Here is a 267,791-nt window from a genome sequence, read left to right as displayed (position 1 = left end):
GCTAAGCTACCGATTTCAAATTTAGTACACACATTGTTGGTCAATGATAATACAATGCAATGAAGTGATCGTTTTTTTAAAATTAGATACTTTTTTTCACTTAATATTTAATCAGTTTTTCGCGCATAGCTTCGTTTGACAAAGAAACAAAACATATAAGAATTTTACTGTTTTCACTATCAAATACAACAGGTAAAAATCTTTTCAATGAATGTTGTATGAAAATTTTAACTTAATTTCTAAGCTTTTGATTAATTTTAGAAAATCTCCTGAGATTTTAGACTATTTGACATTTATGATTTTAAAATTTCACCGTCTAAAAATGTATCGGATTTAAAGTTTTGAAAATGTCACAGATTATAAAGCAAACTTTTAGCCCTCTTTCTAAAATCAGAATATTAAATAAAGCATATTAATCAATCGATTTCCGAGTTTAAAAAAAATGAGTTTCAGTCTGGAGCAGACGACAGAAAAGGGTTTCGAGCGGAAAAATAACTTTTGAGTTCGCCGACTTGGTACACTTAATTACGAATTGTCGATTTTCGTTTCTTCTTTGTTCGTTAAGTAATATTATTATTACGCCCAGTTTCGGAAACTGAATATTCAAAGCGCTTTCTTCATTCTCCGAATGATTTTCAGTTGTGCATGTTTATTTCATAATTTTCTCATAATTTATTGCTCGTGTTCTACACTGCTGGACATTAAAATTGCAACACCATGAAGAAAAGCAAATACAAAAAAGATATATATTGCACGAAAACAATATAGCATAAAGACAAAGCATTAAATTTGTAAGCATTTTGAAGGTTTACAGGGGTGCGAAATTAGTAGAAACAGCTGTCACCCCTGGCAGCTAAAACCGCCCATCAGGCACGAAGTCAAACTGGGCTTGTAATGACAGAAATTGGCAACACATTTCATGCTGCTTCAAGTCTATGCCACACTTCATCAGCCGTATTAGCTATAGAGGAGTGGCGGTCCAGTCTCTCAGCAACACATGACCAGATGTTTTCAAGGGGGCACAGATCTGGAGACCGTGCAGGCCACGACAGCAACTGAATGTCATTCGGAGAATGAAGTGTATCGAGGAAGGTCAGAAACCTGTGTATTGAGGAAGGTCAGAACACGACGTGCAACATGTTGTCTTGCATTATCTTATTGGAACATGGCGTTTTCAGGCCTCGAAGATAGGGCACAACCACTGGACGTAAGATGTCAGAAATGTATCGATCTGCGTTCAAATTACCGTCGATCCGAACTAGAGATGTGCGTGTCGTGTACCCAATCGCTGCCCAAACCATCACACCAGGAGCAGGGCCCCTATGCCGATATCGAATGCAAGCAGGCGACGTGCGGTCTCCTCGGACACTCCAGACACACATATGGCTGAATTGTCAAGGGAAGACGAAGTAATGGTCACCCTGCTGATTTTCCACGCTGCTGCAAACGTCGACGCACCCTACGAGATGATAATGGGCGTGCTGCAAACATGCCCATTTTCTGACTAATGGTCCGTGATATTGTCGTACGATTTTGCAGGGCCAACCTCACAATACGCCTGTCCTCTTTGGCGTTATTCGTGGGAGGGCGTTGAGATCCCGCATACCGTTCAGTATGACCCTCAGCAAGCCATTGGTTCCATATTCGGAAGACAGTGATTTGGATGTCGACCAGTGCTACCGGCTCTATCACGGAACGATAATCTACATTTCGAATAGGCAACGATCCTGCCTCTATCGAATTTTGAAACTTGCTGGTAAGCATTTCCTCTTCTTATTCGAGGCATAACACGGTATGAGCAAATTCCAACCTTACAAAGCACTTTCCGAATAAGAAGTCTACTACACAACTTTTCTTTTATGCAGTTCTTCAGACGTCGTTTCTCCCTCCAGCGTCGTCTAAATGCGCTGAAATACTAATCACTTGCATATCCAAACTTCTTCCTTTCATGTGATTTTGACGTTCGTCAGATCATTCTGTCCTGACTTTAAAGGTCAGCAGTGCAATAACGACTAAAAATTTCGTTATCATTAATATGCAATTGAGACTAAAAAATCTGATGTGTGCACCATATGACTTCCTTGTACGGAATATTAAATTATACGCATTTTTTCTTGCATTTCATTTAAACTTATTGGATTGAATTAAATCTACTTCGTCGATAGCGCATAAACCACAATAGAATAAATGCATTCTTTACCATAGCGTCATTCCGGCGTTAGGTTCACTTAACAGCGTTACATCTCATTCATTTTATAACTATGTCTATGTCATAACTCAATTAAGAGGCAATCGGCCTAGTGCGACCAATATATTATAAATAGGGTATCTTTAATGATGAGTTGAATCCAGTAAGATGGAACGTAATTTTTGCACCTAGTGCAGAGTCTCTAGAAGAGAAGTAAATGTAGCGCCATCTTTTGGCAAAAATTGTAGTGAGCGTGAGCGAAGCTGAGGAATTTTATAATTCAAAATGCACAAATTTTATATCATCTGGAATTATCTAATCGTTGCCACATGTTCTATTCAAGTACTATGATAAATCTAAAATTATGTATAAAAGAAATTAAACAAATAAAAAATGAAACAGTTTTCACAGATGATTCAGTATTTTTCATTCAATTAATTCAGTTTTCACTTCGCGACAAGGCAAAAATACATTAAAACTCAAAATGTCTGTATTGAAAATTATGAAGTAAATCTTTAACACTTATTTTCTCGAATAAATTCCAGAAGGGATTAAGCATGATTTAATTCGCAGTAATAAAAGAAGGCGTTATCTTTGTTATTGCGAAGCTTACTTTCTCTAGATCGGCAACAAATCCACTATTCTGCTAAGTTTCAAATGTAAACAAAAATGGCTGCTATGGTAAAAATAATTAGTCTTAGTCCATTTAAACAACTTTTAAATTACTGATAATTCTACAAATATTGCATGCAGATTTACTAAAGGCATAAAACTCTTAACCGGAAGATAAGAACAACATATTTCAATCATTTTTTAAATAAAAAATGTACAGTTTAAAAACATATAAAAATAAAGAAACAGAGATCACTGAGCCGTGTAACAGAGTGGATATATATATTTATGTACTTTTGGTAAGGCCGATTGCAACCAAAATAGGAGCTGCTCATCTACATGTTATAGCAGTCCTAAATACAAAGTTTAAACGTTCTGAGGCTACTCTTTTTTGAGTTATGCGAGATACGTACGTACGTACGCACAGACGCCACTAAAAATTCCTTTCAGAATTCATTTTAAATCAGTTGTATCAGTTGTAATCAGTCTTCACGCTGGGCGCGTATTTCCAGAGGTTCGCGGTTCGTTTCCTGCGAAGCCGCTGCATATTTTTCCTCTTACCTGCTTCCAGCAAATCTTTATGTCTCTACAAGTAGCGTCCTGACTAAAAGGGTGGAGGATGATGAATCTCATCACCCAGTATTTGGCGATTGGGTCTCAAAAAACCCCAGTCGCCCTTTTGTATTTCTTCCGCCTTCTTGGCATGCCTTCGCGGTGTGGTGTTCTGCACGCTGGGCGCGTATTACCAGAGGACGCGGTTCGATTCCTGGAGAAGGCTTTGCATATTTTTCCTCTTTCCTGCTTCCAAAAAATCCTAATGTCTCTACAGTTCTATACATTATATTACTGTAAGTATTATTGAGGGGCGCCAATTATGCTCGCTACGCAAATGGATCTCGTTTTAATCAAGAGAGCAAAATTTTAATTTCCATACAGTTCTTGCCCTTTCAAATTTAAAATATGTGGAAAACTTGTTTAAACTCTCAAAAGGCAAGAAATTTGTTTTTGTCACATCTATCGTTCTCAAGTTATGTCAAACAACTAACACGTAAATTTCAGTAAAAATAAGTCAAAATTTATTAACAAAGAAATCGCATACAAGGAAGATAAGCAGAAACTGTTAACAACCCTCGCTCCCGCTACTGCCTGTCTTATGGCAAATCGGCGTAAAATGTTTGTACCTGGGCTGATTGTGCGCATGCGCTAGCCTAGATGGTGCGAATGCGTATTTCCAAACCCTACCCCACTTTTCGAATTTTTGACGTCACCAAAATATCGACTAGTTTCACCTGGCAAGACGGCGTACCCCACTTTTGACTACTACGGCGCGTTTTCGAAAGAATTGTGGTGTTGATTAGTATGTTTAGGTGCTACTTGTGAGATTTTCGCAATTTAAATTATTATGAGTGGAAATTTAAGCAAAATCTTTAGTGAATGGTTATTGTTTATTGCCGTAGTGTACTTGAGGAAAGAGGAGAATAATTCACTGCTGATGCATTAACAGTATGAAAAATTTGGAAGACTCGGCAATAAATGTGATGCATTCATCGCAAAATTCAGCGAAGCTAGTAAAACAAACGAGTGTTCGCAAAACTTATCCACATCTAAAGTCACTATACAAAAATTGTATGTGTGCCAACACAGATATTTTAATAAATAAATAAAAAAAAAAAACTTTAGATCAAGGAATAAGAAAGAATTTCAGTGCCTCTGTGTGCTTAAAAACTACGAAGCATTCTGCAGACTTTTATGCCAAAATCAAGGTTGACAAATAGATTAATAAATTTTAATGTTTCTTTCAGTGTATATATTTCGAAAGTATTAAAATAACTTGGACAGTTGTTTAATTGCTTGAAACAGCAATAAAGTTCATTTATAAAGATATACAAGGAACTTCATAATTATTAAAATATTTCATTGCTTTGGTGAAAAACTAAAATTACCTAACTTTTATAACATTAAGTATCTTCGTAACTGTAGTATTATGCTCTGTTTTATCACTTTATTCATTTGTTATACATTAAAATATTTTCTGTTTTATTTACTAAATGTGTAATCAATTATCAGGATTACTAAACGTGTTAAGAATTTCCATACATGCTTGTGCAGTGTGATTGCATGTTTGTGTAATGAACTTTGATTTTCATGAACGAAAGAAATACAGTCTCCAAATAAGTACTTTTTCGTTTTCCAGTTTATGTGTTTAGCTGTAAAAGTAAATTCGCTTCAAGTATGTGTCTGTGCAATTTTGACGATGTAAATACTGAAATGATTGTACAGTAAAAACTCAACTAAAAAAATATCCGGAAAGCTCTTGAAATTTTAGATAGTCAAGCATATAAAAAATAAAATAGTGTAATAAGTGAATGGAAGAATAAACTACTAGTCTAAAATCATAAAAACAGTTCATCTTATTTGTATCAACTTGACTATCAAAAGCCAATATTTAATATTATGCACGATTTTGAAAAAAATGTATGCTGCTGATCTTTGGAATATGATAACGAGTGATTTTTATAATGGTTGTTATGTGGATTAAGACTGCAAGTTGAGACTTTAAATATGAACAATAGTAATCTAAAGATTTGAAGTAGTAATTTTATATCCAACAATCTCTGCCAAATAACTTCCATATTTTAAGTAATTAAAATATATATTTTTAACCACTTGTTATTAATTTTATAAAGTACGTTCTATAATTTAAATTTTATTTACTTTCATCTATTTTTAATGTTTGCCATTATAAATTTCATACTATGTACTTTTTTAAGATTTCATAGTTGCTAATTAAACTTCTTTTACAATTTATCTAGTTATTTTATACATACATTTATATTTTATGTAAGAAAGGGATTTATGTGCAATAGATATACAGTGAAAATCATTTAACACAAAACTGAGGGGACTGAAATATTTTTTCGTGTTAAAGAATATTGAAAGAAAAAACATATATTCAACAAAATTGAGCTTATTAGAGTACATTTTATTTACATATATATGTATATATGCATGTATTTAATAAATCAATGAAACAAAAACATCCACAAGAACTTCATGGAATTTAATACAAAATTTTCATGTTTTTTAAAAACAAAACATTTATTGAGTTTTGGGAAAATAATCTGATATTTTTCTTTCCATTGTCTTTTTTAGCATCAAATTGTTCAATGTCGAACATTTTGTTATTCATTTCACCATTGGAATGTGCGCCTAAATAACTATCCATACTTTTTATGATATTCCTCATTTCGGATGACGTGGGAACAGGAACTGCATTCATTTTATTTTCGTCATCAGAATCTGCATCAATGATATCTTTTTAGCTTTGAACAAACTCCAAAATAACTTTGTCTGCCATAATTGGGGCTGTACACACATTATCATAAACTACTGCAACGAATTCTTCCGATAGTACAGTAGGACAGTCCATTAATACAGAAACTTTCTCAAACATTTCATTAAGTGTCAGCTTAGTTTCAATATCCTACTTCTTCATTTCTTTCGGTGCCAAAGAATCTGATACTTTTTAGAATCGTGTGTAATGAAAATAATTTTCATTTATCCTTGGAGTCACTGAATTCTATGCAGTGCAACATATGAGCCAAACTCACTAATTTTTACTCACACTGCCATGTACTCATCACTGAATTCCAAAGCTAACTGATGAGATATGAGATGTTTGTGTGGCGTTTGTAGACGTGGAAGGTGAAAGTAGCGTAGATAAACAAAACTGGCTCCTGTCGCAGGCTATTCCGAGGGTATTTCAAAGCCAAATTAGCCTCTTTTCTACGAAATATGTGAAACCACCTCTCTTTCATTTCACACCCCGCTTAAATCTCGCCTGCGATGCCAATGTTTTCTGTATTTTGTTCATTTCCAGAAAGGATATCTTTTCGTGTTAAGCAATTTTTGTTTCATGTTAAGAGAAACAAAATGCATGAAAATACATAGTAGTTTGTTGGGACTGTTGTATTATTTCGCTTCAACGTATTCCACTGTATACAGATGTGTTTGGACTATGTATATACAAATAATTTTTTAAAAGGACAATTTATAATCCTTCCAAAAATTTTTGTGCATTATGCTGCTAACAATTGATCAGTAAATATATAAAGAAAGAAATTTAGAACCAATTTTTCAGAAAGAATAAAAATTGAAATTCAAATTGATAAAATCCTGTTTAGACTAGTAAATTCTTTTTAAACTAGAAGATATTTTTAATGATTTTACTTTCCCCTCCTCGTTTTCCTTTGCTACTGCTGTTTGATAAGAGGTTCTAGTAAAGTTTTGTGTTAAAATTATTTTGAACTTTCAAAGATTTTCCACTGCAGGATTTTAATTTTTTCTACATTTTTAGAGGCATATTTTTTTTTTTTTTTTTTTTTTTTTTTTTTTTAAGATTCTTTTTAATTTTTAAATTGGAAGATATTTTTAATGATTTTCCTTCACTTTGAGGATTACTAGAATTTTCGGGTGAACTATTAGGATAAAAAATATATTGAAATGGTTCATCAGCTGATTCTGGATACAGAAAAGCAAGGATTTTGTTTTAGATGGGGAAATGTAATTAAATTCGACATACCTCCTCTTGATGATATTATGTTAAAGTTGGTTGGATTCCTCACCTTTCTTGTTCTTTTATACTACTTTTTTGTTTTTTCTTGTGATGGTTTATTTTAACATGTTGACTGCCGTGGGGGTCATCGGTGACCGGCACTCGACTTGGCTACAGCGCCGTGGGTACCACCGGCAACGCGACAAACAGTAAATTACATAATTAGAATAAATATCAATACTGATAAATTTTTAAATAGTACCATTGTTACTGTATGGTTTGAAGAATAATAAATCGTAAAAATTTAAATTATAAATCACAAAAATGGTCTACAGATGTTTGGGGGTAGCGGGTGACCCCCAGCATGAAGCACAATTACGTAACATTATTTTCTGTAGATAATATTTCGACATAATATATATCGCATAATAAAAATTTCAAGTTGCTGTCATGGGCAAATCACGTAAAATGCGCGCGGCAGTCAACGTGTTAATTTTTACATTTTAAAGTATTCTTGTTCTACATTTATAAGATTTTATGAAGATCATTTGAACTTCAATTTTTAAGTCTTTGTGAAAAGTTGGTTCCAAATTTCTTTATATACTATATATAAGAACTCCTACACTCCTAGAAAAAACTAATTTATATATTTATTTATCCCACATTTTCATTTTGAAACATTTTAGTACAAGCTTTTCCTCAATATTTTAAAAGTTTATTTTTTGTTGAACTGAAATATGTAATATGGAAAAATTCTATCAAAAAACATAACTCAGAATCGAAACAGGAGATAAATAGAGATAATAATAATGTGGGGTATTTGATTCTCTTTCCCTAATAGTCATTTGAAACATTTTAGCGTGTTTTTCCATTCAGCTGAAACAGTAAAATTATAGAAATTCCACAGAAACATAATTTGGCTGAGAAACAAAACAGGCCAAAAATTTGGTTGGCGTCAGGAAACTGATTGGTCTAAAACAGAGCTTCTTAAACGTTTTTTCAGTCGTGAACCTTTTTTATCATAGATTTTTTTTACGACCCCAAAATATTTACGAAAATTTTGTGGAACCCCATATTCCGAAAATCTGACATGTGCGCGAGTGAAACTGTCAATTTTTTCACATGTATTGTAAGATAATATTGCAGTTTTAGGTAATTATCTTTAATTTCTCATTTTTAAGACATAGAACAATGTGAAAATTTTAATTCAGTAACAGACGAAATGACAGCGTCACGAGCAAAGCAAGTAAAATGAACATTTATATTATAAACAGAATGCGTTGAAACATTTTTGTTTTTCTCTTTGTCTGTATTGTCTTATCTTTATCTATTTTCAGACACATTGTGTAAAAATATTGGGTAATTGTAAAATTATTATATTAAGTTTAAGAAATGCCAAAACTACTAAAGTTTTTTGCGACCCCTTGCTGTAGATGGGGGTTGTGATCTACAGTTTAAGAAAGTCTGGTCTAAAATAACGTTACAATATTTGATTTTGTTGGAACATTGAATAACTGAGGCCACAGCCAGTGCAGTTATGGCAGGTGTGCAAAATTTTGGAATTTACAGAAATATCGAGTAGCAAAATTTTTGGAATTAAGGAGTGGAAAAGTTTTTAGAATTTAGGACCCAAAGAGATTGCATAGCACAACAAAATGTACCTGCCGAAGCTAGGACTCCAGTGCATGGTTATTTTTCGTAAGGAGTGTATGCCTGAATGCAGAGATGCATTTTGAGTCATCATCGCTAGGTCACCAGCCTACACAGCACTGTGTGATACATCATTCATGTAAATAAGAAATAAAATTGACTGCACTTTAGTTAAATAACCTAACTCATTCCTTGTAAGTATTATGCAAGAGTATTGTAATTGTTGAATAAGAATACAACACTTGCTTTCTGTTCATCTGAAATGGGATAGATATTCTAGCAGTTATTCCAGCAGAAGTTTGAAGGAACGGATCATTCTGTATTTAGTTAGATAATAAAAATACACAAGCTATGAAGATAACATATTAAACCATAATTCACTTTTCACATTGGACAGCCAATGTTTATCAATTTTCACATAAGTCGTACTTTCCCGTAAATTTGAAAATACTTCATTGCATGCTGTTCTGTTGAAGACAAGCCTGAAATCATTTTTTTCCTCCCTTCAAAATGCAATTGATAACTTGTATTGTTTTTTTACAAAATTTTAACCTGGGAGTCATGAACAAATTTGTGGGGGGTCACCAAATTCAAAGAAATTTATTTGACAATAAAAGATATACGGAATTTGAAGAGAATTTTGGATGTTTTTTAACATTTGCCAAGAATTTTAAATTAAACATTTCCATATTTTAATTTTGATTTTATTGCTTTCCACTTGATTTATGTGTTAAGTTTCATGATTTCCAAACAGCTCGAATCAAATTTCAAAGCAATTGCATATGCGCAGCTAAGATGTAGTTTTTTCGGCTATCTTAGTAGTGTCTTGCATGCAATTTGTAACTGTAATATGCATCATTTATAAACTATGTTTCTTATTTCTAATCAAATTTGTTGTCAAGTAAGCACATAACATTTCCTAAGCATTGGAAAATTCAGTAGTGTCTCGAAGGATAATAAAAACAGTTTTATTTCAGTTGCAATTTTGTTCATGATGGTTAAATGGCCCAAAATCTCTTGTGAACATTGGGTATTTCACAAGAGAAACGGGATGGTTGGTCCAACATCAAATAAACTTAAGAGAAAAACTGTTAATGAAAATGCAAACAAAAATAAAACCATTGGCTTTCTTTCTACTTCTAAAAGAAAAAAAATGAGTAAATATCAAGAAGAGTTTATTTTATACTGTTTTACATGTTGCATTATCAATGGAAAATGAATACCCATTGTGTGTTAAATGCAGTGGAAACTTGGCACGTGGAAAGCATGAAACCTGCAAAATTAAAAACACATTTAGAAACGGTACTTTTACCGTTTTGCCGCCGCAAAAAATAAAGACGCCAACAATGGTACAACTGATGCCAAACGGAATATCTTCTCTGCCAACCTTCAACGCCTCATTTTCAAAACAAGTCGCAGCGATTTCTTATCAGATTGATTGTTTCTTTCAATACTGGCATATAACTACATAGAATTTTTACAAGATAATTAAATTTTATGCCCCAAGACCATTCACGTTAATTAAAGTCAATTAGACTGCAATCACATCACTTACCCGAAGGCAAAAAAATAGAAAAGGCAAAATCAAGGGTTAAATTCATCATTTCTAATGAGAATGCAGTAGCGAAGTAAAGCACTGCGGTTTTACATAATTTCTGAGTAAGCTATTTGTACGAATTGAAATAATTCTTGCATTTAAACTTGAATTCGAAATTAAGATTTAACTTGAAATTAATGTAAATAATTACTGAGAGAATTAGAATTTTGTAGCGTAGTTTACGTGAGATGAGATCACGTGGTGTCACGTGATACGAACCGGCGAATCAGGATGTTGAACCATGAAAATATAGTAAATTCTTAATGTCTTTTTACAAATTTATTATCTTTATTTATTGGCTTTTTAGAAAATTTTAACAGATATTAAAATGTTTATGCCATCAAAATAAAAAATTCTTAGAACTAACGTTTGTTAAAATTTTTTATGTGAATATTGTATGTTGTCACCAACAAAGTCTGCTTGGCCAACACCTCCTTAAGGCCTCCTCCTCTATAAGGAGGTGTTGGCTTGGCGCGATATGCGCCAGTGAAACGGAAAAGTACCTCAAAAACTAAACATAAAGATTAAGTAAATAAATCTGAAGAATTTTTTTAAGGAATGAGCTGAGAGCATGAAAAATTAAAATGTAATTTTGAGAAAATATACAACAGTTCCTGAGAATGATTTACAAGCATCCTTAAAAGTTTCATATTTAATTGCAAAAAATTTAAAACCTCATACAATTGGAGAATCGCTCATTCTTCCTTCAGCAATTAAAATAACATCATTTATGCATGCAGAAAAATATAGTAACGATTTAAAAACAATAGCATTAAAAAAAGATACCGTTTCTCACCAAATTTTTGTCATATCAGACACTATAGAATGCAAAATCCAGTCTTTACTATAAAACTTGATGAAACTACTGACATTACTAAAATGTTTCAATTCATCGTTTATCTCAGATATGTTTTTGAAGACGATGCAGTAGAATATTTTTTATGTTATAATATTTATGAAGGAAAAGCAACTGGAGAGAAAATATTTGAAATTATTAGCAGACACTTTGAAACGAATAATCTTACCTAGACACACTGTGTCGCAGTTTGTACTAATGGAAGCTTTTAAAACTAAGCCAATACTTTGGCAAGGAGAATTGAACAGAAACCTGCTTTTCAGAATTTACTAAAGAAAATAATACAGATTTCTTGTTTAAAACAACATACGATGAAATTGACAGAAAATTTTTTGAAAAATTTCCAAATAAGGAATTAGATTGGATCTGTGACCCATTTTGCCTTTGGTATTTTCAATTCCAATGTATCTCTAAATGAAAAAGAACAATTAATTGATATTTTAAGTGACAGAACACTGTGTGTTAAGTCTCTACCTTGCAAAAAATTGGTAAAATCCTAGTATACAGTGCAGCCTTGGCGTGACTTTGAAAATTATCGCCAACACCAAAAATGATCCAAAGAACGTCTATATATATACTATACACACATAGTATATATACTATATACATAGTATACCTAGACACACTGTGTCGCAGCCAATAAATAAACATAGTATATACTATGTTTGACTGTATATTTTCTTTGAATGACCGGTTAACTACTCATATGTCCTGCTTTTACTGCTCATCATAAAGTCGCCAAAAGTAGCCAAATCCTGTGTGCACCGGATACTAGGATTAAACCCCAAAAATTTTAGTTAATTGGAAACTAATATGCCAATTTAAAAGGAATGAAAGTAAATTATTACGTTTCTTACATAAAATTGTACAATAAACTTTGAGCTTATATTTAAAACTTCTAAAATGCTTATGATATATAAGCACATTGTTTATGTATTGCTAAAATGCTTATGTTATATACCATTTTTCTGTTATATAAGCATTGAAAGTGGATTTCTCACTGAAACAGAAATAATTTTGCTATTGAATTAACATGGAGAACTTTTTTATTGAAATATTTTTTTCTCTGTGACATTAGTTGCATATAATGCAAAATAAAGATTTAAGAACTGTTTTTAAAACATTTTGAATTCGTTGTCATATTGATCTATGAAGCACTAGATTGAGTTTTTATTATATTATTGACAAATATAGTTTTCAAACAATCAAAAAATTTTCACCGGAGATAATTATTTGTCAATATGAATGTGTTTTCAAAGAGGAAATAAATAATACGTGATAAAAAGAAAATTCAGTTAGAACATTGACATCTCTAACAAAGTAATTTGCTTTGATTTAATCTTTATAATACAATATATTTTACAATGATAAGGCAAAATCCAATGTGAAAGGTTATGCGAAGATTACGATAGTACCTAGAGTACTCAGCATTTCGTATAATCCTATAAGCAGATAATAATAATATTAAAATAAATTTTGGTTAAAATGCGGTTTAGCCCACTGCTTGGCGATTGTTTTTCAATGGGCAATAAACGCGCCAACATGGCTAACCCGATGTTTTGAAGCTGTGTTGTTATTCTGTTGCCACTAAATGTTATCGCCCTGTGTTATATTTAAAGAAATTAAATATTGAAAAATCTGCATAAACGTTTCTCGCATTGTGATAAAAACAACGGTATTTAGAGCCATCAAATTTTGAATAACATACGTTTCCAACCTAATATGGGTATCTGGAAGCCCAAACTTGGAATTTTTTTATTATCTTATTGATATTTTGTAAAACTTGAACGAAATTTTTATTAGCAAACTCAAAGATTTCAAAGGGAGCAACTGCAACACAGTACCGGGGAAAAAAAAAAAAAAAAATATTTACGTGCAGAAATGTGTATCAGAAATTCTAAAGATATGCTCATTTTAAAATTATTTTGCGATATTGCTGTTGAACTGAATTTTATGATTTAAGTGTAAAAAACATTATATGATAAAGAAATGTAACACACAAAACGTTAAAAAAAAAAAAAAAAAAAAAAAAACAAGGGCGTAATGTAAAATCTAAAGCTTTCATTATTTTTATTTTATTTATTATTTTTTTTTTTACTTGTTAATTCTGTTGCGGTTTGAATGTTCTTATGTGGTTTCTTTTTTTAATCCAGTGTTTTCTCCCCTGTGGGTTTTAGCCTTTTTTCTGCATATATTACGGAAACGGCATATAAACGTTTGTAAATTTATTTAAAGATGAGGGGGGATCCAAAAGGGTTTCCCCCTGAAATAAATTCATATATAAAACCCCTCAAAAAGACTTTACATTTTTCTTTGAAAGGGTAAGTGAAAAAATTTTTCTTGTATGGTTCGTTTTAAAGTTGCTTATTTTAATATTTTGTATTTCTTTTTGGCTCAATCCTAGAAGATTGGAAAAGCTAACGTTGTGCAATTCTCTGGTGTTTTTTTAATGAAAATAGATCGATATGTACATGGGCAAAGCCAATGTAGTGCGCAATGCCGACGTTGTGCGCGATGCCGAGTTTGTGCAATTCTGAGAGATTTTTTTTTAAGTGAAAATAGATCGATGTGCGCATGGGCAAAGCCAATGTGGTGCGCAATGCCGAGTTTGTGAAATTCTGGGATGTTTTTTAAGTGAAAATAGATCGATGTGCACATGGGCAAAGCGAATGTGGTGCGCAATGCCGAGGTTGTGCGCGATGCCGCGTTTGGGCAAATCTGGGATGTTTTTTTAAGTGAAACTAGATCGGTGTGCACATGGGCAAAGCCAATGTCGTGCGCAATGCCGAGTTTGTGCAATTCTGGGATTTTTTTTAAGTGAAAATAGATCGATGTGCACATGGGCGAAGCCAATGTGGTGCGCGATGCCGAGTTTGTGCAATTCTGGGATGTTTTTTTAAGTGAAAATAGATCGATGTGCATATGGGCAAAGCCAATGTGGTGCGCAATGCCGAGGTTGTGCGCGATGCCGCGTTTGGGCAAATCTGGGATGTATCTTTAAGGGAAAATAGATCGGTGTGCACGTGGGCAAAGCCAATGTGGTGCACAATGCCGAGTTTGTGCAATTCTGGGATGTTTTTTTAAGTGAAAATAGATCGATGTGCACATGGGCAAAGCCAATGTGGTGCGCGATGCCGAGTTTGAGCAATTCGGGGATTTTTTTAAGTGAAAATAGATCGATGTGCACATGGGCAAAGCCAATGTGGTGCGCGATGGCGAGTTTGTGCAATTCTGGGATGTTTTTTAAGTGAAAATAGATCGATGTGTACATGGGAAAAGCCAATGTAGCCAATGTTTGAAATTGTGGCCAACAAATATTATCTCACTGTATTATATTTAAAGGAATTAAACGATTAAAAATCTTCATAAATGTATGTATGTTTCCCTCATTTTGATAAAACAACGTTACCTAGAAACATCAAATTTAGAATAACGTCATCCTCCTGCGAATATGGGCATCTGGAAGCCCAAATTTGAAATTTGGAATTTGTTTTATTATCGTTTTCATATTTTGTAAAACTTTAACGAATTTTTGATTAACATACTGAGGAATTTCAAAGCAAGCAATGACAATGCTCTACAGATAAAAACATTTTTATCTCCAGCGCGCGAGACTGTGTATCGGAAAATCTAAAGATATGCTTATTTTAAAATTATTTTGTGATATAGCTGTTGAACTGAATTTTACGGTTTAAGTGCGAAGAACATGATATTTAATTAATAAAGGTAACACGCAAAGTGTTAAAAAATGCACCTTTGGGGCGTAATGTAAAATCTTAAATTTCAGATTTTATTTTGTTTTTTAATTTCATTATATTTGTTGTCTTTTTTTTTTAATTTCCTATCGTTGACAATATTACCTATCGTAGCTTTAGATATCGAAAAGTCATGGCTTTCACAGCGCTTTTTAATAACTAGATACGAATAAATTTCTTCGGAGAGAGCACAAATGTCCCAAAACAAATTGTCAATTAGCAGATGATAATTTATGCTTTCAAAACTATACTTGCAGTTAAAAAGAATTTCCAAGCAGACGATTTCTTTTGGAATTTTTACTTCGTAATTCGAGCAGTTAATTCATTTGCCGTTTGAATGTTCTTATGTGGTAGTTATCAATCGAGTGGTTTTATCTGTGTGTTTTTGCCATATTTCTGCATATATTTCGTTAAATAAACAATCGCTATGGATTTATCTGTGATGCTGAGAGAGGTGAGTGAATGTACATGTAAATTTATTACTTTATTGGAAATGCAAGGGAAACGTGCCGTCATTGTCAAAAAGACTTTTTATTTTCCTGAAAAGGGTAAATGAAAATATTTTTTCTTTTTAAAATTGCTTATTTTTAATATTTTCTTATTTTCTTTCATTGTGAGAAATTAGATTTTTTAAATTTATTAATGAGTAGAATTCTAATATGAAAGTATAGAACGTGGTTTAGGAATTTAAGAAACATGGAAATGAAAGCTGTGTATGATGTTGATATTCAATAATAAATATTTTCCCTTTTTTATTAATATAAAGCTTAAAAATTTTTAGAAAATAATGAAGATTATTTACTTACTAGTATGTAATAGTGTCGTTACGTAGCAATAAGGTAATTTTGTAAAGATGATAAAGTTAAAATGTTCCGCAATATGAAATTAAAATTTAAAAAAATCTGTTTTTATTGTATAAATACTAAAGCTTAAAAATATTCACCCTGTATGAGAGACTGCGACGTTGTTTACGGTTTTAATAACTGTTACAATTCATTTACCGTATTTAATAGTTTGAAACAGAAAAAATGCTTATTTCTACATCTGTAGAGAATACATTGTGACGTCACAATCTTAGTCCCACCCATTTATAAACGTCACATAGCTCCGCCTTCGCAACTTTGTTAATACAACGTTTACTGGCGATTTTCAAAAAAATCTCCGCTACTGAAAATCGCCAAGCAGTGGGCTAAAGCACATTTTCACCTAAATTTTATCTGAATGAAGTTTTCTTATTACAGAAATAGTAAAATTATGCAATTACATAAACGAATGCACTATCAGACAATATACTTAATACTGTTTACAAATGAAAGCCAAAGCTCTGTTTATGTTACTTCACGCCCTTCCGCGCATGCTCAAGAATTACCGTCCAGGTGAAACTAGTCGATTTGTCCATGACGTCAAAAATTCGAAAAGTGGGGTAGAGTTTGGAAATACGCGGTGCGAATCAAGGTCTGTTGAAAGAAGATCGGAGATCATCATTCGTTAAGTGGTGTTCGATCCGAAGGCCTTTACCACTACATGTTTATCAATCCCCTAAGGTCCTGTAAAAGCTCGTAAAATTCCGTAAAAATGGAAAAGTCCTGTGCACTTGTAATAAAAGTGCAAAGTCTTCAGTAGTGAAGCAGTTGATCAGGGGTGACGCTATATATCGGCCACAGATGAAGTCTTCGTTGGATAAGCAATAATAGCAACTAATAATTTTGGCATATCTTTTACACATTATCGTAGATTTGACACAGTAAAAAGGGAAAATAATATATACAAGTCCCAGTAATTTTTCTGCTTTCGTGTGAAGCGAACGGACTACGGACCTTGGGTGCGAATAGCCTATTCGGACCATTGGTGCGATTAGCCACTGCGTGTGTTTATGGCAGAAGCTGGTCAACGGCGTACTGTTCTCACTTATTTAGCAAAGTTAGGCTGATTACATTTCTATGAGACAAAAACATTTAACCATGCCAGTACAGGCAGAATAATGATAAAGAAAGATAACAAAAGATATTTTATAATAACTGTGGCGACATTATTTACAATAAGGCTCCTCTAGAGAGATATAGGAGCCTTAATTTACAATACTGAGACGACTTGACTTCTGTCAAACTCGATTGCGATTTTCTGTTTTCTGAAATGGCAACAGAAAAAAAGAGTTCGTAAAAAAAAAAAAAGAAAAAAAAAGGGGGAAAAAATATTACCTGAGATATTTGTTATCATTTGTGTTACGCATGTTCCATCGTTTATTGCCTTATTGGCAGTTTTCAGATAACCGGCCCTTGGCGATTTGTTGACATCTCGGAAGAGTGCGTGTGCGCCAGATTATGGTAACCTTGACAAGCGTTATAAACCTGCAACCCACTCAGGGTTTTTTTCTGTTTACATAGATTTAGGAAACGTTACGGCAAGACAAAATAGAAGTTGGAAAATCGCAAATCATAATTAGTTTATATTTTCGCAAATCGTTATCGGGTGTTATGAAATCCAAGATGGCGGCCGAAAAATCGCCAAGGGCCGGTTATCTGAAACGTGCCAAATTAACTTTAATTCCGTATATTGTTGGAGGATGATACCAGAATAAAGTAAATACTTAACATCCTTACTTAATCTTTTATTAACGATACTAAAAGAATTTTTTTAAAAACTTTTACTGTATGTTTTAAAGCTCACAGCTTTCCTAGATTTATCAAAATAGTTTATAAATTTATTATTTATATAAGGGTACAGTTCTTGGTTGTTTTTATGACATATTTCTCTTAGTTTTAATGTATGAAACTGTGTTTTTTAATGCTTTTTTCAAATATGCGATTTTCAGAAAATTCTAATTTTTTGCACTTTCTGTATTTCGATCTTAACATTTAAACATAAGAACTATACTTAATGAAACTTAAGTCTAAAGTGATTTCAGGCTGAAAATATTTTTAAAGCAAATATTACATATATTACAGTCATGTAGATCAATTAAGAATTAATAAATAATTGAAAAAACAAGAATATTAAAATTTTAATGTTTAGTTTATTTTGATCATCTGTATTAAATTAATCGCATTGAATACAATTTAAGTAATTTAATTTATATCTCATAAACTTGTGCTCAGCAAAAAATATAATCGTCAGTATGTCAGCATAAATTGGGGTAAGTTAAATTTTGTCTTGTTCTTTGCATGTTGCATGTTTGGTAGTTCAGAATTGTTTTCCCTCTCCGAATTCCCTCGGACAGGGATAACAATTTTGGCCGCCATCTTGGATTTCAAAAATGCGATTCGGCCGAAAAATTGCCAAGGGCCGGTTATCTGAAACGTGCCAACTTATTTGTGCTCTACAGTATACTGCAGCCTTGGCTATTAATGTTTAAAATTAATTTATGACTAGTAACAGCATGAATTATAAACAAATAGCTAAGTTATTGCATTTTATTTTCCAGCTATCGAAATGCGACGCTACGAGCAACGTTTTGAAACCAAAACCTAGCAAACATGAATCAGAACTAGAACTAGTTGCCATTCAGCATAAAGAAATTTAAATATGAATATTAACAAAATATTAAAGTTAATTTTATAAAATAATTAAGCACATGAACAAATATATGAAATAAAAAATAATTATTTCTCATGCAATAACTGGGCCACTACACTACTCCCCCACCAGTAACTAAGTTACGTTACGAAGATGGAGAAATAGGTAGTAACTAGTATTGCAGTGTTAACCACTATCAAAATAATTTAGTCAGTCCTTGAATCTAACAGGTAAACGTATAGTTCTGCCTGTGATAGAATGTTTTTGATTCACATCCGAATTTGAGTCCGGTCTCTGCAAATTAGTGTAGTCAGGTTGTATCAACTGAGAATTTTCCTCAGCTAAAATATATGCTGGTTTCAAGCGATCCAGGGATACATTAACATGTTTTCCTTTTATGCTAATAGTAAAATATTTGTCCTTGCGATCAATAACAGAAAATGGTCCTTCATAAGGAGGTTCCAAAGGTTTTTTTTACCCGATCTATTCGCTGAAACACATGAAAACAAGTTTTTAAGTCTTTATGGACAAATATCTGTTCAGATGAATTTTTACGAATTAGTCTCGGTCCAACAACTTCCATCTGTTTCTGGAGTTTATTAGCAAAAGTCTCCGATGCTGTCTGGATACTTGGTTCGCTGAAAAACTCTCCAGGAAGTCTGAGACTCTGGCCATAAACTACTTGCGCGATAGAATGATTGGTATTATCGTCTTGAATAGCAGTACGCAAACCCAAAAGTACTGTTGGTAACGTGTCCGTCCAAGATATGTTGTTGTGGGCTTTTAATGCTGTTTTTAATGTTCGATGAAGGCGCTCAACTTTGCCATTACACGAGGGGTGGTAGGCAGTAGTGTGTTGTAAATTGATGCCACAGATTTTGAACAAAGCTCGTAATGTATCACTTTTAAATTGGGATCCACGATCACTAATGAGTTTATTTGGCGTTCCGAAACGCGCAATCCAGTTGCTATAAAAGGCTCTTGCGACGTTCTCTGCGGAAATATTTTCTAAAGGAATTGCTTCCATCCAATTCGAAAATCTATCTATGCAATAAGACAATAAATATTCCCTTTAGATGGTGGAAGTGATCCTATGAGATCGATATGGATGACAGAAAATCTTCCTGTTGGTACTTCAAACTCACCTAATTTTGTTTTGCTGTGCCGACTGATTTTAGCTTTTTGGCAAGGAATGCAGGTTCTTGTCCACAACTGTACACCTTTTTTTATGTTAGGCCAAATGAATTTTGATGTCATTAATTTCATAGTCGATTTTATTCCTGGATGTGATAAACCATGAATTCGTTGAAAGACGTGTTTTCTGAAAGCCTGAGGAATATACAGCCGAACATGTTTAGTTGATGTATCACACCACAAATATTTCCCCGAAAGTAGAGAACATTGCTTGAAATTCAAGGAAGTAGTGGTTTGCAAACTCTTCAATTCTTCATCTTGAGTTTGTTCATCAGCTATTTTATCATAATCTATCGATGAAATTTCATTAACTCTAGATAATGTATCCGCCACAATATTATTCTCACCTTTTACATATTTGATATCAGTCGAAAACTGGGAGATGTATTGAAGTTGGCGAGCCTATCTAGGTGTTGCTTTGTCAAGTTTTTGACGAAAGGCGAATATTAAGGGCTTGTGATCTGTATAAATTGTAAATACTCTTCCTTCTAGATAATGCTTAAAGTGTCTAACTGAAAGATATCTGCTTAATAGTTCTCTACCATAGGTGCTATATTTTTGCTGAGTATCACTTAATTTTTTAGAAAAAAATGCTATTGGCTTCCACGAGGAGTTTTCATATTGTTGCAACACTGAGCCAATCGCCGTATCTGAAGCATCTGTAAATAACGCCAGAGGTAATTCAGAATTGGGAAAAGACAACAGTGCCGTGTTCACCAGGTCATTCTTGCACGTTTCAAACTGTTTTTCAGCTTCTTCAGTCCATTCGATTTTACGTTTGTCCCTCTTTTTAGCTCCCTTGAGATACGCATGTAACAATGCTTGATTCTTCGCTGCATCCTTTATATAACGACGATAAAAGTTAATTATTCCAAGAAAGGTGTAGTGGCCCAGTTATTGCATGATAATTATTTTTTATTATAAAAATTAATAACATTAATTTTTATTATAAAATTAATAACATAATATAAAAATAATTAAAAACAAATAATTATTTTTTATTTTATATATTTGTTCATATACTTAATTATTTTATAAAATTAACTTTAATATTTTGTTAATATTCATATTTATATTTCTTTTATGCTGAATGGCAATAAGTAGTTCATATTTATATTTAAATTTCTTTATGCTGAATGGCAACTAGTTCTAGTTCTGATTCATGATTGCGAGGTTTTGGTTTCAAAACGTTGCTCGTAGCGTCGCATTTCGATAGCTGGAAAATAAAATGCAATAACTTAGCTATTTGTTTATAATTCATGCTGTTACTAGTCATAAATTAATTTTAAACATTAGTAGCCAAGGCTACATCGTGGTGACCCTGATTAATTTTCGAAATGTCAACAAATGACTCTTCTGAAACTGCTATGAAAGATACGATACAGTCACCGGAGCTTCATAAGGTGAGTGTAAAAATACCTCCTTTTTGGATTGATAAACCGGAAATATGGTTTTTTCAAGTTGAAGCTCAGTTCAAAATTAGTAATATCGTTTCAGAAGAAACGAAATTTAAATATTTAGTTTCACAGATTGAACCTAAGTTCGTCGAAAATATTTGGGACATTGTAACGAACGATAGTGCCACAAAATATTCGGATGCTAAAATTAGGTTATTACATTTATTCAAAGAAAGTGAAAGTGTACGGATTAAACGTTTGATTACTGGTATCGAACTTGGAGACATGAAACCAAGCCAACTTTTGCAGAAGTTGAGATCAGTTGCTACTACAGATGTGTCTGAAAATCTAATCAAAACTTTATGGCTGGAGAAGCTACCTGACTCCATAAAAAATATATTATTAGTTAGTGATGAACATGTAACCAAGTTAGCGTCTATGGCAGATAAAATTAGTGATATGAATCGGAAACCAGAAGTATTTAGTACTAATGCTCCTTCCGTTCCCGCAAATGATTTGTTGCAAAGAATTACCTTTCTTGAACAAAAAAATGATCAAATAACCATTCGCTCAAGACGCAGGGACTCGGATTTACGTAATTCACGTTCACGATCTCGAACCCGATCTCGTAAACGATATGACCCTACTGGCAAATTTTGTTTTTATCACTTTTGTTTTGGAGCAAAATGCATTCCAGAGAAATGCAAGCCTCCGTGTGCTTCGGTAAAAAACGATTTCAAAAACCAGGAAAACTCGAATCTGCAGTAGGTTCAGCGGCAAACGCTGCTGCAGAAAATATGAAGGATTGTTGCAAATTTCGTTTATTCGTTCGTGACCGAAGATCAAATTTGCACTTTCTTATTGATAGCGGAGCTGATGTAAGCATAATTCCTGCTACTTCACAGAATAAATGTAAAACTGAATATAACCTGTATGCAGCTAATGGCACACATATTTCCACTTATGGCATAAAAACGCTAACTCTTGATTTGGGATTACGTCGTGATTTTCAGTTTCCATTCATAATTGCTGATGTCACAAAAGGTATTTTAGGAGCTGACTTTCTTCACAAATATAAATTGCTTATCGATATAAATAAGAAAAAATTAATTGATCGCGTAACACAGCTTTGTGTCCAGTGTGATGTCGCTGCTATTTCCAGTGATTACTCAGTAACCACATTAAATAAATCCATAAAAATTTTCGATTTACTGTCGAAATATCCCGAAATTTCTAAACCTAACCTTTTTCCTACACAAATTAATCATGGTGTTACACATTTTATTACGACTGATGGTCAACCCGTTTATTCAAAGGCACGACAGCTCGATCCAAAACGCTTAGCTATAGCTAAAGAGGAATTTACATTTATGCTTGACAATGGAATAATTCGTCCATCAAACTCCCAGTGGTCAAGCCCCTTGCACCTTGTTACGAAAAAGGATGGTTCGTATCGTCCTTGCGGAGACTACCGACGATTGAATGCGCAGACGATACCTGATCGATACCCAATTCCTCGCATTGAAGATTTTCATCATATTTTAAGAGGTACAAATATTTTTTCTAAAATTGATTTATTTAAAGCTTATTTTCACATTCCCATTGCAGATGAAGACAAATGTAAAACGGCTATCATCACTCCTTTCGGTTTATACGAATTTAATGTAATGAGTTTCGGTTTAAAAAATGCTTTTGCAACGTTCCAAAGATTTATTCACGAAGTCTTTAGAGGATTAGAATTCGTTTTTCCCTATTTAGACGATATACTCATTGCATCCAGTACCCATGAAGAACACGAAAATCACCTTAAATTAGTTTTCGAAAGATTACATACATTTGGGTTAAGAATTAATGTTTCAAAATCTGTCTTTGCTGTTCCCCAAATCGAGTTTCTAGGCTACCTAATTACACCTAAGGGTTCCCGTCCTTTGCCAGAAAGAGTTCAAGCTATTACTAACTACAAACGACCAGAAACAATTCATGAACTTAGAACCTTTCTTGGAATACTTAACTTTTATCGTCGTTATATAAAGGATGCAGCGAAGAATCAAGCATTGTTACATGCGTATCTCAAGGGAGCTGAAAAGAGGGACAAACGTAAAATCGAATGGACTGAAGAAGCTGAAAAACAATTTGAAACGTGCAAGAATGACCTGGTGAACACGGCACTGTTGTCTTTTCCCAATTCTGAATTACCTCTGGCGTTATTTACAGATGCTTCAGATACGGCGATTGGCTCAGTGTTGCAACAATATGAAAACTCCTCGTGGAAGCCAATAGCATTTTTTTCTAAAAAATTAAGTGATACTCAGCAAAAATATAGCACCTATGATAGAGAACTATTAAGCATATATCTTTCAGTTAGACACTTTAAGCATTATCTAGAAGGAAGAGTATTTACAATTTATACAGATCACAAGCCCTTAATACTCGCCTTTCGTCAAAAACTTGACAAAGCAACACCTAGACAGGCTCGCCAACTTCAATACATCTCCCAATTTTCGACTGATATCAAATATGTAAAAGGTGAGAATAATATTGTGGCGGATACATTATCTAGAGTTAGTGAAATTTCATCGATAGATTATGATAAAATAGCTGATGAACAAACTCAAGATGAAGAACTGAAGAGTTTGCAAACCACTACTTCCTTGAATTTCAAGCAATGTTCTCTACCTTCGGGGAAATATTTGTGGTGTGATACATCAACTAAACATGTTCGGCCGTATATTCCTCAGGCTTTCAGACAACACGTCTTTCAACGAATTCATGGTTTATCACATCCAGGAATATAATCGACTATGAAATTAATGACATCAAAATTCATTTGGCCTAACATAAAAAAAGATGTACAGTTGTGGACAAGAACCTGCATTCTTTGCCAAAAAGCTAAAATCAGTCGGCACACCAAAACAAAATTAGGTGAGTTTGAAGTACCACCAGGAAGATTTTCTGTCATCCATATCGATCTCATAGGATCACTTCCACCATCTAAAGGGAATATTTATTGTCTTATTTGCATAGATAGATTTTCGAATTGGATGGAAGCAATTCCTTTAGAAAATATTTCCGCTGAGAACGTCGCAAGAGCCTTTTATAGCAACTGGATTGCGCGTTTCGGAACGCCAAGTAAACTCATTAGTGATCGTGGATCCCAATTTAAAAGTGATACATTACGAGCTTTGTCCAAAATCTGTGGCATCAATTTACAACACACTACTGCCTACCACCCCTCGTGTAATGGCAAAGTTGAGCGCCTTCATCGAACATTAAAAACAGCATTAAAAGCCCACAACAACATATCTTGGACGGACACGTTACCAACAGTACTTTTGGGTTTGCGTACTGCTATTCAAGACGATACCAATCATTCTATCGCGCAAGTAGTTTATGGCCAGAGTCTCAGACTTCCTGGAAAGTTTTTCAGCGAACCAAGTATCCAGACAGCATCGGAGACTTTTGCTAATAAACTCCAGAAACAGATGGAAGTTGTTGGACCGAGACTAATTCGTAAAAATTCATCTGAACAGATATTTGTCCATAAAGACTTAAAAACTTGTTCTCATGTGTTTCAGCGAATAGATCGGGTAAAAAAAACCTTTGGAACCTCCTTATGAAGGACCATTTTCTGTTATTGATCGCAAGGACAAATATTTTACTATTAACATAAAAGGAAAACATGTTAATGTATCCCTGGATCGCTTGAAACCAGCATATATTTTAGCTGAGGAAAATTCTCAGTTGATACAACCTGACTACACTAATTTGCAGAGACCGGACTCAAATTCGGATGTGAATCAAAAACATTCTATCACAGGCAGAACTATACGTTTACCTGTTAGATTCAAGGACTGACTAAATTATTTTGATAGTGGTTAACACTGCAATACTAGTTACTACCTATTTCTCCATCTTCGTAACGTAACTTAGTTACTGGTGGGGGAGTAGTGTAGTGGCCCAGTTATTGCATGAGAAATAATTATTTTTTATTTCATATATTTGTTCATGTGTTTAATTATTTTATAAAATTAACTTTAATATTTTGTTAATATTCATATTTAAATTTCTTTATGCTGAATGGCAACTAGTTCTAGTTCTGATTCATGTTTGCTAGGTTTTGGTTTCAAAACGTTGCTCGTAGCGTCGCATTTCGATAGCTGGAAAATAAAATGCAATAACTTAGCTATTTGTTTATAATTCATGCTGTTACTAGTCATAAATTAATTTTAAACATTAGTAGCCAAGGCTACAGTATACTGTAGAGCACAAATAAGTTGGCACGTTTCAGATAACCGGCCCTTGGCGATTTTTCGGCCGAATCGCATTTTTGAAATCCAAGATGGCGGCCAAAATTGTTATCCCTGTCCGAGGGAATTCGGAGAGGGAAAACAATTCTGAACTACCAAACATGCAACATGCAAAGAACAAGACAAAATTTAACTTACCCCAATTTATGCTGACATACTGACGATTATATTTTTTGCTGAGCACAAGTTTATGAGATATAAATTAAATTACTTAAATTGTATTCAATGCGATTAATTTAATACAGATGATCAAAATAAACTAAACATTAAAATTTTAATATTCTTGTTTTTTCAATTATTTATTAATTCTTAATTGATCTACATGACTGTAATATATGTAATATTTGCTTTAAAAAATATTTTGAGCCTGAAATCACTTTAGACTTAAGTTTCATTAAGTATAGTTCTTATGTTTAAATGTTAAGATCGAAATACAGAAAGTGCAAAAAATTAGAATTTTCTGAAAATCGCATATTTGAAGAAAGCATTAAAAAACACAGTTTCATACATTAAAACTAAGAGAAATATGTCATAAAAACAACCAAGAACTGTACCCTTATATAAATAATAAATTTATAAACTATTTTGATAAATCTAGGAAAGCTGTGAGCTTTAAAACATACAGTAAAAGTTTTTAAAAAAATTCTTTTAGTATCGTTAATAAAAGATTAAGTAAGGATGTTAAGTATTTACTTTATTCTGGTATCATCCTCCAACAATATACGGAATTAAAGTTAATTTGGCACGTTTCAGATAACCGGCCCTTGGCGATTTTTCGGCCGCCATCTTGGATTTCATAACACCCGATAACGATTTGCGAAAATATAAACTAATTATGATTTGCGATTTTCCAACTTCTATTTTGTCTTGCCGTAACGTTTCCTAAATCTATGTAAACAGAAAAAAACCCTGAGTGGGTTGCAGGTTTGTAACGCTTGTCAAGGTTACCATAATCTGGCGCACACGCACTCTTCCGAGATGTCAACAAATCGCCAAGGGCCGGTTATCTGAAAACTGCCAATAAGGCAATAAACGATGGAACATGCGTAACACAAATGATAACAAATATCTCAGGTAATATTTTTTCCCCCTTTTTTTTTCTTTTTTTTTTTTTTTACGAACTCTTTTTTTCTGTTGCATAATATTAATAACATAATATAAAAATTAATAAAAACAAATAATTATTTTTTATTTTATATATTTCTTCATATACTTAATTATTTTATAAAATTAACTTTAATATTTTGTTAATATTTATATTTATATTTCTTTTATGCTGAATGGCAATAAATAGTTCATATTTATATTTAAATTTCTTTATGCTGAATGGCAACTAGTTCTAGTTCTGATTCATGATTGCGAGGTTTTGGTTTCAAAACGTTGCTCGTAGCGTCGCATTTCGATAGCTGGAAAATAAAATGCAATAACTTAGCTATTTGTTTATAATTCATGCTGTTACTAGTCATAAATTAATTTTAAACATTAGTAGGCAAGGCTACAAAGGTTCTAAGTTCATGAATTGTTTCTGGTCGTTTGTAGTTAGTAATAGCTTGAACTCTTTCTGGCAAAGGACGGGAACCCTTAGGTGTCATTAGGTAGCCTAGAAACTCGATTTGGGGAACAGCAAAGACAGATTTTGAAACATTAATTCTTAACCCAAATGTATGTAATCTTTCGAAAGCTAATTTAAGGTGATTTTCGTGTTCTTCGTGGGTACTGGATGCAATGAGTATATCGTCTAAATAGGGAAAAACGAATTCTAATCCTCTAAAGACTTCGTGAATAAATCTTTGGAACGTTGCAGGAGCATTTTTTAAACCGAAACTCATTACATTAAACTCGTATAAAGCGAAAGGAGTGATGATAGCCGTTTTACATTTGTCTTCTTCTGCAACGGGAATTTGAAAATAAGCTTTGAATAAATCAATTTTAGAAAAAATATTTGTACCTCTTAAAATATGATGAAAATCTTCAATGCGAGGAATTGGGTATCGATCAGGTATCGTCTGCGCATTCAATCGCCGGTAGTCTCCGCAAGGACGATATGAACCATCCTTTTTCGTAACAAGGTGCAAGGGGCTTGACCACTGGGAGTTTGATGGACGAATTATTCCATTGTCAAGCATAAATGTAAATTCCTCTTTAGCTATAGCTAAGCGTTTTGGATCGAGCTGTCGTGCCTTTGAATAAACGGGTTGACCATCAGTCGTAATAAAATGTGTAACACCATGATTAATTTGTGTAGGAAAAAGGTTAGGTTTAGAAATTTCGGGATATTTCGACAGTAAATCGAAAATTTTTATGGATTTATTTAATGTGGTTACTGAGTAATCACTGGAAATAGCAGCGACATCACACTGGACACAAAGCTGTGTTACGCCATCAATTAATTTTTTCTTATTTATATCGATAAGCAATTTATATTTGTGAAGAAAGTCAGCTCCTAAAATACCTTTTGTGACATCAGCAATTATGAATGGAAACTGAAAATCACGACGTAATCCCAAATCAAGAGTTAGCGTTTTTATGCCATAAGTGGAAATATGTGTGCCATTAGCTGCATACAGGTTATATTCAGTTTTACATTTATTCTGTGAAGTAGCAGGAATTATGCTTACATCAGCTCCGCTATCAATAAGAAAGTGCAAATTTGATCTTCGGTCACGAACGAATAAACGAAATTTGTGACAATCCTTCATATTTTCGAAAATCTGCCTACTGCAGATTCGAGTTTTCCTGGTTTTTGAAATCGTTTTTTACCCAAACACACGGAGGCTTGCATTTCTCTGGAATGCATTTTGCTCCAAAACGAAAGTGATAAAAACAAAATTTGCCAGTAGGGTCATGTCGTTTACGAGATCGGCTTCGAGATCGTGAACGTGAATTACGTAAATTCGAGTCCCTGCGTCCTGAGCGAATGGTTATTTGATCAATTTTTTGTTCAAGAAAGGTAATTTTTTGCAACAAATCATTTGCGGGAACGGAAGGAGCATTAGTACTAAATACTTCTAGTTTCCGATTCATATCACTAATTTTATCTGCCACAGACGCTAACTTGGTTACATCTTCATCACTAACTAATAATATATTTTTTATGGAGTCAGGTAGCTTCTCCAGCCATAAAGCTTTGATTAGATTTTCAGACACATCTGTAGTAGCAACTGATCTCAACTTCTGCAAAAGTTGGCTTGGTTTCATGTCTCGAAGTTCGATACCAGTAATCAAATGTTTAATTCGTACATTTTCACTTTCTTTGAATAAATGTAATAACCTAATTTTAGCATCCGAATATTTTGTGGCACTATCGTTCGTTACAATGTCCCAAATATTTTCGACGAACTTAGGTTCAATCAGTGAAACTAAATAATTAAATTTCGTTTCTTCTGAAACGATATTACTAATTTTGAACTGAGCTTCAACTTGAAAAAACCATATTTCCGGTTTATCAATCCAAAAAGGAGGTATTTTTACACTCACCTTATGAAGCTCCGGTGACTGCATCGTATCTTTCATAGCAGTTTCAGAAGAGTCATTTGTTGACATTTCGAAAATTAATCAGGGTCACCACGATGTAGCCTTGGCTACTAATGTTTAAAATTAATTTATGACTAGTAACAGCATGAATTATAAACAAATAGCTAAGTTATTGCATTTTATTTTCCAGCTATCGAAATGCGACGCTACGAGCAACGTTTTGAAACCAAAACCTAGCAATCATGAATCAGAATTAGAACTAGTTGCCATTCAGCATAAAGAAATTTAAATATGAATATTAACAAAATATTAAAGTTAATTTTATAAAATAATTAAACACATGAACAAATATATGAAATAAAAAATAATTATTTCTCATGCACTAACTGGGCCACTACAATACTATTTGAACATTTGTCTATAACACGGAGTATAAAGTTTGTCTGTAACAGGGCATTATACTCCGTGGTCTATGATCAACAAACTTATAATAAGGAGGGCGCTGCGATCACCAAGGCAAGCGGCTGGACGTTCGCTGCGCTCCGTAAAAAAGTGAAAAAAATTCCTTTACCCTTGGGGAATATCTATTAAATTACTTTGAAATACTGATTTTTCTACAATACCTACACGTTTTCAAAAGTTTTTCAGTTGCGATGTTGATGAGAATGAAACAGCGGACAATGTGAGGAAGTACAACGAAAGGCTGGAATTTTAAGATAAGTACCCTTCTTTCATCTAAACTCAATCAAATTTCTATAAATATGTGCGTTTAAATCAATAAATTTTAACTTTTAATCAGTTTTTAGCATTAAAAAATACTTGAAATTGCTTATTGCCTGTGGCTTCCTTTGTTAAACAATTCCGAACAGACTCCAACGTTATCAGTTCATGTCTGTCGTCACTTACAAAGCCCCCTTATCTTGCTTTGAGGAATCTCGTGAGAGGAAAAATAGGGGACTCACGGCATCGCGCTATTTCCTCTCAGATCCTCTGGATTCTTTTTTTTTTAGATCGCTTAAATATTTTTTGCCTTTAAATAATATTATACCTCACCGATTTTTTCTCATACTGTTCCTTGCTATCTGTTAAATGTCCATATGTAACGGATGGATTATTCGTCACTCCCTTAAATAAATTCTTAGAACTATGAGCTTATATAAACAACGGTGTCCCTCATTGTGTAATTAATTAAGTAATTAATTGTGTAATTAATTAATTAAGTAGTAATAAATTATGATAGCAAAATAATAAATCTTGTAATAAATTATGATATATAAATTAATAAATACTATGTTTAATTTGTGTTTTTAATACATATACTCAGTAATTTACATACACACACATATATATATATATATCTTTTTTTTTTTTTTTTTGTGTGTGTGTGTGTGTGTGTGTACGGTTGTGGTCTTGTATTGTATATGGTTCTATCTTGTTTGTCTGCTGCTGTTTTTTGCAAAAATGTATGAAAATGTTGGTAACGAAAATAGCACAATTTACTTTAGTTAAATTAATATATACTTTGTATGATGACTTTTGTTGATATCTCAGGATGCAATACATATTACTTTGCATATATTCAGCATACATATTACTTTGTATTTCATGCTAAATACCTTGATACGAAGCAATTTAACACCGTCAATATTTTTTTCTCCCCCAGTAACACATCTATTCATCATTACCAAACACACTCACCACACACACACACACACACTTGTGAGACACTATTTATTGTAAATGAAGACAAATTTTCCTCCTTTTAACTACACTCATGGACACAATCGTATTTTAGGATATTTTCTACTTCTTTTCCTTTTCTTTCTATAGGCCCCTTTTTTTTTTTTTTCCTCTCTATTATTTTTGGCCATTTATTTTAAATTTTATTTTGTCCCATCTTTTCTTCCTGACCTTTTGAACTTGTGCAAGATGTACGAAGTTCCCTTTTTACTCTCCTCAAATACGAAATTGCCCCCTTTCTATATACCTTTCCTTCGCACCTATGCTTGATTTTTCACCCATCAGTGCAGAAAGACTTAGCGGGTGCAAAACAAGACATCTGTCTACTTTGTCTGTCTGTCAAACTTATAATAATTAATAAATATTAAGTGCAATAAAAATGATGATGTTCTTTTTATCCTCCTAGTAGATTATACTAGTTCTATATATCTATATATGAAGATTACTGATGCTAAATTGGGGGGAGGGGAAGGCGACTTTCTGAATATTAGAATATTTTTGGATACGTTGTAAGTTATTTTGAAGAAATATATGAAGTAGTGTTTCATTCCTGCAGTAACTGGGTTATGCGCAGATTGAGGTAATCCAAACTTTCTACATTGCATACTGTGCACAGAAATCAAGATCCGATGCGTCAGCAGCGATGTTATATTAGATTTACACTAGTCGAGAGCACCAACTGGTCATTCCTTTTAAAATTTCAATAACTTAGACGGGTAAGATAGTTTCTTTAGTAAATTAGAAATCTTTGTTAAAACGTCTTAGTTACGGAAGAAGAATGCTCTTAAGGAATATTAAAGAATAGCTCTAAAAGATTATGCTGTATGCAAGATTTATAGCTGTATAACTGTTTAATTCTGAATTCTTTTTGATTTGAATTTATAGCTGTATATAATATCTAATTTAATGATCCTTTTATGTTGACATTTTCAAGATATATGAAAAGTATGTGTATATGTTAAAGTGAAAGACCGAAATCTGGAGAATGTTGACTTTCACCGGTGAATGTCAACATTCACATAGTCTCTTGGTGTATGTCCGAAATATTTTCCAAATACTCTTATTTCTGACTTACACCGGCTCAATGTCGACATTCGCCATGTACTAATGGTGAATGTTGAACATATAACAATATTATATTTTCTTCTCCGTAATTCAGTCGCTAATAAACGCACTTGAGACTTGAAGTAAGAACATGAGAACCTAAAACACACAATACATTCAAAATGAGAAAGGTAAATAATAGAAGTTCGACTTTCACCAGAGCATATCTGTGATTGCCGACATACACTGGTGAGGGTCCGAATATACAAGAATGTAGTGAAATATTCGGTCTTTCAACCAACGTATTTGGTGAATGTTGATATTCTCCGGTTTCGGTCTTTCACGGTAACATATATATGTGTGTATGTATATGTGTATGTGTGTATGTATATATATATATATACACATACGTATGTATGTGTAAAATATAAAATACCTACCTGTCTTTCTAGTAATAAATTAAGAATTGGTCTTTACTCCCATCTTCATTCTAAAATAGCAAAGCAATAACTTTTCTAATGTAAGCTTTATTTCCTGTAATTCTGAAAAGTAATCCGTCATCTGAGGTCTGTTGCACAATTATGAAAATGTGTGTGTATATATGTATATATTTCCGGTGAATTAGTATAATTAAAATACATTGAAATGGTTCATCGGCTGATTCTGGATGCAGAAAAGGAAAGATTTTTGTAGAAGAGAAATTTCGATTGATTGACTGTATTCCTTACAGTTCCCTTAAAGTTTGATATTGTTTCTTTAAAAGTTTGGGTTTTAACATTTATTAAATTCTTTGTTGCATTTATAGGATTATTTGAAATTTATTAATTCTGAATTTAAAAAAATTTTGGTCTTTGTGAAACATTTCCAAATTTCTTACTTTATGCCATATATATATATATATATATATATATATTCACACACACACACACACACATATATATATATATGTATATATGTGTGTGTGTGAAATACAGGGGCGTAGCTAGAGGGGGCAAGGGGGGCATCTGTCCCTGGGCGCAGAATCGAAGGGGCGCCAAACTGATGTTACAACATTTTAGAATTAAATGTTTTCCATCCTTGGCAAGCAGTAGGGGGCACGAAATCTTCAGTTGTGCCTGGGCACTGAAAACCCTAGCTACGACTCTGGTAAAATATAAAATACCTGCCTTTCTATGAATAAATTAGGAATAGCTCTTTAACTCTATGCCATATTCTTTCTAAAAATAGTGGAGCAGTAACTTTTCTAATATAAGCTTCTGAAAAGTAAACCACCGTCTTATCTCTGTTGCATAATTATTCCCTGAAGTCGATGAAATCTTATCAGCATTGTGTGTATAACATATGACTAATGCTATGTATCTGAAATTCAATTTGTTTAATGTCAACATTCGTGTAGTGTGATTTGCAATGTAATTTGTATGAAAAGTCTTCTGTGCAGTTTCGTTCTCTTTCAGCCACCTCCTTTCCTTTCTCGCTTTTCTTGTTCGCGTCTTTTTGCACTCTTCTGCTTTGTTACAGCAACGTGCTGCTACCTGCAAAAAGTATATTGTTCAAGTTCATTGGCTGTAAAACCTTCCTTAAGACAAGGCGCTGTAGTTCCAATTTGATTTGTGTTGGATTAAATAAAACTGTATGTTAACTATGGATAAAAAGTAAACCAAATTCAGCCACGTCTGCAAGTTTCTAATTCATGCATCTATCTACCATATCTAGTTATTATGACAAGATCTTGACTTGTTTTGAATAAGAAAAGTCTCAGCTCACAAAAGCATGCTTTTACTTTGCATCAAGTATAATAATATTCAGGAACAACAAAAAGGATGAGAAGTTGCAGAATCAAAGAGGTGGAAAAAAAATTTCACTTATCCGCCATCACTTGGTGAAGAGAAAATTAAAGTTACGTAGAAATGAAAAAGTTTATTATGCAAAAAACTAATGATCAGTAAAGTAGTGCATCAAATAACAATCAAAGTGTTAAAAATTGAGAATATCCGAAGAAATATTTGTGTTTTTCTCTAGGAAAAGGACAAGTTTCTTCATCCAAGTTTTGTTACATATGTATATGCATACATGCTCACTCACATCTTGAGCACTTCCATTTTATTGGTTAATAATGTCCTTCAGCGTAAGCCAGTCTTCAGCGTAAGCACAAAACTGGTAATCTTCAGCATAAGCATAAAACTGGTAATGGTTTGTAGAGGCTAGAGTCCCCCATTTATCAAGTTAATAAGTACATTTACAGCCAACTCTTTTTGTGTTATTTATTTACTTACTGCTGATAAGCATTCTGTATTTTTCTGAATAATGAGATACAGTACAAAGTCTGTAATCCGGACATCCATAATCTGGAATGATCTATAATCTGGACCTCAAAGCCACAAACTTTTTTTTTTGGTAGGCTTTACGCATGCACGTTTAATGTTACGCATGCACATTTAATGTTTACGCATGTGTGTTTAGCACAAAAAATGAAGCAACTTAAACAACTTGCATTCAAAGAAATGTTTAATAAAGTAAATAAAAAATATTAAAGCTTTCTTTCTTTTTCTTTTTCTTTTTTTTTTTTTTTTTTTTTTTTTTGTGTATTCTGATACCCTTTAGACCATAATTGCTCTTTATTTCATAAATTACGGTTTCATATTTTGAATCGTATAATTTCTGTATGCTATCTTACCAGATTTAAATTGATGATCTATAATCCGGAAAAACCCTTAATCCGGAATCGCTGAAGTCCCGATGAGTCCGGATTTCGGACTTTGTACTGTATTAAATAATGTGTATAAAAATAAAAATCTTTGTTCTCTTGACAATTTTTTTGTGAGATTTCAGTTTTTCTCAGTCTTACACTTTTTTTTATTTAGGTCAACTATGAAACTCTGTTTATGCTTGATATTCAGTAAGTTAAATACTTTTGTTATAATACATTACTGAAAAATAATAGTTAGCATTTATAATTTCCATATTGTTTCGTAGTCTTCTGTTTTTTCATAGGTAACCTAGCTTTGACTGCATGCATGGCACGTGTGGGTGAGTAATAATGAATTTTGTTAAGCCCATCTAATTTTGAATAATAATAATGAATAATGAATAATTTAATGAATAATAATGAATAATGAATTTTGTTAAGCCCATCTACATAATGACACTATGCAATCTAAATATTTTTGTGTATTATAGGATTTTTAATACTTAGCCAAGAAAACAGTTATCATAAGAAATTGGCTTTACTGAAAGAGAAAGATATATATTCTCAAGTGAAGAATTTAAATTTGGCAAGTATTGTGCTCATTTCAGATATTTTATTATTTATTGTTTGAGACAACACTTCTTAAACTTTTTCAGTCATGATCCCTTTTTAGCAACGAGAATTTTCATGACCCCAGATACTGAATATAGAAAAAAAGATGTAAAAATAAATATTTTCTCATAAATGAGTTATTTCTTTGGTAAATAATATGCATATGAAAAGAAGTATTTTTAGGATTTATTTCAGATGTACAAAAGTTAATGACAGAAAATCATGTTTTAATGAGAAGAATATACTTGTTTTAGCTGCATAACAAATGAAATCTTGGTGCAGTATTTGATGTAACTGGATGTTAAAGTCAAAACTGTCACTTTATATTAACATGTGGTACTAAGTAGCTGCAGAATATTTAATACTATTTCAGAAATATAAAAAATTCATTCTAGTTCCAATACAGAATTTAATTGAGTATTTTTGTGAAAACTCAAGTTTCAAGTTTGAGTCACACAGTAGCTCAACAAATTTCTTTTCTGCTCTTTATGATAGGTGATTAATCTCATTAATGCCAGTTATTGTAATTTTTTAAAAAAACATCATTAATACAGTTTTTTTTTTAACTCGTGTATCTGAATTAAATTTTCATAACCACAGCATTTTGCTTTGCCATTTGAATTTGTGACTCACAGTTTAAGAAGCGCTACTTTAAGGCATGAACCAATTCATTTTCATTTGTTGCATAATTAATGTGATTGCAGTAAAGAATAAATGTATTATTATGAGAAATACATTTCTGGAATAAAATTTATATATTTCATTTATTTTTCAGTTTTTATAAAACTTTGATTCTTAATCGAATATTGTAAAAACAAAAATTATGAATGTACTCTTACCAGAACAATTCGTGAGATATCAATAAATAAGTTGCAACACTAATTCTGTGCTGTTATTAAAAACTGTTGAAAGTGCTATGCTTTTGTTTTAGTTATGTGAAATATCTTCAAACAACATATTATGAATATTTAGATACAGTAATAAAACTAATTATATTTATTGAGAAATAATAATGCTTAATCATTTTAACTTAAAGAAATACTGTATTTTTATAATCTTGCTTTGCTTGCTTCATTTGTTGTGCAGATGTTTATTAATAATTTTATATTCTGTGTTTTCATTTTTACCCATTTTGCTATATATTTCAAAATTTTGAGCACCTGGAGATAAAATATTCCACTGTCAGGAACTTCAGATTAAAATATTTAAATGGCATTGAAATATTAATGCACTGTGAGAGAAATGTAAAAATATAACAGAAAACTCTGCTATTAAAAGTTACTATTATTGTCATTATTATTGATGCTCTTTGCTAATTAAATTTATAAAAGAAAGGGTTTAGATTTCTTATTTGTCACCAAAATTGGCAGATTTAGGTTTTATCACCCATTGTGTAAAATGCAAATTTCAAACATTGCCAAAGGCTTGTACGATGATAACTAACAAAAAAGTGTCATACATTGTGATCAGATTCCAAATACAGTACTTATTTTCGTATTTGAGCTCTTTTTTACTAGTTTTATTGTACAAAAAATTGAGAGGGGAAAATTATGCAAATCATTTTGAAGGATAAGGTTACAGTAAGATGATAAAACTGAAAATTCATTATGGATAAACTGGTAACCATCACAGTATTACTTATTTAAAAGAAACCTATATTCCAGTAAGAATGTATAGTAATGCCAGTGTTACAGTTTGTAATAAGGTATCTTCATTTCTACTTCCCTGCATCATGAATCTTGTCAGTCTTATTGTCGTCCGCTGCCATTCCCTAGACCTCAAATCGTTTACTGCTACTAAAACTGCTATCTATGTCATCTGCTACAGTTTGCAAGTAGCCACCATTGTCATCATCTTTGTTATTGTTCAGTCTCTCTTCCCACATCCAATAATTTGAGAATCATCAAGAGTATTAAATATCTCATGTTTTCCGTAAGGTGTTCACTATTATTGCTTCATCATTCAGAACTCATGTACCCCAAATCCTTGTGGAAATCAATTAGTAAGGGAAAATAAATTACAGTCAAAAGTCATTAATCTGGACTCGTCGGGACTTCAGCGATTCCGGATTATCGATTTTTCCGGATTATAGATCATCAGTTTAAATCTGATAAGATAGCATGCAGAAATTATAAAATTAAAAATATGAAACCGTAATTTATGAAATAAAGAACAATTATGATCTAAAGGGTATCAAAATTTACCAAAAAAAAAAGCTTAATATTTATTTGTTTACTTTATTAAACATTCATTTCAACGCACGCATGCGTAAAGCATACATTATGCATAGTCGAAATTAGAAAATTGCAACCAGAAAACTTTTTGATGTGTATTCGGGATATTTATAATGAATTTGATTTAAATCATATAAAAGACAGAGTATATCGAGATGAAATACAGTCAAAAGTCGTTAATCCGGACTCGTCGGGACTTTGGCGATTCCGGATTATCGATTTTTCCGGATTATAGATCATCTCGTAAGATGGCATGCAGAAATTCTAAAATTAAAAATATGAAACCATAATTTATGAAATAAAGAACAATTATGATCTAAAGGGTATCAAAATTTGCAAAAAAAAAAAAAAAAAAAAAAAAAAAGCTTAATATTTATTTGTTTACTTTATTAAACATTTCTCTCAATGTAAGTTGTTTAAGTTGCTTCATTTTATGTGATAATACTTTCTCTTTAATTCTATAAAAAGACATAATTTCTTGTTCAGTTACAAAGTTCCGCTGTTCAAGTCCCGTTAATTGCTGTGCCGAGAATACCGACTAACTTGTCAATCGAAATTTTTTCATTTTCACTAACCTTTCTGTCACATTCTTCATGTCTTTATCCATTTTTTGCAGCAATTCCACTTTTTGTTTGTTGGACATCGAAACATACTTTCGTTTTGTAGATCCTTTGGAAGTTCCAGCATCGGAAATTCTATTTGACATAATCGAAAGTTCAAGTTTACTTTTATAAAATTGTTCTTACAGTCTGCAAAAAATAATAAGCAGGATCCAATTCGAAGATTAAGGAACAACGCAATCATTAACATTAACTGAAATAGATAATTAGATAATTTTAGTGTACACCGTCCGTTGTACATTAAACGCACAGGCGAAAACGTATTCTGCACTTGCGCACACGCATATGCGCAGTAGTCGAGCTCTTACGTGCACGTGTAAAACGCCTGTGCACATGTGCCGATGCGGCACATGCGCAGAAAGTTTTTAGCTTTGAGGTCCGGATTATAGATCATTCCGGATTATGGGTGTCCGAATTAACGACTTTTGACTGTACTACATTTAGCAATGAACTATATATCCGAATAAAATAAAAACATTTGCCCTGAAGATATGGATAGTGCTGACAGATCAACTTCAGGTTCATTGCGTGCCGCGATGTTTCCCTCCCCCGCAGAGCAGCTTGAAATTGATAAACAGATTTCGGAATGGTTAGAAAAACAAAGGATATGCCTTTATCCATTTTTTGAAGCAATTCCACTTTTTGTTTAATGGACTTCGAAACATACTTTCGCTTTGTAGATCCTTTACATGTTAGTGAATATATATCTGAAATTCTATTTGACATAATCGAAAGTTCAAGCTTACTTTTATAAAATTGCTCTAACAGTCTGCAAAAAATAATAAGCCGGATCCAATTCGAAGATTAAGGAACAATGCAATCTGCAACATTAACTGAAATAGATAATTAGATAATTTTAGCTTAGCTTATACGGTCCGTTATACATTAAATACACATGCGTAAACGTATAATGCACATGCGCACACGCATATTCGCAGCCATGAAGCATGCGTCATGCGTCGACCTGCATGCATCAGCCTGCATGCGTCATGCGTCGACGCTACGCATGCGCAGAAAGTTTGTAGCTTTGAGGTCCGTATTATAGATCATTCCGGATTATGGGTGTCCGAATTAACGACTTTTGACTGTACTACTTGGACAAATTCATTTTAAAATTTAGGGCAGCTCATTATCTGAATGCCTTGGAAAAGAGGGAAATTACTTGAATACTTAAAAACTTTTCAGAACCTTATGCTGAAATGGTAAGGGGAAAAATGTGAGGGACAGTGTATGAATAAATATGGTATATTATTTTTTAAGAGTAAGAATAAGTACACATTGTTTTTTAAGAGTAAGAATAATTTTATTTATTGATGTTTTATTTTTAATTTTTTAGGTTAATGCTACTGTGTATAAAACTCACAAGGACCTTGACATAACTGTAGGACATTGGGTTATTTATTCTCTGTTTGAAAAGTGAGGTTGATTTATTTTGTTAATATATATATTCTTCATTTATTTTTTCATTTTATGTACATTGGCGGACAATTGCTAAGGATGGGTGAAAGTAGCAGCCACAAAATGGAAGGCAGGAAAATGTGGAAATTAGCATAAGTACAGGTTGTAGTAAGATGTGTTGTGCGTATGCAAATTTTGGATTGCCGAATTTGTTCATCATGCGATGTGCTGATAAGAGATATAAAGGATTGACCATTGTTGTTCAAAAGCAAAATTTATGAGGAAAGAATCAATTGACGAACTGGTCATTTTCGGTATGTCTTCCTGACATCACTTAGATGATTTTACATGTGGCTGTATTATTGGCAAGATTGAAGAAGGGCAAAAAATAACAGATGTCAGCTACAGTGTTGTTTCAGTGCTTTAGAAATTATTTCAAACAAATATTTCAACTACTACCCCTGCAAAAAACAAATAAATCATTCATTTTTATGTATTTTTTGTCATTAATTTTTCCTCTAAAATTTCCACCATATTTAACTTGCTAACAACTAAAAAAGCGGTGGTAGTTTTCTTACAAGAGCATGGAATTTTGTATTTTGAGCAAAAGTGTAAAAATGGCCATTAAATGAAATTACATAGAAGACAGAATGTTGACTCTTTTATTGCAGCAACTGTTAAATTAGCATTTGTGAAAGAAACTGCTGCTTTTTGTAGATGTAAATAAATTTTATTTCTGAAAAAAAAGTAAATATTTCAGATTGAACATAAATAAATGTTATTTATTATGTTCCCACATTATGGTATCCCATATAATTTTTGAAGTGTGCCATATTTTTTTTTAAAATTCCGTAAATTAATTTTAAATGTGAATAAATTTCTCTTAATCCCAATCGTATGCAGTGGCCACATTAATCCTGAAGTACCAAATTGCTTTAATCTAGTGTGCACATTTGTAGAACTTTGTATGAAGATTCAATCAATCTTAAGTCAGTTAATATTTGTATTTAATTTTGTTTTATATTAATATATGGTACATTACTACAAAATTTCTGTACCGTAATACAACCATTAATTTTTGTAATTATCGTAATGCTTTATATTCTTTATGTTAATGTGATATATTATCACAGAATCATACTATCTCTTTTCTTTATACTTTTTCACATTTCTGATAAACAAATTTCAGCACAGTGTGAGTGACCTCTTTTTTTTTTAGATCTTTAAGCACAATATTGATACCCAAGTAAAAAAAAGTGCTAAAAATACTATACTACATCTGCTACAGTACCTTTTAGAGCTAAATATTGCATTTTCTGCCAACTTTATGATTTGTATCCTAATGTAATTATTTGTTTTATTCAGCTATTTAGTAAAATTGATATATTAGCAGAATTTACACTGAAGTGACAAAAGTCATGGGATAGCAATATGCAAATATACAGATGGCAGTAGTATCGCGTAGAAAATGTATAAATGCGAAGTGCTTTGGCAGGGCTTTCATTTGTGTTCAAGTTATTCATGTGAAGGGGCTTTGACATGATTATGGCCGCACGACGAGAATTAACAGATTTTGAACACGGAATGGTAGTTGGAGCTAGACGAATGGGTCATTCCATTTCGGATATCGTTAGGGAATTCAACATTTCGGGATCCACAGTGTCAGGAGTGTGCCGAGAGTATCTAATTTCCGGCATAACATCCCACCATGGACAATGCAGGGGCCGACCACCTGCACTTAACGACCGAGACCAGTGACGTCTGCGTAGAGTTGTCAGTGCTCACAGACAAGCAACACTGCGACAAATAACCGCTGAAATCAATGTGGGACGTACGAGGGACGTGTCTGATAGGACAGGGCGGCGAAATTTGTCTTCCTTGGGCTATGCCAGCTGAATTCCAGCAGGGTTTAAGATTCTGACCGACTCGAGTGCCTTTACTGACAGCACGACATCGCCTGCAGCGACTCTCGTGGGCTCGTGAGCATATCAGTTGGTCCCTAAACGAATGGAAAACCGTGGCTTGGTCAGATGAGTCACGATTTCAGTTGGTAAGAGCTGATGGTAGGGTTCGAGTGTGGCGCAGGCCCCACAAAGCCATGGACCTAAGTTGTCAACAAGGCACTGTTCAAGCTGGTGGTGGTTCCATAATGGTCTGGGCTGTTTTTACATGGCATGGACTCGGTCCTCTGGTGCAACTGAACTGATCATTGACTGGAAATGGATACCTTCAGCTACTTGGAGATCACTTACAGCCATTCATGGACTTCACATACTCAAACAACGATGGGATTTTTATGGAGGACAATGTCACTGCGCCACAATTGTTTGCGATTGGTTAGAACATTCTGGACAATTCCAGCGAATGATCTGGCCACCTAGATCGCCCGACATGAATCCCATCGAACATTTATGGGACATCATCGAAAGGTCAGTTCGTGCCCAAAACCCTGCACCGTCAACACTTTTACAATTATGGGCGTCTATAGAGGCAGCATGGCTCAATATTCCTGCAGGGGACTTCCAACGACTTGTTGAGTCCATGCCACGCCGAGTTGCTGCACTTCGCCGGGCAAAAGGAGGACCGACAAAATATTAGTAGGTATCCCATGACTTTTGTCACTTCAGTGTATATCAATCGACACTTCACTAAAGAAGCTATTTTGCTGGAATTTGGTCATCAAGTTATTTACATCTTGACTCATCAAGCTAACAATTCACTATGCAAAGTTTTTAAGAATAATAAAATAATTGGGAGTACTTATGTATTTTGCCATGGATCATTATTTGACAATGACACGAAACAGTACAATTTGGTAATCGTGATGGATACACGTGATATTGCAGCTCGTTCATAGGATTTACACTTAAGTTTTATGTGGATCTGATTTACATACAGTAAGTCCCTTAGTTTTTGTAAAGAAGGATATGAGTTAATTGGAATATCTCTGTTTTTCCCTCACACTTTGGGAAAAAAAATTAAATTTGGAATCTGCTTTTTACAGATCAATCAGTAAGTAGTGGAATCTTTTCATAGTTAGGGATCTGTTATAAAGTGCACATACTCAGAACATTAAAAGTTTGAAGTTTGAAAAATGGCACAAAAAAAAATCACTTCATATCTAAGTGAATTCATATAGCACCATGTTCATGAAAGGAATAGTCTTTTTTTTTTCTTTAAATTTATTTACTTTGACCTATCTTAAACCCTGCTAGAATTTTGGGCACCTTGGATTGATTGTCCGTAATTTTATGAAATTGTTTATGAGATAATATCGAAGCTTGAGTTCAAATTTATTCTCGTTTTTATATGATGTTTTTGTATCTGATATCTCTTGATTATCCAATTAAAGAGCAATTTATCATTATCTAAATAAATACAAAATGATCTGCATCCACTGGAATAACTGGCAGAATATTGGCAGGGTCTTTGCCAACTTTCACAATCAATGGAAAAGTATGTAAGTACCCAGTTAGTTGTATGCTTATGCTGTAGCTTGTTATTTGAAGAAAATTCTCTTGAGTGAAACTTTTTGTTTACTCTTTCTAGGATTTCAAAATTACCTGAATTTTCTTGGATATTTTTCTTAGAAGATACTACAGCTATAGATATTGAAAAGCTAATCAAGGTTTTTGCAAAATATAATTCATCAGAGGTTAGTAAATTATTTATAAAGTTATGTAGTTTGCAGCATTTTACTTTTGTATACTTTTTGGTTCCACACACGCACAGACACACAAACATACACTAATGAGCCAAACATTAAAACTATCCCTGCATGTTTCCATGAATTTGTCTGAATGACGTGGAGGGCACGTGATTTAGTGGAAATGGTATTTAACTACTGCTAGAGAAAGTAAGGAATCATTCTTGCTCTTACTTTTGTGAGTGACGGAAAAGGTTGCTGCTAAGAAAATTTGACGGATTGTAGTAGCCCGAAGACTTGGAATGAGTATCTCTAAAACTGCACGATTGGTAGGTTGTTCACGATCTGCCATTGTTAGTATTTATGCGAAGTGGATAAATGACAGTTAAACCAGCAGTAGAGGCAAGCTGTTGGATGTCCATGTGTCATCGAAGGAAATGGATGTCAGAGACTTGGTACAGCAAACTTGGCATCAGACAGTGGCTCAGCTGATAGCCCAGTACTGTGCAGGTCCAAGTGCAAGTGTTTGAGAGCACACAGTTCAGTAGATACTGTTAGATATGGGACTGCACAGCAGACATCCCACTTGTATGCCTCTATTGTCAAAGCATCATTCTCAGTTTGGGCCCAGGAACATCGAGGTTAGACCATGGATAAGTGGAAGACAGTTGCCTGGTCGGTTAGCTGATGGGACACTTAACGGACACCAGTTAGCCGACAAGGACACTTAGCTGGCATGGACACTTAGCCGACAGGATATTTAGCCGACACGGATACTTAGCCGACAAGACACTTCGCCGGCACAGACAGTTAGCCGACATCACATTAAGCCAACAATGAGTCTAACTCTTCCCAATGCTTTTAGATTTCTAATGCATTCACATTTCATTACTAGTTTGCTCAACACATTGCACTACATTCATTCCTGTATAAAGTCGTTTCGCTCCTCCCACTAATGCAATTTCCTTTTCCTTTCAGGAAGTAGAGCGATTCGTCCTACTCCTCGCCATACTGGAACTACTTTTTTTTAAATCTAAAATGCTATTTACACCCTCAGAATGCTATTTACGGGCTAGGCATTGCATATTTATTAATCTGGGATGGGGCTCCGGCACGGGAATTCATACCCTTGTTGCCTGCGGCCACCTAACAGAAGTAGGTTTGGTTTATGTAATTATGGTAAAGCCAGAGGGGTATCTGCCTAAGGGGAGGGATACCTTTATGGAGGACTTTCTAAGGAAAACTGGCTTGTATACATGTTACACATGGGAAAAACCACAAAAACAACCATGCAGCCTCTTCGTAGTGTTCGGTGACTTAACTGCTTTGCCGTTGTTGGGCCTAACAGAAATAGTGTCTATTTTACTTAATATATAACCAGTCTCTTCCAATGAAAATTGCCTTTTTAGGTTAGAACTTTGTAAATGCATTCAGGAAAATGGGCCAAAAATTTTCCCATTACCATGTAGCTAAAACAAAAACCAGAAAGAGAAGGAATGAAAGGGGAAAAAAAAAATTTTAATTAATGAAAAGTGAAATGAAAATTTATACATTTTAAACAGATATTAAGAAAATTACATTTTATAAGAAAAACATGAAACAATATAACATATTATATTGAAAATTACACTTTGCGTCTTTCAAAAGAGTACATAATATTATCTAGTTACATGACTAAACTGGTTAAATCTAGCATTAATAGATGGCACCACATTACGGTGACTTTTCAGGATGTCTCACGTAGCTCCGCCCTGCTTGGTGCCCCTCCTTCTGCAGATTCCTGTGGTTTCTCTTCGGAGATTTTCCCATGTCCGGAATATCATATCAGCAACGTTTTCGATATATGAAGAGTGAAAAATGTAGGTTTTGCAGAACTGTATTAATTTATGAATGAAATAAAACCTTAAAGACTATTTTACTTCTAAATTAAACATAATGCACCAGTTTAGTGCTATAAATATTAACCTAAGTAAAGATTTTCAGCAAGAAGCGTGGTCAATAAAATGTTACAGAATTTTTATCTCAAGTATGGTGGCATGAACAGCCCATTATAGAGGTCAATAATTTATGCCTTTGCTTGTCTTAAAAATTCAGCCGTACTTAGCTAAAAAAATTCTTTTTTTCCTTTCAAAATTTAATTCATGTTCCCTGATGAGAAATTTCAGCACTTTCTCTATTTGGCCAATATACACCAAACAGTGCTAAATATCAAACAATGCTAAATTATCCCAATGATTAAAAGCACATATGAGATCTTTAAGAATGAAAAAAATAACTTAAATATTGAACTTGTGGATAAGTCGAGAAATTTTGTAATTCGTAGTAAGTTTAAATAATTATTGGGTACATGTCAGCTAAATGTCACTGTTACCTTAGTGTCATGTTGACTAAAGGTCTTGACAGTTAAGTGTCCCGTAGCTAAATGTCCTAACGGCTAACTCTCTGTGTCGGCGAAGTGTCCTCGTCGGCTAAATGTCCCGTCGGCTAACTGTCCATGTCAGCTAACTGTCCTGTCGGTTAAGTGTCCTTTTTGGCTAAATGTCTTATCGGCTAACTGTCCATGTCGGTTAAATGTCCTGTCGGTTAAGTGATTTTCGGCTAATTGTCACGGGCCCTTGCCTGGTTCATGAATTATGATTTCTTATTCATCATATCGATGGTCATGTCAGGGTACACCATCTTGCAGGTGAACAGGTGCTGCCCCCTTGTAGAGCAGGCTGTTGGTGGCAGTATTATGCTTTGGGGAACGTTCTCATGGGTGCCTCTGGGACCTTTATAGTTGTGGTAGAACAGACTGTGAAAACTGCGGGCTATCTGAACATAACTGCGGATCACTTGCACCCTTACTGCTTAACTTGCTAGATTTAACCCGATAGAGCACAATTTGAATGTCATGGAGTGGCAACTCAGAGCTCAAACACCACTATGTCAGAATAGCTCGACTTTGCGTGACCGCTGCTTAGACATTTGGTACAACCTGTTTGGTCATCTACTAACAATTTGTTGCATCCATGCCAAAGCAAGTTGCAGCTATTTTGCAGACCGAGGTTGTGCAATGTGTTGAGTAGGTGGTCATAATGTTTTGGATCTTCTGTGTGGTGTGTAGATACACATGCTCATATATTTATATATGTAATGGGATGATTTAGAGAATAGCTGTAATGGATTGGCAATGATTCTTTACATTGATTGTAATAACTTGAAGGCTTTACTTTGTAGTTAAAAGGATGACACCTGAAGACAGACATAGCCATAATTTCCTCACATAATTTTATTCCTTGATAGCTAATTCTTAGGATATATATTCTTTTCCATTACACATCATCATTATGGGTATGCTGTGCACCCCATAATTTTATACAGAATGCATTTTCAGAATAATTGACATAAGTGGCAGCGGGTGAAGTAGGAAAAAAGGTTATACATCAGCAACGGCCAATCAGATTAAAATATTTCTGTAATCTGATTAGCTGAGAGCCATCACACTACAGCTTGATTACATAAGAGACATGAAATGCATTAATTTTCAGTTGATGCCTTTATAATTCCCTTTAGATTCAAGACAGGAAGGGAATGTAGCCATATTACAGTTGGTAATTTTGAGTTTCATACTTTTCTATCTTTTAATTAAATTTGGTGATTTGGGAATGATGCATGTAGTTGGCGAAGCATGCACAATAGATCTGGAAATGAAGAAGAAACTTGTAAAAGCAAAGTGCCTTGTGTTCTGGATTAAATCTGAAGTCAAAATGAGTTAGTTTTGGTTTCAATGCATTTGGTTGGATAATTAATAATGCTGTAAAATTTTTATTGGCAATTTGAGTTTTATTTATGTCACTACTCTTCTGTAAAACTCATATGACATGGATTAATCTGGAAATGACACAGTGCAAGAAGAGATATTACTACTTTAAAAATATATAGGGGAACTGCCCAAATTGAAAAATGAATCAAGGGGCTATGCTAATTTAAATTGTAATTTTTATTTATATGCCCCTCTTTAAAAAAAAAAAGGCTTAGCAACAGAGAAGGCTTTTCAGAGAAAAAGCATTAAAGCAGTAAAAAACGAAAAGATATAAATTTTGGAAAATCCAAATCATAAAGTTTTGACTAAAAATTTTATGCATTTTGTTCTGAAAAGCTGTGCTGTACCATTGTTCTTTTTATTATTAGTCTGCAATTTTATTTCTTTTCTAAAATTCTTTAGTGAAATGCTTATGTGTTTCTTTCTGCTTATATTGAAACAAAAGTGCAGGGTGTGTCTCAAAAGAAATGAGAATTCTCTAAATCGCGGAAAGAAAAGTATTTGCAAAATACATCCTGATTTATTCAGTATTCTTCAAAGCAGAATCTTTGAACATCAGTGCAATGATTTCATAGTTACTTGGATCTTTTCAGTTGTCCCAAAATGGTGCTCTTTAACCCTTTCAGCAGTGCCTTATCATGGAAATCTTCTGGGATAGGACATCTTGGGCAGTAGAGCAAAACCCAGAATTTTTCTGAGCATACCATTAAAGAGGTTATCCTCTCAGTGTTATGGGTTTGGCATTGAAGTTTCAGTGTTCAAAATATTATGAATAAATGGTATTTTCATGATTATAATTCTAAAACAACACCTCTCACTTTAATAATTTCTTTTCTTCCTATATACATCCAGCTCAAAATCAGATACAGTAGAAGTTAGCAGAAATTTTTTTGTGTAATGAATTGAAAACTATCCTTTAGTATGGAATTTTACATCCATAACCCTTAGGAGGGTTAAAGTTCTCCTTGAACTTGAGGAATGCAAAGAAGTTAGAAAGTCAAGCTCATTTGTTTTACAATCCAAAAATTCGTGAAAAATGCAAGGCTACATGACAGGTATGCAACTTTCTTCATTTTATCTGTCAAAATCTTGAAAATGTGCTCTTGCTGAAACCTTTTGCATGTTCATATTGCCTGTTATAATATTAGGAGTACAAATAATTCTTCACTATTTTTATCAAAAATTGGGTGTTTATTGTGAAAGAACGGAATGTTATATTTTATTCAAAGTATTATCCATCATTAGCCACTATTTTTTCACATCTTTCTGGCAGCATGCGAATATCATGTTGGAAGAAAGCTTTCATCTTTCGAGGCTGTTCACAAATCAAAGCAATTTTTCGTATCTTCATATGATATATAGCATTGCTCAGACAACCCATGCATCCTCAATCGAAACAAGTAATATTAAGTCAAGTAATACAAGTCTGGGGAATGCAGCCGGAAGAGAAAAACTTCTCATTTGAGTGTTTCTGAGCAGGTTTTGACTGGCGCTGCCACATGTGGATGAGTGTTACGATGCAGGAGAATAATTTTGTAATGTCTGGAATAGTAGTGGATGCATTTTTCTATGAGTGCTGGGCTCAGTCTCATCAATTCTGTTAAGTTGATCCCACCATTTGGACAACATGATATTTTTCCATGACTATTCGGCTTGGCTTTCGATGTTGAAGCATGGCGAAGTGGTCCCCATGAATTCTTGTCTTTGGATTATTATAGTGGATACATTTTTCATCAAAAGTGACTATATGATGAAAAAAAAAAAAGAACTCTTTCATTTATACCTGGCAAGCAGTATTTCACGTATAAATAATCGGTGTTCAAGGGTTTTCAGCTTCAATTCGCATGGAACCCACATTCTTGCTTTTTGAATCATTCCTGATGATTTTATACAATGTGAAATACTTTTTGATTCACTCCTAATGTAAGTGCAAGTTCTACTTGCATTTGGCATTAAATCTTCATCCAGTGATGCTTCCACTTCCCCATCTTCATATAATTTCATCCTTGCACTTTGATCTGTGTCTCCGATATCAGATTCACCATTCTTAAACTTTTGAAACCGCTCACAATTTCTTTAACTAAGGCAACTCGTATGCTTGTACAAGCTATGCACCTCAGCTGCAAATTTTTTCAAATTAAAAAAGTGAATTAAAAGTTCCTGGAAATGACACTCATTTGGTTCAAAACTGGATATTTTTGCATGAAAAAACATATGACGATGATACAAAATCACTAATATTTCAAGGTTCTGTTGTTATTAGGTGTCCAGCCTCATGATATGATGTTTTACATCAAACAGTTTTAACCATAACTTACTTGGTGGCACAATATTTTGTCAGACGGTGGAGACTTATTTGTACTTCCAATATGTTGCATACGTGATTTCGACAGGTCCAACATTGTACTTTAATTAACCTCACACTCAAATGCCAAGTCGACTGTAACCCAGACTTCATATAAAACCACATTTTGGGGAGTTCCGAGCTTGTACACAATCTACATTTTCGTTCTCTTATTTAAATATGTTATGTCTCCTTTGCACATTCTTTCAACAAAATATTACCTCTGTTCTTTTGTCTTAATTTGATATCAGTATGGATTTACCTAGCTTGACGTGCATAAAAGTGTGTCGTGTGCTGCTGCTCCAGACCACATTCTGTTTTCTATTAATAATGGGACATCCGAACGCTTTTTACTTCCTTGTACGAAGTAAAAAGGAAGTATTGTAATCGCGAAAAGTTTCAGGCAGCATATTTCAACGAAAATATCCAATTTGACTGCTATCGAATGCAATTTAACATTGTTTTTGCGGGATATCTGTATGTAAGGACAGAGTAAAAGACTCTTTTCCTCCAAAAAAATTATAAAACTGCTTTAAAATGAATTCTGAAGAGAATTTTTCGTGGCGTCTGTACAAATGTATGAACGTACGTATCTCGCATAACTCAAAAACGAGTAGCCTCAGAACTTTGAAATTTTGTATATAGGACTGCTATAACATGTAGATGTGCACCTCCTATTTTGGTTGCGATTGGCCGCACCAAACGTATATAAATATATTTATATATATATCCACTCTGTTACCCGGCTCAGTGATCTGTTTCTTTACTCTTATATGTTTGTAAATTGTACATTTTTTGCTTTAAAAATGATTGAATTATGTTGTTTTTATCTTCTGGTTATGTTTTTATGCCTTTAGTAAATCTCTATGCAATATTTTTAGAATTATCAACAATTTTAAAGTTGTTTAAGTGGCGCTAAGCTTAATCCTTTTCTTGATGGCGACCGTTGTTTGTTTACATTTGAAACAACAGACTAGTGGATTTGGTGCCAATCTAGAGAAACGTAGCTTCGCAACAACAAAGATAACGCCTTCATTTATTATTGCCAATTAAATCATACTTAATCTTTTCTGGAATTTTGTCGAGGAAATAAGTGTTTAAGATTTACTTTGTAATTTTTAATATAGATATTTTGAGTTTTTATGTATTTTTGCCTTCTTGCAAAGTGAGAACTGAATTAATTGAATGAGGAATACTCAACCGTCTGTGAAAAACTGTTTCGGCTAATCTTTGGAATATGGTAACAGGTAGTTTGGCGACATTTTGGTAAGGCGATAAAGGTTATTAGCTAGGACTTTAGCAGTGTACATGGATATAGCCAAGAGTGTGCACAATGCCAGTTTTGTGCAATTCTGGGATGTTTTTTTAAGTGAAAATAGGTCGACGTGTACATGGATGATACCGTGTATGTGTAATTCGTAAAAACGCGGCAAGCAGTGGGCGATTCTGCACTTTGTCCCAATTTCGCACCTAATCTTTGTCATAATTAAGCACTTTTGCTCCATAAAAGTTCTAGCATAAGTGTAATTTGGCTAGCAGATTGTTGGAAAAAAATGTTTAAAAAAAAAAAATGCCTTTACTTTGTGAAAACAAAATGCCGTCCAAACAAAAACTAGCAGGTTGCTGTAGCAGGGTTGGTCGTCACATTTTCGCCAACAAATCGCCAAGTTACCATAATCCAAAGATTAACCACTGTTTCTTTTTTGTTTTGTTTGCTTAATTTCTTTTATACATCGTTCTAGCTTTATTATAGTATTTGAATAGAACTTGTGGCAAGGATTAGATAATTCTATTCTTTAAATGATATAAATTTTGTGCATTATGAGTTATAATATGAACGAAATATAATACTGTTAAGTAAATCTAGCGCCAGAGTGTCGCTATTGTAAACAAATACTAGAGTGAATTTTAAAGAATTCATTTATTCCATTGTGGTTTATGCGCTGTCGGCGAAGTAGATTTAATTCAATCCAATAAGTTTAAATGAAATGCAAGAAAAAATGCGTATAATTTAATATTTCGTACAAGGAAGTCATGTGGTGTACACATCAGATTTTTTATTTTGCGATAGTGATAGGAATGCTGTAATGTTGTTTAGGCAACTGAGTTGGGTATCATTAAATGCTTAGCATTCCTCATCTATTACCTTGCATCCTAGACCCGACCCCAATCTTTCTGATTGGCTGATCATAATTGTCTCATTTCTTTTGGTACAGACCTCATATATCATGACTATCTTATAATAAAAATTCCATAGTATGAAATAATGTCTATCATTGTTTCCTCCATATTACTTGTATGATTATATATTCATAATATAGAAATGTTTTTATTTATTATGTTTTCCATTTAGGATGTCTTTGTTGGCTATGCACTGAGAGATGCAGAGCCTACTATAATACACCACTTTGCATCTGCTGACAAAGAAACTTCCATTTTGTATCCACACACTGCTGCTGGGTTCTTCTTGAGTTTTAGTTTAATTAAAAGGTAAATTTAAATGTCTGTGTTTTTCAAAGCGTAGGATTTTACATCAGTTGTCCAAATTATTGTTACAATTTGCTTTGATAGACATTTATGTGTTACAGATTTATTGACACTTTGTAAATAGGTGAAGACTAGGCTATTCGGAGCTTAAAGTAATAAAGTGATAATTGGCTATGTTTAATTGCAATTCATCTTTATTCTTAGCTTTAACAATTTACCAGCCAGATTTAGCTATAGGTAGAATTTTACTTACATTTTAATAATATTTCTGTTCCACTTGCATCTAAAACCCTTATCACATACGATATTTGTTCCCGGAACAAAACGTTTGCAGCAACAGTTCTGAGAAATGGCCTTTGGCGAAATAGGGTTACCATCTTCACTTGGTAAACAGGCTGAAAGCCAAACAAGAATCAGTTATCGCCCAGATTGGCGAAAGTGACGTTTCCTTTGAAGTGACGTTTGCTTCTTCCGTGTTGTTTTGTATTCCTCACACTCTTTTCGTTTTAAACTTTATTGTTAGCAATGGAAGATAATAGAAAGGTGATTGCTATCAAGATAATCACTTTGATCTCCACTTTGGCACTTCAAGTAACAGATAAACACGTGCATATACAAATGGATTTAAAAAAAAATATTCAACTTAAATTTAAGAAATAAAATTCTATTATATAACAGTGATAATACATGATCAGCACGAAATACAACACATTTGGTGAACTTTTGGCGACGAACAATTTGTAAACAAATCCGAACTGCAAGAACGTCGTAAAATACTGTCAACTCTGAAATTTCCACGATTATATATTTAATGAATATATACACATTTAAAAAATGACTCAGGCAGTAGTATTACAACAAAACAGCAATAATTAAATCGGCCTCTATTTCCACCGTCCATCACTTCACAGTGAGAGCCAACTTACAGGTTATTCCTCTGGCAAACATCATTATTGAAAGTATTGAAAGTTACCCGGGATCCTTCAGAAGCAGAACTTTCGTCTGATTGGTTGAACGCTCGAGGAACACGTCTCCAGCCGCAACATTTTCGGACACATTTTAAAATGTTGCTCGTAGCCGGGACATGTTCCTCCTAGCTAGACGAAACATTTCTCGGAAGCCTGCCGCTTAAAGCCGTGCTACTAGAATCTCGTTTCTCGGGATTGTCCCGGGTAAGCGTGCGCGTCCATAGAAGTGATAGGGCCCTAAGGAAGAATACTCTAATCTGAATTCGGAAGTCTAAACCTAACTACCTATTGGCTACTCCAAGTTTAACCTTCTTTTGCTTGGTATTACTTTTTGTTTTCTCCCATAATTTACCCGTAAGTTCTTTTAAGAACATGGATTTGAGGTGAAAGTTAATGAACACTACATCTTGTTGGTATGCTAAGACTGAACAAAAATTAGTCATTGCTACCTGCAGATAACAGAAATTCTAATATTTAAATGTCCAAACACAGTTGAGTTCAGTGCCTAAATTACCATACTACAAGGGCCATCCAGGAAGTAGATTACGTTTCCGTCTGTGTCCGCTAGGGGCGGGGCTAGCGCGGCCATCTTGGGGTCAGAGCGTTGCGCAGCTCAGTCTGCATCTAGCCGTGCTAGTGAGAGGTTCGTGCTGTGCTCCGTTCAGATACTGTGACGGTTTGAAATGTCTGCGTTAATTGAAAATCCCGCGAGCTGCGAGGTGCGCTCAGTAATAAGGTTTCTGACTGCAAAAAACTGTAAACCGATAGAAATCTATCGGCAGCTTCGTGAAGTGTATGGGGACAACATTATCACTGAAGGTGGAGTGCGTCAGTGGGTCATAAGATTTCAAAATGGCCGAACCAATGTTCACGACGAAGATCGAAGTGGGAGACCCAGCATAGTGACCGCCGAACTTCTCGAAAAAGTCGATGCTAAAGTCCGTGAAAATCGAAATTTCACAATAACGGAACTTTCTTTGAGTTTTCCACAAATTTCGCGAAGTTTGTTGCACGAAATCATCAGCGAAAAGCTTGGTTACCACAAGTTTTGTGCAAGATGGATTCCAAAAATCTTGACAGAGGACCACAAAAATCAGCGAATGGCTGCAGCGTTGAACTTTTTGGACGCTTACCATAAGGATGGTGACTCTTTACTCGATCGCATCGTTACTGGTGACGAAACATGGGTGAAACATGTGAACTGTGAAACGAAATTGCAATCAATGCAGTGGGGGCACACAAGTTCTCCCCAAAAACCCAAGAAATGCATGCAAACAATGTCGGCAAGGAAGATGATGGCGACTGTTTTTTGGGACAGAAAAGGTGTAATTTTGGTGGACTTCCTGGAAAGAGGCACTACAATAAACTCTCAAAGGTATTGCCAAACTCTCCAAAAACTCAGAAGAGCAATTCAAAACAAGCGCAGAGGAATGTTGAGCTCTAAGATCTTGTTGATTCACGACAACGCCCGGCCCCACACGGCAAATGTCACTCGTAAAGTTCTTGAATCTTTTAAGTGGGAGTTGTTTCCTCATCCGCCGTACAGTCCCGACCTGGCACCGAGCGACTTCCACCTATTCCCAGCAATGAAGAAGTGGCTGGCTATGCAGCGTTTTGATGACGACGCACAGCTGCAAGAAGAGGTAACGAAGTGGTTGAAGGCGCAGGCGGCCGAATTTTTCGACGAAGGAATTTCCAAGCTCGTACATCGCTACGATAAATGCCTTAATTTGTATGGTGACTATGTAGAAAAGTAGTATTTGAGTGTGGCTTTCATCTGTATATAATAAAATTTGTTTCCTATACTTTGTTTATTTTTTTATTCCAAAACGTAATCTACTTTCTGGATAGCCCTCGTATAACTATATGTAGCCTCTATGTGTCAGCTAATATGAAAGAATGCTTGCTTATGCCCGACTCAGAAGTTGGGTGGATGGCTCGTGATCTAAATTTCTTTCTTGATGTATTATTACCAAAATTTTCTGTGATGCGTTTGCTTGCTAGTAAACTTTACCTGCTTTGTGTTCTGGAGGAGAGGCTGATGGAAGGAATAGAATTACAAGAAAAACATAACATGAAAAAATTTTATAAAATAGAACCTTTAAAAAGACATACTCAGTTGCTATATTAAACCCCAGATTAGAGAAAAACTATCTTGTGGTTTAAGCATAATTGCTATATATATCTTATTTGAAACTAATTTTTAAATATTGCCTTTTTCAGTTTGGAGTTCTTTTGAAATGATGCAGCCACAGAACTTAGAAACCTCCCAAGTCTGGGTTTTTCATATTTCAAGATTGGCAGCTGTACCATTATTATTTATTAAAATATTTCGAAAATATTATACTGCTGCTTTGAAAAATATATGTGCATGTGGGAATTTCACTTCTTTAAACCCCATTTGTGTTAATTTGCTAATTTACAAAATTTTTAAAATTATTTTATTAATTTCTCATTTTCTATATGTTGGAAATTTTTTCCTTAAAAGAGTTGAATACAAAATAATACAAAATAATAATTATAGGTTAGCTTCGAGATTGCCTATCAAGAAAGAAAACATGTTTTCTATTGATCCAAAGTATGAGGTACTCGTTTCTTTAATTTTCTCTTTTCCTTTTAGATATCATGAAGAGGGTATTAACTAATTGCTTTTAAAAGGGCTGTTCAGTTGAGGAAAATATTTCTTCATGTGTTTCCTGGATAAATGTCTTCTTATTTTTTTATCCAAGATTCCAGAGCTTCAGAAAATTTTAAATGCACTCTAGTAATAATTTTGTCTTTGTTAAAATTGATGAAAAGGATATTCAATCTGCTTTTTCAAATTTAGATTTAAACCATGAACTTGTTCTTGAGAAAACATGCAGGAAACACATTCATGTAATTGTGAATATAACACTATTGTTGCCATTTTGACTGTGTTAACATTTAATGGATTCTTTCCAAAAGCACCATTTCAGAAATTATAATCTTATGCACATAAGTATGACTTTAGATTTCTATGCAAATAAACATGAGTTTAGATTCCTATGCAAATACTTTTTCAAAGCAAATTATTGATTCATTTGGTCTCATATTAAGTATATGTTTCTTCCTATCAATTTAGTTAAGTTCAATATGCAAAAATATATTACGATTTTCATAAAGTTATGCAATCCAAACCACATTTAATAATTTCTTTTATATTTTTAAATTGGCATTTATTAATTACTATAATTGTGTATTTATTTACCTTTTGAGCATTTATATGCTCTGGTCATCATGTTATAGGAAAAGTAAAAAAAAATACGATTATTCAAAAAGTTACCTGTAGAATTTAATGAAACCTACCCACAGCATACAATGCATAATAGAGTATAAAATGACACAAGAAGAAATTACTAGATAGTTATGGTGTTATAGAAGTTAGCATATATATATAAAATGAACAAATCTGAGGTGTCAGTTTGGTATAGGAAAATTATTTTCAGTATGGAATTTGATCTCCACTAGGAGCAATACAACATGTGCAGTGATGTGTAATGCTGTCAATTATGCAGTCAATCAGTTCCGTAGGAAGTGAGAGCCATTGTTCTTGCAAAGCAATTTCAAGCATGGCAAAAGTCTGAAGAGCAGTTATACATCTATCTAAAGCATCCCAAGCATACTTGATATGAATCAGGTCTGGTGATCAAGCTGGCCACTCTCTATTATGCACTGAATTGTTTGCTGCTGAAGATAATCATCCACGATGAGAGTCCTGTGCGGTCTAGCATTTTCCTGTAGCAGGAAATTATCACCTATTGTCCCGCATAAGGGCACACATAAGCGTAAAGGATGTCATCTCTGTATGTCTAAGCATTCATGGTTCCATGTGGAAAGATATAGAGGTCTGTGCATTCATCCAGAGAGATGCCACCCCAAACAAAGACACTGCCTTCTCCATATGCATCTCTTTCACAGACATTTGGTAAATGATAATGGGTTCCAGGTTCTATCCAAATCAAATAACGATTGCTTTCGCTTTGGAGGCTAAACCTGGACTCACCCTTAAAGAGAACAGCTCTCCAATGATCAGCTGGCCAGTGGAGATGTTGACATGCCCACCTCAAACGTTCCCTTTTTTGATGTGACATAAGCGGCATGCAAATGGCTGATCACCTCGTTTGCAGACCTCTTTTGTAAAGCCTTTCTATGCATGGTTGACATTGACACCAACCTTCCTGTGGCTGCAGCAAATGATTAGAGTTCAGTCGGAGATGAATTTTTATTCCTTCGTGCACGTAACAGCAAATATCGATCATTAGTGCTCATCGTAGTGGTTGGTCATCCTTGGCTAAACCACTTTGATGATGAATCTGTGGTTAGAAATTGTTGCAATTGTTAGAAATTGTCCTATGAATGACAGAAGGACTCGCATTTAGCCATCTGGCCACTTCTATCTGACTTTTTCCTGCCTCTAGTCTCCCAATAGCTCTCTATTGCAGTTCTTCAGGCAAATGATGCCTGGAGTTTATTGTTACAAATTGGCTATCTCAGTATTACAACAAAATTTGCAGGCTTACTCTGAAACATGCAATTTTTTGCTCCTCGCAAATGACATATTTTGATTGCAATGCATACTACAATTATACTCAGCAATTCTAATTTAACAACATATTCAAATTTTATACAGATTAGCTTATTTTTTAATGTGTTATCACTATTTTTGTGATTTCTCTTTTATTTTTTGAAATCATCATATATCAAACTAAACAGTAATACAACTAATGCTTTGCATTGATACACCTGTTGAATAAAAAAATGAATTTCACCTTCTGTTTTAAAGTCATGCACTCTTTTCTAACTTTTGGTTTTTTAATGTCAACTAAATTTGATCAGATTGAAGTCCCCCCTTTTTTTTTGATTATTTTAAATTTTGTCTAACTAGTTTTTAAAATTTTTTGTAAAAACAAATCTTACTAATTCAATTATTTTTAAATAAATCAATTATTTGGTTCAATAATTTTAATTATGAATCTGTGAAATTTATATAATGCCACTATTCTAATTACAATTATAGAGGAACTAAAACAATACAGGAATATATAAAACATAAATATAAATGCATATTATGTACTGCCAATAAGGAATATTCACTGGAACTAGACATTTTATCACTTAAGTAGAGGTGTCCATTCTTCAGTGAATACATATTAAAAAAGTATAGTGCGTCCGTAAAGTCATGATGCACTTTTGATTGGTCACAGGAAAGCAACAAAACAAGATAAAAATGGGAAATCTTCACCAAACAAAAGAAAAACCTCTTAAAGTTTTATATCTATTCAGTGCAGTTCGATGTGGGCTCCATCCATGCCGTCACAGTCTACTCCGCAAAGAAAAATGGTCCTATCACTTTATCATGCATCAGGCCACACCACACGTGCACTTTAGGGCTGTTACATTTGTACTCTAAGTAGGCATGAGGATTTTCTGATGAAAATGTCCACTAACATGGAATGTTGCCTCATCGCTAAACACAATCGTTTGCAGAAATCGGTTATCATTGTCAATCTTATGATGAATATCTGTAGCAAACGCGAATCTCTTGTGTCTATCCATCAGTTTGATAGCATCCAACAGCTGCAGTTTGTAAGGGCTTCTTCCATAACCATTGCTTCTTCCAGGTAACTCTTCCATATAGCCTCTCATCGCTGACTGATGGCCTGTCAAAACGGGATTTGTCCAACAAACTGCCAGTGTCCTTCAACTTCTTATCCCACTAATTAATGTTATTCCTATGAGCTGGCGGGTCATTGTTCACGTGATGATATTCACGTTGCACTTTGGTCACAGATTCGAATTTGGCAAGCCACAGAACACACTGAACTTTTCTCTGTACGGTCCACATCTCAACTGGCATAGGCCTGGACTGCTGCTTCACAGTTCGCGGTGTTGCGTCATCACCTGTGTGCTCACATACTTATAAATCGTACTATGGAAAGTTGGAGAGTTTTCCTTTTGTTTGGTGAAGATTTCACATTTCTATCTTGTTTTGTGCTCTCCTGTGATAGATCAAAAGTGCACCATGACTTTACGGATGCACTGTATAATTTAATTAGAAATGCAGGTTGTATCAAACTTTAAATAAATTATATATAAATAAGTAACACAGTCACAGCATTTATCTGAATCCACAGTTAATGAAAAATGAAAACTCTTAATTAAAAATAATAAATTATTGCAAAAATGTATGAATTTACAGAAATTTATTGAAAATATGTTACATGGGTTTGTTTGAAACTCTACGTATTACAAGCATTTTTTTCCACATGGGTATTACAATTACAAGTTACTGATTATGTTAAGTTTTTCACTATCATCCCTAGTTATCACGGATTTTTTTTTTAATTGAAAGGCTTATTTTTAAGACATCTCTGGTTAAAGATTCTGTGGGCATCTTTTAAGGTTTTTATGTAACACTTTTTTTTTTTTTTTTGTCTACTTCACTGCTTTCTGAACTCTTTTTTGTTTTTCCTTTAAATTCACATTATCAACTACATAAATTGAAATAAAAGATTTTATGTCATTATTGGTGTCTTTCATATACAAGTTTTCATTGATTTCTAAATATTCTTGTATTTGAGCAGTGCCACTGATTGTGACAAGTTCAGACAATCCATTTTCGTTAGTAGTATTTTCACTTTAGCACTCAAAACACACTCAAAGTAGTAGTTTGAGTACTACTAATAGTAGCACTCAAAACTTTAATTTTAAAACCTGCTTTCTTAAAACAGTGTTGAAAAAAGGTATGGATTAAACAGCCTTTACTATCCACTGAATGGCATTCAGTACATTGACACATTTTGCAATCTCATCACTGTTTCTGCAAAGAACATGTTTATAAACAGTTGTCTGTAATGAGCCATGAAGTTTCTAATAATACCTTGGTCCAAAAGCTATAATACAGATGTTGCATTACGTGGGAAAAACACTAATTTCAGCTTATGTTTGATGCGTACGCTGGCGAATTGTCAAGAACTAGCAGAATTTTTCTATTTTTTCTAGACATTGTTTCAAGAAATATCAACCATCCTGACATTATGCTTTGCATCAGCCATAACTTTTTATTATGATGCCAATGGACTGATAAATCTTTTGGATTGATGTGTTTAAAGTGTCTTGGTTCTTTGGTTTTTTTTTTTGGTTATAAGTGGTTTCTCAATCTCCCCTTCCATGTTACAGCAAAGTAGCACAGTGAGACCTTTTTTTGGAGCTTTTGTCACTGTAGCACTTTTTCCCTTTGAAACATAGAGTTTTATTATGCAAAATTCAATAAAATAATATTCATCTGCATTGTAGATGTTTGTGATCTCATATCCTTCACAAACTTCATTTAGCTTTTTTATCCAGTGTGTTGCATGTGTACTGATTTTTCTTTACCACAAATTGTCTTGATACTTAAATTTATAAATACTTAAATTTATCGTACCAATCATTTGATGTTTTGAAGCTCTTTAGTGCCAGACTTTCTGAAACTTCTTTTATCTTTTCTGGTAGTAATATTCCACTTACAGGAATATTGCTTACATTTACAGAATAAACTCAATTGAACACATTACTGTATGAATTTCACATGCTTCAGTTTTCTAAATTTTATGATCTTAAAATGTTCATTTGAATTAGTAATCCATAATATTTTTATTTCTTCTCTATCCTGTAACACGTGACTTACTTGGTTTCTAGTTATTCCAAATTTCTGCCCTAAATCTCTCAAACTAATTTCTGTTCTATGGGTTACATCAGCTTTTTGTTTTAATATTAATCTTTTCCTCTTTGATGCCATGCTAGATAATATATGTAAAAATAACAAACAAGTACAAAACTACACTTCTTTTGCTCCCCAGTCATAGCAAGAACTAAGAATGACTGAAGTTTTCACTCTATTCACACTGTGAGATCCCTGTGCCTTGGCAGATGGTCCAGTCATCTCACCACCTTTTCTTTCCCATTTATCGCAGTCTCGGATTCCCTTAGGACTTGCTATCACTGTTTTCTTCTTCCTACTGAAAACTGTAGCAAGACTAGCTGGATTTTGAATTCTATGAATGTGAAATATCCTTTTAATTGAACCACAGTTTGCTTTCTCTCAGTGTATTGTTCACCTTTTCCTGTGGAAAAGTAGTTTTCAAGAAAGAGGGATTAATTTTTCATCTGATCGTTTCCTCATCATGAAACTATCTTTTGCTGATCTTGTGTGAACAAGTTAACAAAGTGTATTTCTATTTTTATTTATTTCTATACCTCTATTTTTTTTTTTGAAGCTTTTTTCAATGTTCCTTAAATAGAGTCTCTCATAATAAAAGCTAAATACATTAAGATACCTATTCAAAGAGACCATGGTCAACAGAATTGTCCCTTAAATAGAAGCGCCCCTTACAGATAATACTACTGTAATTTCATTTTTATCTGTTAAGCAAACTGAATGTACAATGTTCTATGAAGCTGGAATTACTATAAAAAAGTAAACGGGCCCATAATATTATATTTCATATTTTAATTAAAATTTTTGCTGTTTTTCTGAACCTTTTGCCCCTTGACGATATCCGAATTCCCTAATGCGTTACAGTGACCCTGCAGTGTGTAAGATCTTTGAACAAAATTCAAATTTAACAAATAATTTTTTATTTTCATATCCTACTAAGCAGTTATATCATTAAATTATTCCTAATCATTTGTAAATCATTTAAATTATAAAACTGATAATCTTCAATGCTATTCATTGCCAATTTGTATGCATTTCATAGCGCTCTTGCATTCAAAAACATTGGGTAGAAAGTTGAAAATCCTTAAAAGTTGCCTCAAATTAAATTTGAAAAACATTAAAATCGCTTATTTCATTAAAAAATATTATGAGAATAATAGTAATGGCACATATTATATAAAGCAACATTATTTCTAGATTTGTGTAACATCATAAAATGTAATAAAATCTGTATTATGCAATTTTATGTAACTGATATTGAGAAACTTCTTGTAACAGAGTGAAAAGCTGTGAAAGAATGCAGAAAATAATTTTAAAAGTATGCAGCAGAGACAGTTTGGAAAACCCCTAAACTATTATTGCTTTATTTCAATATATATTTTTCTTTTATATATTTAGAATTGATTTAGATAAATATATTTAAGATTGATATATATGAAAAATAAGTATTTAAAACTTAAGAAACATCAAACCCTTTTGAATTATTTGTATTTATGTAATCAAATTGTACAATTTGCATTTTCTTGTATTTTTTAATATTATTTTTTTAAGATACATTATATCTTTTAAATTAAAATGGTAATGTTTCTTTTGCTATTTTTGATGTTTGGTGTGACTTAAGTAAAAACTAATATTTTATAGCTAGCAGTCGTAATTTCGAATGAAGTTGCTGTGAAATTGATTCACGAACCCCAGCTTTGTACCATCAGAAAGGAGTCTTGTGCAACATGGATTCAGTGGGAATTCCCAAACTGTGTAATGTATCTTTTAGATGGTTTATGTGTCTTGTAAATATGTATTCTCCTCGTGTAGCTAAATTTTGTAACAGATATAATTAATTATTTTTATCATAGGTTATTTTATAAATTATAAATAACATATGTGACAATATGGGAATGATACAGATAGATATTGAAACATGCATAGTAGATCTGGAATGAAGAGAAAACTTAGAACTCATATACATGCAATAAAATGCAGTCATGTTAGATTTAAATTGCATTTCTTTTATTGTAGGTAAACATTTTGCAGTTATAAATACTTCATCAATTAATCATGCATATCCAAAACCATTACAGTTTAGATAGTGTTGCAATAGGGCGAAAAGCCTGTAGCAGCCTCTTAGAGAGAACAGAGGTAGAAGCAGATTGCACAGTTATCCGGTATAGTAGCTTATTAAGAGAAAGTTTCGGTTCTCGAAATTTTGGTGGTGTACACTAGGGCTATCTGCCTAAGGGGAGGGATGCCTTCGTGGAGGACTTTCTAAGGGAAACTGGCTTGTATACACATTGAACATGGAGAAAACCACGAAAACATCCATGCAGCCAGCCCGTTCGCGGGATTGAAACCTCGGACCGAACTACCAGTGTTCACTGACTTTACCGCTCCGCCGCTGGTGGGCCTCTCGAAATTTTGAGTTAAGTTCCAAATTAGCTACATCATCTACATTATGTATCTCATATATATGGATTGATCTAAAAATTCAGAAATAATTATTATTATTCTTAGAATAGAAAAGGGAAATACTCAAAATTAAGCATTAAGGTTCTATTGAACTTTCTTTGATCTTTTTCAAGGAGCAGCTGAAGAATTTTCAACAGAGTCATACATTTGAATTTTATCTGACTGATTATAAATTCATAACATTTTTTTTAAAAAGTGCCGAATAAAATGAAATTAATTAAATGTATTGCAAATTTAATTAAATGTAATGTAAACGCAGTTGAAAATGCAATAAAGTGTAAAATAAGAATAATTATTTTAAAAATTTTAATTAACCATCAAGAATTAAACTGCTGCCCTGAAACCATAAAATAAAAATAAATACTCTAAAGTAAGAATTATCATAATAAGAAGCCAGAAAAACCATTGGATAAATTAAAAACCAGGGGTTAAGTGAATACTTTTTTAAGAAAAAAATCTTAAAGCCTTCAGCTTTTGCATTACGCCCAAAGGGACTTTTAAATATCATGTTCTTTACACTTAAACCATAAAATTCAATTCAATAGCAATATCCAAAACTAATTTTAAAATGAGCATATCTTTAGAATTTCTGATACGCAGTCCTGCGTGGTAGAGGTAATCCCCCCGGTACAGTTTTGCCATTGCTCACTTTGAAATTGTTGAGTTTGTTAATAAAAAATTCGCTGAAGTGTTACAAAGTAGGAAATCGGTAATGAAACAAATTCCAAATCAGGACTTCCAGATGCCCATATTCGGTGGAAAATTACATTATTCAAAATTTGATGGCTGTAGGTACTGTTGTTTTATCAAAATGTGAGAAACATACATACATTTATGGAAATGCTTCTTTATTTAATTTTTTTTTAATATAACACAGGGCGATAATATTTGGTGGTAACAGTTTGAAAAGTGATATGGCATTTAAAGTTTTCATCGCAAAATGCCAAAATGAAATTTATAGCATTTCTTAGCTAATGCCCTTTTTACCAAAACGAACCAAAGAAAATGCAAAACTGATAATAAACATTGTAAATAGATTTCTAAAGTTAAAATTTAGCAGAAATTTATATATATAAAGTAAACATGAATATGAGTATTTTAATCATGCATGCAAGGTTTTTTTTTTTTCCCTTAAAAAAAAAAAAAAAAAAAAAAAAAAAAAAAAAAAAAAAAAAAACTCTGTTTTTATTCAGAACATTTTATTTAGGTTTAGACGCTTTTATTCAGGTTGTAGATGTACAATGCTTAAAGTAGATTAAGCTCATTTATGCTTGCTTATAAGGTTTTGTAACCATGCAATAGAATGAAATTTCTCTTTTATATTTCTTTTCAGATGTTTAGAAATGTTAAAATGAATAAGTAGCATATGAAAGTAATAAGCCATAAACACATTTTTGTTTAGTGATGTGTTAACACAGGTATATGTGGAGAGACCAAAAAGCCACATGCATCAAGTAAACATCATATTAAATTTCAGTTGTAATAATTGTGTCATTTATTGCTAGATGGCATTCTAGAAGTGCTAGCAACAAGTATGTGTGCCATCTGTGTCTAACATTTTTCATCTGTGTTTCTGTTACTAGTCAGACATATCCTTTTCCCCCAAATAATGAATTTTTGGTATCTTGCAGCATGTGACCTACCTTGTATTTGCCTTTGGTTATGAGTGTGAGTCACATAATCTATCCTAGTAACAGTAAATCATCAGATGAATTTTATTGATCCTGCTCTGGTGTCAGAACTTAGACAATGGAATGTCTATGCCACCTTGCTGTATTGTGATGATTTGTCAACAATGGGAACAAATCTCTAGTCTTGTTAAGAGACATCAAAGACAGTGTTTGTGTGAATGAAAAATAGGGTGGCTAATGTGTCTTTTATATCTTATTCTAGCAGTAAAATGACTGATGACAAATGTGGAATAAGACTGCTTCAAGTAACAAATGCCAAATAAGATTGCTTAAACTGTTTTTAATGTGTTTAAAGTATAGCGATGACCATTGAGGAAAGCAGTAGGTCCTGTTTGCTTTGGTTACAGTGTATAGTTTAATACATTAATCTGGTAATATAATAAATGTAACTATGTGTAGTTTTTATTTATTTGTTTATCTATTTATGTGCTTGTGAGGCACTAGCGCCCTCTATAAATAGTGAAGCTGCCAGAGCCAGCGAGATGCAGAGAACAGAAAAATGGGTTATGCAGAACGCACTGAATTTTTTTTAAGAAAAGAAAATCTTAATTAGAGATGTGAGTATTGTATGTGAAATACAATTATTATATTGTGTTATAATGAATAAAAGCATTTTAAAGAATACAAGTTTATTTTATTAATGATGCCAAATAAGAGACAAAAAGAACCCACAATCATTGGTCACAACAAATTGGTTTCAGAAAAGTGAAATAGAATAATGGCATAATAAAGGTAAAAGAAGCAAGAAATATCAAGTTTTATTTATCATGTGAAAAAAGGGTTAATCTTATCTTTGAGTTGGATTATAAAGTGTACAAGGACTTCTAAAGTTATGTATTTTACATTGTGTATGTTAAAATAGATAAAATGAAAACACTCAAGAAGCATGAAGCTTTCAGAGCGTGAATAGCTAACATTATAAACAAGGTAAATGACGTTATAAAAAATAATAGTGATACTGAATGAAAATTTATTAGAATATTCTTAATTGGAAAAGAATAAGAAATGTATAATTTGGATGAAATTGTATCTTTGATAGCTGATGAAAAGAAATTTAAAATGGAGATTAAAAGTTCTATGAATTATAATGAAAAAATAATTTTAGGATAAAATGATTTTATGTAAATCTAGAATAAACAAATATTTAAAATCTAGTCTAGAACACAAAACAAACTTGAATGTTAGGTAAAATGAATACAAGAGTGAAAATTGTCAAGTTCACCTTCTTGCATTAGAGATCTCTAAATTTTATGGTGATGCCAATCAATGAATAAGTTTTTGAAATTCATTTAAAATCATGATACATAACAATATTACCCTTTTGAAAGTAGAAAAATTTAATTACTTAAAATCCTACTTAAGTGGACTGTTGCCAATATTATAGGTTTTCCAACATCTAAAGGAAATTATGATGCAACAATACAAATTTGAAGTTTGTGAAATTTTGGAAGATGCAATGTTATCGCAAATGCACATATGCAAAAACTCGTAAATATAAATGTTATCCCAAACGGATAACAATACATTGATTCCAGTTTCATTCAGAATGATTTCAGCAGATCTGGGATTAGAAAATAGTCATATGAATGATGATGAGGTATGTTTCAATGTAAATTAATTTCTATAATTCTTCAAAAATGAATTGTGAGCTCAGAAGAGAGCAAACGTGTTCAATGTAGATGTAGGACGATTACACAAAATCAAAAGTTTTGGTGTAGCCCTAACAAGTCGTCACGAACTGATGTAGATTGTTAACAGCAGCAGTGTGAATATACACAACTGACTAATAAAAAGCCTTTCAGCATCTTGTTGATGTCTAAAACATGTTTATTTTGTGAATTATTAAGCCACAGAACAAGAAATTGCTCGGATATCGACGTACACTTCAAAAGAGAAAAATTAAAAGGACAGATCCAGTGTTACAAATTATTTGGCAAGAGGCATATAGTGAAAGATTGCAGAGTAAAATTCTATTGTAAATTAGACAGTAAACTTCATCATACATCTTTATGTAATTCTGGAAAGCAAAATGTGGAAATTGATAAGTGTAGTAAAACAAAACAAAAACAAATAAAAAAAATCATTTATTGACAGCAAATATATCAACTGCTGCTTTCATAAGTTTAAAGGATAGGTCTAACAAAATTAACAGTCATTTTGATTCTTTTATTACAGTACAAGTAGAATATAATAAATAAATATAATGGGATAAATAAGTGTTAAAAGCTGTCCTTAAGTCTGTCACACAGATCAACATTATAAAGTGTATTGTCGTACCAGATTATTATAAGAAAGCATGTGGAAGTGTAATTTTAAAATCTGCTTTTGGAAAGAAGCTTAATGCACCTTTAATAAATGTAAGTTTAGGCATGAGTTCACAACCAACTACTGTGTAAACACCTCTTACAGTTATGTGTGCTACAGTTGATAATCTAGCACATGATTTACTATTAAGTTTTATTGCCTATAATAAACTGATTTCATTTAAAGGTCTGAATGTTGATGAAATACAATGGATTCATGAAGATATTTTTGTTAGTTCTTGTTAGACTAACATGATGTCTAATACTATAAAAGATATTAAAATACTCATGCATGGTATCAATGGTTGCTCTGTAAATAATTCAACAAATATTAATGACAGTAATGTGAAGGATAATGTTATTTTGGATTCATGTAAATTTCATTTTCAGGAAAAGAACAATAAGACACTATTTAAATGTTGGCAAGATGTCAAAAGTGGCTCTAATGGATAATTTGTTTATCGAAAATGACTTTGTTTATCATAAAGATAAAATTTTATGTGAACCTGTTTGTCAATGATTTGTTTCGCATGATCGCAGAACTCAGTTATTAGAAATCTCCCCCCCCCAATGGCGGGCACTTTCTCTGTCGGCATCGGCCACTCCTAAGGCCAGGTGTCTTTATTATGGAGACACCTAATAGGTGGGCCACCTTTGTCTCCTATGAAGGCACAGACAATTAAATCCACACCTTCTCCATGACCTGAACTGAGGCCCTTCGGCATCACAGTCAGGCTTCCCTAACCACTATACTGTCTGGGCGGCTGTTATTAGAGATCATACTTTCTAGCGTGTGGAGTAAACATTTGCATGAAAAGGAAGCTTTAGAGCAATTAAGCTATTCTTTCTGTTGGCCAAGTATGAAAAAAAGGTGTTCAAAATTTTTGTGGTGCTTGTGTTTCATGTCAGCTACAAGCTAAAAAAAAAAACCATCCAATGAAATTGCCATAACTCCAGTAATTTAACCTGATGAGCCTTTTCAAATCATCAGTGTTGAGTACATTGATCCAATAGACTCAAGTAGTAGAGGATTTAAACATGTATTGTGTGTGATAGACCAATGTGCAAGATGGCCTGAAGCTGTATATCTTAAGAATATATCAGCTACAGCAACTTGTGATGCTTTATTGCAAATATGTAGAACTGACATACCTAAAATAAGAGATTTTATCTTGGTCTGAGGACTGTGATATATGCAATTTTTTCAGCTCTTAAATGGTTAAGTTTTAAGTGCATTAAAAAGGGTTTTTGTGAGATAATTTTGCATCAAAAGTAAGCTTATTGCTAGAGAATTACAGCAGAATAATTTTCAGAGTGGTTAGAAGCTTCTTGAAGGAATTATTAAAGAGACAGAATTTTAAATTTGACAGCTTGGTTTGCAGGAGTGCTACAATTGTGAAAAGATAATCAATGTAATGGTAATTGGTGCACTGAAATATAATAATTTTATAACATACTTATAGAAAAAAAAAATTCTCTATTTAGTCATGTAAGTTATTTATAATAACTAAAGTTATAATAATTTTTGTTAATTTTTATAGATAAATTTTCATTTAAAATACAGTACACAGTCTTTAATATGGACTCGTCGGGACTTCGGAGATTCCGGATTAGGGTTTTTTTTCTGGATTATAGATCATCAATTTAAATCTGGTAAGATGGCATGCAGAAATTATAAAATTATAAATATGAAACTGTAATTTATGAAATAAAGAGCAATTATGATCTAAAGGGTATCAAAATTTACAAAAAAAAAAAAAAAAAAAAAGCTTCATATTTATTTGTTTACTTTACTAAATATTTCTTTCAATGCGCGCATGTGTAAAGCATACATTACACATAGTCGAAATTAGAAAATTACAACCAGAAAACTATTTAATGTGTATTCGTGATATTTATAATGACGAGGAACTTGATTTAAATCATATCAAAGATTGAGTACATCGAGATGAAATACTACGTTTAGTAAGGAATTATAAGCAGAATAAAATAAAAACATTTGCCCTGAAGATGAGGATAGTGCTGACAGATCAACTTCCAGTTCATTGCGCGCTGCGATGTCCCCCCCCCCACAGAGTGGCGTGAAATTGATAAACAGATTTCGAAATGCTTAGAGAAACAAAGGATGTGCCTTTATATATTTTTTGCAGCAATTCCACTTTTTATTTGATGGACATCGAAACATGCTTTCTCTTTGTAGATCCTTTGGGTGCTCCAGGATCGGAAACTCTTTTTGACATAATCGAAAGTTCAAGCTTACTTTTTATAAAATTGCTCTAACAGTCTGCAAAAAATAATAAGCCGGATCCAATTAGAAGATTAAGGAACAACACAATCTGCAAGCAGTTAATGTTGCAGATTGCGTTGTTCCTTAATCTTCTAATTGAATCCGGCTTATTAACTGAAACATTAATCTTCTAAATGGATCTTCTAATTGATCTTCTAATTAATCTTCTAATTGGATCCGACTCATTAACTGAAAGTTAATGTTGCAGATTAATAGATAATTAGATAATTTTCGCCTAGCTTATACCATCTGTTATACATTAAATGCGCATGCGTAAATGTATTATGCGCATGTGCAGAAAGTTTGTAGTTTTGAGGTCCGGATTAAAGACTTTGTACTGTATAATAGAAGTCATTGTTTATAAAGCGCATGACATGGTTTCAGCTTAAAAGCACATGCAATAAATATTTAACTGGTTTAAGAATAAAATATAAATGTTATCTTAACAATAATTATATTTAATAATTATAAATTAAACTAGATAATAGATGCAATTGGCAACTAAACTTATATTTAGTTAAATCCTTGATATTTCTATTAATATAATATACTCATTATCTTGAGAAGTACAGACACAAAGCAACATGGTACGTCGTAATAATATGGAACCAAAGAGAATGCACAGCAAAAAGCAGACAGCCACCGCTTCACCAACAGAGCAGGACATTTCACAGATGCCAAATGAGAACATTTCTTCAGCAAAGCAGGTCATTTCACAAGTGCCAAATAAGGACATTCCGACAACAGGTGACACTGATAGTGTACAAGAAGTGCTAGAGACATGACAGTTTATTAGCCACATATGAAATATCCAAAAAACATCAATGATTACTTTCTGAAAGTTCTTAACCGTATTATGGATAAAAACTGTAGGATAGCCAAACTAGAAGGTCAGCTTGAGCAGACCAAAAATATTGAGGACTATGTAAAAGGATAGTAGCAACGGAAAAACCAGCATAGCAAAAAGAGGACATTCTACTTCTAGAGCAAGAACTCAAAACAATAACAAACACGTTACCATTGTCTATCCCAATAAGGAACTAACACCTGACAAAGTGCAAGACAAAATAGTGAAATACATAGACCCTGCAAAAATCAAAGTAGGCATCAGAGTGGTTAAGAATGTTAAGAAGGGAGGGGTTTTAATAGAAGTCAGCGAAAAAGAGGAGTTATTAGAAGAGGCCATTCGGGAAAATAAACAGTTAAAAACCATAGTTGAGATCAAATGACCACAGAAAATAAACCCTAAGATAGTTATATATAATGTTTATAAAGATCTAGACAAGCAGGAACTACAAGAAAAACTAGTTACCCAGAATAAAGATCTGGAAAACACAAATATTGAAATTCTCTTTTCAATGAAAGGAAGGTTTGGGAAACACTGGTTAGCCTCTATTAACGCCACTTCTTTCAAAACAGTAATGGGAAATAAGAAACTAAACATCCAGTGGACCAGAAATAATGTTAGAGAATTCCTCCAAATTATGCAATGTTACAAATGCCTATGATAATACCACTCCGCCAAAAAGTGTACAGAAAATGTGAGGGGTACATGTTGTAGATCTGAGGACAATCAGAAAAAAGATTGCAAAAAGGAATCTCCAATCTTTGTAAACTGTCACAAAATCAATGTGAAATTTAATGTAGGGTTAAATACCCATCACGACAATCGTGACAGAAAATGTGCATGCTACTTAAGAAAGTTACAAAAATACAAAGAAAGAATAAATTATGAGTAAAATCCAAGTTCTCGAAATAAACCTATAGGACTCTCGGAGTGCAACTACATACTTCAGAGAACATTTAGAACAAAATAAAGATATAAAAATAGTATACCCACAGGAACCCTATGTAAGAAACAATCATCTACAAGAACTCCCCACAAGATTCAGAAAATTCTACGCAACACAAAACGCCAAAACAGCAATCATACTTACGAACCAGGCACTCCCTGCCTAGAGGTCCGTAGCACAGATAACATCACAGCAGTGCGAATGAAAAGAAACAACCCTTTCCTGATTGTTTACTGCTCTTCATTGTAGGAAATTGAGCCTACATTGTCCTTGCTAGAGAAGTTAATAATAACAAATGATTCTATCGCAGTTATAATTAGCAGAGACTTTAATGGAAAACATACAATTCCAAGTCCCAACCAGCCAGACCCAAGGGGTCTGAAGATCTGTGAACTACTATCAGCCACAAGTAGAGGTCCTCGTGGGTCGATCTCACTTTATTTTGGAAAGAAAATCCAATCAAGATTTCAAAATGGAAGGTCCAGGTGGAAGCAAACCTAGATGACCATAACTACATCCAATATGACATCAATAATGTAGACTTACCGAGCAAAACCAACAACAAAACGAAACTAATTCATATAGATTGGATAACATTCAGGCAAAAACTCGCAGGACAATATTCTGCAGTTTCACTACTACATACCGTCACAGAAATAAATAAGTACATAGAGATCACCATGAAACTCATCCATGAAAATTATAAGCACACTAAAAAAGTCTTTAATTCAAATAAGAACAACGAACATTATAGAAGCAACCCATGGTGGAATCAGGAACTCACAATTACGAGATAAACGGTATCAGCCCTATGTGGCACCTCAGGAGACATATACAACAAAAACAGAGTCATCTACAAAAAGGAACAAGCTATTTATAGACATAAGATCTTAGAAGCCAAAAGAGTCTTTTGGGATACATTCTGGGAAGATCTTCAGATCTGTTCCCCGTTTGGGTCCTACTATGATATCATTAAGGGCAAAAGCCTAAGACCCCTACAACTAAGCTCAAACCAGATGGGGACAACCACAACTTCAGATGAAGACACTATTAGAGAAATTCTTAAATATCATTTTCCCAATGTTACTCAAGACAAAGACACCCAATGTCACAGGGAGATAAGGAAATCAGCAAGCAGCCCTCCAAACACTCCAAACGATCCTCCCTTCACTACCACAGAAATTCGAAAGATGATGGAAACTACCCGAAGGGCAAATCCCCAGTCTTAGATAAACTCAATATAGACTTCACCAAAGAGTTGAGAATCGCAAACTAATACCAACTAACATATCTCTAATGCATGCCTTCAAAAAGGCTACTTTCCCGATGCCTGGAAGAATGCCGGGCTTGTTCTTTTCAAGAAAGAGGGCAAAGATATCCAAACGCATGTAGATATCCAAATGCATAAGTATCCAAACACATGTAGATCTATCTGTCTCCTCTCACCCTGGGGAAAAGCCCTAGACAAACTAATAACCAACCATCTCAGTTTTCACCCGGAGAAAAACCACCTCATGAACAAAGTGCAATACAGCTTCATAAAGGGAAAGAGCACCATCGTCGCTCTTTACAATGTACAAGAGCAATACACCATAACAAGCAGCGAGGTCTCCACACGTGTTTTATCTTCTGAGATGAGGTCTTGGCCTTCAGCAAACTCTGGTAGCCAGCCCTCAAGGACCAACTCAAACATCTTCAGTGCCCTAAGAATCTCTTTCGGATCATAGTCAATCTTCACAATTGTAGTCATATATCAGCAAAAAGAGGTTAGTGTCACCCATGACTACGACAGAGGCGACCCCCCCTCCAAGGGTCCAGCATTGGCCCAAAGTTGTGAAATCTCATTTCGAATCCTGCACTAGATCTAGATTTCATAGGAAACCCACAAATCTGTACCGATTACTTTATCCTAATCATTCAAGAAGTTAATTGTACCAAAATAGAAGACAAAGCAAAAAAAGGCATTAGATCATATCACTGAATGGAGCCTCAAACTCGAGCTGAAATTCAGCATTGATAAGACAAAAATGATCACCTTTCCAAAGGGTAATAAACTTATAAATAGCCCACCCCGTATAAAATGGCAGGGCTGAGCACTGAAAAAGGAAGATACTTTAAAATACCTAGGATTCTTACTTGATAAAAAGCTCACCTGGGTGCCGCACTTAACGGTGATATGAGATAAAACCTGCAATCTTATTAATAGCTTAAACTGCATCGTCACAAATAAATAGAACTTAAAAGGGAAACTTTTGAAAGAACTCTATGTGTGAGGCATTAAAAGGATGATCCTTTATGGCTCCCCTCATCTGGATGACTGGCACGGTAAGGGTTTGTTAGAAGCTACTCCAAATTCAACGCATCACCCTTCTCAAAATCGCTAAATGTTTCACTACCACATCCACAGCAGTTCTTCAAATCCTAGCAGGGATTCTCCCCCCAGATCTCAAAGCAAAAATTGAATGTGGCACTTACAGGTTAGTTCATTTTAAAGTCTCCTTCTAGCTCGATCACTCCTCATTCATAGATAGCGCTCCTTAGCACCACAATGCCACTATACTTCCGTCCAACCAGCTCTCACGAAACATCTAAAATGGCTTAAACGTCTACCAAAAGGAGAGGACGTAGAAATCTTTTCTGATGGCTCTAAAGTTTCAGAGCAATTAGGTGCTGCCTATGCCGCTTTCCACAACAATACAGAAATTCACTCAGCACGGTTCAGACTTAGCGACCACACCTCGGTTTTCCAAGCTGAGTCCTTCGCTTTAAAGAAGGTAGCTCTCTGGGCAGGCAACATCAATTTTCCATCCATCAGTTTCTATGAATGTCATACAGGCCCTGAGCAAGAATGGCATTCAAGCCTTCCATATCTCCTCATTAACCCATTAGCCGCTGGTGTTGCGTTCACGCAACAGTCAAAATAAATGTCTATTTAAATATAACTAATATTTTATACCAGCAGATGATTTTGTGTAGGGAATATTATGAAGATTATTTCTGTAAAAAAAATTTGCCTTCAACAATCATTTTGTTTATAATAATCAATCTCATACTTTAAGCAAAATTTTCGACCGAGTATTTTCGCTCAAAATAGTTAACGAAAGAATCGCGGTCTTTATGAGTGATCTATTTTTAGTCAAGGTCACCATTTGTCAGAACATTACATCCGTCAGATGTTTATATTTGTGTTGGGAAGGAAGGGAAAATAGGTGTTGCTCTGATGCAATGTTTCTTGTAATGACAAAGTTTCTTGTAATGTCAAGTGGACAAAAAGGACATCAATGTTTTAAAGAAACTCAAACAAGATATTTGTGAAGCTGCTGATGGTGTTGCTCCAAATTTTCAAACTTCTTTTACTATCTTCATAGATGTTTCTAATTTAGCTATTTGGATCTATTCTCAAACTGATGAAGATAAAATTGAGTGACCAGTTGTTTTTGAGAACAAGAAGTTGACATAATTCCAAGAAAAATTTGCTAGTATAGAAAAAGAAGTGTATATTCTCTCTAAAAAGTTTGAAACTGACAGATTGCAAGTCCAAATAGTGAGTGACCACAACCCACCAGCTTATCTGAAAAATTGCTTACCTCAAAATGCTCAACTTCAGAGATGGTCCCTAGCTTGAAAATTATAACATAAGCATCACTTACCACGGTAAAAGCAATTTAAGTGCAAATCCTCTTAAGTCAACTACCAGCTACTCATTTGGAAGATAAGCATTTATGAAAAATTTGCTAGAAACATTTTCCTTTTAGGTTATATATTATCCAAAACTGAAATCTTATGTTTTAAATATCTACATTTGTATTCAAATATGATTCATGTTTTTAAAAATATCTTTTTAGATGTTGTTCATTTAGTTGATTTCAGGTAAAGTATGTTTTTAAATACACTGATTGAATACCCATTTGAATGAGAAGGTGTTACCTACTAGTGCCCTCTGTGGACAGTAAAGGATGCCATTGCCAGTGAGATGCGGAGAAAAACAGAAAAATGAGTTATGAGGAACATGCTGAATGATATAAAAAGAAAGAAAATCTTAATAAGAGATGTGTGAGTTGTGTATGTAAAATATAGTTATTGTATTGTGTTACTGTGAATAAAAATATTTTAAAAAATGCTAGGCTAATTTATTAATGATGCCAAATAGCAGGCAGAAAGAAACCACGATCATCGGTCACAACAATGCTGCTGCTGTTCATGTGGTTTAGTGTGATAATACTGTTAGTGTCTTGGTTTTGTGGTTTTGATATTTCAAACGTGCTAGGTTACTAGATGGGAGTAGGTCACCTATTGCAAGAATTCCGTTAAACTGTTGTGAGAATATTATTGAAACAGTGTTTGTGTTTGAAACCACAGTAAACAACAAAAGACATCATTACGGAGTTTATTATGCTACCTGAATTGATGAATGTTGATGTTAGCTGTGGTAAAATGGTACCATGCAATAAAACCATACCTTTCTTATGTGGGTTTTTTTGGCACTGTGTATTATTTCAAAAGGACTATTATAGTCTTCACATTCACAAAATTGTCATCCACAGAATTTTTTTCCCTTGTTGGGGGGTATCTTAAAATATGCTGGTACATATGAGTCCATAAAAATAATCCAGATACACTGGAGGACTTAAAAAGAAACATTTTGACAATAACAATGTACAGGTGTTTCACAAAATGGCCGCAAAGATTGTAAAAAGAGCACACACAATACTGTACAGAGTTGCCATTTTAAGCATATGTTACTCTGGTTTGATGCTGCATTTGTACAATGCAAAATAGTAAACATTAAGAATAAGTATTATGTATTTTATAGTTTGTACCTTAAACCAGCAAAATTTACTTGTTTACTGTGATGGGGATGACTTTTTGATCATTCTGTACATGCACTCAAACTTTATTAGTATGTCCATCTTAGGGGAAAAAATTCGTGTTATCTGGAGTTGTGAGAATAGGCCTTTTTTTTAGGTAAACACAAACTGATATTCATTATGCAGTTTCACCGAGTCAGCTGCATATTCACCTTCTCTAATGAGTGGCAGGCACAACAATAAGAATGAGATTCAAGTTATAGTTGAATTGAAGATATCTTATTACATACTGCGATTTTTAATATTACTATATGTTCTCACTGTAATGTAGGTTTCCTTTAAAGAAATAACATTGTGAGCTTATTAATGACCACTTTTCATTTGTTATATTTTTATTGCAACTATGTTCTTTGTAAATTAAAGATTCATTTAACTTCCTCCCCTCTCAGTTATCCTACAATAAAATTAGTAAAAAAAAGGTAAAAATAAACACGGATGTACAGTATTGCCTTTTATTTGTTGTGTCATTATTGTTCTAATTAGATGAATACTAATATAGACTGATTGTCTTATTTTAAGGGTCAGGAAGTTTCTTCAGAAAAAGTGCATGTGGCTGTAAAGACATGTCACAAATTTCATGCAGACAGAGGTATCATTATATTGCTGTTTCCTTTTTCTCTTAAGGCATTTTATTGAATTAATCAAAGACATTTTAAAACTGTATTTCCATGCTAATTTTTAACTGTATTTAATAATTTTTCAATAGTGAAAATTATGAAAAGTACTTGGGCACCTGATGTTGATCATCTCAACATATTCAGTGATGTGAATGATGATTCTATTCCCACAATACAGTTGAATGTTAAAAATGTCCCAAATGGCCACTGCGAGAAAACATTAGCTATCATGAGATTTTACATAGTGAACAGGGTGCCTTTTAAATGGTTGGTCATTGTCGATGATGATACGCTACTGAAGTAAGAAAAAGATATTATTGTATGCTTATAGAAACGTTTGTGCTTATTTGATAGTATTTGAATTTTATCTATTTTTGAAATGTTATTATGTATTTAGTGCATTTTATGTAATAATTTTATTATTTATTTTTTAATCGAATTTTGTAGATCTTGGTATTCTGAATCAGTCAAATTTTTGAATTGCAAAGTTATTTTGATTAGAATCTGAGATGTATGCAGGAAATTTCCTGATGCCCCTTTGCAACATTTGGCAACCTTCTGAAAGTTTCCAGAAAATACATTTTCAAAGCCTTTGGAGCAATTTTACACACTGCTTGGATAACCATTGGCTGCACTGGAGCACAGTTAGTCATTTAGTTATTTCCCCAGAATCTGTATCAAGCTCTGCTAGATGTTTTATGCCATTTTACATCACTGCTTGGATTTTTATAGTGTTTTATACTCTGCTATTTGAATGATTTTGGTTGTCTGCAATATTCATTGTATTTTATGGAGAATTTGCGTTGTTTGTGTTTATCTTCCTGTTCAAGATGTTATCTAATTAAATTGTCAGTTTCTTTCTGTTTATCTGGCACAGTTATTAAGGAGAACTTATGAGCACGTGACTTCTAATAGTATTGCTATTGAGAATTGAAACAGAGTGATTTAAAAATATCTGGCAGAAATATAAAGACAAGTAGGAATAAATAGATTTTCATACTGGAATATGTGTGCTGAAATGGCACATTCAGATGGTATACATCTGAATCACATCATTATAAATAACTATTTTAATAAATCATTTTTTTTCCCAAGCCTGTTTAATTCTAAGCTTTACCATTTTATTTTGAAATTCGAAAGGAATAATATTTGTTGTGAATGATATGTACTGAGGTACTGTTTTAAGATTCTTTAACATTTGGTGCATCATAAATGTTTTAGGTTATCCACCTTTAATATCCAGTTTCCAATAAGATCCTTTTTCAGAATGAACACTTTCTCCAAAATTTGGCATTCCCTTCAAAAGTCCTGTCTACATTTTGAATGCTTTAGATGCATATATAATACATATTTTTCTGTCATTTACTTTAGTAAATAGTAATATGAATCAAATTTTTATAACATTCTTGCTTTTTGCACTGTATTTTATAACAAATGTGTAAAATTATTCAGATATTCATACTTAATTTGATAATTATTTTGTTGTGAAAATTGGAGAAATCGGATAAATAGTGAAAACCATGGGAATAGAGCAATAAAAATTTGCATGGCTGAATGGAAATCAGTGCAGTAATGAAGATATCAAGTGAAATTATGCTCTGACATGTATTCTCATGAGTCCTTTTATAAGTTGCTATTTCAACCTTCCTTTAAAAATAACATAATGCTTTTTATTTTAATGCTGTTAGCTTTCTGCCCTGCTGATAGCAAAAGCTACTGGAAACCAAATGAAAATAGCAATAATTGATCAAACCTAATAAAAATATTTAAAATGTAGTATTAGTTTGTAATATTTGCTAATTCATTAAATTGCTTTTGATAAATTAAAAAAATATATGTTAACTGAATAATTATTTAAGTACATATTAATAAAAAATATTCTATTTACTCACATATTTTTCCTTTAACATTTCACCAGAAGATATGACATTTTTTAAGTAGTCACATAATTTTCCCCTCTCTCAGAGCGTTCAAAAAACGAGCTTGTGCAAGTTTCAAAGGGATTCATCTGTATAATTATTGTTTTCATCTCATTAATTGATTTGTTTGTGGATTTTGAGTGCAAGGGCTCTGAATGATGAAGTAATAATAATGGAGATCTTCAAGAAAGTAAGATACATAATTAAGATACAATAACACACCGAACAAATGTTAATTTAGAAGTTAAACAATGAAAATCAGCATTACATTTTCAAATTTTCACAGGATTAGTTTCAATGGTTTTACCGAACCATCATCCTCAGCTGCAAAAGTGCAAATGAACAAGATAAGATATAGTGATTAAATAAGATAAGAAAGACTGAACAGGAGTTAAGCTACTGGCACCATCTGTTGATGAAACAAGAACTAAAACATAATTTCTTTAAAGGCTGAAGGCAAAGATGGATTGGAATTAGGATCATTAACTAGAACAGAAAGATTTTTTTGAGTGCGAAATGGCTCTAGAAAATCTAATTCACCAATGGAAGATGTTGTTTTGAATAATTTTTGCTGCAGTGATTTTCGGTCCAACAATGTTGGGCAACAGCAGACTTCTGTGTTTCCTTTTTTCTAGCATATGCCTCATGTTCCTTGATGCAAAATTGTAAGGCTCTCTTAGTTTGACCAATGTAAATTAAACTACACTAGCAAGGAATCCTGTAAATACCCCAGGAATTCAATTCCGGAATGGGGTCCTTGAGTATGGAACTCAGAATTTTATTGATGGGAGAATAAACGACCCGAAAGTTAAATTTCTGTAAAATACGTGCAACTTTATAGCTACAGAATTCTTTTAATCTCCTAAAACAAAAGTGGGCCTTTTGGTGTGTTGAGATGAGAATTTTTTAACTGCTTGATTAATAATGTTGGGTGAAAAACCTCTGTCAATAGCAACTGCTTTTAAATAATTCAGTTCTTCATCAAGAGACAGTTTGGAGGAGCAAACTTAAAGAGCAGGGAAAACATAGGAATAAAATGAAACTAAATTTTGTTTAGTCCTGCCCAGTCTTTCTTATCTTATCTAATCACTATATCTTATCTTGTTCATTTGCACTTTTGCAGCTGAGGGTGATGGTTTGGTAAAACCATCGAAACTAGTCCTGTGAAAATTTGAAAATTAATGCTGATTTTTGTTGTTTGACTTTTAAATTACGGTATAATGCTTTTGATTGTTCTGAAGATCATTGCTCATGGGAAGACAAACAAAATGCTGATGAAGATGATGATGGTGATGATAGTAACTGTTTGCAAGTTGTAGAAGACCAGCTGCATTAAATGATTTCAAGCTTAGGGAGTAGCAGTTTACAGCAAAAAGAGCAGATGAGGTTAAAGATTTAGGAAATAGAAATGAAGGCATTAGATATTGGTAATGATAATATTACTGTGTAATTTTATTGGAATGTAGATTTTTTTTTTTAAAATAAAAAATATTGTGATAGGTGCCAGTAGTTTATCCCTGAATACATTTCATGCATTATATTTTCATTATAATTTGTCCTTTGAAAATTAAACTATTTTTATAATTCTCTCCTCTTCATTTTTGTATGATAAATAAAGTACAAATTAGTAAAAAAAAAAAGGGAAGTAAGTGCGTGAGCGTTACTATGATTAATACTTTGATGAGCATTTAATTCTAATAATGAGTGAAAAAATACATTCAATTTTGTTAATTTATATCATCGAATTTCTATAAAACTATGCAATTTAAACTAATCTCTAACAACAGGGTAGAATGTACCCCTTCTTTCTGGATATTTTACTAACATGTTTTGCTATAACCAACATTTGTTAAGAAACTAAATATATTCTTACATATATCAAAGAAAATGTCATATTTAATGAGCAATTTCATCAAAAAGAAAATTTGATGAAATTGCTCATTTTTTATTCTGAATCTAATGATTTTTAATTGATGACCCCAAAACCACAAAATTGAACTCTTAATCTCACCAGCTTTATGTCCCAAGCTCTGTGAATTTTAGGTCTTTTATTGTATCTAATTATTAATTTTTATGAACATCTCTACACTTATTTAGAGGTAAAAAATGTTTTGAAGACCTTTGATAGTAGAATAGCGATAATCTGCACTCCTTAGGACTAAAAACTGCATAGATTAGAGAATTTTTTTATGCATGATAAGTCATGCTTTTCTAAGCTTTGTTCAGATTTTTCGATTTCTAATTTTTGCATTAAATCTGGATCGTTTGTGCATAAATACATATCCAAAACATGCTCATACTATCCAAAACATACTCATACTAGAATTATTTAATGCAAATGTACTAAACAAAAAACTATTAAAGTTTTTATTTGCAGTTATATTAAAAAATAATGTTCACTATAAATCAAAAATGTAATAGAGAGAAAAAAAGGTAGGACAGGAAGGATAAGGAGAGAAAAGGAGATAAAGAATAAGGCACTTTTTTGATGAACTGAAAACTTCTTTTGTAAAAATGTATTGAAATATATTAACATTTTATTTTATACATTTATATATTAATATTATTATTTTATACATCCACTGACGAAGTATGTGTTCAGATGAGAGAATAAATAAATAAATAAACTGTTTACAAAAAAAAAAGAAAGTAAGGTTTCCCTCATCTTAATTCTGCTGCTATAATCTACACGTGTACATATGAATTAAATAACTTAAGTGCTAGAATTGAAATTTTATATTTATTAAAAGAAAATTTTTCTCTTCTTTAACACAATCCTTTAATATTTGACATATTTCCCATTTTTAAAGTTAAAAAAATATCTGTAATTGTTAAGACTCAATCCCTATTTCTTGCCATTTTTAACAAAGCTTGCTTAATGTTTGGAATTTAAACCAGATACCAGATGTGTTTAGCTTGGGATTTAGTGTCATGAACAAAAATTCTTAATGCATGTTAACCCTACAATCTGAAAATTAATTTTTAAAGGCTGTGAAATGTGCATACAAAAGTTAAAATTTTGTCTAAAATGACAAAATTGCATGTACAAAATTGCAGAAATTTACGACTTTTATGTATTATAAAAAACAATTTTAAAGCTTGTTCAGAAAATGTTTATTATCTTCAGTAATAAAATTAATTTACTTTTCACTTAAAATGTGATATGAGCATAGTGTATTTTTATTAAAAATTTAAGGAACTTTCTGATTATCCACACCCCTGTTTTGACACATGGTGGAATTGTTATGTCTTTAGCATATTTTCGAGCATACATGCGACAATAGGAAGCTCATGCCTGCTCGTATAACACATATGTTTGAATGCATGTGGATTTGCAGGTTTTATATTAACCTTTTTTTTTTTTCTTAACAGTACCCATCAGCTGCAAAAATGCAAATAAAGACCTTATAGATGGTTCTTTTTTATATATTTTTCTTATAAAATGCTTCTACTATTTACTATTATTTATGAGCAGAACAGTATCTATGAAGTCTATGAATACCTATAACAGCTGAACAAGTGTTGTTCATCAATTCACAAAGTCGCTAACAAATTGATGACTTTTTTATGGGGTTGCAATTTGTCATGCTTTCTGAAAATAAAAATTTTATTTGTTTATATCCAAAAATGAGCACATATTATAAGCATTCATGAATTATTCTGTATTACAAAATTGCTTGGAAACAGAATAGTCATGTTGAATAATCAGAATAGGAGACAGAATAATTATGTTTGAATGGTCTTACAAACAACTTTTTTTTTTTTTTTCCCAAAATTCATAGCAGTGGTAAAATGAATTAAAAGTTTCATTATATTGTTTTCTTACCTTTACTTCAGTTGTAATAGTATTAAAATTTCATTTACAGAGCTGCATTACTTTGACAAATTTGACATGATGAGTATTACATTACAGCTTTCATAGGCTGAAGAAGTTATTAACTTGCTACCACCCTTCTGAAAAGGTGGCTCTGGGTGAAAGATATGGTTATAGTGTAACAAATGGTTTAGGTTATGATTACCTCACTGGAGGTGCAGGGTAAGTAAATTTTGCTTTTGCCCTGAGGCTTTATTTTCTTTTTAAAATAACTACTTATTCTAAATTTTTTATTAAATGAAAGTGATTTTCTCTCTTTCTACATTTTTGACTGATTATGAAACTTATCTACTTTAAGCATTGTTATGAATTTATAAACAGGGTTATTATCAAAGTAAGTAAATGATTTGATGTTGTCTTTTTGTTGAATGAATTGAATACATTGCTATCAAATCTTCTTCTTCTTCTTCTTTTTTTTTTTTTTTTATCACAACTTCCAGTTTCCCAGTAAATTACCTAATTTTCTGGTTTTTAAATTTTTACCCTTTTTATGGAAAATGCTTCCTAACAATAAATAAAATTTATTAATGATACTTAAATGGTGTTAATTCCATTGCCTCCCATCACTAGTGATTTTCACCATAACTTTTCTTGTTAAATTTTGTTTTATTTGAATTGTCTTAATCTACTATAAACATTTGTAGAAACTTTTATGATGATTCAGACTATGTTTATAGTCTGAATATGAATTTTAGAATATCTAATTAAATGAATAAAGAATATGAATTTTAGAATATCTAATTAAATATTAATATATTTTAGTAATGTAAATCATGCATTATAAAGTAAATTTAAATTAGTCAGTCTAAAGTTCTTTTGAAATCACATTGCCACACAGTTTGAAAACATCATGGAAACTCAGTTTTTTATGCAAGAACCCACAATTTTTCATATTGCAAAGTTGACAGTTATGCAAACATAGTAGTGCCTTGTATTGTTCAATTTGTTGTGTGTAAGTTAAATCGACTGTGGGAATTTACCCAAAAGTTTGCAAAACAGTGGGATCCTTAATAACAATTAACATTTTCTATTTACTCAATAACGCTGTATGTACCTTTTCTAAGCAAGACCAGCTCCAATATTTTGGCAATCAGTGTAGTTGGTTTCCCTAAATAAATTAAATACATTGATATTTCAACACAAAATATACCTTTATCTAGTTAATTTAAGATACAACACTTTTAATATTTGCAATTTATTATAAATGAACTGCATGTGTCTTTTGCAAGGTGACTTTGTCAGTGATGTCATTGTTTTGTAACTCTTTTGCTATATCGTTTTATGATAGATATGTAAGATAATTCAACTGTTCTTTGCATAAACGTAACTTCAAATAACATTAACAATACCAGCTGAAAAAATGTCCTTCTGCTGTGATTGCTAACACCAGAATAGGGTGAGGGGAAACTTCTTAAATGCCACCCCATAATTAGAATGAGCTCTCTTAGGGAGATTCAGGAATAACTTCTTTTGATAATTTTGCCATGCCAGAAATGAGATCTTGGCAGTTGCATAATTTGATGGTAATTTCTATAGCGTTAATATCTTGCTATATTATCAATTATCATTTGGACTTGGCATATTGCAAATTTTTGCGATTTTTCATTAATGAACTTCTATCTAATTCTGCAAGATTATAAAGAAATGATGCTTCATTTTCAGGAGTGTTCAAAAGTCTGCTTCATGGCATCTTTAACATCTTAGTATTTTAATATTTTACCCCCTGCCACTCCAGCAGCAGATTGTTACTCATGAAAACAACTTGGCTTCTGAAAATCAACACTCAAGATGGCTGCTTTTGTTGTCTGTTCTTGGAGTCTCACCTGTTTCTAATATTGCAAAGTGAAATTCATTGTCAACAACATTTTGGTTTCCTTTTGAGCTGTTTGTTATTTTATTATGTATGAAAATGAATGATATGGAAGAAATGCATATTTGTTTAAAATTTTACTATAAACTTGGTAGAAAATCATAAAATGCATCAGCAAGCTTCTGCTGAAAGGACTTTTTTAAGATATTAACCCACCCAGGCTTAATTATTTTAGAAATTGTCAAGTGATAATGAAAACATATTGAATATCCAACAGTTTGAAAAATTTCTGATGATGCTCCAAAAGTCTGATCTTTTTAAAACCAACAGAAGATTCATAATACTGACCAGAATTGCTAGTTTTTTTATGGCGAATTTTTATTGGATGTATTAAATATAAGAATACATTCATCAGAAAAGGCTAAATCTATCAGTCATTTAGCCATCTCATCTCTGTTTCTGAAGCTGCATTACAGAGGTAACTGATAGTATGCCTACAAAAAAAGATGATGAACAATTACAAACACTCATGCCTTCTCTGAGATTCGAACCGGAACCCAATGAGGTGGCAGTCACCATCAATTAACCACCATATCCGACAGAGTGGCATTTGTTGTACGGCAGTTTCTAGCATTTGCTAACATGGCAGTTTTTCTTCACAATCATAAGATACAGCTGTGTAAGCAATAAAACAAGCATTAACTACAACAGCTCGTTTTAATTAAATACATAAACAATCACTCACACTTAGCACAGACTGGAATGAAGTTAAGCTGGAATAAAGTAAGTATTCTCATAAAAGTATCCAAAAATTAGAAAAGCAATAGAAATCACTGTTTGACCAACAACAAAAGACAAAAAACTTACAGGTACAATTTTGGACAACCATTCTTAAGAAAAAAATAATTCATTTGCCATCAGGACTACTGATGGAAACTGTTACTGTGTTATAATTGCTGCTAAATTCAGAATGAAGGATAAATAGAGATTAGTTGAATAGGAGAAGGCAAAGAAATGGTAAAATAAGATACATTTAAATTCCAGCTGACAAAATGAGTGTGCTGTTCACAAGAGCTTGAATAAAACTAATGGAACTACATAAACGTGATTAGAAACAGTATAAATTGACATGTGATTTTAATTTCGTTATTCAGTTTGACATTTATGCTACTTGTATCAATTAATATCCTCAAGAGCTCTAGTGTACAAAAGCTGCTAACTTATTAATGTTTAAGATTGTTTTTAGTATGTCAACTTTCATTTTAACTGTGAGTGCCTTTTGATTCTGCAATAACTCTATTGTTATCTTTGCAATTTTTTAATTGAATAAATAATTTTTAGTCCAAAGGGACAATTTGCCCTGAAGGACTATTTTTGTTTTGCGATTTCACATTGAAACCTTTAAAAGGCTGTATCACTTTTCAAATCGTGGCCACCAAATATTATCGCCCTGTATTATATCTGAAGAAATAAATAATGAAGAATCTGCATAAATGTATATACATGTTTCAAAAAGAATGTACGTATTACAAAGTGTTATTTTGTCCAAACTATCGGTCATTGCGCCTTGGTTTGGCTATTAGCACAACAAATACATAGTCTAGTTTATATTAATAGCTGCTAGATGTCAGTTATATTAATAACCGTTAGATGTCAGTTGTCTTCTGTTTTGCATGATAACCATCACATGTTTAAAATGGCTACTCCACAGAAGAAATCATTTTGTGTTCTCGAGTTCTCAAGTGCAATTCCGTGATTACAGTGCAAAGATGTTTCAAGTTGAGGTACCAAAGTGATCCTCCGAATGGGTGAAACATTCGTAAATGATATCGAGAGTTTGTAAATACAGGATATGTATGTGTTTTGTGCGATATCCCGATCATCTGTTTATGGCCCATTCTTCTTTGATGAAAACATGGTTAAAGGTCTGCAGTATCTCACTATGTTACAAAACTGGTTGTTTCCGAGGCTGTTTTCAACAAGATGGGGTAGCCCCTCACTGGTGTCGCTATGTGCGTGATTATCTGAATGAAACTACCGAACCGTTGGATTGGTCGTCAAATAGCTGGCGACTTAGCATGTCTCAACTGGCCTCCACGGTCACTGGATTTTACACCCTGTGACTTCTTCATGTGGGGTTTCATTAAAGACTGTTTATGTACCACCACTTCGACAGAATCTGGAAGAGGTGAAGAACCAGATCTGTACTGTCATAACATCAGTGACGATGGACATGCTTGCCCGAGTATGGGAGGAATTTGAGTATTGATGTGATATTGTTCGTGTCGCTGATGGAGGACAGATTGAATATCTGTAATCTGAACTAGAGAGGTTCGTGTGTGTAAAGTTTCATATTCATATGTCCTACAGTTTAATAAATATATGCATTCGAAATACATATATTCGTTTTGAAACAGTATGTTTCTTGCATGGTGATAAAACAACGGTACCTAGAGCCATCAAAATTTGACTAACATAACCTTCCATAGAATATGGGCATGTGGAAGCCCTAATTTGAATTTGAAATTTGTTTTATTATCGATTTCATATTTTGTAACACTTCAACGAATTTTTGATTAAAAAACTAAATGATTTCAAAGCGAGAAATGGCAGTGTTGTATAGAAAAAACTTTATCTCCAGCGCATAAGACTGTGCATCAGAAATTCTAAAGATATGCCCAATTTAAAATTATTTTGCGATATTGCTCTTGAACCGAATTTTATGGTTTAAGTGCGAAGAACATATTTAAAAAATAAAGGTAGCACACGAAATGTTAAAAAAACACCCCTTTGGATATAATTTAAAATCTGAAACCTTTCAGACTTTCTTTTTTTATTATTATTACTTTGCTCCTGATCTTTGAGGCATTCTACTCAGATTAGGTCTTCAATTTAATCATGGCCAAGAGGAAGACAGAATAGGAAGAAGAGGGTGAGACATCATAATTTCTCACTGGTCATACTGGTATAGTCCGATTGCACTAATTGTACAGCTCTATTCTTGTTTTGATGGAGGATGAATGCGAAGATCCCCTATACTATCTTCTTCTATCACTAGATTTTCTGAGAACACTCAGCTCACCAGTATTTTAAGTGTTCCCATGACATGCAGACACTATACACTTTCAAACATCCATGCCTCCTCCTAGATACAAAATTGGGCTCAGCAATATGGCAACCAACATCACTGACCACTCTGCTGGGGGGTCAAGATCCTGCCTGTCATCATCTTGCCAAGGCCTTGTACATCTTGTTGATGATAGTATTGCTGTGCCTTTCTGTGTCCCATTGTTCATGGAGAACATCCTGGAAGATGCAATCAAAGAATCTTCTACTTCTCTTCCCCAATATTTAAAACATCAACAAGTCGTGCATCAACATCAAGTAAGTAATCTCTCAAGGAAACTTTCGACTCAATGCTATTTTAAGTGCCTCCATGATGCAAAGACACCTTACATATGCTAACATCTATGTCTTCTCTGATATTTGAACCTGAGCTCAACAATATGGCAGCGGCAGCTGGCACTGATAAGCATTATACAAACAGTATAAGCAGTAAGTATTCTAAAGATCCTTGAACTACAGAGGGTCTTCACATATTTCTGTAATGATTTTGCAAAGCTTTATATATAAACAAACCTTAGAATTTTATTTTCTAATATTTTCACTCTGATAGTCATTTTGTTGAACTATTATATTACTTCTTAATTTCCAAGATAAAAATCCCTTTCTTAAAACATCAAGGTTGATTTTATTTCACTCCTCCTTCACAATCTTCCAGAGTCCATCCAGTGTTTTAGGATTCCGCTTATAAAGAGCATGTTTTTAAAAGTCCAAATGTACAGTAATCCATAGGTGGCACACCAGGGGACTTGGGTGGGATGCATTTAAAGGAAATAGCTTCAATTCCAGTTTCATTTCTCATTTAAAAAAAAAATAGAGCAATAGATTTAGAGGTATGGCTTGGAGTCTTATCCTGATGGAACTTAACATAGTGAAGATTGTTTGGATAAAGAGATAGAATTTCTTCTTTAAAAATAGGCTTTAAAACATATTTCTGACAGTAATCCGAATCCATTTTGACATTTTTTCTACTTTCCTTATTATAAATTTTCTGCTATAAGAGAATACAGTAATACCCATGAAACCTTTAGAAAAACTTTCCTTATTTTCTCTGAACCAACATATTAAGTCATTTTCTTCTATTTTTTGGCAGTTAATTGATATTTTTTCTATTGAATACAGCTATATCAATCAGTATATCCAAGCCTTATCAATTGTAACTATATATTTCCATTTTTCACCTGCCAGATAATTTTCATATAACAATCTGCACATAGTCTTACGCTGAGAAACATATTTCAGCATTTGATGATGAACATCATGTTTTTTTTGTTATGATTAGCTTTTAAGTCAGATTTTTATAATTTTTTTCACAGTTCCTACAAATATATTTAAATATTTTGAAATAGCTTTTGGGGGTGGCTGAATTTCCTTTAAAGCATGAGATGCAACTTTAGATTTAATAAGATCCGTATGTACCTTTGTTGGGTAAGCATTTCTTGCCTTTTTCTCAGTCAGATGTAAACTTGACATTTCTTTCCTTTCATATTAATTATGTCACTTATTTTACAAGAAAAAATATTAAAAACATGCTTTTCACATCTTTTTTTAATAATTGAATAAGAGTACTTCTCTTCGGACAGTACAGCAGTATAATCTTTGATCCCTTGTTTATTTTTCAGCAACACTTTAAAGAAAATAACATTCTTAATGTTGCAGACGATAATTAAGCCTTATTCCAATTGGATGCCAGTCACATTTGTATTTTAAAATTAAAATTTAAATTCATGGAGAAAATCAAAATCTTTACAAAAATTTATGAAAACCCTCTGTACTGTAAGAGAACCAAAATAATTTCTTCTTCTCAGAAAGCATTTAATAGATAAATGTCTACTACCGTACTATATTTATTATAAGAAAGTGAGTTGCAGCAACTGACAAATCGATAAGATTGAGTATCCCCTATACCAGTTTAATTATCAATGTAGTAGGTCTCTTTGAATCTGTACTTAAAAAGCTATAATCAAATGGTACTAACCAACTAAAGTTATATAATTACTTATCTTGTTCTATGATGAAGTTTTGCACTCTCCCCTGCCTGCTTTAACTGTGTATATGGTTGGCACATTCATCTGGTAACTGGAAAAAATGTGCTTCAAATCTTAGAGGAGATACAGTTGCTTCTTATGTGCTAGTTTGAATGGTGTCTGAAATTCTTAAGAAATTTTTTATATGTATTAAAAATCGTGCTTATGTCACTTTTTAATTTTGGGAAGCTTTAATAAAAATTAAATTAGCCTTATTAGATTTTTTTATTTATTTTTTGCTATTTTAAGTGAATTTTGTTTTGGTTTTTAAGCGTTTTTGTTATGTCTCATAATTTTGGTGGGATGAAACCAAATTACAGATTAGTTAAACGCCATATGTGAAATATGAATTGATAATAAATGGAATATTTTAAATTATACACATATTATGCATTATTAAACTTCTTAGTAATATTTGAAATTTTTCTAGAATGGTTTTCTCAGCACCCACTGTTAAAAAATTGATTGAAACTTGTCAGTGTCCATCCATTGATTCTCCAGATGATATGATTATAGGCATATGCTTAAAAAAATTAAATATTCCTGTCATTCATTCTTCACATTTTCATCAAGTAAGTACCTATTATTAAATTTGAATTATCAGGTAAATGAAAATTATAGAAGCAAAAAACTTATGTAATAAAATTTTAAGAAATTTGGAACTAGAGCTTGATTTAAAAACAAAACAGGCAAAAGAGAATGTTATGCTATAAGTGTGTATGATTTAGGAAGTGAAATTTACTTATGATAAAATTTAAACAGTAGTCCATGATCCTGTGAGATCTGAAAAGTGTATGTAAGTATGTTTATGTGTGTGCATATATATATATATACAGGGTGTTTTTTTTTTTAAACTGACGGTACTCAGAGACCTTTGTAGCTTGAACTATGAGCCTCAAAGCCACGAAATTTTGTACAGGGACTCAGGTCCGCACCAAGCCTAATCGGCACGTCGTGAAAATGTCTAGCGAGCGCCTTTATGCAGTGACGATATTAAAGGAAAACTGCTTATAAATAACACTTAAAATGAAGTATTATTAACATAATAGTATAAGAAACCAAAAAAATTAAATTTTATCTGTCAGTTTGTCTAAATGTGCAAACATTTTGTGCTTTGTTAAAACCCACACAAATATAGAATAATTTATTGAAAAATTATATGCATATTTATTTTATAAAAAAGTAACACTGCAAGCGAAGCGAAATAATACATTAAACGCATTGGATACCAAATACACTCTATAACAAAAAAATCGATGCACCAAGAAGTTGTGCAATGGGGACAAAAATTGGTGGATCAGAAGATTATGTACAGAATAGAAAATTATTAAAATTTCAGAATAGTTGAATGATTTATTTCAAAGTTACATAGTTACAAAGTAACAAGCTCAATAAGATGTTGACCCACCTCTAGTCAGAATGCAAACTGCCACACGGTGTGGATTAGACTGATATAGCTCCTGGATGGTCTCCTGCAGTATTTCTTGCCACATTTGCTCCAATTGTCAGCCTAGGTCATCAACATTCCGTGGTAGATGCAGTCACCTTTCCATCATATCTCACACATGCTCAGTGGGAGAGAGATCTGGCTGGCCAATGCAGTGATTGACAAGCTGTAAGACAGGTCATAGCAACATGTGCAGTGTGTGGTCTGGCATTATCTTGCTGAAAAATAAGGCCAGGGCAAAAGGAACGGTAGCAAAACAGGTCTCAGAATGTCGTCGACGAACCGCTGTGCTGTAAGTGTGCCTCTAATGATGACCAAAGGTGTCCGGCTATCAAGGGAAGTGTCACCCCAGACCATAACTCCTGGTTGAGGGCCTGTGTGGTGTGCAATAATGAAAGCAGGATCGGCATGCTGCTCTGGGCATCCCCAGATACGTCTTCGATGATCATCACGACACAGTTGGAAGTGAGATTCGTCGCTAGACTATATGTTCCCTGTCATCATCATTCCAACCTGATTGAGTCAAGCACCACTGTAATCTGGCTCGACAGTGTGCAGGTGGTGTAACTCTCGGCAAGTGGCATAATGTTTGGTACAAGCATAGATTTCACTCTCTCAGCCATCTGTGAATGGTCATGGTGGACACCCATGTGAGGTCGCACGTCTGATTGTTGATAGCTTTGAATCAGGCACTGTGACAGCTGATTTGACAAATACTCTGTCCTCCTGATCGGTTGTGGCCTTAGGTCGACCATTACCATTATGATGCTGAAATCTGCCATTGTCCACACATTCTTGCCTGCATCTTCTAATCACCACATCGCTTCGGCTCATATGACGAGCAGTTCTCCAATTTACCCAACTTGTGTCTAAGACCTCTTTCAAACTCTGACAGTTGCTTGTAATGAGCTCGAATCCTGCAGCAAGGCATTTTTTCAGTTGTTGAATACTGCCCTAAATCGCAATACAACAGAAAGTTTTAACAACAGTTCGAGAAAAGCTTCTTATATATATCAGCTGGATATAGAGTTTCGATGAATCGCACTATTCGTTCATTGGACACCAAATTTTAGTCATTTGCATATTTGGTCAAAACATTTATTCATACGAAATTTCAAAACAATCAGATGATTCCTTCTTAGCATGTCGATTTTTTTTTTGTTATTGATTTTATATTGCTTAACACTATTAGTTATCTTAATACTAAAAACAAATTAATTTAAGTATCTAATAAGTTTGTACTGAATAAATTGTTGTTAGCATCGTTCACGACAAGGTTCAAACTGTGATCACAACAGGGCACAAAAATTGCTCCAGAGCTGATATCTAGGGATGTATCCAAAATTCTTTTCTGCACACCACTATGTTGTTGACAACGATACAGCTTGGAGTTTCAACCGATGATGCTACATTTTCTCCAAAAGTTTGCAATAAGTGCAGTTCATGCATAAGATCTATACTATTTATATTGCTTTGATTTTTATCAGTTAATGCCTTTTGCAGTTTTTGGCATAAGCTGAGCTGATCTTGTAAATATATGTGAATGAAAATACGTGATGCTGATGCGTATGTAAGGGTAGATGCCGGCGTCTTCGACAAATTGCTTAATTCTTATTTTTTGTCTATTGTTGCAGTCATAGTAATTTGTGCAACATTAACCTTTTTGTGACTTTTTTTGGTGATTGCTTTTTGTTATCCTACATAAAAAAAGGCAAGTGCAGTTATATATTATGTTAATCATAGGTTAACTTTTTAATTTGGAAAAGCAACGATTTGACCATAATTACTCAAAATCTCTCATGTTTGAGATGTCTCCTGCCCTGGTAAAATAAGACAGTATGATAGGAGGAAGGGGCACTCAGACCTGGCAAGCTTCAGGAGAGTTAAACATCAGACAGAGTTAAACATCCCAACTCCTAGAGGAGATCCAAGAGGCCCCTAACCTATCGGTCAAGCTGAAGAGCTAAGACTAAGCTGAGTCGATAGGAATAGTCAACAACTCACATTCCACGCTCCATCCTGGAGAGGTAGTAAAAGCATTTGCCATCGAGAGGGGTTCCAACACCGGATAGCAGAACGAAGTCACTTAAACACTACCAGACAGACCGGACCACCAATCTGGCCTGCTAACACTACGTCATGGTACATAGACTTTGGCTTTAGGTGCCCTCAGGGAGAAACCAAGGAAGGATATGAATATACAGTTTTGAGGCTTCTGCCGCCCACTGGAATCCTCAAGCAGTTTAAAGGCTTGCTGAATTCTCCAACTTCACCGACGGATGTGTTTTGCCTCAGATAACCATGAATATCTGACTATATAGCTCCACCAGAACCAACGGAATGGACAAGACAGTGCCATATGGTCCCTATCGAGCCTGAACCAGCCATCACGAGCGATGACTCCAGTTCTGTGAAGACTGATTTAGACACCCGTGGCCGAGACTGCCTAGGTAAAGATCCTAATCAGTAGCTCCTCAGGTTTTATTTCAGTCGACTCCCCCAGGGATGGCATTCAAATGAGACAAGAATTTTCTTGTTGAGATAAGCTCCGAGACAGACTGCTTGTTTTAATGATTGCCCAACACCTTTTTGATCCTGCACCTATTGTCGGTGCGGGCCTGCAGGGACTATTGACGACACGCGAAAAAGGAGTCCGAAAAAAAAAAAATTAGTTCCAAAAGTTGCCAATGGTAGGAAATGTGGTACTTTACACTTTAAGATAGCTAAAATTTTGCATAAAACACGTGAAAAAATTGCAAAATACAAAATCCTGATTACATAGTCAAAACCAATGCCAGTATTTTGAGTTCCATTCAGCTGTAGAGAGTACAGTGAACAGAATGCAATTCTTAGTCCAAGAAAATGGAGGTCATATTGAAAATAGCCGATGTCTTTCCCGGTAAAGCGATTTTACTGAATAAAAACAAAAGAACAAAGAATAAAAAGGAAGTCGAATAGAATGCTCTCTTTCTCTCTCTCTCTCTCTCTCTTTTTTTTTTTTTTTTTAATAATTTGTAACCATTTACAGAAGTTTTTTTTTAGAATAAAGTACATTCATTTATCTGTTTGCTGTAACTTTTTAAAGTTTATAGTCCCTATACAAAATTTCCTGGCTTTGCAGCTGATACAGCAGTCTCCGAGTACCTTCAGTCAGTCAAAAAAAAAAAAAAAAAAAAAAACTGTGTATCAAAGATTGAATTAATTAATTGAAATTCTTTGAAATCAAAATAAATTTCCTAATACTACATGTGCAACAGCTGCAAAGTAAGGTAATAATATTTTGTTTACTAAAGTAATATGGATTATATTATCTCCTAATATAAAGTTAGTAGAATGCATCTAAATCTAAAGTAACCCAGAAGCATTGACATTTAATCCTGAAAATAATATTTTTAAAGGAACTTAAATTTAAATCATGAAAAATAGAAATATAAAAATTAATAAACCAAGTAATCACCGTCATTGATCGGAAATTGGTTGACTTTTCAAGGGGAAGAAACCAACCCCCATTCAACTAACAGTAATTAATAAATGCAAAGGTGTTTTGTCTTTTACTCAAGTAAGAAGTATGATGCCAAACTGGCAATTTGAATTAAGGCCAAACTTGTAAGTCGAGATTAATCAGTTAGTGAGATTAAAGCGAGATGAAGTAAAGTGAAGTACTATAAAGAATTCATTATGAAATTAATGAATTACACTATGTAGCAGTTTCATTAAGTGAATGGGTTTTTTAGAAATCTTGGGATATTATTGCCAACTTGAATAGGAGTAAATAAATTTCTCTGCTGGATAAAGTAGTAGTAAAATTTTTTATCATTTACTTCAGTAAAATGTCCCCCGACACCCTTGCTTTCATGCATGTTAATTCAAAGCTATTTTTATAAACATAATAAACAGAATTTAATCTTTGCTATATTTATGAAATTGAATTCAAAGTAACCGTTATAAACATAATAAAAATGCAATCTTTGCAAAATTAATGAAATATAAGTTGAAAAATTGAAAGATATTTATAAAATAAGGTACAAGAAAATTTACAAATTAAAATGTACATAATATACATAAATATGAATTAATTAACTTATGTTCATTCTAGTGGGAGAACGGTGAAGTGTTTGTGTCTGTTTCCTTAGAAGGAGTGTGGTATGCTATGCTATCCGAGATGTAGGGAGCAGCTGCGGATCTTTCGAATTAATACAGTCGGTTAACCTTTGAGAAGCTATTTTTGGAATGTGGGAGGGAAGTGGTTGCGAAGCTCTTTTGCGAGTGTAAATGCATCTGTTAAAATTTTGATATTATACTAACTAGTGAAAGGACGTTAATTAATTTCTGGCTAATTGTTATTGCAGAATGAGGAAGAAAAGAAGACTAAGTAATTTTCACTGCTAACGAGCTATTTAGCAGACTTATGAGTATGAAATAGGCTCATTTCTTTAGTAACAGCAAAAGGAATAAGAAAAAGCCATAAAACAGTGATTTTTTTGTATTATGTTGCAATTATTTCCGTAATTACACTATGAACAAATTCTCCAACTGATAGTCATTCAACTTATACCACCTTCTCAGGTTTAGGAACAAATTTTCATATCCCTATCAGTTAAATGATTTAGAGAGAGTATTTTACGCCTGCTTTTTTAAGGCAATTATTAATAAAGCGATTAGATACTAGATTATTTTTGAGAATTTTAATAAGAAGCAGAATTTCACATTGTAGATCTATCGTATCTGTGCAAATATTTTTAATACATTGTATTTGATTTCTTGGAGATGTTGGAAGTCTTTATTAATTTGTTAGTATAGAAATTGATGTCTCTTGTTTTGTCAAATAGTATACCGTATTTGACGGCATATAAAACGCACTTTTTTTCCCTAAATTTGGTCTCAAAAAAGTTACCTGCGTCTTATACGTGAAGGTAATTGCATTCAATAATTGTTTATTTGGCTTTTACGAAACGTGAGAACTAAAAGAAACCACGCTATTGAAACCTTTTTTCCTTGTGTGTGGCCGTCTAAATAACGGTGCGTCTTATATGCCGTCAAATATGGTAATTTTTTTTAGTTAATTATTTGAAGATCAAGATAGTCGATGATATTTTGAAAATGATTAGTTTTATTAAGAGTAGGGCAGTTTGGATAAATCTCAGAGTTTTCAGTTTTCTTAAAATTATTAAATGTAATAAGATCATCTATATATCTGTAAATGCACGTGTAGTAATTTAAATCTTGTTGTAAATTATTTTGGAAGGTAAATTCTTTGATGAATAAAAAGATATTACAGATGGAAGTACTCAAATGTGCACCCATTGGGATACCTCTGACTTGCTTAAAAAATTTATGTTGAAATTTAATTTAGTTATGAAAAATGGTGCATTTTAGGTAGGTTTTCCATTTAATTATTATCAATAAAGAAGTTTAAAGTATCTAATAGGAAAGCACAAATTAAAAATAATTTGAAGTGAAAACTTAAAAGTCAAAACTGAAATAAAAGTAAATTAATACAAAAACAAAATAACAAACATTAAATATATATTCAATAATAGTTGATAATTTTCTTGTTGTCAAGAAGCAGTAAAAATAATTATTGCTTTCTGAATTATATCTGGATGAATTGCAAAAGAAAAGAATTAAATGAAATTTTCTTTTAAATTTAAAGTGATTAAATGAGAATATATTTATACAAAATTGAAAGAAAGATTTTTAAGGAATTTTTTAAAAAGCAATCAATATTTAACTTGTCTGGGCATAACTGGAATGAAAATATGTACATAATATATAAATAAAAACAATAATTTAAATAGCAGAAAAACAATAAGACAACATTTTGCGATAAGGGGAAGAAAATATTTTTAAAATAGTATCTTGGAATACTAGCAACTTAAATTTCCAAAAATTAAATTTCAATTTAAAAGATAATTTCTTTTGCAGTTCATCCTGATGTAATTCAGAAACATGCCTATGTTGATAATGCTTTCCGTTGCTCCTTGACATAGACCAAGGAATTATCAAATATTATTTAACATTGAATGATTATTATTTTATTTTTGTATTAATCTACTTTTTTTCAGTTTTGCTTTCCAAATTTTTGATTTGTGCTTTCCAGTTAGATATTGTATGACTTAAGTTCGAATTAGGTCCAAGAATTCATCATAGCAACAGAAATAAAGTACCTGTTATTGGCTAAGACCTTGCATCTAATAGGTGACATTATAACATTTGCTGATTTTCAAGGCAATCGATGAAGAAGATGGATCCATGAGTATACTCTCTCACCCTATCTGCAGCCTCTCGAGAACGTTTTAAGCATGATGTCATTTTAAGTGCCCTAATGCCACAAAGACAGTATACATTTAGAAAAATTCATGGATGTCAGCTCAGTGATGTAGTAGCTGGCACAGTTATTGATGTCGTTTTATGAATATCAGAATAGTGGTATAGACAAGTAAAATCTCAATAGCATTTTTTTTCTATTAATATTACTTCCATTTTATGGTAAAGAAAGGGATTTTTTTTTTAGTAACTTATCCTGCTTTTATACCCATATAATATTCTTATATTTATATAATATATGTAAAAATGGTTTCATTAGTAAAGTCTGATGCAGAATAAAATTGTGCAATAACAACAATAATATTTCTTTCATTTTCATCTTTCTTATTCCATGCAGGGTCGTCCCATTGATTATTCTGTGGATTTTCTCCAACCTCAGAAGCATGTATCATTTCATAAGCATTGGATGGTAAATCCATACGATATTTATAATGACTGGCTTCAAGAAAGGTTGAATAAAGAGCAGCATATGGAATTGTAAATGTGACTAGCCTTTTGTCTTAAAACAATTATTTCTCATATTCGTTTTAAAACAAGAAAAATAAACTGCATTATTATTAACAAACTATAGAATTTTATAGTTTGATAATTTTTATTTTTTTCCATTCCATGAGATATAAATTATCAAAATGAGTTCTTTTTATACAAGTCTGAATATCTATAGAGTGTGTGATGGTTAAAAGTCTCTTAGAACACTGGATTGAGATTGGGAGCATTTTAAGATTGAACTTTATTTTTAAATTTAAGCTTATGTTTCTGCTACATTTTTAATATTTTATTTATTATATATAAAGCATTAAATTTTCAGTTTATAGTTATTTATTTTCTCTTTAGCATATATCTTATCCAGGGCAAGCAGTAAACAATTTAGCTGCCCAGTGCAATCTCTACACATCCTATTGTTCTTCTTCCTAATATTTCCTCTAAATTCTAAAAATTTGATCATTTCTAAATTTTGCTGGTTGTACTTTTCTAAGTTCTAAAAATTTTGCCACCTCTAAATTCTGCTGCTTGGTATGAACACATCAGCATTGAAACCGGCCCTGAACATAGTTGCCTACTCTCCTGGTAGGTTACAGAGTTTCCCAGCTTTTAATTTATTTTGACTTTATATCAAGGAAACATTTTACAATAATAATTGAAGTTTAATGAAACTTAAATTGTGTAACTTTCATTTCTCACATCTGATTTTCAACTTTTTTTAAAAAAAATATTAAGCTTTTCATGATGCCATTTAAATTATAAATTATTAAAGTATTCACTAAACAATACACAAAATGTTCACCTCAATGCTGGCCAGACTCTAAGAGGAATAAATAAAACCTCTGAAACAATAGTACATGCATCTCCATATTGCTAAAAATAAAAGTTTTCAGAAGCATTAACAGCATCCATGCGGTTATGTCTGCTGATACAGTTAATAGCCTCTCTGTTTATTTACATTACTAAACCCATGATTTCTGCTTTGATACTGAAACAAAATAAAAATAAAAAATACTGCAATAGAATGAAGGTCAACATTCTCCAGTCTCAATAAATTCTACCATACCAGATATAGGGCTAAATCTAGTGCCTCCCCCAAAAGCTATTAATTAAATGTTTCATCTAAACATTCATATCTGGTGCACCTATCCTAAGAGTCCATTTAATGGTCATTCATATATGACACTGGGCTCTGTAATATAATTGGTGGTCAACGTATATATGACACACCCACACCAAAAGAACAGTATTGACTTCTGTGGAACTTTTTATGGAGATTCAAATAATTTTTAATCGGTTAATAATATTTTCATCATGTTTAAAAGTACGTGATTTAAAAAAAAAAGGCTTTTCTTCCCTATTTAGGATTTTTTTCTGTTTAAAAGTGTAAGAAAATTACAAAATTAAAAATTAAATCATCAAAGAGTATGAAATTTAGAACAGCTGATTAATTATTAATATTTTTATGTAATTAAATATTTATTTAGTATTTCCTATGTATTGTAAGTAGTTTATTAATCCGAGTCATAAAGCTAAGTAAATTATGAGTTCTTTTAACCCTCTGAGCCGCACGAGTTTTTGGATATATCATGAAGACCTGTATTTATGCAGAATTTATTAACTAAATGTATATAATTATTTATTTTAGCCTCTATTTTCATAAACTTACATTCATTAAGATTACATTTACATTATTAAAGAAAGTAAGAAAGCAAATTATCTTAAGTTATAAGCTAATATGTATCAAGTTTATCTCATGACTGGATAAAGCTGGTCATGCTACTCAGGGGTTAAAAGAGTGTCACCTCGCACTACAAGAACCTTCCAGTGTTTCATGGTTGTCAACTTACATTTTCAGACTGTGCTGTAACTTGACTAAATGTCAGCTTATGTATATAATCTTATATATAATTTATACTGTGACCTAAAAAAAGTATTGGATTATAAATTCTTAATATCATTGTATAATGTTTGGCTAATGAATGAATCATCTGTAAATTTCATTAGAAATCTGTATATGTGTGTAATGTATTAATCAAATGTGTGCCAATTGAAAAAAGCATTTCTTAATCTCACATTGCATAAAGAAACTGTTAATTTTTTTTTAATTGTGTCATATGTATTCTATACCAATTTGAGAATAAATGTTTTTAAAATGTTATCCTGAAACTATAGTTTCTCCAGCTAATCATTACTGTTTCTAGTAACCTCTAAAGGGCCACTTCAGTTTGCTTCATTTGGAAAATCTGAACTTCGCATATAACATAGTTAGTCAACACATGGAACCAACATCATTAAAAAGTATGAACAGCCTTTAATTTATATCATATATACAAATGGAAAAGATGCATATCAACGTAAAAGAGGGACCTTTGATTAGTATGCATTTTAAATAGTAGATACTTAAAATTTGCGCTAATCCTTTTTCCTCTCCGATTTTATACGAATGTCACTTTTCTGAGAATAATAAATTTTATGTGAATGAATGCCTTCTACTGAAAATAGAAAGTTCTTAGGAAAAGAGTCTGCAGTTTAACAATTTATTAAAAATATTAAATTATTTTTAACATGTTAAAAGTCACCATTAATTATGATAATTATATTGTGAGTAAAATGAATTATTAAAAAATAAAGTTATTTATCTTTCTTATTAAATTGCTATTTTATGTAAAGAAAAATGCAAATACGAAATCCTGCGTATTTCTAAAATGATAGAGGTGTCTAATTGCACTGGGAAAATTGTCTAAGAAGTCAAACATAATATGCGATTATAAAAGAGGAATAATCAGTCTGATCAGATGCTATAATATTATCCACTTCAAAGAATGATAAGATGGTCAAAAATTGTCATTTATTATTATAATTGTAATATAAACATTTATAAATGATTCACATTATCTTATTAATTAATTAATTTTAACATAAAATTTATCATTTACAGCAGACTTCACTAAAGATATTTCAGTAGTTTTAAAGAAAGTTACATTGGAAAGCCAAGCATTGTGTTATTGCCCATCGTGTAATGTTTATCCACATTTTAAATCAGTAGAAGATTTTTGGATAACGTTTTGATGAGATATAAATGTTACTATTTGCATGTACAAAAATTTATTCCAGAATATAAAACTAATTTTTCTGTATTATAACAATTTTTCTGTTTAATAATTTATAGTGTTGCTTTTTTAAATGCAGTTAAAGTGGAATGTGACTAAATAGGTTATAGGTTAATTAAAACAAATTCAGTACTACGAGGTAGGATTCAAAACTTCCCAAACTGAGTCTATAATGTAAAAAATATTATGTATTAAATTGCAGAAACACATCATCCTTCGAAATAAGACCCTTGTGCAACAACATACTTTTGCCAGCGCCTGTAAAGTTTATCGAAGCATGTCTAGAATCCATTTTTAGCCATGTCCTTTAATTCAGCCTGCAATGCACATTTAAATTCATCTGGAGATTGAAATCGACAACCCTGCAAGTGTCTTGCCAGTTCAGGAAATAGGAAGAAATCTCAGGGTGCAAGATCACATGAGTAAAGAGGATGAGGCAAAATAATTTTTGTTTTCACAAGAAAATCGTTGATAAGTAGGGATCGGTGGGCAGGAGCATTGTCATGCAACAGCACCCATGACTGCTCAGCCCACATTTTTGGTCTCTTCTTCTAGATTGCCTCACACAAATGACGCAGGATTTCAATGTAGATAGCTTTGTTCACAGTTTATCTTTCAGGGATAAATTCCAGATACATAATGCCCTGGATATTGAAGAATACTTCTCGCCTGACCTTTTCTTTAGAGCGATCTCGGTGGAATTTCTGCTGTAGATTGTGGTGATTTCAACGTTGCAGATCCTCTCTTGGTTTGTGGGTCGTACAAAAAACACCATTTCTTGTCTCTAGTAACAATTGTGCCAAGTAGAGAAGTATCTTTGTCAACAGCCGAAATTAAGTCTCCTGCCATTTCCATTCGAATTCCCTTTTGGTCTACGTTTAACATGCGAGGAACAATGCATTGACAAATCTTATGCATGTTAAGATCCTTGGTCAGTATCCGCTGATATGTGACCTCTGATATCCCAACTAAGTCTCCTACTTGGCAAATTGTTTGCTGCCTGTTTGCACATACTGCCACAGACAACTTTTTGATGTTTTCATTGGTGTGTGAAGTCACGGGAGGGCCACAGTGTTCGTTGTCTTTGGCACTTTCCCTGCCTTCTCTGAAACAACGATGCCACTCAAAAGCTTGTTTTCAATAACGTTTCATTTCCATACACATGCTTTAACATTTCGAAAGTCTTCGTAGCACTCTTTCCCAAGCGAAAACAAAATTTGATATTGATTCTCTGCTCAACTGATGCCATTTCTTTCTGTTGCCTATTACTAAGTGCACCTGCCTAAAAAAAAAGGTTGCTGCGAGCTTTCAACCACATGTGGGACAAACCACTTTTAGAAAAGGGGGAGAATGTAGTAACATAAAAGCATTCATTGTAGTTGCACTACTGCAAAAACATTTTTACGTTATAGATTTAGTCTGGGAAATTTTAAATCCTACAATGTACATTAAATAAATAGTATTAATAATTATTCTTGGATATTATATGTTGAATCTGATAGAATTTTAATTAGAGCCTTTATTTTTGCTGATTTCTTTGGAAATAGATAAATTGTTTGCTTGCCAATAAATAACTTTGTTAATAAGTTGTTTTGCTTTCCAAGAAATATGAATTGTAGCAGCCCTACTAGGAAAATCGCGTGATATATTAAAAGACAGAGTAATAATAATAAAAAGTTTGATAGTGATATTTCTGGTAAATATGAAAAATAAAGGCATAAAGTTTTGATGTAAATGAAAAGTGTAATGAACACTGTGATCACAAAAAAATTCAAGACTTTTCAAATATCCCTAATATATGTAGGCTTGCGTACTTCATTTTTCAAAAGATGCGATTTCCATATGATTTTGCTTATGCCCCGAGTCTCAGTCATGTAAAAGTTATACATGCCAAATCTAAATAAGATTGGATAATATTTAGGGGTTGCACACATTGATTACTTTTATCACAAAACGCTTTTCCTTATGCTGGGTAAGGGGGCATTGAAAGGAAATGAAAAAGCCGATTCGTTGGCAAAGAAAGCCACAGTACACACTTCCATCGATACTGAGGTTCCTTACTCATTAGAAGTCACTAAATTCAAGATCTTCAATGCCTTCAAAATCCTTTAGCAGGAATGGTGGGATTTTTCGGATACTGGCAGGCACACTTACATTTTTCCAATAATATCTATGAAATGGCTTAAGACTGACTGCTACTTGCAGCAGGCTTTTACTGACCACAAGCAATTCTCTTCATACCTCGAAACGTTCTTCCACCAAAATGTCAGCTGTGCATGAGCCATGCAAGCCTCTTCAGCAGACGCTTGCTACTGTGTGAAAGTCTACAGTAGCAAGCGTCTGCTGAAGAGGAACATGGCAAAAACCCCCTCTTTTATTTCATCAATGCTTCCCACTCTCAGCTATGGAGTGTCTTGAGCCTCGAGAGATCTTTTTTTTTTTTTTTTTTTCCCATCAAATGGTGTACCACTTGCTTTTTTTTGGCATTGGCCATGCCTAAGGCCAGAAGTTGTGGCCATTTTATTGTGAAGGCACCTAATAGGCGGCCACCATTACCTCCTACAAGGGGACAGACAATTTACATCCATGCCTTCTCTGGAATTTGATCCCGGGGCCTTTGGCATTGCAGTCAGCTTCCCCAATCACAATACTGTCTGGGCAGCTCGGAGATCTTATCGACTACTATGGGCAATGAAGAGTAAGAGCCATCAGAGCTCACATCTAAAAACCTCATAAAAGCATATAACCATGTATAATACCTGAAAATGTAAAGGCAGCAAGACTATATCTTTGCACATATATAAATACTCACTTAATAACTAATTTTTGCAAATCTACTACTAACCATACTAAAAAAGATTGTAAATTAGATAAACAAATAAATATCATCATGTAATGTATTAATGTTTAAATAAAACAGGGTTGAAAAGATACACAACCTAAGGTTGCTGGTACAATGACTAGGATGACATGACTGTAGTGCCCATTTCAGAGGTGAAGCAGGAGGAATAATAATAATTATTATCTTCAACTAGTGAAGTATTATCTGTACGTCTTTTCATCCTGCAGCATCTAATACAGAACTGATCCAAAGGGCATGTATCAGAATTGAAAGGGAATTCAAATGAACATTGTTGTGGTTGGCTTGCCATCATCACATCCATGAATTAATATCAAAAGTAGTATTGTGTCTTACTATCAAGTGGTCTTGACATCTATAAAGTCTTTGGTCTTCACTTGATAAGAAGTCATATGGGACAATGCTGAAAGAAGAAGTCTGTGGTATCACTGAGTGCCTTAAAATTGTGAACGATTTTAAGGCAGTCAGTGATATCACAGAAAGAGAAATTGCTCTGGAAAACAAGTTTAATGAATCGGTCACGGATGAACAACAAAAACAATTTTTGAAGGTAGTTGAGCATTACAGAAAAGTTTTCACCAAACGAAGAAAAGAAGGGATTGCATTGTTCAAAGTTGATTAATATTGCACGTTTTGCCTGCCAAACACTTTTGTTTTTTTCAACAAGTTTTATGGATCATCGTGGATGTTATTTTTGTGTTACCTCCATTAATCAGGAACCAGCTGTAATTAAAGCGACTTCATTTTCCGCATTCACATGCCACCATGCACTGTCTAACAGAAACTGTTGTTTTTGCCATGTTCCTCACTCCTTTAAAGTTGTGACTGTCAAATGTTCTACATCCTGTACATGTATGTCCCATTAAAAAAGAACACTAGAACAAATTTGTCTACTCTACCTGCAACATTATCTCTAAATTTAAGATACTCTCTGATTTTCACACCTGCAGAAACAATTGGGAACTCTTGGTGATTCTGCATATTAGTAAAAGATCCATTTAGCTATTTAAGTGCCATTCTTTTTTTGTAAACAGTAATAAGCATTTTATAAGGGACAAGAACTGCACCACTGGCCGAGCAGTTCACACACAGCCATCTACAAGAATACGTGTAGTTGATCATCTTACCTAAATCACCACGTACAAATCTTGATAAAGCAAATGCATGCAATTAGGTGTTTGGCATACCGAAATAGATCAATCTGATTGGTGCTGCAAAAATTGGCTCCACGGCAGCTGCCTGAATGACGTTCACGCAACACATAATTCACAAAGAAAGTTATTGTTTCCAACGTTGGCGGGAAAATTGCTTTTTTGGGGATCGTCATACGAAATTCCCTGACTTTTCCAGATTTTAACTAAAATATTTAAATTCCTCAACTTTTTCTGGTTTTCCAGGTAGTAGGCAACCCTGAATTCGGCAGAATCTCCAGATACCTCACAGCTACTGCTCTAGAAACCTGTAACACTATTTAGAAACAAAGTGTGCATGGGATGGAGTAAGTTCTGTATACTTAAGATACCTTAGAGCTATTACTGTACTTTCAAGGATGGCCAGTGGAACCACACCCAATAAAGCTCCATGATATGACAACTCAAACTATCAAAGAACATTTGTTAGGAGGAGGTATGAAAAAGTTTTGAGACTAGCTTTGTTTGCAAGAAATTATTTATCTACATGCACACACTGTCACCTTCAAAATAGCTCCCTTATACAGCAATGTAGCATTCTTACCATTTTTGAAATATGTTCTAGAACTTCACTCCTCAAAGCATGGCGAGTATTTTCTGTGATTCATACCAGATCTCTGCAGTTGTGTCAAAATTTTGATGCTAAGCTGGACTTTCAATTGTGAGAAATTTACAGGAGCCATATCTGGAAAATATGGTATGTGTTGAAGAGAGATCACGTTGAGGCTTGCGAGAAGATGCATTGCTGTCAATATTTTCTGGTTTCCAGCTTGTTGAAGGTCTTGCTGATATTTTGTGATCTTTCAGTGCTTTAAACACAAATGCCACTTGAAATACTTCACACAATTCATGGAAAGTATTGATAAACTACCTGGATCACATGCAGTGTCTTGGTGGCAGATTTGAAAAGTTTCCTATACAATTTCATGATCGCTCTTTGTTCAAGGTGAAATCACAAAAGTGGTCACAATAACACAGCTACTAACGTACACAGTACAATATTTCCTTAGCATATTGACTTAAGAAGACTGGTACTTCCTGTGACTATTTGTGTGGCTTTTTACAACCACTCATAGGAGTGTTAAAAAACTAGTATCAAAACTTTTTGATACTACCTTGTATTTTATAGTATGTTTAAAGGAGCTGTGTAAAAAGCTTTATCTGACTGTTGCCAGATCTTATGTGTCAGAAGGAGAAACCAGTGAACTTGATTTAACAGAACACATCAAGAGCTTCCATATGTCCAGAGCTCATTTTTTATCATCTTTGTACTACTGACTGAATATGTTACTTGTGGTTGCAAGGCATCAACAAAGCTTTAGTTCCAGAAGTCCTGTCACAGATATTAGCTCTATGTAATGCTTATGGTGTACCACTTTAGCTTTCAGCAACAGTTGTTTCTATCTGCAAATGTTTAACTGATCTTTATGTAATAAGATGTAATCATGATATAGTACATTTTAATACACCCACCAAATCACATTACAGGTGCCAACTGATAACCTTTGGAAATCCCTGTTCTAACAAATATATATATTTTAATTAATATTATGGAATGTTTTCAGACTGTGCTGTAACTTGACTAAAAGCAAAAAAGGATGCTCATATGTCAAGATTAGTTCAAGTTGACTACATAAAAACAGTGTTCCAATTATTTCATCCTATCCCTGATGCCACTGTTTCTTGTATGAATAAATCTCAAATGTATATATAATTTTAGTAAACTTCCAGAGGAATAATCTCATAAAAATGAATTTATAAACATCACATAAGTTCTAAGCAATGTTGCCAGATTAAAACTGATAAAGAACCGCATTCAGCAGCTTAAGAAGTTGCAGGAAACTGGATTCCGAGTTTGTTATTTAATCCTTATCGCAACAAAGCCAAAAATGATTTGCAAATAAAGAGTTACAAGGTCATAAATGCTTGAGTTTGGAAGTAAAATTAATTATCTGAAATTGAGATTATGTAATACAGGTTGTATCAAAAAGATGAAACTCTGAACAAGATAGATTTTACTTGCTTGCAGAACTGCAATTTATAAGTATTATAAAACACCAATGTACCATATCTCAACTAATTAAGTTTAAATTCTTATTTTTGAATGATTTGGATTACTCGATAAGGAGAAATCATATTAGAATTCCATACTTATGTTGGGGGACTTTCTAAGAGAAGCAGTAAATTACACAAGAGGAAAAATGCAAAAGCCCCATGAAAACCAACCCATTTAAACCCTCAGGACCCAGTTACTAAAGAGTCTGAACCAATTGATTCATCTGCAAACAACTGTGCTTCCTCAAAATTGGCATCTAAGAACCCGAGTTCAATCTGGAAAAATTTTTTTTTTCTCGCCTGTGCTGAAAAATACCAGTGGTATATTTATAACTTATTCAATAGATCAATTTTTTGCAATAATAAATTAAAACAATTATTTTTAAAATAGCAGACATATTCTTCAATTGCTTTTACAATGCCATAACTCGGGAGCTATGCAAGGAACAATAAAAACGCAGATTATGACATACAGTAATGGATGCAAAGTTAGTAGAGTACAAGAAACTATTTCTGAAACTATGCTATGTAAGATGAAAACAAAATGGACCTTATTTTTGTCCCACTGAAATAAAAGAAAGAATGGCTGGTATGAGATACTTATATGTGTTAGATTCGAGACGTGCTTCCTGGCTTCAGCATTTGGACATCTGGTAATGATTCCCGTGTTATCTCATGAATACAACCCCTTCTTGCTGCTGTATCAGTTGAAAATGTGCAAGATGATTTCTGTATTGTACTTCTAGACCTTAAGGTTTTAAAGATTTGACTCATTTTCTTACTCCCCTCAAAATTTTCATGAAAGATACATGCTGTTTTTATCTCCAATACTGAAAGAAATTCAACAATGAATTGTGGCATACAGTTGACCATGTTTGAGATATGTCAAATTATGAAACAAACAACCATATAATACCAGAGTTGGCAAATTTTCATTATTTGTATCAACTGATGTATGACATATTTTTGTTACTGTAAGAAACAACAGTTTTCCAAGTAAGCGATATCTGCTTCTTTTTAAAATACTCGTAAGTACTGCTAATCACTAATGCAAAATTGTCTGGCATTCTGCCCAAATACTAAAGGGCCATTCAGACTGGGGTTTATCTGAGCGAACGGAGGCAACTGACTTAAAAAACCATTCTCCAAAACTAATTTTTTCTCACAGGGCAGCAAGTTGAAAAATCTGAACTGCAGGTAACTGAACTGGTCGACACATGGAACTGACTCTGTAAGTTCAGGTAACCCCAGTCTGAATGGCCCTTTATGAGTAACTTAAGACGAGTATGAATCTTAGAACTGAGTAGATGAAGGGTCACATAAAATTTCTCCATTTGCTGGAGAGGGAAAATCCTTCTGGCCATCTTGGCTTCAAATTCCTTTTATATCTTTGACTGAATTGACAGAAATAAATGCAAAAATTTGTATTCATTTCAGCCTTGGGATTAATAAAAAGAAATTCCATAACTAACATAAATAATATATGTATTTCATTAAACACTTTTAAATATAATATTATTAAACATTATGGAACTATATTATTTGGTGGAAATATTCTTTTTGTAACAGTAATTATTATAATCATATTGAAGTCACTATAAGGATAAAAATTATTCAATAATATTAATGGGTTAATCTTTGAATTATGGTAACTTGGCGATTTTTTGGCGACCAACCCTGTTACAGCAACCTGCTAGTTTTTGTTTGGATGCCATTTTGTTTTTACAAAGGCAATTTTTAATTTTTTTTTTACTCAACATTTTTTTTTTCAACAATCTGCTAGCCGAATTACACTTATGCTAGAACTTTTATGGAACAAAAGTGCTTAATCATGACCAAAATTAGGTAGAAATTGGGAGAAAGTGCAGAATCGCAAACTGCTTACCGCGTTTTTAAGAATTACACATACACGGAATCCATGTACACATCGACCTATTTTCACTTAAAAAAACATCCCAGAATTGCACAAAAATGGCATTGCGCACACTCTTGACTTTATCCATGTACACTGCTAAAGTCCTAGCTAGTAACCTTATTAAAATGTCGCCAAACTACCTGTTACCATATTCCAAAGATTAGCCTATTAATGCAATGATAATTAAATAATTTTAATTGTAGTTATCCATTATGGTAAAATAAAAGTTATTTACTAGTATACTTTGTTATAAAATGATTGGAAAAATATATTTCAGGGTTCCCCTTGGTGAAAATTGGCGATTTTTTTTTTTGGCGCCATTCCTGTTTACATGCAATGCCCTTTCCAAGTAATACTGCATCCAAAACATAATTAAAGGATAAAAAAATTATAATCTAAATAAATTGCATTTTAAATCAAAATAAAACAAGGAAATAACATAAAAATGGAAATACATGTTAAATTTGCACAGTACAAAAAGAAAATATTGACTTGCCAGAAATTTCTCTGGCTTCTGTGCGCGTGGCACACAAATTTCCTCAACAGCTTCCAAAAACTGCCTTAAAATTATCTGAACCAGAATCTAAATACTGCTGTCGCCACATAAATTCACAAATGTAAGAATAAAAAATATCCCCCGAAGTGACGGACTGGGGGTGGCATTCTTTCGAAAATCCCCTTCTTAATAATACTCAAATGACTCTTTTCAAACCATGATCCCTTTCTAATGGAACACTTTATTTAGTGGACATTTTAATCTCTCTCACATTCGACCGTACGTATTTCCTTTATACAAACAAGACATTTATACAGATTACTGATTAAACCTTCATTTACAATAAACCAATCAATCAATGCTTTCTTTCCCATTCATTCCAAATCGTAAAGAAAGTTCATCTTATTACAGGCAGCCATTTTACAGCGTAAAGCACAAAATAAGCAACGTACATCCTAACCAACATCCAATGCAGAAATAACCTCGGAGAAATATTCTCTCAACAATTCAAAATCAGCACAATCACCCGTTATAACCAATCACATCATGATAGGGTCCAATCAATCACATCATGGTATAGCAGTGCTCCGCAACCTTTTCTCACCTGCGACGCACAAAAAATCTTTCTGGAATTTCGTGGCACACCAAAGAGTTCCGAGTTATCAAGGAAGTGCCGAAAAAATTCAAATGCTGACACACTTACAATCACACACACAACCACACAACAGTGAAATATATAAAAACATTTAAAATAGACATTATTAAGGAAAAAAAAATTGTCATTGTGTATTAAATACATGATAAAAAATTGCAAAATGTCAAATACATGTATTTGATTGCGGCACACCTATATCCTACTCATGGCACACCAGTTGCGGAGCACTGGTATAGGACTTCCAAAACATACACCATAAAATACTCAGGTTACTATAAATGAAACAACAAGTTGGCGATAATCCAAGGGGTTCCCCAAAATTATTTATATGTAGCAAAATTAAACTTTTGAGAGCTGATATATAAATAAAAAAATACATGCAAAACTATGAAAATATAATCAAACACTAAACTAAAAATGCTGATCTACATAATCAGCTTAGATTACTTAAAATTAGTTTTTTTCCTCTGACTGTAATCTTAAAATGCTGGACAAAATAAACAATGAAAAAAACGTTAGCTATTCCTTTTGCATATCCTTTTCTATACACTCCATCTCATTTCACAAACAAATTGGTCCGAATTGCACATGCATATTTCTTCAAAATGTGAAAAGTCTAAATGAAAAAAGTTAATCATGTAAAAGGAAGTAAAGTTCAGATTTCGAGAGTTTGGCATTTAAAAATTTTTTAAAAAAGGTATTTCTTTGTTAATGTTGCCAACAAGATTAGTGTAAATCTGTAATATACAACTTTTAAAAGTTGGCAAAGACCCACACGATGGCACATTAATAAAGAAATACCAGAAAATATATAGAAAAGTTCTTAGAACAGAAAGGGAAAAACTTATACAAAGTACTTTGTTTCCTGTATGAAGATATTTTTCAAGTGCTTAGCTTTATATTTTTCAAGTGCTTAGCTTTAGATGATTTATTATCAAAAACTAAGTCAATAAAAAAATTTTGAAACTCTAGACATCTTAATAGATAACTGCAATCCAGAGATGTTTTTAAAATTATAAGCTTGTTTTAAACACAAAAGAAAATATATAATTTATGAAACAAATAAACATATATGATTTGTTCTACAGCTGTTTTATTTTTATATGCTGAAGCAGTTAGCAAAGAATTTTGATGAAAAACATAATTAAAAAAGTTTGTAGCCAAATTTTCCAGAGGAATTGTAGAAGCCTTACAAACTGTGTCAAAAAAAAAAAAAAAAAAAAAAAAAAAAAAGAAAGTAATTTTTGTTTTAAAAGTATCAAAATATGAACATATTACAAATCAAAATTTATAATTTACATTTCTTGGTCAGACTATATACATTTCAGCAAAAAACATGAAAGAGTACATATTACCAACTTAATAACTTATATTTGTGAAAAATACAAAAGCATAAAGGTCACTTCCTAAAGGAAAGTATTGTTTCGGCATTTTTCTGAATTCCTTAAATAATTTTTGTTATTTTGAGCATAACAAAATAGGAATGATACTAAATAATATTCCCCCCCTCCCGATTCAGATTTGATTTATAAAAATCTGATATATTATGTGAGTTGAAACAGTTAAATACAGAAGAAAATAAAAAAAGTATAAACTTTTCTGTTTTTTAAAAAATTACTCTACAGTTGTTATAAACTCCTTCAAAATGAGTCTGCTAGGCTGTCAGTTATTCATTCATGCAATATCTTCTTGTATCAAACTAAACTTGTACATTCTAAAATGTAAATCCACCAAACAGATAATAAATGCCATTGATTCACACACCTCAATATACCCCTAAAAAAGAACTAATCGTGTAATAAATTGCGCTGTTTGTTCATATTGTAAGCACAAATGAGTATGTGTATGATGCCAACTCTAACTATTTTGTAAATGTACAGCTTTCATATCATGAAGCATTCCCTGTGCCATGCATTCGATAATGTTTTCTAAAATATTTCTTATCTCTAAACTTTTTGTGACAAATATCACATTCGTACGGTTTCTCGTCCATGTGGCTCTGCCGATGAGATTTCAATCCACTATTGGTCGAAAAACCTTTATAGCAGATGTTGCACATGAAAGGTTTTTCGCCCGTGTGTGTCATGTAGTGCAGACGCAGATGTTGTTTCAGCACAAAACCTTTATTGCAAACATTGCATGTATGAGGTTTTTCACTTGAATGCACACGGTAATGCTTATTTAGGCAACTCACGTCGGCAAACTGCTTGTTGCACACATCACAAATAGGCTTCTCTCCAGTGTGTGACAGATAATGTTCTTTAAGGGCATCAGGTTCTGAAAACATTTCATTGCATATATTGCACATGTGTGGGTTTTCCCCTGCATGTATTAAGTAATGTCTTTTGAGGTTTGTTCTTTGAGTAAAGCTCCTATTACATATGTTACATATATACGGCTTTTCTCCAGTGTGAGTTATATAATGATTTTTTAAGGTCTTCAAGTGAGAAAAGCTTTTACTGCATATATCACAGACATGACGCCTGTCCCCGGTATGCGTTGTATAATGTTCTCTGAAGCTATTACGAGTTTTAAATAGTTTACCACAAACATCGCAAACGAACGGCTTGTCAGGAAAGTGAACAGCTTGATGCTCATTCAGATCAGCTTCATTTAAAAAACTTTGATTGCAAATTTCGCAACAAGGAGGTTTTCCACCATTGTGAGTTTGGCAATGTTCTTCTAATTCATCAAAATGCTCGAACTCTTGGAAACACACGATACAAATGCATGGTTCATATTCTTCATATTCGTGCAGTACACTGTCATTGCTTTCATCCATAACAATAGACATTTTAATAATATCTACCTACCGTCCAACTTTCGCAACAAAGTTTATTTCCCAAGAGCTCGAACACAACATACGTAGAACACACCAAGCTTTCACCAGTTAATAACTTCATTGGATGTTTCCACGTTTCCTGATATTAATTCCTCTAAATCCCGCTTGGCTACTACAAAAATGATGCAAAATTATATATTTTAATTTAAATTATTAATTTAAGGAAGAAGAAAATTTTATTGTAACTTATTATTTCTTTGGTCTTTTTTCTTTTAACACATGTGCAATTTTGAGACATAAAATGTTTATGTGGTCTTAATTATCTTTTTTTACTTAATTCTGCTATATTATTTTTAGTTAATATTTTAATATTTTATTGATATATAAATCAAACAAGTTAAAATACGATCGTAAATTACATGAGTGAAAAGTACTTATAATATTATCTTCAATTAAAATATAAATATATAAAACATTATTCAAATTTTCTGAAGTTGTTTTCGATAATGGCAACAGTATTTTGAATATGAGGAAAGTATACAGAGAGTTTTAAGTATATTATTTTAAATATGTGTGTATTAACGCTGCGTTCTTTCTTTTAGCTATTTTTGGAATATATCATACTAAGCGAGGTAAAGCTCTTTTTAACATAATGTTTAATGTTGTTTCAAAAACACTACATGTAACAATATGTTTCCATGTGTCTGCATGCCTTTCACTTAGCATAGTACGAAATATTTTTTTTTTTTTTTTTAAATTCCATACAGTGCGATTCCACAGTTAATATATAATTAAAAACTGTAACTTTGTTTAGTTACACTAGTTATTATATAACGAGCATGAAAACGCAGCTATATAAACTTTTTTAAATTTGTTTCATAATCGATAATTTTAATTCTGTATTGTTACCCACGTGAGGTGAATTTTGTTGGAGGTCACCTTTGTGAGTTTTTTAATAGTGAAAATATTATTTTATTATTTTTCGCGATATGTTTACGTAGTAAATTTTAAAAATTGCTGAGTAATTTTCACCTCAGAAATCATGAAATTTCGTATTGTGTACTGAATAAGCACAAATTTTCATTTTCATGTTAAAAAAATTGTTAGCAATAAAATTTAATATATAATTCGAATATATTTAGAAATATTTCGTAATTTACGTACTTCTCTATGACTTTAACCAAATTAGTTAAATAACGTAACTACTAATGAATAGTAATCTTAAGTACTATGTTACAATTTACTGTGTTGATATTTATCTGTTTTATACTAGGAGATATGCTTAGCTAAATAAGTCAGGTCTAGAAGACTGCATATGAACTTTTCTTCTTCCAGTTCATGCTAACAAACAGAAAACTGAATGTGAAATCATTATAATATGTTTAATGTGCTTTATTCAAGTGTATTTTATTGAGAAAGGAATTTTTTTTTTACTTTTTGACTATTCATTAAAGTTGCTTTTCAGTTTTTAAGAAAATTACGTTTGAGTAATATGTCCTCATGTGCCAATATGTTACTTCAGAAGGTTTGTGATATCCATTGTTTATAAAATTGTTATATTTTTAAGTAAGCTTCAGATTAATTCGTTGTTGATATGTAAGTAAAAGATAGAAAGCATAAAAAATTCTCATTTAATTTAATCATATTCTGTGCATTTCTAAATTTTTATATGTTTAATTATGCATGCAGATATTCATTGGAGATTGTGATGAGAAAATTCATCATAAAAAGTAAAATTCTGTGGAAGATGATATGTAATATATAAAGCATAATAGGAGATTGCACAGGATATTAAAAAAAAAATTGTTTATTCTGTCCCTCTACCTCTTAAATGGCTTTGAATTTCTTTAGTCATTCTTTTCTAAGAGCTGTTCATTTTACTCGTAAACTATATTTCTATGCCATCTTTTTCCTTTGATATTAGATTTTTGCTGGGTTCATGCTGAGCCATAGCTAGGGTTTTTAGCACCTGGGAACAGCTGAAGATTTTGCACCCCTTTCTGTCTGTATGCCAACAATGAAAAACATTTCATTATAAAATTTTGCAACATCAGTTTGACACCCCATGAATACTGCGCCCGGGAACAATGTCCCCCTAGCTACACCACTGGGTTCATATAGTCTTCTGTGACTGGTTATATAAATTGTAATGAGTAGAATATTTCCAGAAAGAGGGTGACAGGAATCTGTTTTCTAAAATTTTAAATGTTAAAATTTTATTGTCTGGTTTCTGTCTTAAATATACCAAAACACCTAAATTAGTTGAATAATATTTGCTGGCCTTATTCTCAACATTTCAAATTTCTAATTCCTATTAAATACTAAATTCTTTTAGCTGTATAATTGATATAATGCATATTTGTCTGGGTGTACTTACTTAAAAATCAGTGTTATTTTATTATGGCAATACAGACAAGGGCTATTTACATAAGGGAAGGCATGTATATGTGAAGGATATATTGGCTCATATTCATGTTATACATGGGAACAATCAGCCTGTTTACGTAGGATCGAGCTGTCAAACTGTAATATTTCAGTGGCCATTGCAAGTTAATGAGATTCATTCAGATATTTGTTAAAAGAACACGACAGGCTGTTAGAATTGGCATGTGTAAGCTGCTTGGCAGGATTATGCTCATTTGTAATAATCAAGGCTGATAAAAAGGTATAAGGAAGAAAAATAAGCACATTTGATCATCTCTAGTATGCATATTAAAAAGTTAAGATTAAAAAAAAAAATACTCTGAAAGGATTAGAAATATGTTTATGCTTGCCAGTTTTTATGTGCTGTCATGTGAAATGCATTCTCATCTTTTACTGTATATTCCTGATAAGTGTTATTTTTTATACTGTTGAAGATTATATTACTTATCATAATTTTTATATAAATTTATTGAAACTTGTATTTCAAAGAAAGTGTAAATAGGTTAGCATCTGAAGATATAAAATATTATATCTTTTAAATTCAAACCTTCTAACCATCGCCAAACCATTGGCAACTTAATTTTTTACTAAGCTAAGATTTGAAAAACAATGGCAGTTTTCAAAAATGATAATGCACTAAGAATTGCATAAAACAGTAATTGAGTAAGAAAACTTAAAATCCAAGAAACATCTGGGTAAAAATATATTTAAGAGTGCTCCTTGGCGAAAATTGGTGATTTTTGGTGACTGGCCAGCAAGGCACAATTTCAAGATGGCTGCTACTAAAAAAAAAAAAAAAAAATAACAAGTCAAAGAATTGTGAAAACTCGGTGTCCTTTTGAAGAATTGCACAAACTTGGCATTGTGCACTGACTTTGTACACATTGATCAATTTTTACTTAAAAATCAAAGAAGCACTCAATTCTAAACTAGAGCCAAACAAAAATTATGTAATCTCAATAAACTGCATTTTAAATTAAACAATGAAATAACATAAAGAAAGGAGGATCATGCACTACCGTCGCATCTACACACTATACAAAGGAAATATCCACTTACCTTATTTAGAAATTTTTGTGTCTTAAATCTGTGGTACAAAAAATTTTTTAACAGTATCTCAAAACTTCCCTCAAACCATGTTCCCTTTTTAACAGATAACTTTATATGGTGAGTATTTGAACCTTTCTTACGACAAAGCCATTTGAAGATCTTATGTTCGATCATACGCACTTCCTTCGTATAAAAATGGGACACTTATAATTCTGTTGAATTACATTCAACAAAGTTTCTTTTCTTCTGTCATCAACCACTTAAAAAAAAAAAACCTTCTGCTCCTTCATTCTATATCACCAAACACCCAGTTTGTCACTGGTAGCCATTTTACAGTATGTAAAGCACAAAATAAGCAATGTACTTCTTAACGGACATCCAACACAGAAATAAGCCATGAGAAATGTTCTCTCAACAATTAAAATCGACGCCATCACTCGGTACAACCAACTACATCATGGTAGGGTTTCGAAAACATACGTCGTAAAATACTCAGGCGACTATACTATAAATGAAACAACACGGCAATTATCCAAGGAGCACCCTAAAATATAGACTACCCATTTCTAATTATTCGATCAACTAGACTTGAAAGTCTGCTATAAAAGTATACTTTTGAGGGTCATAATGAAAGAAAAAATACTAGTGATTGGCTTCTGTAAAATTTTGATATATGTTGAATTAAGAAATGTTTAATCTTCTTCCCTTCTTCAATGGCCTGACAAAAACAATCCCTATGTGGACGAGTCTTTGTGTGTAAAATTTTATGCCCATAATCCTTGGAGGTTTCATGATGTAATTATCACCTTAATCAATAGAAGTTGATGGTAAGACAAAAACAATTGCTATGTGGACAAGTCCTTTTATGCAGAATTTTATGTCCATAATCCTAGTAGGTTTAATGATGTAAATATTATCTTAGTAGAAATTTTTTAACAGAATAAAGAAATTATAGTCGTGCCGATTTAGTCTTTAAATTTGTCTTTTTTAATTTAAGCTGGCAGTTTTCGTTTGTACAGTTTGTTGCATTAGCAAACTTATCTATGTCTTTGTACGAGATATCAAAACTGCAAAATCATTCAAGCGATAGATATGAATTATTTTTTTATCCCATGATATATTTTAATTTATAAGTTGTAGTTTGCCAGTGGATTGATTGGAATTTATAAAAGGCAGAGAATGAGTACCATCAAAATTATGTTCCTAAATTGATGATCAGCAGCTTCTTTTGAGTGAAAAATGTTTTTGCTAGAGCGCTGCTTCGAAAGTTTTTGTTCTGTTAAGCCCTTAAAAATGATATGATGAAATGGATTATGACCTCTTTCTAAGCACTGATGTCAGTTCCATCATGTATACTTAACCCCTTCTTGGTTAGCATCGTTGAAACTGAATTCATCGCTACTCGCATGTCACTTTAAATTCTGCGATTATTTTTGTATTTCTGAATACTAAGAAATAGCATGACTAGTCCTAGTTCCTTCACAATTTTTGCAGTGACATTTTCTGCCTTGAATGTCTATGTGATATCTGTTAGAATTTCAACTAAAAAAAACATTCAAGTTATTTTTGATATTCAAAGTAAATTTTTTTTGATAAAATAAACAAAAAAAAAATTTTATTAAATAAATGTTGTTTTTGTTATTAAATGTGGTTGTTATGTTCTGATGTCCAAGATAAGTTGTAAAGCTGTTTTAATGGTAAGGTAGGAAAACCATTTTCTGAAGCATTTTTTACATAATTTTAATAATTATTTTTAAGTAGATATTTATTTTAAACACATCAAAACAATAGAGTTAATAAATATAGTATCACATTGTATTTTTTAAAATTTAGAACGTGGGTGCTTTGCAGGGAAAACTGACAATCAGTGGATGGAATATCACGTATTTGACCATCTGTAGGTCCAGCAAAAACTGCTTACTTTCAAAAATATTTTGCATTTTTGAATATAGGATAGAACATATGCTAATTTTCAGCAATAAAAAAATGCTTTTTGGGGTCAGAAATTTAAAAAAAAAAAAAAAAAAAAAAAAAAAAAATCCAACCAAGAAGAGGTTAAAGCTAAGTGGAATACTGATCGCTAGTCTTACTGAATTGCTAGTCGTTTCTTGATTGATCTCCCCAGTTCTTGTGAAAAATGTGATGCATCTCTTTGTTATAGCAACAGTTCAAAATTTTGTGGAAATTTATGAGGTATTTTATGTTTAATAATCAGTTTTTATGATTTTGAGCTATAGTATAGCTTTTTATTTCCATTAGCCTTCACAAGAATGCAAATAAAGTTAAAGAATATTTAAAGTAAGTTTTTGAATATTTTATATAGAGCTGCTGGCAACAACGCTTGCAGCTTATTTTCATCTGTCCAGCTCTATCTGTTAATATTTCAGCTCTAGCCATTTTGCTAGCCCATGTTAAAATGCATCATTAATGTTTTGAGTCAGCTAGTTAGGCCAAGTATGTGTAATCTCCTGCTGTGATATTTCTAAATTGTGAATTCTATTTTATCTAACTACCCATGAGGGCCCACCAGCGGCCGAGCGGTAAAGTCGCTGAACACTGGTAGTTCGGTCCGAGGTTCGAATCCCGCGAACGGGCTGGCTGCATGGGCGTTTTCGTGGTTTTCCCCATGTGTAACGTATACGAGCCAGTTTCCCTTAGAAAGTCCTCCACGAAAGGCACCCCTCCCCTTAGGCAGATAGCCCTCGTGTGCTTTGCCATAATTAAATACACCAACACCAACTAACTACCCATGAGTAATGTTTTGTTTCGGCATCTTTGTGCATTTGAAGTGATGCCTTTTGTTTAAATTAAATTTAAAAAAATCTGATGTGTACACCACATGGTTTCCTTGTACATAATATTAGATTATATGTTTTTTCCTGCATTTCATTTAAACTTATTTCCTTGAATTTCATTAGAGATATATTTCTCATTCAATTAATTCATTTCTCACTTCGTGACTAGGCAAAATTATATAAAACCGCAAAATATCTTTATTAAAAATTGAAAAATGTAGAACATATAAAACGCCAGAGTTAAAACAAGTAAAAAAACAGTTTTTACAATTCAAATTAGAGTTTTTACACAGCAAGATATTCGACCAGTGGGCAAAAAATCAGATTTTTTGGGGTACGAAACTGAAAGATTACTTATGGTCCCACTTGGCAAAAAGACCCTGAAGGTGCAGGAACTGATTAAAGTCACTATTCTGCTAAGTTTCAAATGTAAACAAATATGGCTGTTATGGTAAAAAATCTGATTTGTACACATCACATGACTTCCTTGCATGGAATATTAAATTTTATGCATTTTTTGCTGCATTTCATTCAAACTTATTTCCACGAATTTCATTAGAGATAGATTTCTCATTCAAGTAATTCATTTCTCCCTTTGCAGCATGGCAAAAACATATTAAACCTCAAAATTAACTTTATCAAAAACTGAGAAATATAGAAAAATCTAAAATATCAAATACATTACAAATAATTATTACAATTAAAATTAGAGTTTGTACTTAATTACTCTTACAAGCAATTTAGCCAGCACACAAGAGGGCAGATTTTCCGATGCTGAAAACTGAAAGTTTTCTTTTGGTCCCACTTGGCAAAAACATGCTGTAGTTCCAGAAGCTGACTTAATTCACTGTTCTGCTAGGTTTCAAATGTAAACAAATATGGCAGCTATGGTAAAAAAAAATTAGGCATAGCCATACTTCAGCAACTTTTAAATTGTTTATGATTCTACTACTATTGCATGCAGATTAACTAAAGGCATAAGAACTTTAACCGGAAGATAAGAACAACTTAAGTCAGTCATAGTTAATGCAAAATTTACCAGCATATAAGAATTAAAAAAAAAAAAAAAAAAAAAAAAGCTCACAGAACCTAGTAACAGATTGGGTGTATATATATATGTGTAATAATAACAAAATCAGAAGCAGTGACCAGCAGGAATTTTACATAGAAGTGTTGATTCATAATGAACAGGAAATTGGAGGCCAAAGCCAAATGAAATCTTCAGTTTTTATTTCAGCAATATGTTGCAGCTACAAACAAATTGGCACATTAATTGTGCCTATCCCAAAAGTTTACATTTTTGATATATCTGCAGTAAGATAGAAGAAGCAGACAAACAGCAGTCCAATATGACATGGATTAATTTAGAAATGATGCAGCACAAATAGAGATTACTATTTTTAGAATACAGAAAGGAATTTTAAGTTGCTAATTTGATCTTTCACATTCTTTATTTTTCTTACACATATATACTTTTGGTGTGGCCAATTGCAACCAAAAAGGGAGGTGCACAGTGTTGTATATAGCAGTTCTATATACAGAATTTCAATGTTCTAAGGCCTTTAACTTTTGAGTTATTGCGAGATACGTACGTACATACAGACATCACAAAGTCTTTTTTTGAATCCATTTCAAATCCTTTTTGCAATCCGTTGTGGAAAGAAGAGTGCTTTATTCTTACGTTTGTGACTTAACAGTTGAGATGGAAAAACATTGTTAAATTGCTTTCGATAGTGGTCTAAATAGATATTTCATTGAAATAGGACACCTGAAAATTTTCGTAATTACTATACTTCCTTTAATTCGTACAAGAAAGTAAGAAAGGTTATTGTAAACTTTCGTATGACTTTGTTGTATTTATAATAAATGGAGCGATAACTCGCTTGTCCTAGGGTCGAAGGAATTTTTGAGTTAATATTAAAGAATTAGGATCCTGTAAGTTTTCATGGAAGCTTTCAGATGTTATAGAAAAGAAAAAGATGAACGAACTCCAACCATTATAAATTGTTTTATGTGTTATATATGCAATGTTTTTATGCATTTTCATAAAACAAACATGTAACTAAGCTGTAAAGGTTTTTAGTGCCTATTAGTCTCTTACCTTACTTTTCTGTCCGTATCACTTCTCAAATGTTGCCACCGAATGTTTTCGCATATATTATTTTTAAAGAAATAATATAGTGATTAAAAAAGTGGTGATCATCCAATAAGTAGCCGACCAATTCAAGATTTGAGAATGATAGTAATTTTTCTCAGGCAAACGGGTTGGCTGCACATTTGGTTTTTGTGAATTTCCTCGTGTGTAATGTGAATACGAAGCTCTATCCCTCCTCAAAAGGCATCCCTTCCAATTGGCAGATTCTACTCCTGTACTGGCCGTATGACATGTATTTATTAAACAGCAGATGTGTTGTATGCTTTTGATCATATACTTAATTTTTATATATTTAAACAAGACTATATATTTTTATGCTTAAATGAAATGCAGTGGAACCTCACAAACATAATTTGTTTCTGAATCTTTCTTGTAATGTGAAACACTCGTTAAGTGAAACAATTTTATCATAAAAATAAATGTAAAATAGGATAATGTCCTCTTCTAAAAAGTTTCCCTTTTAAAAAAGCAATTTGCCTAAAGATGTACGTTTTTGCATATGCTTCAAAATGCATGGCAAAAAGGAGACAACACTATTGTTAAATAAATTGTAATATATTGTTAAATAAAATGTTAAATAAATGTAGTGTGCATAGATATTGCCTTATGATGCATCTCGGAATATGATGCTACAGTTTTCTATGCTTTCAGCATCTCCCGTATTTCACTGGAAGGCTGTTGTTTTGGCTGCTAAGGCTGCTATCTGTTCCTCCCCGGATGAAATCCCTTTCCACAGCATCTTGCTGTGACACAAAAGGCAGCTCCTGGCTGTGCTCTTCCGCTAATTGATGTTTTTGTTGTATCTGCCTCTGGCCGTATAACCTTAGTCAGATGCTCAACTCTTAAAGCCTCCACAAGTACTTGTTCAAACACCTCGGAGTCACATTTGACAGCACTGCTTGGCCAAAGCTTCTAGCCAAGATACAGAAAGGATATTGCATGTGATGTCACAATGTTTCCTTGTTATTTATTCTATGAAACATCGTTCTAAAGAGATACTTTATTTCGTTTATCTCATTTTGTGAATCGCTTGTTATGGAAGGTGCTCATTGAGCAAGGGTTGACAGTATTATATTTTTATGTTTAAAAGAAATTAATTTAATGTTATTTTTACTTTAATGAAATATTCATACCTAAATATTTTTCTTTTTTTGCAGGTATTTGAAAAGTTGATTCATGGCAAACTTCAATTCAAGGAATGTCTTAATTTGTGTTGCGCCAGCTGTCATTTTGTTCCTTTCGGTGTATTGGTTGAGAAAAAAGAAAAAAATTAAAAATGATGAAGCTGCCACCATCGAAACGAAATGCGATGGCAAGTATAACAATGTGCTGGATTCTCCAGACACTAGCATAGACTCCTGTGTTGAATGTAATTACAAATTTGCTGATATAATTTCGGATAGTAGTGAGGCATCTAAAGAAAGTTCTAAATCTGCAAGAACTCAAAATGACCCTTTAGTAACTGTGCCTAAAACTGTGGTAGATAGTTTTCATATTAAAAATATACCTTCATCAAGTTTTACTGAAATTACAGGTAATCAAATTGATAATTTTGAAATAGTGAGAAGCAATTTATCTGATATTAAAAATTCACAAAGAGAAGTACTTCCTAATATTTCTAACTTAAAAAATTCTGAAACTAATGCTTCTGACACACAAGAAAATTTTGAAATTAATCCACAAATAGAGAATGATGTTGAATTGAATAATAGTTGTAATATTTTACTTTCAAAAATATCAAATCGGCAAAATTCGTATATAGTGCAGAAATCTCCTGTACAAAATGATTCGATATTTGAATTGAAAGAAGAAAAGTGCAAGTTAGAGAATGGCACGTTGAATCTTAGTTCTGATGAACTAACTTGCGCGGCAGAATTTGAAGAAAAAACTAATCGAAATTGCAAACAGTATGAAAAGCTGTGTCTTGATGATGCAGAAAGTGCTGAAACTACTTCCGCCATACCTACTGGTTTGGCTGTTATGTCTGATGCATTGGTTTCAGTAAAATCCGAAAGCAAAGAGATTGATACTCAGATTGATAAAAATGTTCTTGCATCTCATGCATTGGAAGAATATCAGTTAAATGAAAATGATAGTTATGGTAGTCAGTCTAGTGTTCTGGATGAAAGTAGTTCTTTTAGTTGTACTAGTGAGGAGTGCGATAGTAAACAAGTAATTGAATCAAAAACTAAAAGTAGTTCGTCTGGTATCATGGACGAAAGTAGCAGCTTTTGTGACGAATTGGAAAAGACTTTTGTTGAGAGCCCAAACCAGAACATTATGAAATCTGAAAGTTTAAATGGCAACAGAGACAGTGTAGAAATTAGCCAAGAAAATACTGAGGCTGCTATAGATAATTCAATTCTAGGTCATGTAAGTATTCAAGAGTGTATAAAACAGAGCAGAGATCCGGGTAGTTTTGGAGATGCTGAAACCGAAAGGTTGTCTTGCGAGAGTTTGCAAGAACAACTTTCGAGTTCCTTTTCATCTCTCACTGCCACATCAGATTGTAATATATCTAGTACTTTAGAATTGAGTTCAGAACAAAGTCTGTATGTCAGTTTTGTGGAACCCACGGATCCTGTCTCTTCGGATATCGAGTCTCTGTCCGATGTAAAGTTACCCGAGGATCAACAACTAGAAGAGTCAGAGTCTGTGCTTCTTAATCATAACGTACTTCCTGTATGTGATAATCTTAAAAAAGAATCTAATTGTAACTTATCTGTGCAAGAAAGTGTGCTGTTTGAAACTGCTTCGACTGCATCGGCTTTTCCAGAAAATGTCGGGCACGATAGCTCGAATTGCCAGCTTTCAGTGGTTGAACCTGTAGATTCTATTAGTCCTCTTGTTTGTACTTCTGCAGCTACAATATCTTGTACAAATGATAATGAAACTGCTGAAATGAACAATAGTTCACAGTGTGTGGTTGCTAGCAATATTGAGACAGTCGCGCAAGTCAGTCGGACTTCTTTAGATAATGCTAATTGGAAAATGCAAGATAATCAACTTCAGGTGAGTAAACCATTGCTTCAAGTGTTATGGAATTCATAAGACATGGTTTTTTAATCACTTAAAGACGTGCCACGTATGTCGAGATGCTTTTGTCTCAAACCGCAAGCGATGTGAACACCATGTCAATAGGCATTTATTGCAAAAATGAAAGTAACATGGTGCACACGTCGCCTAACAGCGAGATTGTTTATTTCTTGAGTTACAGGTGTAGACTGCAGACGCAGAGCGGTGTAAATGAGACACTTTACCGCTTATTATATTGTAGCGCACGGCACCGCAACCGCAAAGTTTAGTCGTAGCGCAAGTGGTTAATTCAATTATTATGTTGATATTTTCATATTACCTATGCCCTTGTGAAAAAGTTACCAACTCGATGGTGACTTTATGAATTAATTAAAATTTTTGTTTGGCTACATTTATAGCTTATAGGTATTGTACCTAAATGATAATAAGAAGCATTTTATAAAAACATGACAAAAACAAAAACCTATATTATTGATTTAACATTTCTACAGAGGCCAATACTGGCCAACTCCCATCTTCAGTCATGTTTTCTTAGTACAATCAAATTCAGCTTTGGTAAATCTGGCTTGTAGCACATCTTCCCCCATATGTGACAAATGGAACATTTTGGTCCCTTTTCATTTCCTCTGCAAATTTCAGAATTACTAACCCTTAAATTCGTTCTGTGTAAAGAACATTAAAATACTGAAAAACCCCTTAATGTAGGATTCTCCACTGTGTAATTCTAAGTTACTATTGAAAGGAAAGTGAAGAATCTTAAGAACTGATAAGCAAATAATCACTTGAGTTCGTGTGATGGGAAACTACAAGATAGAAGGGTAAAATAACCCTTTATTATTCCAATCGAGATTTAACAGACCTCCGTCTTGGTGTTGTACAATAAAGCCCACACTTAAGAGATTAAGAATTAAACTAGTCTTAACTAAAGAGATGTAGCTGAAGCTATCAAAATTCTAACAGAGCTAATTGACTGTGTAGCTATCAAGGGCCTAAAGTGTACATCCGAGTGTAATAATAACTTACGAGAGAGTAGCCTTAAAAGGCGTACATATGCAGCGAGAATATCTGGTATCTCTCTCACCAAGGCAGAACTTCGCGGTTAAATAGCGCTCTTCCTCATTAGCATTCAAACGTGATTCTAAAACTATGTTCTGGGCAGAAGTACTAAGTTGAAATTAAGAATCGATAGGAAAGGAAGTTTAACTCAAAATTTAACTGTTCATAAAATTAACAATCCTTACATAACTACCGACCAGACTTTAAATAGTCGTAAGCTAAAGCTCTTTAAACGACCTTGTTTAAGACTTTATAGTCTAAAAACATTATAACGTTAAACTATACACTTCTAACTCTTGCATTAACTAGATTCACGGAAACTTCTGTTCTTAGGGACAACTTTACAGCAAATCTAAAGCTAGACTAAAACTATAAAATTTTACAATTTTCATCTGCTTCTCGACAAACATCAACTTCTTTTAATACATAAGTTAGTTATTCTGCTGCTTTTAGTCTCTTTGTCCTTCCAAATATGGAAGGAAACAATGTTAGTAATGGATTTTACGAAGATTTCTGTGTTCCTTACAGTTACTCGTTTATTGCCTCATTTGGCCCTCATACACTTTCATTCATAGTCAAACTTCTGTTTCTCCCAAGCTTTCCAGAAGTTGTTCTGAAATGTGCTTAGGGTACTTCAGGGGTGTTTGTGCTCCGGGGATTTTGAACTTCGATAACGGAAATTCCGGGGATCGTCGTTCAAAAGGAAGTAGGAATAATAATGAATTATTTATTTTGATCTGGGTAATTTTGTTTGCTTTGAAACAGAAAACGCAAGGTCAGTGTGTGTGGTGAAAACTTTTCCTTTCTTTCTCCAAAGGCAGTGATAGTGCGTGAAAAGGGAGAAAAACTTCTTTTTTGTTCTTTCCTTATTGCGAGTTATGACTCATTTCCCCGGTTCTCGGACATTCTCTTCTGGATTCTTTTTGGCAAGTAGGCGTGGCAGAAAAAAAAGGTCGAGACTTAGTTCGACCAGATGTGCGATCACGTGACTCTGGGTTCAAAGGTCTTATCTCTCCTGGCGTGGCGCCAATAAGTAGAGAAGGGGGATTTTTCGCCGTATTAGCTATTTGTCATTGATCGCTTCTCAACTTTTTTTCTCCGCTGTGTAAAATTTTCGTTTCATTTATTGATGCACGTGTAAATTTTTCGTTTCGTTTATTGAAATATTTTTTTATTTATGTACGCAAGAGAATTTCACTATGAAATTTCTCGATATAAATAGTGATATTATACAATTAGAAGAAGGTGTCCGGAATGCATTTAGGTGGAATTGGATTGAACGGAGAGATTGTAATGGGGATACCATCGGCACATGGTGCAAGAAAATAAATGTTGCTGGACAAGCATATTGTGTTTTTTGTAACTCGCTGCTGAAGTATGGTGGGGAAGGATTCAAGGCTTTCACAAATCATTCTAAAACTGTGACGCACATAAAATATTCAAAGTGCATTAGACATTCAATGACTTTAAGTAATTATGCTAATTCAAAAAAATACTGATGACTTACTGGAGACTGATGCTCGGCATTGGATATAGTGACAAGAAAAACACGTCAAGAGGTATTAATAACTTCGTTTATCGCAGAGAATTCTCTTTCTTTCAATGTAGCTCCCAATTTAATTGAACTCTGCAAACAGTTGAGCCGCGATCAGACGGCACTAAACTCGTTGGAAATGTCCAGGACTACTGCACGTTATAAGATGAAATATGGGCTCGCAAAAACTATTAAGGAAAATATCATTAAAACTTTAAAGGAGACTCCATTTTCTCTAAATTTGGATGAAAGTACTAGCAATGCTCAAGAAAGTATACTGGCAATATTGGTGCAGTTTTATGACAACAATCAAAATGAAGTTGTAGTTCATCATTTTGCATCTCTAAAGATGGAATCTTGCAATTCAGAAGCTGTTTTTAAAGCAGTTGTTAATACTATTGAAGATAATAATATTCCATGGGCAAACTTAATTAGTGTATTAATGGACTCGTGTAACACCATGCATGGAAAAAAAAAAGGGTGTTGAAACCAGACTATGATCAAACAAAGCACCCCACTTATTAGATATTGATGGTGACACATGTCACACAGCTAATAACTATGCAAAAATATTTGCTTCATGTTTTGATAGATACTTAGAAGATTTGTTTGATGACATCTATTTTGATATGAAAAGCTGCAGTAAAAGAGAAAAATTTTTCAAAATCTGTGAATCCCTTGCCATTAAAAAACTTAAGCCCTTGAAGAGACCAGACCATAGGTGGGTGTTGGGTGTACATTTGATGTGTTTTAGAAAGAATCAAAGATCTGTGGGATGCTCTTATTGCATTTTATTTTCACTACTTGGATAAAACTGATAAAGGGGATTATTTTTCTTATGTTGAAACTGTATACAATAAAAGAAATATTTCTGCAGCTCAGAAAAAAATTGTTGAAGGGGTGTATTCTCGCTTGCATTCCCAACAACTCACAAAGGATGCTTTAGCTTGGAAAAAAAAAAAAAAAAAACTAATAAATAGGTTATTTGTTATGCAAAACAAAACTTTATTGCATATGGCATTATATTCAGCAGTATTACCAGAGTTCAACACATATATTAAATTATTTGAAACAAAAAAACCAATGCTTCATTTAATACATTCCAGTATTTATAAATTGATGGCAAAATTTTTCTCTTTTTTTATGAAGCCAGAAAATATAGAGTGCACATCTTATAATGATTTATTAAAGGTTGATGTCACAAATCCAGAATTCCATCTACCTAGCAAAGTAATATTTACTGGTGCAGAAGCTTCCACTCTCCTGAAGAAATTATTAAAAAATCATCCAATGGCAAAAGAATTCCAAATTTCTCTGATGAAAGCCTATACTAATACAGCACAGCATATGAAACGGAAATTACCCCTTAAAAATTCATATCTAATTAGTTTTACAACATTAGATCCAGAGCTAAGAGGTAAAACCAGTACAATATTAGCTTTTGAAAAATTATCATCTTTTATGTCCCATATTTTTAGTGATAATGAAAAGTCAAAAGTAGAAGCTGAAATAAGGTTATACCAGAGTGATATTGATATCACCAAGAAATGCTCTACACATCTGATGAAAGTGGAAATCAAGTCAAGTGTACAATTGATAAATATTGGTCTAAAGTTTTTAATTTAAAAGATGATTTCATAAATGATTATAAGTATCCTACATTGGCTAAATTGTTCAAAGCCTGCCTTAGCTGCTTCCATGGCCTATTAGTGGAAAGTGCATTCAACTTAATGGATACACTTGTCACTGACTATAGAACCTCTCTTAAGATTGATTCCCTAGATGCAGTGCAGACTATTAAATATGATTTATTGGCTTCTAAAGAAACCTCATGTGAAAAATATGGCTCAAAAAATCCAATGACTGATCCAGTTCACAAACATCTCTTACTGAATATGAACAGACGTTGGAAAACATATCAAGAGGACTTAAAAACATGTATTTCAGATGAGTCACCTATAAAAGTCTCTGAAAAACCTTCTACATTAGCAGAAAAGCAAACTGCTTCTACCTCTGCATGTGCAGTTCTCGAGGAAATTTCTTCAACTGTAAATGAGGAAAATAAAAGTCAACCTTCCTGCAAGTATGAAGTTCACCACAAAAGAAAGACAAGCCCACAAACATCAGAAAATAAAAAAAAGCAGCAGAAATTAGATAATTTTTTAAAAGAATTAATTCAGGTAATTTAAAATATTTACATAAAATGTAGTAGTTTATATGTTTGAAAATTTATGGTTATTAATTTTGCAAAAAAAAGTAATTCATTGAACTTTTATAATTAGGTCATTGAATACTTCATAATTGTAATTTTTCATTTCTCTCCCCCTCTTCTCGAAACTCCAAAATGTCGGTAGTAAGTCCGTAAAAGTTTCAGGGGATTTTTTGGGGTCCTACAAACACCCCTGGTACTTATGTTGTGTTACAGCGAACAAAACTACCACTACACAACATCTAACTTGCTAACTTTGACACACTAGACCTCGCAACTCCCTACACACCAACACTTTCCTTATGTACTAAGCGAAAACTTAAATTTACTTTAAAAGTGTTAGCTGGAGAGCCTAACATTAAACACACACATACATATATATATATATCTTTTAAAACATTCAATTCTTTCACAAATTAATTTACTCAGAGGCCAAAATTTATCTCTTGTAAATGCATAAACTTACGACCCTTTAACATGCATATCTAATATTTTCTACTTTAACATAAACATTTAGTTATTTACACGTCATGTTTAAATTCACTTTTCATCAAAAGTCATAGTTGCTTAGTTACAATTTACCATCTATAAACAAAATCTTAACTTTAAGTTAACAGATTTCAGTATTCAACCTTTCTGACTAAACATATTCACAATTTAATTCTCGCAACTTGCGAGTTTTTAACAAAAATATTTACTGCTAGTAGCTTCTCGCCAAATTGCAAACATAAAAGTCTATGGTTACAAACTATTTACAACTAAGCTCTCGCTATTTGAAATTTAACTTTTCTAAATATTTTTAGCAACTTGGAACAGGATGATATAATTTTAATCTGTTTTCAAAGTAAAATAAGCAAAGAAATTTTCACTCGTCTTTTTCTGTACTCTTCCATTTTGATCTGGCAGAATTGTTCAAATGTAGGATACATCATGACCTCCAACTTTGTTCTGGAACTTTGATGCTCCGTGCCGTTCCCTTCACTCCTTTTCCTCTTCTGTCCCTTGAGTATGAATCACGGATTTTTGCGGGATGGCTGCAGGTTTTGGAACTTCAGTCTCCTCTTGAGCTCTGGTGAGGCCATTCGTTTTTCAGGGTCTTTGAACTTGTGCTTGGACCTTCTAACTTCTTGGTCAGGCACGGTTGTATCGACTGGTCTTATATCTCTTTTTGTCCTCAATTTTGGACCTCCTTGGGCCACCCTCATAGCCATTGCCGCTGGAAAACGTGGTTTGCATCTTGTTGATTCTGACCATCATTGAATTTGCTATTTCGCTGGAAACTCCTTAGCAGGCCTCACTCTCTTAGCCGGCGGTACTGCTGTTTTTGTTGAATCTTCGGTTTTGGCTCGTTGGTCTGTCGCCGTTACCTTCCTCTGCTTTTGTGCGCCTGGACCTTTTCCAGGTTGTTTCCGCTTAGTTGGTGATCTGTTTTCATTTTTGTGTTAGGGAGGGGGCTCCAGCTGGGCTTTTGAGCTGACGGAATTCTATCCTCCCAGGATCCTGTAATAAATCCTGTAAAATTTGAAAATTATTACAGCTGTAGTAAGGCTTTATTTGATCAATATTTGCAAATGGTTGTTGGCCATTTTCAACCTTTAAATAAAAAGTGGTTTCTTGTATTCTCTCAACTATGTGCAGACCTTCAAAGCTGGGTTCGAACTTTGCAACTCTGTTTTCGTGTGCAGATGATTTTTCTGTTTTCGTGTGCGGATGTTTCAACTTGAGTACTTTCTGCACCACTTTATATTCCATTTCCCTTTTATTTCTATCAAAATAAAGTTTCTGCTTCTGCCTTGCTACATCAGAGTTCTTAATTGCTTCATCGATAATTCCCTGTATGTCTTTTAACTTGAATTCTTCTTGCCTTTGCTGTACAGAGAACAGCTTATCCAAAGGCATTAAAATAACTTCGCATTAAGATAACTTCCTAAAAATAACTCTGTGGGGGTCTTCTGTATAGTATCGAGCTTTATTGTTCTCAAGGCGAAACCTAACTTGTTGACCAAGCTGTCCTAGCGGTCATGGTAATTCTTAACGTATCCCCTGATAATTTTTACAGTATTCTTATTTACGCATTTCGCAATATTCGATTGTGGTCTATATGGTACCATTTTTAGATGGTGTATGCCAAGTCCTGTGCACAATTTTTTAAATATACTGCTAACAAACTGTTTTCCATTATCTGATATTATTTTTATTGGAGCCCCGTATTTTAAAATATACTTATTTAAAAACGAATCTGTGACTATTTTAGCTGAAGCTCGTTTAAGAGGGACAATTTCTACCGATTTTGAAAAATGGTCTACAATTGTTAACAAATATCTATTTTTATTTATTTTATAACTTTTGAAGCATACTTAACTGTATTCCCCTTCTCATCAATTTTTATTCTTGAAAGGATATCGGCAACTAAATTTTCTTTTCCCGGGATGTGTTTTATTATTAAATTCCTGTAGTTTTAATGTCCACCATATCAAGTGAGGCAATAAATTTTTCCCGAATACAAGCGACCGACGGCTGCATGGTCCAAGTATACTGTTATCAGAGAACTTCCGAAGTAGACGTGAAATTTCTGAACCACTAATAAAAAAGCAAGTGTTTCTTGCTCTATTGCTAATTACTTCCGTTGGGTAGAATTCAGTTTTTGAAAAGAAGGCTATTGGTTGCCCATTCTGGGAAAGCACAGCATCCAATTGCATAATCGGATGTATCTGCAGCAATCTAGATCTTATTCGCCTTCTGAGAATTTAAGGACTGGGGCAATCATTAGGGCATTCAAAAGCATTGTTCGCCTCGGCTCCTATGCAATGCAATGCAATACTAGACTTATTTGAAGATAAAGCTACGCCAGAAAAGTTAAAACACAGGAGCATGCACATTCAATATTTAATAAATAGATATTAATTGTGGTCTTTTGCTTTCCATAAAAATCGAGAAAAATGCAATTACCGGAATGTTCTTGTGCATCTTTAAAAAAGTCGGACGAAAGCATCTCAGTTCAGTTGTTTACTTAGTGCATTATTGATTGTACCGAATTTGAAGTGAGATCGGATTAACTTTCTCTGTACTTTGGGTTGCGTTCTATTTAAGATTTTAGTAGTTCAAAATATAACTGCTGTCAGATATTGTGATATTGTACGAATATCTCTGAGGAAATATAGAATAAATTTTATTAACTTTTTATCGACTTGTGCATTCAGTCTATTACAAACTCGTACGCACGCAGCAATATATATATGTGTGTGTGCTATTGTTATTTGCTTATTTTTTATCTTGCATATGTTTATATTGTTGTGTGTGCATGCGGGTTCGTAATAAACTGAAGGCACAAGTCCAATGAAAAGTAAATAAAAACAAAATGCTTAAATTTCCTCAGGTATTTGTACAATGTTGCAATATCTCGTGATAGTTAACTTTTAAACTACCAAAATGTTCAATAGAACTAATTCAAAATAGAAAAAGCTAATCCGATTTCACTGCAAATTTACTACAGTAACCAACATTTTTCTAAACAAAACTCTGAATTGAGGTTTTTATCCCGCTTTTATAAGCTTTTTAATCAGTACGAGCATAGTCTGTTATTTTCTCAATTTTTCCCGAAAAGCAAAAGCGTACAATTACAAGACACCTATTTGTTAAATGCACATGCTCCTGTATTTTAAATATTTCCAGCAGAGCTTTCTTTTCAAATAAGTCACGTGCAGTATTGCTCAGGAAATGAAACAATTTAATAACAAATCTATTAAAAATAGCAAACTAAATAAATTAATACAAAAACTGTAGCACTGCCTCCTTCCCAAGGATAGCACATCCCAGGCAGTACAATCCCTGGACAGGAAGCCAAACTTACAACTAAGGCATCAATGCATTAATAAACATTACATTACAATAACAAACAACATAAACAATAATTGCGATAGTAACTTCAAACAATTCAAATACTATCAAATATTTAAACAATTCAAATATTATTGTTTGAATATTAAATTAGTATTCAAACAATTCAAATATTTAAATACTAAACACAAGTTAAATCAAATGCACATTTAAAAACAAAAAGAACCATGATCTTACACTATTTACAATTATTTACATTACGTACTATGGCCATAGTAATGAGCTGACCTGTCGTAATGAACAACTTTAAGGTTTAGAGTTCGATGACTTGTGAATCCAAACCACGACGTCATTCAACCTGTTTATGACTGTGTACGGACCATCCCAAGGTGGCTGTAATTTCGGACAGTCCTTTCCGTCAAGTCGCATTTCTGCAACCGCACCTTGTCTCCTTCGTAGAAAATTGATGTCCAGCAGCTCTTGTGTCGTATAGGGTCTTCACTTTTACCGTCGGCAAGTTGACTCGCTCTTGCATCACTTCAAACCAGGCCTGGAGATCTTGGACATATTCTTCAAGCTAAAGGTGCATCCAAAGGGCAAGCAAACAAGACATCACATGGAAGACAAATATCACGACCGATTCTGGTGTTTCTCTTCCACCCTAGTGTAATTTCGGCAGCTTTCTAAGCAGTATCTTCTAGACAAGGAGTCTGTTTCCAGGTGAGGATCCCTTGTGATGATAGATGATTATATCCTCTAATGCTGAAAGTTTGTTGTTTTTGAGATACAAGAGAAAATGGTATTTCCTTGAAAAGTCTAATCCGAGTATGCAGGGATCTGTAATGTCTGTCCCATATGCCATGTGATACTAGGTGGCACTTTCAAATGTATGTGGTCTGGAGGGTAACACAGGATGCCGTCCAAATGAGTTTATCCTTAAATTGTTGAGCTAAATCTCTTCAAATGATGGTAATGTTAGCGCCTGTGTCAATGATCATATTGTAAGGAACTCCATTGATATGCCCATTGATGGATAGTCCATTACGGTTGCCACTCACTGCATAAATCTTGAGCGCTTTAAAGCTGTGTTTTTCCATTCTTTGGCAAACTCCGTTCATCGATATGCTCATTTGTTTTCTCGTTTCTGGGAAATGGTCTTAATTTCTGTGCTCTGAAGTGTTTTTCAGTTTCTTCGCACATGGCCTTCAGTTCCGCTGTTCCAACACTTTGGTTTCTTATCGCTACTTTTCCATCCCATGGCATTTAATTGTCTGTTTAAATCAATTGCCTTATTTTCCGTGCTCTGTAGTGTTCTGCAGTTCCTTCGTAGGTGGCCATCAACACCGCAGTTCCACCACTTTAAGGTCTTTTTTTTTTTTTTTTTTTTTAATACCAATATTACGTCTCAAAGCAATCACTAGTCTTGCCAAATCATCCGTTTTATTTTCCATGCCCTGGGGTGTTCTGCAGTGCCATCGGTGCCATCGTATGTGGCCTTCAGCACCACATCTCCAACACTAAACAGCCAGTCCGTTCTCACTCCTGCTCAAAGCGTCGACTTGTCTGGATAAATCATCTAAACGAGCCATCAATTGATCCACGGGCTCATGGACTCGCACAGCTCTTACTGGGTAGCAATCTCTACGAGTTGCTTTCGGGGCTGCCTTGAATTTCATGGCGTACACTAGAGCGTTTTTTAAATCCTTGATATCCGCAATTTGTAGACCCTTCTGTATTTCCGAATTCTGAATGCCATTGATTAAGTATTGAAATTACGGCATTTCCCTTGTTTCTCTCAGACACTCTGTTAGGGGAGGTGAAATGGGCTTCAGCAGTTTTTTCAGCAGCATCACTTCTGCATTCCATAGCCTCAAATTTGTTTTCTATTACACAGGTAATTTCTCTTTCATGCCTGTATAAACTGAGCCATGTGAACCTGTGAAACTGTTCTGTATAAAAACTGAACCATGAAAGAAAGAAAAAAAAAATGTTTATTAGGTATGCCAGAGCAAAAGCAATGTTAAAAAATTAGCTTATGCGAATTTGAGGGGTGTTTCATTATTAAAGCTGCTTCTCATGTGCATTGGTGAAATTTAATTTTGCAAATATTCAAAAACAGTATGGCAGCCTTTGATAAAGGAGTAAACTACAATATGGAAACATAATAAATTTGTTTTTAACAAAAAGTAACATTTATTTGCTTTAACTTGATATTTATTTACTTTTGGAGAAATAATATTTATATTTGTGGAAGTCATAATTCAATGGTTGCTTTCATAAATATCCATATATATATATATATGTATATTTTATCTCAGCTTATGTACTGACACCACACAAATTCTCCTAAGCATGAATCCAAGTGTTGGTAAGCCATTATTTTTTATCTTTTTGTTTTTCCATTTAGCACAGTTTCAATATAATTTCATTTAGTGGTCATTATCACACTTTCACTTGATAAACAAAATTCTGTATAGCAAGATAAATATGAGCAACATTTTATTTTAAAGATAAAATTAATAATAAAGACGAAAAATTAACACAATAATGAAGAACCTCATTTCTAATTTTCAAATTGGCAGAAAGTTAAAGTAGCCAACATTTAAAAAGAAAATAATTAACAATAGAGCAATATCACATGGTGTAAAGTGAATGTAAAATAAAAAATGTGTCACATTATTAGTATCACCAAAAATTCCTGCTTCTTTTCTGGTTGATATAAGTATTAAACATTTTATTTAAAAAAAAAAAGGGGGAAAGAAGACACTGAATCGATGGTATCACATGGGGATAAAAAAAAGAAACAAAAGCTGAACTGATGGTATCACATGGAGGACATCATAAACAAAAAACTGTAAAAATCAAGTCCATTACGTGTTAAAAGTTTATTATATTTGCCAAACTTGGTGGCTAAACTTCCAATTTTGGTAATTGATTAACGGGCTGCTGTAATCCTAAAGTGTACCCTTTGAGGAAATGAAATAGTTAGATATCCTAAAATTTGTATACTGTTCTGCGATGTTTTTCAGTGTAGTATTTCTTTCTTGGCATAGGTGAAGTTAGATTAAGCTGTTGATAGTATTTTAAGCAACAAAATGTCTTAAACTTGAATGAAGGAGGACTTTTGATTAAAGCTTGCAAACCATGAGCAGCAAGTTCCCCCCTTGCGTTAAAATGAATTTTTAATACAATAAAAAAATTGTCTTATTGGATTAATTTTAAAGGCTTCTTAAAATTCATTTTATTATACACTATTATATAGTGGAAAGTCCAAGATCGGGACTTTGGCGATTCTGGATTTGGGATTTTTCTGGATATTAGATCATCAGTTTAAATCTAGAAAGATGGTATGTAGAAATTAAAAATATGAAATCGTGATTTATGAAATAATGAAGAGTTTATGATCTAAAGGGTGATGAAATTTACAAAAAGAGGCTCAATATTAATTTGTTTACTTTATTAAACATTACTTTCAGTGTAAGTTGTTTAAGTTGCTTTTTTGTGCTAATATTTTATTGTTAATTCTCTAGACAGACATGATTTCTTATTCAGTTACAAAGTTCCATTGTTCAAGTTCTCTAATTACTGTATTGAGAACTCTAACTTATCAATTGAAATTTCTTCATTTTCAATAACTGTCTGTAGTGGTATTTTCTGGATTTGTGACCATACTACAAATTTCGCCGTCCATTTATTGATTGATGATTGGGGCATTGTCATCGCAATGAAAAACTTGTGTTATATCATTTTCATTTATTACCGCTTCTCCACAAAATTCATTAAAAAATTTAAACTATGGTTTGCAATATCCGAAAAACTTCAGATTCACAGCTATCATTTTCATCATCCTTATCATGAAATAGGGTAGCTAGCCATAAATTATGCCAAGCATTTTTTAAAGTATCTGGCGACACATCCTCCCATTATCTTGTGATGCTCCACACAGCAGATTTTATGCTAAAATATTTCAAAAATTTTTTGTCTTGCCATTATTCAAGAAATTTAACATGGATTTTAGAAATGCTACTTCATGTTGCGTTTTGGCATGCATACTATTATGATATCCGTATGCTGAATGATAGACGTATAGCTTGGAGGAAACGATAATATGGATACATTATTCTTCACTAAAACTTTAAGTGAAGTATGTGCCAGACAGCAGTCTACAATCAGGACAGTTTTTGTGCCATCACGTAAACAAACCAAATTCAAATGTTGCTCGCCTTGTGTATGGAATGATTTTTAAACCAATCGCTCATTAATGCTTGTGTATCTATGATCTTTTATTTTCACAATATATAATGGAAAAATTCTTTACTACTTTAACCCTTTAAAGCGCGCTATATTATTTTTATAATTTTTTTAACTAAAAACACTAGAAATCGAATATTATGATCCTCGAGACAAATAATATATGAATTTAAAAAATCTACTCTCGCCCATTAATCTGTGGGTAGTGGTTTTACTGTGAAACCAGCGTGCGTCTAGGACTTTGAAACTTACTGAGTTAGTAGGAATAAACAACTTACCTTTCTCCGTACGAAATTTGCGAATAAAAAAGACTGCATTTAAAAATTGAATCAAATGTACATTTTTTACTTTATTATACAAAGTAAATCATGAAGAAAAAATTATAATTTATGTAATTTTTCTGCAGCAGTGAAAACATAAGAACATACATAATAAGGAAATCCGATAAATAGATTAAAAATATTCAATAGAGTATTAAAAAACTCGGTAATTTTTTTTTTTAATGTCAAAGAACTAAGTTATTTTTTATGAAACTGCTCAAAGCATGTTTTATCTTTTTGGTACATGCATAAGCCAACACTGCATTTTTCGCACATGTATCTTGTTCTATAAGTTTTCTCCCTTGTGCTACAAAATGTACACTGCCGGGATTTGCATTTTAGTGCATATGTTCTGCGTTCTTTAGTCGTTTTTCGTCCGGCACATAAAATTTACGCTTTTTTATGTTGATAGGCAGGCTTGATCTTTTTCGCTTTGCTATGGATCTTTCGTTTCCCTTTCGTATCATATTATAGATTATATTCATTCTGAAAGACTTGAGTATTTTCAAAGTGGGGTCACTTTCTGGAAGCATTCGGTATATGATGAAGGTGTTTATAATGGTGACATCAATAAAATGAAAGAAGATTCTATGCCACCATTTTTTACTTCTATCAATTTCATAAGCTTTTTAGGCCCACCAAGCGGCCGAGCGGTAAAGTCGCTGAACACTGGTAGTTCGGTCCGAGGTTTGAATCCCGCGAACGGGCTGGCTGCATGGGTGTTTTCGTGGTTTTCCCCATGTGTAACGTGTATACGAGCCAGTTTCCCTTAGAAAGTCCTCCACGAAGGCATCCCTCCCCTTAGGCAGATAGCCCTAGTATGCTTTGCCATAATTAAATACACCACACCACACATAAGCTTTTTAGTTGGTCAAAATAGTCCACATATCCCATGTTTTTATTATAATCCATAATTACCTTTTTACATTGTATCCGAACTTTCTGTCCAGTTTTTTTCTTTCATTTCTGCATTAGATGGAATATTGGGATCGACTAGGCTAGATAAAATGGTAACACTTTTTTTGTCTTTCCATTTATCATTATTTCTTTCCATTTATTATTATTGAATTTATCTGCAAATATTTCAGCAGCTTCAGAATAAGCTGAAGCCTTTCCACTTGAAATTTTTAATTGCCTTATACCATGGAAATTTTTAAATTTGGTTAATCAACCTGTCAAATATGTGAGCTCATTAAGTTTACTTCTTCATGAAATATTTCGGTTTGAGCCGTTAGCACTTTTTTCTGTCAATAGTACACCTTAGCTGAGATGCTGTCTGACCCATTCAATCGTTATTTTGTCGTGATCATCACTTCTAGCGTTCCGAATAATTTTTCTGTTATTCATTGTGTCAGAATCACAAAAAATTCCTTCTTCCGTTTTCGTACGTCATAAACACTTTGTTTTCCAATGCTGTAGCCGTACTCCTCACATAATTTTGAGAAGGATATACCTTTATCCATTTTTTGTAGCAATTCTACTTATTGTTTAATGGAAGTCGAAACATGCTTTCCCTTTATAAATCCTTCCAGAATTAAAACTCTTTTGGACATAATCAAAAGTTCAGGATTTTTCATAAAATTGATGTAATAATAAGAGCCTGTAAAAAATAATAAGCTGGATAAAATCAGTAACATATAATTTTAGCCTAGCTTCATAAAGTCCGCTGTACATTATTGGCTATGTATCATGAGATTGACGATGAGAGACAGGCTCTTCTGCTAAATTTGGTTTTGCTTTTTTCGCACATTGAAGCAGTTAAGCCTGAATTATATTAATTTATTTATTATACTGACTGATGTCTATTTTTTGCACTTGCTTAAGGCTTATCCGAGTCCTGAATAAATAAATTCGCATATATACTTAAGGCTTATCAAAGGCCGGCGCTAGACATCTTACTGCCTGATGCGCTCTCTGGGGGTCGTAAATTCTAAATTTTGTTGCTCAGTGCTATTCCAAAAATTTTGTCTTTCCTAAATTCTGCTGCCTAGTGCAACCATATGAGCACTGGCGCCGGTTCCGAGTTTATGTAAATAACAAATCTGTAATTCGTAATTCAAATAATACTAAATGTAATCTTTTGGTGTATGAGTAAAATGGTGGAGTACTTTTGGTGTCTGAGACTATTAAAGAATCATTAACAAAATCCATTTTTAGCATATGGAAAGAAATTTTTGTTAAATCTTTTCTTCTTAGCTCATTTATCTTAAATTTCTAATCATTGCCAAGCGTAATGCGTGTAATAAATTAAAAAAAAAGTTAATGACAACAGCTTGTCTGCTGTACAAGTCCACGTACGTGGGTTGCCACATAAACATGTCTTACTAATGCTATGGATTGCCTATTTTAGCAACAAAGCGCATTACCTGGTTGATTCTTTTCCAGGTAAGGTGAATAATCGGAAAACACCAAAACCTTTTATAAAATAACTGTAAAGTATATTTAGTTTCCAAACTTTTAGTGATCTAGTCTCCAAAACCTGAGGGTACCTTGTTATATATTTGAAAAAAAAAATTCAGTAATCCATGTATTAGTTATTTTAAAACATAGAATAAAAATACAAAATAGAAAGCTCTTGAGCACTTAAATAATTTTTTCCAAGTTTTTTTAATACTTCCAAAACAACTTGCAGTTTTTAAATACTTCCATCATTTTGAAGACTGTGGGAGTACAAATTATTTTACGTTTCAAAATTTCCAAAAGTGCTTAAAGGAAAGGAATGGAAAAATTTTTTTTAATTAAGTTATTCCAGGAAAGATATTGCTAGAATTTCAAATTCCAAAAGTTTATTTTTAAGAAAAAAAGGTTAATATAATATATATAATTGTAATATGCTTAACCTCTTAACCTACGATTTAGATTCGAAGATGTTGGGCCGAAATACAAGCTTGCACGACTTGTAAAACACGGTATCCGGGCAATCGTAAACATGACGAATTACCGTATATACCCGCGTATAAGTCGACCCCTCCCTCCCACTTCGACGTAGAAAATAAGAAACCCGCGTATAAGTCGACCCCCCCCCCCCCACTTCCGAAATCGATCTAGAAACTTTGAAATTTTTTTTAAGTACTACATTTATATCATCTGAGAAAAAAAAAAGCAAATATACGATAAAAAATACCTTGGTAAATAAACAAAATCAAAATCCTTCAATGTCCGTTGGCTTAAACACAAACCATGGCGATTCATAAATTTAGTGCACCAATGTGTTGATGCACGAAACGTGTTTGGAACACCATACTTTTCTTCTTTTGCAAGCTTCATTGCTCGTAAACGTATGCCAGTTCTAGTGACTATGAAACCATTCTACCTACACTCTAAAACCCAAGCATACAAGTCATTTTCGAGTTCTGGAAAATGAGCTTTTCCATGTCGCGACGCCTTTTTCGATTTCGGGAGTTTTTGTAACTTTACTTGATCGGTTGTTCAGGGGCCAAAAATTCTTTGGTTTAATCGAAACTTACTCTAGTTAAAGTATAAAACTCTGTAATTAGTTCGTCACATAATTTAAGTCATGAAGTGACTTCAAGTAAGTGACTTATTTGATAAGTCGTCAAATTTGAGTGCGGGAAGAAAACAACTGCGTTATATAAAGAAATTTTTGAACTTCCGATTCTTTTAATTTTTATGGTCCCGCGTATAAGTCGATTCCTCCCTACTTTGAAGTTTTGTTTTTGTCCAAAATATCTCGACTTATACGCGGGTATATATGGTATATAATTTTCGAAGAAAGTATAGCCGAATAATTATTGATGATACATCCGATGACGATCAACTACCAGAGTCCTGGCTTTGGAAAGAAATAGTTCAAAAATCTGGGATTATACGATGACTCCTGGCATAAGAGAGGAAGTCTTATGTCGATTAGGAGGAAGTAGAGGCGAATTTGATATACTTAATCTAATATTTGATGACATATTTTGAAACACTATTGTAACCGAAACAAATCAGTATGCAGATCAAGTACGAGAAAATCCACATAGAACATGAGTGTAAAAAGTGTAAAGTTCCGTTACATGTACCAGAATGCTTTGAAATATATTATACCATTACAAATTACTAATTTTATATTTTGGAGTTTTGTATAAAAAAAAAATTTTGTAATGCTTGCGTCTACTACAATTATTGCATCAGACTGTAATTGCGTATTAAATATTCCACGTAACATTCACTTCTGGCCTGATCACCTTACGCGGGTTATGCCCGGGAAAGTTAGGTTTGACCCGACCATCGTATGCGGGCTATGCCCGTCATTGTTGATTAAGGGGTTAATAGAAGGTTTTTGTTTTGCCTAATTACAAAAATTAACATAATTAATTGCAATGCTTTTCTTGTATAGGGAGAATTCAGTCACATGCACCAAAAATTTAGAATTGCTGATATTTGAGTAATTGTATTTCTATTGTACAAGCACTATAACCTTATTAGTAAGCCTTCAGTTCTCTAATGATTGCATAAGTAAGTGCATGGATATCTGTCAGGATGCTGATGTCGCTGCTAAAAGCTGAAAATAATTAGACGACTTGTGTCTCTAATTATTTGTCTCATTCATCTCATAATATGTTAAAACTCAAACATCTGAAAAGTTTTTAGAATGAAAATCATAAAATTAGATCATAATAATAAGACATAGTGTTCTATTACTTGTGTTATTGGAATCTTAAAATTAATAATTTTAAAATCTAAAAGTAACATCGTGCCTATTTTTGATAATAAAAGTCTACAAACTTTGGAATTACAATCTACAAATTTAGATTGCTTTACAAATCACTGCCATCTTTATCTTGAAAACAAAGAATAATTAAATTAAACATTTTAATGTTTTCCATTGTTTTCAAATACTGAGTTAGTATTTTTGTGCATTAGCAATTTGTATAAACTTTATGAATAAACATGCCAGTAGAGCAAAAAACAATTGATCCCACATTTTGATTTTTTTTAACAATTCCAAGTGGTAACAGTTTTTAGTGGTGAAGATGTCCTGAGTGAATCCAGATATCTTCATTAATTTATATCCCAAATGTAAGCAGTGAGCAAAATTTACCACTCTGGTAAACGTAAATTTTTGTTAGATGAGTGTGTCCATGTCACACACAATTTTTTCTTGTCTTTTCTGATACTATATGATCTTTGAGACCTGTTAGAGGCCAAGTGGGTAAAACCACCGAGTTGTATAGTTTGACTCGTCTTTGAATCCCACTAAACTAACTGGCTTTAGGACTTGTTCATGGTTTTTATGTGTGCACAACAGGAGTATGAGCCAGTTTTTCCTAGAAAGTCCTCTACAAAAGCATACTTTTCCTTATACAGAAAGCCTTTTGTGTTCTCTTTCATATTTCATTAAATAATTATGCATATGCTTTAATTGTAAATCTTACAAAAATAAAATTAGCTTAAAATAATTCCTCTTTTCCCGTCGTTATCGTTCAGTCTCTTTTCAAAATGCCAGTTCTCAGTTTGGAGAAGACATAAATCAAGGGGGAAGTGAAATGGTCTAACACTTTAAACCCACGTTGCTGTTTTTGAACTGTTGAAAGAAGTACACATCTTACAGACATTGTTGTGAAAATATTCATGTGTGCAGTATTTATTTTAGATTGATCCAATTTTACTGCTATCTGATTGAATTTTAATCTCTTATTGCCCAGTATTTCTGCAACCACCTTTTTGGAATTTGACAGTTTTTTTAAATGTGAAAAGTTACTTATTAAGTGCAAGCTATCAATTTTTGCAACTTTAAAAAAAAAATATCAGCATAAAATACAAATTTTAATTATTAAATAATTTTGTGAAAATTACAAAATCTAACTTGGTAACTATTTATATTTAGGAAGAGGTTAAACTTCTTTTAAAAAATAAAACACAAAATGTTTGATCTGTAAGATCAAAATTGACAGAGATATTTGATTCCAAAACTTGGCATTTTCTGATGTCGTATTTAATTTACATAGAGGAGTTTATTAATAAATAAAGATAATTTGAGGTTGATTTTTCCCCCTCCTTAAATGCTATCGGTGATATTCTTTTGTGATTTTCTGGTGACTTTATTTATAATTTTGTTACCTAAAAGAATTCTTTCTCAAGTAATTTATAAGTTTTGAAAGTCTAATGTTACATTATTGATAGTCTCATGAAATTTTATCACTTTAGAGTCATGATCTGGTAATCATAAAAAAATCTGTACAAATATTTTTCACTTCTAAGTAATACAAATAGTAATATAAGATCACAATATACAAGTATGGAAGTCTGCGAGTGTTTTCTAGATTACAAATTCTATAAGATTTTGTGAAGCTTTCATTTTTGAAAAAAATTATATTGAGTAATATTTTATACAATAATCTGAATTAAAAATTTTTCAAAATAATTAGAAATGCTCATCATGTAATCTCTTTATATCAGAAATCTTTTATATCCGTATAAGAAGTAAAGGAAGTGTTGTAATTGCAGAAAATTTCAGGTACCATATTTCAACAAAAATATCCATTTTGGCTGCTATTGAATGCAATTTAAAGATGTTTTTACATGACATCTGTACCTAGCAACATAATAAAGGACTCTTTCCCCAAACAGATTATAAAATTGGTTTGAAATGGATTCAGAAGAAATTTTTTCGTGACGTCTTTACATACGTATGTATCTCGCATAACTCAAAAATGAGTAGCATCAGAACCTTGAAATTTTGTATATAGGACTGCTATAGCATGTAGTTGTGCACCTTCCTTTTTGGTTGCAATCAGCAGCACCAAAAGCATATACAGTAGTCTTTAATCCGGAATGATCTATAATCCGGACCTCAAAGCTACAAACTTTCTGCGCATGCGTGATCGCTACGCTACGTTCAATGTATAATGGAGGGTATAGGCTAGGCTAAAATTATCTAATTATCTATTTCAGTTAATGTTGCAGATTGTGTTGTTCCTTAATTTTCTAATTGGATGCGGCTTATTATTTTTTTGCAGACTGTTAGAGCAATTTTATAAAAAGTAAGCTTGAACTTTTGATTATGTCAGAAAGATTTCTGATTCTGGAGCTGCCAAAGGATCCACAAAGAGAAAGCACGTTTCAATGTCCATCAAACAAAAAGTTTTACTTGCTGCAAAAGATGGATAAAGGCATGAAGAAAGTGACAGAGAGGTTAGTGAAAACGAAAAAATTTCGATTGACAAGTTATAGTCGGTATTCTCAGCACAGCAATTACAGGACGTGAACAGCGGACTTTGTAATTGAAAAAGAAAATTATGTCTCTTTATAGAATTAAAGAGAAAGTATTAGCACATAAAATGAAGATATTTAAAGAACTTACATTGAAAGAAATGTTTATTTATTTAAATTTTGATACACTTTAGATCATAATTGCTCTTTATTTCATAAATTACAGTTTCATATTTTTAATTTTGTAATTTCTGTATGCCATTTTACCAGATTTAAATTGATGATCAATAATCCGGATGTCCGGATGAGTCGGATGAAAGACTGTACTGCATGTATATATATTGAATGATCTAAAATTCATTGAATTCGAAAACAAGTTTTTCTAATACTTGAGCAATAGCTGCAAAGTAAGATAATAATTTATTTACTTAAGAAATATTGATTATATTATCTCCTAATATAAATTTAGTAGAATGTATCAAACTAAGGGAACCCATAAGCAGGAAATTGAATTCCGAAAATTGTTTTTTAAAGGAACTTGAATGTAAATCATGAATATATATACCCACTCTGTTACTGGGTTCCATAAGCTCAGTTTTGTTTACTCTTATATGTTGGTAATTTGTGCATTTTTTGCTTTAAAAATGATTATGTTCTTATCTTTTTGTTAAGGTTTTTATGCCTTTAGTTAATCTGCATGCAATAGTTGTAGAATTATTAGCAATTTAAAAGTTGTTTAAGTGTGGCTAAGTTTTTTTTTTCCCCCCTTTTTTTTACAATATGTTTACATTTGAAACTTAGCAGCAGTTTCTCCACCTTCAGTGTCTTTTTGCTGGGTGGGACCAAAAGTAAACTTTCAGTTTTCTGCACTGAAAAATCTGCCTTCTTGCCTTTTGGCGAATTGCTTGTTTGTGTAGAAACTCTAATTGTAAAAGTACTTTTTTGATTTAACTGTATTTGGTGTTTTATATTTTTCAATTTTTAATCAAGATATTTTGAGGTTTTATGTATTTTTGTCATGCTGCAAAGTGAGAAATGAATTACTTAAAGGAGAAATCTATTTGTAATGAATTTCGTGGAAATAAGTTTAAATGAAATGCAGTAAAAAATGCTGATAATTTAATATTTCAAAGAAGTAATGTGGTGCCTACATCAAATTTTTTTCTAAATGATATTTTATTTTTAGTTATATAAATGTAAATATTTATCTCTTCTATTTGTGTACAGCTGCTGTAATCTTGGAAATATATATCAAATATCTTGGCCAATTTCTATCATATGGGAATCAAACTTTTTTTACTTTTTTTTTAACAGTTTTCTCAAATACAAAGGTAGGGAGGGACCAGAGGAATGTGTAAAAAGTTAGCTTACATAGTTTTCATAAAATTGATATCTTTACATTCAAGAAACCTTGCTCATGAATCTTTCCAAAACAGGAATTTTTGCATCATTTAAGACATATTTATAATGGGTAGTATTTGTTTACAACCAGTGATTGTAAAACTAATCACCTAATAAGGACTTTCGTGGGCATAGTATATTGAGCATCACATTAAATGAGTGGTAGATCTCATAAGTTTAAAAATGGTTGAAAAAAATATTATGGACTAGGCCTTTTATGTCAGTATTTTTTTTTAATGTCTACATCCTTGCTTATAACATATTATTAATTTGGCAATAAGGTTAAACACTTTGAGTAAGTAAGATGTGGTTGCTTTTTATACAACAAATAATAATACTGCATGCCTTTTATAAAATAAATAATATAAAAAGTACCTTTTTCAATAGTTACTGAAATTTTTCTAAATTAATAAAAGCTAATTTTGGTTTCTTTTATATTTTCAGTTTATTTCAATATTTTCTAATTTTAAATGATTTGTTTCATGATATTTTTTCTTTTATCAGAAATTTTCATAAAAAGTTATCTATATTTCAGTTACTAAATCAAAGCAAAATTGGAGGTACGGATGTTTCAGACTCGAAAGCTCCGGAAAGCTCCTGTGGAAGTTCTGTGTATGAATTTGAATTACCTCAAGAACTTTGTGGGCGTTTGATAGGAAAACATGGGAAACATGTCAAAAGTATTAAAGAAAGGTCAAATGCTAATGTGTATATAAAAAGACATCCATATGATCCTCAGTTAAAAATTGTTGCTGTCCAAGGTATATTTTTCTTAATCTTAAATTGGCATGTGCTTCCTATGTGCATTTTGATGTTTGCCTGTTTTATTAATAAGCTTATATTTAGGTATTCTACAAAGTTTAAAGTTATAATTATTTCAGGAATATGTTATATATTTTCAGTTTATTTACTTATTTTACGATTTCTATGTAATTATATAAAAATTCAAATACTTTTTTCACTGTGTCTACCGATTATGGTTTTTTTATGTATAAATTTAGTAAAGTCTAAGATATTTTATTTCTTCAAAGGAAAAAAAGAAGAAAATTAATGCTTTTCTTGCTTGCCTAGAAATGAAAAGTTATTTAAAATTTTTAATGTCTTTTACAATAATTGCAATTGTGCATATAACTGTTGAATAAGATTGTTGTTTGTTATCCCATAAATAAAATTTGCAAACTATTTCCTTTGTTATTTCCTTGTATTCTATGAACTATTCACGTTTTTAATTAATAGAAACAAACATTTATATTCATGGATCTAAATGGCTGTAATTAACAACTTGAATAGAAAATTGTGGACTAATTTATGATTTACTTTAATTAGGGGGTTTTGTCTAATATATGCATCTCTTGAAGGTTGCATAATTAGTAAACTAATAAGTCACAAAAGTATGCATGTTAAAAATGTAAAACTATGTGCTCTGCTTATAATAGAATGACTGGCTTTTATCTCAAAAACATTTTTCATTTATCAGGTTTGTTTATATGTATCAAGTGATCAAAAAGTCAGTATAAATTTGAAAACTTAATAAATCACGGAATAATGTAGATAGAGAGGTAAAAATTGACACACATACTTAAAATGACATGGGGTTTTATTAAAAAAGCAATAATCTGATCAGAAAAGCAATAATTAGCATAACAAATTAAGACAAAGTGAAGATGATGTTCTTTACAGGAAATGTTCAATATGTTCACCATCATTCCTCAACAATAGGTGTAGTCGAGGAATAATGTTGTGAACAGCACTGTAAAGCATGTCCAGAATTATGGTGAGGCATTGGCGTCGGATGTTGTCTTTCAGCATTCCTAGAGATGTCGGTCGATCACAATACACTTGCGACTTCAGGTAACCCCAAAGCCAATAATCGCATGGACTGAGGTCTGGGGACCTGGGAGGCCAAGCATGACGAAAGTGGCGGCTGAGCATACGATCATCACCAAACGATGCGTGCAAGAGACCTTTCACGCATCTAGCAATATGGGGTGGAGCGCCATCCTGCATAAAAATCGTACGTTCCAGCAGGTGTTTATCAGCCAGGCTGGGGACGATGCAATTTTGCAACATATCGGTGTACCTCTCGCCCGTCACGGTAGCAGTTACAAAACCAGAATCGCGCATTTCCTCGAAGAAAAAAGGCCCGATAAACTTTTTTTTTTTTTCCTAATAAAACCTCTTGTCATTCTAAGTACGTGTGTCAATTTTTACCTCTCTATCTACATTATTCCGTGATTTATTAAGTTTTCAAATTTATACTGACTTTTTGATCACCTGGTATATGTGTATTCTGAATTGCCAGTTGTACATTCTAGGGCTATGATGAATTAAGCTTTAGTTTATGAAAAATTGTTGCATTCTGCTGTGTATATTCTATTAGTCTAAATGGTTAGCACATTCAGCCCACAACTAAGATTTGTGGCTCAAATCCTATCGAAGACACAATTGATTTTTCATGTTTCCTTTTCCAAAAATTCTAATTTGGCTCTACAGTGAAACCTCATTTATAAATGATAACTCGTCACTACCTTGATTTGTTCACAGGAACATGTATCTTATCGAAGAAAAGGTTAGGAATTTTTGCATCTCCCCCCCCCTTGTGCTCTTGTGATATACATGGTTAGGTTATATGGCTAGCATTTGAGGATCTGTGGTAGATTTTTTTTCCCTCCTCTAGCTACCATATTGTTTGGCCATGATTTTAATTCCAGAGAAGGCAAGGAATCCTTAAAGCACTTCCATGCCGAAAGTCCTCTCAAGTGCCTTTATGGTAGGGGGAGAGAAGTAGGTAACCCTCGAATCCATCCCCCAGATTATTCTCCATCAAAACTGCAGCAAAGCTGAATGACTAGTGTGGCAACCCTAAAGAACTCGTCTGTCACGAGGATCACATGCGCAGATGCATTACGTCTACGTCTGCTTTTCTGTTTGATAAATAGTTGCATTTAAGATTTTGTAGAATAAGAAATGGCGTGAAAAATAAATGTTGGTTTTTTAAAAAGTGTCGGCTCAGATTTTCAAAGCTATAAATTGCTTATTAAGCAACAAATTTGGCGAGCCAGCCAGGATGAATGTCACAGGGTGACATTATCGATTTTGACACTTGATAATTTACGAAAATAAGAGAAGTTCCTAGGTGCGAACATGGAGGACTTAGAAATACTAAAACAGAAGCGGAAAGCAATTACGAGTGCATTTACGAAAACAGCTAATAAGTTGGAAGAACTGATACAATCAGATTCTCTGGATTTGAATGATCTAGAAATTTATTTAGATCAAATTTCAGAGAAGTATAAAACTTAAAGAAATACGGGTGACTCTTTTTTGGAATTTCTACAAAAAAAAAAAGAAGGCTGTACTACAGAATACAAAGAAGAATACGAAAGAGAATTTAGTGCAGCTCAAGAATATTACGATAAATTATCTACGTTGAAAGTAAAAGCCAACAGGAGAAAGGATAAGTGTTCACAGCCTTCTACTGGTTCAACAAATAGCGGTTCTTCATCAGGAATAGTTAAGGCCGCAAAACAGAAAATGCCGGAGATCGAACTGGTGAAGTTTGATGGAAACTCCCAAAAGTGGTTGATGTTTTGGACGAGGTTTAGTAAAATACACAAAGATACTCCCATCGACCGGAGAGACAAGTTTCATAATCTACTGCAATCTACAAAACCTGAGACTGTGCCAAGAGCAATAGTGGAAAGTTTTCCTGCTACTGAAGAAAATTACTAAAAAGCCATGAAGTATCTCAGAGAACGATTTGGAAATGAAAATGTTTTAATTCAAATTTATGTTAGAGAGCTATTAAAACTGATAATCAATGACAAACAAAAGATAGACTTATTAACTCTTTATGAAAAGTTACAAACTCAACTACGTGCATTGGAATCACTCGGTTTAACTAAAGATAAATTTGCAGTTGTTTTATTTCCTTTAGTGGAATCAGCACTTCATACTGAAATTTAATACAAATTTGGGAAAGACAACAAGGTATGTCACCTGAAACTATAGGTAAGAGTGATTTGGAATCATTAATTGATTTTCAAAAAAGGGAAGTCGAAACTGAATTTAGAGTTAAACTTACCCATGATGTTTTGGGTTCTGATAAAGTAAGTAATAAGAAAAATTAATTTTTTTTGATACAAAACCTGTAGTTCCAACTGCATGTGAACTTAATTAATGCAAATAGTAATAATTTTCGAAAGTATAAAAAGTCTGATACTATTTTTTGCGAAAAATCCCATTTGTCTGAAAGTTGTAAGAATGCATCTTTAATGAGTTTAGAATGTAAGAAAGATATCATTAAGAAAAAGAATGTTTGTTATGTGTGTCTTAAGAAAAACCATAGAGCAAATCAGTGCACAGCTAAACATAGGTGTACCTTATGTAAAAATCGACATTTTGTGATTATGTGCCCTGATTTGCCTTCTAACAAAACAAAAAGTGTCACAAAGTTAGGGAATGACGAAAACAAAACAGGCATTCTTAATAACTATGTTAAGGTAGATCTTCAAACTTTAATTGTAAAAATTCAGAATGGTTCTAAAGAAATGTTTGTACAAGCAATTTATGATAGTGGTTGTATGAAATCATATTTATGTAATGATGTTTCTCAAAGGTTGAATTGTAAGTGTATTGGTGAATCAAAAATTAAGCAATTTCTTTTTGGTTGAGTTGAGACTTCAGAAAATGTGTATAAAAACTATGTTATTGAAGTAATATATATAGTAAATATAAGTGTAAATTAGAGGTACATGGTCAAAACAAAATTTGTTCTGAAATTAAGCAACTCCCATCTGATTCGTGGTTATCGAAATTAAGTCACATGGTATTCTATTAAGTGACTTAGAAAATGGTTCGTGTGATGTCGATAAAGTGATAAGATTACTAATTGGTGCGGATTTTGCTGTTAAGTTTGCTAACTGGAAAAATTGTTCCCCTTACGTGTGGCATCAGCACGGTGCATACGCAGTTAGACTGTACTGTTATGGGTAAATTGGCACTGAGCCAACTACGATAAATACTGCATCCCTCCTAATTTCTTCTCTGTTTGTGAAGGGTCAATGTATTAGTGATCTCTGGAAGTTAGATGTTTTGGGTATTAGTGAATCTTCTATAAGTAAAACCAAAACTCAGTTACAAGAGGATACGCAAAAATATTTTGAAGAGACTTACGGTAAATTTGGAGGGAAGGTCCGAAGTAGCATTACCATGGGTGTTGGATAGCTCGCTTTTACCCGAAAACATTCTTCCTGATGAATTAACCAAAAAATTTAGGTTTTAGTGTAAAAAGTTGTACTTGCTGTCCAGTATCCAAATACCTAGATGGGTAGGTCTCAAATCTATTAATGAAGTTGTGAGTATATATCTCTTTTGTGACAGTGCGTATGGTGCATGCATCTTTTTAAGAGTACAGAGTGGCAAAAAGGTAAAGGTTAGTTTGGTACACGCAAGATCCAGAGTAGTGTCTTTAAAACCTATTATGATTCCTTGATTAGAACTTCTTTTTTGTAATATTGGCTCTAGGTTATTTTCTTCAATTATTAATGATATTGGCTTACGTGAAGTTCGTATTAATTGTTGGACTGACTCCTCAACGGCTTTAAGTTGGATACAGCGAAATCAACGTTGGGGAGCATTCGTTTTAATTGTGTACAGGAAATCAGGTCTTTGACCTCCCCCACTGTATGGCGACATGTCCCTGGTAGTCTCAATCCTGCTGACCTACTTTCTAGAGGTTGTTATGCAGATCAATTAATAGAACGAAAATGGTGGAAGGGACCTGGTTGGTTATGGAAAGATGAGGCAAATTGTCCTAAATCTAATGATGAACCAGATGAGGATTTAGTTAATTCAGAAATACGTAAGACAGTTATTGTTACGTTGGTAAAGAACGATAACTGTATTGGATGGTACTATAACAGGGTTTGTAGCGGTCCTTATAAGTGCTTATAAGTCCTTATATTTGAAAATAAAATATAAAGGCCCTTATAGGTGCTTACTTTTTCTTTAAAGCCCTTATTTTTTGCTTTTAGTGCTTTTTTTTTTTTTTTTTTTAATGAACGCGCTATTTTTCCCGGTACCAAAGCCGAAGCTAAATAAACAACTTTTCTTCCTAATATGGAATGTCAGATAAGGAATCATACTCCCGGAAATAGCTTTTCCCCCTTTCTCTGCATTAACATAACCTTTGGTGTGCACGAAGAGTACAGACAGGTGCCCGACGTTGGTCAAAGAATTGCGGAAGCAGTAGAAAATTCCGGTACATTCGGCATTCTTTTCCGCCCACCCAAATACTAAGCACGTTTGAATTTCTATCAAGATCTTAATAATTTGTACTCTCATTCCACTTGGTCAGTTCATATTCGTGTTTATTATGATCATTATGCTTATATTATGAGCTTATCTATGAATGTTTATAATAACATAGTTGCAGTAACTGCTGAAGTATAGTAAACTTCCAAAAATGGTTGTGTTTTAACACAGATTTAGCTTTCTAAGGAATAATATTCGGAATGGCTTAAATAAAGGGAAAGTAATCGAATAGTCAAAATAATTTAATTTTTTTGGCCAATACATTATACAGTACGAAGATTGGGAGGTTCTCCCCTTTCTCCGCAAAATCTCGAGTATTGAAACTGTTACAGCTCACTGCAAAACAAGCTACAGACTTTTTTTTTTTGTTTCCAATCTGGATTGAATAGGGCTAAAAGTTCTGCGGTCTACCAACCCAAGCGAAGAATGATTCTATTCCGGAAATTTAACGCTGTCTGTTGAAAATTAGAATGAAAAACACCCCAGTTATTTAGTTCTTTATTCTCCCAATACCAGCAGCTGTTGATTACGATTGCGTAGTATCACGTAGGGAAGAATTACGGCAGACGTATTGCGCAATAACGTTTGCGATATTTCGCAGAGATAATTAATTTTGATGTTCTGTCCGAGATTTGTTTATGAACACTTAAGAGAGTTTGTGCTTGCTAAGCAGAATATTTTTCAGCTCCGTTGGTTTATTTTTATATGATGCACATATCGAAATGTCAAAAGCACTTATTTAGCAGAAAAATCTAAAGAACGGCTACAGTCTATACCCCCCCCCTCCGCTTCTCTTTTTCAAGTTACGCTCGACTGTCAGAATATTCACCAATTTCAAAGTATGCGGGTTAGTTAAGCTTTTACTGTTAAAGGATGACTGCATGAAGCAAATTTCTGTCTTCTGATTTCAGAAATGTTCCGCTTTTTTACTTAAATTACTTGTTAAGGGAAAACTGATATACAATGAAAATTTAGAAAATGTTCAGAATTTAGATTTAAATTATTTAAATATCAATATGAGTGGAAAAATAAATTGTATTTATTATTAGGTTTCAAGCGAATACAATAAATATGCCTTATTATTATTTATTTTTTCTATTTTGAACTGAAATTTCAACATTAAATCTTGTAATATAGTTTAGTTCTGCATAGTTTTATTTCTCTCATTGTAAACTAGTTCTGTAAATTGAACTGTTATTTAAAATTTAAAAAAAGAAAAGTAATTATTTTCCATGGTTGAGGTAATGTTTATTCTCTCTTAATAAATACTGTATTTCTCATATTTTAAATTACAAGTCTAATTTTTAAGGTTATGCAGTTGTGTATAATGTAATTAGACAGGTGCTTATTTTTTTTCTTAAAATGTGCTTGAAAAGTGCTTATAGGTGCTTATTTTTTTAACTAAAATATGGCTGTGAACCCTGCATAAGTATTTCTCATCATTTAAGAAAATTGTAAGAATGTTATGGATATTCAGATTTTATAATAATGTACGTAATAATAATAATAACAACCATTCTAAGGATTTAACTGTATCTGAAATAGAAAGGGGAGAAATAGCTTTAATGCTATTAATAAAAAAAGGAGTCGTTTAATGGTGAAACAGATGATAAGCTAAGACGACTGAGACCATTTGTCAGGGTCTAATAAGAGCTAAGTCTAATGTTGCTTATCGTGACAACTCTAGCAGCTTTAAGTTCCCCATCATATTACCTTCTGAACATCCAGTAGTCAAATTATTGATATTAAGTGCCTACAAAGATTTGTTGCATGCGGGTACTACATTGTTGATGTCGCATTTAAGAGAAAGATACTGGATCTTAAAATCACGTAAAACTATAAGGAACTGTATAAGAAAATGTGTAACCTGTCAGAGATTTAAGGCTAAAAGAGGTGAGACAGTCCCAGGCGTTTTACCAAATGATAGGGTTCGTGATTCAGCCATTTTTGAAATCGTAGAATGTGATCTTGCAGGACCCTTGCATTTAAAGGATGGACTACAATCATATATTGTGCTCTTCACCTGTGCGGTTTATCATGCTATCCATATGGAACTGGTTACCCTCATTAACAACTGACTAATTTTTTAAAGCTTTAAGTCGTTTTATCGCACGTCGTGGATAATGGGACAAATTTTGTGGGTGCAGAGAGAGTTCTGCAAATCATTGACTGGGACTGCCTTTACTCTAAGCCTGCTGAAAAGAGAATATAATGGAAATTTAATCCTCCACCCCGGAAGCATTTAATACAAATTGTAAAGAAATATTGAGAAAAATTGTAGGTCGTGCTTCTCTTGGCTATGAAGAGTTACTCACCGTCTTGTGTGATTGTGAAAGTATTGTCAACTCAAGACCACTTAAGTATGTGTCTGACGATATTAAAGATCCCTTGCCTTTAACTCCGGAAAAATTTCTGCATGAAACTCCACAGTCGGGTGTACCTGATATTGACGACGTGGACGAAGGAAAATTGAGTAGAAGAGCGAAGTATCTCTAGAGAATGAGTGAGATTTCGCTCTGAGTATCTAGGGCAGTTAAGACAGCAGTGTACCAGAAATAGCAAAGCAAAAATAAACTTCTCTGTGTAGGAGAAATTGTCTTGCTGGAGGATCAAAATAAAAACTGTGCATATTGGAATTTAGCATGCGTTATTCGGCTGATCCCTGGTCGAGATGGCAACATAACAGTTGCTCTTGTAAAAAGCAGTAATTCTGAGTTCTTTAGACCAATACAGAGATTGTTTAGATTGGAAAAGGATAATATAATAGATAATACTCAAAATGATCAAGTTCCTTTCACCACCAGTAGTGGTAGAGTTGTAAAATCACAAATAATGCAATTCATGTCTTTGAGTTATTATGATTTATTTTGTTGTGCTATTATTGTTGTATTATTCATCAGTATTAATTTTGTTTTCAAGTAATATGATTTAAGTATTAAGTAATTTTCTTTGTTATATTCCTCATTTATATTGATATAAGTTTTATGTTTTGAGTGTGTAGCCATCCACTCAAAAGGTGGGAGAATTTTGGCAACCCTAAAGAATTCGTTTGGCACGAGGATCACGTGCGCGGATGCATTACGTCTATGTCTGCTTTTCTGTTTGATAAATAGTAGCATTTAAGATTTTGTAGAATAAGAAATATCGTGAAAAATAAATGTTGGTTTTTTAAAAAGTGTCTGCTCAGATTTTCGAACCTATAAATTACTTATTAAGCAACAACTAGTGTGGTGGGACTATGCCTGTAACACCAGTGTTAAATCCTGCTGCCTTTCGTACTTTTCCCTGTACGTGCCTTCTCACCCCCCCTCCAAAAAAAGTATGGATCTGTACAAAGTTTATTGTGACAGACTGTGTAGTTATGTGCATGACCCCTTAAGGACTTTATCAATTTCTTAATTTATTATAAAAACTGCTTTGATTTTAAATACATTTGCATTGCAGAGTGGGATGTGGTGTATTTATTGCCGATTTCGATCGGTCTCACATCTATCAAGCGCATATGTGTTATGACTTTTGAAGTACTTCTGCTTTTATGCATTTAGTTCCCTCATTCGCTGGGAAAATGTCATCTTAACCATAGTTTTAAATATCAATTATTAGGTACATTGCACAAAAAAGGGGGGCACAGTTCTATATATTCCATTCTACTGGGCCAATTGATGAAATTCAGATTGCGTTTTTCATTTCTCGCAAGCAACTTGAGATATACACTGGTGTGCAAAACTTAAGCAACATGTGTTCTTTTTGCCATAACTTCACGAGAAATCATCTGAGAAACATGAAATTCAGAGAGAGAGACAGCATTTTGTATTTAAACGATGAAGTAAGCATAGTTGTGCAAAAATGAATACAGTGCATGCAGTATGGAATAAAAAAGGCTTTATTGAACTCATAGTATTGTTACCACATGATTAGAGGAAGAACAACAAGCAGTGTTTCCTTAGTATGGGACATGCCCTCCACTTACTGCAGTGATTGCTTCGCACCGTCTCTTCATACTCAGCATCAGATTGTCCAACAGATCTTGAGGTAAGAGTGCCTATTCCGCAATCAGCATCTGTTTCTGTTGTTGGGAGTTTCCCGGAGAATGTAATCATACCTCAAGGTGACTCCCCAAAGCATTCCACACATATTCTATGGGATTTAAATAAGGGGAGTATGCTGGCCAATCCGTTTGGGTGATATCTTCCCTTTCCAGCATCTTCTGAAGATCCAGAGTTCAGTGTGGCCGTGCATTGTCATCCATAAAAGCGAAGTCTTTTCCAATGGCACCTCGGAACAGACGCACATAGGCAAGGATCACCTCCTGACAATAGCGATCTCCGATTATAGAACTTCTGTCGAAAACGTGGAGCTCTGTCCACCCGTTCAGCATAATGCCTCTCCAGACGAGATCTCCAGGACACCGTAATGGTCTCTTTCCGTGATGTTACTGAGATTAAATCATGTCCTTACCTCTCTCCAAATAAGTTGGCGTTGAGAATTGCTTGGGGCACTAAAACGACTCATCCGTAAGGAGGATACGACTCCATTGATGAGATGCCTAGTTTTTGTTCTCCTTGCACCATTCTAAACGGTGGTGCTGACGGCCAGCTTTTGAAGGTGTGCAGCGTTCGGGTTGGTGGATGAATAGGCCAAATTTGTGAAAACGTCTGGACACAGTAAACTGCGACACTTGTTGCCCCGTTGCTGTACACAGTTGCTAAGCTACACTGCTCGCTTACTGGTTTAGGGCTCTTTTCACCTGCAGGACGATATATTGATCATCCACAGCCGTTGTTTTCCTGGGGCGGCCACCACCAACCATTCTAACAGCTGTGACTATGGTTTAGAAGGTTTTCCAAGTGCGCGAAACGACACTTTTGTTGATTCCAAACTCTTCAACTACACTGGTCACACTACATCCCTCCTCCAGCTTTCCGATCATTCTTCCACGTGTGAAATCATCCAGGTGTATTCTTCTAGCCATATTTTTATGAAAGAACGTACTTTCAGCAAATGTCTTTAATTGCGTCTCCGTTCTTATTGTAGTCTTGACTTGAGTGCAATAAGGACGGAGAGTGCAACAAGATCGTACACATTTTGCATACGCTCATGTTGCCTGTGACGTTTTGTTTCTGACATTTCCATATGCCTGACCTTTTTACTGAATTTTGTGTTCATTGTACTGATCGCAAGAACCTCTTTTCTGCAATTTCATGGCTATCTGATTAAAATTTATATTGTTGCTTAAGTTTTGCACACCAGTGTATATTAGATTTATGTATAGCATCATTGTAACATAGGTATTTTGACACAAAATCTGACTTTTTCTGAAATGACACGCTAATTTATTCCATGTTTCAATTCTATGACACAAATTATGCCTAAATACTGAATTTTGTAAAATTTGGTGCAAAATTTACAAATTCAAATATTTAATCTGTCGCATTTTTTAGTTTGTGCCAAGAATAATTCACTTGCAAACTCCTTACTTTATAGCAATCTATTTTTCTTTCCTTTTTTTTCATTGCAGATGAGCAGAAAGAAAATCATCTTTCATGCTTTTAAATAATATTAACAAACTGCGTAAGCCACATATGGCGTTATTATCGTTTCTAATAAATATGCCAAATTTCAAAATGTGCCAATATGTAAATTCATGTATATCATAGAAAATTTTGAATAAAAAAAACTCTAATGTTTAGCAGGTGTACATAGAAGTACATCTTACTTTAATATTTACTTTTATATTTCAAATTTTTTTATAAAAATTGTTTAAAAATACAAATTTTTAAAAAATATCATAAAAACTGGGCAAATTTTATTTGGAATGAATAAATTTTAGAATGTGAAAAGAAGAATAAGATAAGTTAAATAAGAAAAGACAGATTAACAAATACAGTCAAGAGTCGTTAATCCGGACTCGTCGGGACTTCGTCGATTCCGGATTATAGATCATCAGTTTAAATCTGGTAAGATGGCATGCAGAAATTATAAAATTAAAAATATGAAACTGTAATTTATGAAATAAAGAACAATTATGATCTAAAGGGTATCAAAATTTACAAAAAAAAAAAAAGCTTAATATTTATTTGCTTACTTTATTAAACATTTCTTTCAATGTAAGTTGTTTAAGTTGGTTTGTTTTTTATGTGATAATACATTCTCTTTAATTCTATAAACAGACATAATTTCTTGTTCAGTTTCAAAGTTCCGCTGTTCCAGTCCTATAATTGCTGTATTGAGCATACCGACTAATTTGTCAATCAAAATTTTTTCGTTTTCAATAACCTCTGTCACTTCTTCGCTATCGGAAGCGAATTATAATGACGAGGAATTTGATTTAAATCATATCAAAGACGGAGTACATCGAGATGAAATACTACATTTAGTGAGGAATTATAAGCCAAATAAAATAAAAACATCTGCCCTGAAGATAAGGATAGTGCTGACAGATCAACTTCCAATACATTGCGCGCTGCGGCGTTAAAGATAAACAAAGTTTAGATAAGCAAACGTTAAAGTTTAGATAAACAAAGGATATGCCTTTATCCATTTTTTGCAGCAATTCCACTTTTTGTTTAATGGACTTCGAAACATACTTTCGCTTTGTAGATCCTTTGCATATTAGTAAATATGTATCAGAAATTCTATTTGAGATAATCGAAAGTTCAAGCTTACTTTTATAAAATTGCTCTAACAGTCTACAAAAAATAATAAGCCGAATCCAATTCGAAGATTAAGGAGCAACGCAATCTGCAACATTAACTGAATTAGATAATTTTAGCTTAGCTTATACCGTCCGTTATACATTAAACGCGCATTCGTAAACGTATTTTGCGCACGCACACACGCGTATTCGCAGCCGTCATCGCGACGCATGCGCAGAAAGTTTGTAGCTTTGAGGTCCGGATTATGGGTGTCCGAATTAACGACTTTTGACTGTATATTCAAATTTTATTAACATTAAGAAGATAAAATTTTGAGAACTAATTTTTTAAAAACTATGTATGCGATTTTCATAAACTTGGCATAATTTGAGTCGTAGAATCGAAATACGGATAAAATTGTCATTTCAGAAAAAGTCCTATTTTATGTCAGAATACCTATATTGGAACAATGCTATATATAAATCTAATGCATATCCTAAGTCGCACTTTCGAGACATGAAAAACGCAATTTGAATTTCGTCAATGGAACTAGTTGAATGGGAGAAATAGAACTGTCCCAATAATTTTTTTGGTGCATTGTGATCCTCTTAATTAATAGTTTTAATTATTCAAATGATTGGGAAAGTATTACAAATGGAAGATAAAGTGTCATATGATTTCGTCTGTTGGTGGCCGAAATAGGTGGATCTGCCGAATTTAGTTTGGCCTAGATTAGAACCTGGGCAGATATATCATCAGATCTCCTAGCTTTAATTTTTTAATTAAGAAAAGGTACTACGCAAATAACTACTAAGCTTTGCTAGGGAAAGCTACTAAGCAAAATGTTTCCCAGCAAAATATGGAATTTATTGAATTAATGAAACTTAAGTTATAAAAATTGCACTTCACCCCTAAGAACTTTCAGAATTTTTCCTATTAAATTTTATGTCATCTGAATTGTATTATTTTTACTTGTACGAAGTAAAAAGGAAGTATTGTAATCTTGAAAAATTTCAGGTTTAAACGAAAATATCCATTTTGACCGCTGTTGAATGCAATTTAACGATGTTTTTGCACGAGATCTGTGCACAAGGACAGAATAAAGGACCCCCCTAAAAAATTATAAAACTGATTTAAAATAAATTCTGAAGAGAATTTTTTCGTGGCGTCTGTGCATATGTACGTGTCTTGCATAACTTGAAAACCCAGAACGTTGAAATATTGTATATAGGATGGCTATAACATGTAGATTGCTCTTTATTTCATAAATTACTGTTTCATATTTTTAATTGTATAATTTCTGCATGCCATCTTAGATTTAAATTGATGATCTATACTGCTCGACACTGAAAATGCAACACCAAGAAGGAGTGGTCAGAAAGTAACGAAATTTGGAAAAAAAGACAGAGATAGCAAGCAGCAATAAGTGATCTTTATTTCAAAATGATAGAATACAGAGCGAGAACGGTATCGCCTCAGTAGGATGTAGGACCACCGCGGACAGCGATGCACAAAGAAACAGGTCTAGGCATAGAGTCAATAAGAGTGCAGATGGTGTCCTGAGGGATGGCTCTCCATTCCCTTTCAACCATTTGCCACAGTTTATCTTCTGAACAAGGCAGGGGTAGAGTCTGCAAACAGCGTCCAATCACATCCCATTGGGTTCTATTGGTGACAGGTCAGGAGAGTATGGTGGCCAGGGAAGCATCTGTATACCTTGCAGAGCATGTTGGCAGATGCGAGCACTGTGTGGTCGGGCGTAAGCCTGCAGAAAAATTGCATTAGGCAGCCCCTGAAGGTAGGGGATTGCCACCGGCAGCAGTACATTATCCAAGTATCGTTGGGCCGTCATAGTGCCCTGAATACGAACTAGAGGTGACCTGGAATCTTAGGCAATAGCGCCCCAAACCATTATGCCACGGTGGGGCGTTCCACAGTTACTGCCAGATTAGATCTGTCTCCATGTCGACACCACACACATTTGCGACGACTGTCGCTGGATAAACAGAAGCGTAACTCATCTGAGAACATGACGTTTTGCCATTCTGTCATCCACTTCGCTCCAGTCTGGCACCATTCTAAACGTTGGCGTCTATGCTGTGGGGTCAATGGCACTCTTCTTAACGGATGCCGTGATTGCAGGGCAAGTTCAACCAATCGACGGGAAATGGTTCTGGCCAACACGGAACATCCAGGGTATCTTTCACATGCTACAGAATGACGGTACAAGTGACTTGCGGGACCCCCACAGCTTGTCGGCGGATGCGTTGATCCACGCGTGCTGACGTCAGTCTGGCTGCACCTGCACCTCTCCTTGTTCCAACCTTGTTCGTCATAGCTGATGAACCGTGCTCGCATCCATGTGGGTATCAGCTGCGATTTGACCTAAGGACCAACCCGCCCTTCTCAGTCCGATCACTATACCCCTCGTAAAATCGTCTATCTGCTGGAAGTGCCTTCGTCGACAGCAGCCTGGCTATTCTATCTTACCTGTATCCTCTGGGACAAAAACCAACTTTCTTCGATAATTCGTCTGGCAGAAAAAGGGCACGAATATTGCCCATTCTGCACGTTCCTTTCCTCATATAGAGTTGCCAACTCTCCCGATTTAGGCGGGAGACTCGCGATTTTCGACCGCTCTCCCACCAACCCGATTTACAATATATTTCTCTCAACTTTTTCTTATTCTTAAAATTTCTCACGATTTTTATGCAACTTGGCTTAATACTTTGTTATATGAATTTTAAAAAAAGTGCTTTTGGATGTCTGAAAGAAATTGAATTTTCTCTACATTATATCTAAACCAAAACCTTGTGAATCAGATAGCTTCTGCTTTGTGAATGAGAGCATTATACGTATCTAGAAACGTCGTTCTCCAGTTCACCAATGGGCTTCGAGCTCCACTGCGTGTCAGCTGGCATATATTAGCCAATGAGGACAAAGCAAGTTGTTATTTGGACGTTCTTTAGTTATTTCGTTCATTTCGTCCTGAGTTGTGTGAGTACACGTGCCTTAGAGAAATAGTTTTAGAAATTATCATCTTTGGTTACGTCTGCGAGAAAGGTGAAATACTCGTGTAGGTTTCAAAAATCGTACACAGTTGACTTTCCTTCCATTATTTCCTCAAGGAAGTGTAATAAATTTGCGTTGAGTACCGCCTGTCGTTGCGATTTTTTGATTTCGCATGGTAGAAGGGCGGATGTTCTCAAACATGTGCGTACACAAAAACACAAGGATAACATAAGTTGTTTTTAAAAAAACGAAAAGTTAAATTTTTCTTTGGAAACAAAGGACCAAAAAGTTATTAATGCAGAATGTCTGTTCTCTGCCTTTTTACTGGAGCAAAACCTGCCACTGAATGCATCGGATCACGCTGCAGCTTTATTTAGAAAAATGTGTCCCGATAGTGAAATCGCTAAGAAATATTCAAGGTGTAAGAATCAAAACAGGTGCAATTGTTAAAGAAATGGGTTTGAAAAATAAATCTTCAGTTATTGATTGCATTAAAACAGCTCCGTTCTGCCTCTCTACCGATAGCAATAATACCGATTCAAAACTGTATCCAATTGTAGTTTCTTTTTTTGATCCAGAGTCTTCAGAAATTGAGTGCAGTTTACTTTATGTTCCCCCTTTAGAAGGACATTTGATAGGCTTTAATATAGCACAGCTAATTATTAAAACTTTAAAAGAAAATGCAGGCCCTCTGGATGATTGCTTAGCACTTGGTGCCGATAATGCACCAGTATTGGTAGGCTTGGAAGACTGGTGTTGCAGGCATCTTAAGAAAGGAAAATTCTGATTTTCAGATTATGAGGTGCACCTGTCACTTCTTAAGTTTAGCAGCTGAAAAAGAGGCAGCTTCTTTACCCCATAAATGTGGATGAACAGATTGTTGATATTTATTATTATCTTGAAAGGAGTTCTAAAAGGAAGGAAAAATTGAAACAATTCCAACAGCTGCATAACAGCAGTTTACGATTAGAAAACTTGGATGAAGTTATAAAATCAGCTAGGATTGACACCCAGTGGAGTTTAATTTTAAAACTGAAAGATGCTGATGGAATGTTAAAATATAGTGAACTGTCTAGAATTGTATTGGCCATCTTGACAGTTCCCTATAGTAATGCAGAGTGTGATAGGATTCTCAGTGTTGTTGAGAAAACAAGGACTAAATTTAGATCTAATATTAGTGATGACACATTAGAAAACCTTTTATTAGCAAAAGCAGGCCTATGTGGCAATTCAATTGCCGTGAACAAAATTATGAAGTTTCTTTCTTAAAGAAAGCAAAATCTGCCACTGTTTATAACATTTTTATGCAAACTGATTAAAGTGTCTTTTTTCCCCCCCCCATAAACGATGCAAGTAATAAAAATGTTTTTTATGTGTAAGGTATTTTTGTTTTGCTTGCATTTAAGAATTAGTTACTATTTAAAGTTAATTCATTACTAAAAACTATATTTTTATCATTTAAAAAGTCTTAAACATTGTGAAAAATCTCCTGATTTTTGAGTGTCATGGGTTGGCAAGTATGCTCATATCTTAATTCACGTGCGTCGAAGAGCTGCACATTTCACGTTATTCGCATAACTTAGTGACGTGCGTCTACTCTAAAATTTGCATATATTTCTGACCACTCCTTCTTGGTGTTGCATTTTTAATGTCAAGCAGTGTATAATCCGGAGAAACCCTTAATCCAGAATCGTTGAAGTCCTGACGAGTCCAGATTACAGACTTTGTACTGTATATATATTTATATATATACACTCTGTTACCTGGCGCAGTGATCTCAGTTTCTTAATTCTTTTAAATTGTGCATTTTTTGCATTAAAAATGATTAAATTATGTGTTCTTATCTTTCGTTTAAGATTTTTATGCCTTTAGTAAATCTGCATGCAATATTTGTAGAATTATCAATAATTTAGAAGTTGTTTAAGTGCCGCTAAGCATAATTATTTTTGCTATGGCAGCCATGTTTTTCTTTACATTTGAAACTTGGCAGAATAGTGGATTTGTTGCCAATCTAGAGAAAGTAAGCTTCGCAACAACAAGGATAACACCTTCTGTTATTATTGCGAATTAAATCATGCTTAATTCATTCTGGAATTTATCCGAGGAAATATGTGTTTAAGATTTACTTCGTAATTATTAATATATATATATATTATGAGTTTTTATGTATTTTTGCTTTGTCGCGAAGTGAGAACTGAATTTATAGAATGAGAAATACTGAATCATCTGTGAAAAACTTTTTTTTTTGTTTGTTTGCTTAATTTCTTTTGTACATCGTTTTAGATATATGATAGTATTTGAATAGAACATGTGGTAATGATTAGATGATATAAATTTTGTGCATTCTAAGTTATAAAATGAATGAAATGTCACGCTGTTAAGTGAACCTAGTGCCAGAGTGCGTTTATTCTATTGTGGCTTATGCTCTATCGACGAAGTAGACGCAGTTCAGTCCAAAAAGTTTAAATGAAATGCAAGAAAAAATGCATATAATTTAATATTCCATACAAGGAAGTCATGTAGTGTATACATCAGATTTTTTTATTACATTTTATGATCTTTTTCTTTTTAAAATTTCATTTGATCTAAATTGTCATAATCCACTGTAAACTTTTGTAAAAATTTATATGAAGAATCGAGCAATGTTTAGTCTTTTAATTGTGTTTTACTTTATTTTATGCAGTATTCTTCTGATATCAAGAATGGGTTCAGAAGTATATGTATGTGTGTACACATACAGATATGTATGTACGTACATGCACACATGAACACATACATCTCTAAAGACCTGTTCCTGATAACAGTATCATTTATGCTTTTTTAAACATTGTAAAGGTTATCCATACAAATTCTATGTGCATTAATATTTTTATTTTCATCATTTTATAAAAGTGCTTATATAAATAAAAGCTTTCCTTTCCTACTCAGGAGTTTCAGCATAAAAATGTAAAAATATTAAAAATTGAAATTAGTCAAAGAACCTAAAACTTAAACTATCTAATTAAATATATATATTATCAATAGTTCAATAACCTGAATCATGTTCTTTAAAGTAAATTTGGAATTCTTTGAAATAGGGATTCATAAGATTAGCAGCTATGGTGTAAGTGTCAGTGCAGCAAGGGGACGCTCAAAATACATGGCGGCTGAAAGTCATTTCAAGAGATTGATGGTAGGGGGAGAGGGAAGACCTTCAGACTCCTCCCTCCACTCCACACCATATCTTCCTCAAAATTTTGACTGAAGCTTAAAAGTTAGCTAGGTTCAGTAATATGCCAATCACATGTGATATTAAAGAGGTGCTAGCCTAGCTTCTACTTGTACATGCAACTGTATAGGAATTTTATTTTTTCTAGGTATAATGTATGTTTCAGCTAGTTTACTTTGTGCAGTCTTTCGTTAAAGTTTAGACAGATAATTTTCATATGCTTTGGTCATAATCAGGCAAAGAAACAGCTTCATGATTATTCAGTGGATTTATCCATGTGCGTTTGATAACTGCCAAGTGTTACATTTCGAAAAGGCCATGATCATGTTTTAGACTTTTAAATGTATGTCATAGCTGCCAACTCTTCCTAGTTTTTATCACGTCTCAGAGTTTTATATTAACTGAATACCTAATTTTTAATTTTTAGCCCTTACTTTAAAATATATATATATATCAGCTATAAATGAATTTATCAAACGAGTTAAACTTATGAAGATAAAAGAAATTGTGCCAATCCCATCACACACTTAATAATTTTCAACATAATTTTTATTATTTTACTAAATCAGAATTATTTTCTGTGGACATTTATAAGACTTTTCAAGGAAGTTTCATCAGATAATATTTATATTCAATTTTGTTTTATATCAGTATACAATACATTATTAATTTTATCAATACAATAGTAGGCACATAAATTAATACCCTATTTTCCTTACCTATTCCCTCCTAGAGTTTTAGCTCTAGATTCTGAAAAGTTTTAAAATAGTCAGATAATTTCCACTTTTTTCTATTGTAGATAGTATTTTCTCTGAGGGCTTGTTTATTGGTAAATCATATCCCCTTGATTATTATTTTTATTCAGTGTTTTTGTAATTTTGTATTAGTATTTCATCTATTTTGTTTTCCATGCATTTATAATTTGAAATGTATTTTGTGCAGAATCTTCATTAAGCTACCAGATGTGGCAGATGTTCTCACACTTGAGAAACTTTCTAAATGTGTTTGTCTTTTTCTGTTACTTATATTCCAGCTCATTGTAAGCTTTTTGACTGCCGATGTGTTAAATATTTAAAAATATGGGGTTTTTTGTTTGCCTCTTCGTTTTCCTCCAGTATCCCTCTTGGGTACTGCATTCCAGATTCCTTCATATAAGACAGCCTTAAGGCTGTACAGGGTAATTGAACCAGAGTACAAACTGTCTTGCTCAATATCCATCAGATATTGCAGTGCTCCGCAACCTTTTCTCACCTGCAACGCACAAAAAATCTTTCTGGAATTTCGTGGCACACCAAAAGCTAATGTATATATCTATTGATTTATACACAAAATTTAAAATAAATTTTTGTTTTTAATTTGAAAAATATACAATTATAAAACCATAACATATTTATTTATATGTAATCATAATAATTATCAATGTGATACCTGCACTTAAAAAAAGTTATATATTTTTGAGTTGAGTTATCAAGGAAGTGCCGAAAAAATTCAAATGCTGACACACTTACAATCACACACACAACCACACAACAGTGAAATATATAAAAACATTTAAAATAGACATTATTAAGGAAAAAAATGTCATTGTGTATTAAATACATGATAAAAAATTTCAAAATGTCAAATACATGTATTTGACTGCGGCACACCTATATCCTACTCATGGCACACCAGTGTGCCGCAGCACACTGGTTGCGGAGCACTGAGATATTGTTACTAGCTATTCTTATATTTTTGGAAATGAACAGGCAGACAGACTTGCCAAGCTCCAATCACTTATGGCCCAACATGATTTCCCTTTGCCTTTAGTAATATTAAAAGAATTATATATATAATAAAATGGGAAATAAGAGAATATCTGTATATGTTGATGCAGCAGTGAATAAGAAGTGGAATATCTTGCTCAACAAAAGAAATAAAGTCTTCAGTTTCTTAACTAGGACTATTGGAGTTGCTTGCTTTCATTTGACAACCGGCCTAGGTTATTTGCAGTAATATTTACATTAGATTGAAGTTAAGAATTCAGTTTGTTGCCCTCTATGTCATTAGAGTAATATGGATGGTGACATCAAGAACTGCTCTATTACTTTAAAGTTTATTACTCTTACAGAGTTCTCAACTCTATCAAGGCTAATTTTTACCCTTGCTTTTTTACATTCTCATCATTTTATTGGGCTGTCTATTGAGTAATGCCAGAAATGCTGAAGACAGACATAGGATTTAAAAAAAAAAAAAAAAAAAAAAAAAAAAAAAAAAAAAAAACTATGCATTCTTATTGAATGTAGGTTTCTTTTAAAGAAATAGTACAGTAGTTTTTTCACAACTACTTTTTCATCTGTTATTTTTATTGTAAGAGCCTCCTTCTGAAATTGCTTGCATGACTTTTGTTTTGATTTCTGGACGATAATATAAGTTAAAGGGGGAAATGTGGTAATTTTATTTAAAAGTAAATAAATAAATGCCTTTTTCTGAATTTTCTTTCTTGAACCCATAGGAAAATAGCAAAATGAAATTAGCCAAAGAATACAAGTTTTGCAATATCTAATTAAATATTAATGTATTTTGCATCAGAATGATTTTATAAGTACTCCAGTAACCTGAGTCATACATTATAAAGTGAATTTCAATATTCTTGGGTTTCTTTAGGAATAATGTCACTATTGTGCACAAAAAAACTATTTCATATTTCCAAATCGGCAGCTATGGTATATAATTGTTTCTTTGTATGTAAAAATGGGAAAAGACAACATAAGAAGCAGCTTATAACCAGAGTTTTGAGGATACCTGCATATTAACACAATCACCATGGCACGATTTTGTAGATTCAAAAGAATGGCGGCATAAGTTGTTGTTCATTTCAGTTGCAAGAATTTACTTATTGCGTATATATTTTACATTATATACCATTTTTATTTATGTATTTATTCCAAAATGTCAGCTGATAAAATTACATTTTTTTCCCTTTTGTTCTGTTCAATATTTACTGTAATTTATTCCACTGGTGGAAAATTTAGAAGTGCATGTTTTAACTCTTTGAGTGTCAGGGGCTTATCCCTGAAATTTTAATGTTCCTTAAAATGTCAAGAATAGATAATATTTTCTTGATTAAAAATGCTCTCACTTTGTATCTTCATTTTGTTTCTTCCAATTTACATCCAACTGTAAATCGGATACATTAAAACATGGCTTAAATCTTCTTGTGTAATGAATGCGAAAGCTGCAGTTCCATACAGAATTTTCCATACATAATGCTGATAGGGTTAAAATTGAGTGCAAGTCAAAAAAATATCATCTGTCTGTGAAAACCATCTGAACTTGGAACACAACAAAAAGAATGCATACAAAAATGGCAATGTTGCTTGGCTGGAGAATTAACAGTATGGTTACCTGAAGAATTGTTATGTGCATGATTGTCAGAGTTTGATACATCTGGAAAATTTGGTGACTTCTACTAAGGTGGTTGCACTAATATGTTAAGTACCATTTTGTAAAGCTGACTTCACTGGGATAGTAATTTTCACACATTTACCAAAATTATTAATGTTTATAAATGGGATTTCACACATTTACCTAACTTGTTTTATTCTCTGGTTAAAAAACAAATATTTAAATTTTATTGCCTTTCATATTTGTCTTCTTTTTTTTTTTTGAATCCTCTTTGCAGACATCACATGTTCAAAATAATGATCATAAAAATATAAATGCTCTGGAAAAATTTTCTGTAAGCTGTATTGAAAGCTATTAAGCAAAATTTATAAGAAAATTTCTCCCCAATGTCTTAATTTTTTATTACTTGCATATCAGCATAACTATCCTAGTAGAAGTTGCCATATATTTTTAATTGGCCAAATTCTGGCAACCACATGCAGAACAACTTGGCAGTTTAAGAAGCAATATTATTATTTTCGTATTTTTTTTTTTTTTTTTTTTTTTTTTTTTTTTAATTTGCACTTGTGGGATTTGCTTGAAATCAAAGAAATTGTAAAATTTCTGAGGGAATAGAATATTTTGCCACAAAATCACTGAATTAAACAAATTTCTTTGAGTTTATTTCCAAAGCAATCACCACAAAATTTCTTGCCCAAATAAAAAAAAAAAAAAAAAAAAAAAACTATTTTTATCAATAGTTAAAAAAAAAAAAAAAAATGTTCTCTTAGTGAGTAAGTCTTATATGTAAGTAACTTTTTTTGGGGGGGGGCAATATAAATATTCTTTGAGTTTGCAAGCACATTAATGGTAGAGGCATTTCTTGATTTTTATTATCATTTTTAAAACACTCTATGCTGAAATGTTTTCTGTTTCCATTCAGGTAGTCAATCTGATGTTAATAATGCTTTAGAAATCATTCGTAGAAAGTTCCCACCATCTCAGTTTCCTACAGTAACCTTAGTACAGACAAACTTGGTTAATTCTCACGGCTTGCCTCTTCCAGAATCATTACAGGTATATTATTTTAACAAAATACTTGGAATTCTTTTTGCAGTGCAGTGATGTTCATTTGTAGTACCAAACTGTATGGTTTTATTATTATTATTTTTTTATTAAGAGGCTATCTTCTACTTTGGAAGCGTATGTATCTGTTAGAAATTATCTTTCAAGTTTCATGAAATAAGCAATTTAAACTATCATTTTGATTATTCCATATAATTATTGCTATTTTATAAAAAATTATCTGCATTATTTCTTAAATTTTAATATGTCCTATGAGTGCAATTATGATTTTTTAAACCCATAATGTGCATTATTTTTTAATTCAATTCTTTTTTTGGCATAAAATTATATCCAGCATTAGAAAATTATTAAAAAACTTTAAAAACAATAGAATTTGAAAAGAATTTTATATAAAAAAAAATTAAGATTTGTGCTTCAATTTTAGACAGGGTATCTCTAAACTCTGCATGGAGACTTTAAGGAAAGGTAGAGAACGTTGATGTGAATAGTATTCATGTAGTAAAGCAGGATTGGAAACAGGTGGCCTCTCTATGCCAGTGTTTTTAGTCAACAAACATCTCAGGCTTCCTCATTAAAACTTTGTGATGTCCTACAAAAAACATGCTGAGTTGGCGGGCATGTGCTTTGTATATTACTTAGCTAAAGGTAATGGACGAGTTGCTGTAAAAATATATCAAAAAAGCTAACCAGCTAGTCATGTGTAATGTGCATAAGTACGCATTGCTGCCAGTGGTTGGAACTTTGAACAGTCGTGAAACTGTATTCAGTGCTTGTCTTCTGTTGCAGCCTTGGTACCAAAAAAAATGCACTTTGTTGCCAGATGTTATAAGCAGGGCCTGGATTTTGATGATATGAAGACTTAATAATTAACTGAAAATGCACTTAAAATGGAAAAAATGCCCTCCCCCTCAAAAATGCCATAAAAATAGCATTGTTGACAAATGGAATTAATTTGAATTTTATTAGTAAAAGTACAGTTGCCCAGTGTCTTCTACATTCGTGGCATTCCTAATCTGATAGTCCCTTCCTAAAAATGGAGAGATTCTAGGTCCATTGGCCATCTCATCTCCGACTGACTAGCTGCGCAGAAAAAGAAAATAGATTTCATCAAGGTAGGAAAATGTATTCACATAACTGAGTGTATAATTCAAAGAATTTCCCTGTATATGTAATCCTATTAAGCTGGATATGTTGAAAAGAGATAAGAAATGCTGGTGTAGAAAAATTCTTAAAAGCAACTCTCATATCTTGTAGAAAAAGCTTGTTGGAGTAAATAGGACTTCCAGTTTATGTATAGTTTTCTGTAGATAAGGCATGCCTCCTTAGTAAAAATGAATTCACAGGAGTTAGACAGTGATATTTCATATATAATTTAATTTTTCAGTTTGATTTGCAGAATGTGCCTCAAAATGCTCTGGAATGCTAAAAAAAAAAAGGTCCTAAAAGCCCCCAAAATGCTCTAAAAACTTCAAAAATGCTTTAAAAAAGTAAAGTAATGAAAAAAGGCTTATGTCCTTAAAACTGGGGCATGCACAAAAGTGAAGTCAACCACAGTAGACAGTTGTTCACTCAATATATACACAGCATAAGTTGTTTAATGTATGCATATAGAAGTAAGTTAATATAAATTTGTTTTCATTACAGTACTTTATACAATTTTATCAACAGTTTGTTTAAAATAGCATGTTTCAACAGAACTTATTTAATATATACATTAATTATATTTGATGCAATTGTATAAACAGTTTTAAAATAACAACATATACAGTACAAAGTCCGTTATCCGGACTCGTTGGGACTTCGGCGATTCTGGACTAGGGGTTTTTTACGGATTATAGATCGTCAATTTAAATCTGGTAAGATGGCATGCAGAAATTATACAATTAAAAATATGAAACAGTCATTTATAAAATAAAGAGTTATGATTTAAATGTGTATCAAAATTCACAAAAAAAGCTTAATATTTGTTTACTTTAGTAAACATTTCTTTCAATGTAGATTGTTTAAGTTGCTTCATTTTTTGTGCTAATACTTTCTCTTTAATTCTATAAACAGACATAATTACAAAGTTTCACTGTTCAAGTCCTGTAATTGCTGTATCGAGAATACCGACTAACTTGTCAATAGAAATTTTTTTGTTTTCAATAACATTTTCTGTTACTTTCTTCGCTATCGGAAGCGCGCATGGGTAAACGCTTTACACGCATGCATAGCGGATGTGCGCATCAAACACGAATGCGTAAACGCTTTACGTGCATGCGTAAGTTTGTGGCTTTGAGGTCTGGATTAGGCTTTGATTAGGTCCGGATTAGGTTTGTGGCTTTGAGGTCCGGACGTCCGGATTACGGACTTTGTACTGTATAAACATGAAAGAAAATTGTATTTATTCTTTTATTTAATACAATTTTGTTAGCAATTTACTTTAAAAAAAATACCAGAAAATTCATTTTTTACAGACTCTTTCTGTTGACTACAGTTAAGCAATTGTCTCTAATAATGCCTCAGACATCAACTATAGCTTCTTTTTCTGTTATCTGAAAATAGTAAGCATAATGTATGTTTTACAAGGAAAAAACCACTGTATTGAAACAATGCAAATAAAAAAAAAAGTAAGATGGCTAACCACTTCTTTTTTACACATGCACAGTTTAGTAACTGTCGTACATGTGCAAATGAGTAATCATTTGTTTTTCATCAATGCAAAAATGCAAGAAATCAATGTTCTCACCAAAGCTACAACCAAAATATTCATGTTCTTTGTCTACCAGTTATTCTTTTAAATTTTACCTAATAAAACACTGATTTCTGTATTATGTGTAATGTATTATCCACATGTAATGATAATGCTTTCTTGTGTGAATGTGTTTCACTCTGATGTTCTGTATTTGCCTTTATTCAAGGTATGTGTCTAAAGTTTCTAAAAACCCTATATACATAGCTACCAAATCTTTAATTTTTTCATCACATCTTGTGGTCTCCCATTGGATTACCAAATTTCGTGTTTTTTTTTTATTTTTTTATTTTTAGCTTTTGTTATGGAGAACTGCAAAGGAAAATATTCTCCAATGATTAATGAGTTATATTGACTTAATGAATCTTATATGGTGCTAATTTATTTATTCTCCACACTTAATCATTTTCAGAATAATTTTTCAAGTTGCATTTTATTAGATTTGAATTCTCTGTATACTGTAGACTTTTATAAAACTTTAATGAAAGTTCAGCAATGTTTAATCATTTAATATAAGTGTTTAATTTTATTTATCATCTATAAATGATACATTACTAAGTTTATTCACATTATTATATGCATATTAATGAATTTTATTTTCATGATATTTAAAAATGTTTTGATATATAAAACATACAGGATTTTTCCAGTACAAAATGTTATAAGGAAACTACAGAATAAATTATCAAAATAAGGTAAAATTCAGATTGCTGAATTAATATATTTTATTTCAGAATATTATAAATATTTCAGTAACATGAATCATGCAACATACAGTGAATTTAAATAAGCTTGGAGTTTTTTGTAAAAGCATCGGCATGCATAATCCCCCAGAAAGTCCTACACTTTTTAATATTTCAAAATTGGCAGCTATGCTGTATATAATTGTATAATAATTCTAAATATGTATTTTGCAAAAGTTTTCAAATATTTTGAGATACAAAAGTATCTCGAATATGATGCTATTTTAACCTCTTCCCAAGTCTTATTCAGTATGCTTTGCCCTGTTGTGGACCTACATATCAAATATGATGTGGGCCACCAGCAGCCGCTTCCATATCATATTTCATACAATGCATACTTCACATAATACGAATAAACATTATGAAAAAGAAACATTAACACTTAAGTAAATGAAGCATTTTATTTGAAATGTTCAAAGTGTACGAGAAATCGGAATGGTGTGAAACTTGTTGAATGCAGCGTCTTGAGTGGTAACCTTGTTATGAGTACTGCTTACAGTTTTCTTTTACAAATGTAAATTATGCAACATGTATAATACATGTTCATGATTTAAAAACATTTTGTCTAGGTGGCATAAAATTTTATCTATAAGTAAGTCAATAAAATACAATATGCACTGATATTTAAATTACGAAGTTTTCTACTATATTATTGTATGTCAATATTCCAAATACATAAATATAGGTATTATTGTAAGTATTAGGACCTTTATAAATATTTTAAAAATAATGTTAAGGTAATATGTGCAAGAATCTAAATATTTTGATAAAAGGCAGATATTGTAAGAATTATTCTTCCATGTTAGGCTTAGTTGAAAAATGCACTTGGGCGTGTGGTGACATTCTGTGCTCCAGGATCGTCAACCAACAGGGAACTTCGTTCATCCCTGTGCCTGAATGGCCACATACTTAGTGTGCTTTAACATATTCAAATAACCTAATGTAACCATTCTGTGCGGGGAATGAAAAGTTTAAAATAACTTGGATATATCTGGTTCAACTGGGAAACAATGGTTTAATGGAGGTTAATTGTACAGCTCATGCTCTGTTTTAATAACCAAAATCACTTATTACATATTTCAATCTTTATATGATAGTCAGATTTTATAATGTGCAGAGAAAGGTATAACATGTCTAATATTTAAATTTGATAGTTGCCATGTATCACGTTTTGATGCTAGTAGCTTTGATTTGATTCTGAATAGCTGAATTGCTAGTGCATATTTGAGGACAAGATAGAGAAATGAAAAAAAAAAAAAAAAAAAAAAAAAAAAAGTCCTTTGTTAAGATAATTTTTAATTTCTGTGCTGTAATAAGCTTCCAATTTCTTTAAAATCTAAATGGAATTAAAATGCTTTGTAAAGTAATGTAATTTCATGCAATTAAGTTTCCTGACTAGGTAGCAACACAACTGAAAAAGGTGCTGGCACATGAGTTGCATATATAAGCATTCTATAATCTCTGCAGAATATTTTGTATTTTGCATCTTTGTTAGATCAAATTTTAATATGAAAAAGATAGTTTTTAAGCTGAATTCTGTTTAATTATTAATTTATGAAATTGTTAAATTTGCAAAGTAAATTAAAAGCTGCCAAAGCATTTATAAAGGAAACTTGAAGATTTAAAAATTTTTATTGTAAACATAACTTCACCCTTGCAGATTCTTAATTCTTTGTTGCTCGGTGCTTTCTAAATTCCAAAAATCTTGTCTTCCCTAAATTTTGCTGCCCGGTGCCGCCATACGAGCTCTGGCACCCGTTCTGGGTTTACGTGAAAAACAAATCAGTTATTCTTAATTCAAATAGAAGTACTAAATGTAATTATTTGGCCTATGAGTATCATTAACAAAATTATTTTTAGCATATGAAAAGAAATTTTTGTTAAATATTTCCTCATCAAAATTTTTTGGTGCATTTAACTAAATAAAATCCATAATCGGCACCAAGCGTAATGTCACCACAAAAGGTACCATTTGTTATTAAATTACTATTATAAAATAAGGTCTTCTCACTTCATGAGTCATTACAAGTTGTCATGTGTTGATAAACATGTGATGATGAGAGCAAAATATGATAAATAATGATTTACCTGGTTGGCGTCAGGGATATAAAATATTAGTAGGTGTAAAATTGACGATGTTTCTATCTAGAATGTTTTGGTTTGAGACGTATGCCAAGCAGATATGCTGCTACGGAGCCAAATTATTGATCACACAAATTTATGCTAAATTATTGTTTCTTCAATAACGAGGTATTTATTTAGTGAAGGGAAATTAAGAATCGGACTGTCCACATGTTTTATTTATGGGGGGAAAATGAAATGCGCATGCATAAAGCATCAGAAAAAAAAAAAGTTGTTGGAGGTTTTGAGGTCCGGATTTTAGATCATTCCGGATATTGGACGTCAAGATCTCGGACTTTGTACTGTACTAGTTTTTTTTAATTTTTTGTACCAATCCATAATGCTCTAAGATGTAAGTACTCAAGTAGTTTAAACCGTTGAATATTGGTAGTTCAATGGGGCAAACGGGCTCTCTGCATGGTTTTTTTTTTTTTTTTTCTAATTTTCTTGTCTGAATAACCAGTTTCCCTTAAAATGTTCTGAAGGCATCCCTTTTTCTACCCAGATAGCTGTCAAGTGCTTTGGTATATTCAAGTAACCAAATCAACCTAATGCTCTTATACTAATTCTAGGATTGCATCCTTACTAACTTCTTATCCATCATCATTACATAATTATGTTTCACGATGCCAGAAAAAGCACTTAACCCATTCTTTCATTACTATTTCTCAGTGGCATTAACTACATGCTTTTAAAAAAATGTGTAGTAAAGATAGGTTATGTTGAAAATTTCACATTTCTATCTTTCGTGGTTATTTCATGTAAAGTTTTTCTGGTTAGGGAAAGACTTTTTGCTCACACATATAATAATAGTTCTATACTTAATAAATCCTGAATAAGTAATCTGTAAGGCATGATTTGGTTAATTATTCACAAGCAACAATATAAGCTTAGTATAAAAATTAGAAAAAAGAAATAGAAACAAACTTAAAAAAACATGACCTGTAATCCAGAAAGTTGTTTAATCTGCACAATCCTGTTTCTGGAAGGGTGCAGATTATCAGAATCTAAAATTCTTTCTTTCAATGTATTACTTGTGTTGTTTTGAAAATGTGCATGTTAGCTGTTACTGTTAAGTATAAATTATTGGGAGTACAAATAAGTCTATGCTGTTTGACAAAAAATGCACCACTAGTAAGTTATGTTAAAGTTATCTTATCTAAAACATGATATGGTAAGGCTGGACTCTGCTAACAACATAACCTTGAAATATTAGTGATTTTATGTCAGCATCATGTATTTTTTTCATGCAAAAATGTCGAGTTTTGAGCCGAATGAGTGCCATTTGCGGGAACTTTTATTTACTTCTTTAATTTGGAAAAATCTGTAGCTGAGGTGCATCATTTACTTGTAGAAGCATATGGTGAAAGAAGTTGTAATGGGTGGTTTTCAAATTTTAAGGATGATGAATTTGGCATCGAAAACAAAAAACATAGCAGAAGGCCAAAAGTGTATGAAGACATGCATTTGGAAGCATTATTAGATTTGAGTAAGAGGCATTAGAAGATTCCTGCCGAACATAAGTAGAACTAGCAGTTACATTAGGAGTGACTCAAGAAGTAATTTCACATCATTTAAAATCACTGGGAATGACTTAAAAGCAAGGAAATTGTGTTCCATAACAACTAAATTCAAGAAATTGGAATGCCAATTTTTTTACACGTGAAATGCTGCTTGCCAAGCATAAACAAAAGGATTTTTTGCATCATATAATCACTGGCGATAAAAAATGGATTCACTGCAGTAACCAAAGAAGAAGAAATGGAGACCGCATGGCCCATTTGATCAACTTGGTGTCCTGTATTGCGAGTTACCAAACCGAAGGAAACCATCATTGGGGCATCATTGGGCTTGAACACAACTGATGAGACTGAGCTCAGCATTCAAAGAAAAATGCATCTACTACTACTTCAGATGTGACAAAATTATTCTGTTGCATGATAACAGTTATCCACATATTGTGGCACGAATCAACTCTTAATCGAAAACATTCAACTGAGAAGTTTTACCCCTCCCGCTATATTCCCAGACTTTCTCTTATTAGTCCGTGTTTTGATTATTTGGCTACTTCTCATTAGTACATGTTTTGATTGATGATGCATGGCTTGTCCGATTAGCACTTCATATCATATGAAGTTACCAAAAATTAGTTTGATTTGTGAATAAGCTCGAAAGATGAAGCATGCTCCTGATGCGGTATCCGTTTGCTGCTAGAAAGATAGGAAAAAGTGGTAGCTGGGAATGAATAATAGTTTCAGTAAAACATTATATACTGTTCTTTAACAATAATTTTCTAATTTTTTACAATTAAAAAAAAAAGGCGGAGACTTATTTGTACTCCCGATATGCTCAATATATATTTTTTATTAGTTCCAACTGTAAGTATTTATATTGAAACAAATGTAGAGTTTGTATCTGCTAGCTCAGAGCAGGGTTGCTACTCTGGTGTGTGTGTGTCTCTCTCTCTCTCTCTCTATATATATATATTTAACTAAATATGTCAGATGTTTATGCATGGAAATTTTCTGCATTATCATAAATTAGGATTCAAGTAAATCCTCTACTATATTTTTTATATGTAATTCATAATATTTTCTTTGGATGTACACAAAACTCCTTATCTTTATTTTTTTAACCAGTCATCTTAAGACATATACTTCCAGTTACAAAATTGATTTTAATGAGACACATGTGTTTTATTGACATTTAAAAAAAATTTTTAAACAATCAGTACTGCGTAAATTATGAATTGTAACTTTTTATGTGGTCTCCTAATTTCTGTCTATATTAATAAACATTTATATTCTTTATTAAAAAAATAAAAAATATGGCTGCTGTATATTAACATTAAAATTTCTTATATTCAGGAGTCGTACAGAAACTGATGTGCAGAATGTTTGTAGTTCTAACAGGGAGTTAAAAATGAAATATCAGTTTAGCAAAAAAATTTTCATAATAACAGGGTTCGTACGGTCCTTAAAAGACCTTAAAAGTCCTTAGATTTTTGGTCCTTAAAAGTCCTTAATTTTGGCCAAAATCAGCAGAAGGTTCTTAATTTTAATCATCTGAAATTTCTGTCTCTTTTTTTCAATTGCCATTTTGAGTGTGAATTAGCATTTTGGGGGAATATTTTTGGCGATTCACTGGCATATATGGTTATGTTTTGAATGGGTTTATGGGTTATAATTTTTTTCTATTTCTAATATAATTGATGGGATACTCGAGTTTCTAAGCAAGAAGTGAGATATAAGCATTTCGAAATTCATTTTTTCTAATAAAGATTTCTTAAAAAAACTTTTCGCTTTTGGAGATGTGAATTCTTTTATTAAACGGTTCTAAATTTGGCAATTTTAAGATCAGTTTCTATAAAAAAAATTTTAATTCCGAGATCTGAGAATTTTTGGACGATTTTTTTAAAAACATCCTAACATTGATAAATTACATTAAAATAATGGTAATATATTGAAATTATATTTAAAAAATAATTTTAAAATAAAGCATTTTTAATTTTCGCTGTCATATTATAAAATTTCATTTTGGCAACTTATACAATATTTTGACTCTGAAAAATAAAGAAGGTATAATGCTATAAAGCACAATTTACGAAATGGCTCTTAGCAAAAGCAAAATTAGCTATGTAATTAGTTAAAAATATCTTCTTTTTAATTTGTTCATAGTAAAAGATTTTCCCATGTAATTGTCTCGGAATATTCAAAATTCTCAGAATATGTATCAGTTTTCTCTATAAAATAAATTTTACCCTTTTTCCCTCCTTTTCCAAAATATTTCTGGCTTTTTGCTGTTACTGAATTGGTAGGGGTAATTTTTCTTTAGTATTTTAGCCATTGCAGCTTGGAAAGTTTAAAAGGATTTGAAGGCAAGATTTGTAGATACGCAATTCTAGAAGATTCGAGGAATATGTGACAAAATTGAAAATGTCTCCATGGTATCAACACGTAATGGATGTATTTTACTGAAAGTTTGCGATGAATTTCTTACTTTTTGAAGAACGTCTGGAAAAACAATGAAAACATAATATTTGAATGTTTTACTCCTGATACTAGAATCATTTTCTTAACATGTTTACCTTCCCTTTATTTTCTCTACTTTTCACTAGACACAAGCATAGAAAGTATCAAAAATGCTTCTAATCTTGTCACATGGGCAGCTATTATAGAAAGAGATTTTTTTATTAATAAAGAAATTGAAAATTTACAATTTAAAAGATTCATCTAATATGTTTTAATGCATCATACACAGAGCTGGCACTAAGCATTTTCCCACCTGATTCAATCTCTGTGGAGCCTAAATTCTGCTTCCAATGCCTGCTCTAAATTCTAAAAGTTTTGCCATTTCCAGATTTGTTGTTCAATGTGTCACTAAATTCCAAAAATTCTGCCACAGTAGCTCTGTAACCGGCCTTTACCATATGTATTTCTTCTGAATGTTAATATTACTAAAGAAATAAAATTAGCCATTTTCTATGCATTCTAAATGCATTTCATGTTTTTTAGAATAACGGAAATCTTTAATTAAATCCAAAAATTCTAAGATGAAAAGGAAACGTGTTGAAAGAAAATAATAAAGACAAAGAAAATTATTCTTCAAAGAAAATGTCCAGTTATTATTATGAAAATTACCCAATTGTTTACGATATTAGCCTTTACTATAATTTACCATTTCTGTTTCCTCATATGATAGAGTTACTGAGCCAGATTAAATTTAAATTAAATTGTATAATCTCTGACCATTAGTTCCCCACTTTTAGTTTGAATTTGGCTGTTGTTTAATTACGTCAGTGCGAGCCGTAAATGATTTTGTTAGCATTAGAATAGAACATGCCTTTGTATTCTGTGTTCTTTTTATATAAGAGGCTTATTTAAACCTTTGTCTGATGTTTTAGTTATTTTCAGACATAGCGATAGTTTGCTTCACATCAGTTGGGTTTTCGAGTTTTTAACTTTTACCAGATCAAGTAAACCTTCATAGGTACATTGTGGAGAGGTTGACAAGTTAGGAGATAAAGCAGTTAGGTTGATGCAGAAACTAGCGAGAGCATTGGTTTGCATTTTGAGACAAATCTCTAATTGTTAGAAAAGATGCTTAAAGAGAAGGAAATCGATATAAACTAGCCAAAATGTTTGGGAAGGCTTCAAATTAAAATGACGGATAAATATTTTTTTGAGTGTTGTTACAAAACATAAATGTTTTGTAGCTTTTAATGTGTAATTATCCTAATATTGTTTTAGAATCAATGTTATAAATTACATGTATTTTAAACTGTGAAATTTTATTAGATTTTGATTTTAATAGGGCTTTTTTAACAAATATTGTTAAAAATAAAATTTAATTGTGGCCATGTAAATCCATAATGACTAAGGTTATCTAATTACCTAATTTAATTATTTATAACTAACTGCTTACCCTTAAAAATTATCTCTACGAATTAAAGCGAGTTATTGCCTTTCATTAATACTCACTGAGGTCACAAGATAAAACACAAAAATGTAAAAATTCAAGTAACACTTATTCTTTGAATCTAGTGAGACTTAAAATAATACAAAATTACTTATCATCTCTGGTTCTTTAATGGCTTATTGGAACCTTAAAGTATATTAACTGGGTTACAATCCCTGAAACTCTAAACGAAGCTATGACACGAACTGCATCAAACAGAGCCCGACTAACTTTCAACAGTTGCGAACCTACATCAGGCCTTTCAGGTTTGTTCTAATGAGCAGGTCTCTCTCTAGACAAGCAGCAGCAGTAACAACATTCAGTCTTTTGTTCTGAATCATGCTGATTATGATCTTACTTCTCATTTTAACCTATGCCGTTTAACATAAGATCTACCTGCTATTTACTCAACCTCTAGACTGACCAAGTATGTGACAAAATGAGACATTTAAAAAAATCAACATAAAGCTAACTGTGGGTAAAACGTAAATGTCACTTATCTTCTTTCAAATATGTCCATTTGTTGTAAGTGTAAAATATTTAATTGTTATTTGATAAATTGCATAAAGTTTATTTTATTCTCAAATTTTTAATAATTATGTTAATTAATTCATGTTTAATAATAATGCAGACTACTTAGAGATCTGTTTTATTTTTAGGATGGTATCACAAAAGTGAAATTCAGGCATAGATAATATTTTTAATTGAATTTATTCAGTTCCTATTTGCTCATAGGTCCTTAATTTTTTCATTAATGGTCCTTAAAAGTCCTTAAAAGTACTTAATTTTTGTGTGCAGAAATGTGTACGAACCCTGAATAATGTGTGAAAAGATGCTATGCCCTAAAAAATTTTGATTTTTTTTTTAATTAAACAATCTTACAATTCTACAGAGTTTGTGTTCTTGGAAACACCGGCAGATTCCTAGAAAAAATCTTGGAATATTATCAATTAATAATATGATTTGCTTAAATTAGAGATTTTCAATTAGATTTTTTTATTATAAAATTGATTATAAATTAAGACTTCAAGATAATATTGATAATGTATTTTTAGCATTTAAAAACTCTTAAATTACTTCTCTCTCTCTCTTTTTTTTTTTTTTTTTTTTTTTTTATGTGCCCATTGTAATAAAATTATAAAATGAAGAATGTTGCACGTTAGTAATGAGTAAATTATCAGTCACTGAATGACATTAAAAGAAAAAATTTGATAACAAATTATTGTAATTTACGTTTCAATGTACCCATCAGGACAAGCTAGAAATGACAGAAAATCTCAAATTCTAGAATCGAGTATATCATTTAGGTTTTCTTGCACGGGAGTCAAACTTTTTTCTTTTATATATATATAAATATTTAGGTAAATAACAAATGTAAACTTTTCTTAAATAAAACTGTAGGTGTTGAAGGAATGGACCATATAAAAAGTTAAATTTCATAACTTCTCCAAATCAATATCTTAAAGAATGCCAAAACATGAATATTCACGTCATTTTAAACATTTATGGACGTGGAAATAATGTATTTCTACCCAAGGATTGGAAAAATAAAGGCAATATAAGGACTTTTGTGGAAATGGTTTATAATTCTGTCTTAAAATTATGTAATTGTTTTCACGTATCTTTCAAATGCTGTGGGACAAAGTTAATAGAAAAGTAATCAAGATTCATAGAAGAGATGGGAGAATAAAATCATTTTCCCTCATCTTTTTCATTCATCCTTTTTTCTTTTTAGTCTTAATGTAAAATATTATTTGAAAAAAATTGCTTGTATCCTTTGAAATGAAAATTTTCTTAGATGAGTGGCAACCCTGATTGGTTGATTTTGTTGTATTATTTTTCCTACTGATAACCTAATTCCTGTTACATATCTTTCTTTCCATTCTAGTGGTCCCGTTTATATTTCTCTTACTTGTTGCCATCTCCGTGCTCTTATATTTTCAATAGCTGTGTTGTAAATTTTGCAGAATTATTGTCCATCTGTGTCTCACAGGTGGGTTTACACCTTTTCATATTGGTAGTGATGTAGCACCATAGTTTAGAGTATTTTTTTATTATTTGCTTTTCTAAATATGCTTGAATTGCTGCTATATTTAAATGTTTCCCCCTCCAGTCCCAGAAAATATTCCATTAATACTTCTTTTCTTCCATCCTTCTTCCTTCCCTTTCCCCACATAGTATTTACATTATGGAATCTATTCTTTTAATTATATGAATTTTTGTGTTTGAAAGGCTTTTCCTTAAATTATATATCAGTTTTGTTGTATTCTATTGTATTGCAGGGTTGCCACTTGTGAGTCACTTTTTTGTACATGATTACCAAATGTTACAAATTCCCACAATATATTTTGTTCTTGTTTTATTTATTTAGCAGTTTCTTCATTTGCACATAAACTTAATTTCTATAATATATCTATCTGCTGCTTTTTTAAAAAATTTTCTCAGCGTTATGAGCAAATATTTTTGCATTCTGTGAATTTGTGAAGATGATTTTAACATACCTGCCAACTTTTACGAATTTTTCGTAATTTTTACGAAAATGCGTTTGTCTTTACGATTTTACGATCGTAATCCATTTTTTACACGATTTTTTTCCTTTTTCAAGTGATTTTTGTCGAAATTTTAGAATTTTTCGCCATTTCAGCGATTTTTGCCAATTGCATCGTGTTTTACCGCCAACTACCGACTACTTCAAATCCAGTAACCTGTGGTTTCTCACAACTGGCGGCTTAACCAGCCAATCCAATGCGCTGAACTTGTTTCTCCCTCTCTTTTTTTTTTTTTTTTTTGTGGGCGCCAGATTATTTTTTTCGCGTTCGCTTCAGCAGCAAGGGAATTACTCAGCTCGGACTAAGCGAGCGTGGATTGTCGCATTCTGTTTTTTTTTTTTTGCACGCGCTACGAATTTTCTTAATACGTCGTTGTTACGAAATGAATTCAAAGAAACCGTATTCTCAATGTTTTCGGCCAGCCTACAATTTCCAACAATTAAAGAATCCTTCAAAGGAAATAACTATGCATTTTGCAACGTGTGCGTGTGTGACTTCATAATAAGTCATGGTGAAAAAGGCGACATTGTGAAGCACGTTAAGTCTAAAAAGCATGAAGTTAATGCTTCAGCTTCGACAACGTCAAAGAAAATGGATGATTTTTTTTTTTTTTTTTTTTTCAAATTCGGATGCCGATGTCATTTTGGCAGAGTGTTTGTTTACTGCATTCCTCATCGAACACAACGTGCCGCTAAGCGCTGCCAATCACGCCGGTCAACTTTTGGTGCTACTTTGGTAGACGGTTGCACGGATTTTTGGCGATTTACGTTGGCGCGATTTTTACAATCGTCAGCCATCTTGAAAAACGCTGTTTTTACGCATAGTAAAGTATTCGAAACTTAAAATAAAATAAATATCGTTAAAAGTAATGGATTAATTTTTTGTTGAAAGTGTCGTTTTTTAAAATGGCAGGCAAGTGTAAATAGATACATTTACTATGAGTATAAAGTACTAAAGTAAGGCTATTATTACTTTCATATAGCAAAAAAGAGAATAAAAACACCGCTATAAAAACATTTTGCCAACGTTTAATTAGATTAAAATATTACTGAAATTGAATATCGAATTAAAACCATCCTACCAAAATTTAAAAGAATTAGAATATTATTAAATTCAAATACTTTAAAATACGGGTAAAATCCTAGCATACGGTGCAGCCTTGGCGCGATTTTGAAAATTATCGCCAACACAAAAAATGACCCAAAGAACGTCTATGTACATACTATACACTATATACTATCACTACATACATACTATATAACTATGTATAACTATATACATTCTTTGAATGACCCGTTTACTACTCATCGTATATGTTTCGTTTAGTGCTCATCATAAAGTCGCCAAATCCCGTATGCACCGGATACTAGGATTAAACCAAAATGCGTTTTGTACTGATTAATGTAATGTATAGAAATAGTGTTTTTGTATTATTACATCATCGTGTTCTATAATCCACTCACAACCGCTCTAAAATTAAAACAAAAAATAAATCGTGTATGTCCCGTTTTTGCTGCTTATCATAAAGTCGCCAAAAGTAGCCAAATCCCGTGTGCACCGGATACTAGGATTAGACCAAAACACGTTATATAAAATATAATTAACATTAAAACATGTGTGACAATAATTATCTCAGCAATTTTTGAAAATAGTGTATTAATTTTTTAACACAAATTGAAGTATACAATTATAAAATAAAAGAAAAATATGTACTTACATTTTTTTGAGTAATTTAATCTCTTATTTATTGATAAGTACCACAAAAAAAATCGAAATCATAATTGAATCGGCTCTTTTAACCATCTTCATCTGTTATCCACATATCTCGCACTTCATTGAAGAAGCAATTAGCGAGGTTTCCGTCAAAAATTTAAAATAAATTACCTCTGACGCTATTAACAATTTATAAATAAATCTTTGATTAGGAAAGACAGGTTGGCCAAAATAAGGTCTCAAAGGGCAATTTTTTTATTCCAATATGAATAATTCTTGGTAATTACCAATGACAACATCTCTCCTTCGAAACGGAGATATCCATTCCATTTGAAATCTGAGGAATTCGAAGAGATGAATAATAAAATTTTAAAATGGCGCGGTAATGCACAAATATTCAGTAACCAATCAGGGAGCTGATTACATCACGCATAGAATTAAAATTATTTAAACAATTCTTCATAATAAAATCATTTTTAAGACAAATGCAAAATTAAATTGTATTTTATTATTTAACAGCCATAAATAATGTTTAAAACAAAAGATTAAATTTATAGATATTAATAAAACCAATTACTTTTGTAAGGTGACGTCATTGATTACATCATCCACAACATAAAATTATATAAAATATTATAAACAACAAAATTTTTATTTCAAATAAAAATGTAAAATTAAATTGATTTTTAATATTTAGAAGCCATAAATAATATTTAAAACACGGAAGTTATGCATAATAAAACACATTATTTTTTTAATAAAATGACAACAAAGTATCGGTTACTATAAATAACTTATCCAGCAATGGGTTTACCATAAGTTGTATTACTCGCCAAAAGAAAAATCGCCAAAATCCGTGCAACCGTCTACCAAAGTAGCACCCAACTTTTCAGTCGGATGTTTCCCGACTCCAAGATTCTTCAGAAATATGCTTGTGCTCGCACGAAAACATCTTCTATTGTGAACGAAATTGCTTGCGATGCACAAAGTAAAACGATAGCTACACTCCAGAATTCAGCATTTTCGGTGTCAATCGATAGCAGCAACGACAGCGATTGGAAGCTTTACCCCATCGTTGTCACATATTTCTGTGATGTTTCTGATGAAATGAAAACTCATCTTTTGCGTCTGCCATTGTTAAATAGAGACACTACGGGGGGAAATATTGCCTCCTTGGTAATTAATGAGTTGAAACAACTTAACATCCAATATCAAACTGCATTTCATTTGGTGCAGATAATGCTCATGTCATGGTGGGTGACAAAAAGGGTATAGCCTTTTTTCCTCAAAAAAGAACAAAATGAATTAACTGTTATTGGATGCCCATGCCACTTAATTAATTTGGCAGCAGAAAAAGCTTTTAAGTGCTGAAGTGGCAAATTTGAAACAAATTGAAAATTTATCTTTTGAAAAGATTCGTTTTTTTATTGATAAATTTCCATTTTTGTTAACAATTAAAGAAAATGAATGCCATAATAATGCTTTAGATGAACTACAGAACCAATTTTCTGCTGCACAGTTTGAAGACTTTGCCAGTTCTGGAGAAGATAGACTTGATGTCCTCATTGGTACCTTTAAAAGAATAAAAAGAGCTGATGTAACACCAAAATATGATAGACTAGCAAGAGTTTTATGTGCTATTCTCGTAATTCCACACAGTAATGCTGAGTGCGAGAGAGTCTTCAGTGTTGTGAAGAAAAACAAAACTATGTTTCGATCTTCAAATTCACCAAAAACTCTAGAAAACATTTTAATTGCTGAATGTTATGAGGAAACTAATTGTTATGACCGGAAATTTTCCAAAGAATTTTTGGCTAAGGCCAAAAAATGCACTCTAAATTCATTGCAATAACTTTTTTGTGTAACATTAAGTTCTTGTTTTATGTTTCCTAATAAATTTTTTAGTTACTACTACTTAATTGAGATTTACTAATATAAGTACAATTTTCTTTTTTCTATTTGTATAAATTGTTATTTTTTTAATATCAAAGCATGATATTAATTCTTCGTGTTCTGAATTTGGGGGAGAAATCTTCTGAATTTTTATCTTTAGAGGTTGGCAGGTATGTCTTAATAATTACTCAAGATGAATGGGAAGAAACTGAATATTTATTCAAAGAAAATGCAGCTTGTAAAGTAATTAGCTGTAGTTTCAGGAAAATGACACAGATAATTCTCCTTAAGAAATGTGGAATATAATGGATTAGACTTTACTTTGCAAGTGATTTTAGTAAAGTACCAAACAGAAACTCGATACTCTGCCATGAACCAACTTGAGTGTGGTTTCCGGCACAGTTGATTTATAAGGTTGTCTCAGTACTTCTGAAATGTTGCCAAGTCGGCAATAAATTGTTGAGCATTGCCAAGGCCCATTAATTTTTTTCATAAAAGGTCAAAAATAAGTCAAATCTGTGCATGACTGCAAAAAGTGCATGGATTAAAATGCAGACAAACACAAATATCTGCTTAAATTTGTAATCAAACTAAAAGAAGTACCCAGTGCCAGTTAAGTTAGATTGAGAGTAATGCATCTAACAACAGAGGGAACGATACCACTGTAATCCTTTTCTAATAACCAGGGCTGTGGAGTCAGTAGGGAAAATGACAGATTTCAATTCCTGGAATTTTAAAAACTCTTGACTTCCTCATACATGTAAACATATACACATGGGTTAAAGCTTATTTTTTTAATATAACTCCCTCATAACAACAGTTAAAGAACAGCTCCTTATGCATATCTGCTGGATGCGCAGTTCCGATGCGCTAGAGATCGCATTGTTCATTCATTGGACACCAAATTTTAATCATTTGCATATTTAGTCAAAACATTTATGCAGGGCTGTGAAGTCTGTAGGGAAAATGACTGACTCCAACTCTTGGAATTTTAAAGACTCCTACTCTTACTCCCTCATATATTACATATACACATGGGTTACAGCTTATTTTCTTAACATAAAAGTAGTAATAGATGCTACAGGGAAAAATTGATGGAATAGCAAATTATTTATATTAATTAGCATTTATTATGAAATGGAAAAACTGTCATTAGTTATTTCTAAGAAACGGTATAGATTCAGCAAGATCTTCTTTGTTGGAGGGCCAAAGATCCGATTTTATAAACTTCAGAGCTCAGAAGAGTCTTTCCACACTAACTTGAGTAGGAGGGGAAGCGCTGTTACTGTTAGGCCTACTTCTTTTAACTTTTCAGAATAAACTTTTAGAAGTTCTAAAAGAGGTGTCTTGAAGCGCAATCAAATTTCTCTATTTCTTCAAATGCCCTGTAGAAATCTTGTTTGTATTTTTTTCATTTTTATATCTAAAGGCTCTTGGTTCTTTATTTTCATTCGCTTTGCCTTAGCCTTTTCAATATTATCCAAAAATATTTCTCAAAATCTAATTCATTACTGGAAGAGGATGATAGAGACTGAATAGCAGTATCTGCAGTTTGACTGTCCTGATTCGAATTCTCCAATTGTTCTAAGAAAAATTTCATTCTTAATGAAAGTTCAAACATGGCTTTCTTTGTCTTTTTAATTTGTTCTCCATCCAAGAAAATTTGGTGTTTCGGATCTACATATATTGAACCCAGCAAGATCTCATTGTCTAGCCAACTAATGTCTCTTTTCTTCATTGAAGAAATGGTTCCTTCTGCAATAAACCCTCCATTTCAGAAAGAACAAACTTCACATTCTTCCAGTCTCACCTCCTGAAAATTCTTCAGATTGCAGCTTTTTTGTGGCTATATACGGTGTAGAAAGAAGAGTTTCCAATTCTGCAAGATCATTCCACAGTCTTTCTGTTAGTGAAACATTAGGGTTATCTACATCTTCTAAAAAAGTTATTGATTCTAACAACCTCTTTATCATCAAATATGTATTTCCTTATCGCTTTGCTTGATCAATAATTGCTCCTTTTCCTGCTCGCATCCTAGGAATGGCATAATTTGGGGAGTTCTTGCTGCTTACCTAAATTTACCAGTGAGATTTGTAACTAAATGAATCAGTTTAATCACTAATGGCAAATATCACATCCATTTTCCTCCCTTATATTTATTTATTAATATGCCAATACAATAGAAAATAACTATTTATTAATGTATATAGACCATAAATAAAAGTAATAACTCAGGTTGTCATTAATTTTTTTCCAATTCACTTTAATTTTATTTCAAATTCAAACTGTCCAACAAAAAACTGGAGTTGGAGTCGACCTGTTTTTAGCGACTCCAGCTCTGACTCCTTTTACCCCAAAATCTGCCGGACTCCATGACTCTGACGGCTAATAACAGTGCAAAAAATGCGATTCATAGTCGTACATTTTTCAGTCTGATGCAATATAGACCCACATGAAAAATTTCGATAAAAAATGAGCTAATTCTCTCTCATTATGTCAGCAGCAATGGCAGGCAGTTTTTAATGATTTTCATCCTAGATTTTGTTTCCTAGGTGTATATGTGCTTTAGGATACCTTTTACAAGTTCCTGATTTGCAGAATTTTTTGTTTAAAAAAATGATTCTAAAATATTCTGATTACTTAAGCTTTCGTGTTAGTTGATTCCAGGGTAGTCGGACTTTTATTGTATTCCAAACAGGCAACTATTTGCAAACTGGGTAACTACAAGATCAAGTAGCTACTTTTTCATTGTTTTCAGTAGGACATTTGTGTATCATGCTTGGGTTTATTTCTGACACTCTAATCTTTCCTGTTGTAGCTTCATCTTCCAGATGGTGCCTCATGTGATGTCATTTTATCCAGCCTCATTTCTGCTGGTCATTTTTTTCTACAACAACCCACTCATCCAACTTATCCTTCCCTAAGCACTTTGGATCAGTGCATGATGAACTGTTATTCTCAATTAGATACTCCACTACTGCCTCATCCAGTTGAAGGTAGGTGAAAACACTCATCTGTCATTTATTCTTAGTTATCAGCTGTCTTATTTCTTCATCATATCAACTGATTTAAAATTTTTAAACTTTATTTTGGAAAATAATTAAGTAATAAATGATATGTATTGAATTTATAAAATTTTGATTCTTAAAATTCTAATTTGTATCCGTAATGATGTTTGGCAAATTTTTTTCTATTAAATTTTATTTGCTATGAATTCTCTTTATATACTGTAGACATTTGTAGAACAATTTATAAAGGTTTGTCTTTGTTTGATCAATTAATATTTATATTTGATTTTGTTTTACATATAAATTGTCATTAAATTTATTCACATAATAATATGCTCATTAATTTTATTTTCATCGTATTTTAAAATATGTGTATAAAAGTGTAAGAAAATTACAAAATAAAATTAGCCAAAAGCATAAAGTTTAGACTATCTAATTTAGCACCAATGTATTTGATGGCAGAATTGTATTATAAATAATTCATTAACCTGAATCATGTATTATAAAGTGACTTTTAACTAGTCATGATTTCTTTTGAAATGGGTGTCACCATGCAGCATGAAAATTTTTTACAAACTCGTGGTTTTCTCTCAAAAACCTCTTAGATTTTCTTATTTCAAAGCTTGCAGTTATGATTTATCAGTGAAGGCAGCCCCTTTTTAGTTTTAAATACGGAGACTGATTCAAAAATAATAAGCACAGATATCGGTTTGCACAGATAAATATAATAAGCACAAATAACTGAAGTTTTAAATTCAAAAATAATATAAGATCACATACAGCATAATAGTAGCTTATGTTCTTAAAGAGAAAATTATTTCCGTTTTTTAAGAAGTTTTTTCTTAGACTTCTAAATTTGGTCAAATAATTTGGGAGCATCACTGGATTGTCTATAATTGCTTTGGGTACTTCAGCGTTATAGCATCTCTGACTAGAAAGGTGATTACAGATCTACACAAGCAGTTCATTCTTTTTATATTAGACAAGATGATGTTTGAGCATAACACCAGCCATGATAATGGCATTAAATTTTCCACTGATGTAAGTTTCAAAATAGTAAGCATATTAAATATTTAGCTACAGAAATCCAAGAAAATGTTCACTAGCTGAAGAAACAATTTATGTGCAATTATGAAATATAAACTGCTTGCACATTTTTATTTCCAAGCCTGTTATGACAGGACATTCCCTTTTTTTTTTTTTTTTTTTTTTTTTTTTTTTTTTTTTTTTTTTTTTAGGGAGGATATCAGTGCAAGAAATTTTAATATGAAATAATTTGCAATTTCTTGGGATTCTGCATCTGAAATAACATTGTTTTTTACATACAAGTTGAGTATTTACCATAAAACTTGACTACCACATAAATACCTTAACCTTTTAACTGTCAAGTCATTTTGATGATTTGGGTGCATAAATTGTCAATTTTTTTTATTCCAAAAATGAAATGTTTGCCTCGCAATCAAGACAGTTTTTTTAATGTTGTGCACTTTGAACTCTATCCCTTGAAACCTTCAGTAAAGTGCTGATATCTGTTGAACTGAAGCCAAAATAAACTTCTTACGATATATATTCATTCGGGTATAACAATACAATGCACTCGAAAAGAAAAAAAAATTAGCCTGAGTAATATTTGGGCGTGAAATTTTAGAATACCAGTGCTGTGCCCGAGATTATTTCGTGCGTGACGGTTAAAAGGTTAAATTTTAGTCATTGTATCTGCTGAGCAGTTATGAGCATATTAAAAAGAATATTACATAAATTTCAAACATCCTTCACCCTAGTGTAAATAGAAATTAAAACTTGTTTCATCAACTTTGATTTGTTGTACATCTGATCTGTTTTGATGTTTAACCATACAAAATGCATAATAAATCTTGATTGCTTTAATTACCAAATTTCATATTTAATTTTAATTATCAAGCAATAATGAAATTAAAATTTTTGATGGTTGACAACAAAATTGATACGGGGTTCGTATGGACCTTAAGAGTCCTTAGGTTTTTTTTGAATCGATTGTTGGTCCTTAAAAGTCCTTAATTTCAGCCAAAATCAGCAGAGGGTCCTTAATTTTAATCATCTGAAATTTCTGTCTGTTTTTTTGGATGCGAATTAGCATTTTGAAGGAATATTTTTGGTGATTCACTGATAAATATGGTTATCTTTTGAATGGGTGAATGGATTCATGGGACTCTTAATGTCCTACGAATCTAAGGACTCTTAAGGTCCATACGAACCCCGTATCAATTTTGTTGTCAACCATCAAAAATTTTAATTTCATTTGTTCCTATTTTTTAATATAAATAGTGGGATACTCATGTTTCTGAACAAGAAATGAAACATAAGCATTTGGAAATTATTTCAGTTTTTTCTAATGAAGAACTCATAAACAACTTTTTGCACTTAAGGATGTGAATTCTTTTATTAAATGGCTCTAAATTTGGCAACTTATCAACATTTTGGCGATTTTAAGATCAGTTTCTACAGAAAATTTTTAATTCTGAGATGTGGGAATTTCTCAAAAAAATTTTTAAAACATTATAACATTGATAAATTTTATTAAAAAAATGGTAATATTCTGAAATTATATTTAAAAAATAATAAAATATTTTTTATTTTTCACTCTCATATTATAAAGTTCCATTTTGGCAACTTGTTATACAATATTTTGAATCTGAAAAATAAACAAGATGTAATGTTTTAGAGCACAATTTACAAAACAGTTCTTAGCAAAAGCAAAATACTATGTAATCAATTAAAGATGTCTTTTTAATGGTAAGAGTTCCCCCCCCCCCATGTAATTGTGTCAGAATATTCAGAATTCTCTGAATATGCATGTTTTTCTATAAAATTAATTAATTTTACACTCTTTCCCTCTGATATATTTTTTCAATATATATATATATATATATTTTTCTTCTGTCACAGAATTGGTAGGGGTAATTTTTCTGTAGGATTTTAGACATTGCAGCTTGGAAAGTTTAGAAGGATTTGAAGGCCTGATTTATAGACCTACGATTCTAGAAGATTCCAGAAAAATGTCTTCATGGTAGAAAAGTTTGCAATGAATTTCTTATTTTTTTGGAGAATGTCTGGAAGAACAATGAAAAGATAATATTTGAATGTTTTATTTCTGATACTAGAATCTTTTTTTTAACATGTTTATCTTGCCTTTATTTTCTCTACTTTTCATTTGACACAAGCATGGTAAATATCAAAAATGCTTCTAATCTTATCACATGGACAAGCATTATAGGAAGGAATTTTTGTATTAATAAAGAAATTGAAAACTGACAATTTAAAAAATTGATCTAATATGTTTTAATGCATCATACACAGGGCTGGAGTTAGGCATTTTCTGACCTGATGCAATCTTTGTGGATCCTAAATTCTGTGTCCAGTGCCTGCTCTAAATTCTAAAAGTTTTAACATTTCTAGATTTTGTTGCTTGGTGTGTCACTAAATTCTGAACATTCTGTCATACTAGCTCTGTAACTGGCCCTTGCCTTTATATTTCATATTTCTTCTGAATGTTCATATCACTAAAATAAAATTAGCAGCATTTTCTATACATTCCAAATGCATTTAGTTGTTTTAGAATAACAGAGATCTTTAATTAAATCCAAAAATTCTAAAATGAAAAGAAAATGTGTTGAAGAAACTGAATGCATGAAGAGAAAGAAAACAGTACAGAAACAGATATGTACAGATATGTAAAGAAACAGAACAGTTATTATTATGTAAATTATCCATTTGTTTACAATTTCCCATTTCTATTTCCTCACCAGAATGCAAATCACTTAGACAGTTTTTAACTGAGGATTTTTGGAGTGCAACTTGGTGTGTTTGCTGACCTCCGCTTGCTTGCTGGATTAGTTCAAGCCAGCTTTGATAATTTGTAATTATTTATCTTTGCGTTATCGCTGCCAACATTTGAATTTGTTATGATGATAGAGTTACTGAGCCAGCTTAAATTAAAGTTAAATTGTATAGTTTTTACCACTATTCCACATGTTTTAGTTTGAACTGAACTTTTCTTTTTTAATAACATCATCATGAGCTCTCTCTTTTTTTTTTTTTTTTTTTTTTTTTTTTTTTTTGTGTGTGTGTGTGTCGTGTGTGTGTGTGTTAGCATAAGAATGTGCCTTTATGTTCTCAGTCTTTTTTAAATAAGAGGCGTTTAAACCTTTGTCTGACCTTTGTAGTTACTTTCAGACATAACGATAATTTGTTTCATGTCTGGATATTTAACTTTTACTAGATCAAGTAAACCTTCATAGGTACATTGTGGAGATGTTGACAAGTTAGGAGATTAAGCACACAGAAACTAGTGAGAACATTGGTTTGCATATTGAGAGAAATTTCTAATTATTAGAAAAGTTGATTAAATTTTAATGTGTAATTATTGCAATGTTGTTTAAGAATTAATGTCATAAATTACATGTATTTTAAACTGTGAAATTTGATTAGATTGTGAATTTAATAGGGTTTTTTTTAACAAAAATTGTTAAAAAAATTAATAAAATTTAATATCGGGGATGAAAATCCTTAATGACTAAGATTATCCAACTCCCTAATTTAATTATTTATAACTAACTGCTTACCCTTAAAAATTATCTCTGCATATTAAAGCGAGTTATTGCCTTTCATTAATCCTTACTGTGGTCACAAGATAAAACACAAAAATGTAAAAATTCATGTTAAAGTTATTCTTCAAATCTGGTGAGACTTAAAATAATACAAAACAACATATCACCTCTGGAGCTTAAAGGGCCATTCCCACTGGAAGTGTCAGCGCTAACAGACGCATCTGACACAGCCAACGAGTTAAAAAAATACGTGTTTTTTTGTTACAATGAACCCAGTTGAAAAACCTGAACTTCATACAAAACTGAGCTAGTCGGCACATGGAACTGACCAATCACGAAAGAGAATATTTGAAATCATCATCAGCGCCACGCTTATAAACAAACCTGGATGACGATTTGGGTGAAGACTGCAATCTGATTGCCGAAATCCAGTGGTATCCCATTATATGGGACAGCCGACTGAAGGATTTCAAAAACAAAGTCAAGAAAGAATGCACATGGATGGTTATTGTAGATCGTCTTCATCAGGATAGTAATTTTCTTTTCTATTTAGTACCATTTTCGTGTTTATATTTTGAATTTGAGAAATTAATTGAATTACTGATATCGGAGATATTTAATTGTATTATAAAGTTTGCTATAGAATTTAAAGCAAAGCATAGACAAACTCATTAATATAATATTTTCTTTCATCTAAACTTTTTTCATCATAAAAAGAAGGATACTCTTTATTAACTCATATAATAAAATAAATCACATCAACTTTATAAACTGGAGAGCGGTTTGGAATAAAAATGCTGATAGTATAACATGATAATAAGACATGTTCTTATTTTACTGTAATTTTCCCAAATAATTTTTGAATTATTGATATCAAAGATCTCGGATAATATATATAATTGCATAATAAAATTTCCTATGGAATTAAAAATAGTGAAAGATAGGTAAATGCATTAATGTATATTTTTTCTTCTAAACTTTTCTATCATAAAAATACTGTTTATTAACTCATGTAATAAAATGTCACATCAATTTATAAACTCGAGAGCATTCACTACTCATTTGAAAAAGAAATACTGATAATAAAACATGTTTTTTGTGACAAAATTTTTGATGATATGAAACCTTTATATTAAATTACCAAATTGTGGAAGGGAAAAAATTGATAATATAACTTTGCACTTTGCCATGTTTACCCAGAAATTACTCGAGTCAGAAAATTAATGATCATTATTATTTAATATTGATATTTTTATTAACATTTTATCAAGTAATAATAATTATCCTTAATATTTTTAATTTATTGCTTTGAACTAAGCTGTAAGGAACTGTAGTTAATTGTGTTCTAGTTAATGAAATATGTCACTTAATGCTTTCTGCAAATAAATGGTTTTTGCCTATTCCTTTTGTGGCATTTCCACTAATGCCTCATACAATGTATATGCTGCGAGAAAAAATTATAACAAAATGCGCTTTTGTTGCTTTTGCTCACGTTTCGGTCAAACCACGTTAAAGTAACGCTCAAAATTTGCAGTACTTCTTAAAGATCCGAGGCGCAAAATATTGTCAGCTATGAAATGTAAACAAATGAAAGCAAGCGTGATTTTCTGCTCGCTTATTGACTGTTGCTAGTTGGACGCTTCCAATAAATGTGAATGAACTAGATTAGATAGATCCATGTTCCGTGCACTGGTTAGTTCCGCTAGATTTGTTGATTTGTTAAGTGTGAATGGTGCTTTAGTGGCTTATTGGAACTTTTAAGTATATTAACTGGGTTATAACTCCTGGAACTGTACATGATGCTATGACACTAACTGCATTATACAGAACCATAACTGTGCCTATATCATGCCCTTCAGGTTTGTTCTGATCAGCAGGTTTGTCTCTAGGCAAACAGCAGTGGTGATAATAGTCAGGTCTTTATGAATCAGGGTGATTATGATTTTACTTCTCATTTTAACCTATGCCGCTTAACATAAAATCTACCTGCTGTTTACTAAGCCTGTAAACTGAACAAGTATATGACAAAATAAAACACCCCCACCCCCAAAAAAATCTGAAAATTTTCAAATTTTACCTTATGGCCAAAGGGACCTTTTTTTAACCTTTTGTGTGTTACCTTTATTTATTAAATATCATGTTCTTTGTATTCAAACCATAAAATTGAATTCAACAGCAGTATCGCAAAATACTTTTAAAATGAGCATATCTTTAGAATTTTCGATATACAATCTCTCTCGCTGAAGATAATTACCCCCTTCCACCCCGTACAACTTTGATATTGCTTGCTTTGAAATCATTGAGTTTGTTAATCAAAAATTCGTTGAACTATTACAAAATATTAAATAGATAATACAACAAATTTCAAATTTTGATGGCTCTAGGTGCTCTTGTTTATTCACAATGCGGGAAATGTACATACATTTATGCAGATTCTTCATTATTTAATTTCCTTAAATATAACACAAAGCGATAACATTTGGTGGCGACAATTTGAAAAGGGAACCGACATTTAAAGTTTTCAAAGCAAAATGCCAAAACAAAATTAATAGCTCTTCTGGGCTAATCCTTGGGCAAAAAAAAAAAAAAAAAAAAAAATTCGCATAACTGTTAGTATAAAACTGATATAAAATGTCACTTATCTTCTTTCCAATATGTCCAACTAATTATAAGTGCAAAATATTTAATGTTGCTTCATAAATTTCATCAAGTTTATTTTATTCTTAAATTTAATAATTATGTTAATTAACTTATGTTTAATAATAATGCATTCTCTTACGGATCTATTTTATTACAAAAGTGAAGTTCAGGCATAGCTAATATTTTTTTTAATTGAATTCATTCAGATTTTTTTTTATTGTATGTCCTTAATTTTTTTCATTAATGATCCTTAAAAGTACTTAAATTTCTGTGTGCAGAATTGTGTATGAACCTTGTGATAGTTTTCTGATATGAAAATATTTATTCTTCAGCTGGTGTTATCTGTGCTGCTCCAGTTTTGAGGGGATGGTACAGAGCGCAAGTGATATTTGTTTTTGACAGTGGAACCGAATGCGAAATAAAATTTGTTGATTACGGCGGTTTCTCTCAAGTTCCAACGAACACACTTCGGCAAATTCGGTAATGTTTGATTGTACTTAAATCTTTTGCCTTACATTTATATATGTGTGGTTATATCCAGAATGCAATGCATTAAAATTAGATGAATGCTATTTTTAATACTTTTTTAAGTTGTTAACAGACAGTATAAAAATTTAAGTCATTTACAAATCTATAAAAAATCGTTTTAATTAATTTGTTTAATTGTTGTGAATGCCGATGAGTACAGAAAAGTTTCAAGACATAATTCTGAAGATTGTGTACTGTGTAAATATGCATGCAAAGATCAAAAGAGAATTTATGCTATAAAAGTATCTCAAAACATTTGTATTATTAGAAAATTAACTAAAACAATAAATTGTTTCATAAAATTTGCAACAATTCTTATAATTACAGACAGGTTATTAATGTTTTGATTTTTCTGTATATTCTTTACTTATGTATTTGAAAGGCAAGCAAGCAATATTTGTTTGATATAAAAAAAAAAGAATAGCATACCAGTTTTATCTGTTAATAATCCTTAATGAATATTTATATTGTTATGTTTGAATATTATGTTAATGTGTTACTTAAATCGAATAAAAAGAAAAGATTATTAAATGTGGACTCTGCAGAATTAAGAAAATTATAAAATAAAATTCTGAACCATATATCTAAATTAGCTCAGCATATTTTTTAATTAGCCTCCCCTCTTCTAAACAAAAAGCTACTTTGATTTGCTGTGAATTGCCGGTAAGCTGAAGGTACAGCATGATCATAACAAAAACCTATTCAAATTTGATTTATCATGGTGTCTGGCATAAAACATGCTATCTAGATTAATTGTAAGAATTTTCCTTATGTATTTTCATTTACATGCATTAAAATATATATATATATATATATATATATATATATATATAGATAAAAATAAAAGGTCTTATAATTTTATTTGTTTTTTTACAGAAGTGATTTCATGACTCTTCCTTTCCAAGCGTCGGAATGTTACCTAGCCAATGTCAGCCCAGTTGACAGTATGTAGAACTCTTGGTTTTCTTTCATAAATCTCTTGCTTAAAAACGCATTGATTAGTTTTTTAAACCTAAATAATACTTTTAAGTTTGTGAATTAATTATACTTTTTTTCAACACCAATGCAATGTCAAAATGTGACTTCTTAGTCTTAAAACAAGCTTTCTTTTTGTCAGAGGCTTATAATTTGAATAATGACTTTAAAATAAGCTACGGGAACCTGATACCTAATTCACTGAAAATATTTTTCTTTATACAGTTTGATTGATGATTAATTGCTAGAAATCATTACTGAAGATTTAAATATAAGAAAAATGACTGTTCACGTGATTTTATTCATGAAATTGGTTGGTAATGAGAGAGTTGGAAACGGGTCATCCTAAAATCTGCTGAAAAAAGAATTGAAATGGATGGAGAGTTGTTTTGCCTGGCCAAGCCACAGTTTTCTGTATGAAATGATTACAGATGATAAGTGCCAAATATAAATTTGCATTAATATCACTGAGCAAAGAAGGGGTGTCGAAAGAAGAAGAAAAAAAATCAAGAAGCAGATCTAAAGTCAGAATCTTGCCCCTCTGCCTGCATAACAGTGCTGCTTTTATGCAAGCCAACCATTGCTCAGAAAAACATAACAGTGCCACGGTGTAAAGGAGTGTGCACCATCAGAAGATTTGTTTCTCGCTTAACTGATCATTGGCACCTTTTGTGTGAATTGGGCATTTTTTAATAAAAGTGGGCACATTCTTTTGCAAGTTAAATTTTTGTTACTGATTAATTAATTGAGCAGAGGATGAAATAAATCTTCAACACTTTTATGGAAAATGCTGAATTATTTTAAAGCTTTGCGAAAAATGATGATACATTGCCATAAAGGTACCAAAGTTTTTGCCAGTCAAATTAAAATTTAGGTTCTGCTTGTCGTAAGAAGACTTGGGTATTTCAATAAAATAAATTTGTCTTCACCATAATGACTAACTGCCATACACATAAAGGGTGAAAAGGATGTAGTATATGTTTTCTTTTTTTGAATCTGGAACATGTATAGACTTTAAATTTAATAAAATTGTCTTGAACTATATCTTCAGTATTCTATCAGACATTCGATTTTTCACATATAGTCTATCTATAGTCTATCCCTCTCCCCGGCTTGGAAAGTCTATGTGGATGCTCAAGGACTGATGTTCTAGCTGCTCCCTCTTGAACTTTGCCTTTACACTTTGTGTGACCTTGGAGACATGAGGACGTGCACTGTTGTAGAGCTGAATCACTTCCTCCGTGTGCAGCCCAGGCCATTTGCTCTTCATAGACTTGCTTAGGCTATATAGTGTCTCACAGTAATGTCCTATTAATGGTTTTTGTGTGTTTAAGGAATTTGATGAATATCAGATCTCAGACGGTGAGCATCACCTTGCCTGGTGGAGGCATAGCTTTGAATTTTTTAGGAAGAGGACGACATATGCTTCCATTGCATGCTGTCCCATTTTATCTCTGGCTCGAAGTGATGGCACCAGTTCTCGTCACTGCCGACAGTCCGCTTCAGGAAAGCGAGTTCTTCATGATATCGGAACAGGTGTTGCAGTGTTCTGCTGCTCTCTCAGCTTCCTTGGAACCCACTGCGAGCTCACCATCCGGTAACTCAACCTGTCATGCAGAGTTGTTCACACTGTTCCAATGCTGGCCCCCACCATCACTGTCAACATTCGCATTGTGACGCATCGCTTCTCACCAGCTAATTCACCTTGTCGATGAATTTGACCATGATTACCATGTTTGCTAGGCATGTTCTCAGCTCTTCACTGAAACATTCCTGGCCTTCATGAAAACAGGCATTCCATTTTTCAGTGACTTGTCAGGCCCACCAGTCTACTCCATATACAAACACCATCAGGGAATGAATATGGCAGTTTAATCCTAGCTCCTTGCTGCTGCTCAGTCATCGAATTTTGCAATGTGAACGCCATGATATGCTCACATGAACTGTCGCATCAGTTGGATGAACACACACCTGCCTGCTTCTCTTCTGCATCCTTTGCAGCCACTCGTGCATGCCTTTGAACTATACTAGTCACTACATTTACATCGCTAGATGTCTCACTATATTATCCCAAAGCGGCATATTCAAATTTTAACTGGTTTGGTTGTTATGACGTTTTATATGTTTTCATTTGGATACCTCACATAGCACTCAACTAAAGATGGCAGATATGCCGTAAATGCAGTCTTTCTCTCCCCACTAGCTGAGATACCTGGCATGTCACTTTCAGACATCTGCTAGCTAGTTTGGCTCATTCAGTCACTGCAAAGCACGCAGGTGCTATCTGCCTAACGTGAGGGATGCCTTCATGGAGGACTTTCTAAGGGAAGTTGCCTTGTATTAATACTACACACGAGGAAAACCACAAAAACTCCCATGCAGCCAGCCCGTTAAAGGAGTTTGAACCTTGGACAGAACTACCAGTGTTCAGCGACCTTATAGCTCGGCTGTTGGTGGGCCCTGCTGGATAAAAAGTTATACAGTGTCTAGTGACAATTTAATTGATTAACATATTGATAATGGCCGTGATCATACTTTCAGCTCTTGTATGCTTGTTAGGAGGTTAGCATTTTTCTGTGTGACCTAAAAAATAAACAAAGCCCCAATGCTGCCATATCTACATGTCATTTTATTAGATTTAAACTGATAATATAAAATCTGGGAGTTTGCAAAATCCCGACAATTTTGGATCTCGGACTTTTACTGTAATTTTTTTTTCCCAAGACTGCTGTTTTATGAAATTTATTTCCAGTTGTCATATTAATGGACTTCCCAACGAAAGAGCAGTGAAAGAGTAATTTAAAGCACTATGATTATGGTGCTTCTCACCATCCTGCTGTTGCACATCTGGTGTCTGTGGGCTTTTAGCAATGAAAATGGAAATTAGTACACTATATAAAAATTATAATTCACTTTCCTGCTTTGTGAGAAAGTATTTCATCACTAACTCAAACAACAATAAAGGTCTTAAATCGAGTATGTAAATGATGTCGGACTTAAGTTTATAGGCAGACATAAAAGTATAAAACATCTGTGCAAGCACTGGCATGCTTATCCATCTCATTAATATGAGCACCAACATTTATTTAATTTTTAGTCAATAAGGTTCTAACTCTTAATATCCTTGAATTATTAAAAACAAATATGAATTTTCTTTCATTAACTTAATACTGTTCTAAAGTTAATTGTTTTATTAATTATGTTTAAAAATATAAGTATAAGGGTTGTAAATGCTAAAAAAATCTCTTTTAAAGGGGAGAAGAATAAGGTAGTCTGCAGAACATTCTAGTATAAAATTTTTAGAAACACCAGTATAGTGGATTCAAATTTAAATTGAAATTGCAACATTTCCCTCATTCTGCAATTTCATTTTTCAAACTTGTATACGTAAACATGGAAAATACTACACTTATTGTGATCAACAATTCAATTAATGTTATCAAAATAATATCAAATTATTTTTTAACTGAAGTAAAGTTACCAAATGAAGTCAAAGTAGATTATAAAAGTTGTGAAGTGTCAGAAAAATGTCACCAAACAGTTTGTTTTCAGTTTTAGTCAATAATATAAAATTAATAAAAAAAAAAGCAATCTTAGTTTGGGTTATATTGGGAATTACTCTATCAGTTTTGAGGATGATGAGATAGAGGTCCCTTTTCTTCAACAGTTACTAAAATTTCTACATTTTTTCCCCTAATTGAAAACATCTACTCCAAACAAATGTTTCCTTTTTTTACATGTTTTTGAGTTTTATATTTGCATGTTATGTTCCATTGAGTGATGGATGCTCTATTTTCCTTGTTGTTTAATGTTATCAAAATAGTTGTAGACAAATGTGATCACTTTAAGCAGCACCTACTATACATATTCTATGTACTTTTTTGCTAACCCTTGGAGTATGTGTGCTTCCAAGGTATTTGAATACATTTACTTGTGTGATCTAAAAATTATCTTTTTTATGTAAGTGATCTTACTTCAGCATCAAAATCATGTTTCTTTATCTTCAATGTCAATAACAAAGTGTATTATAATGTAGGTTCCGAGGGTTGGTCGGCCGAAGCAACGGCAACATTCGAAGAACTTGCGCAAGGACAAATCTTGCAAGCAGTTCTTGTTGAATATGCAGAAGATGGAATACCATGTGTTCACTTATATCGAGTGCAGGGAATTTCTGTAAGTCTCCTTTATACTTGCTAATATTATTATTTTTATTTTAAGAAAGAATCTTGTGTAAGCTTTAAAAAAAATAAGGTGGGTCATTGACAATAATATGTTAGTTTTCTGTTGATACCTTTTATATTGGGTTGATTGGAAAGTCATGTTGTGTTCTGCTAGCAGATGTCGTTAGCATGTTTTTTGGAGTAGAAGCACCATGTGCACGCACCTCGCTGAAATACTGTATAAGGTCACAATTCTAACCCATTCAATAAACAGAAAATTGTTCGTTTCGAATGAGTCGGATAGATTTTATATGGAGTTGAAAATGGATTGAAAAACTGTTGGTTATCACTATATTTTGCTTTTTATTTCCACAAAGGCAGGAATGTGACGCAAATTTGTGAAAAGTTGCTTAATGTTTATGGGGATGATGCTCTAATGACACGTCAGTGCCAGCGCTGGTTTGCAAAATTCCTTTCTGGCGATTTTGATGTGAATGATGTGCCTCAGTCAGGAAAGCCATTGGAGACTGACGGTGACGAAATAAAGGCAATGGTTAAGTACATGACACGAGAGATTGCAGAATCACTACACCTTGCTCAATCAATTCATGACTATTTAAAGAAGCTCAGATTCATAATCAAGCTTGAGGTTTGTGTTCCTCATGAGCTGAAGGAAATCCATTTGGTGAATCGTTTGAGCATCTGCCATTTCCCTCTTAAACGTTAGGAAAACGACCTTTTTCTGAAGCGTATGGTCACTAGTGATGAGAAATGTATTGTGTACAGTAACTTCACATGCAAGCGGTCTTGAAAACAGTGCGATAAACCACCTCAATCTACGTCCAAAGTGAACATTCACCAGAAAAAGATCATGCTGTCAGTGTAGTGGGATTTCAAAGGTGTTGTGCATTTCGAGCTCTTACCGAGAAATCGAACAATTAACTCAGCCATGTACTGTCAGCATCTGGACAAATTGAACAATGCAATTAATCAAAAGCAGCCAGAACTCATGAATTGTAAAGCTGTTCTGTTTCACTAAAACAATGCAAAACTACACACGAGTTTGGTTACCTACTGTTGGAGCTTGGTTGGGATGTCCTGCCCCACCCACCGTACTCACCTGACCTTGCACCTTCAGATTACCATTTTTTTTCGCTCTTTGCAGAATTCCTTGAACCATAAAACATTCTATTCCAATGAGGCTGTAAATCGGCACCTGGTAGCTTTTCGCTTCTAGAGACAGGTCTGATTGAATTTTTATTTTTATAGGAATAAATCACTTTTGAAAAACATAGTAAAAATACGACATGACTTTCCGATCAACCCGATAATTCCCTCTGTGTGTACTTTGGGTGATTTTTAACCTTCTAAAACCGGGCCGAAATTCTCATAATATAGCCTTCAGACCGGCGCGATCCGAAACAGTTTTGTCCCCTCTTTGACATTTTCCTAATGAGAAAAGTCATTAGTTCCCCTCCATGGATGTAGTAAAATTTACATGTTTGTCGGACGCTGTCCCATAGTAGATGGGTTGCTAGATTAGCGATTTTTTCAATGATTATTTTGCTTTCATTTAAATGAAGTTCTAAATAAATAGTGCTTAAATAAATATGCAGTACTGGATGCATATCCAGTGCACTATTTATTTAAAACAAAATGTATGCAATGTTTATATTTCACTCACTATTTCTGAACAATCTCGTAAATAATTTGTGAATTTTTAACTTTGTTTTCACTCTTCATTTATATTTGCGTATTTTAGTATTAGAAATTAGAAAACAAGAACAAAATTTTATAAAATATAATAAATACGAATTAGCTTTGTAAGTCTACAGGCTGGAATGCGATTTCTAATAACATATTTTCATTAACAAAATAATGATAATGACTATAAAAAAGAAAATCCGAGATACATTGGTTGCGTTTCATCATTTAACTTTAACAAATATTATATTGGATTATCAGGCAAAGGAGGTATATCTTTAACGAGAATTTTTCGTTGTGAAATTGGCTTTTGTTTATGTTAGCAGAGAAAAAAAAAAATCTGTGACCTATACATGCAGTCATCAAAAGTATTTTTCAGAACAGTTTTAAATGTTCATGAAGAATTAATTATACGTCAATTTCTTTTCATAGGTAGAAATTTCGTCTAAAACCATTGTTATATCCAAAGGTTGAAGCCTATTTCATTTTCAACGAATATTCTATTTGCACATAATATATTTCCTAATTTATTTTAGAAAGAGTAATCTTTCACATTTTCAAAAGAATAAGGACATACTGGGTGTTGACATTTAAAGTGTGAAATTTTCTCTTTGAAAATATAAAAAATCATGAACGGAGCAAAATTAATTCATGAGAAATAACTTTGAAATGCAATAATTCCATCGGAATATGAAATAGTGGAGAAAAGTGCAATACAGTTTATTTATTCACAAATGATCCCCTCATATGTGTAATTTGTGTACTGTCGATTGAGAAATATAGGTTAGTAAATTAAACCGGTTATTTCAATACTTTTTCTTTATAAATTTTTTTACGGGCCCTTCAGTAGAGCGTAAGGTGGCTGAACACTTGTAGCTCGCTCGGTTTTGAATCCCGGCTAAAGGATTGGATTCATGGCTTTTGTGTAACATAAATGCAAGCCAGCTTCCCTTTGAAAGTCATCCGCAAAGGCATCCCTCCCTTTATACAGGTAATTGTTGTGTGTTTTGATGTAATTCAGTAAATGAACAAAATTAATCCAATCAAACCTGAAGAACAGGTTGATTACATGTGGAGTTTTCCACCAGGAATGTAAATGCGGTGGCGGTGTATTTAATTATGGCAAAGCACACTAGAGCTATCTGCCTAAGGGGAGGGATGCCTTCGTGGAGGACTTTCTAAGGAAAACTGGCTTGTATGCACGTTACACATGGGGAAAACCACGAAAACACCCATGCAGCCAGCCCGTGCACAGGATTCGAACCTCGGACCGAACTACCACTGTTCAGCGACTTACCGCTCAGGCGCTGGTGGGCCGAACGTAAATGTGAGCAATTTTCTCTTTAAAAGGTTTACACGAAAGCATCCATCACCTTAAGCAGATAGCAATCGCATGCTTTTCCATAATCCAATCCTAATTCTCATACATTTAATAGTAAGTTGACATACACCTTATTACAGACAAAATAACAACCTTTTTTAAAGATTTTTTTTATTAACTTGTCTGAATTTCCTTTATCTTTTGAGGAGTATAAGAATTTCAGCAAATAAAACTGGCCAAAATTTTATGCAAAGTAACTTTTGTTTTGATTCAATTTAGAAGTTACGTGAACTTTAATGATATTTAAATACTTTTTGGCAGTTGTCATCCTAAAAGAGGGTCTAAAGATAAATTGGTTTTATTTAATTTACAATCAATGAAAATCATTGAAAGCAATCATTGAATGAATGAAAATCACAAAAACTATTATGCATACAATTGTCTCTTATTTATCTCCTGATAAATCAGACAAAATTGCCTACATAATAGAAGCACTTTGAAAGAGTTAACAGTTCTTAAGGGTTTTATGCACTCCAAAAAAAAAAAAAAAAAAAATGTCAAAATAAAATCTTATTATTCATAAGTATAAAAAGAAAGTAAACGATAAAAGCGGTTTTAACTATTTTCTAGGGCATTAAATCTAAAAAATTAATCTATTCTTAATTGCTATGATTAAAAAGCATTAAATCTGGTAAGCATAAACATCGTGCAAAATCGCTGACGTTTTAATCATAGCAAAAGTCATACTAAAAAAATTAGAGATGGCCTCAATTTGATTTTCAAGTATATTGGCGCGAGACGAAACCTGCAGTTTTTGCCAAAATGTAGCCAAACTGAGAAGAGGGAAATAATGCGTAGCCACCGGCTGTTCTAAGCAGCGACAATGGACCACCCAGAGATCTACAGATAGGCGATTCTCCAAAATAGGGAGAGAATGGCTGGTACGACAGTTGTACCACAGCGGGCGTAAAAACACATTTTCCTGGTACAACTGCTGTACCAGCCGGCTTCAAAAAGTTAAAAGCCATTGTATGAAAATCTTTGCATGGATTTTATTCTCAATTTTTAGATTTGATATTATGACAAGATGGCAGTTATTGAGGAAAATATTTGTTGCAAGCCCCATGTATAAGTGATCTAGTGAAATAAATGTCTTTAATAATTCATTTGTTTTATTAAATGTGTGCAGAGTTTCCACAGGTTTGTAATTGCCAATAAATGTCTTACAAAACTATGATAAAATGTCTTTTTTGCATTATTTTGGGCAAGTCCTTTAAATATATGATTTTATGTTCTGTATCTTAAATTTCTTGATTAATTTTTAAACTAGCAAAACTTTCATAGCTATTTAATTTAAAAGTGTTATCATGTTGAACTGCAATCTGCATTTTAAGATCAAGTTGTAGTTTCATCTAATTTTATGACTTGTATGTTTTTTAAAATTTTTTTCTACACATTTTGAATGTACAGGGTTATCCAAATTAAACTTCTCGGACTCAGAGGCCTGTGCAGAGTGTTGTATGGGTCATAATGTGATGAAATTTTAAAAGCAGACACTTCAGATCATGTGCTTGAGATTTATTACACAAAAAAAAAAATTGTACAAGAAGTTGCCACCAAGTGGCGCTGTAACACTAGTAATGTGCATATTGCAGCAACGTGATTTGCAGAAATAAAACTGCGCAACATATCCAAAAGACGAGCCCTACAAAAGTGGAAGACAGGCCTTGCAAGGCAGTTGTTTCCAGCTCGCTGATGCACAATGGCGACTTTGAAAGACAAAGCTCTGTTAGTGAAACTTTTCTACCAGAATGGCGAGAACTCCTGTGCTGCGATAAGAGCATTCCGTCGGCTGTCGTTTTATGCCGAGGACCAATGACACCATGCGCTCTACGAGATATGATGAAGAAGTTCAAAAGAACGGGACAACTGGGAATTTTACCAGGTAGAGGGCGACAGGTTGTGGAATCTGCACTCATAGAAGACGTTGCTTTGGCGGTCGTGGACCCCACTAGCCAATCGCCACATGGTGTTCTCAGTGTGCCAACTGTTTCTCGTGCTCTTGATATGCCCTGTACGACCATCTGGCGTGTGATGCGTCGAATCCTCGGTTATTTTGCTTACAAAATCCATAGTCGTCATCAGCTGTCCGACGGGGATCCTGTATTTCGGGAAACATTTGCGTTGCAGTTCCTTGCCAGAATGGAAGTCGATGCTGCTTGACCATGGAACATCCTTTAGACAGATGAGGCCCATTTTCACCTGAATGGTCAAGTGAATACGCACAACTGCCATCATAAAGTGTGAGAGAAAGAGAGCAGGTCTGTATTCAGATATAAAAGGTTTTAGTTAGTTTTTTTAAAGAGCAAGATTTGTGTGAAATTAAGTATTGTTGCGATGTAATGTGAATTAACTCCTCGTTTTTAAACACAAAACGTATATTAAGTAATTGCACAATACAAGTATAAACAAGAAAATGGCATATAAAACTTATAATACAAGAACAGAAGAAAAATAGTAAAGAATAGACAGCATTCCAGCTGCCTTGCGTACGCGTTCGTCTGAGCCTGACTGTTCAACTGAATTCAATGTTCTTTGGCATAGTTCCAAAAGCAAAAGAGTCAGGTTGAGTTGTTCTGTTCCGGTGCACCGGAACATAATCCCACCCTATCAGGCATTAGTCCTGTTATATGGGCAAAGGTGCTAATTTATGAATGTTTCTTTTAAAAATAGAGCTTTTAGTTTTAACCATGGCCACACGAACCAGTCCGTCAGCACCATGATGAAATTCGACCACTTGTCCTACTGGCCATGAACCTGGAAGATGACCATCATCTAGTAACAGGACGATGTCTCCAATTTTTATATTCGGCTGAGTGTCCTTCCATTTCTTTCTGGTTTGAAGAGAAGATAGATATGCTTTGGTCCATGATTTGCAGAAGTCCTTCCGCATCTTTTGAAGGAGATCCCACCTATTCCGTATATTGGCAGTACTAGTAAGAGGTAGTTCAGGAGGGGATAGAATCATGTCTCCTGTAAGAAAATGTGAAGGAGTGAGAATATTAATGCTATCAATGTCAGTATTGTTTACACTACATAACGGACGAGAATTTAAAATGGCTTCTATCTGAGCCAATAGAGTTGTCAATTCTTCGAAAGTGAGTAGAATTTCACCAGTTACTCTTTTACAGTGATATTTGGTTGATTTAATTGCGGCCTCTCAAATTCCTCCGAAATGAGGAGATGCTGGAGGTATAAAGTGCCATTCTATTGATGCTTGAGGTAAATGATAAGCAACAGCTTCGTTCTTAGGAAGTGAAGCCCACAATCGTATTTTGCTGAGCTTTCGATTAGCCCCAACGAAGTTTGTTGCATTGTCGCTGTAAATGTGACTTGGAGCTCCTCGTCTAGCACTGAAACGACGCAAAGCAGTTAAAAATGCATCAGCTGTTAAATCGCTGACTGCCTCAATGTGTAGTGCCTTAGTAGCAAGACAAATAAATAGAGCAATGCAACCCTTGGTTGATTTTCCTCCACGACCCTTGTTGAATTTGATTGAAGTAGGACCGGCATAGTCCACTCCGCAGTTGAAGAAAGGCCTCTCGAGTGTTACACGATGCTTAGGTAGATTACCCATAAGCTGAGATGCGGTGGATGCTTTAAATTTGAAGCATTTGATGCATTTGTGAACACATTTATTAATGAGCTTTTTTCCACCTATGATCCAATATGATTGTTTGATAATGTGGGACAGTAAAGAAGCACCAACATGTAAATAAGTCACATGCTTTTCTTTTACGATGCGCTTACTTATCTTGTGTTTAGCAGGTAGAATCACTGGGTGCTTTTGATTAAAAGACAATTCTGAATTTTGTAAACGCCCTCCCACCCGTAAAAGACTGTTTTCATCTATAAATGGATGGAGGGAGTGTAGCTAACTTTTCTTAGGCAACGATTTTTGATTTTTAATGCATTTTAGGTCTTCATTAAAATAATCTTCCTGAACCCACTTAATTATGATTATTTCTGCATTTTTAGTTTCCGTGTGAGTGGAGAAAAGGAATCAGTTATAAGTGTTTGACATTTGTTATTGGTTTTGCACTTATTGATGAATCTCAAACAATATGCTAAAATGCGTATAATCTTAGAAAATGATGAATATTTTTCAAATAAATCACTATATATTTCACTTGACATAGCACTATGAAATGAAAATATAGGATCAGATCTTTGTTCAACTTTAATTAGATCCTTGATTTCTTTGGAAGCAGATTTCTCTTTCGGCCAGTGAGACGAATCCAAAACAAGCCAACTTGGGCCATTCCGCCACAAGTTGCAATTAGGAAGACATTTGGGATCAATACCACGCGAAGCCATATCTGCTGGGTTCTCTTTGGAAGGGACATGCCTCCAGTATTTTGTCGGAAGTACTTCGATTATTTGAGACGTCCGGTTTGCAAAAAGTCTTCCATTTACAGGGATATGCCGAAAGCCAAGAAAGTACGGCTTTGGAGTCAGTCCAAGCAAAAATGTCAAACTTATATTTTTTGAGAGTGTTCATGACTGCACTATATAACTTTGAAAGCAAATTAGCACTGCATAATTCCAATTTAGGAACAGATACGTGTTTGATAGGTGGGACTTTAGTTTTAGGAACTAAGAGAGAAACTTTTATTTCATTTCCGTGTATTTGTTTGCATTATATTGCAGCAGCGTAAGCAAGTGTTGAAGCGTCACAAAAGCTGTGCAGTTCAATTGTGTCAGAGGAAATATGCGTGACACCTCTAGGAACGGTAAAATGTTAAACTGCATTGAAAGATTTCTGAAATTTAAACAAATCTTCAGCAAGGCTTTGTGGAATGGGAGAATCCCAGTCCCCTTTTGTAACAGGGTTCGTACGGTCCTTAAGAGTCCTTAAAAGTCCTAAAATTTTTTGGAATTGATTTTTAGTCCTTAAAAGTCCTTAATTTTGGCTAAAATCAGCAGAAGGTCCTTAATTTTAATCATCTGAAATTTCTGTCTCTTTTTATGACTGCCATTTTGAGTGTGAATTAGCATTTTGGAGGAATATTTTTGGCGATTCACTGACATATATGGTTATCTTTTGAATGGGTTCATGGGTTATAATTTGTTTCTATTTCTAATAAAAATGATGGGATACTCGAGTTTCTAAGCAAGAAGTGAAACATAAGCATTTCGAAATTCCTTTTTTCTAATAAAGAACACTTAAACAACTTTTCGCTTTTGGAGATGTGAATTCTTTTTATTAAACAGCTCTAAATTTGGCATCTTGTCAACATTTTGGCGATTTTAGGATCAGTTTCTATAGAAAATTTTTAATTCCAAGATCTGACAATTTTTCGACCAGTTTTTTTAAAGCATCATAACATTGATAAATTTCATTAAAATAATGGTAATATATTGAAATTATATATAAAAAACAGCATTAAAATAAAACATTCTATTTTTTGCTGTCATATTATAAAGTTTCATTTTGGCAACTTATACAATATTATGAATCTGATAAATAAGGCATATTGCTATAAAGCATAATTTACGAAACTGCTCTTAGCAAGAACAAAATTAGCTATGCAATTAATTAAAAATGTCTTCTTTTTAATTTTTTCATAGTAAGCATTTTTCTCATGCAATTGTCTCGGAATATTCAAAATTCTCAGAATGTGCATCAGTTTTCTCTATAAAATTAATTTTACACTTTTTCCCTCCTTCTTTTTTTTTCAAAATATTTCTGACTTTTTGCTGTTACAGAATTGGTAGGGATAATTTTTCTTTAGTATTTTAGACATTGCAGCTAGCAAAGTTTAGAAGGGTTTGAAGTCAAGATTTTTAGACCCACGATCCTAGAAGATTTGAGAAATATGTGACAAAATGAAAAATGTCTCCATGATATCGACACGTAATGGATGTATTTTACAGAAAGTTTGGGATGAATTTCTTACCTTTTGGAGAACGTCTGGAAGAACAATGAAAACATAATATTTAAATGTTTTACTCCTGATACTAGAATCTTTTTCTTAACATGTTTATCTTCCCTTTATTTTCTCTACCTTTCATTAGACACAAGCATCAAAAATATCAAAAATGCTTCTAATCTTATCACTGGGCAGCTATTATAGAAAGAGATTTTTTTATTAATAAAGAAATTGAAAACTTAATTTAAAAGATTCATCTAATATGCCTTAATGCATCATACACAGAGCTGGCACTAGGCATTTTCCCACCTGATACAATCTCTGTGGATCCTAAATTCTAAACGCTTTGCTATTTATAGATTTTGTTGTTCGGTGTGTCACTAAATTCTAAAAATTCTGCCACACCAGCTTTGTAACCGGGCTTTAGCAAATATATTTCATATTTCTTCTGAATGTTCATATTACTAAAGAAATAGAATTAGCCACTTTTTCTATACATTCTAAATGGATTTAGTGTTTTTTAGAATAACAGAAATAATTAGATCCAAAAATTCTAAAATGAAAAGGAACTGTGTTGAAGAAAGAAACTGAATACATAAAGAAAATTACTCCTCAAAGATATGTGCAGTTATTATTATGTAACTTACCCAATTGTTTATAATTTCAGCCTTTCAGTTTATGATTCAGTTGGGGGTTTGGGACTATTTAACTTTTACCAGATCAAGTAAACCCTCATAGGTACCTTGTGGAGAGGTTGACAAGTTAGGAGATAAGCATGCAGAAACTAGCATTGAGACAACTCTCTAATTGTTAGAAAAGATCATTAAAGAGAAGGAAATCAATATAAACTAGCGAAAATGTGTGGAAAGGCTTCAAATTAAAATGAAGGATAAATATTTTGAGTGTTGTTACAAAACATATGTTTTGTAGCTTTTAATGTGTATCCTAATATCGTTTAAGAATCAATGTCATAAATTACATGTATTTTAAACTGTGAAATTTTATTAGATTTTGATTTTAATATGCTTTTTAACAAATATTGTTAAAACATAAAATTTAATAGTGGCCATGTAAATCCATAATGACTAAGGTTATCTAATTACCTAATTTAATTATTTATAACTAACTGCTTACCCTTAAAAGTTATCTCTACACATTAAAGCGAGTTATTGCCTTTCATTAACACTTACTGTGGTCACAAGATAAAACACAAAAATTTAAAAATTCAAGTAAAACTTATTCTTTGCATCATTCTTAGCATCTAGCGAATACAAAACAACTTATCATCTGCGGTACTTTAATCGCTTATTGGAACATTAAAGTATATTAACTGGGCTACAATCCCTTGGAACTCTACACAAAGCTATGACACTAACTGCATCAAACAAAGCCTGACTAAGTTTCAACACTTGCCAACTGTGTCTACATCAGACCTTTCAGGTTTGTTCTAATGAGCATGTCTCTCTCTAGACAAGCAACAGCGGTGACAACATTCAGTCTTTTGTTATGAATCATGCTGATTATGATCTTACTTCTCATTTTAACCGTTTGATGTAAAATGTACCTGCTATTTACTAAACCTATAGACTGACTAAGTATGTAACAAAATGAGATAAAAAAATCAACATAAAGCTAACTATTAGTAAAACATAAGTAAATGTCATCTTTCAAATATGTCCAACTATTATAAGTGTAAAATATTTCATCCTACTTGATAAATTGTATAAAGTTTATTTTATTCTCAAACTTATTAATCATTATGTTAATTAATTCATGTTTATCAGAAACAGCAATATTTTGTGAATAATCTAGGCCAATTTGCTTAATGCAACTAGTGGCTAGGAAAGAAACTGGAGCTAAACCATATGTTACGGTGTTTAACTTGTATGTGAGCATTTCTTCATTAGGATTAAACCTCCAAAGAATTTGTTGGTAGTTCCGATCCTCATCGGACACTAAAACTTGACGGTACATTTTCTCTATGTCTGCTGAAAAGACTATTTCCGGAAATCGAAAATTAAGTAAAATTTCGAAAATGTCTCGTTGCAATTTAGGACCAACACCCAAGATTGAATTCAATGATTTACCGTTGGAAGTTTTACATGAAGCATCGAAAACGACTCTTAATTTAGTAGTTGTACTAGATGGCTTGATCACTGCATGATGGGGAAGGAAGTATTGCTCATTCTGAAATCTATTTAAACAGTTTTGTGTGACCAATTCCATATGACCTAAATTTTCATATTCATGCATAAAATCCTTGTATTGGTTTTCAAATTCCGAGTTTTCCTTAAATTTACGTTCCATAGCATATAATCAAGAAAGTGCAGCTGGTTTTAAATTACCTAATTCAGATTTAGATTTTAAAAATGGCAACTTCACCACAAAATGACTATCAGAATTAATTGAGTAATTTTCCTGAAAATGTGTTTCAACAAATTGTTCTTCAGGTGAGAACACAGTGTCACTTGAATTTGGTACTTCTTCTGACTCCCAAAACATTTTCAATTCGCTATCAATATTTATTTCATAAATATGCAAGTTTGAAAGTGAATTTGATTTCGTTTGAGATTCCGGTAGTTTTCCGGATATGAGGAAACCAAAAATTGAGTTTTGAGCAATTAAATTACTTTCAGAACTAGTTATTTGTCCAGGAAGTAAAATAGAAAACAAGTAGTCAGATCCTAGAATAATATCTATCTTATCCGGAATATGAAAATATGGATCAGCTAACTTTACATTTTTCAAATGCAAAATGTCTTTCTCATTTATTTTTTGGCTTGGAAGCGCAGCAGTTAGTTTATCTAATACAAATGCCTTAATTGGCATTCTCACTGATGTATCATGGATTGACATCAACTCGATTTCAACGCAACCTTTTGTAACTGCGACTTCTGACTCAGCTAAACCCTTGACAGGAAAACGTGCATTTTTTCTTTTAAATCCCAATAAATTAATACAAGATTCAGATAATAGTGTTGATTTGGAACCACTATCACAGAGCATTCTAATATTACGTTTTTGACCCATTGAATCAATTACATTTACATACGCAGTTGGCAATAAGCCAAAAGTTGTTTGAACGTTATTATTTTGAATTACAGTTCCGTTTTTGTTTTCATTCGTAGACGTAATGTCTGGTATTTCATTCGCGGTTAGATTCTTTCTTTGCTGTTCTGACTGAAAATTGCTCTCAGAAAGAGACGCAGATGTGGAATAACTTTTTAACTGATTTTCACTATGATGCAATAACTGGCAATAATAACAACGATGTGGAGACATACATTCAAATTTTTTGTGCTGACTAGACAAACAATTTAAACAAAGATCATTTTTCCTATCAAATTGATTTCTTTCTGTAACAGTTAGTGCTTTAAATTTAGGGCATTTGAAAAGAAAATGATCTGATTTACACATAGTACATTTGATACTTTTGTTAACAGAAAATCTTTTAACACTAGATTGAGTTTTTTTCCTTTCATTTTCGTGGAAAATTTCTAAAGAGTAACATCTATAAATTTAATAAACATTTCAAAAGTAGGAAATTCCACTTTTGCTGAAAACTCAGACCATTGCTTACATGTTTCGTTGTCAACCTTCTGTAATAAAATATAAATAAGCCAGTCATCCTTTTCATTAGCTTTGGAATCAATAGATTTTAAACCTCTGATGATCTCGTCAGATGTATTGGCAATTTTTCGCAAATTAATTGAGTTTGCATTAATTACACAAGATTGTTCCATACCTAGATAATAATTTTCCCCAAGCTTCCATACAACTATTTTCTGAAATGGGAATGTGTTTAATAATAGAAGCTGGTTCATCAGTTAATAAACCCTTTAGATATTGAAATTTTTTAATGTTGCTTAAATTTTCATTGTTATGCACTAATGATACATATAAGTCCTTGAAAGACATCCAGTTTCTATAATTACCATTGAAGGATTGGATATTTATTCTCGGCAATTTAAAATTATTAGCAGTATTTGTAGTACTATAACCTGGTATTTGACGTTCATTAACATTAGTCACTTGCATATTAACAGTAACATTTAATTTCTCAAGTTCTTGTTGTAGTTTGGCTTTGGTTTCATATTTTTTCTCAAATTCTTCCATTTCAGAATTTTCCAGCGGAAGTTCTGCGTCTGCCTTGTCAAAATCAGGATAAACGCTTTCAATTTTTTGAAGTTTATTCATTAAATTGTGTTTTTCGAATAACTGCTTATCATCATTAATGAAATTTGAAATACTGGTAAGAGCAGCTTTTGCTCTACCTTTTGCAATCTTAACCTTGTCTTCCATTATGACGAAATGGTGCAATGAGGAAAACCAAAGTCAAACTTGTAAAAAAAAAAAAAAAAAAAACTTATCTTGCTTGGCCTTTAAATGAAGTTCGATGCTAAAAGTATCCAGTAATATCCAGTACTGTACCGAATGCAATGTTGCAGTGTTGACGAAACCGAAGTCAAAGTTCCTTTAATCTCGCCGGTGCTTCCAAAATATTATGTTGCAATGTAATGTGAATTAACTCCTCGTTTTTAAACACAAAACTTATATTAAATAATTGCACAATACAAGTATAAACAAGAAAATGACATATAAAACTTACAGTACAAGAACAGAACAAAAATAGTGAAGAATAGACAGCATTCCAGCTGCCTTGCTTATGCGTTCATCTGAGTCTGACTGTTCAACTGAATTCAATGTTCTTTGGCATAGTTCCAAAAGCAAAAGAGTCAGGTTGAGTTGTTCTGTTCCGGTGCACCGGAACAAGTATGTTAAATGTTATTTCTCCCATTTCCAAATATAGTTTATGATTTCAAACTCCAAAAGTTTTTTTTAATCACTTAACCCAATCCCTGCCCTTATCCGAATTTGGGGATCAAGAATGTTTTTAATGTTACTCCCCACCTAATTCCTGATTTTTCATTTATTTTTAAAATTATATGTTTAATTATTCTCTGAACTTAATGCATACAGTGAAATTTCTTAGTTTAATTTTAAAAAATATGCATGTAAGCATTTATTTCAAGTTTGCTTGTAAGTGAAGCTTTTTCACATCTGCGTATTTGCTAAGTGAATATCTGATAATTGATATTGAAATGAAATATATTTTTGGTATAGACAGTTATGTTCATATGTGTTCCGAATAACAGAGTATTAAAATTGAGCAAATTATTTACTTACAATTTGACCACCTGCAAAATACAATAATCCCCATTTGGGGCTCACAGCTATTCTAGTATAAAATGATTTACTAATTACACTACAAATAGGACTTCTGTTTTCATTCTAGTTATCTGTTGCTACCTCATATATTTTTTAGGGCTTGGTAGTTATGAACTGTGGGCTTAGAAGTTATTTAATCTGGAGATCTTCTTTCAGTTACATGAGAGCAGCTTGGTTGGATTTTCATAAATAACTTTACTATTATAATTTGTATTCTCATAAATATTTTTTGATTTACATAATTTGCATAATCTTGAAGTCTTGAGTCAACAAATTTTAAATGCTGAGAAAATCTGAAGAATATTGGAATGATGATCTTGATTTGACAGCTGTTGAAGACCATGATAGTGCTATTGGCATAGTTGACTTACCACCAGATACAACTGATAATTATTCTAATGTTGAAGATGCAGATAATAACATACTGAAAGATACTGTTCCATATAATGTACGAGATTCATTAGAATTTCATGGAGAGAGGTGTAATGAAGAAGTTACAGACCCAAAGAAAAACCCATTATTGAAGTGGAATAGCAAGTATGCATCATTCAACATGCCTAGGCATGGAGAAAGAGAATGCAACCAGTGTAAAATAAACATGGTATAAAGAGCAAAAGGTATCGTCCCATGATCTTACGATGCTCCACACAGATTTTGCTAAACTATTTCAAAAATTCTTGAACAGTCTTGTCATTTATCAAAAAATTTAACATGCATTTTAGAAATGCTACTTCATATTTGCATTTCAGCTTGCATGCTATTACGATATCCATACACTAAGTGATGGATGTACAGTTTGGAGGAAAGAATAATATGAGTTTATTATCTTTCACTAAAATTGTAATTGAAGTACAGTACAAAGTCCGAAATCTAGACTCCTCGAGTAATAATGTAAGTGGTTTAAGTTGCTTCGTTTTTTTTTGTGCTAATACATTCTCTTTAATTCTGTAGACAGACATAATCTCTTGTTGATTTACATTGTTGAAGTCCTGTAACTGCTGTTTTGAGAATTCCAACTAACTTTTCAATCAAAATTTTTTCATTTTCTGTAACTTCTCTGTCACTTTCTTCATTATCGGTAGCAGTATTTTTTGGAACTAGAACCATACTACAGATTTCGCCAATCATTAATTGATTGATGATTGAGAAGCATTGTCATCACAATGAAAAACTTATTTCATATCATCATTCATTACCGCTTCTCCACATTTCTTTACAAAATCTGTTAATTGGAAAATTTCATCTTTGTTTTGCGATATCCGAAAACCATTAAAATTAGTGGCTATCATCATCAAATTTAGCTATCCTTCACTATACATATTTGGCTAGGCATCATGAGCTTGGCGACTAACGACAAGTTGTTCCGTTAAATTTTATCTTGCTTCTTATCACACAGTGAGACAATTAAGCCTAAATTTTATGAGTTTAGTTATTTATTATACTTATGTCTATTTCTTTCACATGCTTAAGGCTTATCAGAGTTCTAAATAAATAAATTCCCACCATATATTTAAGCTTTATTGAGGGCCGGCGCTAGATATCTTACCACCTGATGCAGTCTCTGTAAGTCCTAAATTTTTCGTCTGCCATACGAGCTCTGACTCTGGTTCTGGGTTTATGTGAATAACAAATCAGTTATTCTTAATTCAAATAGCCCTAAATGTAATCTTTATGTCTATGAGTATCATCAACAAAATCTATTTTTACCATATGGAAAGAAATTTTTGCTAAATTTTCTGTCGACATTTTTTAATGCATTGCCATATTCCTTTATTATTCAAATATTAACATAAAAAATTTGTTTAGGCATAGCTATATGAGTCATTATTCAAGTTGTCATGTTTTTGATAAACATGCAGTCATGAAAGAAAAGTATAATAAATAATGATTCGCTAGGTTGGAGTCGGATCAATGATATACCTATGTGGAATGTTTCGTTTTGAGATGCGTGCCAAGGAGATACGCAGCAACAAAACCAAATTACTGATCCTACAAATTTATGCTAAAATGATTGTTTCTTCTATAATGAGGTATTTTATTGAGTGTCAAAGTAAAATTAAGAATTGGGACTCTCTAGATGTTTTATTATGCCTTGGAAGGGGGAATCAAATGTTCATGCGTAAAGCCTACGAGAAAAGCGTTGTTGATGGTTTTGAGGTCTGAATTTTAGATCATTCCGGATAATGGATGTCTGGATTTTGGACTTTGTACTGTATGAGCCAAACAGTTGTCTACAATCAGGATAATTTTTGCGTCATTAGGTAAACTAACTGAATTTACATGTTGCTCAACCTCAGGTATGAAATGATTTTCAAACCAATCATTCATTAACGCTTGTGCCATCCATGCTGTTTTATTTACACCATATACAGGGTTTCTCAGTATCACATTTCAAAACTTATGGCAGGAGTTGTGTACACCCCGGTGATTTGGAATCATATGCAAATAAATACCTTTCTGAGTCACTGACATACACAGCAACATCAGATATTAAAAATTGCCAGTTAAGTTAATATTCATTTTAATACTAAATTTACATGAGAAAATTAACAGGAGGCAAAGCTATTGTTCGAAGTTTCATCCGCCAACTTCAGAGCACGCTCCATGGCATGGAATTCAAAATACTGTGGAGTATTCCATGCATAATTTGAATTTCTCTGGCAACTACTGCGATTCATGCAGCCAGCTCCTTGGCATTGTCAACAGGGGTGTTATAAACCAAAGTCTTCATATGGCCCTGTAAAAAGAAATTGAAGACATGATTGGTCCAGTGATCAAGCAGGCCAAGGCACTGGGCCACTACATCCGATCCACTGTTGGCCAAATGTGGTACGCACATTAGGGCTGAAATGGACAGAGGCCTCCCATCGTGCTGGAATCACATTGTCTGTCACATCGATGCAGAAATCTGTTCATCATCTAAAAGTTGTGTCATGACTTGCGGAAAAAATATCAAGTAGTTACAACTGGTTAGACAAAAAGGCAACAAGTAAGGTCTGATGAGGTGACCCTGCAAATGCCATCCCAAATATTAACACAAAACTGACTGCGTTGCACATCATTTAGCATGAGAGATCTCTACTGCCCCAAGGTGGACGTCATGTGCATTGAATATTCCTTCCCTTGTGAAGGATGCCTCATTGGTGAGCAACACATTAGCAGCAAAAATGAGGATTTGTGGCACACTTTTCAAGATACCATTGTGCAAAAGCAATACGAGGTGCATAATTGTCCAGTTGAAGTGCCTGCATATGCTGCATGTGATACAGATGCATTTAGTTTTTTCTGATGATGGAATGACAGACCCTAACTACACATACTGAAACTTGGAGTCCCCTGTAAGCACATTCTCTTCAGTATCCCGAGTCCTTGCTGATCGTGCCTGATTCGTGGCAGCTCTTTGAATGGAACATGTTTAAGCTAACTTTCAGTGCAGCCTTACAAAGAAATTATGCTTGGGTGTAAGCCTCATATGATATCATTTCACATACAAGTGTTCTGCAGTTGGTCTACTACAGTCTGAAACCCCATAACTGATAAACTGAAGCTCTCCTTCTGTACTCATTTTTCTCGGTATAAAGGTGTGAGAAAATTACAAAATGAAATTAGTCAAGAGACATAAAAGTTAGAATATGTAATTAAAGTAGTTTACTTCAGAATCATAATATAAATAGTTTAATAAACTGAATTATGCATTATAAAGTGAATTTTAATCAATTTTGAGTTTTTTTTTTAAATGTTGCTGCTGTGTAGCATGAAAATCTCCTTTTTTGGGGGGTGAATCTGTTTTTCATATTTTGAGGTTGGAAACTATACCCTGCATATGTAAGACACATTTTAATTTCTAATAGCCTTTTAAGTCTCTTCTAACCGATAATTTTTCCTTTTGTCCAAAAAATAGTAACATTCAGTTAGTAACGTATACAGTCAAAAGTCGTTAATCCGGACTTGTCGGGACTTCGCCGATTCCGGATTATAGATCATCAGTTTAAATCTCGTAAGATGGCATGCAGAAATTCTAAAATTAAAAATATGAAACCGTAATTTATGAAATAAAGAACAATTATGATCTAAAGGGTATCAAAATTTACAAAAAAAAAAAAAAAAAAAAAAAAAAAGCTTAATATTTATTTGTTTACTTTATTAAACATTTCCTTCAATGTAAGTTGTTTAAGTTGCTTCATTTTATGTGATAATACTTTCTCTTTAATTCTATAAACAGACATAATTTCTTGTTCAGTTACAAAGTTCCGCTGTTCAAGTCCCGTTAATTGCTGTGCCGAGAATACCGACTAACTTGTCAATCGAAATTTTTTCATTTTCACTAACCTCTCTGTCACATTCTTCATATCTTTATCCATTTTTTGCAGCAATTCCACTTTTTGTTTGTTGGACATCGAAACATACTTTTGTTTTGTAGATCCTTTGGAAGTTCCAGCATCGGAAATTCTATTTGACATAATCGAAAGTTCGAGTTTACTTTTATAAAATTGCTCTTACAGTCTGCTAAAAATAATAAGCGGGATTCAATTTGAAGATTAAGGAACAACGCAATCATTAACATTAACTGAAATAGATAATTAGATAATTTTAGCTTACAACGTCCGTTATAAATTAAACGCGCAGGCGGAAACGTATTCTGCACTTGCTCACACGCATAAAATGCCTGTGTGCATGTGCCAACGCGGCGCATGAGCAGAAAGTTTTTAGCTTTCAGGTCCGGATTGTAGTCTTATCAGTAGTTAATAATTGTAAAATGTGATTTTTCAAAAAAAAAATGTTTAAATTTTGAAGAAGTATATGGAACATTTATATATTACTTAAAATTTCTTTGGAACCTGAATGAGAAAGAAAAAAAAAAAATTAAATAATTTATGTAAATACCATTAGTTACACTTCTAGAAGAAAATTTCCTTATATAATAATTAGTATTATCAATAATAGCATCAATGTATGTTTAAACAGAATTTTAATAATTTAATCCATCCACACTATCAAAGGGCAACAATTCAAATGGTTAAACTGATGTACTTCACAAAGTTAACAAAAATTTCTAACGTCTTGGACTATTCTTGCCCAGTAATATTAAGATGACAGTAAATTTAGCATTAAAAATGTATCAGTGAAATCAAATTCAGTACTTATAAACACAATGAAAATTTTCATAATCTTCAATTTCTTTTAATAATAATCAGTTTCTACTCATAGATGTTGGCAAATAGGGTTAAGTTTTAACATATCAGCTTCAATATTAGTGGAACATTTCTTATAATTAATATCAAAATCATATATAGATAATTTTAATGACAAGTGAAATGATCTATTTATAGAATGTGTTATGTTACAAACTTAAAATATAAAATTTATTACTTAAGCTAGGCTATTCACAAGATCCTCGGTGATGCATTACAGATTAAAGCTGACGTTAGCAGGGGTGAGGGCAGTGCTTCGGGTAGCAGAATATTTATCAAGCAAAAATGAATTAAGATTTCTAGGAGAAATCTGGGCTACTGCTCTGTTTTTCATGCAGAACTCATTGCTATTGAGAAAGCCTTAAGTTATTATCAGTGAGGGAGTCAATACTGACATCTGAATCCTGAGCGATAGTTGAAGTTCTATACAGCACTTGGCTGAGTGGTGGAAACGTGGACGAATACAGAAATACTTTGAATATAGTCCAGCATTAAGACACAATAACACGCCGAATAAATACTAATTCAGAAGTCAAACAACAAAAATCAGCGTTAATTTACAAAATTTTCCAGCATATAGTCCAGCATTTAGGTTGCTTGAGATGCTTGCATAATAAGATGTTGTTTCAATGGATGCTTTTACGTGTTGAGGTTTTTGTGGTAAAGAGATAGCAGATGGACTGGCCAAGGAAGGCAGCCTTGAGGATTCTCCTGATCGTGTCCATCTTTCTTTCTCAGAACTTATTTTGCAGGTCAAGTTAGAAAACAACACCTTTTGGAGAAAGGCTCCCACACATGAATGTGTGGTAACTGTCCTGGCCCTGCCCAACAGAGGCAAGAGATAAATAGGCAGAGATAAATTTGAACTAGCTAGGCTGCACACTCTACATTTTGTGTCAGGCTTTAAAATCTATCCCTTTTGCTCGAAATGGAAATTGGCTCCTGCCCATATCTTGTGCATTGGTTGTCTGAGGAGCCAACTCCTCTCCTCTCCTGTCCTGGAGTTGTTCTTCGGGGTTTTGAAATCCACGATTTCATGGACCTGATCTAATGTGATCCATTAAATGGTATAAGCTACAAACAAATGAATATTTTTAATAAAACTAAAGCAGTATGATCAGCATGTACAGTAAAAAGACTTCCATGCTAGTAGTAATAAAATTTATCAACAACATCTATAATTGTTAGACATTCTACTTCAGTATGCATTATTCTTTCATATGATCTTAATTTACAATAATTGAAAACTATAGGATGTACTGTATCATCTGGGTGTTTTTGTTTGAATACTCTATCAACAGCCTCTTTAACTTCATAACGGGGGTAATTTGAATTAGTTGATGTTAAAATGGGAGTAGAAATTAAAAGCATCCTTTAAATTTTGAAAAGCTATTTGACATTCAAGTGTTCAATAGTAATGAGTTTCTTTTTTAAGCATATTTGTTAAAAGTGCTCTGATTTTCGCAAATTTTAATTTGAAATAAATTTATGATATGCATTAATATGTCCAAGAAATCTTTGTAGTACTTTTGCGTTTTTAGGGAGTTGTGATTTTTTAATAACTTCAATCTTTTCATTATCAGGTTGATATTTTCCAACTTGAACTTCATATCCTAGGAAATTTTTATCTTATGCTTAGCAAGTAGCATTTGGAATATTTTAGTTTCATATTTTATTATTCACATGTCAATTATTATTTTATGATAACTAAATGTTCTTCAAAATTTTAAGAGAATACTATATCAGCTTCAAAATAGTTTAAAGGAAATTGAATTTGATGTTTATATATCTAGCCAAAGTGTAACTGATGATTTCATAATGACCAAAATATGTTGGGAATTTGAATTTTTCAGTATTTTTTTCATCTTGATTTTGTATACCAATAACCAGATACAAAATCTATATTGAAAACAGTTATACATTTATTAATAGGTTTAGTACTGCAGCTATTCAAAGTGTGAGCTCTGAATGTTTTAATAATTTTGTTAAGCTTCTAGTAAATAATCTAGTTTTTGCATTTCTATCACTTTTATAGACCTAGTTGCAAATTTATTTGTTATCCTTAGGAATGCTTGCTCTGTATTGTCTGTAAGCTTTTAAGAAGTTCTGAAATTAATATTATTTTTGGAGGTTCAGTATTAATACAACCCTTGTCATATTTGCTTTATGTGAATATATGACTATAATCATCTAATAATTTTTGCAGCTGGTTATATACACAAGAATTTTTATACTCGTTCTTTTCTTCAGCATTTTTACTAGAAATTAATCTTAAAAGAAATATTCAGTGGAAGACCTTTATTTATTATCTCTTAAACTGATATACCTCAAAACTGTAAAAACTTATATGCAATTTAAACAAATCTGAAGACTATGAATAATTTAAATGAGAATTTACAGCATAAAATACCACATCTTAACTCCAGTCCAGTTTTTGACTTCTTGATTCAGACGATAAATTTGTCAAGTTTAATTTTTCGGAATTTCAAAATTATCAATACAATTTAAACTACTCTCAGAAATTATATTAACCTCACTGTTTGTATCTATAAAAGCAAGAAAGTTAGTGCTTTTAATATTTAAATTGTCATTTTGGTGTTTTTTTTTTTTTTTTTTTTTTTAAATTTTTTTATTATTTTGATGGGCTGCTGGTGACTTATTTTAATGCTGGATATTGTGAATGATGGTGGATGCATATTTCTATAGATTTAATTTTGAGGCAAATAAGATGCAGTATTATGCCATGGATAATTAAAATACAGTCAAAAGTCGTTAATTCGGACACCCATAATCCGAAATGATCTATTATCCGGACCTCAAAGCTACAAACTTTCTGCACATGCGTCAACGTGACGCATGCGCGTAAGACCTTTACGGCTGCGAATATGCATGTGCGTATGCGCATAATACGATTACACATGCGCGTTTAATGTATAACGGACGGTATAAGCTAAGCTAAAATTATCTAATTCAGTTAATGAATGCCGCAGCGCGCAATGAATTGGAAGTTCATCTGTCAGCACTATCTTTATCTTCGGGGCAGATGTTTTTATTTTATTCGGCTTATAATTCCTTACTAAATGTAGTGTTTCATCTTGATGTACTCTGCCTTTGATATGATTTAAATCAAATTCCTTGTCATTATAATTCGCTTCGGATAGTGAAGAAAGTGACACAGAGGTTATTGAAAACGAAAAAATTTCGATTGACAAATTAGTCGGTATTCTTGACACAGCAAATATATTACTTGAAAAGCGGAACTTTGTAACTGAACAAGAAATTATGTCTGTTTATAGAATTAAAGAGAAAGTATTATCACATAAAACGAAGCAACTTAAACAACTTACATTGAAAGAAATGTTTAATAAAGTAAACAAATATATATTAAGCTTTTTTTTTTTTTTTTTTGTAAATTTTGATACCCTTTAGATCATAATTGTTCTTTTTTTCATAAATTACGGTTTCATATTTTTAATTTTATAATTTCTGCATGCCATCTTACCAGATTTAAACTGATGATCTATAATCCGGAAAAATCGATAATCCGGAATCGCTGAAGTCCCGACAAGTTGGGATTAATGACTTTTGACTATATAAGCAGGGTGAAACATTCTGCTTAACAGTAAATTTAGTGCCTTATGTTTTTCTTTTATTGATATGAGCTGGAAGTTGTAGCAAATAGTGTATGTAAACATAATGCAGAACATAATTTTAATTTTCATTTGAAATACTTATGAATATCTTTCAATTTGTTATATGTAACTAAAAATTCTCAAACAAAATGTTTTCTAAGTTAGAGAAATATGTTAAATATTTTTCTTGTAGAAGATTCCAATCTTAAATTTCAATCCATTTGTGGATATAGAAGGATAAGGCTTCGCCCTTTAAAAAATTTGGGGAAGTACTTAATTTCTCTTTTTCAGAAACATATTTTCACTGCAATATTTTTCCCAAAATATTAGCCGTTTATCAAGAGGTAGATCTTTAATAGGATCAAAAACAGGGTGCATATTTTTTTTTTTAACCTAAAGAAATGATTTCAGATGTTTCTTATATTTTAGAAGCTTTGGATGCTAGTAAGCATTCATAATTAATGATACAGTCAAAAGTCGTTAATTCGGACTCGTCGGGACTTCGGCGATTCCGGTTTATCGAGTTTTCCGGATTATAGATCATCAGTTTAAATCTCATAATATGGCATGCAGAAATTCTAAAATTAAAAATATGAAACCGTAATTTATGAAATAAAGAACAATTATGATCTAAAGGGTATCAAAATTTACAAAAAAGCTTAATATTTATTTGTTTACTTTATTAAACATTTCTTTCAATGTAAGTTGTTTAAGTTGCTTCGTTTTATGTGATCATACTTTCTCTTTAATTCTATAAACAGACATAATTTCTTGTTCAGTTACAAAGTTCCGCTGTTCAAGTCCCGTTAATTGCTGTGCCGAGAATACCGACTAACTTGACAATCGAAATTTTTTCGTTTTCACTAACCTCTTTTTCACCTTCTTCATGTCTTTATCCATTTTTTGCAGCAATTCCACTTTTTGTTTGTTGGACATCGAAACATACTTTCATTTTGTAGATCCTTTGGGAGTTCCAGCATCGGAAATTCTGTTTGACATAGTCGAAAGTTCAAGTTTACTTTTATAAAATTGCTCTTACAGTCTGCAAAAAATAATAAGCCGGATCCAATTCGAAGATTAAGGAAAAACGCAATTATCAACATTAACTGAAATAGATAATTAGATAATTTTAGCTTATACCATCTATTATACATAAAACGCGCACGCGAAAACGTATTCTGTGCTTGCGCGCACGCATATGCGCAGTCGTAAAGGCCTTATGCACACGCGTAATTGCTTATGCGCATGTGTCAATGCGGCGCATGCGCAGAAAGTTTTTAGCTTTGAGGTCCGGATTATAGATCATTCTGGATTATGGGTGTCCGAATTAACGACTTTTGACTGTAATACATTTTTAAACGTCATTAATGAATTAATAAATGTTTTCATGGTGATGAAAACATTAAACATAATATTAACACAAATATAGGATTAAATGAAAATATCAAAATAATGTACATTTTTATTCTTTGATCAATATTTTATTTCTCAAAATGACAAAACTGAAGCTCTGATGTAAATTTAAACTCTATAGCACATTTATTAAATTTTGAATTGCAATTTAATTCTTTCATTGAAACCCACAGCTCAAAACCCAGGAATCAAAAGTATGTGAATCAGTTGCACAAATGATTAGGCGTGGTTTTGCTGTTCATTGAGATAATGACTGTTTATTAATTTGTATTGAAAATGGAAGTAAATAAAAAAAACAGCTGTCCAGGAACTTTAAATCACTTTATTGTAAACATTATGCTGAATTAAATCTCATTTATTTTCACTTATAGCAACGAATTTGTTACACAGTTAAGCATTTAAAGGGATGGTTAATTAATTATGCAAACATTGTGATTTAACTGGAAATAACCACTCTTATTTTAATTTTGTAAATGAACTTTACATTAGAGCATCCGTACATAGTATAAGAGGTAAGCATGATCTTGACCGATTATAAAATATGTGATGACAGGGATAAGAACAAATGCTTTCAATCATGGCTGATGTTGTAGATATTGGTGTATAGATATAAAAATATTTAGCATATTGCTGGACAAAACAATCATTGAGAAGCGCATTCTTATTACTGGTGTAATTGTAGTCCAGGTATAGCCAAATTTTTTTTTTTTTTTACTTTCTCAAATCCTGAATTTTCCGCTTTGTTTAATATAGACTCGTTATTTATCTCAAATTTTGTTTTAAAAAAGTGTATCATTCATAAGTTTTATGACTTTAAAACAACTGTATGAAGTTCAAATGAAGAGAACAAATTTATGTAAACTTGTGGAAGTCCTCCCCTTACTTTATGTTTTTCAATGATTCAGTACATTCTCAATGATGTAGTCATTTCTCAAGCTTTAAAATGGCATCATATAAAATCTAAACAAAGGAAACCATGATGGGAACTGGGATCAACATTGAGCATCAAGCAATTAGGGTTAGTCCAAGAGAGCCTAGCTTAATCCAGTCGACAATTCTAAACATAATGAGTAGCATTCATTGTAAAGGAAAGCACCATATGGACATGTGACTGTAGCATCTTATCTCAAGATCTCATTTTATTTAAACTTTGACTTACTTACACAGAGCCAAATAAGTGATGTTAATGCACAGGCTAGAGCATTCTTGAACATTGATAACCTAGATACTGTACAAACTGTGAAATAGTTATTCTCATTAAACAAAAATACATGTGAAATCTTGGGGTAGGAAATTCCTCTGAAATTTCTATTTATAAAGTTTTTAGGAGTAATATATTGAGTAGCTTAGCAGAATTCTTAACATCTTTTGAACCATTCTCATCCGGTTAGCAGTTTCAAATTTAATATTTGAATGATTAAGTGAAAAATTCATTTCATTATTGTCTACATCCAACGTTCTCATCATAGTGAATAATTTCCAACTGTTAAGGGGAAAAAAAATCGATTTCTTTCCCCTCCTTTCCCCCCAAAAATAGCAAACCAAACGTAGCAATTATTTTTTTAGTATTTTAAGTATTAAAAAAAGAAAATGTAAGTAATGTAGTGAAAAAAATTATTTTCATATATTTCACATTGCTAATGAAGTTATTTGAAAATTTGTGTGCATGTATGAGTATCACAATAATTTTCTGAATTGCTGTGGGTGTTTAATCCATGGTGAATTTTAGGATTTTTTAAATGGGATCACAATCACCTCTGCTGTTGTGAATTATAGAGGCCAATGGATTCATGTCAGTCAAATTTTTGTATAGCATGGGAAACATTAAAAAGAAAATGTAAGAAGTAAAAATGCTGCGGTTTCAAATTTCCTGTTGGCAGTTAAAGGTTTGGATATAGGTTATTTGAGTTTCTGTTTGCAAAAGGTTCTGCATAACCAGCATTATGTAAAAGCAGTTACTGTTTTTAAGACATAAAGGAGAAACAGCCAAATTAAAGTGTTAAGGGATTACAGCAATTTAAAATTAAAATTTTGCTTTACATATTTTTATCTTGTATATGATATGCATTTACATTTAATTTTTATTAATTACAAAATATTTTTTCTTTCAGAATATGTTTATTAACAGAGAGCTGGTGGAGAGAGGCTTCGCTGTTTGGGTCGACAGCAGCCATTGGGATCCTCACTGACAGTTTGCTGCTCTGCATCAATATAGTTGTCCTTGCTTAGGCATCTGAGGGTTGACAGTGGAGAATATGTAGTTTTATAATGCTTTAATCTGAGTGCTAGAAGTGGAAAAAGTGGGAACTCATTACTATTGGTTAGATTAGTTGAACTGGGAATATGTGGCATAAAATTATGTTGAGTTCTGTATATCCCTTTAGTTTTTTCTTAAATTTCGATAAATTTTGAATATTTATATGTAAATGTTTTTCTGTATGACCTATGGACAATGTTAGTTAATGTTATTAATTTATTTCATGTGTTACAAATGGATAAATTTATGTTGATCTGTAAGCAAAATCTGAGTGTATTATAATTAAACTTGTTTCTAAAATAATTCCCCAGCCACATGATTCTTGAAAAAGCATGCATGTTTGCTTGTTTAAGAAAAAACAGTATATGTATTTGCATCTTCATTTTTATTGTTTGACATTTTCCCAAGTACCTTTTATGATCTTTTGTAGGCTTTGAGACGAGGGTTCCGAATATGTGGAGAAAAATTTTAAGAGCGATGATTTTAGAAACATGAAGAAAATAACCATCAAGAAAACAAACAGTCCTTTTTGGTTCAAATGACTTTGCAACAGGTTTTAGAGTTTGTTTGGATTTTTGATACTGGCCAAATTTGAGCAGCTTGGCCTGTTTTTATTTTCTTAGTTCATGTTTTACTCCATTTGTTTTATTAAGATAATTTGTGTCTTTGTGTAATGAAAAAAAATGTATGGTATTTTTTGTAGTGTGTTGGAGGTAGAATATTTGTAGCTACGATTGTAACAGAGTTATTAGCATTTACTTTCATTTTTATTTATTTCAAAGATCGAGTGCAGCTAACAGTAAAGTAAATTCTTTAAGTATGAGATTAATGCTTTAGAAAGGGTGCAGATGTAATTGTTAATATTTGGTAGTGACTGTCTTGTTTTCCCTTGTGATTCGTTTGTTTTCTTCTAAATTGTGTTTGTGTAGTGCCAAAAAGAAGAAGAAAAGTGGAAAAAAAAACCATTGTATAAGTGTTTTAAAAAATTTTAAAACCATTTTTTCCCAAAAAAGGCTTTATCTTTTATAATATAGATTCCCCCTCTGAGTATTGCAGGCTGTTTGATTTTAGAAATGTTTCAGACCTACTTTCTTCATATTGTGAATTCTCAACAAATTTTAGAAATGTAAAATTAACCTTATACTTCAGTATAATAGACTAGTGTATAATTGTTTGAAGTGGTGTGTTCCGTACTAAGTATTTTACCTTTATAATAATATACAATGTCTAAAATATTTTTCTATATTTAATTCTAACTTTTTACTAAATTTCAAAAAAAGTGTTACCAGCATCATGTCATCTAGCTTCAGGATTTTGTTATTCAAATAAACCACATATAAAATGGTAATTTTTTCCTTCACTGCAGAACAATATTGAAAAGAAATTTGTTTTTACTGGTGATATATTTTCACTTTCTTCTATTATACCTTCTTGATTTCTATGCACTTCTTTTTGCAAAAATTGTTCTTCCACCCACCCCAGTAAATCTATGTATTTCATAGCGTGAAAAATAATCTGTATTTAAAAAATAAAGTAATTCAGTTAAATTTATGCTTTCTGCTGTATCAGCATTATCCAATAGAAATATGCTAGCCACATAAATTGTACATATATAAGGAAATAAAAGAAATATTTTAATAGTTTATTTTACTTTTAGATTGAAAATTTAAGTATTAACACAATCAGTCACTATGAAGAAATTTGAACAATAATTGCAGGTACTGGGGTGGAGTTGTTTCAAAATTATCACAGTTAAAGAAAATATTATTATTATTTTTTTTTTTCCTTAAATCGTAATGTTAAATGTATGCTTTGATATCTAAATTTTTGTTGGTCTTGTTAAATATGTACAGTAAACTGAATAACTCAAATGTGAAATCAATAGATGACTCAAAATTGCAGCTTAACGGTTAAAAAATTGTAATAATACTATTAAAAAGGAAGCAGATTAATCTGGCTAATAAATTTATGTAGTTATGCAAATTGAATCCCTGTTCAAAATAAAGAATACACAGTAGTTACACATTAGTACACCCGCCTTGAAAGAAGTTGCTAAATTTTGGGAACCATTCATGGAACAGCTTTAACTAGCAACATTATTTGTGTTTGCTTAATTAAAACGTAAAATCTCTATGTATATAATATTTTTTTTTTTTTTCAGTTATAAGTTAGCATTCTTTTTCTACCGCAGAAAATTGCTAAAAATGCATCAAGGGTGTTGCACCAGTAAATAAGTACCAAATGCACTTTGAAACAAAGAAAACTAAATACAGTCAAAAGTCGTTAATCGGGACTTCGGCGATTCCGGATTATTGATTTTTCCGGATTATAGATCATCAGTTTAAATCTCGTAAGATGGCATGCAGAAATTCTAAAATTAAAAATATGAAACCGTAATTTATGAAATAAAGAACAATTATGATCTAAAGGGTATCAAAATTTACAAAAAAAAAAAAAAAAAAAAGCTTAATATTTATTTGTTTACTTTATTAAACATTTCTTTCAATGTAAGTTGTTTAAGTTGCTTCGTTTTATGTGATAATACTTTCTCTTTAATTCTATAAACAGACATAATTTCTTGTTCAGTTACAAAGTTCCGCTGTTCAAGTCCCGTTAATTGCTGTGCCGAGAATACCGACTAACTTGACAATCGAAATTTTTTCGTTTTCACTAACCTCTTTTTCACCTTCTTCATGTCTTTATCCATTTTTTGCAGCAATTCCTCTTTTTATTTGATGGACATCGAAACATACTTTCATTTTGTAGATCCTTTGGAAGTTCCAGCATCGGAAATTCTATTTGACATAATCGAAAGTTCAAGTTTACTTTTATAAAATTGCTCTTACAGTCTGCAAAAAATAATAAGCCGGATCCAATTCGAAGATTAAGGGAAAACGCAATTATCAACATTAACTGAAATAGATAATTAGATAATTTTAGCTTATACCATCTATTATACATAAAACGCGCACGCGAAAACGTATTCTGCGCTTGCGCACACACATATGCGCAGTCGTAAAGGCCTTGCGCACACGCGTAATTGCTTATGCGCATGTGTCAACGCGGCGCATGTGCAGAAAGTTTTTAGCTTTGAGGTCCGGGTTATAGATCATTCTGGATTATGGGTGTCCGAATTAATGACTTTTGACTGTACCACTTTTTGCAGTACTCTTGTATTTTAATACGAGTGAATGTGACCAAAATGATTAATGACTATATATGGGACTCATTTTTTCAATTGAGCTGTTTACTTTTAAAGGATGATTTAACAGTGTTGTATATATTGTTGTGGATAAAAGCAATATTTAAATATTACGTCATCATGCTTTCATTGCCGTTATTGCGTTGTTTGATGCTTTGTTGATATACTAGCTTTTCAGTGGAAGATAATTTTCCTTTCTCTTACTAGTTCCTTAGAGGATCCATTAAAAGACCTGAGATATGAGAAATCTGAAAGATAGTTTTTTTCCTTGTGAGACTGATCTGAAGGGAGAAAAAGAAATGAGCCACTTTGCCACTGTAAAATTTGTCTTGACTAGAAATGCCAGGGAAACTGATGTCCTGAAAGCTTGTCCAGCACTGGTCCATATGATCTTTTGGACAAAAACAGGAAAAGCAAGATTATAACTAGCCAGCTAGGTCTTGAAAATTACATAATGCAGCAAAATAGATATTGTTGGTCATAGAACTGTCATATATTCACTATATACAGGAAAATACTGTTCGCATTAGAACAAAAATACATAAATGCTGAAATTGCAGACTTCTGATTGTCAGAAGCCGTTTGGCCAATCAGCTTGCAGTTCCATTAACACAAACATACAAATGCAAAATTGAATAAAGTAATTAACATGTGGATTATGACCCATCAAATTTTTCATAAAAAATCTATTATAAAACCAAGATTACTGCACTCAATTTTCCTCTTGTTTTTTTTTTTTGCAGATAATTTTATTTTTAAACTAATGGTTTGCAAAATTAATTTCTTCTTTGTTCCACAATAAACAAACTTAACCCCCCCTTTTTTTTAAGCTGAGAGATTCATTATTGAGATTTGATTGTATTTTGATTTTACTAATTTTATTGTTGAATATGGTTAAACATGGATAAATTTTGTAATTACTAATTTCTCTACAATAAAACTTTCTTTTTCCCTTTAATGGTCAGTGTCCCCTCCCCCTTTTTTACCCTAGTTAATTTGCATTTGAAACAATAACATTTCATTTCCAAAATTACACTTTTCCTAATTAAGAGATTCAATTTGGGGGGGGGGGATAAACTAAGCTACAATCCACTATCTGGTAACTTTGACCAGTATAACATAATTTTATTTATTGCTGAACAGTGGAAAAATTGTCACAAATCATCAATGTAAAACACTACTGTTTGTGGAAAATAAAAATGTCCATAAGACAACAGCAACAGATGTCATTATATTATTTGGGAGCTACTTTTAATTTTAAAGCATTGTACAATGTGAAACAAAAAGCTATGATGTTAAAGCTTCTTCTAAATACTGCTTTGCTTTTTTTATAAACTTTAAACTTAAATTTCAACATTTCTATTGATATTCTTTTGTTATTTTGCATTTTTTTTTTTTTTTTTTTTTAATCTTGATTTAATTTACACAAATTATCCTCCAGATAAAATTGCTGAGATATACAGGTTGTATTCATATATTTTTTAATTATAATAGTCTTTCTTAATTTTCTCTTTTTTTAAGTGCCCTTTGATGTTTATGGTTACATCCCAATTATTGTCCCAGTTAATAATAATTACAAATAAAAATATATGAACAGCCTTATTTTCTGTATTGATTATACATATGTAGCTAATAACTATTTCTTGCAAAAAGCATATAGCTGTACACTTTTTAATATTAATGTATTTAAATTTGCTTAGCTAAAGGTGGGATGATTTTAGTTTTTGAGTCTTTAGAACTCTAATATCTCAAAGCCTTCATATGAGAATAAAAAGAAATTTTATTTTTTTTCATGAAGCAAAATTTGAGATCTCTTGGTGATTCAAAAATGTTTAAGAACATTATTTTTTAAATGCATATTGGATAATGTATAATAAATGAAATACATTAGTTTAAATGAAAATCATTTATGTGGTAATTGTTTATACTCATGTTAAAGCAACATTCTGTTGTATAGGAATTTATTCCATTTTCTTCTGCAAGAATGCTTTGTTATATAAGGGTTTGTCAGTGATGCTTGTGTGAATATTTGAAATTGTATTTTTAAGATAGGTAGTATATATTAAAAAAAAAAAGACTGCCACATGTTATTTCTTAGGTTATTTATGCTTTTTAAATCTGAATTCTATGCCACTAAGTCCACAATATTCCAGCTTCTTGCTTAGATATGCATAGCGTTTTCCAGAAAGTGCCATTAAAGCTCTGTTAATTCTATACTTTTTGTCTGTTACCCAATGTGGTTTCTGTATTAACTGCAGTACACCTGTCTGTGTCTTGTAGCATTTTTACCTTGTATAATGTAAAAATTTGATAAATAAAAAAAAGGCTTGACAATAGTTTAACAGTTTAATATATATGTATGTTATTTTTTTTAATCCAAAATGAGAACAGATTGTAAAAATTTTTACTATTTATTAAGCATATTGAAATGTGTTTAATGCAGTGTAAAAATTTATGTAATTTAGCATTTATGAAATTTAATTAACAGACACAATGCAAAAATTTATAATATTTTACTTGAATCTAATTTTATATACATGAAATTTTTTTTGTAATTCTTGAAATATGGGCTTTCTTGAAACTAATTTAATTTGCATATAAAAGCATGTGACAGATTTTGTTATGATGAAAAAATTAACACTTATATTTATATAGTTTGTTTTTAATAATCTCATAAAAATGTTTCTATATTAAAAAAATTTATAATAGTACTTTCCCATTTAAATAAAATAACAAAAATGCTTAATTCACAAGCATGAAAAATTGCCAGTTTGCACCCATACAAGATAAGACGCAGATAGCGTATTGTCATTTGTAAAGAAGCAAAAATATTGTAATCCCTTGTATTACTTAATAAAGCAAACTTACCAATTTAAATGCAGGAAATAATTTTATAAGACATTCCAGATTGAAAATATTTAATTAACATTAATGATTGAAATAGTCCTTAGCAGTAAATTTACTCCCTCCCCTTCATTAATTACAGCAGACTTTTTCTTTTTAAATCTTGGTTTAAAATATCATTTAATTAGGTATGTAATGAGAAAGCCCTCTCTTTTGTGTTTGTCTGCATGTACTAATGTTAATGGGAAAGTACTAGAATGATTGTAAGATATTAAGAGTTTTACACCATGTGTTCAATTACTAAGTTTTGAAAGCTGTGTGTATGCATGGAAATGTTATACTGACAACAGTACCTAGTATTTTGTAGGGAATGAATCTATAAAAGCATTTACTTTTTCGTCACAGGATATGTTTCAAATACCTCTATCCAGTCCATCGCTTATAATTTATTTTCATGTTTACTAAAACCACTAAAACATACTCTTGTTTGAAAACCCATTTCACAGTGCAATTTGTTTTTCTATTGTCATTTATACGGAAATGTTGTAATGCTTCCTGTTTATTTTTTATTTTGTGAAATAAATTTCTGCTGACCAAAGTTACATGCAATTGTCATTTTTACTTCTCTTTCTAATAATCATAGTCCTTCACAAAATTTGTTTTATACTTGTTGTATAGGAAATAAAAATATATTTTTTAAAACCGTTTATACGAAGTAAGAGAAATGAAAATAGCAAAAATTACATATGTAATAGTAAACTAAGATTGACAAATGGATTGAAAAAATTATCAGAAGAATTCTTTTCTAGAGTGGCTAAATTTAGTCAAACAGCAAACATCTTTGATTTCTGTTTTGAAGATACAATCATACTGAAGCTTTTATGTGTATTTTGAATTCATTAATGAATACTGTCAACTATCCTAGTTTTTCATTATGTCTTCCAATCCCCCAGTAAATCATTGGATCTCCTGGTTTTTAATAGACTTTTACCTACAAAAATATTTCCCAGCAATAAATTAATTTATTGACTTAATGAATTTTAAATTGTGCAAATTCTTTTTTCCGACCATGGTGATTTTCAGCTTATTCTGAATTGTTTTGATCTATTGTAGACATTTGTTGAGCTTTTTTATGAAGATTCAGTTAATATTTATATTTTGTTATATATCAGTATGCGCAACAATATTATTAAGTTTGTCTGCACAGTTGCACGTATGTGAATTATTAATTTTATTTTCATCGTATTTAAAAGTAATTTGATAAATAAGAGCTTTCTTTTGCTGCATAGGATTTTCTCTGAATAAAAGTATCGCAAAATTAGCAAAAAACAAATAATTTAGAATATTTAATTAAACATTTAAATTTAACAAATATTCTATTTGTATTCTATCATAATCCTCTATTATAATAGAGAATATTACTATAATTCTTTATTTTTTCAGTTTGTAATTTTAAAAAATATCTAATTTTTAAATTTTCTACTTCAAATTAATTAATTCATTTAAAATGTTTATTCGAACTTTTAATTTTATTAAAAAAAGTTTTCAAAAGCATTTTTTTAATTTTTACATCTTTAGTAGTTTGTAACATCTATTTTCACAAGCAGTTCACAATTTTTACTCTCTTTCACATTTTGACAATGCCTCAAAGGTAGCAACATTTTTGCACACAAAACAAGCATTTTACATTAATAAAGTTTACAGCATAGTTTTTACAATAGCTCTCACGGATAGCAACTTGACACTCAACATTACATTTTATTAGCACTCTCTATTTATACAGCAGTAACAAACTACTAAACATCACCTAGTGTAGCAAATGCTAGTCCACACACAGGAATTCAAATATACAGTTCTAGGTAAGTTAAATTAAAACTTGCCGTTTACTAGCCTTGTTATTATTATTTTGATAGATTGTATATGGTTTATTTTAGGTTTACATGCATAATTCGTGTAGGGGAAGTTTTCAATAGGAAAGAGTTTCTAAATTACTTTGATTTTCTACTCTTAATTGACATTTAATTAATATTTTAATTCCTAGTCATTTTACTTGCTAACTTCCTCAAAATTTTTATTAAAAATATTTTGTTTCTGTTTTAGTAATTCACAATGTTTGGTTTTACTTTTACCCTTGCCTTAGATGATGAAACACAAATTAAGTAATTGAAGAGGGTTTGGAGGCAACTATCCCTTGATAAGTCTTATCTCCTGCCTGCTCAACAATTGTTTACTCATGCAATTTAATTTGGTCTTAAAAAATTTTTTTTGGAATATAATATAGTTTTTCCATGGTTTTAGATATGTGCACTTAATTTGCATATCCTTTTAGAATTTAAATGATATTGTAAATTAGTTTGCAACAATAATTAATTTTTATATTTGCAATTAAAATTTCTTAATTAAATTTTTAATTTATATTAGCATTTTATGAATGGAAGACAATAGACTCCCGATTATCCGTGGGCGGTTTATCCGCGCCTGCCACACAAAGTCTTTTTTTTTTTTAACAAGCGTAAAGCAAAGAAAATAACGTTCACAAAACTGAGCGAAACGTTCAATTTGCTAACATCGTGCTTATTTATAGCAACAATATCCCAGGCCTTCTCGGAACCTTCACCTCTGATGAGTTAGTGATTTCTTACTCACCCTTTGCATGCCCGCTCCACCGCCCTCTCATGTCTTACTGACACGTCCACTTCCTCCCACTCGCCATTGTTAGTTTAAGCCTGATAGTGTTTGCAAACCGGTCGGAGTTACTTATCTTTTATCGTGTTCAGTGCTTGTGCTTTTTGGTTTTGTTTTTCATTACCGATTTAAAATGTCAGGAAAACGAAAGAAGGTTGTGTTGACGATTGTGCAAAAACTAGAATTAATTTCCAAAGTAGCAAACGGCGCTACAAGGCAGCAGATGGAATTGGATTGCAGAATATCGGAAACAACAGTGCGTGACATTCTAAAGCAAAAAGACAATTTGGTGAACTTTGTATCAATGTTGGACAGTACTTCTGCAATAGAAAACGCGAAAAATTATAAAGGGTTCTACCTTTGATGAGCTAGACACGGCATTGACAGATTGGTTAGCTCAAGTTCGAAAAGAGGGTACTCCTGTAAATGGTCCTATCATTGCGGCGAAGGCAAAAACCTTTTTTGAGTTATTAGGCCTGAAAGGAAATTTTGATTCATCTTCTGGCTGGTTGACTCGTTTTAAGCAGCGAGATGGAATTCGAGAAATTGAACTTCATGGGGAGAAACTTAGTGGTGACCAACAAGCAGTCGACGATTTCCACCATGAATTTAAAGAATTTATTTTAAAAGAAGAGCTATCTTTTGAACAAATTTACAATGCCGACAAATCGGTACTTTTGTGGAAATGTCTTCCCACTCGCACTTTAGCATTTGAAAGTGAAAGTAAAGCGGTGTGTCATTAAAGCAGCAAGGAAAGAATCACTATCATGTCTTGCAGTAACACTACCGGTGGACATAAACTTAGACTTGTTGTCATTGGAAAGTAAAAAAAAAAAAAAAGAAGAAACCGAGATTTTTCAAAGGCACAAGGATAGAAAATTTGCCCGTTGATTACGTTAACCAAAAAAAAAAAAAAAAAAAAAAAAAAAAAAAAAAAAGAATGGATGAACCGAAACATTTTTCAAGAATGGTTCAAAAAATCTTTGTTCTTCAAGTGCGTAAACATCTTAAATCGAAAAACCTGCTTGAAAATGCTGTGCTAGTGATCGAAAACACATCTTTTCACCCAGCAACAAGCGTGCTAAAGTTTTCTGATGGACACATTTTTGCAAAGTTTTCTCCCTCCAAACGTTACTGCGCTAATCCAACCCATGGACCAAGGAGTCATTGCAACAATGAAGAGAACATACCCAACCAAGCTGCTAATGACCAAAATCGAAGAAGGTTATGATCTGAAAGCGTTTTGGAAACACTACACAATCCTGGCTGCATCTGCATGGGACTCGGTGAAACCGTCAACCCCCATAAAATCATGGAGAAAACACATGCCTAATGTTGAAGCCAACAACAACCTAACCTCTTCCAGTTGTGAAGAAGAGAATAAAGATGTAGACACGCCCACGGCAACTCTTGCCGAGATGGTGAAAACAGTTCCGGGTGGTGAGAATGTCGGTGCTGAAAACATTAACGAGTTGTTGGAGTATGAGGTCAACGAACCTGGCTTCGAAAGCTTGACAGATGACGAAATTGTGAAAAAAGCAAGGGGAGAGACCGAGAATGAAGGACATCAAAGTGAAGGCGAAGAAGAGCTCACTGTGCAGATGCGGAAGACTCACGAGGTGCTTTGCAACAAGTCGACGGACTGCTGAGCTGTTTGGAAGAACAAGACGACGCGGAGTTGGCCGAGAAACTTATACTACGAAAAATGCAATCTCGGATCAAGAGAAAATGCTTCTAAAGCAAGAAGCAAACACAAATGACTGATTTCTTCAAAAGGGTGTAGTTTTACAGTTATGCTTTTGTAAATACATAATACAGTATTAAAACAGTACAGATGTATTAATTTTGTGTATCCTTGACGCCTCTCGTAAGTATACAAAGCACTTTTCTGTTTTCATTAACAAAATGCATTTTAGGATAGGTATGAGTGATATACTAAAACATTAAACGTTAGTTAAATATTTCCTACTATTTATTTTACGTTTTTTATTGTATATAAAACGATTTTTTAAAGTTGGAATGACTGTTTTCTCTTTTGCTATACCCGTTTTTAGCTTTTTCTTTTTTTGGATTATCCGCGATTTTTGGTAACCGCGGCGGCCGCGCCACTCAATTCCGCGGGTAGTGTACTGTATTTGTTAAATGCAATAGTGTACTGTATTTGTTAAATGCAAATTTCATTCCTTGCAGCAATGGCACAAGAGAATTATTTAAATTAAATTTAACTTTACTATATTCTTGTGAAATAATTAAACATTTTATGTATTTTACATCAGAATTTTGTTCTGAATATTTCATTATTGTGAATCATGCATTATGTAGTGAATTTAAGTCAGCTGCGAGTTCTATTTGAAGTGGCATATTCATGCAGTGCGAAAATGTGTTGCTTTTTCATATTTCAAGGTTAGCAGCTATGATGATGGCAGTTAATGAAAAATAATATATTTTGATCACTTGGCTTTTATAAAAAACGAAATCAAATATATGCTGATTACAAAAGAATCAATAAACCTCTATTACCTTGAAAGAGGAAATCATAAAATTGAATTAATTAATAATTTAGGTTCTGATATAAACTCTAAAACCCGATATCAACAACAGCTTTTTATGGCATGAGAAAATATAACCAAAATCATTTAAAAGAGGAAAAAAAAAAATTTACAGGACTATTAGCTTTTATGTAGCCATTAATAGGTGCAGGTCCATAGTTTAAATGCCGTTAAAATAGTCCATAAGCACATAAGTAGATGAAAATGACAGTTCTGAGCCAGGGATCTGGAGTTGAGGAAGCTCCCGAGAAGGAAAGGTTAGCCGTGGGAGGGAGGCTTATCTGAAAATGGTGACAGGGAGCCTTATCAGGAGGTGGATGGGAGTAGGGTTAGTTGCTACGTCACAGAAAAAGGACATGTGCTGAGGTTTTATTAATTCGGTAATTTAGGCATTGAGTAGTTATATGATAATGTGATCACTTAGTTATTTATATTGAGTTCTTAAAAACGTATATGAAGTAGGTGCTTTAAGTGACTGATACAGTTCATTTCCTTAAACAGATATATAATAAAATGTTTCCTTCAGTCTTTTGAAAATAATTATTTTCTTACTAACATTTAACCGAAGACTGGTTATCTACAATACTGCTACATATAATGGGTTTCATACAGACATTTTAGACCAAATCATAAGTTTATTAAAATACAAATCATATTGAGTACTATTTTTTTTTAATTTCATGATTTAGACATTTATATCCATGTGATCACTTACTTACTTATATTGAGTTCTTAAAAACATATATCAGTAGGTGTTTTATTTTTGTTAAACAGATACAGTGGATGGACAAAAATATGGAAACACCTTGTGAAATGCATGTTTGAAAAGAAAGATTGATTTTAATGAAATATGTAGGTGGCGCTGGCGTTTTTGACTACTGACGCCAACTATACAACTTCGTAAATGTGCTAAACAGTTCAGTTGTTGTCGGAGTACTGTTATGTGAGGTTGCCATTGCATTATGTCAGAGTTAACAGACTTCGAACGTGGGCAAATTGTTGAAGCACGTATGGTAGGTGCTTCCGTAAGCAAGGTAGCCGAGGTATTTAGTGTTTCAAGAGGTACTGTATCGAAGATTTATTCCGCATATTTGAAAGGCGGAAAAACATCATCTGCTAAATCACAGCGCGGACGAAAGTGTGTCCTGAGTGATCGTGACAGACGCTGGATTATTATTTGGTGGGATGTATATATTCGAAATTTTGAATTTTTTATGTTCTATTACAATTTCTATTGTGTTGCTTTCGAAAGTGGTACTGGAATTAGGAATTTGAGCGTGTTTTATGCTCCTTTTAACAAATGTGATGATGCCACCGCCTCTTCCTGTCTCACGATCAGTACGGTAGGTGATATAATTAGCATAAAGTACTTTGAGTGCTGGTTTAAGGTGAGTCTCTTGTATGCGTATTACGTCAGGTTCAATTTCAATAATAAGGTTCGATAATTCATCTTTTTTATGGTAAAGACCGTTAGCGTTCCAAGAGAGGATTTTTATGTTGCATCTGTTCTTGAATTTATTAGCTGATGATTTCCTATTTTTTCAATGATTTCGACTACTGCGATTATTTTATCAAGAGGTGATTTCTTGGTTTTAATGTTTTTGAGTCCTTGTATCACTATTGTCCAGATTGTTTTTAGCGTAGAGAAGTCAAAGAGGTCTGACAGGGAGGATTCTGCGGTGCTGGTAGTTTCTTCTGTTAGAATTTCGTTTTGAATGGAGGTTTGAGCGATATTTTCGTTACTGTTTGATGTCAGCGGAGGAAAGTCTTGTTTTCTGTTAGTCCAGGGATTGGTTGCTGGTGGAGGACTGGGTTGGAACTGAACTTGTTTGTTTTTTGGTCTGGCTGGGCAATTTGAAAAGTTGGCTGGGTGAGGACCTTTGCAGTGATAACATATGGCTGGCTGGTCGCGACTACGGGTGCATTCTATAGGTTTGTGATTGCCTCCGCAACGGACGCAAACCCAGTCTCTGGTGCAGAGCAGGGAACTGTGAAAAAATCCCTGGCATCTATAGCATTGTGGAGGGCCAGGTTTCTTGCGTAATGATTCTATTGTTACGTTCATATAACCTATGCGTTTGATTTTGAATACTTCCTTATTTTCTTCTGATTTTGGTATATGTACTAAGAAAAGCGGCATTGGTTTGTTTTCTTTTCTGTTTCTTAATAGTGTTATAAAGTTAACCTTAAATCCTTTGTCAAGAAGTTCTTGAGTGATGGTTTGGGGATCTGTGGTGATGGGTAAGCCTCTTATTATGACTTTTAAAACTTTATCTTCGGGCAGTAAGTAGGTGTGGGCTTTAAGCTTAGTTTCTTCGACTATTTTGCGAATGAATCGATGTGAGTCAGAGTCTGCAGGCTGTATTTCAAGGCGGCGTCCTTTTAAGGTGCCAGTTATCTCTTTTCCGGTTTGCTTATTTAAGTTTTTTAAGAATTCATCCGCTTTTGGTACGTCATCTACGACAATAATTGGCACTTTATCAATTCTGCTTGTTTTGGGGCTGGAGTTTGGTTTTCTATTTACGGGAATGGTGTCACTTTTGTTTGGTTGGTCTTTAGTGAGCTGAGTGGCTGATTCATCTTCGTTGTCCAAATGCATGTCGTCTATTTGGTTCTCTAATTGTTTATATCGATTGCTGGTTTTGAGGGAAGGCTCCTCCTCGGAGTCAGAATCCGTTTGTCTATGGCGCAATTTTCTTTTTCTTTGTTCTTTGAAACCACTAGTGGATTGAAGTATGTCGCCGAAGTTTTTAATCTCTTCGAATTGCTTAGCGAGCTTTTCGTTAGAGGTTTGTAATTCGTTTATTTTTGCATTGGCCATCTCGTTTTCCTGCATACGCAGTTGATTAATGGCTTTAACAAGGAGAAAGTTTAATTCTTTTTGATCACTAGCGGACAAAATCACATTTGTGTCGTTACGGATATCTTGGATATCTTCCACCAAGGATCTGGTAGTTTCGACGTCATTGGATAAAATAATTTTGTGACTTAACATTTGGAGAGGGTTGGGTTCATCGAGATGTCTCATGTGAGGATTTTCTGAGTTTGGAGGTGAGTTTTCCATGTTTATGTTATTATTAGTTACAGTTATGTTTGTTGTGTCATATTGATAAATCATGTGAGGTAAATAAGTTGGAAAAAGGCCTAACTAGAGGCCGTACCCGAAGGTACCCTTATCAGCACGGTAAATAAAGAAAATCAGAAGAAAGAATAAAATACGACCTGTTTTATCCAGCGAAGGGTGCAGCAGTGGAGTAAAGGCGACGCTTTTGCGAGGCGAAAGCCGAAGAAACAACCTAGAGCCCGTGAGGCGAGGTCGATGAACTCGGTACAGTAGCGTGGGTGGTAGCAACGCAAGGAAACGGAGAGCGAAGCGATAAGACGCCTATCTCGAACGCTGTCCCACCTCGGAATGAATTAGTCTTATGAGATGCTCTGTGTTGAACAATATACTGTATTTACGCGAATCTAATGCGCATCGTTTTTGGCCAAATGGAGCATTCGAAATTGGGGTGCGCATTAGATTCGAGTGCAAAGTTAGCCGATGACGTCAAACAAATTTAAATCGTAACAATGGATTACTGTATTTTTCGACTACATTTACCATTACATTTATTGTTGACACATTATTGCATAGAGGATACAGAAATAAAAGATACAAGAAATGCTGCATTTCAAATTCATTGAATCGCAGTGAAGATGACGTGCTCTGGAACGCCGAGGATGACGATGATGATGATGAGGAAAGAAGAAAAGAATCTGCTTCTGACGAAGAGAGCTGCGAGGATTCCAGTGATGAAAACATTTGTGAATAAAGACGTTTACTATTAATCACTGATTGTAGAAACTGTTAGCTAGATAGAAATGTTACGATTTATTTCATGTTCATATTTTACGATAGGTACCGTATATACGGTAGTGGTAATTAACAATGATTGTTTCACATAACAATAGCCCACTAATAGGTTAATTCTATGTTCTGCTACTTTATGTATAAATTAATTGTTGTATAAAATATGGTATCTAAATTTAAATAAAATTATCATACCAATGATTGATAATTTATATACAAATCCGTTTTTGTATAAAATAAGATTCAATAAATTCCTCATTCCATTAATGCGCATTTCGCCGACAAACACATTTTTTATTATTTAAAGTTTTAAAATGGAGATGCGCATTACATTCGATGGCGCATTAGATTCGCATAAACACGGTATTAAAGAAGATAGAAGGTACAATATTAGTAAACGCAAAAGTGCGCTGAATATAGATTTACATATCTGGTAAATGAATTACATTTATCTCTATGCAATCTTGAAACATTATATCACAAAAATATAAAGGAAGAAGAAAATGTAATCAAAATATTAGGAGCATTTGCTATTATTTCCGGTATGGCTGGAAATTTTTATAAAAATTGTAAATGAGCTATACTATTAATCACGTTAACTTGTATTATAAATAGCGACAGTTAGAGATATTATTAGCATAACTCAGCGTCATCTCTCTTTAAAAACAGGTTTATTGAAACCTAAACCTAAACTGAAAAATAAGATGCATACTGAGGATTCATCAACACGAAGACGTTAGAATCATCTTTTGTTAACTAGAGTTATGATGCAGAACTTTCTAAAAATTATCATTTAAATACAAATTGGATGAATACAATACGACAATATACAAATTCTAATGTATAGCAAAAAGAAATATATAATGCAAGTTTAAAAAGAAATGGGTGAACAGGACATTAAAAATTTTAAGCGATGAATAGAAGGACGTTAGAATTTTTTTGTATAATTATGAACATGTTTCATATGTTCATAATGATTAATTAAATTAAATGTGTTTCATTGCATATCGGTGAGAAGTATTGGAAAACAAAATAAATTTTTTAACATTTCTTATATTTCTTAAAATATGGAGTCTGTAAGAAAGTTAAGTAACTTGATTAAAAAAAAAAAATTGGAAAAGTAAATAACGGCTTAATATGACATATATTATAACAATATTTGTATGAATTTAGAACCGTTTAACAAGCCGAATTTTGGGATTCAATGAAAAGAATTTAAAAATTAGATTAGAACTATTTACTTAAAATGTTGAATTTGAAATTTAAGATCTACGAAAATTCATAAATAGTATTTATCGGAAAAAAAATTAAACTGCGATACAAATTAATATTAGTACTGTAGTATCTTCTCTTAAATCCGATATTTGATAGGTTGATTTAATATGCATACAGTAGATATATATATCAATTTCTTGTAGGTTCATTAATTTATCTGGTTTACATACGTCAAAACTGATATATTACACATTACCTCCAAAGTGAAGTTAAAAGTGGACAAGTAATGTTAAAACTAAATAGGAGAAAATTCAAATTAAACTCGGTTATTACACTTCTTAAAATTAAATCAGTAAATATGGATGGTAATTTTAAGAAACATGATAACTGAGTTTAATTTCAATTTTTTCCTATTTAGTTTTTGACATTAATTGATCACTTTTAATTTCAAGAATTGGGAGATAATATTTTAATACATTAACTATCGCTTTGCAAGATTTTAATTACTTAAGTCCCAAATTTCTTCTTTATATAATAATTGTCAAAAATAACATATAGCAGCTAAATGTTGCAACTTAAAAATTTTTTAATTCCTGTGGAGCATAAACAAGTTCTGACTCATCATTCTTTATTATAAAAATATAATATGAGTATAAAAGAAAGTAATTCGTTCGTAATTCTTAGTTTCTTCTTTGTGTGTCACCCTTTGTACATTAAAGTGAGGGACTGAAAAGTTGACCATTGTTAGTTATCGAAGAGAATTGCATGGAGGTAGGAAATAACGTCCTTTCTTACCTCCTTAGAGAATTGAGGAGGGCTTCAATTAATTCCGCGAAGTTGGTATACGATTGAGCAAGACATTTTGAAGTGAGCTTGCATAAAAGGGGCAATAATCCCTTTTGGGAAGGCAAGCGAAAGGCAGTGAAAAATCAAATGAGGTTGGTCAACACCCCTCATTTGATTCCCCCTAGATCTATTATATTTAGGCTGTGTTGAGTTGGCAGAGGCGCGAGCCTCGAGGAAAGGGTCGTCTGACCTTGTCAGTGAGGCCTGCAGTTCCTCGATTGTCCTCTCTCTCATCTTATCTTTACAGTCGTATTCGGATGTACTTAGCTTTCTTTTAACTGTTTGTTTCATTAAAATGTTTCTTAGTAATTAATTATAAATATTCTTAAAAGTGGTCTTTAAAATTACTAATATTGTATCAAAAATTAGACAACTTTCCAAATACTATCCAGTATAACGCTTTTTGCCGCCCGGGGCACAGACCCCGGCTTGCCCCCCTCTAGATCCGGGACTGTATACAAATAATAAAACATTATCGAATTTGATCTATACCATAGTGCCCATATGCTAGACTACTCACTCCGTCATTTAATAAAAACCGTTTATCATTTAATGGGGATAAACTCACTTTTCACACAATATGGCCTTTTCATCCATACTGTTAGGGTCTTGTCATTTAAAGTTCATTTAAGGTAGAGATTGAACCATTGCCCACCCATATAAATACATGATGTACTTACTTGGAAGGGTAGAATCATAATCACTTAAATATTTGTTATTGGCTCTACTATACCTCTTTGATATCATTGATACCCCACCTCTGATACCTTTTTCTAGAAACAAATGCATCGTTGGATCTGTCAAAGCCTTGCTTACGTATTACACAGCAGACTCTTTCTAAAAGAAATGACGAAAGAGTACACCTGCCATTTCCATGTAAAACCTTTTCTTGCAAAACAATTATCGTACTTTAAATAGTTTAAATTCAAATACAAATAAACTATTAATAAGATCAGTAGGTTATTTAAAATATATTCCACAGAATTCCTCTTAGCTTTCATTCATAAAATAAAAAAATATCGTGCTAAGGTGATGCTTATGACTTTCAATTTTGATCATATTGTGCCTATGCAACTTCTTTCCGAAAAGACAGTTCCTGTAATCTTCGTGTTTTATGTCACGCTGAATTACAGGTTTTAAAACTCCTTTTGCAGTCTTCTTCTCGAATAATTCAGTTTTCAGTGAGTACATTTTACTTTTTAACCCAATAAATTCAATGGCAATGTTCCCGTTTAGTTCATCTTTCATCTTTCCGATGACCTTTTTATTTGCCTGGCTGTGTAAAGGGTGCTCTGTAGGGTAATCGGACGTATCATACATATGCAAATCTTTCAGCATATCATGGTAGAAATCTTGACATGAGATTTCATAGCACAGAGAATCAGTATCTGTAAAAGGAAGATGGGCATTTTTTCTATATCTCATCTTCATGAAATCGATACATAAGTGTTTTAGTGAAATTGATACATAAGTGTTTTAGAAATATCTAAAATTGAGAATCCAGCATATACAGGCCGATTCAAAGTTAACGTCTTTATTTGCACTTTTGCAGCTACTAAATCATTGTCAAAAATGGAAAATGATTGAAATGCAGGAGAAGCGATGCTTTTCTTAGCTATTTTTTCGTCATTTACAAGTCTAACATCGATACGAGCTCTTAAGTTCTCCATTGTCTTTCCAAAAACAGCATTGTTCATTAACTTGAAAAAGTCTCTTTCAAAAGCAGAGTTGCAATTCTTCCTTTGATTGGTATTAAATTCTTTATATGGTTTTAACCAAGGTGACTGCTCAAACATGAGAATTTTATGCACCTTTCTTAACTTTAAACCTAATTTAAGATAGAGTTTTAAATTTCTGTAATGCACTATATAATGTTCCTTATCATTTAAATTAGGTATAAGTTTTGTACCCCCCATTAATGATTGATTTATAGCTTTCATATTTTTTTTTTTTTTCCAAGTAAGGTGAAAAAAATGTCTCATTTAATGTTAATTTTTCAGGAGCTAGAGGGAATTCATTGTGCAGGTCATATAAATTTTTAGGATAAGTTAGATCTCACTCGAAAATGTATCCTACAGAGCCTTCATCTTCTATTTCTAATATGGCCTTTTCATCCATACTGTTAGGGTCTTGTCATTTAAAGTTCATCCAAGGTAGAGATTGAACCATTGCCCACCCATATAAATACATGATGTACTTACTTGGAAGGGTAGAATCATAATCACTTAAATATTTGTTATTGGCTCTACTATACCTCTTTGATATCATTGATACCCCACCTCTGATACCTTTTTCTAGAAACAAATGCATCGTTGGATCTGTCAAAGCCTTGCTTACGTATTACACAGCAGACTCTTTCTAAAAGAAATGACGAAAGAGTACACCTGCCATTTCCATGTAAAACCTTTTCTTGCAAAACAATTATCGTACTTTAAATAGTTTAAATTCAAATACAAATAAACTATTAATAAGATCAGTAGGTTATTTAAAATATATTCCACAGAATTCCTCTTAGCTTTCATTCATAAAATAAAAAAATATCGAATGAAATAAACGCTGTTTCTTCTCGCTTTACTGAAGGCCCACAATTTTAACGTTTGGCGTTAATTACCACGCCTACAAGGCAATAACTCATCATCCCAAATATGACCGCGAAACAGATGTTTCATCCAACGAGAGCAGACCATGGAGTGTGTGGAAATGGTCTGTAGGCTTTTGTGAATGGTCGCCGCTTTTTCGGATGGCCCAAACTTTCCTTTTACTATCGATAAGCAGACGTATGTCATCGAAAATGAAATGGCCGTTGTTTATCGATTACGAAGGTTTTAATGTTTTGGATTCATGTATAAACTTTGTCAGAAGGAAAATGAATATCGCGAAACCTTGCGACTTAAAGGAATACTTTGCAGACACGAAGTAGAAACTGTTAAAAAAATTTACTTACTATAGAAAATCATTCGATGATAAGAGTATGTTATGAAGTATGTTATGTATGATACGAGTTATGAAAGTAAATGTAAAGACAATGTATGTATGTATGTGAAGTAAATAAAATCCTCTAGAACGTAAACGGTTTATTTGGTTATCTAGTTGAAAGTTTGGCCATTTTGTTCTTAAGTACTTATCAACATAAATTTTTATTAATTTTATTGCCAATATCTAATATTGCAACTAATATCTAGTTGATGGTTCGAGATCTAGTCGAAGTAAACAAAAAAAAAAAAAAAAAAAAAAAAAAGTTTATAGACGTTCATATTCATTAATTTTGTTGCATAATGTGTAATAGAGTTCTGTTTGATTTTTATGTGGTTTAATTGTCAGCTATTCCACGCTTTTTTTAAATATCTGATGCTTTACAAAACATTCCATACTGTAATAAACATTAAACAAGGTATACTGTGTTAGATTTGAAAATTTTTATTATTGTTTCCTCAGAAACTCAACAATTGTTTCAATGACTACTGTATTTTTCATCTTGTCTTATTGTATAAATGCAATCTGTTGATTTGAAATGTAATAATTTAACAGTCAGTGTGTAAAGAAAATTCATTCTTTAGTTTTATCACGAACAACGTTTTTCAAAATAATGTTATAATTAAACACAACCAATTCAAAAAAATATTGTTTTATTTTAAGTTAATAGGTCACCATAAAATTACATGCATTGAAATATCAGGAAGTTATAATAATGAAGATATTGACACTTTCGGAAAATAGAAAAGTTTTCTGAAATGTATTTATTTCTTTAGTGATGTATAAGTCAATACCACTTAGCTTGTATAATGTTACATTACCGTCTATTTTGACTGGCACCAGTAGACTAGCAGATAAGATAGCTGAACACTGGATGTTTGATCCAGGTACAAATACTGGTGGATGGGATAGCTGCATGGGAATTTTCGTGTTTCTCCTCATGTATTATGTGAATATAAGTCAATTTCTCATAGAAAAACCTTCTCAAAGGCATCTCTTTGCCTAAGGTACACAGCTCTTACTGTACGCTACCTTGCTTTGTGTAACTTAGCATAGCCGTCAACACCTTAATAATTTTAATACAAAATGACAAAAATTTTTTTTTGCTACCATATTACCACAACAAATTTAGCAAGATGCACCATACTGTGTCAACCATGTGTATGTGCATATAACAATTCTTCAATTTTTAATAAGCAGCATTACCATTTTTGTATTTTTTTCCTTTTTTGTGTGTATTTGTCCAAGTTACAATGAGTTTTATAACTCATATTTTTATAACAAATCATTTATAAACAAATCATACTTTTTTAAATGTGAAATTAATTTTAAAATATGCACTTGTGGAATTTTTCTGCAATGGATGAAATAGTAGTATGAATAAAATTCTGAAAAAATAAAGCTGTATCAAATTATAAAGTTACAGAAGAATGGAATTTGCTATATTAGTTGAATTTAAATTACCCGGAATCTTTCTCCCTTCGTTGTTGCTATACCATCAAAAGAAAACCGATTATGAACAACATCCTGCACACAAAAACTTGCTTGTAACAAAGTTTATTACTTGATTGATTGGTACAGACTTTAATGGCATATTTGTTACCAAATGAATCTAAAGCAAACCAGTATGAAGGATAGTTTGACAGGTTAACTTGTAAACTCTGTAAAAGGGATCATCTAGCTGTATTGACACTGCATGTTCTTTCTCATATCTAGTTATTTGGTTGTAACAGGCAATTAAGATAAAAAACACTTTTAGCACTGCTAAATTTTTATGTATGGTAGCCCAGTTACATGACTACAACATTTTTCCACTACTTTTTTTAATGTGTAAACTTGGTTTACAAAGTTATTTACCAAGATTTTGGGATGTTGTATAGAAATATCGTATCGAACAACTACAGTCAAATGTATTGTTTCAGAAGAGAGTATATCCTCTTACTGAATCTTTTCCTGCACTTATTGTTTGATTTAATATTTCCAGTATAGTGGAATGACCATCATGAAAACGTAGCGTCCTGTAGCTCTTTCTATATAATTCCATTCAGATATTCACACTTTTATTTTTGTAAGTTAATGCAGAAGACAATACATATTTACATCTATTTCTGATACTTCCAATTTTAAGGAATAATCATGGAGTCTATACTGTTACATAGAAGATGCTAAAAAAGTACTTAACAGGAAGTTTCACATTATTCATGCAACAAAGGAGCTGAGGTTTATTGCATTTTTAACAATATGTTATAACTCATACAAGTATTTATTTCTTTTATTATAGATGTAAATCAATGACCAGTTCCTAAAGTATTGAAAGATATAAGTCAAGGGAAAAATTCTCAGTTCATAATGCCAAAGTATTTTGTTAATAATGATAAAATTCAATTAAAAAAGATTACTCATGTTATTATGTAGAATTGATGCTAAAATTCTATATTAGAAACAAGTATCGATTAATTGTGTTAGGTAGAATTAATGAATAAACAGTCGGGCGGAAGTTTATTAAATGCATAAAACATAACAAAAGCCAGCGCTGTATTTATTCATCCATTTCAAAAATTGTGGCTTTTCTATCCAACTGTATTCAAATATGTAAAATCAGAAAAAACTCTAAAATTGTAATTTTTTCCAGAGAAGCATTTCCATCCTAAGAAAAATAAATATTAAAAAAAGAATTGAAATACAAAATTTGTGGATTTTATGCAGAAAGTGAAAAGAAAATCATTATTTCATTATAATTTTAATCATAAAAACAGATCTGCTTAATATTATTTTTTGTAACAATAACAATAGAATAAAAAATATTTCTTTAAGTATGTCCACTGATATTAAAAATAGTTTTAAATTTTGATTTTGACTTGCAGATGCCCCAGAGGAGCTAGCTGCATGAGATCTAAAATTTCCCTGAAACATAGTTTGAAAACCTTCAAACTACTTGCAAACTTTAAATTATGTGAAAAAAGAAATGTAGATGTAAACAGCAGTGATTAAAAAGTATTAATCACCAAAATATTTTCATTCCATCAGATTGTTTATTTTGAAGAAGATACTGTAGAGACACTAGGATTTTTTTTTTTGGAAGCTGAGAGACGGGAAAAACGAGCAATGCCCTCCCCGCCACTCGAACCATGGATCTCTCGAATATGTGCCGAGTGTGCTGATCATGTAGACATGCTACGAAAACAATAGAAATACCTTATAACACAATCCGATAATAAGATCACAAATAGAAGCTAAGAATTTTTTTCTTCTGGAAAATTTTTTAAAAAATATTAATATTGCATATATACAAGCCTATACCATAAATTGTACCATATATACAATTCTTGGATTATGTAATGGAAAAAAAGTAATAAATGTAAATATTTCAATAAATGAATGGATAAAAAATGGCCTTAAACAACCAATAGAGAAATTAATGCCAACAAAAACATTATTTTTGAAACAAATGTAAATAAACACAAATTGCCTAATGTATTTAATTTGAATATCTGTTTTGGAACGAAAGGTGTAAACAGCCTTAATGTGCTTAATAACTCATATTTGTAATGCATATATTTTTATTTCCAATGGTAGACAATAATATATATATAAGTACACACTATCAAATACACATACACAAAAATATTGTAATATTTTGTTATTTAATAAATAAATATAATTATTGTTGAAGTGGCAACGTCATATTTGTATCAAACCGTTACTCAGCAACGAGATTGTTTTAAAAAAAAGATTTTGTATTCTGAAGATTTTAACAGCTAGGAGTAGTATTAAAAATTTGCCACTTAAGAATTGTATAAAATTTGTCTATCACCGAGAACTAGAAATAAAATTTGTGTTCTACTAGGAAGATTGTCTGTTTTGTAAATTACTGCAAAATACATTACAGTCTTAATAAATTGGAGGTTCCACCGAGATACTGGAAATTAGGAGTGCAATTATCAATTTCGATGGTGCTGGTCTCCTAATCCCAGAAATTTACTGAATTTTTTAGAACAAGTTTGCTAATACCAATTGCCAAGTTTGTTTATTTCAAGGAGAAATGGATGTAAGAAGTTTGCCGTTTTAAAGCCAGATTTGAAGCGGATCATTCAAAGGTTATCTTCTGTGCTTCTGTAACTTGAGTCCGAGCAAAAACTGTCAAAAATAGGATATTGCTGATCTCTGAAGATAAGATTAACTTTTGGTTTTCTTAAAAAAGCTTTTATTGAATTTTAATACTTTGTTTCAGAATTATAGTTTATCGTATAAGATTTTGTTTAAAATAACTGACGCTAAAAATATTCAGCTTAAATTTATAACTGGTATTTGTGGTAAAGAAGTATTTTGAAATTATTATTTATGCTTTACTTTTATTTGTATTGAATTTTTATGTTGATAAATGATATGTGTAAGCCATCCCGGCATTTATAAAAAAAAGAACTGCTAGCTGAGTTTTTGAATTTGTTGCCAAGCAGGCGCGTGAAAATAAGTAATAACGTGAAACTGACGTAATATGATTTGATTATACTGCTGAATTGGCAAAGATGTTTTCTTAGTTCTCGCCATCCAGGCGTGTGATAGATAGCAACGTCATCCCGACGTATTACAGATTGTATATTCTAAAAGTTGTATTGCCAAACTGGCAAAAATTGTTTTTGTTATCGCCAACTAGGCGTGGAGATAGATAGTAAAATCGTCAAACTGACGTTGGTAAAATTCCATTGTATTGCCTAACTGGCAAAGGTGTTTATATAGTTATAGCTCACGAGGCTTGTGAATATTGAGTTAAAAAGTCAACCCGACGTAGAATTATAGTATTTTGTGCCAACCTGGCAAAGTTGTTTAAATAAATCTCTCATTGGTTCGTGTGAATTTCGTATTTGAGAAATTAAGTCTCTCCAAAAATTATATATTTTTAATACAAGTACGAGCTTTTAGATTGTATTTCAAAAGGAAGCCTATTAAAGGTAACTTGTGTCAACATGTCATTCTTAGCCAGGTGTAAAAAACAGGATTTAAAAGTATTAGCAGAAGAGTTAGGATTAACCGTGAAACCAGAATTTAAGATTGCTCAATTGCACAAACTGATTACTGAAAGTCCCGATTATGATGAGGAGTTTACTCGAGAACTACTGGCTGCAATTAGAGAAGAAAGGGAACGAAAAGAAGAATGTGAAAGAGAAGAAAGAGAAAGAGAAAAGGAACGTGAAAGAGAAGAAAGAGAAAAAGAACGTGAAAGAGAAGAAAGAGAAAGAGAAAAAGAACGCGAAAGAGAAGAGAGAGAAAGAGAAAGAAGAGAAGAACGCGAAAGGGAAGAAAGAGAAAAAGAACGTGAAAGAAAAGAAAGAGAAAGAAGAGAAGAACGCGAAAGGGAAGAAAGAGAAAGGGAACGCGAAAGAATAGGAACGAGAAAGAGAAGAAAGAGAAAAGGAACGCGAAAGAGAAGAAAGAGAAAGAAAAGAAGAGTGTGAAAGAGAAGAGCGAATAAGAACCTTTGAGCTACAGAAACTTCAGTTGGAAGCAATGGCTGCAACAGTGCAGCCGGTAGAAACTACGCAGTTACCTGAGCAGCCTTTAAAAATCAGAATTCACGATGTCATGCCACGTTTCAACCCTAAAGAAGATGAAATAAGTTTATTTCTGGTGTTATTTGAGCGTCAAGCTAAAATAATGAATATACCTGCTGAAAATCAAGTGACTCAACTTATTTCATTGCTGCCTCCCGACATTGTTCAGCTTATTGCTAGAAAACCAGAAGAGGACGCGAAAAAGTATGAATATGTAAAAACTTTACTGTTACAACGATTTAAATTAAGTGCGGAAAAATTTCGACAACTATTTAATAAACACCAAAAATCTACTGAAAGTACTTGGTATGATTTCTACTATGAATTAAAGAATTATTTAGAAGGATGGCTTAACGGATTAAACATTAAAACTTTTGAACAGCTAAAAGATCTCATGCTGGTTGATCAAATAAAAAAGCGTACCTCTCCTGATTTAAAAGAACATTTTATGGATCAATGGACAACCATCATTTCACCTACTGAAATAGTTAAGAAAATTGAAGATTTTGAAGATGTGAGGAAAACAATAAAACCGAAATTTTCTGTCAATCAGACTGAGAAAATTAACAAAGGATCATTTAAACCGCGTTATGATAATTTTGCGAAAAAATAGAGCATCCGCCTCATTTTAAGCATTCTGATAAATGGGACGATTCAAAATACCAGAAAGATCACCGACAAAGAAGTCAATTTCAAAACAAGAACCAAGAAAATTTATATGACAAAAGGTATCGACCACGTTGTTTCGAGTGTGGATCATACGAACATTTTAAGCCTCAGTGTCCTCGCTTAAAACCAAATGAAAAGGTAAATTGCGTATCTTCGAATGATGATTTGTTAGAGACATATACAATTAACGGTTTAGTTAATGGGCATGACATGCCTATTCTTCGAGACACAGGAGCCACTGTTGATGTTATTTCTCGGAAATACATAGATAACGCAAAAATGACTGGAGAGCATGTCTGGGTACAATATCTTTTAAATGACCATTTAGTGTGTCTACCGTTAGCGGAAGTTGAAATTAATTGCGAACTTGGTCATAAAAAGACAAAGGCAGCTGTTGTTACAAATGATCCAGGCAGATATGTATTGGGTAACAAAACTGCCCAATTGTTCAAAAGTAAATCATTCTTAAATTTAGAAAAAATAAATGCAGTTTTGACACGATCTCAAGTAAAAAGATCTCATGAAGATGATCGAAGCACAGAAATTGAAATGGAGAAACTAGAAGAACTGAAGTTTATTGAAACTGACGAAGATATTTTACTTCAAGCTGATGAGGAAGACAAGGAACTTAAGAAAGTGATTAATGTTAATTCAAAGGAATTAATTGAATCTCAGCATCAAAGCAGAGATCTAGCGTCATTGCTTAACGAAGCTAAAAATGAAAATTCCAGCAAGACTAATGATTTCAAAGTAAAAGAAAATGGATTGTTGGTGAAAAGTAAAATAGATAAAAATGGAAATGAAAGGGAATTAATTGTTATTCCTGAAAAATATAGGGATCAAATAAAGTCATTATGTCATGATAGCACATCTGGACATTTAGGCGTCGTCAAAACTAAAGATAGATTAACAAGATACTTTTACTGGCCTAATTGCTATAAAGAAATAGAAGAGTATGTTAAAACTTGTGATCCATGTCAAAGAGTGGGAAAATCTAATGATAAAGCCAAAGCACCTTTGACTTTAGTACCAATTATTGCAGAAGTATTTTCAAAAATTAACTTTGACGCATGCGGTCCTTTACCAATAACACCGAATGGCAATAGATATTTAATTACAGCTATTTGTTTAGCTTCAAAATATCCGGATGCTGTACTGTCCGGATGCTAATACTGGCACAACGTCAGTAATTGAAGCCATGTTACAAATATTTAGTAGAATGGGTTTCCCGAAAGAAATACAAACTGATCAAGGTACCCCCTTTATGAGCAATCTAGCCATAGAATTTGTAGAAAAATTTGGAATAAAAGTAACTAGAAGCTCAGTACCTCATCCGCAGAGCAACCCCGTTGAGCAATTTTGGATTTAACAAAGGGATACTGGCAAATACCTTTAACACCTAATGCTCAAAGATTAGCCACTTTTGTTACAAGTTTTGGCACATTTAGACCTCTACGGATGCCTTTCGGACTTAAAAATGCACCATTTTCATTTAGTAAAATGATGGCCGAAATCCTTCACGGTTGTGAAAACTTTGCTGTTCCATATTTAGATGACGTGGCAATCTTTTCAAACACCTGGGAAGAACATCTAAGTCACCTGAAAGCCGTTTTGTTCAAAATAAAGGACGCTGGTTTAACTATTAAACCAATAAAATGTAAATTTGCTCAAGATAGAGTAAAATATCTAGGACATATTGTAGGTCGTGGTATAAGAATGCCAAGTGAAGTGAAAGTAAAAGCTATTCTTGATTTTCCAGTGCCATCCACAAAAAGTCAAGTCAGAGCATTTTTAGGATTAGCGGGATATTATAATCATTACATTCCCATGTTCTCATCTATCGCAGCACCTTTAACAGAAACTTTGAAAGGAAACTTAAAGAAAGGGAAAATAAATTGGACAGAAGAGTGCACAAAAGCATTTGAAGAGCTAAAGGAGAAACTGTCTCAAAGGCCTATACTACATGCCCCTGATTTCAATAAGGAGTTTATTTTGCAAACTGATGCGTCAAACTCTGGTATGGGTGTCATTTTAGCTCAAAAAGATGAACAAGACAATGAACATCCAGTATTATACCTCAGTAAGAAGTTTACAGAAACTGAAAAAAAGTACTGTGCCACAGAAAAGGAATGCGCCGCCATAATATTTGCTGTAAAGCAACTTCAATGTTATTTAGACGAGCATACTAAATTCCTCATCATGACCGATCATAATCCCTTAGTTTGGCTCAAAAATAATGTGAGTCTAAATCCACTACTTATGAGATGGGCACTGGTATTACAACCCTACAATTACACGATCGTTCATCGAAGTGGTAAAAACCATAAAAATGTAGACGCATTAAGTCGTTCTCCCTGGCCTGATTAAATAATTTGTTTCTCTATATAGATAAAAAAAGTATTTTGTTCCTTCCTCTCTTCTTCAGTGTATGTTATTATGTTATTTCTTGTTTAATTCTCCTTTAAATGCTTGTATTTTAATTCTGTGTTGTGCTGATATTATTGCTTTAAAAAAACTGTAAACTTTAATTTATAAAAATATAAATTAAAGTTTATAATATAAATTAAAGTTTATCTGGAGGGGGGAGAGGTTGTAATATCTTGTTATTTAATAAATAAATATAATTATTGTTGAAGTGACAACGTCATATTTGTATCAAACCGTTACTCAGCAACGAGAGATATTGTTTTAAAAAAAAGATTTTGTATTCTGAAGATTTTAACAGCTAGGAGTAGTATTAAAAATTTGCCACTTAAGAATTGTATAAAATTTGTCTATCACCGAGAACTAGAAATAAAATTTATGTTCTACTAAGAAGATTGTCTATTTTGTAAATTACTGCAAAATACATTACAATATATCACATACTAAATAAAAAACAAAGAATAAGGAAGCCTATTTAGTGCTTAACATACTATTTAGTGCCTTCTAGTAACAGCCACAGAGATCCTGTACAAAGAGAGCTATGCATTTTGCAGGTGGCGGAGGTTGTATTTTGGGCCTTTATTACAAAGGATAATCACAGAATTTTCAAACAGAAAGGTTTCGCTGAATAATGACCGGGTAAAAGATAAGTTATTATGATGGAATTAGCCTTTGGGTATCGGAAATGGACATGTAGTTGAAGAATGAAAGCTTGCTTTAAATTACAGAGATTTCTAATATATTAATTTAATATATTTTAAAAAATATTTTAATAATATAATACTTTTCTAATATATTTATTTTATTATCCAAAATTATTTTCGAATTAACAGAAAGGTACGGCATCAATTGTCAGAAAGGCTTCTTCTGGATGGCATAATAATAATACAAGGAAATAAGCTTATTTTACACATGCCTTATGGCATAAGAAAAGGAACTTCTGAAGTATATTAAGAACTAAAAAGATGTACAGTCGGTCACAAAAGTATTCGAACACCGGTACTCTATCAGAAAATGACAAGATGGCGTTTTTTTCTCTCTTTCTCTCTGTGTGTCGTGTTATTCCATCCTAGGTTTTCTTCTCCCCCCATCTTGGAAAAAACTGGAAAATATTGGTCACGATCTGTTTTTGAATGGGGAGATGACATTTTGAGAAAAAGCTGACGACCCTATCTTGGAGAATGAACATGACCGCTCTACACACCCTTTCACTCTCTCTCCCTCTCTCTTTGAATTGGGAAGCCATTTTGGGAAAATGCAGACGACCCTATCTTGCAGAATGGAAATGAACGCCTCTCCCTCTCTCTTTGAAATGGGAAGCCATTTTGGGACCCTCTATTCTTGGAAAGGGAGAAAACTGAAGTCTGCACTTCGCTGTCTCTGAATACGGAAAGCCCTTTTGGGAAAAGCGGACCCTCTTCTTCTGATCTTGGAGAACTGGAAATGAACGCTCTACACGATCTCTCTTTGAATTCAGAAGGTATTTTGGGACCTTCTAATGTTGGAAAACTGAAATGGACGCTCTACGCTTTCTCTCTCTCTCTCTCTTTCTCTGAAATGGGTAGCCATTTGAAAACTCCCTAACTTTGGAAAAAAACAGAAATGAACGCTCTACACCATCTCTCTTTGAAAATGGGGGGTGTCATTTTGAGACCTCCCTCCCCTAAACTTGGAAAAAAAACTGAAATGAACGCTCTACACTTTCTCTCTTTGGACATGGGTAGCCCTTTGGGGACCCTCTCCTCTTGGTAGAAAAAAAAAGAACTGAAGTGAAAGCTCTACACAATCTCTCTTGGAATGGGATCCATATTTCGGGAAACGTGGATCACCTCATGCTGGAAAACTGAAGTGGACCACCAAGATTGGACTCTATATAATATTTTTTTTAATTGACATCATGACCCTCCTCCAATTTGTTATTAAAAAAATTTTTTTTGTTTTGGTTTTTATCCCATTTCCGATGTGATTTCAGAAATGCAATTCCATAACAGTTCAATTTCATTCGAGGTTAAATGATCTAAACAGTCTTTGACCCACCCATCCGTATGATTATTTTCTTCTCCTTCCTGTTGCACCAAATTTTGTAAGTCCATATAATAATTCCATACGGGAAGGGCTGGATCCTCACAAGGCTGTCTTGAAACACTTGGAGTCCCTTTGGGATGAGTGGAGGGATCTAGGATGTCTGGACCCGGCTGAAATTCTACCTCCATGATTTCTGGACCAGTTGGAACTTGTTTACCCGGCTGAAATTCTACCTCCATGATTTCTGGACCCGTTGGAACTTGTGAACCCGGCTGTGATTCTGCCTCCATGATTTCTGGACCCGTTGGAACTTGTGGACCCGGCTGACATTCTAACTCTACGATGTCGGGACTTTTTGAAGCTTGTGGACCCGTCTGACCTTCTACCTCTACGATGTCGGGACAGGTTAGAGAAGAAGAAGAAGAGGATACTGGAAGAGTTTCTGTCTGTGAGGAGTCCAAAAGAGGTTGCCTGTTTGAACAAGTCGGGGAAGAAGAAGAAGAAGAAGCTTCTGGGTTCTGAAGCGGATCTTGCACGCCAGGTAGGTTCCGGTAAGTCGACCGTTTTTTAAGAGGTAATTTTTTTCTTCCTCCTCATCTTCAATCGTGATGACTTCAATTTCATTCCGTTGCCGGGTCGATTTTGTTTCGGGCCATGACGGTTTGGTCCAGCTCCTCTTATCATCTAAGGAAGGGATGGGTAAAGGTGGCGGAGGGTTCTCTTCTTTTTCTTGAAACACCATCGGCGATTGGAAAGAAATCTCCTCTTTCAATTGTTTCCAAAGCGAGTACGAGCACCGATCGACGAGAAAGAGACTCTTCTGGGTTGTGACGATGAGATATTGCGTTTTCGGGGGAACGACATAGTTTAGAAAAGGTCTTAGAATATATTTCTTATATTTCATCCTGTCGCTGACTTTAAAACTTCTTTCCTTCAGATTGGGGGACGATGATTCGTAATAGGCGAGAGGAGCGGCTGTGGTTTGAACAATATGAACTTCGTCCTCAGCCGTCGTTCTCACTCCAAACGTAAAATATCGTTTCGTGAGAAAAATATTCTTCCACCGAAAACTCGTGCGCGGATCCGTATATCGCCGGTCTGTTTGAATGGGCCGTCTCAAAGCTCGATCCATCCGATTCCAAGAGAAGGGAGATTCCTCTTTCGTTTGTTGCGATTCGAATAAATTTCTGTATATATTCTGAACGAGCAGGTTGGAGGATTCGACATCTTGGTTGAAAGAAACGATCGCTTGATGAGGTGGTAAATGCGGAATAAATGTCGCACAATGACACGCCAAAAAAATTTTCAAGTTGGAGATTTGCTTTAGCGTCTTCAAATCCTCCCCGTTCGAAATCCGTTGAGTTGGAAAAACGTCTAACAGCGACATGGCTCCCAATGGAAAAGAAATGATCTCGCCCAGTACTCTCGCCTTTTTGTATATATATAGACACACACAGACACACATAGAGGCTCTATGACGGCCGTTTTATTTGTTTTTTTTGTTTCTCTCTCTCTCTTCTTTCCAAGAAATCTTATCTCCATGACCTCTTTTTCTTTTCTGAAAAAGATGAATGTGTGTGGGAATGAGGAAGTGAAAGTAATAATTTAATAAACAAAAAATTATCCAACCATGAACTTCCTTTTTTTTCAAAGTCACCCTTTCCAATCCAAGGACGTCCAGAGATAGAGGAAGCAGGGAGAGAGGAGGAGGGAAGGGAAGGTCACACTCTCTTTCTCTCTATAAATAAAAGGGGAGAGCCCCAAAGTCGTATTTTTGTCCAAGTGGATCATGAGGAGGCATCCCCAGCTCACTACGTGTATTCCTTTCAAATATAAATATGTTGATCTTTCCTTTTATATCATCCAAGGAGTCGTTTACCTGAAAGCCTCCGATTTTTCAAAATGTGCGGGTTATCATACCGTGGGGAGTTATCAAAAGATGCGGGACGAATTTTTATCCGACGAAAACGTGTTGATGGCTCGTGACATTCCACCTTTGGATGCACAAATTTTGTTAATGAAACGAGCCAAATATTTTTACACGTCCCACTTTCTAACCGTCTCGCAAATGAATAGGATTATGGATCGTCTTGAGAAGACAAAAGGGATTCTCGTTCATTTTAGTGAATGGTTGCACAAATGTTTGCACGAACCTCTCTCGATCGAGAAGACTGGGAAGAATACCTATTATATTCTTCTCGAGGACTCTCCTCCTTCGTCTCATCATAGAGAGGCCACGACTTTTGAAAAAATCCTCGAGCAAGAAAAAATAGAATGGTGGAACAACTACCCCATCCCTCTCCCCGAGCATCAAGAGGAGCCTGTTCAGAAGAAAAAGAAAAAACCTTTCCAAAAGCCTATCCTCATCCTCCTCGATAATGATGGGGATGAGGAGAAGCCTGTTCAGATTCCTCTCAGTTTGTCAAAACCCGTCGAGGATGAAAAACCTCTCCCTTCCTCAAAACCCCTTGAGGAAGAGAGACCCCTCGAGAAGGAGAGATCTCTCCCATTGTCAAACCTCCTCGAAAATGAAAAACCTCTCCATTTATCAAGACCCCTCGAAAATGAGGGACCTCTCGATTTGTCAAAACCCCTCGAGGATAAGGGAACCAAAACTTCTCTCTCTTTCGAAGAGGAGGGACCTCTCAATTTGTCAAGACCCCTCGAGAATAAGGGAACCGAAAATCCTCTCCCCTTCTCAAGACTTCTCGAGGAGGAGGAGGAGAGACCGCTTCATGTCTCAAGACAGGACTCCCCCTCTATCTTATCCGAGGGAAACGATTCCTATTGAAAAACCATCTATCGACGATCCCCAGAAAAGGTCTTCGGAGGAGATTAGACTTCCATGTAGAAAACGAATCTGCCACAATCATCATCATCATCATAATAATAATAATATTATACCCCCTTCTCAACAACAGAATCCTACAACATTTGCAGATAAATGCATTCAAACCAATCCCTTTATAGTAACCCTTTTGATTGGAGAACCCGTGCATTAGCCTCGAAAAAAAATGAGATTGTAGACTGTTTCTATGACCAGAATGTTAAGCCAATAGATAGGTCTAGCTCAGAATTTTTCTTTTTAAAAGAAAATAAATAAATAATCCAAAGACTATTCGTAAATATAAATGGTAAAGTCTCGAGTCGGCTGGAAAAAAATTTTCAGAGCTGAGAGTAATTCTCCAACTCAAAAAAAAAAAAAAAAAAAAAAAAAAAAAAACACTTTTTGTTAATTTTTATCATGTCTTAGACATGATAAAAATTAACGACCCCCTTCCCTTTTCGTCTGGGAATGTTGTCTCACTCTTTTGAAAAACAAATCGTGATTCATTCATGGAATGATTGCCATTAGAGAAAGGATGAGTCATGGTCTATTTTTAGAAAGGGTGAGACATCCTTCCCAGACAAAAAGGGAGGGTCATTAATTTTTATCATGTCTAAGACATGATAAAAATTAACCAAAAGTTTTTTTTTTTCATTAGAGAATTTTTATCTCAGCTCTGAGAAATTTTTTTTCTCCCAGCCGATTCGAGACTTTACCATTTGTTTTGAAGAATGATTTCTCCCTGATCTATTATTTCAAAATTCTAAGTTTCGCTTCAGAACCATCTGTGCTGTTGAAGAAGTAACGTGATATATGTATTTTTTTAATGAGTTCTGTCAAGATTGAATTGTGCAGGATCGACCTTGCGAATTTCTTCTCTGTGTCTTTAAATAATAATGATACCGAACCGCTTTTTGTAGAGCGCAATGGAAAAAACCTTTTGTATGGTTAGGACAATTCATGTGTTCGATCCCACTGTATTTGAGAATCTCTTGCGTCGATCCCGAAATGCAATAAATGGATCTTTGCAACCATTTATCTAAAAACCACCGTTTCATTTCTCCTCGCACCCAAATCATGGAAAAAGGTTCCGTCAACATCGTTAACACCCATGGAAAATAACTGTACGGAATTTCTCCTTCGTACCACGACAAGCCGTGATAATAATCACTCGCCCACACAGCGGTTCGTTTTTCTTTTTCGGTGAGCATTTGCCATGGAAACGGGGGTTTAAAAACAAATACCCCTCGAGAACTACCGTCCAATGTGACGTAAGCCAATTCTTTCACAATAAAGGCTCCTTGAGAATCGTAGAAACCTTCAAAGTCGAGCACGAGTTCCATGTTTTTTATTTCTTTTTCTTTCCAAGGTGACCTTTATTATTATTATTATGATGGATGTGTATTGAGATACGCACAATATTATTCAAAAACAAATATATATACGAATGTGACCTTTCCCAGAATTCATACGACCTGTCACGTGCAACCTTCTCTCTCTCTCTCTCTATAAAAGAGGAGACGGCGAGAGAACGCTATCCATTTTTTCCTTCAGGACACACAGCGAGAGAGAGAATTTTGTTTTCTTTTTTCTCAATTGAAGAAGATGGACATTTTGAGTGCCAAACCTCTCAAAGATTCCTACATTGTTCTGGACATGGAATACTTTCACTGTTATGATCCAAAGACGGGAGATATATGTTTCATCTTGAAAGAACTGGGCTACATCACTTGCGATTTAACCTTATGCGGATCCCTGATTTTTCTCCCTCCTGCCCATTACGATGACTTATCGTCCCGCAATCAAGCTGTGGTCAACCAGACTACAAATAACCGACACGGCCTGCAATGGACCGAGGGTCGTCTTTCCTACGAGCATCTTCCTACAATCCTGAAAATGCTGACCGAAAATGTGGAGGTGATCTACGTCAATGGATACGATAAAGCCGAATTTTTCAGCCAGCTCTGCCAGCGATCCGTTTACGAGTTTTACATCCCAGGGAAAACCGAGTGGCGGAACAAGTCGAAATGCACGCGACACCAATATTTCCAAAAGATGATTCATTGTGCCGAGAACAAGGTGAGAAATTTTCGATACCATTTGATGGAGGGTAGTTACGTTTTCCGGAAATTACATTGTTACCCCTCCGAGAGCAAAGCTGTCGAAGAGGAGGCGGAAGAATCTCCCCAGGAGAACTCGTGCGACGATGAGGAGGAGGAGGAGGAGGAGGATGAACTTTCTAATAATAATAATAATAAATGTCTAAGTTGGGATGCTTTAGAGACCCAAGAATATTGGTCTCAACCCTTATCTCACCTAGACCTGAAAGAGGATCCTCAAGTGTACTCTTTGTGGTCCTCTTCTAAAATTTGGTCTTGGAGAGAACCCTTGAATGTTCATGAATGAAATGGTATGTAAATCCCTAGAGAAAAAAAAATAGAAAAAAAAAGTTCCTTTTTTTGTAATATGTTGATTTCTTTCCAATCCCATTTCTTTTCTATAACTCCAGCCCAATCGACGAGAAGAAGACGAATTTTCCAAGTTACACAAGACGAATCTTCCAAGTTACACAAGACGAATCTTCCAAGTTACACAAGACGTAGAAAGATTTCACAAGGATTTATAAATCACACTCTCCCACATGATATATGTATAGAGAGAAAAAGACCCTCTGTTCTCTAGCCAATACGTCAAGACTTCCCTAAACTAAGAGAGATCATGAGTACCGAGGAAACCTTAGCAGAGCAAGTGGAAAGACTTTCAAAGAGATTAGAAGAGTTAAGACGGGATAGATTTACAGTTCCGCCGACTAAAGAGGAAACTATCATCGATTTCAACAAAACGCTGTACTTTCATCACCTACCCCAAAGAATAAGACGAGTGGACTCGCCGTTGAACAGTTCCAATGAGAAACAAAATGTCACTTATTTGAATAGCCAATTTCAACACATGAATATTTCATAAGTATTTTTTTGTTTTTTTCCCTAAAGCGTAGGGAGATCGGATCAGTAGTTTTTCCCTTTTCATCGTCGAAAAAGATTGGGAGGAAAAATCTTTCTCAGTTGTCTCAGAAAAGTTTTTCAACCTTAAAAAAAAAACCTTTTGTTAATTTTTATCATGTCTTAGACATGATAAAAATTAACTCTACCCCCCTTTTGTCTGGGAATGTTGTCTCACACTTTCTAAAAATAGACCATCACTCCCCCTTTCCTAAAGAATAGAATTCCAAGAATGGGATCTGGTCTATTTTTAGAAACGGTGAGACCCTATTCCCAGACAAAAGGCGGGGAGAATTAATTTTTATCATGTCTAAAGTTCAGGGTCCATCCATCTTCTTATGTGAAACGGTGACCCTGACGAGATCGAGATAAACAAGTCCTGTGAGTTGTTTTGTAATCTTGACGCGATCCAAGAAAGAATTTTTATTTTTTTTTGAAATAGGCGGGGGGTGGGGAGAGAAAATATTCTCACGACCCTCAGATATCTTTTCATAAATATATTTTTTATCAAAGTGTTTCTTTCATTCCGATCCTTTTAAGAGGTTGGAATGACCCTGACATTTAGATGGGGTCGCGATCCCGACAGATGTCGCGCGAGTATAAAAGTGTGTGTCCTCCGCGAGATTTCTTCAGAGAACAGAAGAAGACGTGAACTGAGCTGGTAAGTCCCTTTGGTCCTATGAATATGGTTATCTATAAAATCGATTTGATTCTTTGTTTTTTTAATAATCATAATAATCATAACTTCATTTAAAAAGACTTTTGAAACTTCTTAACTGTTTGAAAAGAAAAATGTCTCTTTCAAGACGACGACTCTAAAACGTTTTATTGTTTTTTTTTCCCTTTCTAGATCTTCCCTGTTATACATATATACCTTTTCGACTCTTTTTTTGCTCCTGTTTGTGGGAGACAAATGATTCATTGTGCCATGGCGTGTTCAGAAATTCAACATCGCCATGGCGTGTTCAGAAAACTTTATCGTGCTCGATCTAGAGGGTTTCCAGTCCTACAACCACAAGAAGGGTGAATTTACCTACGTTTTAAAAGAATTGGGCTATGCGACAAAAGATTCTTTGACCGTGGGATCGTTGACGTTTGCTCCTCCTCACCCCTTCCACCAACTGAGTGACAAAAACCAAAAGACGAATGCCTGGCTGAGGAGAAACCGGCACGGACTTCGTTGGAACAAGGGTCATATTCCCTACAACCATTTAGGACGCATTCTCCAAACGCTCACTCACAGCTTCTCCACGATTTATGTGGTGGGATGCCAGAAAGCTAAAGTCTTTGCTAAAGCCTTGGATTATCAAAAACCCGTGACGGAAATTTATGTGCCAGATGGAATTATTTGGAAGTATCGGGAAAAATGTGCCCGACATCATCAAAGGAGGAAATATTTCCAATGTGCCGAAAACAAAGTGCGCAACTATCGATGGCATATTACGGAAGGAGTTTTCATATCAATCACGTCTATCCAGACGGAACGGAGAAAGAGGAGAGGATTCAGGAGGAAGCAGACAATCCTCTGCAAGCCTTTGATAAGGCCTACGATCAGTTAGAGAAGGATCCGTCCCCAAAAGCGTACGATAACCTCATCCAGAAATGGGATAATCTGTCCTGTTTCCAAGTGATGGAACATCCGGATGAGCATACGCCTTTAAACTTGATGGGCTCTTCTACTTCTTCTTTGTCGTCAACTTCCTCCAATAACTCGAGGAAGACGGAGGGTTGGGGAGACATACCTGAAAATATTCCCCATTACGATCCAGCAGCCTGTTGGGACGAACCTTCCAAAGAATCTCATGAGACCCCCAAAATATCTTCAGAGGATCCAAAGACAAAATCCACTGAGTGTTGGGACAATGAACGGACGACTCATGCTCTAAAATCCACTAAGACTATGTCCACTGAGTGTTGGGACAATGAACAGACGACTCATGCTCCAAAATCTACTGAGACTATGTCCACTGAATGTTGGGACAATGAACTGACGACCCA

General features: G+C 32.9%; 2 protein-coding genes across 7 annotated transcripts; both read left to right on the top strand.

Annotated features, from left to right (window-relative positions):
- Window positions 1–31,128: 31,128 nt before the first annotated feature.
- Window positions 31,129–99,595, top strand: LOC118186827 (beta-1,3-glucosyltransferase). Of its 5 annotated transcripts, XR_004757843.2 has the most exons (15): window positions 31,129–31,554; window positions 34,744–34,778; window positions 34,856–34,909; window positions 35,060–35,154; window positions 39,371–39,450; window positions 42,982–43,087; window positions 51,581–51,717; window positions 55,207–55,267; window positions 62,044–62,157; window positions 76,327–76,396; window positions 76,514–76,724; window positions 82,257–82,379; window positions 87,177–87,411; window positions 89,608–89,749; window positions 97,289–97,516. XR_004757843.2 is itself a non-coding variant. In XM_035356988.2 (14 exons), exons 2-14 carry the CDS (start codon window positions 34,751–34,753, stop codon window positions 97,430–97,432), a joined length of 1,347 nt encoding a protein of 448 aa, XP_035212879.1. In that variant the 5' UTR covers window positions 31,132–31,554; window positions 34,744–34,750; the 3' UTR covers window positions 97,433–99,595. The 5 variants fall into 5 exon arrangements, 4 of the variants coding, with proteins under 4 accessions (XP_085680014.1, XP_035212879.1, XP_035212878.1 ...); XM_035356988.2 differs by lacking the exon at window positions 87,177–87,411 and having other exon boundaries at window positions 31,132–31,554; window positions 34,874–34,909; window positions 97,289–99,595; XM_035356987.2 differs by lacking the exon at window positions 87,177–87,411 and having other exon boundaries at window positions 31,132–31,554; window positions 97,289–99,595.
- Window positions 99,596–113,007: 13,412 nt separating this feature from the next.
- On the top strand, window positions 113,008–235,781 carry LOC118186825 (uncharacterized). 2 transcript variants are annotated; one of them, XM_035356983.2, is made up of 10 exons: window positions 113,008–113,132; window positions 122,082–123,936; window positions 146,262–146,487; window positions 169,206–169,339; window positions 182,289–182,393; window positions 189,374–189,551; window positions 197,122–197,269; window positions 198,194–198,261; window positions 202,329–202,465; window positions 228,988–235,781. In XM_035356983.2, exons 2-10 carry the CDS (start codon window positions 122,101–122,103, stop codon window positions 229,063–229,065), a joined length of 2,910 nt encoding a protein of 969 aa, XP_035212874.1. In that variant the 5' UTR covers window positions 113,008–113,132; window positions 122,082–122,100; the 3' UTR covers window positions 229,066–235,781. The 2 variants fall into 2 exon arrangements, with proteins under 2 accessions (XP_035212874.1, XP_035212876.1); XM_035356985.2 differs by lacking the exon at window positions 182,289–182,393.
- Window positions 235,782–267,791: the final 32,010 nt, after the last annotated feature.

The sequence above is a fragment of the Stegodyphus dumicola genome, chromosome 9 (genome assembly GCF_044657685.1).
Source record: "Stegodyphus dumicola isolate Sdum_Otavi_A_Nest chromosome 9, ASM4465768v1".
Taxonomy (NCBI): domain Eukaryota; kingdom Metazoa; phylum Arthropoda; class Arachnida; order Araneae; family Eresidae; genus Stegodyphus; species Stegodyphus dumicola.
Note: the sequence above shows the minus strand (reverse complement) of the source record. Positions and strands in the feature narration are given on the sequence as shown.

Bases quoted from the DNA above. Each gene is read 5' to 3' on its own strand.
- LOC118186825 (XM_035356983.2), top strand. From the start codon at position 122,101: ATGGCAAACTTCAATTCAAGGAATGTCTTAATTTGTGTTGCGCCAGCT. The intron at 182,394-189,373 runs GTGGGTTTACAC...TTCCTGTTGTAG, and splicing joins TGTCCATCTGTGTCTCACAG to CTTCATCTTCCAGATGGTGC. The intron at 197,270-198,193 runs GTAATGTTTGAT...GTTTTTTTACAG, and splicing joins AACACACTTCGGCAAATTCG to AAGTGATTTCATGACTCTTC.
- LOC118186827 (XM_035356987.2), top strand. From the start codon at position 34,751: ATGAAACTCTGTTTATGCTTGATATTCA. The intron at 39,451-42,981 runs GTGAGGTTGATT...TACTCTTTCTAG, and splicing joins ATTTATTCTCTGTTTGAAAA to GATTTCAAAATTACCTGAAT. The intron at 89,750-97,288 runs GTAAGTACCTAT...TATTCCATGCAG, and splicing joins ATTCTTCACATTTTCATCAA to GGTCGTCCCATTGATTATTC.